General features: G+C 47.9%; 7 protein-coding genes and 1 pseudogene across 10 annotated transcripts in view; 2 read left to right on the top strand and 6 right to left on the bottom strand.

Moving 5' to 3' along the window:
* Positions 1-2,559: 2,559 nt before the first annotated feature.
* LOC149341903 (motile sperm domain-containing protein 2-like) lies at positions 2,560-49,352 on the top strand. The gene is made up of 8 exons (XM_089544199.1): positions 2,560-3,029; positions 35,788-35,934; positions 40,904-40,990; positions 43,625-43,779; positions 45,176-45,236; positions 46,505-46,543; positions 47,945-48,069; positions 48,935-49,352. The coding sequence occupies exons 1-8, from the start codon at positions 2,915-2,917 to the stop codon at positions 49,019-49,021; spliced, it is 816 nt and encodes a 271-aa protein (XP_089400325.1). The 5' UTR covers positions 2,560-2,914; the 3' UTR covers positions 49,022-49,352.
* A 7,161-nt stretch (positions 49,353-56,513) lies between these two features.
* Positions 56,514-78,500, bottom strand: LOC149341904 (pyroglutamyl-peptidase 1). 3 transcript variants are annotated; one of them, XM_089544202.1, is made up of 6 exons: positions 77,639-78,460; positions 76,806-76,847; positions 76,025-76,191; positions 75,678-75,788; positions 72,015-72,142; positions 56,514-69,010 (listed from the first exon to the last, which is right to left on the bottom strand). In XM_089544202.1, exons 1-6 carry the CDS (start codon positions 77,889-77,891, stop codon positions 68,761-68,763), a joined length of 951 nt encoding a protein of 316 aa, XP_089400328.1. In that variant the 5' UTR covers positions 77,892-78,460; the 3' UTR covers positions 56,514-68,760. The 3 variants fall into 3 exon arrangements, with proteins under 3 accessions (XP_089400328.1, XP_089400330.1, XP_089400329.1); XM_089544204.1 differs by lacking the exon at positions 77,639-78,460 and adding an exon at positions 77,109-77,141; XM_089544203.1 differs by lacking the exon at positions 75,678-75,788 and having other exon boundaries at positions 77,639-78,500.
* Positions 78,501-82,550: 4,050 nt separating this feature from the next.
* On the bottom strand, positions 82,551-132,123 carry LOC149341905 (oxysterol-binding protein-related protein 9-like). 2 transcript variants are annotated; one of them, XM_089544200.1, is made up of 20 exons: positions 131,895-132,122; positions 131,683-131,733; positions 131,541-131,619; positions 131,314-131,399; positions 131,006-131,110; positions 126,522-126,599; positions 125,876-125,926; positions 125,737-125,815; positions 125,256-125,348; positions 119,294-119,399; positions 116,282-116,388; positions 115,074-115,103; positions 114,495-114,657; positions 109,978-110,140; positions 107,221-107,305; positions 102,583-102,854; positions 99,466-99,588; positions 97,595-97,686; positions 94,058-94,193; positions 82,551-83,209 (listed from the first exon to the last, which is right to left on the bottom strand). In XM_089544200.1, exons 1-20 carry the CDS (start codon positions 132,075-132,077, stop codon positions 83,138-83,140), a joined length of 2,154 nt encoding a protein of 717 aa, XP_089400326.1. In that variant the 5' UTR covers positions 132,078-132,122; the 3' UTR covers positions 82,551-83,137. The 2 variants fall into 2 exon arrangements, with proteins under 2 accessions (XP_089400326.1, XP_089400327.1); XM_089544201.1 differs by lacking the exons at positions 131,314-131,399; positions 131,541-131,619; positions 131,683-131,733 and having other exon boundaries at positions 131,895-132,123.
* An 11,316-nt stretch (positions 132,124-143,439) lies between these two features.
* Positions 143,440-213,107, bottom strand: LOC149341906 (uncharacterized). Its single transcript, XM_089544205.1, has 24 exons — positions 212,982-213,107; positions 199,330-199,640; positions 193,837-194,068; positions 192,646-192,777; positions 191,319-191,477; positions 184,179-184,316; positions 183,632-183,814; positions 183,087-183,221; positions 179,272-179,406; positions 178,170-178,298; positions 174,346-174,457; positions 173,493-173,662; positions 172,083-172,207; positions 170,841-171,021; positions 169,982-170,058; positions 164,524-164,746; positions 158,913-159,100; positions 158,640-158,751; positions 157,885-158,055; positions 156,928-157,050; positions 155,488-155,594; positions 155,176-155,371; positions 148,312-148,441; positions 143,440-143,778 (listed from the first exon to the last, which is right to left on the bottom strand). The coding sequence occupies exons 1-24, from the start codon at positions 213,046-213,048 to the stop codon at positions 143,601-143,603; spliced, it is 3,714 nt and encodes a 1,237-aa protein (XP_089400331.1). The 5' UTR covers positions 213,049-213,107; the 3' UTR covers positions 143,440-143,600.
* A 5,116-nt stretch (positions 213,108-218,223) lies between these two features.
* On the bottom strand, positions 218,224-223,612 carry LOC149341907 (protein GVQW3-like; annotated as a pseudogene).
* Positions 223,613-230,383: 6,771 nt separating this feature from the next.
* On the top strand, positions 230,384-249,208 carry LOC149341908 (oxysterol-binding protein-related protein 9-like). The gene is made up of 10 exons (XM_089546710.1): positions 230,384-230,597; positions 231,596-231,625; positions 233,132-233,294; positions 235,066-235,228; positions 236,539-236,623; positions 238,764-239,035; positions 240,058-240,180; positions 246,630-246,721; positions 247,246-247,381; positions 249,044-249,208. The coding sequence occupies exons 1-10, from the start codon at positions 230,384-230,386 to the stop codon at positions 249,170-249,172; spliced, it is 1,407 nt and encodes a 468-aa protein (XP_089402836.1). The 3' UTR covers positions 249,173-249,208.
* Positions 249,209-251,339: 2,131 nt separating this feature from the next.
* On the bottom strand, positions 251,340-279,668 carry LOC149341909 (uncharacterized). The gene is made up of 6 exons (XM_089544206.1): positions 279,540-279,668; positions 257,852-257,979; positions 256,200-256,510; positions 253,814-253,966; positions 252,687-252,786; positions 251,340-251,963 (listed from the first exon to the last, which is right to left on the bottom strand). Exons 2-6 carry the CDS (start codon positions 257,965-257,967, stop codon positions 251,846-251,848), a joined length of 798 nt encoding a protein of 265 aa, XP_089400332.1. The 5' UTR covers positions 257,968-257,979; positions 279,540-279,668; the 3' UTR covers positions 251,340-251,845.
* Positions 279,669-286,489: 6,821 nt separating this feature from the next.
* Positions 286,490-288,358, bottom strand: part of LOC149341910 (uncharacterized) — an 11,483-nt gene continuing 9,614 nt past the window's right edge. Inside the window, exon 4 of the mRNA XM_089546711.1 lies at positions 286,490-286,559. Coding sequence (XP_089402837.1) covers positions 286,490-286,559 — 70 coding nt within the window. The remainder of the gene's footprint in view (positions 286,560-288,358) is intronic.

The raw sequence follows: 288,358 nt of genomic DNA on the forward strand, positions 1-288,358 counted from the left end.
CTAAACATTGACCTACAAAATATCATTCGGTGGTGTAACGATAATATGCTCCATATTAACACCTCTAAAACAAAATTCATGGTATTCAGCTCCCATCAAAGAAAGTTAGCCTCTATTCCGTCTATTAAAATCGCTAACCAAACTATATTTCCCTCTAACACTGCTACGTTCCTTGGTGTACACCTCGATAACCATCTGAAGTATCATGACCATATTACTTATGTTAATAAAGAAATGGCACCTGGGATACGAATTATTATCAAAGCACGACCCTACTTTAGCTTTAACACATTGATCGCATTATATCACTCATTTATACATAGTCACATCACTTATGGCTTAACATGCTGGGGTAATACTTACAGCTCTCACCTTGCATCAACTCAGGTAATCCAGAACAAAGCTATAAGAATTATTACATCCAGCTCGTTCATTACTAATGCCAGATCTTTACTCCATATGAACAATATCCTGTTTCAGAGCTCATCAAATTTCATTTAGGTATATTGTTCTTCAGAATCATCAACAACCAATTACCAACAGTTGAGTTTTTATCTTCCAGACTCACCAATTTCAACACTACCCGGTTTGCTTCTAACAACAATTTCCTCCTACCAAAAGTTCGTACTGACTATGGCAAGCAGACTGTTCAGTATTCATCGATTTCACTATGGAACACCTTACCTTTGAATGTTAAAAACTCGCGTTCCGTATTTAATTTTAAACAGACCTTAAAACAATTCTTGATAGCAGACAGTTGACCATTGGTTTCTTTTTGTTTCTTTCCTTTTCTTTTTTTTTCTTTGTACTTAGTTTGTGTTCCTTAGTTTGTGTTCTTTGTCTACAAATATTTGTATTGTGTCTTAATTTGGTACCACCTTTCATTCTTAAAATGCTGTGCTTAGTTTACTTAACCCAATGTTATTATGAACAGGAGGTCCCCTTTCAGTCATTCGACTATGGGACCTCCTTCTGCATATCACTGTACATTGTTCAAATGATTGACTAGTAAAAAAAAAAATCTGATTCTGAACTCAACCATGCATGAATCTACGACAAGGCAATTTGTCCGGTCTAAAACCCTGTTAATGTATGTAGGCTTTGAAGCCGCATCGACTGTCAAGCTGACACCGCTACATTTTTAAACCCTTACTCTTCCTAAGACAGAGTGCTCTAACAGGATGCTCGGTAGGTGGCGCAAATAGGAGTCACTCGATAACAAGGCGCACGAGGCGCAACTGCATACCAACGCGTATTGCACAGGGACTGCAGAACTTTCACGTGCACTGCGTTCAATGCACGAACCAGAGTAGGATTCCAGATGAGAAATCGTGTACGCTTAGGGTATTTCCTCGCTGAGAGCATGGTTTCGCCATTCATTCTTCGGCGTCGCAACGGACCAGAACGCGTACTCGAGAGAGCTGGTGAACAATGCAGGGGGGGTTGCTGCGATCTGTGACGCACAGTACACGCACCAGCGTCTATATTCCGCCCACGTCATCGCTCACAATTGGCTACCAACGATAGCTCGGAGGCGGACGACAACGTATCCGATGCCTCATCGATGTAATTGTTCGTTCCGCGACAAAGTCCGAACGAAGTTGCCAACGGTCTCGATGTGGCAGCGTGCACATTGCTTGGCTCAGACCGAGGCCTCGGAGATTGCATTCAGTGCCTATGCTGCTCACGCCAAACAGGTTGCTCTGGTCAGCCGGACTGCTGATGTAGACCTGCGCGAAAACCGCTGATTTGTTCTATACGCATTATCACGCTAATAACCCATGTCACGGGTCGGCCGTGTGCGACATGCGAACTCGAGTGTTCGGTTACTTTTGCTTGTGAGCCGTTTAGAGTGCTTTCGTCGCACTCCAGGGGGGGGGGGGGGGGGGGGGGGGGGGGGATAATTTAGAACTGTCACATGCTCTTCAACGTTAATCGCTCTTCAACGTGAATTCTTTGTTCCTTCACTCCCACCACTGTCTGCCTCTTTTTTGCCGAAAGAAGGCATGCAAAACCAAGAATGCTGTCGAGCTCGCGCTTGTGCGCTCACAAAAACAGCCCTTCCATCCGAGCGGTAGCGCGATGCCCGCTTGCAAGTTAGGACAAGAGAGTTCTCCGGCGCTTACACAGTGGGGACCGTAGCGCGCGATGCATCTTTTTCACCCTTCGTGGGAAAGCAATACGGCCCGTGCGGTAGAGAAGCCAACAACCTCGGCTCGCCGCGAACCGGTGAAAGCGAAAACGACGGGTACCCCTCGCTGATCGGTTGCTCTGCCGGGCGGCGTTGTGAGGAGGAAGCATGTAAAAAAGAAAAGAAAGTGCATGCAAAGGCTTCAGTAAAGCGGAAAAATAAAATAAAAACTGCGTATACTGCTCTAACGTGCGGGAGGAAGTGGCAAGGACCGCCGCCGCCCGGCTGCGGCGTCTGCAAACATAAGTGATGTGCAAGGAGGAACCCGTCACGTGACAAATGACGTCGGCGCATGTCATCCTCCTCTCTTGCCAATGTTTGTGCGTGCGTGCGTTTTTCGCGCGGCGTCGCCGGCGTGCCGACCTTGGCAGGCCCTCCTCAGCGTCGCAGGGCGGCTGGTATAAAGAAGTGAACGGGCCGCCGAGAGGGAGCTTTGGAACGTTGCGCGGTGCGAACTTGGACTCCTTTCTTCCGAGACGCTGAGAAAAGCGGCAGCAGCGCTTGACATTGGCCCACGATTGCTTCCGCTCTCATTCGTTTCCGCGCCTCCGCAGCTGACGCCGCACGCGATCCACGGGGTGGCAGCAGACGACAACCGCCTGTGACAGACGACGACGACCGGCGAGGACTACTTCTGCAAGTGTGACAAAAAATCGGAGAAGTGAAAAAAAGAAGCTTTTTCTATATTCGCAAGGATTGCCATCACAGAGCAACAGTATCATCATGCCACTGCTGAGGCCAGGAGACGACGAGTTCGGCGAGCACGATGTCATAGTGACGCGTGATCAAGTGGAGGAATTCCGGACCAAGATTCTTGAGGAGATGGCTCAGCACCCAGGTAAGGAGAGTTTTCTACTTGTGGGTGGTTGGAAGTGGCGCAGATACTGGACGCCTCACCGCTTTACATATTCATTCTTGAGACAATGCTCATCTCTTCCACATGTTCATCTTTAAGGTTGATTTTCAGGACGTTGCATTGTGCACAGCCTCTGTCAGAAGTATACACCCCGAGGGGTTTTCTGATAAGTCGTTCAAGTGACCTAACGCTGGCGATGCAAAATAATTCACACTCTTTGGCCCAGAAACAAACCTATTTATTTTGGCAAAAGGGTACACATGGGCGTCGTCTGTCCAGTGAGAACCGAATATCAGCTTACATCCGGCTGCATGGCTCGAGACATCAGCAGCGGTTGTAGTTACGCCGCTAGGTTACGTCAGCCGCTCCGTGACTCACTGTCGCGGCAGCTTATAGCAATCTCCATTTCGGAAAGCAGCAGATGTGGTGCTGCGGCCACCCACAGATTGTAGGGACAGCAGCTGCTTGTGACTCATCCGTGCTGGCAGCTTTCCAGACACTATCTGATATTGATGATCGCTTGTGCGAGTCAGTCGACAGATTACAGAGCAGGGACAAAAGTTTCTATTGGGTCGAGAAATATATTGAAGGGCAACCACGGATATCCGCGACGAAAGTGCTGATTGCCTTCATTTTGTGTGCGGAGCTCCTAGCTGATAACACGGATGTGTCAATACAGAGATTATACAGCTTTGTCCAATAATACTTAGCTGATAATAAATGCAGCTTTGTCGGAAAGTCATACCAGCAAGGCTTCGCACCGGAACTGATATTTTATTTTTGGTTTACCAGAAATCCTGGAGCCCAGAGCTACAGGCGAAGACTGTAGCTACAGGCCGATAAGACTGCCTGGCGGAGCTCTGGGCGCCATGTAAAGATACGAAACACCGGTTTAAAGAAGATGAAGTCCATTAATAATAATATTAATAATAATAATAATAATAATAATAATAATAATACTTTATCTCCACCAGATCAAATTCAATTTGAAGGAGGAGGGGGAAAAGAAAGCGGCAATACACTTGACGGAGTTCTCACCTCCTGTTCACACGGCAGTGGCAGGGGACGAGAACTGCCTCGTGTACTACTATATTGAAAAACTCTTTCAGTATAACACGTTCAATATACATGAATAAAAAACAGAAAAAAAAACAAAATTGCGCGCAGTCAAACAAAATACAAGGGACTATAAGCAATGAACGGCACAATAAGCGGGTAAGCATCAAGAAACCGGAAAAAGGGTGGAAAGCACTATACAACAGCAGGTGATGCATTAGCAATAACTGAAATTAACAATAATGCTTCGCAGAGAGGAAATAGTAATTTGAGGGAAGCTACGCTAGCTTCAATTAACTGACTGGTTTATAAAAACGGTAATTGATAACTAACCCTTTGACGGCAGTCATTTGCTCTTGCAAATGGTAAAACCCACTGTGGTTTACGATAACAGTTCTAAATGAATGAACAGCTTTAAAAGCTGGAACAGTGTGCGGTTGGTTTTAGATTTCATGGGATCTAACGTCCCAAAGCGACTCAGGCTATGAGGGACGCCGTAGTGGAGGGCTCCAGATAATTTCGACCACCTGAGGTTCTTTAACTTGCACTGACATCACACAGTACACGGGCCTCTAGCATTTTGCCTCCATAGAAATTCAGCCGCCGCCGCCGGTATCGAACCCGCGTCTTTCGGGTCAGCAGCCGAGCACCATAACCACGTAGCCACTGCGGCGGCCCGAAACAGCACAGGAGATCGTCTGCATACGATACTTAGCTCCAATGGGTGGAGTGACATACCGTGTGTGGCAGGTACCGTGAATCATATTTTATGAATTTTGCTTTGAAGGAATGAAAGATCAAAGTAAGTAATCTGTTGGCGAAAGAAAATAATTCGAAGCGGAAGTTCGAATCTTTGTGCGCTCGTTTTTAAGAAACTGACACCGAACGAATGCAACATTTGATGCCGTAACTGTTACGACACTGTTACGGCAGATTACAAATTTTAAAGAGAGGGAGAGAGATTAAGCGTTGCGCCTCCGTGCTCGTTGACAATCTATAGGCAAATCTGTGCCAACGGAAGGCCATATCCTATCGCACCCTCGATTGCATCACCGGACGCTCTCGGCTAACAGTGCAGGAAACAGCTCTGTGTAGGCAAACACGCGCAGCTTTTCAAGGCACCGCACTTTGTCTGTTTTGCTTCGCCTCCATCGACCTCATTTCTTTCTTTACTCCGGCCTTGCTCCGCTGCATTACACTGTAGGTTGTGAGCGAATTGGCGAGGTTAAATCCTTTGTGCGTGCATTCGGGGTGCTTCGCATCTGCGATCTTTCTGTGCCGCGGTCTTTTCACCCTCGTCGACCGTAAACCGTCAAAAACATCGCCCCCCCCCCCTCATTTTCAGCCCACAGTATGGCTTATGTTGAGCAGCATTGCAAGCCGACCTCTTGACAGATCCGTGACTTTTTCTGCTCATTTTTATTTTTCTCTCGCACTGGAAACTTGAGCCCGCACAAATAACGAATGTGATGCGCTACTTGACTCTTTCGGTACATAGTTGGGACAACCAAGCGATCAGCCTAGGTAAATAAAATTTAGTAGCACGGAGAGTATAAGCGGCAGGTTATAACCTCTAAAGGGAAGCTGAGGACGACTCCGTCCAGTCATTCTCTGGCTTTTTCGGGGCAGACAGAGAAGGACTGGTTATGAAGTGTGGTGAAGCATAGCCTCCGGTATCCGCGAGAAAACTTCGGTGTCTACGCACGCAGTTTGCTTGCAAAATCGGTCGATGATGGCGAGATCTGTACTTAATTTTTTGGTCTTTTCTAGCCTACCAAATCTCGTCTTCGGTGAGAGCGGCTTCTTTGTCGTTAGAATGACTGGCTGGCTTCAATCTGTCCTCATTTCCCCTCGAACGAGCTGCGGTACGAAACCTGGTTATTAATATTATTAATGTACCAAGTGACGTGAAAGAAGTTCTGTATATCTCAAACGTACGCTCAGTTTTAGAATACGCAACGGTAGTGTGGGATCCAGCGACTGGAATCCTTACCGAGAAACTAGAAGTGATAAAGAATCATGCAGCACGTTTCATTTTAAACACTTATGATCGTCACAGCAGTATCAGCGCTATAAAAAAGCATTTAGGATGCGATTCCCTACAGCTTCGTCGTACCTTCTTCAGATTAGTCTTCTTAAACGACACTATGAACAAAAAAATTGGCATTAAAAACTACCTTTATGCAGAAATCGTGTGTACAGTATGAGCAGCAAGTTGTCGCGGCTTCCGCAGTGGGGGCCCTGTATAGTGGTGGGAAATTTTGCATTTAGCTGGCGATAGAAAGCACATGGCTTGCTACGGTGTGTATCCCGGCAAATACAATTGCTGTAAAGCGCGGACGTCACTCCGCCTGTGAGTTCCAAGAAAGTGCCTCTGTGTGTACATTGCCTCTGGAGGTTGGAGTCGGATGTCGAGAAACGACGGATAAGTGCCGCAAGAATAAGATGCGCTTTCTGCGATGAACCGCCGCGTTCGTTGCAAACTTTGCAAATGTCGACCCTTTAAAGCGAACGGGGTTCTCGTAGTATAACGTCAGCGCACAGCCTACGTCAGTGTGACACTATGCGAGAGGAGCGGGGATGAATGCCTCCGTTATGACCACGAGGCCGCGGACGCCTGCGGGAGCTACTGCTGCTGAGCTGCGCGGGCTGTACGGTACTTTGCGCGGTGTAACCTACGTTGTCATACATGGGCTGGCGGCCAACTCTTGTCCATGTGGGGACAGGGCCGGTGGAGATCATTGGGAGGGGCCTGCAGAGGACAATGAATCTCTGGGTGCGTGACAGTGTACACGAGCCACGCCATTACATCAAATCTCTCTTGCATTTCGGAGCCCAGAGAGCCACACCGGCGGAGGCGAAACACGTGTGCGCTTGAAGAAAACGTCACTCTCGTCAGTAAGCCTCACAACCAACTCTTGATTCCTGGCTCCTGACATTCACCCACATTCCTCCAGCTGTTTTAGGGCCCGGTTAGCGGGCCAGCGCGGACGGCGTCAGCTGCCCGCCACGCGCGTCGCAAGGCCGTGGCCGGAGGACACGTATCAGAGGCCGCCTCATGCTCCTGCGTCCGCCGATAAGGGAGGACGATAGCGATCGGCCGTGCATTTACTGCCCTCACATCTTCGTGTCCCTGACTGCGCTCCGGTGGGTACGTATACTGTCGCCACTGACGTGTGTGTACTGGGCGGCGATCTGGGCTGCATGGCGGTTATTTAATTTATTCTCGTTTTTTTTTTTTTGCACTCCCAGACACATCGGACGAAGCCTTGCCTTTTACTGTCGAGTTTTGCCGTAATGGAAGCAGCGTGTACCGGACGTCGACTGCGCACGCGCAGTGGTCCCACCTTGCTCCGCCTGCATGCGCTTACGCTGGAACGCCTACTCCATGCTAAAACTCTCTTCATGGCAAGTCAAAAGGCACCATCACAAGACGGCTGTTGGCCCTTCGTTTTGGGGTTTTCTTTTTTTACATTTCGGAAAATCGGGATATGTCGGTTTATTGGAAATTCGGGCAGAAATCGAATTATTCAGCAAACATTTCTGTAAATCCAGTTTTTTGTGTTTTTTATTATTCGGGACGCGAAATTGCCTATTTTTGGCTCTGTTTTCCAAAAACAACATCGAAATGCCAGGTAGCGAAAAAAAAACTGCTCACCAAATTAGATTTTTCTCACCTATCGCAATTATTTCGGCGCATAAACTCCTACGCGCGCATGCGAGGCCTGCTTGCCTTGTATACTCTCATGCGAAAGCACCCATTAAACATCACAGGTGCTGTTTTAAACAGACAAGAGCCCTGGAGAAGGACGTCGTTGGCGTGGATAGCGCTCGATACATGATGCCGGGGAAATGCCTGTTCAATACCAGTATTTTGTCGTCTCGCTTCTGAAACTTCCTTTCCGAACATATCCTGAAGGTAATTCACGTCATGAATAAAAAGAAAGCATTCAGATCACCAGTTGAAAGAACACTCCTCTGGAATAAACACAGAATATCCGCTGTGTCATTAGCTTTGTTCAGGAAAATGTCCAGTCCGTATGCCTTTCGCGAGCTTCGCGTATAATAATTGTCTTAGACGCTTATGCGCCACTGAACCAAACGCACAACAAAATATATGCCCTTTCACATATCTTAACGAGCCCCTCGTCCTGTTGCCCTTGTGTGTTCTCTAGAAGGGGCATTTTAGGGAAGAAATCGGGTTTAACCCGGTTTTTAAAAAAATGCGTTCGGGGTGCAAGGGTCGCCTGAAATCGGGCTTTACCCGAAATCGTGGGGCTCTGAACATGTACACTCCATCTTAGAAGTTCCTTGTGGGTGGCGTCCTCAGCCAATCAGGAGAGCGTGTCAGACGTGCTCCTCCGCGCCTCGTCGTCTGCGTGTTGTCGACTCGCGGCATGCACAGATGTGGTTAGAAAAGAGTACACACCAACGCTGTCAACTTACCATAAGCGTGTGCACTCTTGCGTATACGCTAAACGCAAGCATTTTGCGGAACGGAGACGCAGCGCTAAGCTCAGCCTCGCTGCGCTATCTGGTTATTGAAACGAGTATAAAGTTTCTGTCCACACACTGCTGCTCTTCTTTAAGCCTAAAAGCGGCAGAATCGTCGCTCTAAATGAAAAAATACATCAAATTTATCGTTCATACGTTTTGTTATAGGTGGGTTTAGACGAAGAGAAAGCCCGATGCTCCATGTATGGCCAGTGAACGCACTGAAAACGACAGTAACAACGACGAAACCAATCTGAAGCGACGGGTTCTGCTTCGAAGGGCGCCGCCATTTTGGAAGAGATATTTTGGCGTACGCAAGAGCCTCGGAAGTTAAGCCTGGGATATAGCGCACGAAACGCGATTGTACGTAAGGTTCGACTCTTATTAAATCGCGTCTGGAACACGCACACTAAGAAGCGCGCTATTTTTACAGCGTACTCTATCCCATATGGCCATTTTACACTGGCACTACATTATGCAGCGTCAGAGCATCGCCTCTGCGCTCATGGCAGGTTTGGTAGTGCTGCCAGAAATGAGATGAAGTATAAACGCTGCGCTCCCTGATCGGTGGTGGTGTCGCCGAAAGCGATGCCAGTGAGACCCCGATAGGTCAGGGAGTGAGCGCAACGGTATGCTCTCAACATCAGTAGCTAGCAGCGGAGGGAAATTTAACCTGCCGTCGCGCCCACTTAGAAATTCACCCCCGCGGAATGGGCGCCCTCATACGCGGGATAGTTGAGACGAAGCCCTGGACGGTCGTCCGGTGTGCTGGTATACCTCGTGAGCCACGAAAGCGGCCTCGAAAGCAAGAGCAGAGCGTATACAATCACTTCCAATCTGCTTTTCACGATTTCCTTCCAGATTTGCGTTCCGTGCTCACTATAACGCCGCGCTATGCAGGTTATTTATTTATTGATTTATTTATTTATTTATTTATTTATTTATTTATTTATTTATTTATTTATTTATTAAAGATGCTATCAGTTCGGTCAGGAACAACATAGGAGTCATGTAACAAGGGTAAGGAAGAGAACAAAAAGGTGAAAATAGTAAAAAAACAAGCGCCGTCCAGTCGATATTAAGTTTAAACACTTCTATTGTGGGACTGATCTGTTCGTAACAAACAAAAAAAACCTGCGCGAAAATCTCGGCAAAGAACAACGTGAGAACAACGTGTTTAACACAATGCCAAAACCATATTACATCAGGCTTACTTTAACAATTCCAGAACACCAGCAGAGAACTTATCTACACTTGACGAGAATACTACATGTTCTGGTAGTTAGTTCCAGTTTTTCCCTGCTTATTCATGTGTGCTATATGTTATGTAGGTAATGATCTTATAGAAAGGAATCACTCTTTTTTTTTTTGTTGTTTCCTTCGGTGTTGAAGAGGGAGCAGGTTAGCTAAATTATGGAGTAGCTTTACCGAATCTTGTCGTCGGAAGCGAGCATAGATAAAATGATGTGGGCGTCGCTGAAACTACTCCAGTTCGGTTTGGAGTGTTTCAGCACACGGATTCCGCACCTCACACGCATATTCCATTATTGGGCGCACCAGCATCTTATAAGCCGCAAGTTTAGTGCCCTGTGGCATGTTTAGTGACCGCCTAATGAATCCCAATATTTTGTTCGCTTTGGCGGCTATGTTAAGTACGTGTGCGTTCCAACGCAGGTCTAACTAATTGTCACTTGTCACTCCCTAGTATGTGTATTCTGTCACTCACCCAATTCAGTTTGTTGTCTTGCCGTGAGTAATGAAATTCAAGTGGCTAGTGTTCGTGTGTGATTGTAATACATGATGTTTTACTGGGGCTTAACGATATTCGCCACTTCCTACACCATTCGTTAATATTGAGCATGCAGGCAACCACTGAGCTTGACGTGATCTTCAACGGAGTTTTCTCAATTCCAACGCTCCCTTACTATACGTTCCTGTTGAAATTCGCGTTTGGTGACTCGCCTGCGACCCGCTACGTGCAGGCACTCATCTGGGCCGGACGTATCCGTGCCCTTCGCAAATGCTCGGCAGACCGGGGTGCCGTTTATGTACTCCAGCAAAACTAGAGCCGGGGAGATGCGAAAGCAGGGCGCTGCCACCGTTCCCTGGGCGTAGGATGAAGAGGGCGGCATCCGATATTGGTTGTGCCCTGCCGTCGGGTCAAGGCCCGAATCCGTCCCAAGGGGGCAGACGGACGCTATTATGCACGCTGTTGGCCTGCATGTTTGCTCTCCATACCGCGGTGTAATGAGAGACCTTGCGCTCAACGATGCGAGCGAGGAGAGCCACCCTTTGCACGGATGCATTGCGCGTGTCGCTATGCTGCCTCTGATTCGAGACGTGTGGCGCCCCCTGTGAGGGGCGGCAGGCAACTGCTGAGTGCATTATCCTCCAGACCACTAGCCACTTACAGAGGGAATCAAGGACGAACACATGCGGCGACTACAGCCAGCAGATCCACATGCCTGTGTGTCAATTCAGTGCGCTTTTTTATTATTTCTATGCGCGCAAAAAACGCCCAGTTGTACTTGAGGTGCGAAAAGTATGTGCACAACGCAGTTTATAGCGCAGCTCTTAGGCGCTCGTTCATGGATTCCGCGTCGTAGTCGTCGTCTGCGTAGTCGCCTCCTGTCATGGCCAAAGCGGAGGAATGGATGGTGGCTGCAGATCCCGAGGTGCGGCTGTAGCAGCGTAACACAACGCCTGCCAGCGATGGCGTATGGAGAGCTGAGCGCTAATTTCGCGTTACTGGCAATCTTTCAATTCCTTCGTTGCGCTTCTCTGACGAGAGCTCCGATAGAGACCCATGTATTCTTCGAGACTACCATCCCACCTGTTCTTCCAAGCTGACCAATGCGACCATGTCTGTGCTGCGTGCTAGACGCGTACTATAACGTGTTTCAATGGGATAGCATTAGATGTCGGAAAAATCTGTCCGTCTGTCTCAAGCCTCGGTTGGAAGGTGGCAAACAGGAGAGACGAAGAGATGGTCGGTGGCACCCACGCTCTGAGGCCGGCAGCAGCTGCTGTGTCCGGGCGGAACAGCGCGCACTCTGCCACATCTGTCGCATTCTCGTCGTCGATCTGCGCGAACGGAGTCCTTTTGTGGGAGCGTTTTCTCGCCAGCTTACATTTCCGTTTGTACTTGTGCCGCGGCACACCCACCCTTCTTTTTGTTGTTGTTGTCTAGCGGCATGTATATGCCGCAGAAAATAAAAGTAGAATGAAATAAGCACGCGGTCTGACGCGTTGAGAGGATTCAAAATAACGGCAGGCATCCCTAATGAGGCAATGCCTTTTTGAGGTAAAACACTTCCCGCTTTCCGTGTACTTGTTCATGCGTTTCCTAAACTGCAAAGGGATCAAAGGCACCACGCTTGGCTTCGATAGAAACATGCCCTGCTGAGACGGGTCCAGAAGATACGTGACATAAAGGCTACATTGCAGTGTCTCCGTTTAATAGTGACGCAAGAACGGTGTGAAAAAGATTCCAGGCTCACCCTTCACAGGCGCCATACAAAAAGTACCATGCTAACGTCCTGGCGGACGAGAAAGAGCGACATAATGATGAAAGTTGCAGCAGCGTGAAAGCAACGTCACTATGTGTGTCGTACGCGTACGTGTGCCGCTCAACTGAAAGCGCCTCTTTGAAGGAAACAGTGAGAGGAGCAAAAAAGGAAGAGGAAAAACTGCGCGTGAAAGTTGACTATAATGGCGTCATCGCATCGCATTCTTCCTCGGCGGTTCTAAATCAGCTGTGCCGGCGTCTGCCACGAATATATATATTTTTTTTTCCTGCATCTCTCGTGTAACGCAACTTTATCCGGAACATCCCTCGCAGCGAACTGAAATTAAAAAGAAGGCTGTTCATTACCGCGCTCGCTTGCCCGTTCGCTAACGGACATTCACTTCTCTTGGGCCGTTCGAAGACACCGCTCAGCGACAGTCATTGGAAGTTTAAGCCCTGGATATTTTCTCCAGTGAAGCAGGCCAGTGAAAACTTGACATTACCACTACGACCAAACGGGCGAGTTGGTGAAGCATTTCCTAAGGGTAAACAGCGCGTGAAAGACGTAGACGGAAAGCGGAGGAAACACAGGACAAGCGCTGACTCACCACCGAAGGTGTAATCGCAGGAACCAAGGCAATGTAAGGAAAGCGCTGCCAATCAATCAAACAAGCAAGCAACCAAACGCACATGTTGCTACATGGTGTCAAGGTATGGAACCTCTTTGTCATGCGGGGATACAGACTGCTTGCTGACACACATCATGCTGAATCATCACTGACTTGGCCAGATCTCTGTTCTGCTACCTAGCGTTTATGCTTTTTTTTTTCATTTGTTTCTCTCACTGTGTTTTTTTTTTTTTTCAATGAAAACCTCGGACATGCACGATCTTAAAAACATGTGCCTCTCGCGAAAACTTACAGAAGTTCGCAAGGTAACCGCCGCAGGAGAATCGTAGCTCACTGCAACATTGCTGAGGTTGGCAAAAATTCATTATTTGCCCAGCACACGCAACAAAGGGGTTTGAGAGGAGGAGAGGTCGGAGCCGGAATAGCTTTGAGGGGAAGAGGGCAATGGCTTCCCACACACCATCCCTCTCTACGCGCTCACATCCATGCCACATGGGTGATCATGTGCCAGGCGTGTAAGCATGGCTCGTGAACACGCAAAATGAAGATCAGCTGCATGTCAGAAGTCGAAATTTAGGGCCCGCTGAGTAATAAAGAGCTGAGTCGGAGCCTGCCACGGTGGCTCGGTGGCTAGGGCGCTCGGTTACAGGTCCGGAGTACCCGGGTTCGAACCTGACCGCGGCGGCCGCGTTTCGATGGCGGCGAAATGCAAAAGGCGCCAGTGTGTTGTGCGATGTCAGTGCACGTTAAAGATCCCCAGTTGGTCGAAATTATTCCGGAGCCCTTCACTACGACAGCTCTTCCCACCTTTCTCCTTTCCCTCACGGCGCCGTTGAGGTGCCCACCATGAAGTGAGACAGTTACTGCGCCATTTCTGTTCCTCAAAAACCCCTAACTTGAGTCGGATATCGTATACGTTCGGCGAAGGAGAGAGATGGGTTGTGGAATGGAAAGGCCTAGATATTGCCCAGTGTAGCGAGATGTCGCTAGCTGCTCAGTATTGAGCGGTGTTACGGAAATAAAGAAAAGCTGTGGAGAGGCATCGTGATGACGGACGGTCAAGACTAACGAGAGGGAGCTCACATTCGCTCGCGGCAAAGGGTCACCCCGCATTGCCCACTGTGGGCAACTGCTGCGTAAAAGTACCGCTGCTGCCTCTATCGCACGAACATCCCCCACCCCAGATAAACGCACGAGACAAAGGCCGTTGTACAAGCGCACTCCCCACTAAACGTGGCTCTCGCGCTCAACGAGGGCATACTCGCAGCGGCAGCGAGCACTCACCGCAGGAGGGACGGGCCGCACAGCCGCATAGTGGGATGTACAGACCGAGTGCGAGCCCACTGCGTTGCAGGCTTGCTCTGGGAGCACAGTACCCGGAGTGCCGATAAGGATTCCCCACTGTCTCTCTTCTCCCTACGCTGTCTGTACGGTGTGTCTCCATGGCTCGAAAGGAGGGCCGCAAGGCACAGAGCCATTCGACACGGCCGCCGAGATAGCGTCGTTACTCGCAGAAAACCTTCGGCGGCCCAGCTTCCTAATGGCACCTGCAAGGCGCTGCAAAGAGCCTGGGCAGGCTCGATAGGCTTCGCTGGGGCAAAGCGAGTCTTCCCTCTGAATGCGAAAGGAACCGCTTTTAACCTTCGTGCACGCCTTCCAGGGAAAATAGCATGGGGACAAAAAAGCAAAAGCTTGTCAAACCGTGGACAGCGCAAGAATACGGGAGGAACGCCATAATGAGCCATCGGGGCAACGGCCTGCGACACGGCTTCCGCAACAGCCAAGGAGATGGGCCTCGCTCCCCGCCCCAGGGACAATCCCCAACCGATAGAGTGTGTCGTTAGGGGAGGCACCTGAGGAGATGCGCAGACCGATAACGATGCCTTTCAGTGCTTCCCACTTGAACGAAAACCCCTCTGTGTGCGTGTGAGAGGGGGACACTCGATGGTAACTATAAATAAAGTTGGCGTCCTCAAGCAACCTCGCAGGTGGCGGTTAAATTAATGACTGGTCGCGCGAGGTTGCTCGGCAAGATCAACTTGGAACGCACAAACCCCACCGGTGGCAGCAGCACCTGCCATCGCACGGCAGTGGCGTATCGCTTAACCGCTGCACCACTGTGCCAGGTATGGTATCAGGACTCCCAGGGATCTGTGAATATAATGTTTAGACCGACTTCATGCAGACCGTCAGCGCATCCGAATGCAACCCGATGCGGCAGCTGGTGGGGGCGTGGGCCGCGACTGCCTTCACGAACTTTGGCGCGCAGATCAGAAGGGCTAGAGGAGGTAGCGTGTCCTGAGTGTGTCTGCCGATTCCCATGCACGCGTCCCGTGCGCACTGGGGGACTCGGAAGGACAGACCAACCAGCAAAACGCCAACGCTGTCGGCGTCCTGTATTCCCACGCGGTCACTCTTATACGAAGCTGCACATGCGATCGGGCTTGCACGGGGCGGCGTTGAAGGGCGCGTACGTCAGGTGCAATACTTTCACGGCCTTCCAACGATGTCTCCGCCGACCCCCACGTCCGCTGCTGACGTGACGTAGAGGCCGCCATTGTCTCGTTCAAGGTTCTCGCGCACTCGGCGCGTCACTCTGCGGTATTGTGCGGTGCTCGTTGCGAGTATCCGAGACACAATTCCTTGTCGGAATTAAGCAGGGGAGGCAATTATTACGTCGTGGACTGCATTTCGAAGAAGAACGAGAGAGAGTCTGCGGCATCATGTAATATGCATGGGGTGAAGATTTTCCAAAGGGAAAATCACGAAGAGCATGAACAGAGCCTCCAGGCCAGAACAAAGGGCGGGGTGACCACGAGGCAAGGCCGAACATGGACGCAGAAAGTATGCCGTGTTACTCCACAGAGGCTTTATTACTGGAGATGAAAAATTTTGGTTTCCGCATTTTGTATTCGAATTCAACGCAAATCAAGTTCTGTTTACCGCGCTTGCAGTGAAAGAGCGGCACAGTTTATTCTGCCGTGGCAACAGCAGTAATGTAACAAAGAGAGACTGCACATGTCTTGATGCGCAAAAAATGTTTGATCGATAAGGTAAAACTGAACTTTACTGTCGTTACCTCTCATAAATGGTACAATTAAAGTATCACTACATAATATAGCGTTTTGAGGCTGATTTTCAGAGACGGAACAACAAAAGAAATGTTACTACGTAGTAATCTTATTACGCCCTGATAATCGGTCACAAACGATTGATCCACATATGCATGCAATTCCCGAGGCTAGTGTGAACATTAAATAGCCAATACACTTTTGGATGCCAAACCAACACTTATTATGCAGCATTAACAGAGATAAATATTGGACATGTGCTACACGCAAGGGAACAGCGGCGCGACTGAGACAGCACGAAACAGTCTTGTGCTGCCTTAGTTGCGCCACTGTTCTCTTGCATAATGCACCAACCCGCTCAACAAACCGTTATTCGTGCTAAATGTTCTAAATATGCCCCCCCCCCCCCCTTTCCCCATCAGCTGCTTTTTTTAAAGCTAAGCCACCGCGGTGGCTCATTGGTTATGGCGTTCGGCTGCTACCCGAAAGACGCGTGTTCGATCCCGGCCGCAGCGGTCGCATTTCGATGAAGGCGAAATGCTATACAGGCCATGTACTGTGCGACGTTAGTGCACGTTAAAGAACCCCAGGTGGTCTAAATTACCCGGAGCCCTCCACTACGGTGTCCCTCATAGCCTGAGCCACTTTGGAAGGCTAAACCCCACAAACCAAACCCATCTTTCACACCTGGAGCATTAGAAAGGTATTTGGGTCAAAATGCGTCGTCGGTAATAAAATTCGCCTATTGGCATGGAGGGAAGGGACGTCGGCAGACCGTAAGTAACATCGACAGCTGCTGATTGTTTTGCATTGCTAAGACATATAATGAAGTTGCCAATTATTTCTTAAGGCGTGTCACTTTATTACTCACGTATCGGTCTCTTGCTCTGCAAACAAGCTTAATGACTGCCACTGCAGAACTTGCGCGTCCATTTCATTGGTTTGCACCTTTTTCTGCCCTACGACGAATATGCACCCCTAAAAAGCACATGAACAGATAGGAAACGGACACCACAAGTGTTCTTGGCCCCTCTTTCTTGTCAGTCTGTGTGCATTTCCTGCTCTAGTCTTGATCATGAAATAGGAATTGGACTCTTCGATTCGTCTGACTTTTTCCAGCGTTTATTTATAAGCGAAGATTTTGTTGTTGTTTTTTTCGGAGAATATTATTTTCTGGGAACGAATTACCTGCTTATTTTCGGCGATCTAATGTGTCACTTCTCCGCAGTCAACAGTTACCTATACTAGGATACAACTTTAAAAAAAAAAACAGCAGTTGCTAACACTGAGTCACGGTCCGCGGCGTCTTGTATTACTCCGCTGGTCAATCGTAACAGTAAACGAAACCAGCTTTTTAGTGCCTCACTAAAACAAACAAGCCAGATATCAAAATTGTAGACCTTATAATTTTTATTGCGTAAGCAATATTACGGCAGGTTTCAGCCCTTCGCGTCGGGGTGGCCGCGAGGCACGTTTGACCTTGAAGGGAGGCGCGAGGCGCGGCGCACTACAGCTGTAGCCTCGCCGCTGCCGAGTGGAGGCGCTGCCCTCGCCGCGCTCTCGCCAGCTGCGGAGTGTGGAGAGGAGGCTGGAGAACGGGGATGGTGGGTATAAAATGCGTTCGCTCGCTGGCCGCTTATCTGTTTTTTGAGCAGCGTCCGCTCCGGCGGACGCAGTTGTTGCTGCGACGCGCGTCTTTCCTTTCCTCTCTCTCTCCTTCCTCTGATCTTTTAACTCTCCTCTATCTGCACGTGGCAGCGGTGGTGACTTGGCTCGAGCCAGTAGCAGGCCCGTGCAATTTCCTCTTCATCCTTCTCTCAGTCACAACAACAACAACAACAACATCTGTTCTCGCTTCGGCGAGCGAGGCTTCGGCCGCTTATCTGTTTTTTGAGCAGCGTCCGCTCCGGCGGACGCAGTTGTTGCTGCGACGAGCGTCTTTTCTTTCAATTTTCTCTTTCCTCTGATCTTTTGACTCTCCTCTATCTGCACGAGGCAGCGGTGGTGGCTCGGCTTGAGCCAGTAGCAGGCCCGTGCAATTTCCTTTTCATCCTTCTCTCAGTCACAACAACAACAACAACAACATCTGTCTGTGGCACTTGAGTATCTGCTCTCGCTTCGGCGAGCGCGGCTTCGGCCGCTTATCTGTTTTTTGAGCAGCGTCCGCTCCGGCGGACGCAGTTGTTGCTGCGACGCGCGTCTTTCCTTTCCTCTCTCTCTCCTTCCTCTGATCTTTTAACTCTCCTCTATCTGCACGTGGCAGTGGTGGTGGCTTGGCTCGAGCCAGTAGCAGGCCCGTGCAATTTCCTCTTCATCCTTCTCTCAGTCACAACAACAACAACAACATCTGTTCTCGCTTCGGCGAGCGAGGCTTCGGCCGCTTATCTGTTTTTTGAGCAGCGTCCGCTCCGGCGGACGCAGTTGTTGCTGCGACGAGCGTCTTTTCTTTCAATTTTCTCTTTCCTCTGATCTTTTGACTCTCCTCTATCTGCACGAGGCAGCGGTGGTGGCTTGGCTCGAGCCAGTAGCAGGCCCGTGCAATTTCCTTTTCATCCTTCTCTCAGTCACAACAACAACAACAACATCTGTCTGTGGCACTTGAGTATCTGCTCTCGCTTCGGCGAGCGCGGCTTCGGCCGCTTATCTGTTTTTTGAGCAGCGTCCGCTCCGGCGGACGCAGTTGCTGCGACGCGCGTCTTTCCTTTCCTCTCTCTCTCCTTCCTCTGATCTTTTAACTCTCCTCTATCTGCACGTGGCAGCGGTGGTGGCTTGGCTCGAGCCAGTAGCAGGCCCGTGCAATTTCCTCTTCATCCTTCTCTCAGTCACAACAACAACAACAACATCTGTTCTCGCTTCGGCGAGCGAGGCTTCGGCCGCTTATCTGTTTTTTGAGCAGCGTCCGCTCCGGCGGACGCAGTTGTTGCTGCGACGACCCTTAGCGAAAAGAGGATGTGCTAAAAATGCATTTCAAACGTATTGTATTAATTTCATATTTATTTCGCATTTTTTTGTCCCTATGCTTAAACTGCAATACGAATGCTTTCTAAGTATACTAGGAATAATATTTTAAACGTTCTTAAAAATACGTGAAAAGTACATTTTTGCCCGCTTAGCATATTTATAATGCATTAAAAATATAATAAAAATATACATTAGAAATATACTAAAAATATACATTTAATACATTAAAAATGTGTTTACTCGGGCTTAAAAAAAAGTCTACTGGGCGGCTCCATGGAATGACCCGGGTTAATTCATCAACTGGAGAACAAATCGTACACAGGCATTTATCATTAATCAACAGGAGTCTGATATTACAAGGTCACGTGATTGAATGGGAACGGCAGATACCTACATACAGCATACCAAGACGACAGCGACACAGCAAACAACAAGTCCTACGACAAGCGCTACACTTGGCTTGCCATATATATACCCCGCGAAAGCGACGCACTATTTTGCACGGTGATACCTTTTTTTGCGCAAAAACTGTGGGCTTCCAAATTATCGCAGAAGTACCCTACTGGTCGCGTTCGAATCTGGGATTAATTGAGAACGGAATTGCTAATTGAAACTTGCGTCAGGCACAGGTCAGGAGTCGAAATGTCAACCAACAGATACATGGGCGTGTAAGGGAGCCGGTCTGCCCTGCCACACGGGGTCCTTTCCGCTGGCTTATTCGGACCCAGAAGTACCCAAGGCGCTTTTGCTGGTATAATGCTATCACGTTCTCACACGGAAATGTTCGAATGACATTTAGTGGAATGGCATTCGAGAATAGGAATGACATTCGGACTCGATGGACTGCCGCGGTGCTGCACGACACTTTCGAAACGCATTCGAAAGCGTCAGCTCGTTTTCAGTGTACAGCGACGACGACGACGGCGGTCACACTAGTCCGACAACGACAGTATATATCATGCTGAACAACAGCATGTAATTATAGTGAAATATCTAGTTTACTATAATATGATTCTAGAGGGACACGTTTTTCAGGCCAACGACACCGACGAATCCGGTCGGCGGACGGTCAGCCTTGTCGGCGACTGAGCGAGAGCACGGTGATGAGGCGGCGGTGTGTGCATGCTCGCGCTTCTAAATGAGCGAAACGAACGGCTATATTTCACGTGTGCATACCTGAACACTCACCAGCGATAAGCGCTTGCCAAATCAGTTTCAATCGACGACGGCTCTGTTCCCTTCCGCGACGACTAGGCCCAGCGAGTTCGCAGGGTTGGATCTGTGATTTCGGCGGTTGTGAAGAGCGAATCACAAGCTTTAGCGAATGCAAATGGTCACCAGGTGTAGTTTTGGCAACAGTGACCTGAAATCAACTATTGCTTACATCGCAGGGCACGCGTACGATGAACGGGAATCGCCGGTGTGACCCAGACTGCCGAGCCGTGCTTTACGGCCAGCAGCAGTCGTCGCCGTCGCTAGCTTGTGGATAACAAGTTAGGCCGTTTCAGTTAAAGCGAACAGTCGCCATACATACTTCTGGATAAAGTAGTTTAAAAAAAAGTACTGGTCACGTCGGAGAAAGCCGGGACAAGAAGCGAGAAGCGCCAGTCCTGCGCGATGCCAACAACCCGGCTTTCTCAGGCGTGCGATCGCATCATCGCTTCCCACACATTGTAGCACTGCGTAAACAATCACGAGTACAACCAGTAAAAAAGAAAACAGATTGTTTATTAGAACCAAAGCTCAGATTGCGTTTTATGTTATGTAAACAAGCGATGTAAACAACAGTATGAGTGCAGTCGTCCTCATCGGCGAACTCCCGGGGAAATTTCATGCTGACGCGGTTAATATATTCATTGGCGTAATATTATCTTCAAGCACTCCCTTAGACAGAACACATGTAGCATCGTTAGATGACATTCGGCTGGAAGGCATTCGAAGCGCCCGTGTAGCAGGGGTATAAGTGGTGATCACCTTCCTGCTAGAAGTTACCATAAACGAAAGGATGACAAGAAAGGGAAAGTTTTCACTCTTCGCTGAAACGTCATTTCGAGCCCTAGATTGTTCCACGGTAGCTTGAAGTGTAATGCAAATATGTTTACGCGGACAACCCATTTGTTAGAATTTAAATATACTTCAGACGGATTAATTGCGTATTTACGAAAGTACACTTTAAATAGATGGCCAGCACCAAAATGCGATGTCCCGAAACTCGATTTTGAGCATTAGATTGTTCAACGACAGCTTGTAGTGCGCTGCAAATATGCTAATGCGGACTGCCAATTTGCTAGAATTTCAGTGTTCCTTGGACGAATTAATTACGTATTTACGGAAGTACACTTCAAATACATTGACGACACGCAAATGCCATTTCCCGGAACACGATTTCGAGCACTCGACTGTTCATGGCAGCTAGAAGTGTGCAAAGACGTTTAAAAGGACTGCCCGTTTGTTAGGATTGAAATATATTTCGGATGAATTAATTTCATATTTACGAAAGTTCACTTTTAATACATTGACAAGATGCTAAAACTGCATACATATACGTTTACAAGGGCTGCCCGTTTTCTAGAATTGAAGTATACTTTCGATGAATTAATTTCATATTTCCGAAAATACACTTTTAATACACTGACAAGATGCTAAAACTGCATGCATATTTTTTCATGTATTTGAAAAGTGCTCGAAGTATGCTTTAAGTGAGGTATTTTTGGCACATTTTAAAAATATATTTCGAATACCAAGCATGAAATTTCAGAAACGTATTTCCTACATATTTTTAGTGCATTCATGAATACAAAATATGTTTAAAATACATTTTAAATAGACCTCCGTATATTCCAAACGTACTAGTTTTTGCTAAGGGGAGCGTCTTTTCTTTCAATTTTCTCTTTCCTCTGATCTTTTGACTCTCCTCTATCTGCACGAGGCAGCGGTGGTGGCTCGGCTTGAGCCAGTAGCAGGCCCGTGCAATTTCCTTTTCATCCTTCTCTCAGTCACAACAACAACAGCCGGCTCCGTCGTTATGCCGCCTGATAAACAGAAAGGGAGGCTACGTCAACCTGGTCTGGGTACCCGCCCACACGGGAAACTCTGGAAACGAAGGGCTCGACCGACTAGCCCGAGGACTAACCAACCGGGCGGCCGGCCCCACGGATCCAGACGCTCTTGCCGAGGCTCCCCAGACCTTTGCCGAAATTACCAACCTCTACAGAGAGATGAGACGCCAGTTCCCGCCTCCACACCCCGACTCGAATCGAGCGCAAGCCAGCTTGCTCCGCAGGTTGCAGACGCACTCCATCCTTAGCCATTCTAGACTTTCACTCATCACAGACGGGGAATATGACCCCGTCTGCCAAAATTGTTACCAGGGAGAAATCGCCACCCAGGCACACATCCTCTGGGGTTGCGCGGGAAATCCGCCCCCTCGAACCTTACTGCCAGCTCCCTCCGATGAAGGATGGAACCAACTCCTCAAAAGGCCAGACAAGAGCATCCAACTGGCACTCATTTCGTGGGCCCAGGAAGTCGCCCCCACCTGGGGGCCACACCAAGCCCACCTGCCCTAAATCCCTCCAATCTATGGCAATAAAGTTGTGTCTCTCTCTCTCTCGGCTTGACGAAGCCAGGAAACGACAACGGGCTTCGGAGACAGATGAAGAACGCGAACAGCGCCTTGCTAAGCGGCGCGCTCAAGACGCTGCTAGACGGGCGCACCGCGCCTCTATCGAAACCGAATCGTCTACAACCGGTGGTGATCCCGAATGGAACGCTATGGATGCTTACGCAACCTACCAGGTTTAACCAAAGCTAAAACCCAGCAAATTTTTTTCTTGTGATAAGCTTCTTGTTAAGGCAAAGAGGAAAGTTTCCACAAGTCATCATTACTCCTTTCTTCATTGCATCGATCCAGAGCTCAAATCAAGACTACCAGTCGGGATCCCGCGTCATCTAGAAACACTTTATCAACGCCTCCGCCTTAATTTTGCATTTATGAACAGTCCACGGTACCGTTTCAAGCAAACAGACAGTCCGTATTGTGACAACTGCGGCTGAGTTGAGACTGCACTTCATATTCTCGTCGAATGTCAAGCGTAGTCCAACGAACGTGCGCACTATGAATAATGCATGCACTCTGCCACCCAAGTGCCACTCACAGTGGACTCCATATTAGGTCCTTTAGGCTGCTACAGACAGCAGCAATGTGCAGTGATATTCTTATTTGCCATTTAGACGCTATTCGTGTTTTAGACAAACTCTAAATTGCCCGAACACTTGACCACCATCCGCTGTGCATGCACAGAACATGACTTCGGTCTGCTCCAAAGAAGCCATCACGCAGTCAACTATCGCGTTGCAGCCCTCTGCAATGACCGCACTCTTTTCTGCCACCCTTCTTCCATCTTTACCCCCCTATTCCCTCCCCTACGCAGAGTAGCATGTCAGCGAATATTCGCGCCGGCTAAAATCTGCTTTTTAATTAAAGAGCCCGTTCTCTCTCTCGGACTACTTTTTCGCCGTGGTGAAATTCTGTGCGGTGGTCCTGAATGTGAGTGGAGCTTCACTGCATACTTAAGTTGTCTCCAACTGTAGTATTTTTCTTGATTTGTTTGTCAGCCCGACCATTTGATTTACCACAATTTAACAATTTAAAGACTGTTGTACTTAGAGATGCGCTTATTGATAAAAATGCCATCGCCATTAAAAAACTGCAAGGGCGTAACCGCATCCGGTACCGAAACCTTGAGACAAAACCGCAACTGGAAACTTTTTCACGGCACTTGAGCACGGTTTCGCGTCAGTGTCCTTACATGAAGTGAAGGAGCCTACTTATGTAAACAACCCCTCTTAGCGGGTGATGGCAGTTAACAGGGCTTCGCTATCAGGCGACGTTTCGGGAGGAGGTTGAGTTATATTTTGATCGATAATGATGATGATAGATGGCGTTGATCTCGATGTTCCAGTGGAGTTCCCGGCTGATGATGCGCGGAACCGACGACATGTTGGAGAAACGGACTAAGCAACTTCTTCGGGCAGTGTGCGGCTTATTTCCATATCGACTAAGGCGGCCCCTATCATACAGAGCGGTCAGGAGCGTCGGGCCAGCGCTCGCTTCTCACGAAGCCGTGTCATCCTGATCGAACTAACTAGCGCAACGGTTCCCCGTTCTTGCCAGCGCCAAGCCTGGCATTGTCTGCTCTCTCATGCGTCACTGCAGCAAGAGTGGGCTTTTTAGAGCCCCCTTGGCGCGCTGGTGCCGACGGGGCTGCCGACAGCCGCGAGCACCGCGTGCATTCCACGTTCGCGCGCAGTTACACCGTCCGCGGCACTTCGCTGTCCGCCTCTGGTGCTCGTCGCGCAGTGTGCTGTTCTCATTTCACGCCCCTCTCCTTCCGCATCGGATGGCCGCCGTTCCTCTAGTTCACAGCTTGTCAACCCATTGTAACGGCTCTACGACCAGCCCTAAGAAAGTAGCGAAAGAAAGCGCTGTCTCGTGAACAAGGGCCAGCAAACTTGACTGCTGGAGCCTCCCGGTCTGCAGAGGTGCGTGGACCTCAAAACACACAGCTGCGCCAACGGCACCACCGTCTTCCGTAATCTGTTCATTTTCTCCTTTGTCACTCCTATCGATATCCAGCCAAGTGTGGCGCGTGTTTTAAAAGTGATACTGATATTTTTCGGTTAAAGCCGAATTGCTGGAATTGAATTCGGCGTACTTTTATCGTTTTTTTTTCTCGTTCGAATCGAAAAGTCGAAACCCTATAAATAACCAACAAGGCCAGGCGACCATTCTGGCAAAACGCCCGACAGCCATGCGTGATTAAATCTAAGGTGGCTGAATTAAGATGAGAGAGGAGGGAAAGGCAAGAGCGGTTGGCCTGAGGCAGATTCGCCTAGCTTGCTACTCCATAATAAGGAGCGGAAACCGTTTGAAACGTTGCTATCGATATCAACCTATCGCGGGATGCCTTCAGCCGCACGCCTCACAGCAGATGCTGCACAGTTGTGAAATAATCGACCCATCGTCCTGCATTACGCGATGCACTCCGAAAGGAGCTTGGTCGTCGCCATTTCGGGCATCCGTCTCGATGAACATCCTGTATACGATAAGCAGCTCCCCCCCCCCTCCCCCTTCTTTTTTTATTTTTGCACACAGAGCAGGCTGTTGTGCCCGCGTCCTTGCTGCAGGCTGTCTGTCCAAGGCGCGGCCGAGTGAACGGGGCAGATATGCATCGGCGTAAGCCGCACAGATTGGGCCGTCGATGGCGCGCCTGCAGCGCCGGGGGTCCTTTGGCCGGAAGACGCCAAGGGCGGCGCCCGGCTGGGCCGCAGGCTGAACTGCGTGCGCCACTGCAGTGTCGCGTATGTGAAACACGCGAGGCGGGGGCGCGTTTCACTGTGAGGTAACATCATCAGAGCGGACAAATCTGGGAGTCGTGCCGCACACTCTCAGCAACAGGAAAAGCCGCCTGCCACGCAAGGCCAGTGTTGAAGACCTGTATAATACGTACAGTACGCGCACTTTGAATGAAACTGGGACCGTGTAGGAGCGAACGCTGAAGGTACGGGAGAAAGCCCGTCGCATCTCAACAAGGCATCGTTCTTTATAAAGGCGCACCAACAATCAGGAAAATGTGGGCGAAGTTAAGTGGTTCTTGTGCCTGGATTCTGCAGTAGTAAACGTATGGCAGCCGCTTCTCATTTACGTGTGGACTGAACGATCTGTACTTGCTACTTTAAATCAGCGCTCTCTCTAGAAGGATTGCATCTTTAACCTTTCACGAAGATCTCGTCATCTAAGCGGTACTTCCACGAAACAATTTTAGTCGCTTGAGCGAGATTCGAGTACGCCGCAGCGGCTGCCACTTTCTGACGAATGCATGGTGGAAAGGACCATCACGTTTATTCAAATGCTTCCACCTTTCGGTAACAAGCGTCTAAGCAAAAAGGCACAAGAGATGTCCGTCCGGTTTCTTTTCTAGCGGGCACAAATCATTTGGTCCTGACCGCCATCCATACGACGAGAGCCCGGCACCGCTTCCAGAAGAAGTGCGCGCCCGAGGCGTCTGCACAGTTCGTTCCGGCTCGTCGGACTGCTGTGTACACCTCGTGCGTGTTGCCGCGTCCCCCGCATTTGCGGCCCCCACCTGGGGGCCACACCAAGCCCACCTGCCCTAAATCCCTCCAATCTATGGCAATAAAGTTGTTTCTCTCTCTCTCTCTCGGCAATGTGCACACAGCTGTCCAGCGAACGCTTTTCGGGGAAGGCAAACAAAGGACATATTTGTGCAGGAACGGCTGCTTGTCCGCGTCGCGCTTTTCCCCACTTCCTTTCACGTTTTTTCATCGAACTTCATTAAATCTCAAATTACTGTAAAGGAGCTAGCTCTGCTCTGGCAAGATCGCCATGCAAGGAATGGTTACGTAATGCACGTTCATGTGCTCGGCATTGTGAGGCGTGCTCGCCGAATGCATTCGCCAAGTGCGGCTACTGAAGCCAGCCCGTCTCATGGCTTGTTAATAGACGATATTGACTCACACTATCTGCAATACCTAACTGCATGCAAATGGTAGACGTGACAAGCATGATACTGATAATTTTGAGGTCAAAGTAGCAAACGATAAGACTAAAAAAAGATACTGCGCAAGGTTTGGTCACAGGCCGCCTTTTAAAGCGAAAGCTTTACTTGCCTAGCGGTGCCGATTTCGCTCTGTTTGCACGAATAACCTTGAACAAGAGGAGAGGAGCTGCGTAAGTAACCACGTGACGTAACACGTGACTTACAGCAGCGGCAGCCGCGCGCTCCGCCGTCGCCGCGGCCCATGGAGGAAAGAACCTCCATGCCGCGGCCGCTGTGCGCTTCCTATCCAGTGTCTCGCTACGGACGAAGCAAGTGAGCCGGAGCCGACGCCCTCGAGAGTGGGTACTCGCAGACGTCGGGCCGAGTCTGATCATCCGGTCGACATAGCCAACCGTGCGAGGGATTGACGATTCGATAGGAAGCGTAAACGCGTTAAACGGGCAGCCGAAACTGATGAAGAGCGGGAGCTTCGAAAGCAAAGGAAAGGCGTATAACTGGTCCCCTGGGACAGTGGACACCTGAGTCGCGCTTTAAGCTACGGGGCGGTAGTGACAGATGTGCGCTGCATGCCTTGGCATTGACAACGTCAAGCAGAAACGCGGAACTGAAGCTATACGCCGTCGGTGTTCATTGGCGTTGACAACGTTATATAGACTCCGATGAGTTTGAGAAAAGGAAGGGCTCATAGGTGGCTCCATGGGAACGCCTCAGTCGCGCTTTGAGATAGGTGGAGAGATGAGAGAGAGATGTGCGCTGCATGCGTTAGCGCTGACAACGTTGTGGCAGACACGCGGCACTGCAGCAGCAGGCCGCAGCGTGACTTCAAGCCGGCTATGCAAGCGTGACTTTCGCTTGCATAAAAAGGATTAGCTGAGCTAAGCCGCAGCCATTTTCTCAAGCGTTTCAAGCTCAATAATGCTGAGCACCTTGCCGGAGGGTGTCCCTGTATACTATTAGACAACCGATAGGTCTTGGGCGGTTCTGAGATTAAGGAGCAGTACCTGCTGCACACGAGGCGGCTAAGATAAACCACAAACCGAGCAAAAATTGCCAACTAAAAACGCGAAGCGCATCTGAACTGACGTGCCCCATCAACAGTACCGCATAACCGTTACGCAGACCTCCGTCCAGTGGCGTTATTAGAGATGTTTAGCATTTCCGTACGCTTAACCGTACGGGCTGGGCAAGACTGGCAACACACGGTTCTGCTAAAGCCTCGTATACTGTGAATTTCCTGCTCTCTAGCGCTGCAGCCGTGCACACGTCTTCAGTCGTGCAAGCTGTTTATCATCTGAGGCTTGATGTCAAAGCACCCTGCTTTTACCCAACGCCTTCCGGAGCCCAGGTCACCCGATCGAACTGTTTACGAAGCCGGCACGCTGCGCTGCAAGTCGCAAGCAATGTGTGTAAAGCTGAGCAAGTCTTTCGGCAGTGTATAGTGCACTGACGTCATAGGGGGCCCCGCGCAGTAGTTCCCGCTTCCTTCTCCTGACCCCGCAATCCTCTCGGTGAGCGCGATAAGCCGGCCGGCTAAGCCCGCAGGAGACAGCGACTGTGCGATGACGTTCGTTGGCTTAGTTCTCTTTCCCTGCCCCTCCAGTTAGAACGCGCAAGGCAAGGTGCACCTTTCTTTCTTTCTTTTTTTTTTTTTACCATCCGGCAGTTGCAGTGCTAGAAGTGCATCGGTAATGCAGTGTCTGAAGGTTTGGCCTCCACAGCCTTGCGTAACAACTGCAGCGTCCTTCGCCATAAAATATGGAAAAAACGGCTATCACGGCGCCATCTCGCTGCCACGCTCGTGCGTGCATAGAGCACAGAGGCAGTGGCCATAAGCGAAGCCCGAGGCCGCAGTGTCACGTTCGCTTTCGATTATCGGCCAGCTCGGCGGAAATAGATCGGCTTTGATGTAAGAGGCTTTTGCGCGGGCTTGTCTTATCTGGTCTCTTTGCTTTGTCATATTCGCTATGCAGAGACAAGGTCTACCGGAAGTAGTCCTCGTTGCAACCGCCTCTCTGTTGAGAGGGATATCAACGCCCATCTTCATCAGCGGCTGCAGAGCATCTGCACGACGTCACGATATCGCAAGAATCATTGAGACGGAATGCCGAACAATAAGATGAGCAAACATATAACGAAAACAGTCGTTGCATTATAAGGCCCGTTTAATATTTCATGCGATTGCAGAACTCGGATATGAGCGTGGTTGCAGATACAATTCGGAGAAACAGACTGCTGGATCACCGTTGTTGTCTGACTCTGTTCTATCGTTAGCTCACTCTATAACACATCGCTGCGCTCGTGTAGCATCCGGAATTTTTTAACTTGGCAACTTTGCCCAGCCTAATGCCTCAAATGTAGGCGTTCGTACTTGTTATAGAGGTGAAGTCCGGGTGAATTTCGTCGTTTCCGACTAGTTTTAATAATTCCTTAATCATTACAGCGCAGTTTTCTGCATTTGGTTTGCCGCTTTGTACCACAAAAAATAATTTGAAGCGGTTACCACGCAGTTCACTGTTTCACAGGACCAGCCAAACGGACAATCATTATCCGGCCACGGCTTAGGATTAAGACGTTAGTTCCTATAATGCTTACAGTTTATTAACCCTAACTACGTCCCGTGAACGTTTGTCACATACGCCTCTATAGTTTCCATCAGGCTCTCGCTGCATCTATATATTAAAAACATATACCGAAAACTGCGTGTGCTGAAAGGTTGCGGAGGCGCAGCAATTGTTTTCTAGCGTAGTAGGCAGTGCATAAAGCAACAACAGTGCACTGCGCACTGTTGCAATGCTGCTATACACATTTAAAGAAACGAATTCATTAGACTGCAACGCTTTGCAATATTTGCAATCGTATTGCATTTTCTCGCCTTTTCTCCGTTCATGATTCTTAAAAGGCATGCAAAGAAGCTAAACAAATAAGGCTCGAGCTCCAGCCTCTGACAGCGCCTAACGGGTTTAATTCTGCAGACGTACGTAATCCCACCTTACGCATAAGTATGCCTTTTTCATGCCGTTTTGCACAACGCTGGCACTCGTTCGCCCGATCTGAGCGGCTGCCTTTTAGCGAAAGCATTGCCGCAAGCTGCCTTCGTATATAACGACGGAAGCGGGCACCGCACTATGGGACACAAGAAAGGAAGACGCATGAGCGCTGACACACAACAGTTAACCTCGGGACGCAGTGCATAGGAAGAGCGTGCGCTGCAAGCGAGATATTCATGTGATGACGCCAGCTCCTTGCGAGTAAGTGCTGTCGGTGGCTTTGACACGTATAGGAAGCATCCATAATCGGTCGATAATTTCTCTAGTTAGCCGACATCTGCGTCTGGTGACAACAGTGCAATCACGGTACACAGGCTAACCAGAGAAACTATCGAAGCAGGAATGATAGACCGATTAGGTGCTTCCTACGTGTCGAAACCATAGATCGCTCGCAAGGAGCTATTGTTGCTGCGCATCCACATGAATATCTCACCTGCTGCGCGTGAGTGATGCTGGCCATGCTCTTTCTATACATCCCGTCCCGAGGTTCGAAATAAACTGTTGTTAGCGCTCGTGTGCAGAAACTTCGTCTTAGCTGCGAGTCCATGGTCCGCAGAAATTTTGGAGGCGGCGCCCATGGACTTGGCTGTCTGGCGCAGTTTACGCGCACTGGTGCACGGAAGGCGCATTCTGGAGACGCACTGCATGCTGCGTCGCCGGAGCTTCATTGGGGTGGCGCTGTCATGGTAAACCACAGCCCCGCTGGGGTTTCTTTGTGGACACACTTAGAACCCGCGCAGTGTTCTGACCTGCTCGGATCTCGAAAAAAGCTTGAACTGCATACGCTGCCCTCTGGTATCGTTCCTCGTCTTCAGTGGCGAAGCGGGCGCACGTAGGGGCGTCCCTCCACCCGGAGCTTTCTTTTGTTAGGAGCATCCCCGGACCGGACTTCGAGGGAGAGTGAAAGGGGCGACTGTCTCGTCCTCCGACCCTTATTAACGGCGCAGGTCAGCGGCCGCCAAGGAGAGAAGCATCTGGCCACTGTGTCGTAACACCTCGCCCCACCGGACCGGCTGCTGCCTTTCCCGTACGGACGCACGCGATCGGCGCCGATACCTCGGCGAGGGAGGGGGACGCAAGCGATTCAGCATAACACGCAACATCACATATTCTTGGCACGTCGCAGCCGTTTCTTGTCGACGCAGGAAGCGGGAGTGCAGAGTCGGTCTCATTGGCGTTCGCTCCCGTTAGTAGCGATGACCTCTTCGGCACAAATCTCCCTGTTGCTGCACGGTTGCTGAGTGTTTGGCGTAATCCCGTCTGCTGTGGGTGGGGTAACATAATAGCAATAAATGAGCATTCGCTAAATTAGAATAGGAGAAAAACAGATCGACGTTTCGGGGCCCGCACGGGTCCCTTGTTCACAATGACAGCAGGTGGACGAAGGTGGCGACCTCTGTACGGAATTGGTGGCGTAATGAGCGTGCGAAGCGATTAGAAAGACAACTGGGGCAGCTTGGATCGCCACGGAAGCCGAATAAAGAAAGTACTCGAAGTCCAACGTGTCCAAAGCATAAGCTCACCTAAAGGCATGGTGCGAATAAAAAGAACACGCAAGCTGCTGAATGTTTTGTCTACTAATTCATTTACTTTGACGTATGCAAGAACAGCGAACATGCTAACGCTAACTGAAAGTTCCCCGTTCCTTTCGCCGTATACAATCAGAGGCAACTACTCGCAAGAACATGACAGCCCCCGGAAACTGCGCCGCCGCCTTCTCAGTGAGCAGTGCCACACTTCGAGTCCTGTGTCAATGGGGGCATTCCTCACTGCAAATAAATGAAGAGTGTGTGGGTGACGATATGCCTTTGCGCCGCAGTTTCTCCCGGTTACACAGAGGGAAACTAATGACCAACTCACATTTGGCGTTAGCGTCGTTGCCGTAATTGCGCACCTGGATGGAAATAGATGAAGCATTAGTGCAGCTTGCACAAGGCTTTGTTCATTACATTCCTCACGTTTTATTTTTTTTTTAACCCAGGGGTTTATTAAAAATCGAGGTCGAGACGTTGCTGGCAGCCGATTTTCGGTTCTCGGTAAATAGGGCTGTTGCTGAAGCCGGGCTGCGGAAAGTCTTTAAGGCCAGAAGCCGCGCAGAGAGTTGGTAGCGAATGAAGATTTCTCTTTTCTGCACAGAAAGCGTGTTGTTTACGTACGGGATGACGCCAGAGCTAAGCGTCCTCGCTTTGGTGGAGCCGGGCGTCACGCAACCGGTCCGGTGTTGTCTTTGGGCCGACCCACTCCTCGGCGGCTGCCAAATTGTACACTCGATGCGCTCAGGCGAGCTGTCGGAGAGAAACACCGCCGGCGAGAGACTTGTTTCGTGTTCAGCAGTCGCTCTTATGCTGGGAATTGACAGCGCAAAAAAAAAAAGGGGGGGGGGGGGGGGGGGGGGGATTTCCACTCACTGATGGGCATGACGTTTTAGTCGTCCCGCCTGTGCATCGGTTTGTGCGAAATTACCACCCAGAATTGTGTGCAAGAAGTTAACGTAAGAGACAAAAACAGCCGCCTAGAACTCGTCGGATTGAACCTATAGTGCGACGTGTCCCAACCTGACATGGGCACACACACGAGGGTAAGGGAGGATTTGCTTTAAAAAACAAAACAAAAAAAAAACGTGAGGGCGAGGAAAGGAAAGACGGATGGGTTGAGGCTCAAAGTTCGTGCCGTGCCCGTTCGGGACACAGCCTATGCACATGGACACGGGTACGGTGACTAAAGGAAAATAACTACGTAAGGCGCGATGCTGGGCTAGTTGGTTCACAGGAACGGCAAATATAAAACTGTGCGAAGATGACGGGACGAGAGGAGAACGCAATGTCGCACACACAGAGCGCAGAACTTTCAAGTGGATTCATTTCTTGAAAACGGGGGACTTATAAGCGGTATTAACATAACAAACAAGGTACAAACGCAAAGAAATCATGCTCGAGGCAGCGACTAAGAAAATGCCAAGGCCACGTGTGCATTAAAACCGATGGAGAGACTGGATATGCCCATCTAAGGATTATGTCTCTTTTCTTGATAGAGATAAAGAAGGTAAACTGACGCAGTTGTCACCCCTTTTGGCCGTGAGTGCCTCCATTATTTCTCTTTCCGTTTTTGGCTTTGCCTCTGACGGGAGTTCTGTCTTCTTCAGATAAGGTAAACAGCTTTTGCTGTCGCAGCTCTCCCAGTGTAGGGGAACATTATTGCCTGTGCCGGTGCGCAAGAATCGCTTATGTTCCAGAGCACGGTCATTAAAACAGCGCCCAGTTTGTCTTATAAAGGACTACTGGCCGCACGACGGAGGTATCTCGCAGATAACACCGGATATGCATTTAGTGAACTATAGCGCTGATATTTTTTTCTTGCATGAGCTGGATTTCTTTTTTTGCTTTTGTCAGCAGTGGACAGACTTTTTTTGAGTTTGCAGGGCGCTGGAAAACGACTCGAACCCTATATCTTTGTGCACCCTTCTTAATGTTGTGGGACAGAAAATGAAAATATGGCACGACAAGGGGCGCTTTTCGGTCTCATCGTTGCTCTTTCGATTCTGAAGCTGTCAGCTCTTGAAGGAGGCTTTCGCATGTGCTGCTTAATAAGTGATGCGGGTAGCCAGGAGACAGAAGACGCTCGACCTGGCATCGAAAACTGGATGATACTGTGTGTACAGAGGATTTCTGAAGGGTAAAGAGGTACAGTGATGCCTCGTTTCACTAGTTTTAAATGAGCCCTCCTGCAGGGTAAAAGACTCTTGTCCGACCTTGGGTTATACGACTAACAAACGTAGGCACCGGTGAACTGTAATTTTAGGTCTAAAAACTGGACTTGGACGTCCCTTATAATTTCATGGGTAAAACTCAAACCTTGTCCCTGAGAGGAGAAGGTTTTAAGAATACTAGTGAATTATATAAAATCACTAGCACGTCGTCAACATAGCGAAAAACATGTCGCACAGGGTGCTTTAAAAACTCTTTTTTTTTTTCCCAAGCGTCTACCGAAAAAGGCTATAAAAATGACACACAGAACGGAAGCAACAGACGAACAGAAACCAATACCAGATTTTTGTACATAAAAGTGCCCATCGTGAAGGGTGGCAATGGAGCTTAGGTAAAACTGCAACAGCTCCAAAAAATGCCCAGGACTAATGCCAGCACTATTCTGAAAGGCTATTTCGCCATATTCTTCAACTCTTTTCCTAACAGCCTTATACAGACCCTCGTGCGGAATCAAATGAAGAAGCTCTTCTACGTCAATAGAAAAGGCCGCAGTAGAGAAGGGCATTTCTCTTTCCAGAGCCTGCAACCAGGCCCTTAGAGCTGCGGATGAGGTACGGATCATGCCCGATTTGGTCGGGAGTTTCAGAAACGAACCTACGGCAGGTTGCCAGCTGCCTTTCTCTGAAACAATCGCACTAGACAAGAACAGCTGTCTAAAGGCGAGCTGCATAAGTGACCCATTCGCCTCGAGCTGCGCACTAAGTAAACAGAAAACGAGAGAACGGGAAGCATGCAGGGTGAAAGCTTCAACAATCGATGAAGAAGTCTCTCGACAACAGAGGGGCACAGAGGGGCCACGCAAGTTGCGATGAATGTACTGATGACGTTACATCACATTCAAAGGCACAAAGTGCAGGACTTCACTGAACACAGCGCTTCTACGAAGGAGTGGTATAAGGAGCTTTGTATAAGAAAGGTGATAAGCTTTGCGTTTCAAATTATAGGCCAGTTTCCGTGCTGCCAATCTTTTCTAAAAGACTGGAAAAATTATCCACACACGAATATCATGCTTTTATGACAAACACCAAATAATAACATTCGCAGTTCGATTTCATCAAAGATGAATCTACCGAGACAGCATTACTAAGCCAAAAAGAGCACCTCTTACAGTGTTTCGAGGAAAGGAAACTTGCCCTTGGTGTTTTTATAGATTTTTCGCAGGCTTTCGACTACATCAGTCATAATATACTTTTGGCAGAACTGTTCGACTACGGCTTCAGGGGTCGTGTTCATACTCTTCTTGCGTCATATCTTGCACATCGCTTTCAGTTTGTTAGTATGAATAGCTGTCGATCCTCAGTAAAAAAAGTAACTGCTGGCGTACCTCAGGGAAGTATTCTTGAACTGCTTCTTTTTAACTTTATATAAATGATATCATTAATCAATACCTGCATGCGAAGTGTGTTATGTATGCAGACGACGTCTCACTGTTCTTCTCATCAAGCGCATGTGAAGATGTGATAAACGAGGCCAATAGGACACTAAGTACACTCCATCAATGGTCCCTTAATATTTGGTTGAAAATTAATATAACTAAAACTAAGGCTGTTATATGAAGCCTTGTCTGTGAAAGCCGATTCGTACCTGATGTGTAGTGTGGAAATAATGTGACGACCAGTAGGTGTGCATGCATGTAAGGCGTTAGCCGAAGCAATCTGCGGGGGATACACGTGTCTGCAACTCCTATCCCTTGTGCCGTGCACGTGTGCTTGCGAGTACGCCTTTACGCAGTGGCTTCTCACACCAACACAGCCCACCAGCCAGCCAAACAAGGTCTAGAAAAGTTGGGTCGATTAATGGGCTGGCCAACTGAAAACAAATGCCCCAACTTTGTTGCGCCACTGAGGTGTACAGGCAGGCGGCAGTCTCGCATAAGAACAAAAGCTGCTCTTGCGAACATGTAATGAACCGAAAGGAGCGAATGCGCTGTAAGACGGCACCAAGGATGCAGCGTTTGTGTCTGCCCCGCGCAGACACAAGTCGCGCCCTGCGGGGCCCAGGATAAATCACCTCCAAGCAGCAAAATTTGATCCACGGCGACCGCGACCCGGCGGAGCACGTAGCGAGGACCTATTACATCACATCCACGGCATGTGCGCGCCGCGAGCGTTGGGGACGCCGGAGCGTGTCATTGACGCCGATCTTCCCAAGCGCGCGCTGCTTTGCATAACGGTCGGGCCGACGGAGCGTAAAGAAAGCGGTCGGAGTGAGGACGGCAACTGCAGACTGCAGGAGAGAGCTGTTTGCCGAGTGTCTCCCCTCCTCTCGAGACGTTGCTGCCAAGGTCTCCGGCACAAGTGCCCGCACGGAAGCTCCTTCCGAGTATCAGGGCGCGCGCAGTGCGGCGAGGCATTGCGCCGCCATTGCTGCCATTGACTGCATTGGTTAGTCGACTCGTGCTGCTCTTACCATACCATACAAAATGACAGGTGGCATGTGCTATGTATCGCGATCAGCGCCTGTTTCTTTTTCTCGTTTTTCTCGCGCAGTCATGCGTGTGCGTGCGTGCGAATACATATATATTTTTTAGCCGAATGCAGCCACGTGAGGGTTGCGCCACACTACGAGAGCACCCACGTGGTAGCGGTGCTCAAGAGTGGCGCTCTCCTCTCTCCCCGTGTGCGCAGAGCTGTACCACCCGAAGGACGTGCAGCGGATCCGCGAGAACGACGACCTCTGCCGGCGCTATGTGCGCCACAAAGAGCTGGACATCCAGGCCGCGCTCACTTGGGCCAAGAACTCGCTGCGCTGGAGGAAGCAGTCCGGCATCAACGGTATGTATACGCTGGCACCAGGCAGAGTTTATTGCTCAGAGTCTGGCCAGGCACTCAGCACTGAGGCAAGAGGTGACGCCGGTGTCAGATGAGGTCCGCCAACGTACAGGGCTGCCAATTAAGCGAAGAGTGATAATAAGGAGTCAAACGGTCCCGGCAAAGCGACCAGAAGGTGCGATTATAATCGCTCAAAGTTACAACAAATTACCTACTGTTGAACGTGGTTAGAGAGCGAAAGTTGCGGTGCATCGGGCAACTAACTAGACGTGGCTTGGCGTCTGTAACGTTGAGTGCGTTCCGGATAACTTCGCTACTCGCTTAATTGGGATATCTGTAATTTACATCCTCATAACTAAATTATTCATGCACGCCTCAGTACTTATCTCGAAAATGCGTTTCTTGGACGTCTGTGCATTCACTAGACCCACTTCATTCACTTCCAAGAGCCAAACATTCGTGGCGATCAACAGGCCATATTTATTTGCATTGCTGAGAAGGGGTTTATTTTTGGGATGTACTACAAAGAACAATTAAAGAAAGAGCTACCACTTGACGCGCAGGGAAGTCGATGTTTAAGCACTGACAATTAGGATGGGGCACCGTTTGACCTCATAACGCTCTTGGGCCTGCGCTGTATATGGCGCTCGTAAATGGCGCAGGATATCGTTGTGACAAACACGCCAGACCGGCTAGGATTGATTTTCAAGAGTGTATGGATTTGTTTGTCGCTGTGCAAAAATCGTCCGCGGAACCTCCCGTGTGGCTCTCAAGAGTAGAGCCGGTTGTTGGGTTGCGTGCATTTTAGTTGGTTTGGTTTATGGGGGTTTGACGTCCGAAGCGACTCAGGCTATGAGGGACGCCGTAGTGAAGGGCTCCGGAAATTTCGACCACCTGGGGTTCTTTAACGTGCACTGACATCGCACAGCACACGGGCCTCTTGAATTTCGCCTCCATCGAAATTGGACGAAGCCAGTCTTTGGCTGGTTGATTACGAAGCCTCAATGTGCACATTGTCTCATCATCATCATCACCATCAGCCTGACTACGCCCACTGCAGGGCAAAGGCCTATCTCATGTCTCTCCAATTAGCCCCATCCTTCGCCAGTTGCAGCCACCGCGTCCCCGCAAACTTAGTAACCTCATCCGCCCACCTATTTTCTGCCGCCCCCTGCTACGCTTGCCTTCTCTTTGAATCCGCTCCGTTACCATTTAGGACAAGCAGTTATCTTGCCTTCGCATTACGTGTCCTGCTCAAGACCATTTCTTCCTCTTTATTTCGACTAGGATGTCATTAACCCGCGTTTGTTCCCTGACCCACTCCACCCGCTTCCGATCTCTTAACGTTACACCTATCATTTTTCTTTCCATAGCTCGCTGCGGTGTAACCCTCTTTGTTAGCCTCCATGTTTGTGCCCCTTAGGTGAGCACCGGTAAGATACAGCTGTTGTATACTTTTCTCTTGAGGGATATTGGTAGACTGCCATTCATGATCTGAGAGAACCTGCCCTATGTGCTCCAGCCCATTCTATTCAATGTATATAGTCTGCTCGATCTTATTGTGATTGCTGTTTTGGTGCAATTTTTGGCAAAGTCAGGCAATAAATAAATAAAAAAAAAACAGTCGTGACGGAGTGGAAGCGTCCCTGTCTTGCATGCCGGAGGGCCGGTTTCGATTCCTGCCTACATCGCAAATTTCTCCTGTTTCTTTTTTATTAATTTAGACCCCTTCAAGGTCATATCTGCGCCGTAACATTACCTTCAAGATTTGTACACGAGAAAAGATTCTGAAGGCAAAGGCTCATTTCGCTGAAGCACACTTGGTGCCAACAAAAGAGCGACCAAAAGCAAACGGAAGCCACTAAGAGAGTGCCGCAACGAATGAAAATTGTGCATCCCTGAAGCCGTGCACAACCTATACAAGTGGAGATCGCGAACTATTGAACGCAATTCTTTTACAGATACGAACAAATAAAAATAAGAGACGAAACAATTGCATAATATTTCACGTTAATAGGACTTTTCTGAGGGTACAGGAAGATTAGTTTGTGCAGAAAGTAACTTACTAATCCCTGTCCAGGAAAAATCATTACTTGTAAATATGTCTCGTAAATATGTCTTCCTCCTACAGGCCAGTGTCACTTTAAATGTGGTCGCATACTTGACTGTAGTATCCCAAGAATTGGGTCTAACTCGCACTCTGCTCATTTGCGTATCAGAGTCTTTATTCAGGAACTTAGTGATCTGATCATGCACTGGCCATTACAGCGCAAAGGGGAACGAACCTGCTGGTCGAAACGGACGCGTCCTCAGACGACTTTGGCACTGAACGCCTTCCTCCTCCGCTGCTTGGCAACGCTGGCGGCGTTTCTGCTTATCTGCCTGCTGCTGCCGCGTTTTCGCGCAGATATCGGCATCCAGATTTGGCAGTGCGCAAAAAGTGGTGCACAAAACGGTGTACGGCTGGTAAAGCCTCAACCGGTTCGTGAGATCCTGGACTGCAGATCAGTTGAGCCGCGCGCACTGCTCGTCCACCCACTGTGCAAGATAACGCGGCCTTGAACGCGCTTACGAAGCTCTGTACACAGCATGTATATCGGCGCGCAATCTGCGGAGAAGTAATAGCGGAGGCGAGACGACCTAATGACCGAAGCTAGGAGCAGATATTCCGTCCAGTCCACGGACGAGCCACCTTACCGTTATGCGCGGGAGTATTTAATTAAGTTGGACTGAGATGCAGTATTGGGCTTCCGCTATGGGCGACTCAAAGGTGCGAACCGAAAACGCTTTTTAATCGGTCGACTGCATAGCGCCGCCAATAGGCTCAAAAATGGTGTGCCAGTTCGTAATTCTGTACTTGGACACTGGGAACCAGGGAGAAAAGAAAAATATAAACAGACTAGAGCGTGTAGTGCGACTAGAGAAGTACTGAGCGCAGCCTCACTCGTGGCCAGCGGTGCCAACGCGTTCGCCATTTCTTCCGTGTCGCAAGGAAGTCGGGCTCTGGGATAATGAAAGGCCAGTTACCGAGGGATTAGCAATAACATTTATGCTCTTTCGCTGTCATCTGGAGGCTGGGCAGCACGACTGAAAATTGGCGGGAATTTGTAATGAAAAAAATTCTGAAGGCACTTAAGTCTGCTCACGTGGAGGAACCCAAAAGCATGAGTTTTGAGAAAAGTTCGCAGTAGCATTATCGCGCTCGGCTGCGGACCCGAAAGACGCGGGTTCGATCCTGGCCGCGGCGGTCGAATTTCATTGGAGGCGAAATTCTACGGTGGTGGTGAAAACATCTATTAGGTATAGACAGGAGGTATGCTAGGATCAGCCCGTAATGAACCGATCCTTACAAGCACTAGGTGGAGTCCCTAGTCATCCCGGTTGGAGATGGGGGGAATAGCCGGGTTGTAAGGGCAGGCCCACACCATGTGATAAGTCCGAAGACACCGCTCTACAGTGCGGGCAGCTGCCATTAAGGAGGGGTCAAAATGTTTTAGGGCTGCCAGGCACAGCAATGTATTGGTGAGAAGGCGGAGAAGGAGCCGCTCATCCGCCTTCTTGAGGTCTTCACATGGGCGGGGGTAAAGGCCCCCATGGTCTTTACCCCTGCCCATGTAAAGGCGACGACTATGTTGATAGTAGGTTGTAATATCTTTGAAGGTGTATACCGGATTAAAATCGGGTTCCTGATCGAATGGGGAAAAGAAAACAGCCCGGTGAGGGAGCGCGCGGGCGGCTGCGTGTGCTGCCTCGTTTACTGCCAAACCCTGATGAGCAGGGGCCCATACGGTGTGCGGTCCACATCTCGTATGCAATTTAGGTAGATTCGATAGGCTAGGAAGGGAGTGCAGCATTGTTTGACGTTTCGACAGGCCCCTCGCGAGTCTAGTGGTCCGTGTGCTGTGCGATGTCAGTGTACGTTAGAGAATGCCAGGTGGTCGAAATTTCCGGAGCCCTTCACTACGGCGTCCCCCATAGCCTAGTCGCTTTGGGACGTTAAACCCCCATAAGCCATAAACCAAACCGTAATGATAGCCGTGAGATTACGGTTCATTGTATGAACATTAATATCGTCTCCCTCACTTAAAGCCGAATATCTGTTCTGTAGCGCAACCCTGAATTCCTGTACTTTCCCTCTTACCGCTAAACGTTAATGCACGTCCTCTTCTCGGGTTGTAAAACCTGCAACTGCAGTAACCCCTGTCGCAAGCTAGCCTCCAACTCCCCATCTCGACATCTCGGTGGGCACCTCAACCGCACCTTAAGGTGAAATGCACTGTCACAAGCATGCAACTGAGGGTGCATGCATATGCCATCGGTCAGAACCCCTGTGGGATTCTTGCCTCCAACTTGACTAACACATGCAAGCTATATATATATATATATATATATATATATATATATATATATATATATATATATATATATATATATATATATATATATATGCGAAGAGAAATGCTATGACACTACCCGGACAGCTGTACGACGAACGGTTTCTCAAAATTTTGGCGAATGTTTCCGGGAATACTGCCAGCACATTGAGGTCAACCAGTGATGACATCACTGGATTTCGTCTGCGATGTCTGTTGCTCAAACTAGTGTTGGTTCCTTCGGTGGACACGGTTTTGCGCCGCGCATCTCTCTCCTGTTTGCATGCGGCAGCGATTGTGACTCATCTCGGGTGTGACGTCATCATTCTCTAAATTTCGCGCCATCCTGTTACGTCTTCTCGCACGCAGGTGGCCCGGGTTCGATGCCCACCTCGACCCCGAATTTATTTTCTTATTCTCATGACTCACGACGTCACATACCTAGTGACGTCACACGGGACCAACTTGCGGCGTCAACATAGCCATCAATTGCTTTCGCATTCTGTTCTTGCCTCAGCTTTTCTTTGTTCCTTCAGTGCACTGCGCAAGAAGCGAAATAATATGTTTGTTTGTTTTTTCCTGCTTTTCTTCAACCTTAGACGCAACGGAAGAGTGCTTCCCGATCGAGTTCTTCAACCAGGGTACACTGGTTCCCTACAACACGGACAAGTTTGGAAGCCACGTGTGTAAGTGCCGAAAAAATAATGCATATGATTCCAAGTTTGTCAAGCTTTCTGGCGATTAGCATGCACTATTGTAATTTCCAGCATCACTATTCATATCGATTTTTTAAAGCAAAACACGTCTAAATGGAATGAGGTTTACTGGATAGGCTACGCGGCGACAAGTTTCACGAGAATACATAGCCTCGAACCTCCCAGCATATTTACGCGCATTTTTACTATGCGTTTGCTGCCGTCTATCTCTATTGCATGCTAATCCCGCTAAAATAGATAAAAACCAAGGAAAATGAGTTGATGCATAAACTTAAATTATAATCAAATTAAACGCTCCGGCGATTTGACGAGTGACGAAGTTTACCTGAAACTTGAGCACTTTCCGCCTACCAAACAGCCAATCATGAAGTGAGCAGCCACCACCGGCACTGGCGTATACCTGGGAAAAGCCGTTCTTAATGGCCAAGCTAGAACGCGTGATACGCTCAGATGCTGTCTAGTTCGTTCTATCACTGCAAGCGCAAACCGTTTTGACAGTCGCGAGTTATCTGCTGTGCCCTTGATTCTTTATCTTAGCTGCTCCATTAACGCTCAAGTGATTATTCTCTCTCACTCTCTTTCTCTATTTAATTAAGCATGGTCCCCGCGTGCCGCGCTCTGCCCTAATGTGCTACGAGGAATTGGGGGGGGGGGGGGGGGGGGAAGGGAATGGCGTTTATCGTCGTCTCGGCGTCGGAGGGGCTCCTAAACATCAAGACTGCCTATGTTTATTTTTTTTTTCATTCATTACAAACTGTGGGCCATCTACGGTCCAAGCAGGAGAGGCAGAGCAGATTGCAAAGAATATAGCACGAATACTGCGACCTTGCAGAAATAGCATTCCTGTTGACAAAGCAGATGCCAAAAATGATTATGATGATGATGAAACAAAGCCAAAAGGAACACACCAAAACAGGGATGTCAAATATGCAGACCTCGCCGAAAACTGGGCTCTGTAAGAGAGAAACTAGCTTATTGGGGGACTCGCCATGCCCTTTTATGCGCTACAAGTGATGATGATTTTGGCGTCATCACATTCAAGCATCAACGGAGCACTCTATTCAGTGCTGTCCTGCCTGGCGCCTAGAATCGAACGCCTCTGGCACGTAATGCGAATGCGTTCTCCCAATGGCGAGTTTCTCAGCGAAAAAAGAATGATAAAGAGTAAGAAATAGTAATAAAACAAAAACAGCTTTCCGCGCAGAAATGAGCAAATAATTGAGAGGGGCCACATTATTTGATTGCGTTACAACAGTAACATGCTCAGAGGTTGGACTTGCAGTTATCGTTAACGCCGAAGGAAATGGCGAGTTTCTCAGCAAAAAGAGAAAGAGAGTGGGGAGAAGAACAGCGTTGCGCGCCGAACAACCAACCAGGCCACATTATTTTGCTCCGCGCCAGTAGGGTAGAATGGGGCAAAACGCGACATTTTATTGCTTAGCGCCTCTTTTAAATGAACCACTATATTAACTCGATATTTGTGTGCTATGACTCGCATCAAGTGATCAACAGTTTACTTCAAGGTTGGCCACATTGGCGCTATCAATGCAGAGAAAAAAATTGCGAAGTGAGCCTTGGTGAACGAGAAAGCGGTCGAAAAGGCGCGAATTTCTGGCGCCAATGCTGCCACTCTAGATTAAAGTAAGTGCTTAGTTATTACAATTGGCTGCTGGTATTATGCAAAGCTTTCGTGTAATTAAGACAGAATTATTTTAGCAGCAGGCTACCTGAGGGGCAAAATACGACGTTGTAATGTTCAGGAGGGACTAAGGCAAATGCAATGCTTTTACTGCTTGCTCTAAAGCTCTACCCGCGCTCTCTAGGGTAGTGTGAACGTAGAAAAGGAAAACAATTACTGTCGACTAGCGCGCAGAAAACATGAATAAAGCACTAGAGGGACGACGCAACCAGCAGCGGTGCCAACATGCGTTTTGGGGTTCCCCATGCACCACAGAACAGTGAAGAAAATGAGAGAATACGAAAAGCAGAAACTGTATAGAAAGTGTTCTCTGGCACGCATGAACAGCTATTGGTACAACACAATTCTTACAGTGAATCAGGCTGTATTCGGTCTGGCCTATACGGAATCGCATTCGAAGCCTCACGCTCACGCGCTCCGAATCGAATTTCAACACGGCTCAGCGAAAGAGGAAAAACTGACACGAAAACAGAAATAAGTTGCGATGAAGGCAAGAACTTTAAAAACATCGCGTAGCGAAGAAGCACGCAAAACCCGGCAGTATAGAACTGCGTATATTGTGTGGGCCACGGAACAAAACAGTGCCAACTTCTCGTGCATTCATTGCGAGCATGAGTACTGTGGTGATTTTGGAAGAGCGTTTCATTTTGCCCCATTTGGTGGGGCAAAATGCGACATTTTGCAGTTTAAAATTTCACTAAATCTTACTATGTTCAAATTTAGCTAGACGTGGGAAGCGTGATGCCAGGATGGTAGGGAATAATTCTGCAATATTTGTTTTGTGGTATCTTTGAACGAATAATAATGGCCATGATGTGCAAATTTGTGTCGCGTTTTCCCCAATACGCCCGCCGATCGCATGAACGACGGCGGCTTGTGCTACGAGTGTGGTTCCCCCCGTGCAGTGACCCTGCGCGTGAAGCTGCACCGCAAGGAGTCCTCGATGGTGGACGAGATGCGCAAGTACTTCGCCTTCTTCATGGACAAGCTGCTCTTTGAGAAGGACGCCCTGAGGGTCACCGTCATCTTCGACTGCACCGACGCCGGAATCAGCAACGTTGTACGTGTCTCCTCCTCCTCCTCTCCGTGGCAGCGCCATCTGGCGGCACCTCTTAACGCAACGGATGCGCTTCAATGACGACACTGCAAGCGAGATGAGTGCAGCGATTTCGAATCGCCTCACGCTATGTCAGCCAAATCAAGAACGTCAAGCCAGGTTGGCAGCCTTAAAGGACGCCTGGTTGGGATCCCTTTTGTCCCGTAGTAAAATTAGTCTAGTCAATCATGCAGGCGCAGTAGACATGGCTTCTTGTGCTCGTCTTTCTGTCGAACTGAGAAAAACGACAGGAACTACTCGCTAAGCACGTGGCCTTTTACGGCCAGCTGTCCCGGGAAACCGCCGCTTGTAACCATAAAGGGATATAGCTTCGTAAGCGTCCGAGAATAACGGTAGTGGTTAACGTAGTATACGTCCTGATGCGTGCATTTCACATATTTTTGCAGCAGTTGCTGTGTGAGGAACCCTCTCCGGTGCAAACGGGGTAGCGCTAGGAGAAATGCTCAGCGTCCACCTGCCACTCATTAGGCCTAAGAACATGTGGGGCAGTGGTTGCATGGTCGAAGTGAAAATGGGAGCCAGTGTATTCATCAGGGCGGGGTTATTTCAACCCTGGTCTGGCTGTTTGCTTATATATATATATATATTCGTTCGTTTATTCTCATTTTTGTCTCACTGCATTTATCCTGACCACGATCGTCAAGAGTTTTGCAAATAACCGTGTGGACCCCCCCTCCTTTTTTTTTCCACATTGCAGTAAATGTTCTCCTCACACCAACTATGAGCTAGGTGCATTAATCAGGTGATAACCGCGCGACGGAATGCAGAACGATTTCAATAACTTGAGCTCTGCATAAATCGAACAAATTTCACTCTCCCTACGAGTTCGAATTAGCCAGTTCAGACAAAAGTGATTATCGGTACATACACGCCACATTCGAAATTGAAACGAGGCAGCTGCCCAAGAATTCGAGGAGTTCTAAAGCCGACAACCTGCACCTCACGCACACACTACGTGTTGCAGCACGGCTGCAGTACAACAATGTCTTGATGCGATAACATGAGTTCTCGCACCAAAAGCCCGCTGATGTTCGAGACGAAATCTGATAACTGGTCGATAGGGGTCACATGACCTTGTGACTATCGCAACCTTCCCACCGAGTTGTGAGTAATCGAGACAGAGAATCGGAGTCAAAAATAAGAAGAAAAAAAGTGTGCCATACGCAAATGTCGGCACCGTCACAGCACAGCAGATACTGTAGCGAGCAGTCCAAATATGGCGGTTGATAGACCGACGACTAACGCAACCATAAAGAAGCTGCCTGTGCATTCTAATGGTGACGTAAGCGTGCCCACAGTTACTTTTGTTCACGACCTCCGCGTCATTCCTCCTCTGCAGGACATGGAGCTGGTCAAGTTCGTCGTCTCGGTCTTCAGGGATCTGTACCCGTGGGCGCTAGGTGAGGCCGCCGGGGCTTTTCCCAAACTTGCCGAGTTTCCATTCTCGCCGATGGAGCGCGTAAACATCCTTCGGGCCGTACGCACTGTTGTCACTTCCGCGGGACCCTGCCTTGACTGGAAAGAAAAAGGCGAGGCTCAGTGAAGGACACGTCATACACCGCCACAGAACAATGGTAGCGCGTGCGATATATATCCTGCGCCACTGGAAGGGCCTGGTTCTGCACGGAAGTCGAGAGGCACTGTTCATACGTGTGGAAACAATGGGGGACATAACCAGTCATTCTGTGACCAGCCAGGGACTGTCCCCATGGCAGCCTTGACCATTTGTACCAGAAACCGAAAGAATTTGATGACTGCATGGCTAAACAAAAGTGAGCCCAAAGAATAACCTCTATGCCCCCCTTTGTATTCCGGGCTGCCAAACAGGAAAATAAGATGAGGAATTGCACACACCGTCAAAGTTTGTATGGAGGCTGTAATGACTGAGAAAGGAACATGCCGGTTTTCGGGGAAGGACCGCTAAAGGGTGGTACACTCTCCCCGGTGAACTACTCCTCCACAGAGCTCCGAAAGCTGCTTGATCTGTGCCGACACGGCTTTGATACAGACTGATCAAGGTCAGCTCTTATGGAAATTATTCATTCGCTTAAGCTGTAGTCTCTGGCAGACGAAGGAACTTCACTCCTGTGATGGTCAGTGCAAGCGGCTTCTCGCATGAAATTAAAGTGCCACGCGGAAGGGAGATGCCGAACATTTCAATAACTGTGCAAAAAATAATAACAGCGAAGCAGTCTCAGTGCTGAGAATGCGAGTCGCATTTTAAGCCGCCTTTTAATGAGACAAACGCCTCAATACGTTGACTAATGGTCTCGCTGTTTTTCGTCGTTTGATTCTCGACAACAAAGCGCGCAGAAAATGACGAATGCGAGAAAAGACGCAGACAAGCGCTAACTTCTAACGGAATTTTATCGAAACATTGGTCGAAATATATAGGAGCATGATAGGTAAAAAGAAAGGAAAGGATGGTAAGACAAGTGACTTACAGCCCAAAGTCAAGTTGTCACGTGGTTAGGGCACATATACCAAATCTCCTTTTGCGAAAGAGCGACTGATGGCGTGCTCACGCTGTTCCTGTCTATCTCCAGGGCCTCTCTCGCGATCTGCCTACAATGGCGGTCAATAACTACGCATCGTTTTCTGCACGCTTTGTCGTCAAGAACGGATTGCCAACCAGCCCGAACCCACGCCTTCTTTTGATCTCTTTCAGGATACATCATCGTGCACAATATGCCATGGATTCTCAACGGTAGGTGCTCCTGTTTGCAGTAACGCGACGCACGGTCCGCAGCTGCCAGTCTCTGCTTTTGCCTTTGTTCGTTACACCCGCTGTTGTCAACGCTTTGTGCAATCTTTCCCCCTTTTTTCCTCGAGGCGAGACACGTCACTCGGAGTCAGCGCTCAAGGACGGTATCTGCGGGTCTCGAATTAAACTCTGAGTATTCGGAGACATTGTCTAGCGACACGTAGCAGTCCTGCGCATCGTGTTCTCTCAGGCTGCATGCACTGTAGGCAAAAATAAAACACAGAAGACAGCCACAGAGAGCAGCTTCGCTGACGTCATCTGGCGACGATACGACAAGAACGCTACAGTGTATTCTGTGGCTTGATGGCGCCGGAACAATTGGCATATCGCAATAAGAGCAGCAATATGACTGATACTTTAAATGACCTGCTAGGCAGATGCGAAGAAGGGCACGAATAACTGCGTCAAATAGCGACAGTTCTCTTAAGCCCTTGATCTACTTTCTCGCTTTCCTAATCTAACCATCTGTTTTCCTTGTACTGCTCCACTAATCCGCTGACGCGTACAATTTTAGTCGTTCCTCTATTTTATGCATATCAAATACTGCTTGGCTGCTTCCACATTCTAACGCCTCCCCGGAACTTTGTCTGTCTCACGCCTTTTGTCTTCAAGCACGCGTTGCTAGTTTTTAAAAACAAAAGCACTCCCATTCTGATTATCACAAAGATCACCACCTTCGTTCGTTCAGGATGTAACTGTCCCTAGCACGACGGACACTATACTCCCATCTCACAAGCTGTTTGCAGCGAAGACTGCAGCGATCTCAGCCAATCAGAACGCCGTGCGCTACAAAACGTGTTCCCCATCCCTTACCCCATGACTGGAAAAGAGCACAGGAGACTCGGCCGGCTCGGCGGGCGCCGTGTTTACGAATGGCGCTTCTCAGTAAGACCGCAGTGCTGTGTTCATGTGGACTTCGTCTACTAATTTAACCAGTGAATGAAACGCTCGCTGTATCTTCGAAACACCACCCCGAACTATCTTTTCAATCGTTGCGATTGTTGCTTGAAAAATACTCACAACACTGCACAAATATCTCAGGGACTTAATTCGATGAGCGAGCTATACCTTTCACAGCGGCGCAAGCAACTTGTGAGATTAAGTCGCGAGGCGAGAGAAGGGTGAAGACGCACACGTCCTCTGTTAGTTAAAGTAACACAACTGAGAAGAGTGCGTTGTGGGGGAGCTAACCATAGTTGGGGTGCATTGCGGGAAAGCGAACCACGGGGGGGGGGGGGGGGGGGGGTGAGTGCATTCCCACAGTGTCCACCTGCAGTAGAATAAGCCAGTAAAGACTGAACCAGGCGGCAGATATGTTCATTTCCCTCTCGACTGATCTCGCAGCGGTGTGGAAGATTGTGAAGGCCATGCTGCCGTCCGAAGGCGTGCAGCGCGTGATATTCAGCACCAAGGAGAGCATCTTGCAGTACATCGACAGGAGGAACCTGCCCAAGTACATGGGCGGAGAGGTATGCATTGCCGCCTGCATGGGTGGCACATTTTCTTGCACAATCTGTCTATTCCTGCCCTCTTACGACAAGTTTGTTTCTCCTCCTCCTCCTCCGTACATATCCCATACACCGTGTGATGTTTTTTTTTAAACCTTCGCAGATTTTTCTTTTGGAAATTAACTGAATGATACGTCAGTGCAGGTGGTTTGTACTGCAAGGCAGACGTCAGATGATGATTAATTAACTACTGCGAGGTACAACTTAAGAATGCAGATGGGAATGCCCCTCAAAAAAGGTACTCCAGCCAATCCCTTAGTGCGAAATCGCAGGTAGCTGGCAGGTGCCTCTGCGAAAGTGACGTCATGAGAACTGGCCGACGCCATTGGCTGTATGGCCTCCTTTAAGGAAACGAGTGCAGAAAAATCACATTTTTGGTTTTTTCTTGTTTTATTGTTGGCAGGTCTTTCTGTTACATGTCCGACACTACCATTGTTCAATATGAGCGATGTAAGCACGCCAAGTGACCGAAAAACGAGCAGGAACTTTCGCCATTCCGGTGCTGCACGCGTAAAGCAAGCCTTCCTGTTTCGCACGCATTCTCCGCAGTTTCCAAGCTCGAAAAAAAAAAAAAAACTAAACAGAACTAGCGTTTTTTATGCTCCTGTCTCTTTAGATCACTGCGGACGGGTATTTAACGCGATAGCCCGAGTCACAGAAATGAAGGCGTCGTCGTCGTTGACCGAGAGCAAAAAATCCACAAAAACAATGGTTGTGGCTCAACTCGGCTGAGCAGCCACGTTGTACGGAGCGAAAAGCCGACGCCGACGCGGAGACGTTGGCAGCCCTCTGTAAGCCAGCTCTAATGGTGCCTATCCTTTCGCAGGACACGTACGTCTACCAGTACCAGAAGGGGAACCCTCTCGGCGACCGCTGCGAACGATGCACGTACCCCAAGGTGGCCATACCGTAGCAGCGGCCCTCCTGTCCTCCGTGCCCTCGGAGAAACTGTGATAATAAGGCCTGACTGAGCGCCCCCTTTGGTCGGCCTCCACGAGGAGAGCACGTTCACCCGCGGCGTCCTTGTCTGGCCCTGTCGGCGGCAGTTCGTCACCGCACGCGTTTAGTATATTGTTTTCTTTTGCAGCATCTCCACCAAGTTCTGTCTGATTCGGAAGACGACGTTTTGTTTCTATATTTGAGCTTGAGCTAGTCGATGGTGCTGAATCCTCGAACGTGGACAAGCATGTACAGTACGGTCCATTGTTAAAGGGAACAAGCGATCGCGTGCCCTCCGCGCTTCGCGAAGCGGCGAAGCCCTGCTGCCTAGATGTGGTGAGGACGGGCGGCATCAGGCGCATGCGCGGAACGACCAGCCACCATGCTTACTGCACATGCTTCTTGTGCCGACAATTCCCGCAAATTCTCGGCAGTAGCGCTCCGCGAAGTGCGGAGGCCGCGCGATGGCATGTTCCCTCTAACAGTGGACCGTACTGTACAGTCCGTCTCATCTTAATTTTGGTGGCCAGAATGTAATGCTGAAGTCTGTCTTCAGAGACGCCCTTTTGAGAGTGCCAAGTCGCCTAGCTAACGAACGATGAAGCGGAATACACTCTCCGCATGCGATGCGTTTGCTTCTCAGGATCACGACCAAGAAACACGAGTGACAACCATGAACCCAATTACCTGGTTCCGAGACTGCAGTTAGTGGTCGTGCTGGCACCGCTAACGTGAGAACCATCGAAAACATACATGTAGCAAAAATCAATTATATAAACATGATCGAATTTTGGTTAATTTGTTCTTTAAAACACAACTCATCTATTTTTTTCTGCACAGCAGTTTGCACCACATCATCATGACCGACATTTTCCCACTTCGCTATATGAACGCGTGCTTCAGTTTTAATTTATAGCTATCGCTAGTGACGTAAACGAGAGTACTCGCGTGCACCGTGCCTAGCATAATTAAGCGGATCTGCACGTTAAAATTTGTTTAAACTGCTGAGCTATATGCGACTTGATGTGGCGCATTCCCTGCATCACTGCCATGTCGTCCGAGCTACTGAAAACACGGCAGTTCATATACGAGCCCTATCAGAGCATTAGAAGCCTCACCGGGGGGGAAAAAAGTCGTGAAATTTTCCCATTGGCTGGAAGGAAGCGACGTCACGTCACTACCGGTGTAGGCATCAACAGCTTCGAATGCTATCGCACTGTCAACTCTGTGAGTTTTTATTTCTCCTCTCTGCACGCTGCAACTCAGCAGTGGTCTCAGTGCCCTCTAGACTCTCATCTTGTAACAGGCTCAATGACAATATGCCGCAAGGCAGGGCTCATACTGTGGTCGCACCTTCCCTGCAAGCGACGACAACCTTGTAGCCTTAACTGCGAACGAAATGGATATTAGCGATCTTCTGCCACGACAGCAGCTGCAGCATACTAGCGATTAAAAATACACCGCTTGATTACGCAGGGGCCAGTGCATGCATGCACATTCACCGCATTCGCGTGTCTGCACAGTACTGCCCGTTATGCGGGGCTGACGCGATGAAACAACGCTGTAAATAGGCAAATCTTTGTACGCACCACGGGGAACTCGTGTCTGCTCTCTCGTGGACCCCATTCCTCGTACAAACCACGTCAATAAAATGCCTTTATTAAGGAAGCTGGTACGTCGTCACATTCTTCATCTCCGAGCAATGTATAGCATACAAAAACGTTCTTGCTTTCAGCCCGAGAAGGTGTGCCCGAACGAAGCAGATGGTGTCACTTCCACCTCATAAAAGGAGCCAATGGCGTCGGCCGATTGGCATGCTTGGCAATGCAGGGAGGGCTGATAAAAAGGGATAGACCCCTCCCTCCACGATGAGAATCGGCCGACGCCATTGGCTGGAAGGGGGCCCTTTGTCGGGTCTCGAGTTGTATCCGACTAGAGAGGATTTAAAATAGTGTCGCCAGAAGGGCAGGAAGACGGAAAAAATTCAGGGGGCACTTTGGCTCTCTAAAGTGCTGCAAGGCGAAAGCGTTCCCTGGCGTTTTTTTATTTACTTTTTATTTTTCATATTTTTGTTTGTTTTTTGCTCCTTTTCTTAAGTTTATTGTTTTTTATTTTTATTTTCACATCTTAATTTTATTTTTGTTTATTTTCTTATTTTTATTTTCCTTTCCTTGACTACTCCTTTTATTTTATTTATGAAGCCCATGCATTCACTAGATGCGTCTTTATTCATGCTGGAATAACCTTGCCGAAAGGCGGACGAATCTGCCGACGCGTCTGTCGACACGGCTGCCGACGCGTCTGTCGTCACTCCTGCCGACGCGTCTGTCGACACGGCTGCCGACGCGTCTGCTAACGACAGTATGAGGCATTAAAGGCTTTTAATATCTGCGAGAAGAACCGAGTCGAAAGACCTTTACTGAAGACAGGAAGGCTCATGCCCACGTGAGAGGAAAAGGGAGTTTTTCTCGGGATGCACCTCAGCGGCTAGACTTCTCTCATGTCTGGGAATTATGCGTCCTTGCTCGTTCAGCCCACCGGCTCACTGAAGGCAATCGCTATCCACTGCCGTTCTACTCGATCGACCGTCCGCGCATTGGACGGAGGCAGCATTTAGTGCAACGCAATCGTGAACAAACGTAGATGAGACAGGTTTTTGCATGCCAACGTCAACACTGTGGTCGGGATCGAAGACAAGGACCGTAAACCCTACAGCGAAGGTAGCCGGAACTAGGAAGCGAGGAGCGCAAAGGCTGGAAGAGGTTAACAATAAACAAAAGAAAGCAAAATAAAACAGCAACATTGAGCCCACTAAATTCGTTTTAAAATCTCGTTTTCAGCCCCGCCGCGGTGGCTTAGTGGTTACGGCGCTCGGCTGCTGGCCCAAAAGACGCGGGTTCGATCCCGGCAGCGGCGGCCGAATTTCGATGAAGGCGAAATTCTAGAAGCCCGTGTACTGTGCGATGTCAGTGCACGTAAAAGAACCCCAAGTGGTCGAAATTTGCGGAGCCCTTCACTACGGCGTCCCTCATAGCCTGAGTCGCTTTGGGACGTTGAACCTCATAAGCCAACCAACCATCAGACGCCTACGAGCAATTGAAAAGATGCTCAAGCTGATCCAGACGTCCATTCAGGAGACTACCGGCGCAGTGTGGACGCGAGAGGTGCGCAAGCGTGTGTGTTGAGAGCGAGTGAACGGCGCGGCGCGAAGCCTCGCCGCCAAGATATCGCTGCGTGCGGGTGCTTTGCGCACGCTGGAATACCGCCGAAGCTTCGACTCAACCATCGACACCCAAGCTGCAGTCTGCAACGCTTGCGGCGGAGACGCAGGAACACTTGGTGCTGCACTGCGCGAAGCTGGTGTGCGTGCGTGTGTGTGTGAGAGAGTGTGCGGCTGCTATGAGGGACGCCGTAGTGGAGGGCTCCGAAAATTTCGACCACCTGGGGTTCTTTAACGTGCACTGACATCGCACAGTACACGGGCCTCGAGAATTTCGCCTCCATCGAAATTCGACTGCCGCGGCCGGGATTGAACCCGCGTCTTTCGGATCAGCAGCCGAGTGAACCACTCAACCACCGTGGCGGCTTTAAATATCGATATTAATGCGGGGCGTGTTGGCACACGACAGCCACGACGTCGGGCAGCGTACAGTCGCAAAGCTAGCTCCGCGTCCATTTTAGTGCTCACATAAGCGAACACAGTGTCCACTTTCTCGGCGAGAGTACTGGAGTTTCCCTGGCGTGGCCACTTCCAGTGTTCATGCTGCAGCGTTGAAATTTTCTCACTTGGACGAGCTGACACACAATGTTGCAATGGCTATGTCGCACGCGCACCCCCAAAACAAGCACCCCGAAGGCAAATAATGTCAATGCGTTTGTAAAACTGGCGCTACAAGTCGCAAGAACAGTTGTCTAGAATGCAGCTCCTGCCGCGAAAGCCTTGCGTCCTCCGCAAACGAACCTCTGATGCGCTTCCTAACAAGCAGCGATTAAAACGAACAGCAGCTGAACCTAATGAATAAATGAACAGACGGTGGCGCCTCACATCTGGCGCGTCTGGTAGCCACGTCAGAAGTGACGGAGATAAATAAAATGAAGCATAATGGCTGGCAGCGCATGTCAAGGCTTTCAGGATGGGCGACCGCATGTTGGACGATGACTAGCCTCTTTCTTGCGCCCAGCGATAACGCCGGTTGCGGTCTAAGCTGAGGAGGAGGAGGTAAACTTTATTAATGAAGAAGTCTTAGGCGCGGATTGGGGTGATGTTCCCCTCCCCGCGGTGAGCTCCTCTTCTAGGCCGGACGCCAGGTGGCCGACCGACGATGTCATTCGGCGACCTCTTCGGCTCGCTCTGTGACTCGAAATTGAACCTCCGGGTCCGAGCTGAGCAGCGCGGCCTCCCACTGAGATTGGGTAGAGAGCTGCGGACTCTGCGCTGGCTTGTCTTGAGTACATGAGTATAGGATGTGCGGTGTGTCTGCCTTTGGTGCCCAGAGAGAGAACAGACGGGGCTGTACTGCTCCGGGAACCATATGGAGTACATGTACGCATTAAAGAAAGTGTATGTTTGGAGCTGCCGCCAACTGACTTGTTTTACTCAGATATTTCCTTGCTCATAAATAACAAACTGGCTCTTGATCCTGCACCCTATTTATCGTTTTTAGCTACACGCATCACACGTCACCATCATCCCGGTTCACTTACCCCGTACTTTGCTAGAACTGACACTTTTAAATTTTCCTTTTTCCCGCGTACCATCAGTGAGTGGAATTCTCTGACATGATAAAATGTAAGCGCATAGTCATCCTGCATGCCTTTTTTATTTTTATTTTTAGTTTTTCTTTCTATTTTACTTGTTATTTCTTTTTATTTTACTTGTTACTCGTGTATCTGTGTTATCTTGTTCTGCTTGGATCTGTAAGACGATCTGCAGTATGAAATAAATAAAAAAAATAAAAAAAATTATGTGGTTCTGGGAAGATATGTCTTTCTTTCTTGAAGTGGGTAGTAATTTCTTTGTAGGTTGTCACTCGCTCCTTGGCCGATCTGAGCTCGGGGTAGCGCACCTGAACGTTGAGGCTTCCTAGCAGTTTGAACTCGGCGCCGCAGTCATTTCAACACGTCATCAGCGGACATTACACTAGCACAAGGTTTGCGACGCATCTTGAGCGCTGAGTTTTGGTTTCCCACGGAAAAGAACACCAGATTTTTGTTAGCTACAGGGCTTTATAGAGGATGACTTTTTCCTTGCTATAAAAACTAATATGGCATTGTCGTCTCCGTGGCTATAGACTGGCCATAGACAAAACCGGCAAACTTCATTAAATAAAAGTTAATTAGTAAGTTTTAATTAACAAGTAACTAATTAGCGCGTCTCTCGACTAAACGTTTTTTTTTCTTTTCAAATAGCCTACTTTTTAAGAATTTTTGAAAGTGTTCGCTGAAACACCCGGTACAGCAAAGCCCGAGCTCTGACAGTCAGTGCATCCTAACGCAACTATCTTACACAAATGCCACAGTATTAGTAGGAAAGCGCTCATACGATCAGAGCCGAGCGAAAAAATCTTGCTTGTCTTGTGCATCGCTCGGTGCCACAGAAACTGTGACACCAAGCAGCAACATGGCCCTGGGCCCTGGCCGCCCCTGAAATCTGACCTTGGCCGATTTGGACCAAAATCGATATCCAATCATAACTGAGTATGCCCGACACAATGGCGACCTCCATATCTGGCCCCGGCCACCCCCAAAAAAGTAGCCATCTCGTTGCTATGGCGTTGCTTATGGCATCAACATTTACGTCACTGCCCTTTCGCACGTCACACATTGGTTTAAGCGAAGTTAATTCCTGGCAAATTTTTTACTCATGCGTTCGTACTTTTCTCGCAATTCTTTGTGCACTGCATAAATCCATCTATACCGTAGGTCGTCATTTTTAACGCCCGATGGAAAATGATGCAGGTTTCAACCAGGGACTTCAGACTTTTTTCTGGAAGGGAGGGGCGAGATTTCCAATTGTTTTGGTTATTTTTAATCCAGGTTTTACTTAAATATTTATTAAATTCTGTTTCTGTACAAAGTTTTATTTCTTAGTGTATATAAAACGTAACATGAAATGAATAGTCAACTTTATAAAAATGTGCACACGAGGAGTGATATAGACTACATTAGAAAAGTTTACATACAGTCTGTTTCAGATCTGCTAACCCTGCTCATGAACAAGATGGCTTCTTGTATTTACAGGAAGATGACATGGGCATGTTTAAGAACTCAAACGCTATAAAGCCAGCTTAAATTATACATGGCAAAAAGGCATTTCGTTGCATTTTGGCAGCCTGCAGAAAGATGGTGCCCAATGCCTGGGTGTGAAAGAACACGGGAGCCGGTCTCGGCATCACATTTTGATCTATACGTACCGTACGCATGAGCTCGTGCATGGTATAAATTGCACTTGACGTTATGGATGCCATCTTTGAGTACAGAGGCTAGCTTCCACAGTGTACGCAAGAACCGGTTGGTGATAAGTGGATTAGCAAAACACCCAGGTTTTCACTGCGCTATCCGGGCCCCAAGATGGCGGCCGCTATGAAGTCAGAGCAAACTTTGAGCTCAAGGTTTTGTAGGAACTCACCATAAGCCTGCACAATGTGGGCGCACGTGAGCACACGCAGCGATAATAAACCACCTATATTGCCTTATTTTCCCGAAATGTCAGTGAGACAGATTCCCATTTTTCCTCTCCTGCTAAAACGATGGACTCACACAATGGACCAGTGGCCTGCGGACCAGGGGTCACGTGATGTCCCACTTCTGTTCAGTGAGGTCCGTGCCTGGCCCGCGTACTGAGGAAAACCAAGCGCACGTCTAATCCAGCTTTCGCCACTCTAGCTCTCCAGGTGGTGATAAGCGGATTAGGCATGCACATGGTCTTTTGCTATGCTATGTTTACTAACAATGCGGGCAAGGCGCAAACTTCAGGGAGTGGAAGTAGGTTGTCACATGACACCTGGTCTGCGGTCCCATGGCCCGTCATGTGAATCCACCCTTGCAATTTGCCAAAATGTTTGGAATGAGTCAATCACCCCTTGCTATTGGGCTGACCTGGCCGGGCCCAACGGCCGTTCAGCTGGACCTGCTATTAGGAATGTATGTAGCGCGACAGAAAAGACAAGGGGCAGCAGATGAGCGGGACAAGTGCCACTCTCACACGTGCTACATGCATTTCCTGTAGCAAAATGAACCAACTCGCCCAGCGAAAAGTATTACCGACCCGCTAACGGTCACAGGAGCATGACGGGCCGACTAGACCCGACATTTTCAGGCTCATGTAAAACACCAGAATGCAGCAGAACAGTAATAACGAAAAAACTTTGCCCTTTATATTTCGATCATTGTGCTGAGCTATATACTAATTTGGACACTGCAGACACTGAACAGACAGTGTGTCATAATGATAACACTACAATCTGCACTCTTGCAGTGCCAAAATGGGAGCCCTTTATTACAACGTCTCCACGTAACAGGAATGCATAGCAAAAAAGCTCGTTGGTATACATTTGAAGTGAATAAAAAAGAAGAAGACCTGTCCAAAATAATGGAATAGTTTGCAAGTGGCACAGAATGCACAGCTCGATATGCCACACAATCAACAGACTAGGCTAGGTACACAAAAAGGCTTTGGCGGCGCAATAGTATCACAAGATGCAAGTTGCTGTGACTGCAACAACAGAGCTTAAAGGGACACTGCAGACAAACTGAGGCCTGTATCGGTAGATTACCATTTTCTAACTACAATGGCACTACTTTCATTAAAAACAGAGCTTAGAAGATGAGATATAGGTGTCACCACACCAGCAACAGAATTTGTAAGCAAACTGTAGTATGTCAAGACAGTATCTTTCTGCATGGCATAAAGAAGCCAGGGTAAACCGCCATGCACTTCAACATGGTGATCACGGATACTTTTTCAGTGTTAACGTCACAAGTTTGAATCAAGTGGTGGGAAATCTTTGAAATCCAAACTTCTGAGCAATAAACATCTTTTGCTGCCAGAAGAACAACAACATAGCTAAAGAGAGTCCCAGCATCGATTCTGATTGAGAACAGAAATAGAATCGTCCTCAGAGTCCCTTTAACGGCACTTTTTGATTTCAGGCAAAAGCAAAACAAAACCAAGAAGACCACACAAACTGTCTGCTTTAGCAAGAATACAAATGCTGGAAACACCTAAAGTTTCTCCAATAGCTGACAGCAATGAACTTGAAAATTTCGAGCTGGTTCCTCATTTACTGAAGATCGACAATAGCACAAACACCATACAGAGGTCAAAGGAAGGAAAGAAAAGACATTAGCGCTGAACTGTGAACTAAACTTCACAGTTCTGATCTGTTAGTAAATATGCAGAAAGCGTCAATAACATCTTTAGCTGCTGACAGTTCAGCGCTAGCCTCATCCCTCCAGTGCCTTTGCCTTCTCTGTGGTTTCTATTTTCTCTGACAGCACACTTCTTTCCAAAATGTGTGAATGCCCTTGGCAACAAGGTTACTTCTGTTGCTACTATTCCCCATGTGCCATGAACATTTTGCTGCTGCTGCTGCTACTATCAGATATAACGCAAGGACAACTGCAGAAATGCCGTGACACTGAATGGCAATAAACATGTGGTGGCCAAAGGCTAATACATAGGAATCAAGAAAAAAAAGCTCATACATTGATGAGAATGGCCATGAACACTTTGGAGCAGGCTTCACAGAAAAAGGGCAGGTCCATATGAAGCGCCTCCACATATTGCAGACAGAGAGCAATGCTAAAGAACAAGAGCAAAAAGTATAATTTCTCTTCTCCAATATGCAACTAGTGCTTGAATAGAACAAAATTTATGCGACGCTTACACGATTGCACAATCTGTACATACAGTACTCGCAGCAGTGGCTGTGCATACTGCTATGAATTTGTCGACATGAAAAACTGTGAAGACAGTTTGGGCCAAGAGCATGCTGCGAAATCTATGCCACCCAGTGTGCAGTGCACCTTACCAACATGAATTATGCTGATGAATCAATAGTCTACAATAAGAGTGCTGTCCACCTACTACAGAAATCAATAAACAATGCAGATATATTTGTGTGCATGTGGAAGTTATTTCACACTGCCTGTTTTGAAAAGTCAAGTAGTCATTAATATACAGCAGGACAGCTTGTAGCAATGCGATGTTACATACTTGACGTCTTCCCCGTTTCCTGAAAAACCTCCTGTGCATATTGTTGCTGCCACCAGTTACATTCAACAGCGTTGTGTCACTTGGGCTTAAAGCCCTTGGACTGGCTTATCCATGGTATACCAAAAAGATATTTAAAAGGTGTCGGCAACAGCGCAAGCATGAAGACACAAGAAAATATGCATTGGGTGAAGCAGTTTACCAGACCTAATGATAGGTGCCATGCAAGACTTCAGGCACTGCTTGACACATATAAGCATGCCACTTCACCTCCCCTGCATCCCCCATTTCAAAAAAGAGAGAGAGAGAAGAAAGAAAATTTAAGCACCTCACAGCATACGTGTAAAACAGAAAACTCGAAAAAATTGGTGAAAATGACAGAAAAATAGGAATGCAATTAATAAAAAATAACTTCGGTTATACATGCCAGTTCCCACTGATGTTTTTCAACTTTACCTACCCAAATTAGATCATTTCCCTGGTCAGGCACCTAAGCCTCAGTTATAACTTTCTTATAGCATTGCTATGCATGGTCCAACTGACTTCGAATGTGTTTGTATCCTGATGCATATGCGTTAAGAACATCCTTGTAAAGTAATGGGCTGGAGGCAGGAGCCCTCGGCAAGCCGGAGTGAGCCACTCAAGTGAACCTGTGGAAGATAGGCAATGCTTTATGTGCGTGGGCATCAGTTACACTGCCATGCTCTACAAGAGGCATGTCAAGGGTTCAGGGGAGCATCTGAATTGCAGGCAGCTGAGCGAGGCATGGAAAGAACTGGGAATACGGTAAAATCTCGTTCCATCATTTCTAAAAAATTTGAGGTGGGGTAACATATTATCCGGGAAAACACGAGAAAGCAGGCGGCACTGCGCTTCATCCACCATGGAGAGGCACAGGAATAACAGGTATTCGGCTTGGCTATTGTTGAGCACGAAACTTGGACGACTCTTCTTGAGGTGAAGCTCAAAGAACTGCTGTGAAAGTGTCCGTGCCAGTTTCCCACTTGTGTTAAATTTAGTGAAGATGTTAAAAGTGGACAACTAAACTAATCTTGTCTGCATGCTGAGGACAGCATCGCGGCGCACAGTGGTGCAGCTGCCGATTCAGATACAAAATCCACATTTTTGGCTCAACACTAGCCAAGTCAAATAAACTTTTGTCTTCCTGGCATTTCGTCGGTGGATGGAGTGCTCTCTAAAAAAATTTGCATAGACGGTGTCACCAGCTTTCCCTCTAGGCAATATTGAGAAACTATGGCCCTGGCGGCTGATGGTCATGTGTCATTAGATGATGTTGCATGCCCACTGGCTAGGCCTGCTATGTTCATGCATGCATGGTATGATCACTAAACGTATCATATGATTATAACTGACTAATTTTTAACATTCTTACTGAGAAAAATCATATTATCCGAGAAATTTGTCGCATTATCTATGGGACATTTTTATTGCTCACAATTTAGAGCATATGATTTGATAAAGTATCATTGCAATTCTAGTGTAAGTAGGTCACAACAATGAAGCTTCTGCTTCAGCAAAGTTTTTCGTGGGTCCCGTGAATTTTGTTGTAGTAGGATCCGAATGGCTACAATATCGCACCCTATTGGCCGCGAGATCGAGCAGAGTCGCCACCTCGCGGCGCAATGGCAAACCCTCCATAGTGTGGACGCTCGCTCGTGTTGCCTGCTAGCCAGCAGTGTTTACGTATGAGCATACGACAGACATTCCTCGTGACTGTTAATTATTTCACTGTTTCAGAGCTCTCCTATTTACATGTCTGCCTCTTACGCTGCCATGAAGACAACTGTTTATATTGAGCATGTAATGCTGGATCATGACATCCTCCGTGAGCAACCGCAGAGTGTCAAACCACAACGAATGGGTCGCTGCCGTCCATACAACCGACGGTAGCCGCCCAGCAATTGTACATTGTTGTCAACAGTTTGAACAGGCCATTTTATGCTCTCCATCTGCATGATCTAGTCTAGTTGAGTTTTTTCTTCTCGCTATGTCAATCGGTGTTGTAAGGCATTTTTACATTCTTTATTACTGTAAATTTTTAGGGCTATCGCGTATCCGCCACGTTCCAACAGTGACCAAATCTTGCCTCAGAAAACTTTGAAAGCATTGAAGATTCACATCATTCCCAGCACCTAAAGGAAACAGCAAACATTACCTGGTCAAACTAGATAAAGGTACGCCATTGTTGGGCAAGTAACATTGGTACTTGGTTAAGCGCAAGTGTTCTCCTGCCTAAGCTCATTGCTTCTGACAAGTAAAAATTAAGAGAAGAATTCGAGCAACGTATGTACTGCACCAGTCTATGGACCAGAATATAGTAGCATTGAATATCATACGCGGTGAACTTTCTTTCCCTTCATACGTGGTGGTGTTTAATTGGCGAGGAGAAATAGATTTAATAGTCACACGAATGCAAAGACAATCGATTTTTCTCGGAACAGCGAATGAATATGCGAAGGTTTTATTTCCGGTACATCTTTTTCAAATGTCCCCAATTTATGTTTTGTAGAAGACAGGAACTGTGATAATTACAGTGCTAAAGAAATCATTTCCTCAAAATTCCCTTCATATGCCTAACCGCACTCGCATGCAGTGACCTGCAGTGTCTTCGCAGCAACTAATTCATAGTTTGCATATCAATGTATAGAAGTTACTTGCTGAAGCTTCTAAATTTTGGTGATTGTAATACTTCTGTCACATGGCCAAACTCATTTTAAATGAGTACCACTCACCTTCAGAGTCATTCGCACAGTGACAAACGATTAACTGCACTGAAATTGGCTGCGAAAATCATAGCCTCACAGTAAGCTCGGCAAGCTCACGCCACTCGGCTGAAACATTCCTCACAAGGTACAGCCTTTGTCAAAAGTTTGGAGCCCAGGGGGTTTGCTTCTGGGCCTCACTGTGTGGTTCATGATGCATCTCCAGCGCTCCAAATTTCCTCTGGGTAAGAAGATTTCTGGTTCTGCCTCCTTCAATGGGTAGGAATTCCCAGAATGCTTCAGGAGTCCGACTGCAAGGCTAAGAAGTAAACCCCCTGGGCTCTAAACTTTTGACAAAGATTGTACATGTGTGAACAGTCAATTCTCATGCGCGGTGAAAGTTCTTGTGCAATGCTGGCATGATTTACTTTGAGGGAACAGTTTAGAGAAGTGCTGATGTCATCTAGCCAGACCAGATATGTGCGCGGGTGGTACGCTGCCAACATTGCCTTTAATCCGCTTAATCTTCTACTCAAGAACGCTAGTGAACTAGACCATGTCTTTTTTTTTTTTTACGCAGATCAGTGTGGAAAGTTCCTGTGCCTCTGCGTGAGCTAAGAAAATGCTAGCACAGCAACTAATGTATCATCCTGAAGTTCCTCACGTCTCTGCCCAGTGAAGCACCTGTCGTGAAAGACAGGCACAGCGGCGTCGCCTTGGAAAAAAAGTATGTTTCGAATGACGCCTGTCGTCTAAGTGTAGCACCGTGTCTCGCCACAATGACAGCTCAGGAGGCGAAATGCACCCACTGGCAGTCAGTCACAGTAAATTTGCCTGACATCTGTACAACTATGTCACTTCTGTGGCATAAGCAGCGGTGCGTACATTGATGAAAAGGTGAAGGAAAAACAAAACTGCCGTTAGTGAAGTGTGACACACTAAATATACAGTATTTACTCGCATAATGATCGCACTCACGTAATGATGACACCCCTAAATTTTGTTGGCAAAATTCATTTTTTTTTATTGCCCACATAATGACAGCACCCCGAACTTGCCACTGCAATTTGTTGTGTGCCAAGTCTAGCCGACGATGATCGTGCTTGCTATCTGTCTGACAGATGGCACATGCAGGTGACCATCCTGCTCTGTCAGCACTGCAGTGGCAGCCACCTCTTGGTTGACCTGCAGTCACACGGGCAGTCTAAAAGCTGTTATGCTTAACCGCTGATACCAGACTTAACTGCGGTTATCTCAAATCACGATTCGCTGTTGTCACAAGGCTCGCCACCGTTCTGGGTTGTGGTGCAACGAACGAAGTGACGCGGTGATCCGGAGCAAAGCGACATTTGCGAATATCTTGCAGCACAGTTGGCACAGTGCCGAGAGTGCTGTCCGACGGCGCAGTCCGGTTGCCGCACTGTCTCCACAGCCGAATACACAGCATAATAAGCCCTGGGATATGGGAATGTCAAATATGAATCCTCCTTGAGGATCGCTGACCTGTACCGAGTTGCTGGTAGGAGTAATAACTGCGATACAAGCTAGTTTTATGTTTGCAGCTGCGTAGCAGCTGCCGCTGTTGCAGCGCAACTGACCCACCAGCACGACAGCTTCGCTGCTAAGGCGTCGCTGAAATCGATCGTATATATTTCTTTTAATACGAAACAATGAGAATGTCAGTAAGGCAGCACCATAAGTGGACCATTTAGTATAGTGTAGGTCAATTCAAAAGCACCGTCCACAGTGGCTTCAATATGAAACTAGTTAGGCCTAGCGATGACTAGGGAGTCGCACACCAGAGCGCCGTCGTCCGCCGCGCTTGCAGGCGGCACCATTACGTTAAGCGCGCAAAATCTGGTGCTGTGAGCGTTGCAAACATGTCACTTAATTTAACGCGGCGGCAGGCACCGGACGTTTTTCGACGTAACGGTGGTATAATGCGTACCACCTTGAATGCGCCGGGACATTGCTGCAGTACGCTGTTGCTGCGCCTTCGGACGAGATCGAAGGCTGCATAAAAGTGCCGTCGCATGGCACTGTACAAACTGTCTATTTTGAAGTGTTGCTCTTGGAACATGATTTAGTGCGATGAAAGTATGTTCTTGAAGTGGGCCAGCTCGTGCGCTTTGTGCTACCTTCTCGGTTAACGACGTAAACCGATGTTGCCAAGCTTGGTTCGCGATAGCCGTGTTTAGCGGCATAATGCGTAACCGTGTGTACCGCAAGTTGCTGGTCAGACGAGGGTAGTCTGCCCAGCAACTTGTCTGCGTTTTCGGGACTCAAAAATTTTTTGTAGAAAATTTATCCCGCGTAATAATCGCAGCTGCTCTGCCCCCCTCCCCACTTCCAACTTACGTGTTGCCTATGTCTCCTGTTCAAATATTGGTCAAAAGCATTGGTGCAGTTTTGTCAAAAAAAGCCTAGTTGTACAGCACAGGCAGCAGGGTTAAAGCGAGGGTAGTTCTGCGCAGTTGGCACAGCAATCTCACCGCTGCAGCTCACTACACTTTAATCCATTTTCAACAATAAACGAAGTCTCATACAAAAAGAAAAATAACCAAAATTATTCTCAAAAACATTCGTTTGTAGTCTAAATGAAGACTAATTTTCTTCTTAAACTGACCACCATTAAACGCACGATACATACAGCAGGCCACTAAATAAAATTAGGGCGGCATTTAAGCTACATCTTTAATGGTATGAAGCAATAGCATTAATAGGTCTCCTCGATTTGGCTGCACTTTCTGCAGCAGTTCAGGAGGTGCAGCACTGTCGCACTCGATTTGACTTCGTGCTGCACGAGCTCTTCTGCACTAGTCGCGGCGAGTTCTCTTCTCGTGCAAGTAGTGCAAGGTGCTTGACGGGCTCCGTAGCAGACGGCTCCGCGGCCATGCTCATTCCGCTGCTGCGCCGACCGCCGCTCCGACCGCTCGCTCTTTCCAGTTATGTTACATGACTAACCATGTGATTCACTCTCGCTGAATAAAGGCCAGTGCTTGCCGCCTAGACACTGCTGACATATGGATCCAGAACCGGCCACCAGGACGAGTTGTTTGACTACTGAGCATTGAAGGCGTCAGGCTGCTTATAGCAATTCCTACGACAGAGAGCGCCACAAAGCCGCTTTGGCTAGAGATAAGTTGCGAAAGCAGGCTTGTCGAGTTGATGAAACTGATGAAGAGCGGGGAGAAGCAGCGGCATAAGCAGCAAGAGTATCTCAAGCGCAAAAGGGCAGCGCATGCTGCCAACCTCATCGCATCAACATCAGCCACTGGTTCAGTTGCCTTTCGCTCCCTATAACCTGGCTCAGCTGAGTTGAGCCCACACCATTTTGCATTCTGCCTCCATCAACACGCCACTAAAATGAAAATAAAAATTGGTTTTAAGGAAAGGAAACTCGGTGCACACCCGAATCACACCATAAGGGAAGGAATAAAGGAAGGAGTGAAAGAAGAAAGGAAGAAAGAGGTGCTGTAGTGGAGGTCTCGGGATCAACAACCTGGGGATCTTTAATCCCCACTGACATCACACGTAGGGCATGAAATTGGGTTCTGGATAGAACGCCGGTGCACTTTGATGTGTTGAACAGAACACTGGTTGTCTTCGGTGCAACGTTAGGTTGCACACAGCCAAAGCTCTCGGCCGGGCATGGTAAAACAACATTGAAACCACCATTGTGTCTTATCTCACCGGAGCTATTGCTCGACATTCAGTTCAGCAGCGTTGAACCCCTGCAAGTTTTTTAATGGGTGATCGCAACGCTTATGGTGACTCACGGCGAGGCCGCCGTCAGCCGTGCTTTTGCCTGCCAGCCAGTCCCTGATAGTCGCTCCGCCGTCACCGTCTGCCGACAGTGAACACGAGTTGTTGACTTCAAATAGGGGCAACTTTTTCGTTCTGTAATCGGCTGACAACCGCAGTCACTTTTCGGATAGAACGGCAACAGCCTGAATCACGCATATGAACTCAAAGGTTGTCTCGAGCGGAAGTCTGAATAACCTCTTGAATTCAACGTTTGTTGCCTCTTCATAGTATGTATACCGTTGACTCTGTAACGGCCGACCTGCGCCACTTTGCCCATTGCAAAGGAAACGGCGGCATCAAATTTATCACTTTTGGAAGTAACAAATTTCATAGCCGTTCCACGAGATGCGCCACTTCGAACAAAAGCATAGTGTTCAATACAGCTAGCACAATCCCGTGCATATGTCAAGACATGTGACAAACACCAGAACACGGCTCAATTTTTCACTCGATTTAGTCGCTCTACCAAGAGCACTAGTGTTAGGCTACACTCGCATCGCAAGAACTGGCACGGCACTTTTGTGAACTAGGGCAGAAAGTGCAGCCAAATAAAGGAGACCCAATGGCTCCCTTCAGCGACTTCTCTTCACACACAGTCACTGTTCTTTGTTCACACTCACACATTTATCGCAACACAGTTTTCCCATTCCTGCTTTTAAACTTTTCCATATTGCAGTTTACATACATAATGTTGCTTCATATACACGCACATTGATAGTACTCACTGCACTACACACACAATCACATGGCCACAAAGGTACATTCCACCTGGATGCAGGTTCTGCACCGAGAAAACTGTGCCATTTGATGGAGCAGCAGCCTGCATCAGATCACGGGGGTTTCCCGGGGGCCGCTGCAAGCAGGCGCCACTATGCCACTTCAGGCAAAGAGGAGATGAAACGCCAACATGCATTTTGGTATTCGCTTACTATTTCCATTATTATAACTCCAATTACACACACACTCATTAGCATAAACTTGCAAGAAACATGAAAGACCACATCAAATAGTACGTATAAAGCCCTGCTCGTAACAAAACTGCATAAGCTTGCCTGCGTGGCCACCCAAGGGTCGTGGGTCCGAATCCTGATTGAAATATACAGAATTTTTCTAACGTAAAACCACTTATTTTATAAAGTTAAGTCGTTTGAGACATGTGTTGACCTTTAATTCACATTACAAGTCCTCTTTTCAATTATTTCGTCGTTGGTTTCTGGCCACAATGCCCATGCTACCTTTTCCACTGAACGGGAGCCTTAAAGCTATTGCTTTAATACACAATAAAGAAATTCACTACAAAATGGCACACAGGGGTGGATGTATGGTAGGGGGGCTTCCTCCAAGTGAGAAATTTTGTATAGAAAAACCGTGCTGCACCCTTTCTTTTTTTCTTTCAGTGAAAAAAAGTCTGAGACATATGTGGTTCAAATGAGGCAGCTCCCACCGACTGCCCGTTCAAGAACAACCCATAAATCTGCCCTGATGACACAACAGTTTGAAAACAAAGCAGTGTAAACTGTGCAAGTTTTTTCTACCTATGTTGCTATCCACATACACTGTGTCCTTGGTAAGGCAACTATATCCTTCATAAAAATGAAACATCATAAAATTCGCGGTCCACTCAAAGTGTAATACCAGAAGCTCATGAGATCAGGTGCTTGCAGTGAGTAAGGATGATGCCTGATGTGCTGCATTCACATCCTTGCACCGTCAGTAATGGCCCATCACCATTTTCTACCAGTTTCTTGCTCCAAAAACTGCAAAATGCTTCAGACAGCAGCCCCAACTCTGGCTGATACTTTACTTGACCTGGGCTCTGCAGCTTCACCCAGCAAGGCAGTAAAAGTGTCAGCAGTGAAAGAGCGGCCAATTCAGAAGTCAAATAGGTAAACATTCGGCATTTCTGCTGTAGAATTTGATCAATACCAAAAGAGTACAATTTCATAAAAACACATGCATGCCAAAATGATTTAGCTTTGTGCAACGTCCTGCTCACAGTCAAGGAGTATACCAAGTAATTCAGCAATGTCAACTTTCAAACACGAGTGTGGCTTGACAGACAATAATTCACCAGAGAATAACAGATGCTCAAAAGACTAATACCCCTGTCACACGGACGTTTCGAAGGCCCTTGAACCGATATTCTATCGACTCAAAGGCGATTGAGTACTGCTACACGGCCAGTTTGAATGTCCATCGAATCAATAGTCTATCGAGTCGACGGAGCAACGCAAAACTCTATCGAGATTTGGAGGACCTTCGAGCGTTACCCACGGCAACGCACACTTTCATGCACGATACATAAGCATGAACAAACATTATTCTCTCAAACTTTAATGCAAGCAGTAAACTATTAGCCTGCACAATAATTTAAAAATTGTATTGGTCTGGTTTAAAGCGCATTATTTTTATGCTATCGCAGAAGCCGAAAACGTCAGTGTTGTCAGTGTTGCCAGAGCCTTACAAAATTGCGACAGCAGGTCATCTTTCAAGACAACGCAAAATAATAGCTAAAAACCTCCTATAGGCGCATTCACACTTGCCCAAAAATCCGGCGAACAAAGCAGACTCGGCCACTTTTGACGCTGATCGGTCCAGACCGATTTCCGCAGCACGGCGACAAACATGGCGGCGCCCTTCAGAGCCGGACCCCTCGATTTGGACTGAATTCTCATTTTTGCTGCCATTTCAGTCCGTTCACTGGCCATTAATTGGGCAGTGGTCTTTTGCTTCGTCTCACCTTGCCTATAACGAAACTTATAAGTGATAACTTTGTTTTATTTTTTATTTAGAGTGACAATTCTGCTGCTGCTAGGCTTAAGAAGAGAGTCGATTTGTTGACAGTAATTGTTCCCGTCCTGACAACCAAATGGCGCCACTATAGGCTGAGTTTATTTTTGCGTCTGTGCTAGCATACGCTGCACTAAAAGTAGAAATGTGCCTGCGTTTAGTGCACGTAAGCATGCATATGCTTGTGGTATGTAGACAGCGTAAATTTATGCACTTTTCTCACTGTATCTGTGTACGCTGCGAGCAGCGACGTGGAGTGCAAAAGTGAGAAACAGCAGTGGCGCAGCGGTTCCACCTCGCCCGGACGTCAACAGATGAGAACAGCTCCTAGTTTTTGCAGCGAGCGAATCCGCTTCGCTTGCCGGATTTTTGGACAAGTGTGAACACGCCTTATGACTGCAAAGAAAGTGTATTTCAACATTTAGTTAGGTTCCATAAAAATATTTTTGTTATTTGCGTGAAACCAAACATAGCGACTGTGGTGCCACAAAAGCTTGGCGTAAGACGCGAGAACCATTTCAATGGCCATTGAGGTTTGCGTGTAGCAGTAACACAACTCCCTCGAGTTTGTCGAAAATCTCGAAGGCTCTCGACTCGATGGCCACTGAAACTGGCCGTGCGACAGGGGTATAAATCAAGTAATTCAGCAATGTCAGCTTTTCGTATTTTATGGCTTGACAGACAATAATTCACTGGAAACTAAGAGGTGCTCAAAGACTACACCAAGTAATCCAGCAATGTCAACTCTCAAATGGCATGGCTTGACAGACAATGACTCGCCAGAAATTAACAGGCACTTAAACATTTGAGACAAAAATCCACGTAAAGCAGGTACTAGGCACTCAAAATTAGTTTGTACTAAATGAAACCCTTTATTTACAGAACAAATAAAATTCGAGCAAGTGCAGGCTTGGTCAACTGCAGATAAAAAACGAAATACTAAATGTTTTCTCTAAAAGGATTTAAAGCCACTGCACAGCAGCACCTTTGATAAGCAGCCGAAATCTAGCATGTCAGCAAGAGTGACATGGCCCAGGAGGGGGCTTGATGCCTACCACTAGAACAAACAACACAACTCTTACAATAAAATGTGCACTCATCCAGGACACATCATACCTTCACTACTTTGCAGAGTCATGCCTGCAATTCGCAACTGTAGCTTGCACACAGTCAGCGGCGTTAGGACGAGCTACTTTCACTGCACCCTGCCGCAATAACCCGATTTTCCTCATTCTTACCCTGGTCATGCTTGCTACCAGCATCTGACCTGGTCATGTCCCTCTTTTGCTCCAGGAGGGCCAGAACAATTGCGCTCACAGTGCAGGCAAGCTGCTGAACGCTGTGAGGTTCACCTATGGGCGGCACGTGGATAAAGACAGTCCAAGGGCTGATCCTGAGCGAGGTGAAGTAGATGAATTCGCAGAGGTACCTAGAGAACACAAAGACAGCATGAGCATGAGATGAGCTCTGCCATCAAGAGCAAAGGCTTGTTACTGGCACCTTCCAAATAGGTGTGGGAAAGCAAATCTTGTACCGTATTATACTCTGCTTCCCAGAAGATATCACCCCAAACCATAGCCCCCCCTGCCTGTGGAGAGACTTGTGCATCAGTGTATTTTAGCGTACGCCTATTCCTTTATGACTGGTTGGTTTTATGGGGTTTAAAGTCCCTTGCGATAAATAGATCTCTGGTATTATTAATAAAGCGACTGAGGACATGAGGGACGCCGCAATGGAGGGTTCCGAATAATTTTGACCACCAGTCATTCTTTCAACGTGCACTGACATTGCACAGTACACGGGCCTCCAGAATTTCGCCTCCATCGAAATGCAACCGCTGCAGCCGGGATCGAACCTGCATCTTTCTTGTAACTGCAAAAGCAATTGCACCTTATGCAACTGCCATTACAATCAGATTTTTCAAACTGCAAAACAAAACTCATTTGAGCTTTTAAGTTTACAACTGTGTAATCAACTTATAATGATTCCAGACACAATGATGTATCGCTTACAAAAATCAAGTTCTATAGATTTATCAATTCCTCCATTGCTGCTATGTAAAAATAAACCTTATTATAACGATAAAATCACCAGTGAAATAACGGATACAACGACCGGATTATGGCCGCCCAGAAGGTGTTTGCCACACAAATTTGTCTGAAAGTTTGATAAAATAAAATACTCTGAAGTGAATGCCGTAAAAACTTCGTAAACAGACCAGCGTGGCAACATCACTGGGCATCGCCCTGGGAACCAAGTGCCACCAGCGTCACAGTCGCTAGAGGGAGGAGGGAAGAGCTTGCTCGGCCACCCCTGCCCAACGCTTTCTCACGCAAACGATGAGAATTTACTTTTTTTTTAAAGCGCTACCTTTTCTTAGCGCATTCCTCCATTTCTTGGTGTCCGCAGCACAGACCTGGGCAGCGTGCCAAGATGCTATACCTCCATAACATCACGGCATGTATATCTTTTGAAGGGAGCTCCAGCGGGGGTCAGGAAACTTGGCAGAGTGCTACGACTCAGTGCGCCCTTCACAGAAGTGCCTGTGGGGGGTGGCTACATGCATGGCTGAATACGTGGGCGTGTTCTTTTTGATTTTATTTCTTTTTTCTTGCCGGTCCAGGTATAACGATAGTCGGTTACAGCGATCAGATTTTAGGGTTTTCTCAATATCTTTACAAGTGGATTGCACTGTAGTGCACCACGTTTACTCCTTCTGAAGCAACAAATGAGGAGGTCATGCAGTCAAGCTGGAAAGCTGGGACAGTTGGTTGTTCGCTGTAATATGAAAAGACTAGTACTTCAGACGGGGGACCAAGAAATAAAGGAAGCCCTAGTCTTCTTATAACAGAAGGAGGTAATCTTTGCAATGAATAGCTTTAGTGCTGAAGGCAAGATGTTACGAGCACTTTGGAAATGAGTGCCTTACCTGGACGCTTTTCTGACAGATGACACAGCAGGAAAGAGGATGGGTAAGCATCAACTTATTTAGCTGACTTCACATAAACATCACTGGTCATTACAGCCTTTTGCACAATGCTTTTCAACTGTGCAAGTGAATGTAGTGTTCCCTTCAACAAGCAGAGTTCAGTTTGTGAACTACATTGCAGTTTTGTGCCACACAAGCGATGCGATGACAGTCAGTAAACCAAATAGGCACTGAACACTTTCAGTGGCGTTCACAAACCTCCACAAAGTGCTTTACTACAATTATAAATGCATTCAAAGCTAGCTTTTTTCCCCAAAACAAAAGCATTTACCTTAGATTTAGTGACATAATGAAGTACTAAAATTAAACAGGTCATCTAGTAGTAAGAGCAGTTTACATATAAGCAGGACAGTCATATAATTTAGTCTGTGCCAACTTAATGTTACCTTTGAAAGGTACCAAGATCCACATTTCCAACTGTGCCTTCGTTTACTCTTTAAAGAGCTACAGAAGATATTTTAGAACTGGACGAAGGAGTCAAAGGCGTGAAACTTTCAGAAAAAGCATGCGAAATCTTTTTTGCTAACATATTAAATGGTGATTAATTGTAGATGCTGTTCATGCTTCCCCTCAGTGCACAGTGCCAGGTAGGGCACCCTGTGATCAATTTTCCATCGTAGTAATGCTTACTCAAAAGAATAAAGCAGCATAAAGCAAACAAACACTGCCAAAGGCAAAGCCATTGGAGTGTCGTTTGGTGGCATTTGATGGGACAAAGCCGGTCATGGGTGCAAGCAGCAAAACGAGCTGACCGTGATGATGGCATTTCCGAGCTTCTCTGCACAGCTGCACCGCTATAAGCAGAAGTCTGAACATCGTCCTGGTTTTAACTGGACATTATGCTAATGCCAATGCAAAAGCACTTTGCATGCTTTACCTTCAAGCTTCATAAATTCGAATCCATCCCTTCGAACAGTGAAAAAAAAAAAAACACTTTATCTTCCCGCCAACTCCTTGAACTGTCACTTTACACAGAGAGCCAAGTGGCTCTGCAAACCCATTTGCTTGTGAGTGCGCTCTCCAGCGACACTAAAACTTCCAACAAAGCAGGTTGCAGACAGCACTGCCGCTTAGTGACAACAGCCCAAGGCTACAAAATTTGCGTGGGTGATACCACTAGGGCTCGACTTGCTTTGAGACTCTTGCTCATCAGGCAAGAAGCAACAAATTCAATGAAGCAGCCCAAAACCAGCTGTGGATACAGGCCTTTCATGCCCTTCGGACCACGTGCTTTCTTGGACTGCAGCCACAGCATGAGGGAGCCTCACATTTAATCTCTGTAGACTTCTACAAGCAGATGCTCGCAATGTGATGAAGGCCCTCAACATCTTTGTAAAAAGGTACTACACTAAGGTATGAGGTACTACAGGTACTAAAGGTACTAAGGTATGAGGTACTACAAGAGGGAAGCAGACAGCAAGGCCACCTACAAATGACAACCCACCTGCCTGCATCGTCTGAAGTGCCAACAGGAACTGGACATCCAGCTGTCTTTAGCTTCTCAGTCAGTGCAGCGAGGTCAAAGCAGGTACGAAGCCGTTCATTTTGCGGAGATACCCCACAGCAGAGACCCTAAATCATGACAAGGAGAAAAAAAAATGGGGACAATTTTGCATGGTTAGGCTAAATGAGAATTAGGTGCACGAGCACTTTGGTTTTCATTTCGATTTTGATTCGAGGCTCGGTTTTTAAAGTCAAGCTGGCACAAAGATCGGCGAGATCGGCGAGTGGGTGCCCTAGTGCCAGCGCACTAAAACTGGAGGGGACAATTAAGCTCCACCTTAAGGGTATGACGCAATAGTGTTAATGAGTCTCTTTAACGCCGAGGGGTGCACGTCACTTCACAGACATGTACAGCCCCTTTCACACTGAGAGGGAAACTGGAAGCGCGTGAAGACTGCACTTTGCAAAATGCTACTGCTGACAGCCGGTGAGAACTGACAGTAAACGCACATGCACAATAAGTGCATGCGCCTTGTGCCGCCCAGTATCTCCGGTTGTTGGCAGCAGCACTTTGCAAAGTGCGGTCATCACATGATTCCAGTTTCTGTCTAAGTGTGATAGGGACTGCACACTGTTCTTTCTTTCACCATTATTATTATTATTATTATTACTACTATTATTATTATTATCATCATCATCATCAGCAGCAGCAGCACCAGTCACACTACGCCCACTGCAGGGCAACGGCCTCTCCCACAGACCGGTTCCACAAAGTCCACTGCGCATGCGCGCATTTACCAGAAGCAGTGCAGCACAATCTTGATTGTAGTCTTTCACGGTGGCATCTGCACGACACCCCGTCTTATTTGGGGCCTTGACTGGCATAAGCCACGGTTGCAGCAGCTTTCCGTCGTGTCATTTATTGTGGTCAGCTAAAGAAAAAAAGAAACGCACGCTACTACAGAGTTTTTAAGGGGTGCAGAGCTAATCGCAGCTGGTGCAGTGCTTAGAGGGTGTGTAGTTGCTGTATAATGGGGGTGACTGCAGCAGCGACGTAGAGCTTGTTACTCAAACCTTCATGCTTAAATGCTGCAGGTGACAATGAAAACATGCCTGACTGTCACTTTTGCTCATTTTGCCAGCAGAACATTTCTATGCATAGCAATGCATGCGTCTGAGCATCCTCAGACTGTGCTTACATTTCTGAGCATTCCATTTGGCCCTGTTAATTTTCACGGCATCCATCAAAGCATCCACTCGCCATGAAATAAAATGCTTGTTGTCTTTATTTGTCGTACTTCTTGCCTATACCGAGTCCGCAGTTGTTTTATTTGCTCAAATAAACATAAATATATTCACAAAGTGCTTGATGGCTTACCGGCAAGAAAGCTGAGCAGTATGAACAATCTATACCATTCTGCTGACAATTGCGTGTGTTCAGTGTAAAATAAGAAAACGAGAAGCAAATTGGGCACGTTTTCAGTACGCGAGATAAGGGTTATAGTACTTGCAACCAATAAGCCTACTTTTGTGAGCACTGTTGTAACACTGACTGCTTTTTTATTTAGTGTAATATAATCTTTGCTGCCGGGCGCCTCCCACGTGACACGCTCTCGCTATTTTCTTAGTATGGATGCGGACATGTGAACTCATGGATAAACACTAGATGGCTGTTTTTTTTATTTTTGAATATACTGAGTAAGGTGGGAGTGATGCTCTGGAATAAATGGCATGTCGCTAAATGGAGTGGCCAAGGACCAATCTACAACACAAAAATGACAAATTACTCCATATTTTTAAGGTTTTACAGTCATGATTTCTCATGCCAAGAAATATATAAAGCATTGTTGCTACTACGGCAGCTAGAGGTATCAGGAGTAAATGTGCCCATAGCGCATGCATGCGTTGTGGACTCCTGAATGTAGCAATAGAACTTCACACAGTTCTTCCCTCACAACCTCACATAGGGCAGAAATCGTGGTAAAGATGTCTTGACAAAGCAGCACAAAATTGAATCCAACTGCCTTCCTCAAAGATGTAAAAGGCTTTACCAGAGCTTCAGACCAGGGATACGACAGCTAAATATACTGAACAGAGCTTCTTCAGCTGCCTCTCATGACCAGCTTCTGTGTTCTGTTTTCGAGACGTTTTCTTCTTTTCAACAATACAAAAAATCCTGGGCCCTCTGCTTCGCATAGCTGTTGGAACACATGATACCCCTCAGGTGGACCCATTCATGCCACAAACACGGCATTCATGCAGACAAACATTGTGTGGCGATGCAAGCAGGACCGCTTCTTGCGCCGACGTGGCCGCCGGCCAGAGTACCACAACTCCTGGAGTGCATCGCGGTGGCGGTGGTGTAGCACAACTGCTCGTGAAACTGGTCTAGTTACCCTGTCCTGTGCCAGCTGAGGCCACCCTATCCTCGCAAACTTCTTAATCTCATCCGTCCACCTAACTTGCTACCGCCCCCAGCTATGCTTCCCTTCCATTACTAGCGCAGCACCTTTTGCTCACCGACTGTGACAACTTTATCAGATCCGTTAACTGGTTAAGGAGCTTTCACACAGCACGACATGCAACAACACTGATAATGCTTGTAACCATGACAAGCCACCATCAACCCAAAACTATACATAAGTGTGACAAAAAAGTGTCACGTTGTGGCCTCCACAAAGCTTCAGCGGCACTGCCATCACCATGCGGACTATGCAACTAGAGGCCATCTGCCTCCTAGATTTGGGCTGTAGTCACTTGCTCTTTCTTTCCAATCCGAAACATTCTCCTCATGAAACGTTTGCTGCTTTCACAATTCATTTCACGACTGAAGGGAGCAGTGTGGTGTAAGCAACAAATACAAGTGCATTTATCACAACAAAATTAAGCTATCCTGACATGAAGGTGACTGGAAAGAAAGGTCTGGCTCCACTTGCCTAAGCGAGGCAAGTACATATGTGTGCAGCTCCCCCGTTGTTATTGCTTTTTTTAATTCCTTGAGTTTTTTCACAACCCAGCTTTTAAAATAAGGTTGTACTTACGTTTTTGTCTCATGGCCTGATCACTCAACTTTAAGCTGTAACTTTTTTCACAGTGATATTATTTCATACTCTAAACGTGGCCATCTGCATGTTGATTACTTGTACACAAACTACTCTTGCGAACAAACAAGCAGAGATACTATACAAGGCTTTTGAGTGCAAAAGGATGCCACATATTTCACTGACCGAAACCGGTGATTCTTCCTTGGGAAATAATATTCGCCAAAAAAACTGAGAATTGGGGTTCTGAAATAGACTGAAAAGTCCGCTGAATTTTCAAGAAATAAAAACCAAAAACATCGAACCCCTAATTATATGCAGTACAGACTGAAGGATCTGTTTAATGGTTGAGTTTACCTCTGAGCACCCCATGTGTTTATGTCGAAGGGTTGAAGACACATAAGGTGAAATACCAAATATGTTCGTTTTGCATGGTTAGTGCAAGGGTGATAAAATTTTGCTTGGTTGCAGTTTAGTGCCTATTGTTAATGTGAAAACTAAAGCTTGCCATGAATCATATTTTGCGAGACCAGTGCACCAGGTGCGCAGTGGCTTCAATCATGTGTTTTCAGCCTTGATGTGTTTTCAGACCACATTGACACTGAAGAGTGCTGCTACATCACCTGTTTAGGAACAATGCCCCGGTTGTCCACAGCAGAGTAGCTGCCATTGTTAGCTTGGTTCTCAACAACCAGGTTCCGAGCAGTGGCGTTCATTCCACAGTGCACTACAAGCTGAAAGAGGCGATACGATTTCTCATGATGGCAAACATTGAAACAACAAGCTGTATCAACACTATACTTGCATGCGGAAAAAATTTCCAACAAAAAATTCCAATCAAATATGAACACAGTGAGACCAACTGACTTCTTTTTTGGTCATTAAAGAACATAGACTAAAAAGAAGAATCAAGTTCTGAAGAATGGTGGATCGTATTATTTGCAGCTGTCGAATGGCAAGCAAGACTTACATCAGGCTTGAATTCCTGCCACAGCTGGGGCACAACAGTCATGACAGTGTCGTATTCCACGGGCACTTCTTTCGTCACGAGCTTTACCCCTGGGATACCAGTCTTGGCGAGGGCTTTAACCACCTCACTGCTTGAATTGTACCCATATCCTCGAAATAGGCCGAATCCTAAAAAGCGCGCGCAAAAAAAAAAAAAGAAAAAAGAAAAGAAAAACGATACCACTTCGGGTCAAGATCAAGAATATTGCCTATGGGTCAAACAGAACTGGCAAAGGTTTAGTTTTAGTGGGCGCACATGCAAGCATATAATATATACACACGCTTTCACAACTTGAATTTACCAAAATAATAATAACGCTCCTGAAGCATCTTAATATCAGCTGCTGCCAAAGCCGCGAAAATAAGTTTAAAATCGCATAAATCGAGTCCCGATCGATTTAGGACCTGCAATAAGACACGGTTCTGGGACGCCAGCGAGGAAATTGCCTAAGTACTTTAAGCAACACCTTTTAGTGATGAGAAATGCTCACGGTCCCTTTACGACTTCGGTGACTGCCGGTAGATAGACTACGCCTTGAAAGTTACAGTCTCAATGTGAAAGAGGCCAGATAATTGGAAAGTAAAAGTAGTGTTTTGATCACGATCTACCGCAAACCATGGGCGAAAAATTTTAGCAAAGAAATCACACTGCGGCTGCACTCCACTCGCCATGCACAGGTCAGAGAAAACAAACATCACGTGCTCAACGTTTCACAGGAAGGCGAGCTGAATTCAAGGCTCACCTGTTAGCACAACTGTCGGCTCGCTTTCAGGTAGGCACACACCTACAACAACAGACAACAAGGCGTGAAATTTTTGGTTTTTTTTCTCTCCCTCCAAACTTCGGTTGGTGCTGCTGTTACCGTGAAGCCAAAACGTCAGACCAGCGTCAGATACACAAGCTACAAGTGCGACAACTTAAATTGTGCATGCGCTCCGTTCACTGCATTTTGTTACAGTGTCATGGCACATTCAGGGAGTAAGCACTGCACTCTGGAGATTGCATGTTGTCACCAAACCTGCCAGTCATGCTACCAAGAACTTACCGTTCAGCGAGTCACTGCTCGCCGCCGCCATTGCAAATTCGAAACTGGAAGGAAGCTACAAACATTTTACTGTTTTGACTTTTCTTTTCTAAAACCAAAGAGCACTGCCGTATATATTTATAAAAAAAATAACTGTTGCTAATGCTACCATTAATTTGCAAGTGAACGTAATAATCAAACAAAAGCTCTGCCAAATTTCCTCAGCTAGCAATGAAAGCGGCTCAGAGTTTCTATGCAGTAAACAATGCGCGTCATCGACATGGCGCGGCATTACAAATGAAGCTTCTACTCGAATGAAAAGTCCGACGCCGAGCGTGCAGACGCCGCTGTCGCTGATGTACTTTTCTGCATTTTAGCGATTCTCCCAAAAATACTGAAAGCCACCGCAGCTTAGTTTCAACCCGTGCACCAATATCTCCAGAATTTTCACGGAGAGTGCTCTTATCGAGGCCCCAATGCTTTGCAAACATTCTTCAGCACACATCAACGAACACCTGTTGTGCTCTCTAGCACACCAATACTAAACCTACCTGTCGCATCTGCCGTATGTGGCGGTTTGCTAGAGCAGGCCAGCATCCGTGCCTTTCTTGGTAAGTTAACTTGTTCTCGATGCTGTGTTCCAAGCTTTTCACAACAGGGCACTCCACCTTTCTTGCTTTTCATGCAAACAAGAGCACATTCGGACCTCTCACATTTTAACACCATAAAAAAACTTGCGATGCTGCGCGCCCTGTAGACAAATGAAAATGTTGCTCTTCTGTGATGTCGCGTGCAAGGAAGCATGGTGAAATACCACTCCTGGCGAAATAAATGCGAATTTATACTTGTAGTGAAGCGAAGAAAAGCTGCACACACCGTGACGAAACCTACAGCGATGGCAAGACTATGCCTTCAAATCTACAGCAAGCCTACTTAACCTGAAAACGCGGCGGAAAATTTCTTGATTGTCTCTCTTCCACAAGTTTTATCATTTGACCTCAGGAACATCAGCCACATCACCAGCTCATCGTATCGCCAGCAGAATAAACCGCCGCAACGCCGCATACACGCTCACGAAGCGAAAATCGCCGCTGTTTCGTCATTTCAGAACTGGAACGATTAATCGATTACACCTTATCAACCCCATCCATTTCGAACTTGTCATGCCCATTCCCTCATGGAAAAATTGGAGGTACACAAGCTTAATTAAGGATGTGACGCGGTAGCGTTAACGGGCGAATTCCTACATACCATGCGGAACTGGTCATTCTCTACTTGAGATTAATAGATCGCGGTAGCGTTAACAGGCGAATTCCTACATACCATGCGGAACTGGTCATTCTCTACTTGAGATTAATAGATCCCCAATAGTCCTCATACCATTCCTGGCGCAGCGGTTAAGCGATGCACCACTACCCTGCGATGGAAGGTGTTGCCATTGGCGAGCGTTAATGGGCGAATGACCACATAAAATGCGTAACTCGTCATTCTCTACTCTACATTCATAGGTCCCCAATAATCCTCATACCATTCATGGCGCGCGCAGCGATTAAGCGATGCACCACTACCCTGCGATAGAAGGTGTTGCCATGGGCGAGCATTAACAAGCGAATGACCACATACCATACAGCACTGGTCATTCTCTACTTTACATTCATAGATCCCCCATAATCCTCATACCATTCCTGGTGCAGCGGTTAAGCGACGCACCACTACCCTGCGATGGAAGGTGCTGCCATTGGCGAGCGTCAACGGGCAAATGCCTACATACCATGCGGAACTGGTCATTCTCTACTTTGCATTCATAGATCCCCAATAGTCCTCATACCATTCCTGGCGCGCGCAGCGATTAAGCGATGCACCACTACCCTGCGATAGAAGGTGTTGCCATGGGCGAGCATTAACAAGCGAATGACCACATACCATACAGCACTGGTCATTCTCTACTTTACATTCATAGATCCCCCATAATCCTCATACCATTCCTGGTGCAGCGGTTAAGCGACGCACCACTACCCTGCGATGGAAGGTGCTGCCATTGGCGAGCGTCAACGGGCAAATGCCTACATACCATGCGGAACTGGTCATTCTCTACTTTGCATTCATAGATCCCCAATAGTCCTCATACCATTCCTGGCGCGCGCAGCGATTAAGCGATGCACCACTACCCTGCGATAGAAGGTGTTGCCATGGGCGAGCATTAACAAGCGAATGACCACATACCATACAGCACTGGTCATTCTCTACTTTACATTCATAGATCCCCCATAATCCTCATACCATTCCTGGTGCAGCGGTTAAGCGACGCACCACTACCCTGCGATGGAAGGTGCTGCCATTGGCGAGCGTCAACGGGCAAATGCCTACATACCATGCGGAACTGGTCATTCTCTACTTTGCATTCATAGATCCCCAATAGTCCTCATACCATTCCTGGCGCAGCAGTTAAGCGATGCACCACTACCCTGCGATAAAATGTGCTGCCATTGGCGTTGCTTGTGAAACCCAGGTTGATCTTCCCAACTGACCTTTCGCGTAGGTTGCGTACCCAACAAGGGCATCGGACCTAGGTGGCCCACCTCCCAACAATGTTGCTTCTCTGTGGTCTTTTTGTTCACGGCCAACAACGCCAATGCTAGCTTTCCTGAGGCATAGAACCCTTAACGCCGTCGTCATAATAAATAAACCGCACTCTCGTTATTCTATACTATCCCCACAACTAGCCTATGTACAACAACAACGACAAAAAGCGTTTGTTCCTTATCGAAGATTGGCAAGTGTAATACGTCGAAAAGTAGCCCTCACTAATGATCACCATGAAAATGCCAGGCAACTGTGTGCAGGAACACAACAGAAAACAAAAAACATGACAACACCAGTCTGGTTTTAACTCGAAGAGCATGCAACTTTCATCTGAGCAGCAAAAATGAATGGAAAACTGTACTTGACAGAATTGCGTTATTTCTGCAGGAAGTTCTTTACAGAGTGACAGCACCCATGTAGAAACACACCCGTCTTATAGACTGACCGGCTGTCCCATTAAATACAGCATGTTGAAGGGTGCATGAGGAAAGTTTTAACCAGAGAAAGGCAAACAAAAGTAAAAGAGCCAGTTGAGTGTCCAATAATGACTAAAACTTAGATAAACCAATAGAGACAGTGATGATATGCAGCAAATGTTTTGCCTTAAGAAAAGCCAGAGACCCTGGTGTAAAAGCAAAATGTTGGTTTTTAGGTCAGTGGACCCAAAGGCTTCTGCAGCATCAGAATGGGCATTTCTAGCTGTGAAAAAAAGTGCAAGTGTACCTGCTGTAATTTGCACTGATGGCAATCCCTAGCTGCATCACAAGAGTACCAAGAATAAAAACCAGTGTACTGCAACATGTTGTGCAAGCAAGTAGTGTTGCTGCCTTCTTGAAACCAAAGTCTTGGAACGTAGAAGAGCCCAGACACTTAGGTGTGGTCCACGAGACACACAATATTCCAGCAGATGTTCTTGTATCCGCACATGCACGTCAGTGGCGTTGCCACGTTAGCATTTTGTACAGCTTTCATTGCAAATGAAGCATTGAGAATTGCTCGCATGTTTACGAGTAGCAAGCACGGCCTAACTCGCCTGATTCATACAAGAGCAATAACAAAACCAGCAGGGTATCCTGTTCACATGCAAGTTCACTGCTAAATGCTTTGTATGGAGGGAATTTAGCTGATGGAAGGAGAAGGCAAGATGATACAAAAATATGCCGGAGCTCCAAGTTACAAGATCTCCAGGTGGTCAAAGTTACTGAGAACCCTCCAGCACCATGAGCATGACTACCCCACTGCAGGACAAAGGCCTCTTTCATATCTCTCTAATTAACTCTTTCCTGTGCCAGCTGCAGCCAGCCTATCCCCACAAACTTCTTCTGCCCACCTATCTTTCTGCCACCCTCTGCTCTGCTCCCCTTCCGCTGGAATCCAGTCTGTTACTCCTTAAGAAGCATCGGTTATCTTGCCTACGCATTACATGCCCTGCCCAAGCCCATTTCTTCCTCTCGATTTCGACTAGGATGTCATTAACCCGTGTTTGTTCCCTCACCCACTCTGCCCTCTTCCCGTCTCTTAATGCTACAGCTATCGTTTTTCTTTCCATAGCTCAATGCACTCTCCTCAAGTTGAACCCTCTTCGTAGACATTCTCTAACGACTTGCAGCGCCTCCTTACCAATTGTAAACTGCTGTTGCCTTAAGACCCGCCATTATGCTCTGCCTGTCTAACTCATTGATCATCATTAATCATGTTTTGCAGTTCATCTGCAGAGTGACTTAGCAAGGCAATGTCATCAGCGAATCGCAGATTACCAAGGTATTCCCCATTAACTTTTATCCCCCAGCTGTTCCCAATCCAGGTTTGTGAATACCTCCTGTAAACAGGCGGTGAATAGCATCTGCAAGATTGTGTCTCCTTGCCGGACACCCTTTTCCTCCGTGCTCTTTTTTTCGCCCTGCTTCATCACTTCCCTCAAGGCATGGTTTGGGTGTCCACCAAAAGTGAGAGTTACTGCGGCCTATCATTCCTGCAAAGAGCAGACTGTCATTGTTTTCACTGTTCAATTGTGGCACTTTAACAGGACTCTTGTCACATGCTTAAAAAGTCTTAAGATTTTTAGGCATGTAGGCTAGCAATGAGGATGTGAACACATTGTAGAGCCATCTAGAATGACCACATAAAGTGATCATCAGCTCTGCTATGTCCACTGCTAGAATCTACAATCAATCTCGAATTAGCCATCCTATGCCAGATGCTGCCACCCTGTCCATGCAAATTTTCCAATTTCCTCTGTCCACCCAACATTCAGCCAACCCCTACTAAGCCTCCTCTTGGAACTGACTATTAAACCCGAGGGACTATCTGTTATTTGTTCCTCACCAAGTAATACAAGCTGCTGAGCCCCTGGTGCCATTTTAGGGCTTTCTCATGCAGTATAGTAAAGGTAAATGCCAAGAACCCTGCACAACTTCTCCCTCATGCACTGATGTGCTTTCAATAAAACCCAACTGCCTTTTAGTACACTTTTTAATGTCGATAACAACTGACTGTGTTGCTCTAATAATGTAAAAAAATGGTACAACAGCCAAATCATTTATATATTTTTTTCTGGCATCATGACTCAAGTCGAGACTTTCAAGACGAAAAAATTGTGTTGAACTGTGTCACAGCGGCTATACCATAGTACTGCATTTAATAGCATAATAAATGCACGTATTTCATGCATGGATTTCATGCATGCATTTTATATTTGTGTCGTGAAAATAACATTTTTTGCTAATTACCCTGCATAATAAACACACCACCCAAGTTTAGGTAAAAAAAAGTGTGTTCATTACGCGAGTAAATAGAGTATTATTGTAGTCGTGGGTCTGACAGCATAGGTGCCAAAACCACATAACAGAAAGCACAGAAAGCAGTCTTGCACACCACGTCTACGAGATGATCAGAGGGCACGCACCCTAAGACAAAGCTATGCTTTTATTGCTTCACCTGGAGGGGGGTATGGTTCCCCCTGCCCTCCCTCTGCACCTGATGGAGAATTTCTCTTCACTTTTCTGGCTCTGATGAGCAAGTGTAGTATATGTATCTATAGATATATATATATATGTGTGTGTGTGTATGTATATGTCGGCAGCACCTTGCTCTTCCACAGCGGGCACGACTAGTGGAGTACGTCAGAGCAGACTGTGGCATTCTTGTGTCCGCTGCTGCAGTCTAAAGAGCACACAGCAGCATGCCTCCGTGCATGGCTTCTTCTTCGGAGCAGGAGAAAAACCTACTGCCCGGGTGAGTGGGTGGCCGGGTGCTTGCACCTCACAGTCCAGAATGAGAGGCACTCCGGTTGGAATGCATAGTGAAAGGAGGCGGCTCCAGCGAGCACACTGCCAGCTTGAATGGTAGTGGAGTAGTCTGGCTCCCCCCCTGGCCCCCGTCCGCTTTGGTCCGGCTTGCCGGCCGCGGCATCTCGGCGAGGTAGCGTCTCCCACGAGTTGACGCATGGACGGTGGTGGTGGTAGTCTTCAGTTCTTTTTGCCCATTCGCTTCTGGAGTGAGTGATCGTAAGCCCAGTGCTCCCCTTCCATGTGAAAGACCTGCCAGAGAGAAACAGAAAGGTGGTGGGGGAGGGGAATGCACTTCAGTTCTGCAGGGTCTGCCCCTACAATGACCAAATCAGCCTTGGCAATTTGGTCTCCTAATCATAAAGGAAAGCAGAACCACAAGGTGAGAGGGAGACTAAACATTACAAGGAGGAATACAAAGTTGGTGGCTTAGGCATTTGCTCACATTCAAGACGAACCCATTTTCTCCTTTTTTTTTTTGCAATCCAGGCTGCAATTCAAGTTTTTACTTTAACATCACAACGAACAATGGCTTGAAGGATGGCCACATACAATGGTGCTCCTTAAAATGCACTACGTTTCAGCATACAACACGAGCCTACATTAAGTTGCTGTGAAAATCGCCACTGGCATTATAACTTTTATTTCACAATATGCACAGGTCTGCGCAACATGAAAGGGAACAAAGTATGAGCATTTAAATTACTTATTACTCCATAATTATGTGCGACGAGCACACTTCATCCTGCTTTGCAGCTAGTTTTCCTCTTGGCTTATATCGTATATGCTCGCATAAGGACTCCACTTTTTTTCACTGTTTTGATGGGGTGAAGCCCTTACAAGAGGCCGGCGAGCTATAAAATTTTTCCACTACAGCGGAGCTCTGATTATGCGTCCCCAAGTTTATACTACGACATGTATTTTTATGCTGAATTAGTGCAGCACCGGCGAATCCTTCAAATACGCAATGCATTGAAAGTATGGATGATAGGACCCGTGCCCAACGATCAGCTTGAATTAACCGCCTGGAGTAAAACAGTTTCTGAGTTGAGATGCTGTAAGCTACAGGTGGGGTTAGCTTTGCAGTTTCTGCCAGATCAGTTTATTGGCAAATGTCACACAATTCTATGTCGGATACAACTTGAGTCTGCAGTGAAGCTCCGCCCACATTCAGGACCACCACGACGAAAAAGCAGTCGGTTGGTAGTAGTTGGTTGTTGAAACTTTCCTTGTATAAAAAAAAATTAAAGCCTCTGCATTTTTGATATCTGGCTTGTTTAAGACAGTCTAAGATTAAGAAGCTGACTTCGTTTCCTGTTATGATTGAACAGCGGAGTAATACAGGACGTTGCAGTCCGTGGCCTAGTGTTAGCAACTGCAATTTTTTTAAGTTGTATCATACTATAAATTATTAAGATCCTCCGAAGATCAGGCGCTCGACTCACTGTATGCTTTGGCTGACAGTGCAGAGCACCGCTCCACGTGTGCGCGTGCGGGCAAAGGCCACCAGTGGGCAAAGGCCCACTGGTGGCCTACTGAATTCAAAGCAATTTTGCCCCCGCTTCAATGCGAACCATGCTATAGTAGGATACAACTTGAAAAAAAAAAAACAAAAAACAGTAGTTGCTAATGCTGGGCCGCAGTCCGCGGCACCCTGTACTATTCCGCAGGCCAATCGCAACTGTAAACGAAATAAGCTTTTTAATGTTCGACTATATCGAACAATCCACGTGTAAAAAGTCTCGAGCTCATAACTTTTTTTCTTGTGATAAGCTTCTTGTTTAGGTAACAAGAAATGTTTAAGTAGCGGACTACTTTTTCATTGCGGAGGAATTCTTCACGCGGAGGCTGCATGTGGGCGGAGCTTCACTGCAGACTTAAGTTGTATCCGACTATTGGCACCTGGTGAACGGTGCACTACTACAGCCGCATATTCCGCCAACGTTCGCACCTGGTGAGCATCACGTCACCACAAGGGCACACGCCGCTAATGTGGATGCACCCAATTCTAACCTTTGCGCAGCATAGCTTTTTGTCCTTTCCGGTGCAAATGCTGAACGCACGAGAGTTTGCAGTGCTGATACACTATGTGTTCACAGTTCCAAGCAGAGTCCAGTGTGCCGGACACTGCGTCTGTGGTCATGCCGAGTGCTGCATGCAGTATCTCCATCTGTTAGCTCCCAGTGGAACATACCACACGAGAAATATTACACACATATGGAACAGTTCTTCTGGTTGACGTTCCCCCCCCCCCCCCCCCCCCTCTGCCCCCCCAATTGCCCGTGGCCAAGCCGGGGTTGCAACCCTTACATGAAATATACGGTAGCATCCAAAAGTAATTTTCAACTTTAGTAGAGGAATAACCAAAACATTCGTGTTTTTGTGGAAAACTGGTTGTTCTCTTTTATATTGCACAGACCTGTATACTAGAATAAGGGCACAGAAGGCATTTCTACGCTAGGGAAAACCTCCCTTAATATGAATAATTCTGTGTTTTAAAAGTCACCAAACACTGACGGAAAAGCTTTTGTAATGCTATAGTAGAATCTTAATGATATGAACCTGGCTGGCGGTGGCTCAGTGGTTACGGCGCTCGGCTGCTGATCCGAAAGACATGGATTTGATCCCATCCGCGGCAGTCGAATTTCAATGGAGCCGAAATTCTAGAGGTCTATGTAGTGTGCGATGTCAGTGCACGTTAAAGAACCCCAGGTGGTTGAAATTTCCGGAGCCCTTCACTACGGCTTGCCTTGTAGCGTGAGTCACTTTGGGACGTTAAACCCCCATAAACTATAAACAAACAAATTTCGGAATGATACACAAAGTGACATGGCCAGAGTGCATTGTGTGCAATGGGCAGAAATTTGAATGTTACGAATCCCTGCCCCACTGCGGATAGTAAGTATGCGCGAGCTGCAACCGCACCCTCGAGCGCCCAGTACATGCTGCCTGTACATCGCTGACACCGGGATCACCATTCGCATGGTGCAATCTATGAGTAGTGAGCGGTGGCACATGGCTGTACAACAGCAGCGTCGCGATTTCCAGTTGCGCGGTACTTGCTGTGAGCAAATAGCGACATTGCCGGCAGCAAGTAAATCCAATCGGCCAAAAACAGGTCTGTGTAAACTGTGAATACAAATTTTCTTTCTTTTGGATGATACGAATTTCGGATGACACGAATCACTTTGTGACCCCGGTGAGATTTGTATTATGACCGAGATTCTACTGTACAAGAGAGATTTCCCGTTATTACTACAACCACAACTACAGACAAGTGCATTCACATTTCTTCTACACACATTACAAAGAGCAATATGCAACCGGCATTTTGCTCAACAATGGACAGAGCAGAAATGATCGCCCTTTCTCTCCCTTTAATGAACGTACCTCATGCTGCACACTAACTGATCTTCCTACACTGAAGTCCTTACTGAAATGTGAAAGACATTTAATTATACATAATCAGGTAAATATCAACGTGTCTCACAATTTTGTTAGCTTTCTTTTAACGAGAAACCGCAGCATAGTCATCGCATTTCCATCCCAGCTGCTTCTTTCCGAGCAGACTGTTTTAAATTCCAAGTTTTCCTCACAAATAATTCCCTGTCTTAAAGGTGCCCTGCGACGTAGATAAAGCATGGGGCCTTTTTTCTTTGTATACAGAGTAAAGGACATTGTGAGTCCTGAACGCGCAATGAGATCACCGAACTCATAATATTTGATATTTTAATCTTCGCTACAAATGCTTGTTTCGAGCCGATGGTGTCGCAACGCGGCGGCCATTTGCGGCAGCGGAAATGTGGTGGCATCCAGATAGGGCGCTGCCTTTCTCATTGGTTGGGCGTCCAGTTTGCATATTGTTCCTGTATACTTGCGAGATGGATCCAAAATATTTTGTCTCTGAGTACTGAAAGCTTTTCGCATGCCACAAAAACTGGAAAGAAGCAGGAAAAGGGAACGAAAACTAACAAGAATACAGCTAGAGGCGACACTTTCCATTCCGCTTCAAACCTTCGTGGCGGCCAGCGCTGTTCAAAAAACGTTGGCTCAAACCAGAAAGCGCGCGCGTCGAGACCGGCCGTGACCATACAAAGGCGGCAGCGGAAAAAATGCCAGTCCACACACCTTGCCCAAAATTGTGAAGAGAAAGGCCAGACAGGAGACGGGAGTCGAGTTAGGGGGGGGAGGGGGGCTACTGCCGACAGCCTTCCAGTCCGACTAAAAAAGAAACTTCGGGGAGCTTCCTCTGTTGTTAGTCACCCCTGCCCTGACTACGGTGCCGCATACACGGGGGGAAGACGCCGTCAAAATGCGCGGCTGTCTACAGCCCCGACAAAGCAACAACTGCATGCACGCTTCCGCTGCGTGTGCGCTAGGCGCGGTTCTGATTGGTAGCGCCCAATCTCGGCACTGGGTGAGTGAAATGGGCGAGTGAAATGCGTTTTCGTCTGAGCTTTTCATTTCGAATTTTCAGAGTGGAATAACTTTCGTTTGCATGCTCCGATTTCAATAATTCTTTTTGCTCTGGTCTCTGGAAAGCATGATGAATCTATTTAATGATATTAACAGGTACGGAGGAAATCATCGCGGTGCCCCTTTAACTCTAAACGTTAATGGTATTCTTGTTTTTTTTTTTTTCACAACTTGTGAGCTTGCAATGGTTTCATTGTAATCAGTGTTGTGCATCTGTTAGCTTGAGATGAGGACCCATAGCGCACAAAATTGAAGAGATACAACACAAGTGCTAAACTTCCACTGAACGATCTTTATTTGGTGCGGACAACCTTATAAAGATCACGTAAGGTACGGGTACAGATGACTAACAATGATTACCTTGTCAAGTTCATGACGTGTCAGGAATGAGAAAAAACACAATGCAAGCCACCAATCAGTGAGCACGTTTCCCACTATCGCCCGCTGCCACGAATCCAAGAAAGCTAAGTCCTTTTTTGATAATGACACTAAAGGATCACTAACGCAATTTTCCAATCCGTCTTTTTCCATCGCCGCTGCTTCAATTATCTACCTCGTTTTTTGATCACTATTTTTTCCAACTACTGAACACTCATCGAACTTAGGCGCACACTTGTGACCGCGGCAGTGACGAGCCAAATTACCTGGTCCCTCACCTCTAACGTTTCTGTAGTGCTCGCTGAGTCGCTTATTCAGGCACCGGCCTGTCTGTCCAATATACAACCTGCCACATGAAAGTGGCAACCTGTAAACAACGTTATCGGTGCAATTTACAAAGGGGTTCTGGTGCCGTGCAGGGCAGACGTTCCTCTCCTGCTCATCGGGACATGTGTCCTTACACATGCGGGACAACTTTTCTGGGGCTGACATGCAAACTCTAACTCCAATTTTCTCTCCAATCTTTTTGAGGCCGTGGGATAGCCTGTGAATATACGGCATTACTTCAATTTTGTTGGGACCTTCCTTTCTATCTGTCAACCTTGTGCTTTTTCTTTGTCTGTGCATGCTTTCTGTTACTGCTACTAGGAGGAACCTCGGGTAACCCGCTTCCTGAAGGCGGTCAATCTGATTACTGAAACTTGTTGTCATCAGGCATGTACATGACTTATTTACTGCATTAGACAGGCATGTTTTTACTACTCCTCTTTTAACTAACTTCGTATGTGCCGAGGTAAACGGTAATAGAGCCTTATTCCCTCTAGGCTCATACATCCAGCAAACTTGACTCGAAGAAACTAGCTTTAAATCAAGAAACCGGATCATGCCCTCAACAGGAAGATCATGAGTAATTGACAGTGGCTCAAGAAACTTTGCAAAGGTAGATATTGTGCTTTCCACTACCTGAAGAAAGCTTCCACTATTCTTCCGAAGAACAACCAAGTAATCATCTACAAAACGGAACGTTTTTATCACCACTTCACTGTCTAGATTACTCTGGATCCTTCTATCTGCACTCGCAAGAAACAAGTCACTAAGGGCAGGCGCTATGCACGAACCAATATACACTCCCTTTTTTTTTGCAGGTAAAATTCCCCATTCCATTTAACAAAGGTTGACGACAAGTATAATAACACTAGATTCAAGAAATCGTCAACTGAAGTGCCAGCTTCAATTTGAAACAATACAGCGCCAAATTTATGAATGCAGTCTTCAATGCATTCTAAAAGCTGCTGATGAGGCAAACAGTAGTACAGGTTCTTTATATCTATTGAAAGAAATTCTACATCTGCACCACGAAGGCTTCTCAGGTAGTCAACAACTTGGTCTGAGCTTCTAATCAAAAATGGGTCGTCAGGTTTCAGCAGCTTTAGCTTAGTTTGCAAAAACAGGCCTCCTTCCTTCTGCCACGAGTCACGTTCAGAGACAATGACCCTAAAAGGCACCTCTGGCTTGTGGGTCTTGACTGAGAAAAACATCTCAAGTGCATTGTTAGTTAGTCATTGTTAGTCATCTGTACCTGTACCTTATGTGATCTTTATAAGGTTGTCCGCGCCAAATAAAGATCGTTCAGTGGAAGTTTAGCGCTTGTGTTGTGTCCCTTCAATTTTGTGCGCTATGGATCCTCATGTTGACTACCCACTAGCCCGAACCCTGACCTATCTGTTAGCTTCTTTGATGATTTACAGTGCACTGATTAAAGCCATTATTGTTTTCTTTTTTCAAATGAGTATTGCACAAAAACATCTATACTTTTGAGTACCTATAATGTGATGTACAGTTCAGCTTGCTTATAACAAAAATGACCATCACGCGTCAATCATTTGTAATATTTGGATGTTCGCAGTAATTGGACCGGTCGTAATATACTATATTTGCTATATTTACTCGTAATTTGCAGCCACACATAATTTGTGCCCTCCCAGCTTTTTAACTGGATTTAAAAAAAAAAAAATTGACAGTGGCTTAGCTCTGGTTAAGCCTGGATATACAAGTGAAAAGCTGCAGTTATGCTCTGTTTGACGTCATGGCTGTTGCAGTTTGCGCACAATGCACTGGGAGCACCACGATAATGGTGTAGGCAAGCGCGTTATTAGCCCTCCTTCTGCATGCGAAGCAACTGTGGTAAACACGCGGCTGCAACGAAAGGGCAAACAGTGGCGAGGAGGCGAGCGCGCAGTAGCCAACTAACTCGCTACCACTTCTGGGTCTTCTTTTCCTCCTTCATTGGTGAATGTCAGCGCCTCTTTAGGGCCACCGCCGCTGCTCATGCATTTTCGCAACGCCTTGCGAAAGAACCTTCTCCCTCCTCTTGGGACGGTGGCGGCGACCGCGCGGCAGCGGCGAAGGGTAAAACGATGGCGAGGAGGAGAAGTGGCGACGTAGCGCGCGGCCTCTTTTATGGCCGCCGCCGCCGCCCACGCGTTCTCGCAATGCCTTGTGAAAGAACCTTCTCCTCTTGATACGGCGGTGGCGACCGCGCGGCAGCGGCGAGGGGTAAAATGGTGGCGAGGAGGAGAAGTGACGACGTAGCGCGCACAGCGGTGGCGCCGAGGGGTGGCTCACGCGAAGCGCGGTGTTTTCGAGCCTAGTGAAGTTTTTCGCTTCAAAAAAGAACCTTTAGTAGCATATTTTGTGCTCCCTACTGCACTATACCACCAGCATGTACGTGGGTGCATGCAAGGCAGGTTTGGGAAGATCGGCGCGGCCGCGTCACCGTGCGCGGTTGCAAAAGGTGTGAGTGGTAAGGGCAGGAACTGGCTAGCTGACGCTGGCGGTTGCTTCCCTGGACCAATAGTTGCGTGCTTGCCAAAATTTGAAACTACAAATCATTTGCTGTTCGGTGTGCCGTTAGTCAGCCGCACGTGGAGGAGGCCATTGTATCGCCCGTTATCTTTTTTCCCTCCCACTGCTGGCTTCATAATTGTATCGTTGTGCGTTTATATCTCACAGCTGCACATGCACCATCATGCCATTCCGCAGTGAGCTACATAACGCAAGGCAGGGCGGGTGAAGTCTACTTTTTTTCATACATTCCATTGTTACCCGTGCAATTGTAAAGCTATGCAAATAGAGCCAACAGTTCTATATCTGGGCATCCAGTTTGACCAACACCTTACATGGAGCGACCACATCGTCTACCTATATAGAAAGATAAGGGCCGTTGCGGCTATGATGAGTCACCTTCGTGGTAAATCTCCGCTTCATCTTAGACGACTGATCTATGCAGCATTAGTAGAACCCGTTTTAAAGTACGGCGTTACTCTATATGGTAAATGCTCCGAATACAAAAAGCATTAAATGTTATCCTAAAAAGAATAGTGAACACTATATCTTATGGCACGAAACTACACTCGGTTGACATGAAAGAGAAATGCGATGAGTTAGGCATCCTTCAGATTCGTGAACTGTTTCACTTTGTTGTGTTAACACAGTATTATTTTTCACATGAATATAAGACTCCCGTAAAAGAAAGATGTCACCTTGAAAAAAACGGAACGTTTTGTTAAGCCATGGGTTTACACAAACTATGGTAAAAAGGTGCGCAGTTATTATGTACCGGCTGTATTCAATGAAATTCCCGATGACCTATGTATTGCAAATAAGAAGCGTAGGATGATGACTGACATAACAAATTGGTGTGCAAACGTATTGCCTTGTGTATAGCTTGAGTTCTTTTGTATGTGCTATATTGTGTTCACAGATTTTTTTTTTTTTTCCCTCTATGTTAGCATGACTGCTTAGACAAGAAATGTATGCATATAGAGGTATTTCTCCACCTGCTGCCTGATCAGCCAACAAGCAAAATGTGCTCATGCAGATCAGATTTTCTGAATGTGTACGCATACAGAAGAACAAATTTTGATTTGATCTGATTTGATTTTTTTGGCCAGCGAGGGGTGGGAGATGGGGGTCTACGTACAAGCAGCAATATGCAGTATATACTGTGTCTTATGACCTTTGCAGCATTCTTTTTGGGATTCATTCATAAGATTTCTGCATAATTTGTGCACCCCCTTTTTGAAGCTTTAATTTCAAGAAGAAAAGTGCGGAAATTATGCAAGTACTAAATACAGTAGATTGCAACCACAAGGCGCACTTTCGTGGCACGCTGTCTACGCAGTATCCGCTCTCGGCCATATGCCGGGCCAAGTTTTGACGCTGCTGGTATGTTTTTGTGCACCGCAACGAACAGGGTGATCGGCACCTTGCTTTTATGCCTAGTGCGCCATGCGATGAAAGGCTGCTTTTAATTATGGAGCATATATCATCCAGACGTGAAATATGTGCCTGCAAATATCGCAATTTCTGCATCTTCGGTGCTCAGGTTTTGAAAGGATGTCGTCTAACACTAAGCGCCGACAACCCTTTGCCGAAGCTGTGTGCGGGTGCAGTGGCGGTGGCTGGTCTTTGCGCGCAGGAAATGTTCCACACTGTCTTAGCCTATGACACTCACTGAGGTGCACAGGCAGTTGGTGAGCATTGCATAGACACAGTGCAAGAGAAAGGGACTTGATGGGAAGCTTGGATGCAGCACTGAAGTATGCAAGGCACAACTGCCTATTTGCTTTTGGCTGGGTAGAGAAACGCGCAGATTTGACCAGGCAGACACTGGGCGTAGGAACGCGCAGATTTCACCAGGTAGACACTTAAGCTCTTGCGGCTTGTAAAATTTCATTTTCCTGTTGAGGAATCTGCGATCAGTACATGGAGTGCAGGCGATAACTGGCACAATCGATGAATGCACCGAAGTGCAGAATCAGTTAGCCTCTCTTCCCATAGTTCTGCTCAGGTGCGATGAGATCTCTTTTTTTATGAACTGCCATAAAAACATACGTGGGGTCTTGCATTTAGAGGGGACGACAAGGCACCACTGATGATCCATGAGGCCGTTTCCCAGAATGGGTGCAGTTGAGTGCATGGAAGTGATGTGCACCAGTGGTGAACTTTGTCTTTTTCTTCGCATAGCCCACAACGTTAACAAGGTTTACGTGCAAAAAAGCGCAAGTTCCTGGCGCCTATGAGTTCACTGTAACCAAACTTTGTGCACACGGACATTAGCACTATCCAAGATTTGGCACCATAGCCAAATATAAATTGTGACTGTTGCATTCTGTGACTGTTGCATTCTGTTTGTTCATACTAAGTGAGTGTTTGCTACAAGTGGGCTTAACTGAAGCCCTTCTGGTACCAGTCCTGAAAAGAGCCCCAGCTGGGGCTGGCAATATCAATAAACAAATGAATGCAAAAAAAAAAAAAAAATTAGGGAACACACAAGCTGCAACTTTAAGAGTAGAACCCGACGTTGTCAATGGGTCGGCAATCTGTTTAGGGTCTTGTGCACACTGACACAAGGATTTGCTTTTTCTGCACAACTAGGTCTTTAACGTTATTGCGTTACTATAAAGCCCCGCTTAACCAGGCCATGCGACCATGCCTGCATGGCCTAGGGGGTGCATGTATGACTTGGAATGCGAGGGTGCTGCAGGGTTCGATTCCCCTCAGCCTCCCAAATCAGCCATGTCACGTGGCATTGCACAACCCCATGACCAACCTGTGCCCGGCCATGTCAGCTGCCAGCTATCACCTGCCAAAGCCATGGTCGTGATTTTTCGCTCACAACATCGATGCCAACAATGCTGACACCGGACTTCCCGGAGAATGGGGCCTCTAACGCTGTTGCGTTAAAATGAACACAGTGAAAAACATGCACCCATTACTACACGGAGTCAATAAAAATCACACCACAGAGCTAGCTGCTTTTCACAGCGAGAGCTTTCTAGGGCATTTTACCATTGGCCAGTGTCACCCCAATTGGTCTAGTCAAGTGACATGAACCATGACATGTGATTTATGGTTTATGGGGGTTTAGCGTTGCAAAGCAACTCAGACTATGAGGGACGCCGTAGTGAACGGCTCCGGAAATGTACACCACCTGGGGTTCTTAATGTCCACCGACATCGCATCTAAAATTTCACCTCCATCGAAATTAGACTGCCATGGCTGGGACTGAACCTGCGTCTTTCGGGTCAGCAGCCGAGCGCCATAACCACTGACCCACTGAGGCGGCTAGGCCATGCACGTAACCCGTGACGTTATACAACGTCGCATATGACGAGAAAATATTTTCGCTCAGCAAGAACACGCAGTCTCATGTGCAATGATTAGTAAAGACAGCGTGTGTACCCTTGTCTTCCATGTTTGGCCGCTCTGCAGTCTTTCACTGGCTTCCCTGCGCTGCTGCTCTTCAAGGAATGTCTTGCTGCTTGTTGCCTTGTTGACGTCCTTGTTCTTCAATGCTAGGGTGACTTCCTTCCATAGCCTAATTCGGAATGAAATGCGAAATTTTTTAAATGGCAGTTCTCACTGTACAAATTCCTCTACAATGAATGCAGTTACAGCAAAATATCCACCAAAGTGAGGTATTCCCGATGCCCCGCCAGCAAACCATATAAGGTAAAGCAATTATTTCCCTCCCAACAAAGAAAATTTTGGAGCGAGGTTCCATTTCAACATATTTTTTTTGAGTAGGCCGCCGCTGTTTTTTTTTTTTTTGCGCATCCACAAATGCCTGTATATAGTTTGGTTTCGCCAAAAACGACTGCCAAAGTCAGTTAGCAGTTTCAATAGTGCAGCTGACAGTCCCTGCGGAATCAGAAATAATCTGCGGACGTGTGCATGAAGATGCAATGCGGCGCACAACTGCCTGCGATGGTTCTGCGGACCGCGACCTTTGGTGCAAGGTGGTTTTCGGCTTTCTCGCTCGCTTCACTCACAGAGCCGTAACGGAAATCAGTTAAGCGTTCATTTCAGTGTAAAGTTATCGTGTGGATGATAACTGCGTGTGGTGATGTTACATTTTATGATAAGCGGTGGCTAGTTCTAAAGAATTTTCTCTGCAGCGTTGATGTGCAGCACGTTAGGCCTAGCCGCACCGAGCAAGCGGTGTGCAATGATTCGCTGTCGCAGTGCGTACCAATGGGCAGCATGTCATTTCAAAAGGCCTGATGCTGGCTTGGGTGCATTCTAGACGCGCCTTTTTGTTGCAGGTGAGCATCGTGATAGGGTTTTGTATTTTTTTTTTCTGGTGCACCATGGCACAGGCACTGCTGTGTAAATGGCAGGATGACAGTGATTTTCGGCGGAGTCACAACAAAATGACATGACACAGGTATGTTCATACCACATTCTTAGCACGTTTTCTAGGTAATCGATAGGTCTCAGTATGAATTCTTGCAGGACGAAAGAAGGAGCACTTTTATAACACACGCGGAAAAAATTGTGCATTTCGATAGCCAATGTAGCGAGTACATATATTATGCGAATATGTCCACTGTCCGAGATTTACAGCGCCATGAAAATCGGGCCAAGGTGCTGACATCGAAACAGTTAAAGATGAAAGTTGGCAGATTTTTGGAAAATAAATGTTTACGAACTGTCCAGTACAGTCTGTCAATGTTCTAACCCAATTTCATAACAATGAAGCTTCCGCATCAGCAAAATTTTTTGCAGGCCTCGTGAATTTCGTTGTAGCAGCATTCGACTGTACTACTCTCAGAACACAAAAAAAAAAAAGCGCAGAGAACCCAACTGCTCTGCTGAATATAAGAGCTGAAAACAAGTTCAGCCTATTTATTTCATGAATAAGCAAGGACATAAAAAGTACACGAGTGTCATTATCAATGGCGATTTCCATTGATCGATTAGGAACAGGGGGCTGGATCTGCCTCTTCCTGGCAGAACAAGAGAGAGCACACTGCCGCAACACGAGCTGCTCCAAAATGAACCGCGGAACTCGTGAACTCGATCCAGATGAAACAGTGAAACTCACATTCGTCGCTGTGGAGCAAGCAAAGCTGCACCAAATTAACGAGTAAAATTTGCCAGAAGAATTTTGCATTGAAACAAGTTTAACCTACCCAAATATTAAATAATGACCTAATCTTCAATGACGAGTTCGTTAACCCATTGTGCACCATGCTATTACCGCGAAATCTGTCTGAAATGGCCAACTGTCTTTTACTGTGGTTCAAGAGAACTTCAAAATACAGTAAAAGCTCGTTAATTCGAACTTCACGGGACCGGGAAAATCATTCGAATTATCCGATGTTCGAATTATCGAATGGCCACGAAAAAACCGACAAGAACCATTTGCATTATGGTGTATGCGAGTAACGAACCCACTCACATAATGAACCCACCCACCCCCGATTTTTGCCTAAGAATCTGAAAAAAAAAAAAAGCGTCAGTCGTTAACGCTTCCCTCCGTTTGGCACCGTCACGGCCCACAAGGCATTTCTTGGCAGCGCGCAAAGATGCTGCGCAGCGATAACATCACTTTTGAGTTAGCTCCAGCAAAGGGGGAAGCGAACTTTGGCAGAGTGCCAGCGCTTGTTCGGTTGTGCAAGCCTCGTTTTCAGACCGTTTTCAGTACACGAGTGTCATTATCAATGGCGATTTCCATTGATCGATTAGGAACAGGGGGCTGGATCTGCCTCTTCCTGGCAGAACAAGAGAGAGCACACTGCCGCAACACGAGCTGCTCCAAAATGAACCGCGGAACTCGTGAACTCGATCCAGATGAAACAGTGAAACTCACATTCGTCGCTGTGGAGCAAGCAAAGCTGCACCAAATTAACGAGTAAAATTTGCCAGAAGAATTTTGCATTGAAACAAGTTTAACCTACCCAAATATTAAATAATGACCTAATCTTCAATGACGAGTTGGTTAACCCATTGTGCACCATGCTATTACCGCGAAATCTGTCTGAAATGGCCAACTGTCTTTTACTGTGGTTCAAGAGAACTTCAAAATATGTACTTTCTCCACAAGAATACACTCACACATGCTTGCACTGCCCATGGAATGTGTGTTGCCATCTGCCTAAAATACAGCAGAACACATGTTCCACAGCACTGTAAATAAAAATGACTTTTGACGAGCTGAGCTCGCCCTTGGACGATTTTATCAGAAATGAGTTGATGATCCCAGATTATCTACGGCACGGAAAGAGTTGACGAACAATAATCCACAAAGAACAGGAAATGCAACATAGCCTAAATTTCACTGCTTCTTAATGTTCTAGAGTAACCTCAAGACAACAGAATTCTACATCAATGTAGGATTTCAGTCACAGAGTGCCTGAAACATGCACACAAAAAAATATTACTGTAAAGTGCAATAGCACATTTTGCAGTTACGTACCTTGTACACTATTTATTTATAATAAGGCAAACTGTTGAATGTGCTATGAACTAACCTGCTCTCAGGTCCTAGAAAACTGAGTTTTCTGCAGCAAAAATGGGAGCACAAACAAAACTAAAGCAGCGATCAAGCTGTGAAACAGTCAAATATTAAAAAAACAAGAAGCCTCCAAAGCACAAACAATCTCCGAAGAAATAATTCTCTCCGATTCAAAGCCAGCACCACTGCGCACAGACCATCGATAAGAGGAGGACGGCAACACTACAACGTCCTACCTTCCACAGTTCCAGCCAGTGCCGTCATGATCAGCAGCAACGCAGCTGAACTGTTACCCACATGACGAAAACCAGCTAAAACTCATCAATGAAAAGCAACTTAGGTGTTGCTCCAGTGGAAGCACAAGGAGCTGTTGTGAAGCACATACTATGTAGCACCTGAGTGTGCTGAGAGGTACTCCGTGAGGGAAGGGAGCAAGTGAGACTTTTCGATGTAACAACGAACAGCAGATAACAGCTGACCTGCGTGACTCAAAGGTCTCTTGCTGCTGGATGGGTTGCACAACTTTCTTCGTCGTCGCCAGGGTCGTCGTATCCACGAACACCGCCTGATCCTGAGAAGTCAGGTAGATTTTAAGGCTTTCAGCAAAATCTTGGTTATAGCATGCTACTCCGCAGCACAAATGACAGACGCCAAAACGCATGCAACAAACGAAGCGCAAACTGTTTAGTAGACATGAAACACCTGTCCTTTTATACAATCTAAGCACATGCTGTGCCCAGGTTTTGTCGCGATGAAGCATGTGTCACTGCACCTCTACTGGTCCTTGATTAGTGCTATTTTTGCTTCTGTCAAGGTTACGGAATATCCACTTCAAAAATTGCAAATGCCTCTCTAATCTCTCTTTCAATCCATTTGTTTTCAAGTCCGATTATGCTTGTATCACTGAACAATGGACGACACCCGTGCCGAGCACAATGCATAGCCAGGTTCCCTGGGAGAGTAACCAGCACACAGTTCCTAGAATGTTCACTTAATCGTTTCTTGATGCAACTTCCGGATTGGCCAATGTATTGTTTTCTGCAAGAGACTGGGATTTTTAAACTGTGTGTATCGCAGTCCACATTTGTAGTTGGTGCTGCATTCACTTTTTTTTTTTTCCCTTTTCATTTGTGCTTATTCTTACGCACATTGAAATCAACTTCTGGGGTGCTGTAAAAACCATGGGTACACTATATTTGCTGCCTATCTTTTCAAGTCCATAGGCTATCTTATGAATGTAATGTTCCTTTTCGTTTCTGGTTCCCGTTTTTTTCTGCTTTTTCTACTACGACTATAAGCTCACGATAGTCTGTGTTTTTCGAAAATAATTTAATATCGGAACTTGCCTGGACTGCCCGCAACCGGTGAAAAACTGGAGTCGGCTGGGCACATAATTTTCGTTGAGGTGAGCGGGACAGCCAATTTGGGAGGCTGCGCCATCTGGCGAACTGCGAGGCAACAAATATCCCTGGTCGGAGCTGGGGTAGGTCTCGCAGTAGCTCAGATGGTGCAGCCCGTCAAATCTGCAGCTCCGCTTGCCTAGACGAAAATTCTGCGCACAGACGACTCCAGTTTTTCACCAGTTGCAGACAGTCCCTGCAAGTTCTGATATTAAATTATTTTCGAAAAACACAGACTTTCATAAGCTATCCTACAGCTATCCCAAACAGCCAGTAGTTTGCGCAGGAGAATTTTTTACAACCCTGACAGATAAGTACGAAACACTCTGTACATATGATGTGCACTCTAAAGTATACCACTTGATAAGACAGTATTAGCAGTATCGTAACTGTAATTTGGTCATTCAAAAGGAGTAAAAAATATGAACTGACACAACTGGAAACTAAAAGTAACATTAAGCTTCCACAGTGGTTCAAAAACATTCAACGTTCAAAAACATTCAAAAACATACATGCTCACCCTATGTTCAATTGACAATGAATTCCCCATGACCCCTTTCATATTGTTTTCACGCAAGTTAAGCAGCCAGCCTTTGGGTCTTGGCTGTGAAACAAGAACACAGGGTAGCAAAATCTCCCTACTAGTACAGAATAGACGCCACAAAAAATGTAAGCACCGATCATAGGACATGCAGTGCCAACATTTTGAGGCACACAAACAGCACACGCTAAGGCAAAAGAAAAAGATTTGAAATGGAGTGGGAAGGCAGACTGAGCTGGCTGGATATAAGGTGACTGGTGCTGTGCCCGCTCTTGGCATTCGCTTCCTTTTTTTTGGGCGCTCGATGACCGCCTCTCCAGACGCCAGAAGTTTCTTCTAAACGCTCTAGCTGCTTGGCCCTCCCAAAGCATGCAGCAGCTTTCCACCATGGCTGGCTTCATCAACTCACCCCATTTGGGTACTTGGCAGTCATCACACCGTTCCATTCCCCAGTGACGGTCATGAACGGCTTCCGCTCGTTTGGGGGAAACACTTCGGCCGTGAGCTGATGCTTCTTGCCACCAATCATGGGCTGCACAGCAAGAACGATGAGGTCCCACGGTCAGAAATCTGTGACATTCTAGTCACTAATAGTAAGAGTTCGATGCTGCTCATTCAGACAATACACATATGCAGACTGCCTTCACTTAACAAGGGCAATGTGCATTGCTTCGGCACGTAACCAGAAATTTAACTTTCAATGACATTACAGCAATGTTATGCTTTTGCAATATTCAGTCTAAAAAAATAAGTTGCGTTAACACGTTTTGGCGGGCTAGTTGGTTAAGCATCTTGAATAAACAGCGCGAACGAAGACGAGCACAAAGCGCTGTGTCGTCCATTTTCTTGTCTTTTTTCTTGTCTTTTGTGCTCGTCTTCGTTCGCGCTGTTTATTCAAGATAAAAAAATAAAACTTATCACTATAACTGCTGCATTACTCCCCATCCTTCATTTAATCCCTGGTAAGACCAAGGGTATACACAAATTATGCTGATGAAGAATGAAACAGAACTTGTGTGCAAATACGTTTTGTTTCTTTTCAGAAGTGTGTCTTGTGAAAAAGCATTTACAGTTCAACATGGATAAAACGAACCTCCATATAGTGAATTCCTCAATACTACGAAGTTCCTCATCTCCCTAACGCTGTCCCCATAGAAGCATGTGTATTTTAGACCTCCATGCAACAAAGGTGTTGCGGCAGTTGACTTTGATATAACGAACTCACTACGCAGACTGTCTCTTAGCCTGTGCTGAGTTACGAAATTTTGCAGGGAAGTTACATGATGACAAGGCACAAACTGACATGAGAGGAACGTCAACGATCACAATGAGCAACTGAGGTTGACACAACACGCTGTGCTCCGGCGCCATTGGTGCATCTCTGCTGCTTTCGCTTTTGGAAATCCTACCACTTGGCCACACAACAGTTCATGTTCAATACCAACGTAAAATAATAGACATAGTGAAAAGACATGGTGTGAGCACTGCGCGGTTTTTCGTGTGATTCAGACACTGAGAGCTCTCGTGCATTGCGAGCGGGGACAGCGGAGGATGCCGGTGACGCAAGGCGAAGAGTGTTTCCAGGGCAGCGGAGAAATTGCTTAGGCAGGTGAAGTATGGGGCTCGGCCGAGTGCAAGAAATGAAAATAAAAATAAAAGGCCGGCAGTGGTTCCATATGCGCACAGTATGTCCCATGGGCTCAAAAAAGTGGCAGGCAGATATGGCGTTGACGTCGTGTTTTCTGCCCCGAAGAAATTAGGCAGGATGTGCAAACAGGTAAGGCAGAGGCAGGAGGGAAACAAAAGGGCTTGTCAGGTGCGCCATGTTTCCCCTTATGTACCTTGCGAGGTAGGGGTAGTATACAAAATTCCCTTCTCGTGTGGCGCTACATATATTGGCCAAACAGGAAGATGCATCAACAAGCGACTCATGGAACATGAGAACACCAGAAAAAAAGACCCCCTGTCACACGTGGCGGTCCACTGCAGAAAGTGCAAATGTCAACACGAAAAAGATTACGAAAAAAGAAAATCTGAAGGAGACCCTCTCGCTAAAGGTGCATTCCGTTGCAAGAAATGCAAATGTACCCCCGACTATAAGAACAGCAATATCGTGTTCCGCCATTGTGATAAGATGACGCGAGAAGTGATTGAAGCTTTTCTTATACGTGAGAAAGGCGCAACGTGCATTAGTTGCCCATCGGTCGCCCTTTCCGAAGGGGAGATTGGGTATCTGGCGTCACATGTGGCATGAGTTGACTATGGTGGCGATTAATCTTTCCTAACTCTGTCTATATATTTCTGTGTTTTTTTCAATAAACCCAGTTGTTAGTCAGCGCCTGTTTGTCTTTACCCCTCAGTTTCCACGTCCCGTCTTTGTTGCGCTGTTTCAAAAATGAAGAGTGTTTCCTGAGGTGACAGCGGCAAGCGGACCGAGAGAGGGAACATGCGGCAAGAAACAGGTGCTTCTGTGGCTGGTCTACCGGTGGCAGTGAGACCATGCGTGCTCTTCTCTAGCTTGGCAGCAGTGCCTCTGTCTCCCCCACTCTCCCCTCCCTCACTTGTAATGGTGTTGCGCGAGCCGCGGTGGTAGTTGCTGCTGCAGTCGCGCTACTAGCGCGATTGCGAAACGTTTCTCGGCGTTTATGACCTCAAGTAGCGGGATTTTCTGTAAACATTCTCAATGTGATTTCACCTACATTTATTTCTTATTTTTCTTTTCTGTTCTGCATGGTCTTTTCCAGTCTTCCCGCGAAAACTGCATATAATGAAAACCTGGATTTAATAAAAAATTTGACTTTTTTCAGTTTCGTTATACCCAGGTTTAACTGTATTTTTAATTTAAAGTGCTTGCATTCATGTTTGAAACTCTGATTTTATTAGAGACCAATTTTTATTATTCGCATTTGCCCGCCTCTAATATGTGTACTCTTTATGAGCGAACACTGCGTGGCAAACGCCCACACATTCAACCTGCACTCCCACTATCTACCTTCATCGAAATTCGGCCACCGCGGCCGGGATCGAAGACGCGGGTTCGATCCCGGCCGCGGCGGCCGAATTTTGATGAAGGTGAAATTCTAGAGGCCCGTGTGCTGTGCGATGTCAGTGCACGTTAAAGAACCCCAGGTGGTCGAAATTTCCGGAGCCCTTCACTACGGTGTCTGTCATAGCCTGAGTTGCTTTAGGACGCTAAACCCCAACAAACCAAAACCTATCTGCCAGCTAAGCCAGTACTCTTGATCGGTGGGTGCAATAGTAAATATATACGGGGACTGCTTGCTGCCTTGACTCATTACCTGTAGAAGACTAGTTATTTTGGTCGACTGCGGCATACACCTACAGCATGGTGACACAAGCCTAGACCGACAGGCCATCTTATAGTGGTGCTACTGATAACGGGAAATTTCATCTGTTTCCTACATAGAGGGCAGTGTTCAAACCTGAGACACATGCAGCTCTCACACAGTGTGCCCTGAGCTGGGTAACTAACAGGGTTGCGAAGAGGTGAACGACAACAACTGACCTTCGTGTGAAATTGGATGACTGCATTGTAGCCCGTCTTCTGGCAGGTGATCTCAACGGTGCCACCCAGCTCAATCCAGGGCACGGTGAAGATGGAGCGGCCGTAGCCGCTGGGGAAGCTTACAACATACTCCTCGTCATGTCGCAGGAACATGATGCAGCCCTGGCCCACATTGTGGACTCCAATGCTCATGCCCAGATATTTGGACTTGGTCCAGATGTGGGCACAGCATGCTATCCCCTTGGCCGCATGCTCGGCGTAGAAGGCAGACACTGCAGAGCAAAAGGAAGGCAACCTTTACTTTTAATGAAAGCTTTTTCCCCACTAGGCACGAATTTCATCATGCAATAAAAGGTGTCTGCGTTAGAACACACAGTCTAGTGCAAAGCGAAGTGATTGTGCAGCTGAAATGGGACTCGGTGCAAAGGTTGCCAAGAGTTACAAAAGAATCTTTAGCAGAGTAGAACTAGTCCAGACTTAATCACAAAACTGGACAGATTAATGCAGTACATGAGCAACTTGTTCAGTCAATGTCCATTCGAATGGGTTCATAGCAACCTGAAACCAAACCTTTGCAAACTGGGTGAACAAGGAAGTTGTCCCCTGCAATGAATAACGGATTCACTGGTATGATGAAGCAATTTCTGGCAATCCACAGCAACAGTGTAATTTGTAGTCACTGTTTGGCTCCATGGGAATAACTCTGTTCAACTACTCATCAAACCAATACTTCTCTGGACTTTGGACTTCTCTGGGGAGCAGTGAAGACCACTTTTAGAGGCAAAATCTTCCACTACTTGTACTGCTTCCTACAGGATACAAATGTTTGCAGACCATGAATACAAAGGACACTCTGATGACCTCCAGGTAAATGAATAATAGTAATAATAATAATAATAATAATAATAATAAAGAAAACAAGGCAGGGTGTAGTATGACCCCAATGCACCGTTTGTCTTATCAGTATGCTCACAAGAAGGACTATTCATAATACTACATATGACAACCAAATGACAACCGAAGATGGACTTTTATTGTGTGCTGTCTATGCGCCATACGCAAATCGTCACTGGCTGCGCCAAGTTTTAACACAGATTGGTATGTTTTTGAGAAGCTACCCATCTCTTCTTATTAGGAAACAATTACAGCATCGTGGACAGCACGGCGCGTTTAGGCCTAATGCATCACGCGATTAAGACCACGTTTAATTAAGGGGAATACATACCTGCCAACCTCAAGGCTTTCAAATTCATTAAACCTTTGCGACCACGAGGGGGGTATAGCGAAGCTAGCACACATTTTTAAATGCCATATTGTGTCACACGACGTGATGGTGCCGAAGCTTCTAGACGTGTGGCATCGCAAAAAAACTGCACAAATGGCAAGCAGCATTTGACAAGCGCGGAATTTCGGCACGCTGGAAGAACGCAAGTATCACACAGACTGGATCGAGGGCAGCGCGTATTTGTTTCAGAGCCTTGCCAGAGTGGCTATTACCTCTTCAATTAACAAACAAACAGAAAATGTCCGTGGCAACACAACCGTTGTTCTAAATGACATGTAGCTCAGCTGGCTGACCGATAAGCGCAGCCGATAGCCGCCACCACTTCCGAGCTTGCGGCGAAGGTCCAAAAACGAAACTACATGGCCAGAATCTCTATTGGCCTACCGCCGGGGGCCTGCTGATTGTCAAAACACCAGCAGTTGCGCCCATGTCAGAGGGGCACCGATCAGCAATGTAACATGCAGTTAAGTCCTGGGGATGAATATCTGGGCAAGTGCTTAGTCGAGCACGTCATAGCGCGACGCGGCACCACTCTCGAAGCCCGTCTAAACTGACCGATGCCAGCCCTTGGGCGTCTGAATAAATGAGCTCCCGATGCCGTAGTTTGGCGGGACTGTGGTGGCAGTCCAGATTATCTGAATTAAGTGGGGTTGAGGAGTAGGAATAAAAGTTTATTGAGCTGGGTTCAATCAACGATGTTTTACTGTACAATGTTCCAGGTACACAAACGGTTTACATATCCCTCTCTCATGGCGGCGCAAGGTTACCACCGGCAACAGTTTCTTTTATACAGAATTTCAAATGTTTATCAGAAATAAAATTTATTTTCTGTAAGATGTCACTTCAGATTTGTAAACTCGTAAGACAGGTCAAAATTTGCACATTTTATTGGAAGAGTTGGCAGGTATGAGCATATATCAGCCACACACAAAATACTGGGCCTGCGCCAATATTCGACAATTTCGAATATTCGGCCAAATAGTAAAGTATTCTAGAGCCGCCGCGGTGGCTCAGTGGTTATGGTGCTCGGCTGTTGACCTGAAAGACGCGGGTTCGATCCCGGCCGTGGCGGTCGAATTTCTTTGGAGGAGAAATTCTAGAGGCCCGTGTACTGTGCGATGTCAGTGAACATTAAAGAACCCCAGGTGGTCAAAATTTCCGCAGCCCTTCACTACGGCGTCCCTCATAGGCCGAGTCACTTTGGGACGTTAAACCCCAATGAACCAAAGCATTCGATATTCAATTTTAACTGAATGTTTGGTATTCGAACTCTCAAAGCATTCTTCCTCAGCGAATAATGTTTCTAGAACTCTAGCTTCGTACTCCAGGATCTTAACTTGGCACACGTGCAACCAAAGCCCCGCCTTCGCGCACCGCGTGCCTGCCCTCCCGCACGTATGCCAGAGCCGGTCTGCGCATTTTCTCGTGCCAACAGATGCGAGCAGCGAAAGCGTGGCGCCCAGATCTGTACCTGCCAGGTGTCTGCACCTGTGCTACCCACAGTGCGCATGCGTCAATAGAGAGATTTAGCATAGAGTAATCCATTTCTGTTAGTGTGCGTGCACTGAGTGGTCCCAACGGGGCAGGCGTGCTAACAGCTGGCCGGCACCTTGTGGCGTGTGTGCAGTGGCTCCCTGCAAAATCGGATTAGTAATCACGGATTGTGCTATGCTAAATTTCTCTAATCCGAGGACAAGCGATTCTCTTGATTTCCGCAGAACCAGTCTGAGCAGGCTGCCAGTGCTGCAGCCGCTGTTCTCCACGTGGAATTTGTGAATCATGTGTGCAAGCATCAGAGGAAGCTAGCAGGGGGTGACTGGTGCCCCTTTCCGACGCCTTATGTGGGGTGGCACTGGGCACATACGCCCAGCAGGTGCTCATGGAGCCGAGCTTAAAAGCAACAGTTGTGCAACGACGCAATGGCAATTAGAGCAGCAGCTGGAGGCCCCACGTAGCGGATTCACACCCCGCAGGTATGGCAGCAGCGTCAATTTCGGAGGGCCATTTTTGCAGAAAGTGAACAACACAACTTCAACGGCTCGTTTGGAAAGGCTTCAATTCATTCTCTTTGTTCATTTATGACCTTGTGTGCTCAAAAAATACATGATTTATAAAATGTTTATTGAGCCATTCAACCTTTTCTGTCTGCTAGAACTATTCGAAATAATCGCTTCGAAATTACAGAAAGTTACCATTAGATTCGAATTCGCTTTGAACCACAAAACCACTATTCACACATGCCTACAAAATATACATTATTTCTGTGTCTACAGCACTTGCCAACTGCCAATGCCAACAAGATTCAGTCTTAGCTAGAGCCAATTTTTGGGCCAAATACAGCACAGGGGCAATTGGCTAGATTAGCATGGATGCAGTGCAAGAGAAAGGGCCTTTTTGGAAGCACATATGCTGCCCTACTGTTTGCAAGGCGCAACTGCTTGCCTACTCTAGGTTGGAAGCCATGCAAGTACGCAGATTTGACAAAGTAGGCGCTCGAGGTTGTTCAGCTTGTAGCGTTTAATCTGGCTTCTAAAGAATCTGCAATCAGTGGGTGTGGTGCAGGCGATAAATGGCGCGATTGACAAATGCATTCCAGGTAGTACAAGATCGCGTCGCTTCCAATAGTTCTGTTCAGGCGCGATAAGCTCTAACTCTCTATCTCTTTTTTATGACCTGCCATAAAGATATCCACGGGGTATCGTGTGTTCATTGTTACCAAATTTTGTCTTTGTGGACGCTTATTCTATCCAAGATTCGGTGCTGTAGCCCTAGTGGTATGTCACAACAGTCACATTGTCTTAATACTAAAAGAGTGTTTGTTACAAGCAAGCTCGACTGTATTGCTTTAATTTTTCTGCTGTATTATTGCATAACTGTGTCAAGAGCTAACACACCACAATGTCACTCCCTTTCTGGCAACATATCAGGCTTGACCGCATGGGGTTAAACTATCTTTTCGTTCCTTTACAAGAACATGGACCTAGGTATGGGTCGTTTAAATGTATTCTCTTTCACACTGTGTGGCGTGCTGTATGAGGGAAGCGTGCAAAAGGGGGGGGGGAGGGGGGCTCGTGCTTTCTGCACATTTGTCTACCTTTATGTCCATTGCCCTTCTCCAATTAACCCTGTCCCCTGTCTAATTAACCCTGTGGAGAGGACAGGGTTAATTGGAGAGACATGGGAGAGGCCTTTGCCCTGCAGTGGGCGTAGTCAGGCTGCTGCTGCTGCTGATGTCCATAGCGCACTTGTAATTTGCACATGTCTATTAAGCAGCCAGACCGTACGACAGCTGCTGCCTCAGTAAAGCAGAATCCAATTCAAGTGCATAGAACCATGGCAGTGGAAACACTTGCCGGGGGGGTGGTGAGACACTTGCTCAGCGATGAAGGTTAGGTCATTCGTGGTGGCCCATGGCACAGGACCATCTTTGATGGGTGCCTGAAAGGTGAAACAGGAGGCCAAGAAATTGAAACCAAATGGAGGCAAGGAGAGTTCAGCAGGGTGACACATCCTGCTGGGGCAACAGCTGCCTTATTGTACATGGCGTGCCTACATGGGTAGCTTCTCATGCAGCAGTGCAAAGAACGTGCAGTGCTCACTACCTGCAGCAGCACAATGAATTGCCCTCCCACATGCAGTATCAACAGGTGCAGCTAGAAGGTGAGCGAGATTGTGCAGCATGAAGTCAATGTGGCATTAGCTACAGTTGAGTCAGTTTTGGAGATTACACTGGCCATGTACAAATAGTAGTTTCTTGGTTCAAAGCGAATATTTTGAATACTTTTCCGACACACATAAAGGTTGAACAGCACAATATGCATTTTAAAAATCATGTGTTTTTTGAATACACAAGGCCATTACGTGAAAAAAAAAATTGGAGGGGACACTTAAGCTCTGCATTAAGGATATGAAGTGATAGCATAAAGGGGTAATTCCCATGTCTGCAGAAGGTCATAAAGAGGCAATTCCCATATCTGCAGAAGGTCATAAAGAGGCAATTCCCATGTCTGCAGAAGGTCATTCTCTACTGTACGTTCATATATCCCTCAAAATCCTCTCGCCCCCTCCTGGCGCAGTGGTGCAGCGGTTAAGCGATGGTTAAGCGATGTGCCACTGGCCTGCGATGGCAGGTGCTCCCAGCGGTGGGCCTTGTGTGGCCCAGGTTGCTCTTCCCGAGTGACCAAACATTAATTAAACTGGCACCTGCTGCGGTGGGCAGTTTGCTAACAATCTGGTGGGTTGTGATGACGCCACAAGGTCACGTGACCTAGGTGCTCCACCTGCCTCGTAGGCTGCTCTCTGGGGACCACCTGCCAGAGCCATGGCCGTGATTTTTCACTCATAACGCCGAAGCCAACAACACTGACACTGGATTTTCTGGAGAACGGAGCTTTCCACACTATCACACTAAAAGGTGGTGGTGTTTTAACGTAGTTAAATCGAGTCAACATGAGAAAGCATGTGTTTAGCCTGGTTGGCTCATGGTTTTGCTTTGCTAGGTTGTTGGCATGCCTGGTGATGATATTAGACTCAAGTTAAGCTCTGATAGAGGTTAAGCTGATCTGATCTGTTCGTGCCACAGATGGAAGTTGATGCAGACGACGATGTGCAACACACAGCATGAGTGTGTGTTGCAGCTTAACATGAGGCGTAACCAGCTGCGGCGATAGCACAGTGCTCTTGTGTAGTGGCCAGTGAAGCTGGTCTGTTCACGCCACTATTAATTCGAACCCAGTCGCAGCAATTTATTTTATTTCTGCACCCTCAAGGTCAGGTATGCCCCGAGATTCTTGATTCGGTTTGACGCCGTGAAGTAGTGCTTTCACTCTACAAGAGAGAATGAATTGAAGCTTTGTCACACTCACTGAAGCTGTGTCAACCTTCTGCAAAAATGGCCATCGGAAACAGGGGGAGCCAAGCTACATGCGGTGACCGATGCATCTGTGGGGTGTGAGACCTTATATGCGGGGCCTCCAACTACTGCTCTTAAATGAAATTGCATCATTGTGCAGATGTTGCTTTTAAGCAGTGGCTTCATAACACCTGCTAGGCATACGCGCCACGTGTCCTGCGGCACCCAGCGTTGGAAAGGGGCACACATCTTCATGTGTTTCATGCTAGCTCCCCTTTGTGCTCATGTCATTGCGCTTGTTTAGCGATTTCATGCAGAGAAGGCTGCAGTCATCTCAGACTCATTTCACTTAAGTCAAGGGAGCCGCACGTCCTCTGATTAAAGATGTTTAGCATAACATGGTCCGCTTCTGCGGGGAGCCAGAGCTCGTGCGCAGATCGCCCTGAGGATGTCACAAGGCGCCGGCCAGCTGTTTGCATGCTGGCCCTGTCGGGACTAATAAGCACTGGCGGCACGTAGAAGCGCATCATGCGACGCTAAATCTCTCCCCTGACGCACGCCACTGTGCCAGTTACGGCATGTGTTCAGTGTTGGCAGTCCGGCCCCAGACACCCGACAGGTACAGATCTGTCTGCTCATGTCTGTCGCCACAAGCATGCACAGACTGTCTGTTGCCACAAGGTTGTAACGAGCAATATAGTATATCATGTATTGCCACTTGTACGTTGGCCCTCCAACTCCACTCCTCACTGGCAAGAAAACAGTAGACTCAAAAAATAGGACACCTACTTCATTACGCCCTGCCCCATGTTACGTAGTTCACCACGGGATGGAATGACGGCGCATGCGCAGCTCAAAGCAATAAACATGCAATGATACAATTGCGAAGCCAGCAGTCAGAGGCAAATGGAGATAAAAGGCGACAAACCGGAACCCTCTCATGTGGCCCGGCAAACCGAACAGAGAACTGTAGGGTAGTTCCGTGCACCGCCGGTTACCGCAAGTTTGTTATTGCAGCTGTTCATCTGGGAAAGTGACTGCCAGTACCCGCAGTTGTTCCCCTCGCCACTCACACCCAAGCCTACCTTGAACACACGCACATGCACGCTGACAGTCTGGCAAAGCAGAGAGCATAAAATGTGCGAGTAAAAGTTTTTTCCAAACAAAAGGGCAATAAATTCGGGGTGCCCAAATTTATGCGATTAAATACGGTACAATAGAAACCGCAAGCAGTCCTGTGCAAATGGAGGATACGCACCCCAGGCTTGTCACCAATCCTCCAGTAGCAGCGGAAGATCTCCCCTAAGATTGGGTTGTACGGCTTCTTGGCCACAGAGCTCTTGCGGCCAGCATGAAAGGCAGACAGGTACCACCGCACCACCTCCACCATCCGCTCCTTCGGGTCGTCCCGGTCCACTATGCTGCGGCCACCCAGAGTAAAACACACAAGGAGCAACTTCACTGACGCCTGCGACAGCACATGCTGCCAGATGGCTCAACAGGAAACTATAGGCACCAACAGACATGAACACAGTGGCTGCACACAGTGACTAGGTATGGAAGTTTTTTCCTTCCTATACCTTACTTAGCCTTGCTTACGTAGCCTAGCTTAGCCTTATGTAGCCTTACTTAGCCTTGCTGATGTCAACCATAACAACTGGGCTCTTGCACCAACTTTAGGGCAGCAATGCTGGTCAATGACAGTAGTAACCCAAGAAAGGAGAGAAGGACAGAGACTGCATTGCTGCACTCAGAGTGTGTGCCACAACCAACAAGATTGATGGTTTGGTTTGGTTTATGGGGTTTAACGTCCCAAAGCGACTCAGGTTGTGAGAGACGCTGTGGCAAAGGGCTCCGGAAATTTCAACCATCTGGGATTCATTAACGTGCACTGACATCGCACAGTACACGGCCTCTAGAATTTCGCCTCCATCGAAATTCAACCGCCGCGGCCGGGGTCGAACCAGCATCTTTCGGGTCAGCAACCGAGCACTATAACCACTGAGCCACCGCGGCAGCTGCAACAAGATTGAAGCTTTGTGCAGTGCTTATTTCACTCACCATAAGTACTACTGTGTCCGTAAAAGTACAGGCGCCTCATGCATTTTTACATTAATTTCAGAAATCATGCAAGACAACTGGGAATGCTGTTGTAATTAACATGAGGAGGTCGCAGTGTAAAAAACTGTCAGAGGGACCTTTTAGGTAACAAACAACCAAAAGATATGAGTCAATGCATGGCAGGTGATAAAGGGAAACAAGCATCAATTAACAAACCCCAAAAAGACACCAACAAAAGGCAAACAGCATATAAATTTGAAATGCTTAACAAATGCATAAAAGTCAATATCAATAAAATGTATTAGAAAATGGACAGTGAGAAGCATGATCTCAAAAGATCGATCAGTACTAATAAGACAATACAAACACAAGGAAGTAGACGGAAAACGGATACTAGGCACATTATTACATTCGAAAAACCAACAAGAATTGTTTCACTGTCCTTGGAAATGACAACGGGGCAGGACTAGTTATCACAATGTGTGGCAAAGAGTTTCAAGCCGATATGCCCGAGAATAATATGCTTGCTACAGATAGTCGATATAAGTAGATTTTCATAGTAAGAAAATATATATCTTAGAGTCAGGCAAGCTCTTTGTATACATGTGACTGGGGCATCATTTCTTTCTAGGCGATACAAGAGTAATGATAGCCTGAGGGAAGTGTTATGGCATGCGGAGAGTATGGCAAGATTATAATAAATGGGGATAGTGACACTCTGAGGTGATGAACTGCTATGATACACATTGCACTTTTCATTCTAGAACAGTGCAAAAAAAAAAGCCATGGACCACAGGAAGAGACGTACAAACAGGCGCTGCTATTTTGCACTATTTTGTATGTGATGTATTAGGGCTAGGTAGGCGGGTGGAGTCTTTAAACGCCACACTATGAAGAAATGTTACAAAAATTAAAATTCCTACTGACAATTCAAGCATTTTTTCTAAATTAATCATGAAAAAAAAATGTAGCCACATCTAAAATGACTAAGGATGTTTCTTATATTATGTTCCATTTTTTAAATGTTGGCGTTTCCCCTATACAAAATGCTAATGTTGTCTGAAATAACTTCAACAGTCTCTGCAGTGCGAATTTCTTCTTCTTGCCATATGAAGACTACCTTATAGCTGCCTGCTATGTCTTCACTAATTATAGAGAGCAAATCAGAGAAAACCACTATGGTGAGAGCCGGAAGACCTGCGGCAGGTCCAACACACCTAGCATGCACCTGGGACACTGCCCACAGATGCGCCACCCAAAAATGCTCCACAAACCTGTTGGTCACATATTTGTTAGGCAGAATGGGAAAGCATTTATGCCAACTAGTGTAATGTGGGAGACCCTATATTGCTTGTCTTTGGCATTTGGCTGTAGCAGAATCCAATGTTCTTAAAATAGAACATCTGCATAAAATCAGGCATCATAGTAATTAGTGTAATGAAATTACTTTTCTCAGCTATTTGTAATTATTTCACTACTTTTCTGGGCTGGTAATTAAGCAATGTAAATAATTAATTTGCAGCAGTAATTTGACAGCAAAAGAAATTATTCACTAGCGAAATTACTTTTACTGAATAATGAGTCTGTGCTCCTTGTATCACCTGTGCTTTGGCCTCGAATTTGCAAGGCTGAGCGTCTTGTAAGCAAGAAAAACGTGTGACCAGCAACAGCCAGCGCTCCAGCGAAGCGGTGCACACGGAGAGACGCGATGTACGTGCGCGCATTAGCCCCGTCGCGGTGAGGAGTCGACAGGACTGCTACGCATCTTGCAGCACTGCACACAGACGTGCCACAAGGCCACCAGGAGAGCTCCTCGACCACGTATTGCACAGTGCGTAGGTGCAGAAAATTAACATGCAGAAAACCAAAGTAATGTTCAATAGTCTAGCCAGGGAACAGCAGTTCGTAATTGGTAGCGAGGTGCTGGAAGTAGTTGGAGAATACGTCTACTTAGGGCAGGTAGTGACCGCTGATCCGGACCATGAGAGGGAAATAACTAGAAGAATAAGAATGGGGTGGAGCGCATGTGGCAGGTTCTCTAAGATCATGAATGACAGTTTACCACTGTCCCTCAAGAAAAAAAGTGTACAACAGCTGTATCTCACCGGTACTCACCTATGGAGCGGAGACGTGGAGGCTAACGAAAATGGGTCTACTTAAATTAAAGGAAACGCAGCGAGCTATGGAAAGAAAAATGATAGGAGTAACTTTAAGAGAGAGGAAAAGGGCAGAATGGGCGTGATTAAACGATTAAACAAGAAGGTTGGGCTAGTTGGTGCTGGGACACTGGCTGCGACATGTTAACTAGCACGAATAAAACAGCGGACAGAGGCAGAGAAGTAGATGGGACATACACTGATTGGTTTGGTTTTATGGGGTTTAACGTCCCAAAGCGACTAAGGCTATGAGAGACGCCGTAGTGGAGGGCTCCGGAAATTTCGACCACCTGGGGTTCTTTAACGTGCACTGACATCGCACAGTACACAGGCCTCTAGAATTTCTCCTCCAAAAAAATTCAACCGCTGCGGCCGGCATCGAACCCGTGTCTTTCGGGTCAGCAGCCGAGCACCATAACCACTGAGCCACCGCGGCGGCCGGGACATACACTGAGGGAACAAACGCGGTTTAATGACATCCTAGTCGAAATCAAGAGTAAGGAATGGGCTTGGGCAGGGCATGTAATGTGAAAGCAGGATAGCCGCTGGTCCTTAAGGGCAACGGAGTGGATTCCAAAAGAAGGCAAATGTAGCAGGAGGCGGCAGAAAGTTAGATGGGCGGATGAGATTTAGAAGTTTGCGGGAACATGGTAGCCGCAACTGGCAAAGGAGAGGGTTAATTGGAGAGCCATGGGAGAGGCCTTTACCCTGCAGTGGGTGTAATCAGGCTGATGATGACAGACACACTGAGAGGAGTGCTTGAGCAAGTACTTCCCACTAGACTGCTTTATATATATTGTCACATTGCCGCACTGACAAGAAGTTTATACTCACATCTAGCAAACCTGGTCGCGAGTTTTCGGGAAATCTAGCTTCTGTGGCTAGATTTGAAGCCCTACCTTTACCTCAAGGGCAACATAAGTGACAGCGGCACAACTACATGCAGTTTATTTCCACCAACATGCCTCCATAATGGGTCAACTGAACAGCAGAATCTGCAGATTGTCTGTGCCCCAGTGCCTTTCCGGAACATCAAACAAGCAGTCGATGTACTCCTGCTGTTTACGCGAATTACAAATTCTATGAAATCAAGAAAGTGGGACCATATTATGCATTGAATGATGAACTTTTTGACTCAAGAGTGACGAGAGAAGTTGACCTCATCTATGTCAGCAAAGCGGCTGTTCAGCACTAAGGCTACCTTTCTTCAAAGAGGGGCTAAATTTGATTTTAAAGCTCAGTGGCGGAACAAACAAAGAAATCTGAAAATTCTCTGTGAACTATGACCAATGCACAACTTTTTATGTGTTGAAACCAAAGTGCAATTTAATTTTGGAAACTAACTGTAATGCCATATCAAAACATTTTTGACAGCAGTAATTTTTAATGCAATTTATTTACTTTTCAGAGGTTTCTAGTAAAGTAATTAGTAATTACTTAAAAAAAATATCACCCTCAGTTTTCTACCCAAGGCACAGAAACAGGGCGCAATTCCTTCCAGAAACAGTGCAGAAGAGCGAAATGCCTGTGGACAGTGGCCTCTGGAGGGTGTTCTCACCTGACGAAGACGTCTGGATGAGCAAAGAAGTCTGCGTACATCTCCAAGAGGGACCGTCGCTCCAATATAAAGGTGGGCAGGGTCACTTTTGTGAGGTCCATACCAATGCGCACCTGGGAGAGGAGGTGCGAGAAAACGCTCTTCTGGCCCTCCAGGGAGCCCACTGCAAGGTCAGATGGCAGCACACATCAACTCAACTCCCACAGGGAAGACTGAGGCAGGCAGCTTCTAAGTCTACACTGCTGCTGCACGAGGTCTTTTAACGAGCCAGGGCTAGGCTGTGGAAACAGCATGAGCCAGATCAACACTTGAAAGCATGGTACGCAGAAAGGTGACGATTTGATAATCACTGCCTGCTGTCGCATGTCAATGCAGCAAAAGGATTTCTGCACTGCGGTTATCTAACCATTCTTTGGCACAATCAATGTTAGCAAGACTGACAACTTCCCCAGTTCATGTCTTGTTCAAACGGCACTCTGTATCTCAGCACCTTTACTCCTGCTGGAAAGACATGCTAACACAGGATGTGGACAATAGAAGAGACTAAGAAATGAGCAAATGCTTGTCAGGACTACTTACATTCATCTTCAGCATCATCTTCATAGGCAGCTGTGAATGACAAGAACAAAAGAATCCGTGAGAAGTGTCCTCTGTACATCACAGAAACTATACTCCCATTAATAATACTATGGTTCATTAATACTTTGCGCACTTGAAGGGAGACACGGGTCTTAAAACGAAAATTTTTATTAGAGATGCCGTCATGAAATCAGGTGTTTATAGGTATTTTGTCCTACTATTTTCGAAAATGTAATTAGTGTCAGTACATCTCAGTTAGTTCCCATGTTATGAAAAAATAACTCAAGCCAAATTAGATAACTTCTTACAGGTAATTACGACACTTTCCTTGAATGTTTTCTGGTTTCAACTGAAATGAAGCTGTAGGCAAAGAGCTACCATGCGGATGTATGATATTTATATTGTTACTGAGGCACACCATCATATAGAAATATAATTTTCACAAAATTTGATATATTCAAATATGTTTAACATAGCCATAAAAAAATAGCGTAGCTCCACAGTTTAGGTCTTTCTGAATTCAATGGTATAAGGTTAATTGAAACTGCACCAGAAAACTTAAAACAAAAACTTCCACAAGGCTAGTCACGATAGAAAAAAAACAAAGTTGAGGAAATCACATTTGATCTGCGTGCGCCAGCCATTCAGAGGTTGTTGTAGAGGCCCGAGGTGATGGTAGAATGGAGACATTCAGAGAGGATTTCAGACCAGTGAGTAATACAAGGGAAGAGTGCCAGCTTTTTAACAAGGCCAAGATGATTGCTATCAGGGATATGGTTGCAGCACGCAACGGGCGCGAAGTTCTGCTCCATTTTGCTCCATAATCACCATTTTGGCACTTCGGAGGCAACAAGTGTATTGATATTTTGGTAGCTGGAGGTTGAATTAGACCTTGAAACTTTGTAGGCAAGTACTTTTAGAATATACTGGACCTGAATACGCTATTTTTGAAAAATTTAATTTTTCGCATTTTTATGACATTCCTTTTTTTTTAACCATTTTATTTGTCTAGCCTCAGGGAAAATGGCTTCACATGTGTGTAGTACAGGGAGGATAGTACACGGGAATATATACCTGTGAGGAGGACTAAAGAACCACCCTGTACATCATTGCTGTGCAAACACTCTCTGCTCTGCCTGCTCAATACTGTGAGAAATGTGACAAATTACTGCACAGATATTTTATGAGATGGACAGGAAGCTTCTCACCATCATACACAGAGTAAAGAGGTGCGGTCACTTGTGAACTAGAGGCAGAGTTCATAACGTCGGTGGCGGACTTGTCAGCTGTGGCCTCAGTGGTACGAGCTTCAGCACTGCATGAATAAAAAAAAAAAAAAAAAAAGAAGTACAGAATCCCCCTGAAGACTATGCATCAAAGAAGGCCTCTTATACATGGTCTGTTCTGAAAGTAGTAGGACTCATTTTTTTAAACAAAATTTATTCAAGAGAATAGTACAAACGATTACAATTTTTCAAGGTAGCACCCTTCCGCACCTACACGCTGTTGCCAATGAGTTTTACAGCTTTCGTACGCCTCCAGGAACGCCTGGACCGGAATGCTGTTTAGCTCCCTCGTCACGGCCTGTTGAACCACCTCTACCGATCCATGATGTTTCCCCTCGAGCGTCGATTTTATTCTCGGGAATAGAAAAAAGTCTGGCGGGGTCATGTCGAGACTATAGGGGGGCTGAGGCAGCGTTGCCGCCTTGTGCTGGGCAAAAAATCGGGGTCCTCATTCACATGATGAAGAAGATCCTACCGGTTGGCCTTTTCCTCCTCTGACAACACTCCCGGCACCAACTTTGCGCACGCTTTCCTCATAGATAAGCTTTCTGTCACGATCTCAAAAACTTGGGTTTGAGGAATGCTCAAGTCATCAGCAATCATTCTGATACTCAATCTACGATCACTGTTAAGTAAATGTTTCACTCGCTACACATTTTCATTGGTCTTGCTGGTCGAAGGGCGTCTGGAGCGGTCGTCTTCCTCCACACTTTCCTTACCTTCTCGAAAAAGCTTGTGCCACTCAAAAAACACGTGATCTACCCATGGAAGCGTCACCGTAGGCGTCCTTAATCATGTTGTGAGTCTCTTTGCCCGTTTTACTAAGATTTACTCAAAATTTGATTGCGTATCGCTGATCCAGTAAACGCTCGACGATTCTGCATGACGAGACGTTTCGATAGGGGTTCATAGTACAAGCGACCTCCTCTCTTCAACGGCCGAGAGCCGGCTGCCGATTTTCCCCAGCATTCCCAATATCCCCCTTCAACGATCCTGCACGCGCAGACCACCTCTCGTCCGCTCGTTCGCCCAGGAAAAAACCAGTCCTACTACTTTCAGAACAGACCCTGTATAACATGGTGCTCTATAGGTTTTTGTGGATTCAGCAGATTGCTAAAGCAATTATCAGTGTATATCAGGAATAAAAGGCTGGGCTGCATTTGTTTGGCTCATAAAACTGCCAGACATTCGTCAGAAATGCATCCACATATCACTCATATACCTCCCTGAAAGCCAGTGTGACAAGTCATATATGGTCCATACACAGATGGACCATACACAAGGTTTCCTGCCCTCTACAGTTTAGGTGTGAAAACTGGAAAGAGAACAGAAAATAAATGACACAAGCGGGATAGCAGTCAAGCAGCAGCTCGTTCTGTGATTAGCTGGGTTGACACCCTTCCTCTCCTACATAAATACCACTCACATCAGGAGACAGCAGGGTACGTTCATTGCTCTCATAACTGAGTTGGTCACAAAGCACTTGCCCAGTGCAACACTGCCTACTACACCCACTGGAACCTTCTTCGTTCTGCTCTATCACCACATTGTTTTTGTTTTGTTTTTTTTTTTCACAAATACTTCCATGAAAGAAAGGACAAAGGGAAGGTAATTCGTGCATGGCCTTATTTCTTATGCGAGTAAGCAGTCCGATTATCCCCATGCAGTTGTCACGCCACTTATCAGCCAGATCACCAAGAAATACAGTAGCCGACTGATATTTCGGACTCCAATAATTCGGACTAGCGCGATATTTCGGACTTTGCTGAGGAACCGTCGCGCACCTCATAGGAATGTGTACATTTTCACGACCGATATTTCGGACTTTGTGGTGTCTGACAGTTCGAATTTTTGGACTAAAAAAGCCGCCAACAATATTGTCATGATCGTTTTTCAGCCGAAAGTTCGTTATTTCAGCCTAATATAGACGCGAGCGGACATCGCTATCACAACCAACCCGTTTGGCGCCACTGCGAAAGGCGCCATCTTGGATTTAAACGGAATCGGACTGGCTTGGATAGGCTTGGGTATTTGTTCTCCACCGTTGCTATTCAAGATAAGATGCTCTCCATTGCCATCGAGATGCCCTACAAAGGGCGCGCGATCGCATGGAAAACGAATGGTATAGCGGAACAGCTGCAGTACCCCCCCTCCGCGGCACGTGGAGAGGGGGGGTGGTCGGAGGCGCCCGCTTCCGCTCGCGTCTTCCCGTGGGTTACCCATGGGTTAGCTCGGTCTTTGCGAACGTCATTGCCTCATGCAAACTGACTGACTGACTGTTCTTGCTTCGTGCAGCGAGTGCATTCATTCGCCGCAAGACCACGGCCGCGTCGCACTATCTGGTATCATGATGTAATAGGGTGCGGACATGAAGAAAGCATGGTTATGACTCAGACAGAGTCTAATATTATCGCATGTCGGCCGAACATGGGGAGCGATTATTTTCGCTATTTTGAAAGCTGTTTTTTCGCAGAATTGTTTATTTTTTTAAGTTCACGGATTTTTCGGACTGTTCGATTATTCGGACCATTTTCCGGGTCCCGCCGAGTCCGAAAAATCGGTCGGCGACTGTACTTCTATGCTAGTTATAGTAGAATACAACTTAAAAAAAAACAGCAGTTGCTAACACTGGGCCGCGGTCCACGGCTTCTTGTATTACTCCGCTGGCCAGTCGCGACAGTAGACGAAATCAGTTTTTTAATGTTTGACTATATCAAACTATCCACATATCAAAATTCTAAAGCTCATAGCCTTTTTCTTGTGATAAGCTTTTTGTTTAGGTAACCAGAATGCTTAATCAGCAGACTATTTTTTCATCGTGGAGGAATTCTGTGCGCAGAGGCTGCATGTGGGCGGAGCTTCACTGCAGACTTAAGTTGTATCTGACTATAGTTGAGGCCAGCTTGCCAGTGTTCAGTCAGCGAGCACACTCACAGTGGCTGGGGCATGGGGTGCGAGGGAGGCACGTGTTCCGTCTCCTCCTGAGTGTCAAAGAAGAACTCCTCGTCTTCGTCGTCACTCGAGTAGGACACCGGTGGTACTGGGTTTGTGGCAAGAAGAGAGACCGCGATGCACAAACCTGCTTCGTCACTGCACTGCCAAACCAAGACAAAGTTAAAGGTGCTCTAAACCATCACTGGACCAATGCCGTTTGTTGAAAACAAAATGCACCACTGCCAGCTTCCCTGCAAGAAGGAAGAGACTGCAGAGGCTTAGCTCATATACATGTGTGCCACAGCAAAGAACGGTCAGCCAAGCGTCAGGAGTGTTCCACATGCTGCACCCTGCTTAACACACAACACCTTTCCTTTCTTCATAACCTCCTTGCTGAGACACACCAGATGTGGTAAAAAAATTTTGGCAGCATTTTGCAACAGGTGTTTTTGTGATGCAGTAGAAGAGCACAAAGTTTTAGGAGAGGTACTGTCGCACAGTATGACTTTGGATGTGTATGTACAGCAACTAGTCAAAAAGCTCTCTTCCGCTGTCGGCTGACCTTGAGACATTTTTCCAACTAATATTAAACTTCAAGTTCTTCACTCAATCTTTTGGTACCACATTAACTAATGCACGTCAATTTGGGCTACGACTACAAAAAAAAAAACAACTATACTACACTGGCTTGAAAAGAAGGTTGTTTGCTGCATTGCTAATGTTTCACACTGTCACCAGACTCATGATCTGTTCGCTCAATTCAAGTTAGTATACAGCAAATTTACAATTACAGTCTACTATACCTGCTGCACCTTTCAAGCGTATGTTACCAGCAGTTCCTGAAGAAACTGTGTACTCTTACATTTCACACTTGGACACATCGAACCAGGTCATCTGAGGAATGGTTTATGCTGCGGCAACACACAAATTACCTTCTGCAAACATTAACGCACAATGCACCATTTCTGCTAAACAAGCTCAAAACACATTTTTATGGTTCCATTATCCTAACTCGTATAGCATGCCGTGACATATTTGTTTCTGGGTAATTTTCTTTGAACTCAGTTTTGATTCTGTTGTGGAAATTGTGTGATTGGACATACGCAGTGAGTGTATTGCTAGCCTTCTCATCGGGACCTCACCCTTTTTAGTACTAATTCCATTCATTTGTAGCGCAGTTTTACTGTTATGCCGATTGTTTTCTTTTTTCTAGCTAAATTATGCTGATGAATAGAGCACATATATTCTATTGCAATATCCACTTGTAGTTCAACTATTGTATTGTGTATGTAAGGTCACTGTATGTATTCTATTGCAATTTTCACTTGTATTTGAACCACTGTACTGTGTTTGTAAAGTCGCTGCTGCCAAAATGGCTCCCTGACCTTGTCAAGCTGTATTCACATCTGTTTGCCAGGGAAGCCATCAACATTGTACCAATGTTGGAAAATAAATCTGATTTGATTGATATGAAAATAAAAGCTCCTGTCCAGCCAACACATACTGCACTTCACAGTCCAAACGAACACATTCTCTGATAAAGCTACAACGATAATGTCTTGGATGTATCAAGAACCTTTCTTCTCATTACTGTGTGGTACTGGTGCAGTGTTTAGGGGAATCCTCCAAGGTGAAGTATTTGTAATAAGGGAGTAACTATACTTATCAGCATCCACAGAAACTGCGTATTTGACGTAAAACTCGAGTAGATTTGTACTTAAGGGAGTAATTACTCATTAGCAACCACCCAAGCGCACTCATATGACTACAAAGGAAAGCTGTGCAGCTTCGACAGAAACATCGTAGTTAAACAAAAACTCACGAGTTTTTCTCTGACTGTGAAGCGTCTGTGAAAGCTGTGCAGCTTTCTTTTATAGCTGTATGGCTGCACTTGGGTGGATGCTAATGAGTAACAGTTCCCTTATCATAGAGCAGTAAGTTTAAGTTAAGGCTCCTTCATTGCGGCTGCCAATGGCTAGCCTCCGCCGAGCACAACAGTGATGTGACAACACTTAAAGGGGCTCTGAAAGGGCTCCAAATAAAGGTGTGGTATGCCTAGGATGTTAGAGGACACCGCTTCATAAATATCCTCCAGAGAGAATTTTAGTGCGTTTTTTTGTGGAACCTGAGTAATCTGTAGTCTAAATTTGAATTTACGAGTCTTCGTGCCTTTCTCTCTCCTCTCGTCACTTTTTGCACGCTGAAATGACAGTGTTCCTCTGTCGGCCCCACCCACTTGGTCACTCTCCGCCCGCTGCTGACGAGCGCAAGAGGAGGGGGCAGAGCTTCCGGCTGCAGCAGCCAGCAACCAATGACAGCCCTCCGCTGCTGACGTAACGAGCACTGCATGACAAGCTGTGCGCGGATTCGGGCAAAAGCTCGGCACTGCAGTTCGCCGCGAAGTGTGGAGACTTGAACTTTTAAAAATATATTGTAAATGATTGTTTGCTTTTGAGGTCCTGTACGCGGCATGAACATCAGTTCCTGTACTCTACATAACGCAAGCGTATTATTGGCAACCTCAAACACCCTTTTCAGGGACCCTTTAAAGGAATCCCTTAAAGGCTTATGCTACAAAATTAGTCATGGTAAGGTGCATGCAAATCAAAGCCAGCACACTTGCCAGGTCAGCTTCCATCATTATGATCAGCCTAACTACACCCACTGCACAACCCACAAGACACAATTAACCCTGTCCTATACAGCTGTGGCCCGCTTTATCCCCACAAACTTCCTAAGCATTCCCGCAAAGGTTAGCTTTAATCATATCTAAATGCACTGCACAGAACAGGGCAACTGATGGTGCAGACAAGTAGCTCAAGTGACTATGATGCTACAGAAGAATCTTGATGATGCGAATATCACAATATTGCAAAAAAACTCATATCATCCGAAATTTCGTATCATTAAAGACAAGCAAAACCCGTATGCAGAAGCGTGAAAAATGCCTTCACGCAGATCTGCTTACAGTTGACGTGACTGACTGGCCACATGGCTGCATCTCACTACCTGTGCTGCACACAGCCCGAATGGGTGGCGATCATGAAGTTGGTGATGGGCCATGTGCCATAGCTCACTGCTCACGGTGCATGCTGCATAACTAGTGACTGCGGTGTCGGCAATGTATGCGCCGCGCACAAGGCACGCTCTTCTGCGCCACTACGGAAGATACGAACAAAGAGTGTCCGGAACATCCCAAATTCTACATATTGTACACAATGCAGTCCGGCTGGGAAATTTTGCGAATTTGTATCCTCCTGAAATTCGTATCAACTTGTTCACATCACTGAGATTCTACTTATGTTCTGTCAGAATAGAAGCTTCAGCCTGTTGGGAGGCAGTCCAGGACTTGCAAATCCATTGATTCATCACTCTGCTATGCTAAAATAGAAAAATAAAATTACGCCTTCCACACCATCTCACCATCTTCTAACCTGAAGCTTTCCATTCATTCAGAATTCGCATAAGATAACAAAAGAAAGAAAAGGATATCCAAGTGTGTTTACACAAGCCTCTGTCTTCTTCTATTTTGTAGTCTGTTATCCTATTAGGTCAGTTACACAAGAATGTACGAATGAAGGAGAACATACAGTGATGAATACAGCACTCGTCGGCCTGCCTTTGACATTTGCTATTTTAAGCATAGCTGCCATTCGGCGGTGGCTGAGAACCATACGAGGACTGTTTGGTAAGTATGGCATAAATAACAGAGGTGGCACCACAAATCACTTTTCTTCCAGGCGGCGGGTATGGAGCGGCCTTCACATGACATCAGAGCTAGTTTCTGCTGGCACCAACAGTTAGCAAGCTTCTGACAGCTATTTAAAGGGTGCTCTGCAGCGATTCCCACCAAAATAAAAAAGAAAAGAAAAAAAATCGCACAGTGATCAAACATTTGTTTTTAACATTGGAAGTCTGCTCAAATTAAAGCAGACTTGCATGAAGTCCATGGAGACTTTGCGCTATCGTTGAAGACCATTTTCTACTGGATTAAAGAATTTCAACGTGCCAAGCTTCAACTAAAGATGAACCATTTCCTTTATGTCCAGTGGAAGTCACCACACGAAAAATGGCATCAAAAATCCATTGTATTTTTATGAAAGGTCACCTAGAGAAAGTATGTGAGATAGCTTAGATTACAGGCATCTCCTAAGATAGACCACACAATATCCTTCATGAAAATTGATAGATGAATGAGCTATGCATGCGATGGGTGCTGCAACTGCTGATGATCGCGTCATGGCAGACATTGCTAAGCAGTGTTTATCGATGCTTGCTTGTAATCCACAGGACTTTTGGCATCGATTTGTAACAGACGAGATGTGGGTACACCATTACACAACAGTCTAAACAGCAGTGAAAGCAGTAAACAGGCCCTGGTGAAAGTGCTACAGAAAAAGTGGAGACTGTTTCTGTCAGCAGGAAAGGAGATGGCCACTCTTTTTGGATTCGCAAGAAATAATTTTTATAGACTACTTTAAAAAAAAGGGCAATACAATGACAGGACCATATTGTGCAACACTTCTTGATCGACTGAAAGAAGAATTGCACACTACACGGACAAGACTAGCCCACAAAAAAATTATTTCAACAAGACAATGCTCTGCCCAATACGTTTACAATCAAGCCCACTTATAACAATATTGAAGTGCCATGGAAATACCATTGTTATAACCAATAATTGTTATAACAGGGTTGTGCTGAAACATAGAAAAGATGACAAACTTCAGAGCATTTATTGACAGTAAATACCCGGAGGGGTTTGATTGTTCTAATGCCTGTAAAAGCTCGTTAATTTGAACCTCAGGGGACCGGAAAAATGTTCACCATTCACCGATGACCAAAGCACTGCCATCACTGCACCGGTGGGAGCTTCGCATACCTCCATGTCACAGGAATCAAGCTGGCTTTCCGGGATTGATTCTCACAGGAAATTCAAGAAGCATGCAGAACTGAGGGTGCGGTGACAGCTGACAAGAGAAAAACCATGCTGGCTGCATGTACGCGCACTGCACCGACTGATTGGGAGTAGGCATAGTGCGCCTAGCCAATGCAGCAATGTAGCAGCTCGCCTGACGCGATGACACCTGCCCCTGGGACACGTGAAAATTGTGAAGTGGGGACCGTGGGGAAGTTAGCGAAGAACAGGGGAAGATGGGACAACGTACGCGCTGCCAGTGCCAGTAGTAGCTAAGAGTGTAAAAACAAAGAAAAACGCATCTGCGCATTTTTTTCTGCGAGCGGCGCACCCCTCAGAAACGTTAACAATGGATTGCTCCGCCAAGGCTCCCTCCATGCTCCCTACTTTCTTCTCTGCATGGGCCTTTCGCTCAGGGGAATGCATTCACAGGTTCTTTTGCTTTCGTGGCGTCGCTGCGCCGGCTTAGTCCATTGGTCAACCCCACACGCGCACGCTTTTGTGTTGTAAGCATGGTTTTGCTGGCGTGGTTGTAGCACTTCCTTGTTTTTTTTTTTTTCTATAATGGTTGACACTCAATTCTTAGATTTAATTGTTATACCCAATTATGCGCCTTGACAGCATTGCCATAAGCAGTTTATTTTACCATAGAACACATGGTAAAGCTGATGGTGCCACGACTGATCATTGTTATATCCGATATATTGCTATAACCAGTATTGTTATAAGTGGGCCTGACTGTAGTCTAGATTCGGCCCCATGCAACTTCTTCCTGATCCCAAACTTGAATAATTAGCTGGGTGGGAAAATGTTTTCATCACATTAAGAGGTAACCAGCGCTGTGAATGACTACTTTCAGGGCCTTGAGACGGGATAAAAAGAATCGGAGCATCATTGGACAAAGTGTGTGGAACTGAAGCGGGACTGTATTGAAAAATAAAAAAAATTTTCTCAAACCAAAGTATCTTTATTTTACCATGCGTATCGAACGACCCTCTCACCACTAGCTGAGACAGACAAAATGAGGACACCAACAGGACTCACCTTTAGAGTCCGAGCCGCCACTTTCCCGGCCTGCAACGCTCAGGGCCCTGGGGGCTTCGAGGGCTTGGACGCCCGCTGTGGACGCAGCATCATCTGCACGGTGGACAGCACTTGACTGCAAACAGTGGCTCTTCTTCAAGCAGATTAGTGCGGGCTGGCCTAAGCAAGGACACGGAAAATTAACGACTCTGAAGGAACCTCTTCCCTTTACATATTTCTCATCACTAGTGCTACAAACCACTGAAGTAGGATGGGCCACGACAAGTGAGAAAATGAGAAAAAAGCTGGGATAACCACTTCACTTGTGTATTATACCACACATGCTAAGTAATTTTCCTATTTGTTAAGCAGCATTACAGTTTCTTTTTTTTAACAATACCAATTGAACTGAAAGTTATTAAAGCCAAGCTGCAAACCATTGAGGATGGCACTCTCATGGGAATGAGGAGGAACCGTGAAGGAAATGATCTCCGAACCATACCTCGAGTTCTTAATGGAGCAGGTCGGTCTTCAGTTCCCCTACGCTGTGGGTAGACTCCATTCACAGGCTGAGCTGTGTTCTGCCAAACACGAGGGGACATTACAAAACTGGTTTCAAGCACAGTCAGACTACAACTTACCTTAGCAATCTGTAGCAACACAATGGTGTGCTTGACCGTTTCCAACAGGGCCTGCCGCAAAAAAACAGTGACTTAGTTTTCCTGACCACAGGCTGGCAAGAGAATTGGCAGCTGAGAAAACCCAACACCACACTGTTATACATCTGAAAAGCAAATGCTTCCACCCCATGACAACAGAGCTCCACACTTGCATTTCGTGACAGTGCTACAAAATCGCAACGCCAAACTAGTTTCAGAACGGAATTAGCTCTCGTTATACTCGGAAGTATTCACAACATAGCGCGAGAAAAATAGGGCAAAATTAAGGCAAAAAGGTAACAAAAAAAAAAAGGCTCCACGAAGTTTCATTTTAAAGTGACAGAGAGGTGCATTCTTAAATTCGAAGTTAATTATGTTACGGACCGAGTACATCAGAAGAAAATAGCAATGTGCGCGAGCAAAACGCACAGAACCTACACCTTAGATTACCCAAATCGCAGGTATAACGTAAGCGGCGTAAACCCAGAATTTGCTGTCGGCTAGAGAGCGTAGTTACCAAACACACGAGTGAAGAAAAGTTGCGACGGGAAGAGGCACCGGCAAGTGTACGCGATACACGAGAAAGGTTTTGGCTCCGAACGGAAACGCATGCGGGCTGCGCACTCACGTTGGCATTGCTGCCGATTCCAGACAGTTGTTGCCTTTCGCGCGGGTCAGCAACCTTCTCGATGCTGTACTCCAGGTCCTGTCGGGGCAGGAACAAACAGAATGCCACGATCACGGCCTACGGAAACAGTCGCCCGACCGCGGCGGTCCGGCTCCAGCTGGCAACAGATCGGCGGTCGTGCGGAGAAGCCGCCGTGCCACGGACGCGTGGACAAGTGCTCGGCGACCGCTTGTGGCACAGCAGCGACCTTGATCGCCGATTCAGCCGCGGTGGCCCTCGTAGTGCGCGCGGAACGACGCCACGAGAAGCATAAGCGGGCGGCACACCAGCGCGTGTGCAGAACACATCCCCGCTAGCATGCCGCTAGCCGAGGACGGGCCCCATCGGCCCACCATCCTTCATTTCCGCGCAGGAACAATTGCGTCCCCCCATTGGTTCATTTCGTCACGTGGCGGCGCATAGGCACGGCTCTATCTTTTAAACGGAGCAGACGCCCAAGCATTTCCGTGGGCTCGCTCCGCGTTCGCGCGCATCCAAATGTCGCTCTGCAACGACGTAAGCGAACACTATCGACAAAAACGCAAGCCAGCCCCGGTCTTCAACCAGCACGCGCCCCAAAGTTTTCCTCACATCTGCCACTAATTGATCACTTCCTGCGTGTAAACAATCCGGAACCGACCTTGCGTCAGCGCCACGAGGATGGGAAGTAGCGCTGGTGTCGATCCGAAACCAAAACTACACCCAAAGTGCATCGATGCAATCGCTCCGGTCGATACCACAACCATTTTTACCACTGCTTACACAACACCCACAATGACGCCCAAATGCTGCTCAAAGTTGGTGGTAAAAATTTAATGTGGCACGACGCAATGCCCACTATATTTCCGCGCCATTTTACATTGGGCATTTTTTATATCGAAATGGTCAAAATGTTTCAGGTCCAGCAATCTCCGCGCTTCTATTTTAATTTATTCCTTTGAGTCACCAAAAATAATCTCAGAACGAACAAAAAAAAATGGCTCGCTCCAAGCAATAAATGCTCAATAGGACGCCATTCATCTCTGAACAGGAACAAGAGAGTGAGCAGCAGCTGCACGGTCAGGTCGTAAATACTGTTCCCGCCATTGTCCTGGAACGCAGTTAACTGATGTTCTTTGGTGCATAAAACTGCGCGCATCATCCTGCATACAGCCTCGTACCAGATATGCTTTCCCTTTTTTTCCCCCCATTTTGCTGCCAGGGACGAGTAACCCCAGGTGATCGAAATTTCCGGAGCCCTTCACTACGGCGTCTCTCATAGCCTGAGTTGCTTTGGGACGTTAAACCCCATAAACCAACCAACCAAATGAGCATGTTAAACCTTCGCATGGTACACACAATTGGTGCTTTGGATAAGGTAATACAAGACAGACGATGCAAGCACCCAATTAAGCCAGTGAAAACTGGGGAGTGAGCTTTAATGCCAGAATTTCATAACCAAGCATACAACTGCAATTCAGCACTGGATGACGTGGTATACACCGCTGTATTCCCAATCTGACAGATTTGTGTGAATCTAGAACAACCAGCACAAACCAGCGAAAGCCTCCACAATAGTGAAGCTTACCTTGCCAGCCTGCATTTACAGCATCATCAAACTAACCAGCCCTAGAACGAAGCTTTGAGCCACAAACGCCACAGAAAAAAGCACTGCTCTGCTCTCCAAGACAAAACCACGCTGCCTTCGGCACTCATGGATGGCTGCTGACAGTTATCTTTCTATGGCAGTCTTAACAGCAGGTATATTGCATTGTGGAAAGAAGAAAGAGACTGATAACATAGATAAGGCATCTCCTGTGTGCACAAATGTGCCAATGTCCCTTTGTCAGTGTGCCTGTGCCTACTACAGCCCCTCCCCCACCCCCAAATCACCAACAAGCAACAAAAACGCCAACAGCTACACTCGCTCCTTTCGTTTTCCACAAGTATGCTTCATATTAGGTCGACATGCGTAGAAAGTTGAGTACTGCACAAATGCTCTTCCCAGCAAAGGGAGAAGCATCTGTGACAACTTGCACTGGATGGTTCTCTGACTTCATACCATTCACAGCGCAAGTAAACAGACACATAGACACAATGTTGTGTCCATGTGTCTATTCTCCACAAGTCTGATTGTGCTGCAAACAGCAAGGCAACAAGAGGAGTAATTTTGAAGTGGGTGCACAACAGCACTGTATTACAATCATAAACTGAACCTGGTATTGTCATGACTACAATGAAAGCAGTGAAACTCCCGTGAAAAAAAAAAAAGCCTTAGGCTGTGAAAAGTACACTTGCCATGATTACATCAGTGGCTTACAGCTATGAAATTAAGCATAACAGTTGTGGCTCAGAAGACTTTTACCATAGCTAATAGATTCAACTACACGATGCCTAATCCTTACAACATTTCTTATAACATAACATGGCACCAAGAAAGTGCAAGGTGAGTGATACCAGCGGAGAATGAAAACAAATTCTGTTAGAGCTTTCCCTGAAAGGCTGGATTCGCATCATTTAGAGCACCTTACAAAGACATCATAATAAACAGGCACAGTGCCGCAGTGGCAGTCATGCTTTAAGGGCCCTGAAATGATCTGACGGTCAAATGCTAATACAACAAATAGGAAGGGGTAGTTTTTGCGAGTATTTGAGTCCAGTTTAAAATCTTTGCGTGGGCCCTATAATTTACAAATAATTAAGAAAATTGCTGTTCACAACTGATAAGGGCAGCACCTCGCTGCACATTCTTAGACGCCCCTCCCCCACTGCACTAGAGAGGGGAATCTGGGCCAGCCTTCTCATTCGCCGTGCCCAAGTGTCCTGGGCGAGATGGGGAGCGACTGATTGTGGTCTGGACTGGCTTTTCTTTTTTTTGTGTGTGTGTGCTGTGCAGCGTGTACGAGTTGAGGAGCAAAGAGGGGGAGCATCATTTCTAATCGCCCACATCTTCAGTGTTAATGATTCTAGTTTTAAAATTTTAACTATTTTAACTATTACTTTTAAGCTTATCGCTTCTGCTGTATCACATGAAAATCCCAAAACTGAACATTTTTCAGTCAAGCGATAAACATCCTATAGCAACAGAGGGTGAAATTTTGCAACTCAAGACATTTTTAGTGGCCATAATTTCCATTCACATTAAATGGAAATTGCAAAAACAGTTTGGTTTATTATAAAAGTTAGCTTCTGACTGAAACTTTATTAGCAGGATGAAAAAAAATTGGATGCAGACTGAAAGATGTAAATTAAATTCACATAACTCCATGCAGTGCTTTCAGTCAAAATTATCAGCTGAAAGCTGTCCCATTTAAGCAATCCCTGTGAACAGGCAAACTGGCAACGATATCAATACAACTAAATGTTTACCATCATTACTGGAGCTTGACTTGGTGACTCACCATAGGGATAGACAAACAGCATAAACTTCCTTCCAGAAAGGAGTTCAAGGTCCTTAAACAAAGTACGATGAATTGCATGTGTGCTTAAACAACTTTTTCTTTTTTTAACACAAAAGACAATCCAGTCAAGCCACTGTCAGCATGATTCATGACTTTATCTGCGGTGTTACTCCAGAAACCTGCAGGGCAAGGTCTGGTGGTGCTGCAATAGAACCTCATTGTTCTGCTTACGGCATGCTGGTTATGCAAATGCCCACCAAAGACGGCATGAAGAAGAAAATTAAATGTATTCTGCTATTGCATCATAACAGTTGTTCAGGAGTGTCTCCAGTGTTGACTCACGTTTTTTTTTCACTTATAAAAAAATAAAAGCCCTGGAATATGGCCTGGTGGTCACTCAGAATCTTCTGTGGCATATTTTACAACATACAGCCATCATTAAAATTCTCTTTGGTCTTCCTTTCAGAGAGGCTGAATTTTCATGTATGGACAGAGAGTGGTGGTGGTGATCTGATTTTAATGGCACAAGGGCAGTTTGGCTTTGGAGTGCCACGACTCATGTGTTTGGCCTGCACGAAAAAAATTTGAAGACCTGTTTTCCCCAGGAAGCAGAGCACCAAGCTTAGATAAAGAAAAGCTTTTAGCGCAAAACGACTAAGAAAGGACGGGGATAGAACACAGACACAAAGGAGCGCTCCTTTGTGTCTGTGTTCTGTCCCCGGCCTTTCTTAGCCGTTTTACGCTAAAAGCTTTTCTTTACCAAGATGAACCAACTCGCCCAGCAGAATGTGTTACTGAAGCTAAGATAAAGCCTGTATCCATTAAAAAACAGCTGGTTACCCTGTGACACTGCGGACTGAACCCTGAACAGACAGCAGTAAAGTTTACTGTCAATTAAATGGACATCTTTAACATCTAATATAACCATTCATAGCAACTGATTTATTTTATCATCCACCCCTATTGGAATAGCCTCATCCTGACAATAGCTTCATATCTACTGCAGGAACAACACCTGTTAAGCACCATCAATCTAAGATGCCAGCAAAAAACCATGTCACCTACCCTGATCTGCTCAATGAGAAGCTGCAGGTAGGAGTCTGCTTCTGTCAGCTTGGTGTCAAAGTTGTGCTGTGTTGGGGCGACAATACCTGTTTGATCCCACAGACGCTGGAAGGACAGAAGTACTGCATGAAAAGTAAGCTCCTGGCTTCTGAAAACAGTTTATGTATGCTGTCTGAAGCTGGAAGTGCCATGCAGTTCTGCGCTTAACATATTACGCAAGGTGCTCAACTAAATTCACGATATTATTCTGATCAGCCTGAGCAGAGATGAAAGGTTTCAACGACACCAGTCCTTTGGCGGGCACTTACAGTGTTCGGTTGGCGTTGTAACGTATGCCTCAGGATCGTATCCTCCAGCGCACGCACCCACCGCTCTCGCTCCTCTGCGTCGCGCGCTGCGACACATCCGAAACATGACACTCCTTTACGACGGGCGCTCGACGTCCCGGCTCGCTCCCGGAGCGACAGTTCGGGTTACTCGCGAGCGGAAAAGTAATGACACGTGCCACATTCTTCGCGCGAAGTCCGCCGCTCACCTTGGAAGTGAAAGATCTTGCGGTCCACGCGAATTGTGAAAGTGCTGTCGTCCTCATCGTCGATTCCTATGACTGCTCCCTGCGTTATTCCCGCACATCAGAGGAGCCCGGAAAATGATACATTACTCAAACAACGCTTTACCTGAAGTCGCACGCAGCCACGCCTGGCTCCCCGGGCCATGTTTTCCTTGGACTGAAACCGCGAGCACGACGTTTTAGAGCGTTTAAAGGAAGAAACGATAAGCAATGGTCAAAAGCGGTAGTGCGTTGCTACGGCCCCCTAAAGCATGCAACTACGCCCAGAGTTACGCAACAGTCAATGTGGCCATGACGACAGCAAAAAGCGGTACGTACGGTGTAGTAGGACAACAGGCCTGCGTTGTCGTCCAGTACAAACCACCGATACTGCCAGCCTTTCATGACGTTTGTCCATTTGCTCAGGGGTCCCTCGACACTTGAAGCAGCCATGTTCACCTGCCGACCATGGCACCCATGGTTGCGAGGCGGTTCGTCCGACATACCGCACAAGAGGCTCATCACGCCCACTATGCTCACTACGCAAAATGAACGGACTCTCTGATCACTCGCGGAAAGATAATAAACCTATAGAGCCCTTGTGCTCAGCAATTGGATTGCCTCTGCGGTGTTTGTGTTTGATGTTATCTCACCCGAGCATTTCAAGGCTACACCCACTTTCATGCAGTTTCGGTTTCGATTGGCTTTGATACGCTCTCATCTGGGTTGTTTGCTTTGGTTTAAACGCGACAGCGTGCTGCAGCGCTTCCAGGGTACAGTGGGATAACAGTGGGAGTCCATGGAACGCCATCGTCCGTTCAGCGCGACGCCTTGCCCCCGTTGGAACCAGCTTTGAACGCAACGAATTTTTGAGGAGAGGAAATCTCAATAATTGTCTCACATCTAGGTGGACAACCGAAACCCCACCGTAAGGAGAGGGAGGTTGGTGGGAGTGAAAGAAGACAGAGAGAGAAAGAGGTGCCGTAATGAAGGAAACGAAAATTGGATTTGAGGAAAGGAAGTGCACTAACTGTCTCACACATCACGGTGGGCACCCGTAGCCCTGATTATAAGTCGCCGGTTTGAATTCCTGCCGCAATGATTGAAACGCTGAATGGATAGATGGATGGAAACAACTTTATTACACCAAAAAAAAAAAATCTTCCAGGGTGTTCCCTTAGTGGTCCAGGAGTCCACGGGCTTGCGCTTCACGTAAAGCCCGATCCACCAGCCATTTCTGGCCGGCGGGCTGAGCGGTCCGGTCCGGTCCGTAAAGCAGCCTCCCAGGAAGAATGAGTGGGATTGGGGATGGGGGGGTACTGCCTTTGGGGAAGGACATTCCCAAAGGTAGTGGAAAAGTGTGGATCTGGGCACGCCACAGGTGGTACAATCAGGAGGAAAGTTGGGTGAAAGCATGAGAGACGGTGGGGGGAAATAAAACAGCCTGTCTGTAATTGTCGCCATGTGGCGCTGGATGAGGGCGACAAGGTACTGTGGGGTGGTGGCAGTGTCATGCGGCTGGGTTTGCAGAATGTTGTAATTTGATGATATGTTTACAGGACCGATGTAGCCTCTTTCGCAGGGTTGGGTGCCTGATCATCCGGGGTCAGGGAGGAGAGTTCTCGGGCCAGCGCATGAACTCGCTCATTACCGGGGATCGAGACATGCCCAGGGACCCACGAGAGAGAGAGAGAGAAAACTTTATTTACAAAGGAATTCGGGGCACGCCCCAGGGTCCCCGTACGACCCCACTGCACTCAAGTGTTTATGTTCCTGAGGTCCATAACACTGGCAGCACGGCCGGTGGCGATGGTCTGCACGGCCGGGTCCTCCGAGTGCAGCAGGGTCTCCCAGTCCTCCCAGGTCTTGAGGTTCTCTAGGTCCCGGGGGGAGGGTCCGCCGGGCAGAGGGAAAGGATGTGGAGGGAAGAAGCGAAGGGTTCTGGGCATAGGGCGCAAGCAGGAGTGGGGAAGGAGGGATGATAGTGGGTTAGGGTAAGGGGCGAGGGGAGAGTATGTGTTTGTAATCTGCGCCAGAGTGTTGCGTGTCTGTTATCTAGGGAGGGGTGGGGCGGGGGGTAGAGCTGGCGAGAGGCTCTGTATGCCTGGGTCAGCTCACTGAATGAGTGCATGCGATCCTTCGTGAATCCCCGATCCGAGGCCACCTGAGCCCGGTTTAAAGAACCTCGGGCTAAAAGGTTGGCGGCCTCGTTTCCGGGATTCCCGGAGTGCGCGGGCACCCATATCAGCTCCACTTGGCGGGGCGGGGGGGGGGGGGGGGGGGGGGGGGCATCGGGCGAGTCCAGTATGCCAAACAAAGCAACTGTTTGGTCGAGAGAGGTGACTGTGGCAAGAATATGATGTGTTGCCGGTGTCGCCACGCCCTTTAGGTAGTGGCGGTACGCGGCCTGGGAATCTGTGCAAATTTCGGTTACGTTTTTGTCAATGGTGGAGTGGGCCAGAGCAAGTGCGATGGCGGCTCCTTCCGCTTCTGCAGGTCGCTTCTGCCCTTGTAAGGGACTGGATCGCGCTGACGAGCGCCTCCTCATCAAAATTCTTACTAACACTGTACTGTGCCCGGCGGTACTTAAACATTTCAACGAATACTTTGATGGCACGTGCCAGTTCTGTGGGGAGGTGGCTGACACCTTCCACATGGTTTGGGCGTGTCAATCCAACCCATCTATCCCCCCCAACACCAACCCCACCAGAGAGGACTGGGAGGCGGCCCTGCTCGGCTGTCAGGACCTAAAGACCCAAAAGGCCTTGGTTCACCGGACGCGCCCGGGCGGCGTTGCTTGCCAATGGGGCCCCGGAATAGGGGCTCCACCTAGTATTGTTAAGGGAAAAGGCCAATAGGGCCTACACCAATCACCTCTCTGTAAATATTTATTGCACTATAAATGTTTTTCACCACCACCACCAGGCGAATTAGTCCGGATAGTGGCGGCGGCCCCCACTGTGCTGTCTTCATAGGCTGCGACTGCCGTGAAATATCCCAGTTTCGAATTTTCTGCCGCGTCGACATAAAGGATATCGGAGCGGTTGCTGTATGTTTTCGTGTAATAGCTCGCTCGTGCATGCCACCTACCCTGATGGAGACTAGCGCTCATATTGCGCGGTAGGGGCTTCTGATATATGTGATCCTGAGTGCGCAGAGAGATCATGTAAGGTGTAGGACTTGTTGGGTTGGGAATGGGTGGATTGAGACGTAGCTGTCGCAGTAGGCGTTGTCCTGTTTCTGTGCGACTCAGGCGGACTAATTGATTGGTGCGTTGAGCCTCCATTAATTCGGTCACTGTAGTGTGGGTACCAGTGGCCAGGAGACGTTTCATGCTAAGCGTCCGTGGAAGACGTAGGGCGGAGGTAACAGCCGTGCGTATTAGGATGTCTGCCTGTTGTGTTTGCCGCTGAGTGAGTATGTGGTATGGGAGGTGGTATATAATGCGGCTAATGATTAGTGCATTTGTCATATTGAGGGTCGCCCGTTCAGACAGCCCATGATTGCGTGCTGCCACCCGCCTGATAGTGCAGCGACCTGTTTGGTCTGTCTTTGCAAGAGCTGAAGGGTGGTGGTTGCATCGAATGTGTTGCTAATGAGAAGGCCGAGAATCTTCACCTGAGGCACAATGGGCACTGGATTGCCGAACATGTGTAGTTCGATCTGGGGGTCACTGGGGAGGGGCTTCAGTTGCAGGAGTTCCGATTTATTTGGAGAGCAACGGAGGCCTGTGTTTGATAAATGAGTGGTGGTGATGTCTATGGCAGATTGCAGGATATCCTGGGCTGTTCCAAGGGATCCTCCCGTTGTCCAGAGGGTTATATCATCTGCGTATATGGCTGTGTGCAGCCCTGGGATAGCAGCAAGGGCCTTTGCCAGTGGCGCTAGGGCAATGTTAAAAAGTAAAGGTGACAGAACCGCCCCTTGAGGGGTACCCCGGTTAGGCAGGGGGAAAGGCTGGGAGGCAATATTCCCAAGGTGGAGTTCTGCCGTGCGTCCCTGAAGGAAGGCCCGAATATATTGCCATATGCGGGTGCCGCATCCCGTGGTGGCTAATGTCGTGAGGATATGGTCATGGCTTATTGCGTCGAAAGCCTTATGAATATCCAGGGCCAGTATGACTCGCGTACTAGCTGTACGGCGCCTGGTGCAAAAGAGGTACTCTTTAAGGGCAAGAAGTACGTCTTGCGCAGAGATGTTTGGGCGGAAGCCGAATTGAACGTTGGAGAGGCGCACTGCAGCCGGCGTCGTTTATTCACTCATTTATTTGTGCTGCGACATAACTCATATTGTGCAGCATCACCGTAAGATCAGCGCGTTGCGGCCTATAACCGAGGTCAAATGTTTGGGGAAATTTCCCAATGCGGATTAGATTTGAAAGGGAGTCACTGGCATATATCCGCACCCAAGCGCAGCCATAATATTACAGGGGTTAGCTCAGCAGCAGACGCGACAGGCCGCAGTCAGAAGGCACACCAAACCAAGTTGCCCTAAGCACTAACTGCAATGTCCTCGTCGCCGTCAACTGCCGAGTGTCAAAACAACGTCGTCTTCGCCTCGCGACTATGCACCATAACACTACCCCCCCCCCCCCCCCCCCCCCTTCCGCCACGCAGAATGAAGCACAGTCCCTGGGCGTCCTAAGGTGGTGGGTTTGAATGGTAGGGCTTAAGACGAGCAACGTGCACGAGCTGTGTGGAGGGGTCCGCGGGTGGAGTGTGGCGAGGCAGGGGCGTGATTTCGTAGGTCACATTGCTCAGTTGCCTCAAGACGCGGTAAGGACCCGCGTAACGAGGCAGCAACTTCTCACACAGGCCCACACGACGTGCAGGGAGCCAGAGGAGTACGAGGGAGCCGGGAGGGTAGTGGGCGTCACGGTGACGAAAGTCGTACCGACGTTTTTGAGCGCGTTGTGAAGCGTCGAGACGATCCCGTGTGATTTGGAGGCGGAGTCAGCACGGGCAATGACGTCACAAGCGTAACTGCTGGTAGAAGGGTCATGAGGCAGCATGCTGTCAAAGAGTATAGCAATGGGTCGCGGCCAAAGAGCAGGTAGAAGGGGGAGTAGCCGGTGGTATCATGGCGTGTGGAATTATAGGCGAACGTCATGAAAGGTAAACTGACGTCTTTACACGATGGTGGTCTGAGACGTACAGTCTTTGCCAAAAGTAACCGAGCAACAGGTTCTTGCTTCTCAAACGTATAACGGAGCATTTACAGCAGCCCTAAAGACCGAACGGTGCCATAATGTAAGGACAAGGTCTCGCCTTACTTTACACAGAATCAGAGCTTAAGGGCTGTCATGAGTACTTCGCTACGCGGCTAAGAAACAAACCACCTGTGCCGGGTTACTTTGGGCAAAGACTGTACATAGACAGCATGTCCGTCAGGGTGCGGTTAAGGTGCTCAGTAAGGCCGTTGGTCTGAGGATGGTAGGCCGTCGTGAACTTGCGGCGAGTGGAGCATGAGCGCAGAAGGTCGTGGACAACTTTAGAAAGAAAGCAGGAGCCGCGATCCGTAAGCAGTTGACGAGGAGCGCCATGAAGTAGGACGACGTCATAGCGAAGAAAGTCGGTGACATCGAAGGCACAGCTGGTAGGGATAGCGCGCCTTATAGCGTATACCGGGTATACTGTAATCGGTCGCAACGGTAATGCACTTGTTCCCGGAAGTTGATGTGGGCAAAGGACCAAGCAGGTCGAGACCAACACGGAAAAATGTGTCAGTCAGAATCAGTGCCGTAGCCAGGTAGCCAGTAGCCAGAAATTTTGTTCGGGGGGGGGGGGGCTTATGTTGTTGCGGCGCGCCCTCCTCATAGAATGTGTGGAGGGATCAAACGCGAGAATAAGAACTGCATTCCCATTGACAATGACGTTGTGTATTCGATAAAGCTACTCACTCTGTAGACTCACTCTCTAGATATGTATTTTTTAAATAAAAGAATGTATATTCCTATATCTTAAAAATCGTGGCAGACATAACTGATACCAATGCTTCCATGTTTTTCAGTATTTGCTAAGTAAAGAAAATATCACACGGAGTCTAGAACTACATCATTCCGAAACCAACAAAGCAGTGCATGCCATTGATATGAAAAACCTAAAGGTAATGAAATGAGCAAGTAGAGGACAAATATTTTAATGAATCTTTGTCGTTCAAGAACCTTTACATTTCTGCACATATGCAACGGCCAGGGAAAAATCTCAGTGACGCTGTCCTTCGTTCTAGTGTACTGCGCAGCAGCAGCTGTCACCGGTCATGTATTGCGAGTAATTGCACCGAAATTTTAGTCGCAACAGCGACCACATGAACAAACGAGTAGTTCTGCAAAATATGCATTAGAAGTGCGAAGATAAAATGAACTATTAGAATTGCGAAGATACAACTTGACAACTTGAGATTTTGAATAAAACCACCTTGGCGCAAATAATTTCACAGGGTCAAAAAAGACGAGGAAATTCTGATGTTATTTGCGCCAAGGTGGTTTTATTCCAAATTTCAAGATGCTAAACCAACTAGCCCGGCAGCATGCCTGACTGAACAACTTGACAAAGGACAAAAAAGTGTGGCTGGAAACAAAGTCACTGTATGTATACATAAAACCTCGCAACAAGATACTTAAATACCCGTATGCCTCCATTACATCTACGTGTCTAAGCAAAAGTCACTCCATATAATGCGGCAAACAAGGCAAATAAACATCTCGCGCAATCACAGAGAGTATACTTTACACACGGAAAGACAGACGATCCAGGCAAAAACAAAGCTATAGCAGAAGTCGCGATATGTACTTGGACCATGCTGCGGTCGGTGACAGTCGAAAAAATTTCGGGGGGGGGGGGGGGGGGGTGCTTGGTCAAGGCCCCAGGAGAAAGGGACATCCTTCTTCAGGTGGGTGGTAAGGGGACGGGCCGTGTGGGCGAAGTTTGGGATAAACCGGCGGAAATACGAGCAGAGCCCGAGGAAACTTCGCACATCGCTCGAGGAATCGGGGGTGGGGGACCCATGAGCGGCACGAACTTTGTCAGGGTCGGGCTTTACACCAGAAGCATCAACCAAGTGGCCGAGGGCCTTAATTTGGCGCTGGCAGAAGCTGCACTTCTTGGAGTTCAGTTGGAGACCAGCGCGACGGAAGACAGCAAGGACAGTAGCAAGACGGCGTAGGTGGCTTTCGAACGTGGGAGAGAAAACGACAACATCGTCTAGGTAGCACAAGCACGTCGTTCATTTGAAGCCACGCAGAAGCGAGTCCATTATGCGCTCGAAGGTGGCAGGAGCGTTACAGAGGCCGAAAGGCATAACTCTGAATCGGTACAGGCCATCGGGGGTGACAAAGACAGTCTTCTCACGATCCCGTTCTTCAACAGCAATCTGCCAGTAGCCTGAACGGAGATCAATAGAAGAAAAATAGCTGGCACCATGTAGACAGTCGAGGGTGTCGTCAATTCTAGGAAGAGGATAGACGTCTTTCTTTGTTACTTAAGATGACGATAGTCGACGCAGAAGCGCCAGCTGCCATCTTTATTTTTGACCAACACCTCAGGGGATGCACAAGGGCTGCTAGAAGGCTCGATAATGTTGTTCACCAGCATCTTGTCCACCTCTTTCTAGATGACATGGCGCTCAGGAAGAGAAACACGATAGGGCCTTCTGTGTATAGGGCTGGCATCGCCTGTATTGGTGCGATGGGTCACGACAGTAGTTTGGACAAGAGGACGATTCCCGAAATCGAAGACGTCACTGTAGGAAGCTAAAAGGACGCAGAGGGCGTTGGCATGGTCATTCATGGCGATCAATGATGGCATGGCGATCATTGCGGAAGTAGGGTCCGGGCGTGAAGCGGCCGAGCGAGGAAAGGCATGGAGACCATGAGTTAGGCTCAGCTGTGAGAGCAGAAACTGTGCATTCGGCCAAAGGAACCAGTTCAGCGAGTGCGATGCCTGGGGAGAGAGACTGAAGTTCAGAATCGGAAGGTAGGTGCGGTTGCCGGTGACGGTCAGGGCTGTGTGTGGAAGGATGACGTTACGCTGGAGGGCAATGTTTTTGATTGGGTACGTGACGTAGGCACCATCAGGAACGGCGGGAAACGGGGACATTGGGACACAGACCGCAGCGCCGCGCGGCAGGCGAGTAAATTCACCGGCACGTAAGCGAGGCGGCTTGGTATCGGCGCTTTCTGAGCAGAGCGGCAAGTCCAAACGAAGAAGGCCAGCGGAGTAATCAATTAGCTCCGCGTGCTTTGTTAAAAAGTCGATGCATGCCGAGTATCACATCGGGGGTGTAATGGTCGAGGACAGTGAACACGATAGGTGTAGTATAACACCGGCAATGCAAACACGCGCAGTGCACAGTACAACAACGGCAGCAGTCCTTCCGTCGGCGACGCAAAATGCTGAGGAAACGGCAGGTGTCACAACCTTCTTCAGACGACGGCGAAAGGAGGAGCTCAAAGCAGAAATTTGGGTGCCAGTGCCAATCAGAACGGTAACTGGTGCGCCGTCCACGCAGATATCGAGAAGGTTGCGGCGAGGAGCGAGGGTCAGGAGAGGATTTTCGGGCCCGCTCATCAATGCAGCGTCACCTCCGGGAGTTGCATTGGTTAGTTTTCCGAGTGAGAGCTAGGTAAGGGTGGAGTGGACGGGCGTCGAAATTGCGGAGAACGGGAGGGGCGGACCTGAGGGGAAGGTGAGCGGCTGGATAGTGAACTATAGGCTGGACCTTCGCGGGGTCGGAGTGTCGAAGGCGTGTGGAAACTCAGCACGGGAAGACAGACGTCTGGCGTGTTTCGTAGTCGGCACGACGATCATAATAATTAGAACTAGATCATTAGTCGGCACGACGATCGTAAGTAAAGCGAAGGTGAGGGGGTGAAAACCAACGGCTGCGGCAGTGGCGGGAAATGTGTCCGACACGCGAACAGGTGAAGCAAATTAGTCGGTCGTCCGAGGATTCCGGTAGCGGTAACGTGGCAGTATGGTCGGAGTCGCAGCAACCAGTGGAACGGTGGTTGGCAAACAGGACGACGCAGAAGGCAGGCCAGAATTCAGGCCCACGTTCGCGAACTCCTGGCGAACGACGGCCTGGATCAGCGCAATCGGCTACAAAAGAAAGCCACACAGCTTCCACAGAAACTCCCTCGCCCAATGCACAGTGCCTAGAATACTTATATATGCTAGCCGTACCGGTTAGCTCAGTTGGTAGAGCGTACCAGGACGAATTTTTATTTATAACTGCGAAGTTTCTGCGGAAGCTGTATAGCTTTACTTTGTAGTCGTATGGCTGAGCTTGGTCGGGTACCAATGAGGTGAACGTGCCCTGAGCGCAGAAATTGACAATACAGAAACAGCGTGTTCTAGCATGCCGGCGCTGCAGGCTGGCAGTTCTGCGTGTGCGCTGCAGTCGGTTTCACTCGCATTCGAGTTATAGTTTGAACTAGGGTCGGTCATTGTACATTCGTTTTCTTTTTTCGCCGCACTATGAAGTACTGAAACGTGCACAGTTTAGCAGGCGATAGATGTACTATCCTCGCAGGCTGCCAGTGGGCTAGCAAACGACCCGTACGTGCCATTGCGCGCACAGCGCGCCTCCACACATCGCATGCATACGCATAGGAAGCCATCGTCATTATTTTGGTTGCATTTCGTGCGAAAACACGCTGCGAAGCAGAACAGAGTCGACTTCGCGTCGGTCTTGGGATGATGCAGTACAAATGAATTAGCGGAACAAGCGATATTAGCAGAGCGACTGGCATGAATCAAGCGAGCAGGGGAGAACGTTGGAAACAGAAGAAGCTGCAGCAGACGACTTTCCCATGATCTTTTGCGTTGACTCTGAAAACGCATCTCACTTATCAAGATTTCAAAAGGAACAAAAGCTGTGTTCAGGCAGGTAAAAATATGTCAACACCTATGTCACAGAAAACGACCCCTTTCGGAAAGCAAACGTAAAGAAAATCAGCTTTATTGCGAGACATGTCCTAAAAACAAAATAAAACTTTCAGAGGAAATTGTGTTCTTTGTAGCAATGAAAAGAAAAAAACAGAACGCGGATCTCGGCCCATGAAACAAGATTCTGAGTATCAATGAAAAATCACGAAAGTAAAAACTTATCATTATGTATAAACTTTTGCAGTCATATCATAGATGCAGTTGCTTCAGGCACTCTATGCTTCATATGCGGAAGCCCTTCGCAGTTATTGCTTTTGCCGAAATGGACGATGCATGCATATGTACAGAGATGTGAAAACCGCGGAAATGACGCAGTTCAGTGGTGTACACCAAGAGCGTAAAAATACCGCGTTATGTGACCCCGCTCAAGCATTGATAAAGCACACCAATTTAGAGAAGGACGAATGACAGGTGGTTTTCGCCAAGGAAAAATTACTTGATGCTACATATAAATTTTTGATGGCTACCTAGTAGATAAACCGAAAAAAAAAAAAACGTGACTACGGCTCAAACCGTCCGCACTCCAAGTAGCCCAATGTATTTTTGGGAAATGCCCAAAGACTGAGCACATTTCAGTTAGGGAGCAATTACTCCTTAGCATCCAACTGAAAGCTGTATAGCTTTCCAAATATTTTTAGGGGAATCCCCCAAGGTGGAGTAGATTTGTAATAAGGGAGTAATTACTCATTGATAAAGTAGCGGTGGTCCCGGGTTCGAACCCCGGACCAGGACGAATTTTTCTTTAACTACGAAGTTTCTGTGAAAGCTGTATAGCTTTCCTTTGTGGCCGTATGGCTGCGCTCGGGTGGACGTCAATGAGTAATTACTCCCTTATTACTGTATAGCTTTCCTTTGTAGTCATATGACATTTCTAAAGTGGATTATAATGACTATTCGTACTTAATTACTCATGCAAAGCAAAAATAAAATTTATTTTCATATGCTCAGAACCTTTCCCTTTTTATATCAGAGGCGGACGAGTGAAAAATGGCGAATGAGTGAAGAAAAAAATCGGAACAATTTATTCCCCGTCTTTTAAATTTCTTTTTTTCAGTTTTCGTATTTAGCCACGTGTCTTATAACTTTTTTTTCGCCACGTATGTGTGATGTGTGCCTGTATTCATGGTTAACACGTTTATACAGGCATATAGTCATTGATGAGAAACATTTATGAGTGAACGATGCCTACCATATTGTATGAAAGATGCTAAAGAGATAAAGAAGAAAAGTTAAGAGGAGAGATTAAGACCGATGGGTTATTCGCTCCCATCGGTAATGACTTCAAGAAGAGGGAAATTTAGTCTCTCGGTACGGCTTCGCTAGTTTCGACGTAATCGAGTCCGGCTATGTCGTGACCTAATGTGCCGAGCCTGCATTTCGTGGAGCTCTATTGCGTGCACTCATCGAATGCCACGAAGCGTCCTTATTTCGACCGCTGTCGATGTTGTACACTCGACTGCATCGGCGTTTTTCAGTGCCACAGTGACGCGCCGCAGCGATGTTCGGGGGTCGTCCACTCATAAGGTGAACGCAGGAGGGCTAAACCACAGTTCGGCAGCGCGCGAGGATGGTGTCCACATCGCAGAGCCGCGGAAGAAGCGCGGAAGCCATGGCAGTTCCACTCGGCGTCTGCATTTGCTCTTTAGTTCGCAAGTGTTCAACATGCGCGTTGATCTTAGGAGCCGACGACCCTGTATTTGGTTTGGTTTGGTTTATTGGGGTTTAACGTCCCAAAGCGACTCAGGCGCGCCGTAGTGAAGGGCTCCGGAAATTTCGGCCACCTGGGGTTCTTTAACGTGCACTGACATCGAACAGTACACGGGCCTCTGGAATTTCGCCTTCATCGAAATTCAGCCGCCGCGGCCGGGATCGAACCCGCGTGTTCCGGGTCAGCAGCCGAGCGCCGTAACTACTGAGTCACCGCGGCGGGGCGACCCTGTATTTACACCATGCAGGATTAATTGTCGTGGCTTCGGAAAAAAAAAGTGTCCGACGCGTGTGTTTTGGAATTATGCGAAGGTACGGACTCGCAATGCTCCAGAAAAGAGCGGCATGCGAGAAGTGCGCACTGCGGGAACTGATCTATGACGACGCAGCGCTAGATGTAAGTGCTCTGCTGGAGCGTCCTGGACGGACTCCAGTCAACGAAGAAGCCGTCTTCAGAGCCGCTGTCGCCCAGCGAGTGATGCTTGGTCAGGTCCAACTCGTCGCACACTGCCGTGGAGACTGTGGAGCTTGCGAATGTGCCGCTGCTCACTTCCAGGATGCGCTCCTTGCTGAAAAACAGACATCAGGCACCGATTCGAGGGAAGCGGAGATGCTGGCGCGGCTACAGCGCTGGTAGACAGGGGAGAAAAGCGAGAGACAGACACCACACGCTTTGTCCTCAGTCCCTGTCTTTTACCATTATCCCTCGCCTTGTTCCAGCCACCACCAAGGTAGTACCAAAAAGTCCTAACACTGCTTTGGTTTGGTCGAATATTAATACATTTGTCTTAATGTATTTTTTTTGTAACGTTTATGAAACGTTTGCCGTAATATGAATTAAACATTTAAACAACATATACGCAGCATTCTATAAAATGGTGAAGTAGAACATGCAGGCTCGCCAATTTTGAAAGTACACAAATTAACACTTAGCGGGGACCAGCAACGAGGGTGACACTTTTGAGCTCCACGATACGGCGCAGCCAATGCATGACACTCCTGCCCTCACCTTAACCGAACGGACAGCATGGAGTCGTTTATGTGGCCATTACTGCAAGATGCCCCATGAGAGATACTGATTAATGGATGACGTGTAGCGGTGTGCGAACAGTACTTTTTCGAATCCGAATCCAATACGAAGCGAATATTGCGTGATTATTTTCTAATTGTGCCGATAATTGTCCAAAACTATTCACGTGGAACAGCCAGGCGTCGACGAAAGCTTCACGCCAGTTACTCGAAAAGTGGAGAACGAATTCGAGTCGTTTCGAATAATTTTGAACAAGCACTAATTAACACGTTCAACATATGGAATAAAAGGATATTCGAGTCACTATTCGAAAGTTTCGAATATTCGCACACTCCTAGACCATTAACGAAAGTCTGCTAACAAAATTACGGGGCTGTTCATGCAATCTACGGCGGGCACAATCAAAGCGATTTGCAAAGAATGGAAAACGTTTTGGGACTCAGTGCTTGAAATATATTTCTAATTTGTTGTAGTTATGATTTAAACATTCTAACAACATTTAGAGCACAGCATTAGAAAAGCGTTAAGTCTGAACGTTGAACTTGTGCTAATGTTGAAACAGCGCCGACAGGCCAAACTTTCTTCTTCAATTAATGTTGCCACGGATTTAAAGCTGTAGCTGTCGAAAAACGCCGCACTGCTAACCACTAGAAGACACGCAACAGCAAGTCGGGATATTAGAGAAGACGGGCAAAACGCGACATAAAATGGTCCCATTATTTTTATTCGCATATACAGAAAGAAAACGTATACTACCGAATAATTTCCTACCGTCCTGGTATCACGCTCACCATATATGGAAATGCCAGCTCAATAGGGACACAGTAGTATTTATTGAAAGGTAAAACTTCGCATTTTGGTAAAAGAAAGAAGTTATCATCATCAGCATTAGCCTGACTACGCCCACTGCAGGGAAAAGGCCTCTCCCATGTCTCCCCAATTAACCCTGTCCTTCGCAAGTTGCAGCCACCGTATTCCTGCAAACTTCGTAATCTCATCCGCCCAAATGACTTTCTGCCGCCCACTAATACGCTTGCCTTCTCTTGGAATCCACTACGTTACCCTTAAGGACCAGCGGTTACCCTGCCTTCGCATTACATTTCCTCTCAAAATCACCCAGGACAAGAAGAAGGCACACGCACATTGTCGCCGGCGACAGTGCGTGCGTCTGTGTGCGTGTGCGTACCGTGCGTACTCATACAGCAACTGGCAAGGTGAAAAAGCACAACATCGCACCATTCTTTAAATGCGGTTAGTGGATTCATCAAGATTTTGGTTGGTTTGGTTTATTAGGGTTAAACCTCCCAAAGCGACTGAGGCTATGAGAGACGCCGTAGTGAAGGGCTCCGGAAATTTCGACCACCTGGAGTTCTTTTACGTGCACTGACATCGCACAGCACACGGGCCTCTAGAATTTCGCCTTCAAGAAATTCAGCCGCCACGGCCGGGATCGAACCCGCGTCTTTCGGGTGAGCAGCCGAGCGCCGTAACCACTGAGCCACCGCGGCGGGGCCATCAAGATTTCCAACAGCCATGCCCATGTAGATGAGTTTATGCTCACGCCAGTAAAACCAGTCGATGAAGGCGCGCACGCGTGCTGTGTGTGTGTGTGTGTGCGTGCGTGCGTGCGTGCGTGTGTCTTATTTTTGTCCTGCGTCTTCGTTTTAGCTGTTTTTTTTTATAGAACATGGATAACCAACTCGCTCAGCAATTCACGCTCCAGAATCACCACATCACTCATCCTTACAATTAATGCACACGAAGTTGGCTCCTTGGACATCTGGACAAGGTTTTGCGCACCCTTTCGAAAGACAGACACGGAACCCGGCACTGCTTTGTTCCAGGGTCCACTACAGTCAACGCAGTTCTATACTGGCGGCCTCTGCGTGCAACATGTCCACGCGATGTCTGTGCATTTCCTGCTTTCATAGAAACTTTCTTTCCGTTTTAGCGTCACAATTGTGGCTCTTTCGCTCATCCATGTTGAATGGGCATGCAATTTGGTAATATTCGTAGCGCATTAACTCGAAGTTTTTAATGCGATTGTAGGTCGGACCGAACACAGCTTGCTTCATTGTCAGCATGTGTTGTGCATGTATGCCCGCCGCACAGAGTGCGACACTGAGGTTCGCAAGACTCCCTATACAGTTTCTGCTTTTCATATACTCTCATTTTCTTTACTGTTCCGTGGTGGGCGCCTTTGTTTTTGACCTTGTTTTGGGAACAGTAGTCGAAAAAAGCCCCGGTGTGCCTTATTCGAACATTTGCCAATTATTCAAAAACGGTTAAGAAACTGAGAAAGGATTGGGTTCGTTTCGAAGAATTTTGAGCATGCGCATTTGATTTGTTCATTGAATAAAGTGGGGGGATATTACACCCCATTATTTTTAACATTATAATAGCGTTTAGAGCACCGCATTAACACAATCCTTACTTTGTATGCTTATGTAGTGTTTACGATACAATATATAGCGTTATTTGTTAATTTTCGACATTCATGTAACGTTTCAACGTAGCATGCAGTGTTATTGCAACTTACATAACAATTTTATAACATCATTCCAATGCTTTGTATACCTGGGTGACTTGCCCAGCTGTCTACTTAAACAGCTGACAACTGTGCGTTCGTAAATTTGACCGTTCGAACCAATGCGTCTTAATTTCTGAAGCGATTTAAACCGTCAAGCACGGCGAGTCACTGATCATGCACTTAAAAAAGAAAAAAAGTAGATATGCCTGGAGTTGAAACTGGCTTGATGTCGAGTTAGTTAACCATGCCGTGTCCGGTTTGACGTACCAAAGAAAGCGTATTCTGGTGCTCTCGCAAAGAAACCTACGCAGGCTGTTTCAATGAAGGCTGTCGATATAACATTTAATAATACGTTTTATGAGTTGATATGAAGTTTTTCTCGGTATAGTACTGCCAACGGTGACGGAAATGAAACGAAGAATACTAGCTAACACCTTTTAATTAACATGCTGGTTAACTAAAATACGATAGGCAAATTTATCTATTACAAAGGGGGAGCCCATTGTAATCAGAGGTTTGTAGCTCGATGTTAGTGAGGGCCGTATATAGTTTTAGATTTTCGATAATGCAGTTCTCGTTGATGCTGCAGCGCGATAAATTCCGGCTCTCCTGGCTCTGGAAATGGAAGCGCGTATACGCGGCCCAACCTTGCAGGGACGTGTGGGTGAACGTGAACAGCGCTGCCTAGGTTGGACCGAAACGTTACAGCAATGCTACTTTTGTTTTGGTCAAACGATAGTTAATGCACTGTTCTTAATGCCCTTTTCTCTAGCGCTCGGGAAACTTTGCATACAATCTTGCAAGGGTGGAACTGGGGCGAATTTGACAGCACGAACACAAGAATCTCAGCACTGTGTGTGCCCGGTTTTTGTGCTCGTGCTGTTCTTTTTGCGCTGTGACAGCCCTTAACACAGATAAGCAGTGGGATAACATCTTCCTTGCCTTAGTCTTAGTGAAACATTTAAACAACATAAATTCCAGTTACGCTTAATGGTAAATTAACCCTGTAAGAACAGACCCGACCATTGTGATACGCCACTGCAATGAACATTTTGCAACGAGCAATGCACCACAAATAATACATGCAACTCAACCACTCACCTTCAAACAGATAGCAAGATTTATACAGCCAGCCTTGAAGGGTGTCGTAAGTAACAGTGATGGAGGAATTTTGTGAAGAAATTTTGCACAGCGCATGAAATCTATGGCAGGCATCATCTCAAATATTAAGTCAGAAGTTGTGCTAGTTGAAAAGCATCATTACCTCAAAAACAGTGGAAAAGTCCCGAGACACAACACTTGAAAATATAGGGAATGTTGATTTAGGGCTATGATTTGAGTGTTATAATAACATTACAATTCGTAACGTTTCTATAGTCATGATTCCAACATCAAAAAATAACATTTGAAACGCGGCAATTGAGAGCAGCCTGGGTACTTTTGGCAAAGGCAGAGCGCACAAACGCATTCTTTGTAAACCCTTTCCACTGTACTGCTGTCTCGTCCGTTCGCTTTCTCCCCGGCTCAGTACCGCACACTTGCCTGCGGCCCAGCGCTATCAGCACCGCCACGTTGACGAGCAGCAGGAGAACGGCGACACCGAAGGGGGCCGCGACCCACGGGATCAGGTAGTGCAGGGACCTGTCGACGTCCGTCTGCATCGATGCGCCGACTGCGAGGGCACGAATGCGTAACAATGAACCGCCCAGTGCATATGCTCCGAGTACCGCAAGCTTTTAACTACAGCAGGGAAACGATCACTCAAGACATAGTAAAGGTTGGTTAGTTGGTTTATTGGGGTTTAACGTCCCAAAGCGACTCAGGCTATGAGGGACGCCGTAGTGAAGGGCTCCGGAAATTTCGACCACCTGGGGTTCTTTAACGTGCACTGACATCGCACAGTACACGGACCTCTAGAATTTCTCCTCCAAAGAAATTCGACCGCCACGGCCGGGATCGAACCGTGTCGGTTGAATTTCTTTGGAGAAGAAATTCTAGAGGCCCGTGTACTGTGCGATGTCAGTGCACGTTAAAGAACCCCAGGTGGTCGAAATTTCCGGCGCACTTCACTACGGCGTCTCTCATAGCCTGAGTCGCTTTGGGACGTTAAACCCCAACAAACCAAACAACCAACCTTTACTATAATGAGGGATAACGATAAGCGAAAGAGCCCAAAAACAAACCGCGCCAGTATACACGAACAACAGAAAAATATTTTTATTGTTCCGCGCATGCGCATTCTGCGGTCATGTCAGAATCGCTTCGGGGGCCTACTTCTTTACAAGAGCAGGCCTGCCTGCCGGGCTTCAGGTATGCTTAATTCCGGGAATGCTTTCCTCTAGAGAGAATTTTACGAGTAAAATTTGGCGAAAAGAGATTTTTCATGGGTTTTTGGGAAATTTTAAGACGCGAAATTTTCTGTTGCTTTCCAAATTACTGTTTCCAAACTGCTGTAAGGAAAACTGCAAGAAATAGGGATTTTTGGGTCTAAGGGAATTTTCGACTACGGCACGGAACATCACTGCCGGGCATACTTCCCTGGTCTGTCCTGCCGCATTGAAACCAGTTTTTGATGCGGAAGTTTTTCTCCCTTATTTACTAATTAGCATCCGTAGAGCGCAGGCATGCGGCTCCAGATTACTTCCTTAATTTAAATATAATTAGTCCACTATAATACTCCCGTAATTACTTCCTTAACAGAAATATACTCCACCCAAATGCTTACTAACACCACTCCAGCTTCAAATGTGAAGTTGTCTTCAACAGCGAAGTTGCTAAGATAGCTGTGCCCCTTTCGTATGTCATGTCACGAAATGAAAATATGCGCTCAGATGGATTCTAATGAGTAATTACCTCACCACTTAAAATCTACTATATTTTGGGGGATACCAAAGACGCCGACTGCGGGGGGGGGGGGGGGGGGGGGGGGCGTTTCCCCACGTCCGGAGATTGAGCGATGGGGTCAGGGGGCAGCATATATTCTGCTACGGACTGGCACATTCACGCGGGCGACGGGGAGTCGCCGAGAGCGATGTCGCTGTTTCCAGCCGCACGCTTCACGTCTGCTTACGCCAGAGCAACCAGTATTTTTGCTGTTCTTAAGGACATCCTCTATTGTTTTAATCTGGGCATTGGCAGCTGTCGTTGGCAATGCTATGATGGCACTGGAAACACGAGAGGGCAGGACGGTCGGCGGCAGCCCTAACACAGCAGGAGGAGCCGCGAGCACTGTACGTACACTGCCTTGCGCACGTACTGAACCTTGTGCTACGGGACATGTCTCAGAAAATTGAAGTATGTAGCGATTTCCTGGGCATGATATCCGAGATGATAAACTTCGTTACGTGTTCTCCAAAACATCAAAATTTGTTTGAGGCATTTCAGGAAGAAGATCGAAGCGCAAAGTTGCGAAAGCTTTGTCCCACGAGGTGGACGCTCAGGGCCACCCCACTGATGTCGGCTGTTCAAAACTAAGCCACCTCATCTCGTTTCTTCATGGCCTAGCATCACAAGAACTGAACGACGCCGGAGCCAAAGCCAGCGGATTTCTGAAAGCGCTGTCAAAATTTGACACATATTTCTTGCTCAAGCTCCTGACACTCGTATTTTCGCGATTAGAAGCAGTAAGCACGGCGTTGCAGAAGGCAGCATTGAGATTTTATCAAGCGGAAAAAATGGTTAAGGCTGTCGGGGAGAGTCTCAGGGAACTTATGAAGCAAGGGTTTTGCCGATTTCGGAAAGAGACTCAAGCAGAGGCGTGTGAATTGGAACTGCATGTTCAAGATAACGAAGCTTCTCCGCCAAGGCAAGGAAGGCTCCACGACGTGACGATTGATCTCTACCTCACGTATTTCCTTCGTTCGTGGACATGTACCGTCAGCGGTTCAACGAGGTAGTGGACACGATACATTCCTCGCTAAACAACAGGTATCCACCAGGTATGTGGCAGCACATGGAAGAGATCGAGCAGTTTTTGACAGAAAAAAGTGATAGCACGTGCTTGTTGAAATACTACGGGCAAGATCTTGAGCCTGAATGGCTCAACCTTCACCGTAGTATGGTCACAGATATTGCAAGTCAGCGCAATACACCCTTAAATAAATTTCAGGACGTTCTTGAGATGCTTTCTGGCGATAACGGTGAGCAGCTGCGAGATATTTTGCCCGAGGTGGCTGAGCTCGTCAAAATTGCTTTGACTATTACAGTCATACCATGCACATCTGAGAGATTGCTTTCGTGCCTCCGTCCCGTTAAATCGTATCTCGTCAAATTGTAGCGCCGTGTGTTGTCTGTCTTTCTGTGTCCTTGTCTCTTTGCGCTACGTTTTTACCTTTCAAATATGAACCAACAAGCCCAAGCATATACCCTTCGTATCTCAGGTCGACAATAGGACCAGCTGGATTAAATCCCATAGCACTTCTCCATGGGCACAAAGGGCTCGTCCACAAAATAATTCGCATTGACATCGCGGACGAGTTTATTAAGATGTCTACTGTGTAAAGAAACATATTCTGGATTGCGCGGTAGCCTTTGTATAATGTGAAGGACAGTGAAGACCATCATAGTAAAATACACCAGCTTTGTTCAAGCGGCCACCGTCCATGAGCTCATATTAGTCCTCCCGATGAAATTGGTCCTCATTTCCCTGTGTTGCCGCTTCGCCATTAAACCTTCTGCATGCTCTTTGGCTCCTGTTTGTGTCTTCGTTTATATTTCTGAAATATGCATGACCAGTTCATATTCCTTCTTTAAATTTTAAACTGTTAGCTTGTGAGAATGTTTGTATGGTCTATTGTTTCATAGACACGAAGAGTTTAAAATATGTTTATATTGAAACTAATGGTCCGATGCTGTGTCCTTGCAAAGTGCTTTTTGTGTATCCGGAATACAGTTGAGCCCACTTATAACGAACTTGATCGTCACGCGGCATTTGTTCGTTGTATCCAAAGTTCGTAGTAAGTGGACCACCTATAATACGGGCAAAAAGAGCAAGCGAGACGAAAGTTAACTTTATTATTGAAAAAAGTCCGTGATGCATGTCTGCTTCTTCAAAGCTGATCGCATCACTGCCGTTTCTAATTTTTCCAGCGCGGTAATATGTTCATCGCCAAGGCCTCTGCTCCACACGAGTTCCTTAAGCGACGCGATGTAACCGATCGCGGTTGAAGCGTTCACAGCAACCGGCGGTAGAGCAGTATCCTCGTCATCGTCTTCGTTGGTCTCTGGGCAGTCAGGAAGGGCTCGCACTTCACGCACAATAGCTTCGTCAGTGCATGGCTCCGCAATGTCGGCGTCGTCATCAGCAGAAACGAAATCGTCCCAGGCAACGTCAGGTCCGGCCAGCTGCGTGTCAACGACGCGTTGCCACAAGTCCTCGTGCGACCGGCCTTCCGGTGGGTCATCTATGGCGTCCTCAGTGCCTGGGCCATAAAACCCGGCTTGCGGAAGCAATTTGCTATGCACTCCGCGGTGAGTTCCATCCACGCCGCTTTCAACATCTCCACGGCGGCAAGCAAGCTGATGCGAACTGGCATGGCAGCATCAATCACGATCAACAAGCGTTGGATGACGCGCCGCCGGTAGCACACCTTGAACGCATGAATGATGCCCATATCCAGCGGCTGAATTTTGCAGGTTGCATTGGGAAGCAAGAAGAGCACTGTCACCGCACTCAAGGAAGGCTGCACCTGGTGCGCCGCACAGTTATCCAGCACGAGCAGGACCTTCCTGTTTTTTTGTACCATGTCGCGGTCGAACTCGACAAGCCACTCGGCAAATAAGTCACGACTCATCCAGGCTTTTGTATTGTTCCTGTAGCGTACGGGCACGTAGCTTCCAAAGCATCGCGGCTTACGTGACTTGCCGATGACAAAAGGCAGCCGCCGGTCACTGCCGTCCATGCCACTGCCGCGTCGTGTCAGGGGAACACAAAGTGCGCGAAATTCGCCTGCCGCGGGTTCGCAGTCGAGCGAAACCGCGCCAAACGCCGCCGGCTTGGTCAACTACGGGGGCCCGACAGCTCCGCGTTCGCTCTAACCGAGTGTTGAGGCCACAACAGTTCGTTCTATGTGAGACACCGTGCCATTGCCCCAATATATATTTTGGCGGTAGCACCGCCCTCGTTCGTACTAAGCGAGCGTTCGTTATATCTGCGGCTGTTATAAGTGGGCTCGACTGTACACCGATGTTTTTAGAAGATTGGATTTGTCACTCGTCGGGCGAGACCATGGCTCGCGGACCCAGTCTTTAGAAGGCAGAGCCTTCAATATATAGCCTCTGCCCGTGTCTACATCTTGTAGTAACATCATCTGAAGATACCATGTCACACGTAATACATATGCCCGGCCTGAGAGATCACAATATCCTGCATTTCACGTTCGATTTATCACGTGCACCCCAGTCAAAACTCTCCAAGACAATTAGCGACTATAACAAAGCTCATTTTGTAGCCCTTAATAACTGGGATCTTTTTTAGATATTTTCTTACCAGCTTATCTCGAGCGCTCAGTAGGAACAAACTGGGGCAAGTAGCGGAATAAAGCTTCGTAACTGGTTCATCGTCTTATCCCGCTTCGGCGTGTGTACTCCAATATGCATGATCCATGGTATAACAGATATTAACAAAAATCTTTCTTTCTTTCTTTTCGTTCTTTTTCGAACTGCTAAGTCTTCCTTAAAACCTGCCCATTGGACAGCATACAAGACAGCTGCTTCAGCAAATTAACGAGCACTGAAGTCAACTGAAACCGCCTTCTTTAAAGTAACCCTCCTGAACATTCTGAAGACTAATCCAAAACACTTCTGGAACATAATAAAACATGGAAATACCAACAAAGTGTCGTTATTGCACCCACCGACGAACCTACTCTCGACCACCTCTGCGCTACTGTACTAAATGATACTTTCTTTAAGTCGTTTCCTTTTTCATCTAATGGTATCCAACGTCCAGATCTCCAGCTGTGCGATCATTTCGCGATGGATCCCATCATGTTTGACTTGCAACGCATCATACCAATTACGGAATTGAAACTAAAATCTTCCAGCGGAAATGATTGCATAAATGGCAAATTTATACGGAATACTAAAGAGTATAGTTATATCATCATGAAATGCATATTCTCAGAATCGCATCATCATGGTGTACTAATAAAGACTGGAAAACTGCCGTGATCATACCAGTATATAAAGCCGGAGGTAAACAGAATCCATCTAACCATTGACCCATAGCTTCGAGATCAATAGCATGCAAAATAATGGTGCATATATTTACACATCTTGTTAATTTTCTGGAGGAGAACAATTTCTTCTCTCTAACAGAGCATGGCTTCCGTAAATTTCCTTGTGACATTCAACTACTTTCCTTCACTTACGACTTGCACTTCTATTTGGACTCCACTTTTTCATCTGACTGCATATTTCTTGACTTTGCTTCGAAAAAGTTAATAAGTCATTGCTATTACATAAAATAAGTGTGCTGAACATTGCCCCTGCAGTTCTTAACTGGATCCATGGATTTCCTTCTTCTCGTGTTGAATTTGTAAGCCTTAATGACGCTGATTCCTCTACTGTACCACTTGGTTCTGCTGTTCCTCAAGGATCAATACTTGGTCCTCTTCTTTTTTTTTGTCTAATTTATTGCCGTGAATTGCCGGTCACCTCTGTTATGTACGCTGTATCCTGAGAGTAAAATAAATAAATATATTGCTAAGGAGCATGCCCGGAGCAGGGTAGAGAGGGCGAATGAAAAAGAAAGAGGGTGCTACCTGCCTTCTCCCCCCCCCCCCCCCCCCCCCCCCCCTCCGGGAGATTGAAAACTCGGAAGTTTTCTCTTGATGTATCGCGCCCGCTCGCAGCCTCGAGTTGTGTGCATATGCGCAATGACATCGTGCCCTCCAAATCATTATGCAATGTGAAGGCCACTCTTTCAGACTTCGTCCTGCGTTTCTTCTGGTTGTTCGCCACCGTCTGCGTCCCCATTCTTTTTCTCCTCCTAGAATAAAATACCACCAAACTGTTCCGTTCCTTTGTGCGACCGGATAGGAGGGTTCATGAGCGTACCTTCAAAAAGGATTAAAAGGGGAGCAGGACAATGAAGTGCAATCGGCCACGTACTGCTTGGTTGTTACTCCTTGAGCGCCGGGTGCAGCTTTACAGCAGTACAAGAGCGCTGAAAACGGAGGTGAGGATTCAGAGAGACAAAATATGCACTGTAAACGTGTTCTAGGCCTCTTGCGACTACGCGCTCGAGCTGGGCCCCGTATAGCACAGCTACAGAACAGCGCACTGGATGTGAGCCTGGCAAAGCGGCAAAGCTGGTATGCAGAGTGAAGCCCGGAAAAGAGCAGCGCAGTTTTCAAAATGTGTTTAAAGCAGGAAAAAAGGCTCCGCCAAGGCGGCTTTCTTCACCTAGAGGAGGTGTGGCGAAGTGGACCGTGATGGCAGGTCCGTGCCCCACGCTGGTGGTCGCCCTGACGTCGGCGCTGTAGCTGCGTCCGGCCTCCAGGTCGTGCAGGAGCAGCTCTCGGACGCCGGGACCCACCACCAGGGCCTGGAGGAGAGAGCTGCTCTCCTCTTCCGTGTCGTTACTCGCCACCACTATGACCTGTGCGGGGAACAAGCCGGCGCTTCGTTCTCGCTTCTGCAGAGCTTTGCTGCGCCCGCATGGGGGATCGCGCAATATTTGTACCAAGGGAGAGGGGCGCGGCATATGTGTCGCACCTCGAATCCTGTGAGGACTCCGTTGCGCTCCAGGGGAGGACTCCAGGACAACCGAGCGCATGTCTCGTTAACTTCAGCGACCACGAGCCACTCCAGCTCACCAGGCACTGCGGGCAAGTGTATCAAAAGGGGGTTTGATTACGAGCCATGCAGGGCGCATCGCTGGAACGGGAGAGTAACTCTCGTCCCGACTCCACAACCCAGCTTAGCGAGAAATCTCCTGCGGCGAATATTTCTGGCACAATAGGGTTGTGCAAATATTTGATATTTTAAAATAGCGAATCGAATACCTTTCTGTCCGATTCGTCGAACGAATACAATATCGCGTCTTCAAAAATTACTAGACACGAATCGAATACAATCTCAAGGGTTTGGACTCCGCGGCTGTTTAAAAAGCGGGACCCATTCCGAGGCCGCACAGCACAGCTGTAATTTCATGATTACAGAGCCGCACTTCGCTGTTTCGAAAGAACATTCGTTTTATAGAAATATTTGTACTATTAGAAAAATAATCTCACATTATTCGATTGGTGTTCTATTTGGTGTTTAACTGGCATTCGATTCTGTTTCTAAAATTATCGCACACCCCTAGCTACATATTACCCGTAGTCCACGATTAAAAACTAGGCAGTGCACCACAGGTCCGGTTCGGAATCAGTGAAAGGATTGAGTGCAAACAAACAAACAAACAAACAAACACACAAACAAACAAACAAACAAACAAACAAACAAACAGACAGACAGACAGACAAACAAACAAACAAACAAACAAACAAAAGCTCCCAGGCTTCTCGCCTTTCTCGCCTCCCCTCAATAACAACGGCAGTAGTGATGCACCCTTCCTCCAACTTAATGGACTGCATTGCATTCCATCTTCTTTATGAACTTACGTCTGACGATAAACTCGCAGAAAAAAAAAGTATTGCAGACGACGATAAACTCGCAGAAAAAAAAAAAGTATTGCAGACCGCATTGCGGGTCTGGACCTCTGTGTCAATGCATCCGTGATTAGGCTCACCTAGATTACGGGACCACAGAGTACACGTCATTGGGAGCATCTGCCCTGCCCTGAAGTCTCTCGTGGCTTAGACCTACTTAGAGGACATTTCTTTCTGACGAGCGCAGGACTTTTTCCTTACAAAATACTACGATGCCGACAGCGATGGCGATGTTGCTTACTCCGAAGATAGCACCCTCACACAGCTGTCGTTTTGAGCTGCTGCTATGATTGGATGCAGGTCAATGCCCCCGGCATATTCCCAGTTACTGCATCATTTGTCGTAGAAGCGCCTCCTAGAAGTACTCCTACAGACTGCCAAACACATATGCCGTTATGTCGGACGCAGTGACCGCAACGACTTAAAAAAAAGAGGAAATGTAAGCGGGAGCGTGAAAGCCAAAGGTGAGGAGAAAGGCGCGTGGAATCATCGTCACGCTCACCGTCTTCCGTGGTGCGAGCACTCACGCGAGGGCTGAGAGGTCCGTCGCCTGCGCTGTTCACTGCTCTGACGCGCATTGTGTATTTCTGGAACGGCTCCAGGCCCTGCAGCGTCAAGTTCGTGTCTGCAGGAACAGAGGGAAAGGGTGAAAGCGTTTTAAATGTAAGCGTGGTGACCGTTTCAAAATAAAGCTGGTGAAGCCTATGGTTAAGAATGTACTCCAACGACCACCTGCTCTCCAGGCCTCTAATGGGATCAGATAAAAGCTGTGGTATTTATCGTTCGCTCAGTGCCGTCAACGGCTGAATTCACAGCCGAAACAATGGTGGCCGTGCACTGATCAGAAATACATGTGCACGATTTTTTCCCTTTCGATGCTCACAGAGGAATTTCTTGTATTTCAAATCACACGTTGTTTTTACACGCAACTTGTTCCAGCAGACACTTCCCCAGTTGAAATCTATATACCACTCAACGAATTCCGTTGTGGAGATCTTTGCTATATGCTGCTCGGCTCATTCGTTCGTCGACCTTCGTGACCCACTTAAGGACGACGTTGGCCTTACATACGCTCAACACTCAAGCAAAAAAAAAAATATATATACGCCATTGGTTGGCCCAAGGAAACAAAAGCCCCCTTCTGAAGCGTACCACCAAAATAGGAATTAAGAAAAGAAGAATCAGCCCCGTTAGGCGTGACTCTCCGATGATTGGTGCGTTGCTCTTGCTGCGTTATGTAGGTGCTGTCGAAGGACTCTGCTAAAAGCAACCGAGGAGAGCCGAAAAGGGAGCATCCAGCGAATACAGCTGTATGACCTCTCTGCAATGAGTAGTGCCATTCCTGTGAGCTAGGAACACTGAGTGCATATCCCTCCCAGCTAGCCGCAGGATGCCGACTGCGATAATAAACGTTCTTGTCCAAGTTTCGGTTTCCTCTCGAGTAGCGGCGGCGGCTGACCTGTGGTGTTCGCCCACTGCTCGTCCTCAGCCCGAGTGTCGGCGTAGAAGAGCACGCGGTAGAAGAGCAGCGGGCCGTGCGTGTCCGGGCAGACGGGCGCCTCCCAGCTCAGGTGCAGGCTCCTCGAGGAGGCCCACACCACGTGCACGTGGCCGGGAGGCTTGCTGGGCGCTGCGTTGATGGTGGGAACGATGTAATTTGCTTAACACCAGTGGAGGGAATAAGAGAAACCAAGGCATGCAAAAGCCCCGTAACAAATGAACATAGCGCGGGCTGCAAATACCTCGTTTGAGACGCAGCACATTTCAGGTACACTAAGTGCACGCGGCACTAAGCCTATCTGCACTAAGACATATTGACACTAGTCAAACCATCGCGATGGCCAGTGTGTGGTGCCTGCCTATGCTGCACATAGCAAAGTCTTTGGCCACTCGCGGGCTTTTTTACGCGCGAATAGTTGTGCGAGCTCGACCCTTGAAAAAAGCGGGCGGCCAATCTAAGAGCGCCTGAACGCTGCAGCGTTCAGGCGCTCTTAGATTGGCAGTGTACGGTTTTTAGCGGTGAGAGCGCGTAATTAAGAGTGCGTCCGGCGCCCAACATTTATAGGCGGCACTAAAAGCGGCATCGGAGCTCCTGCACTCATCATAAGGTTCCTGCGCGCAAGTTACGCAATGGCTGGCCCGTGCCACATCCTTGCTCGTGTACGTGCACTGCACAAGAGACTCAAAGTCAAAAAGGATGCAACTCAAACTCACGTGCTGCGGAGGTGAGGAAGCTCACCTCCGTCCTGTTGCCGTACCCTTGGCCGCTTCCGGCGCTCACGCTCGCTTCGTACCACGAGTGCGGGACCAGGCCGTCGATCTGGAACTGCACATTGCGCCGCGTGTCGGAATCGCGACAGCAAGATTCCCAACTTGAGCTTGAAAAGGCTAAAGACAAACTCTGCGTTTGTATTCTTTCAAGAAAAAATAGCCCAAACACGACTCATATCGACGAGGGAGGCAAGGAACAGGGCCTGATCTCATTACCTGCGGTGTCTGCGTGAGGAAGACTTGCTCAGCGTCCTTGAGGCCGCAGCCTCCCAGGTCTCGAGCGACGACAGCCACGCGGTACTCCAGGTGGCGCCAGTGGCGTCCCCCCGAGGGCGCATCCCACGTGATCAGAGCTTCGGTGGCGTTTGTTCTGTCCACGCCCAAGTGCTCTACAGGGCCCGGCACTGCGCTTTCCGCAGTACGAGTGACACAAACCAAACAGAACACGGCACTACGACAGACACGTGGCGAAGCCAACCACCCACCCTTGCCAAGCTTCTCGCTTTTTTTCTATAACATACATATGCGCCATTGTAATACTGTAAACTACTTTAACACATAGCGCTGCGCTGCGCAGATTACGAATCGCAGCAAATTCGGCTCAAGCCATTCCACGTAGTTAGTAAGTGCAAGCAACAAACTGATGCTTTGGTTTCAACGAAAGGAAATAAAATTCCGAGCAGAACTACAAGGCAAGCATGCGTTTTCATGGTTCTACTTGACATGCAGGAGAAAAAAATTGGCGGGGGCTTAGCTTTGGTTAACCCTGGTAGGTTGCGAAAGCAAAAGCGCAGCGCCTCCAACTGAAGGAACGCAGTGCGCCGCGTCTACAGGTCACGCGTGGCTACCGGCCGCCGCTGCGCGACGACTCAAAGAGTCTTCGGTAATTTTTTTATATTTTGTTTTTGATGTTGTAACGACTGAGAGAAAGAAATCATAATCTACAGCTGGTATGACGTCACAGCGGCAGTAGCGCCACGGGTGCGCAGCGCGGCAAACACACACCGTAACTGCAGTCGGGCTCTCTGAAGGAGTGGGTTGGTCGCCCATAATCTACAACTGGTATGACGTCACAGCGGCAGTAGAGCCACAGGTGTGCGGCGCGGCGTAACTGCAGCCGGGCTACCTGAAGGACCGAGTTGGTCGCCCATATTCACTCCGCTAAAGGTCAAACGTAACTACTGCCGGGTCAGGCGAAGGCTTGAAAGTGCGAGAAAGTGCTTAGGCAATAAAAAACACACCGCGTCAGATGCGTTCAGATACGAACCGTAATAGAGATTCCATGACCATTTTTTTGTTTCCAATGAAATTTTAATATGCGATGAGCTAATGTGCCGGCACAGGGTAATGGGCCTTGGTTGTGCAAGGAACGTTATTGTTTATTTTTGAAAAAAAAAAATCATATATCTCAAGAGGTGGAAAACGTCTATTTTGCGATTTCGCGAAATAGCTAGTTCAGATTCCTACAGAAATAAGCATAGAATTATGTGGAACCTGCATATTTTCGGTAATTGTATGCAAACTTTTCTATTGGAAGGAATGCAAAAACATTTTTGACTCCTATAATTTGTCAGTAAAAAAAAACCGAAAACATTATTGAAAAGTAGTGCATTCCAATAAGGGCAGTTCTTAAGAAAGTAATGGTACAAGGAATAAGAACTTCTGGCTTCTGGTTTTTTTCTCTGTAGTAATCTGCCATTTTTACTAACGTTGGACAAAATTTGCGCCTCTAGATCCATCAGATTTTGGTTAATTAGGCACTGAAATAGTATGCAATTGAAAAAAAGACTAAAAATAACTTTTATGGAGGTTTAAAAAAATCATCACCGATTTTTTTAAAGTTTCTCTGAAACTTTCAGTACCTGGTAATTCGAGACAAATAAAATAATGTTGCATTATAATGAGTCAAACTGAAAAAAATGGCTGAGGCTTAACTTGGTTAAGCCTGGAGAATGCGAAGCATCATCGTGTCGCGTAATTTGGAGGCGCACAACCACAGCGACGGCGCGAGGTGGGCCCCCATTTCTCCACTGTCGTGACGTCATCGTGTCACGTGGTGTGACGTCATGTATCACGTGATTTGGAGGCGCAAAACCACAGCGACGGCGCGAGGTGGGCCCCCGTTTTTCCACTGTCGTGACGTCATCGTGCCACGTGGTGTGACGTCATGTATCACGTGATTTGGAGGCGCACAACCACAGCGACGGCGCGAGGTGGGCCCCCGTTTCTCCACTGTCGTGACGTCATCGTGTCACGTGGTGTGACGTCACGTATCACGTGATTTGGAGGCGCACAACCACAGTGACGGCGCGAGGTGGGCCCCCGTTTCTCTACTGTCTTGACGTCATCGTGTCACGTGGTGTGACGTCATGTATCACGTGATTTGGAGGCGCATAACCACGGTGAAGGGCTGAATTGGTAGCTAAAGTAGTATATATGCTTCGCATAAAATTAAACCCGTAATGCAGACCACATTTCTTTCAGTTACCATTACTACATGACGTCCTTTAAAAAGAGTAACAGTCACTAATTTGACTTAGAACTGACTGCATGCTGTTGAATTTTAGTTCACATAGCGGCATAATCTCACAAAATACTTGTAAGCATGGTTTTCCTTGGTAGCCCAGTTTTAAGGACGGTCAGCATTAAATATCAGTGTCCATTTTATATATTCTTCTCGGCCTCATTAATGCCAGCAACACAAATATTCTGCACTACCTAACTTTTATGTTATTTTATTCTTTAGCTATTGTGAGTATTGTTAAGTTACTATATTTTTTATTAATTACCTTCTATTGCATTTTATACCACCGCTGACTTCCAACAGACATTACTACATCGACGTTTTAAGACGAGAGGCCTTTTCGAATGCGATTACTATCATTAGCTTGACGTGAAAAGGAACTGGCCGGTTAGCTGAAGTACAGGGCATTACTTAATGGAGTTTCTTTACCCAGGACAGTGGGAGCACGCCCAATTGCGCCCTCGTCTCCTGCGTACACGGAGTTTTAAGACACGCAGAAGCATGCCGCAAAATGTCTACAGCAGAAACTGGCTATTATGACCCTCTCAGAGTCGAAAGTTCCGATGAAGTAATCGCGTACCTAAAACGTCATCACAAAGGCGGGCTTCAGGGATTCTCAGTTGGTGTTAAGGATTTATATTACACTATTCCCCAAGCTGAAATGTGGTCACCTGTTGATGACCACATAGAAAAACATGGCGTTGTGTCATTCGAGAACGAGTGCAGAATTTCTGCATCCGTAGGCGATTACTTTGTGTTTTTGCAGTGTGACAACCTCGAATTTGAGTAGCAGTTTTTGAATGGTGTTCTCGGAGTGCACTTGGTTTTAACCCTGGAAACACCAGTCCATGACTACATTAGGTTCTTGGACCTGTCGCTACACTTCACTTCATCCCACGTGTGTTCGTCCACGAGCCCGGAGCTCAAAAAACCATCCTACCATGTGCATCAACGCATTATAAACTTGTAAAAATAGCCATTGTTCATTCTGTTCTTAATAATGTTTTAAAGAAGTGTTGTGAGCACAGTGTAGAACAAAGCTTTGGAAGACAAGCCGATCGCCTTATGAAGGCTGGTTACCCGTGCGAAATTACGACTTCATTGGCAATAAAACTGCAAAAAAACTTCACAGCTTGGATCACTACCCACTCCGTTAGGCAAAAAGAAACAAAGAAAAGTTGTGGTTGTGCCATGTCTCCATCAGGTATCACACAATCTCAGAAGAATTGGAACCCATGCGGGTGTTGGATGTTTTTTCAGCGCCTAAAAAATTGTCTAGCACGTGCAAACAGGTCAACGGCAGGAATTTTGAAACTGCGCAGGTGTTCAATTAGGAGCCGAGATTGTTTTGTTCCTTGTCAAGAAGGTATCATCTATTCTCTGCCCTTGTCTCGTGGAAAGAAGCACGTCGGCCAGACTGGCCGCTTGGAGGTGACCATCATGTCGGGCACAGTCAGTTATGGTTGAACATCTGGTGAAGGCTATTGATGAGCTGCTTTTCGAGGTCACACCGAAGTCAGATTTGTGCACATCTCGGAGATGGACTTATCCATCAAGTAGAACTATCGCTCTAAAAGGTTGCTTCGAGATACGGTGTCAACGTTTCTGCGCTCATAAACGTCTTTCTGCGCTTATAAAACTGTCGTCAGTGTGTGCCCGTATCTCTACAACGTCAAGCACTAAAAAGAAATGCAACCTGAAGCACCAGAGTATGTTCACCAAATGCACAACCGATGTTGTGTACTCTCTCCCCCAGTCATGCGGAAAGGCGACCAGACTGGCCAAGGTATTAACGAACGCTTCAGACGCACATCGCTGCAGCCGGATAAAACAGCCAGTCCACATAGACTTTGCAGTGCCATTGCAAAGACAGCAGCACCCTTTTCAATAATGTCACAATCATTGGAAGAACACAGACATAACGAGGAATCTTAGAAACATTTAAAATCAAGAAGTTAGGTTCTGGATGCGTCAGTGACAGCTCCGTCAGGCTTACTGCAAGAGAATACAAATTCATGAATGGGACATATCAAACGATTACATGAACTCGACACAGTGCATGTCGGGTTGAATATTCGAGAGCAAGAATGATTTTTGAGAAAAGAAGCCGTGACTAAAGCACTGTGCTCTCTTCCTCGGTGTGTTTCCCTTTCCCAAAAAAGGTTACTCAACTCGACTTCTGCCGAGTTCGTGCTGTCACGTGCAACGTATTAGCACCTGCACCATCAAATGTTTAAATAACAACATTGTTTCTTTTTTTTTTGTCAGGGTTGTTGCTGCTTACACGCATTTGCGCTTTGCTCCGTTTTGACAGTTTTAGGGGCATGCGAATATTGGAAATTTTCGAATAGCGAATCGAATATTCCTCTGTTCGTTTCACGGCACGAATCGAATAGTACATGTTGAAAATGATTCGAAACGAATCGAATGTGCCCTGACGTTTTCGAATAGTTGGTGTGGTGCTCAACGTCCTAGTTTTCTTCGGCGTCTATTTCACAACAGGGCCCACTCCGACACCGCACAGCGTGTTCGGTCTGCTTTCGCCGCGACTCGGTCTGTTCCGTTCATAATGCTCACACTCCGACGCGACAGTGGTCAGCCGACTCCAACAAACTCTGCCTACATGAAGCCTCGTCCGTCATCAACTTGGGTTTGGCGCTAGCTCGACCGCCGTCGCCACCAGTGGCGGCGGGGCGTCTTTCGACAGCTGCACCTTTGAATCCATGATTTATGGCGGCCGCTGCCGCCTCCCTGCTTCGCATAAATATTCCTTTTTGTACAAATATTTCTACTAGAAGCGAATAATACTAAAAAAATATCATATTCGTATTCGATTCGTTCATTACACTACGCGATTCGCATTCGATTCGGTATCAAAACTAGGCTGTTCGTATTCGACTCGGTTTCGAAAATGATATTCGCACGTGCCTAGACAATTTTCACAGAATAAAATTCCAGCGTCGTCCGGTGTGTGTCTACTACTCTTTGTTGCAAACGCGCCTTTTCCTGCTGTTTTTTTCCGTAATCATGCACCATCTGGCCCAACAAGCTACGCTTCTTCAATAAGTACCATTCCTTTGTGTCGACACATTTGCCCATCACATATAAAAATTGAAAACAAAAAGCGGTTACGGGACCTCGATTACCGTTCTTATCCTTCGTGCTGACAAATACGGACACACGCTTTCGCAAAATAACACGCCTTACGGTAATAAACTAAAACGAATTCACCTGAGCTGCTATCATCCCGTAACAAGCCACTGCGCTACATTTAACCTTCGGGCACTGTTACAACGATCGCACCTCCGCGCGCCGTCTTGGCGGTCGCCGATGCGCTGTACATGCTCCGGCCCACGGAGGTGACGGCGAACACGGCCACGTCGTAGGTGCTGTCGGCGTCTAGGTCGTCGACCACGGTCTGCTCGACGTCGGCGCCCAGGTCCTGCACGCCCTTGGGCTCGCCCTGCGCGCTCAGGTGCACCTCGAAGCCCACCAGTTTGCAGCCCAGCACCAACGGGTCGGGCTTCTGCGAGGGTTCGCCGCAGCAGCGGTATATTTCCTTCTCGCAGGGACAACTTATTCCAAGCACAAGGCGAAACGCAAGGGAGCGCCATCTCACGCGAAGAGACAACAGCTGCACTTTCTTTGAGCTTACTTGCCGCTCCGTCAACCTACGGCAGGGCAATGCATAGGAAGTGGAGATGTGCACTCGCAGTGGGAACTGTTTCAAACGATGGCCGCAATAAATATATGTCACCTAATTCTCGCTGCTAGAAGTACACAGTGCACCAATCGAATCGCTATAGCAACGCACCCTGCATGCAAAGAAATGAAATTTATTCACGCTAGTTTGGTTCCATAAACTTAGGACTGCGAGTGCACTTTGGGGAACACACTGGTTGATGTGGGATTTAAAGTGCTAAAGAGAAACGTAGGCTGTGAGGGACGGCGTAGAGGGGCTCCTAACTGGTTTAGACTCACCGGAGTTCTTTAACGTGCATCGATATAGCACAGCATGTTTGCATTTCGCCTGCACCACAATGAGGCCACCGCTGCTGGGATTTGATCCCGCGAACCAGGGATCAGCAGCCCAGCTCCAGTCACTGAGCCACCGCGGCGAGCACACACCGCTTGAATTCTGCCACTTCATTGCAGCTGCCTGACTTAACGCTTTACCCCTTTACGGCCCAAATTAAAACTGCTTAGAACAAAAAAAAATGCTATCCAGAGACTAGCATGTGTCGGAAGAGGATAATTAAAAAAATATCATAAAATCAAAAGTTCTCTCTGCTTTTATCCGCTTCTTTCGACGATTCCAAGTGGAATCAGTAGGAGTTAGTGGGTACAAACTGCTCACAAAATTTTATCAACTGTTTAGAAACCACGCTTGTATTTGCTGAAGTAAAGGTGCGGGCCACTGTTCTCGCCAAGAATACGCGATAATGACGTGACACGCAGCTTGCCCTCTATTTTTCTCAACTACAAAAACAACTACAAATGCAACTACAACAACTGGCCCACTCGACGGCCCGAACTTGCGTCTTCGGGTCTGAGCTGGCCAGCACAGCCTCCCACCGCTCGAAAGAAGGGATTCGTACTAGCTCCGCCGGAGGTGGCTCTTCCCTACAATCCCATAAGATGTGGTCGTAAGTGGCGCGTTCGCCACAGCGGAAACATTGGGGTTCGTATTGAGAGGGGTACATGAGTGACAGTTGCGCGGGATTCGTCAGGGAGCGTGTCTGAAGCCGTCTCCACGTGATTTCATGTGACACTTGTTGCTGGGCTAGTTGGTGCATTATTCTTCGTACAAAAGTTAGCGCAAAACACGACACACACAAGAAAGGTAGACAGGACAACGCGCTACTGACAACTGTACGAAGAATGATTTCATGTGCTTTGGACAGCGTTTTAACCGGGGGGGGGGGGGGGGGGGGATAAACTCGCCTGCCCAAGGTGTAATGGTGGGTAATGTCATGAAGAGAGATCATGTCGTCTCTCGTAAACCCCGGATGAAGAGGCGAGCTCCCTGCCCGGTGGACGAAACCTCGGCATTTATTGTGAGCTGCCTCGTTCTCCAGATTGTCGGAGTGGGACGGCACCCAAATTAGTTAGACCTCTCTGGGAGGTTGGGCTGCTTTTGCAAGAATGCTGAGGGTGGTGGGTGCTATTCGGCCCCTCGCGAAATTGCGAACGGCGAATTTTGAGTGCCTGAAAATAATATCAGCGGTGGTATTAGTTATAGCTAAAGCTATTGCCGCCTCCTCCGCGATCTCAGAGCAGCTTGTTTTGATAGTCGCGGCAGCGAGCAGTCCGCCGGGCCCATCCAAGGCCTTGTTATGTTGGTACTCCGCAGCATCCACGTACACCGCTCCCGAGTGCTGTTTGTACTTTTCATGCAGAGTGCGTGCTCTGGCCCGACGACGTCCCTCGTGGTGCACGGGATGCATGTTCTTGGGGAGGGATTTTATGAGTAGGTTCTTCCTGATATGTTTCGGTAGCTGAGTTTTCGTGCCTCCTCTCGGAGGTGCGTTGCCCATTCCTAGTCGACAGAGAATCGCTCGGCCCGCACTAGTACGAGTGAGTTTCTCAGCTTGTGTCGTGAGGTGTGCCTCGCAGAGTTCATCTAGCATGTTGTGTATGCCGAGCCCTAAGAGCCTCTCTGTTGACGTGTAACGCGGTAGACCGAGGGCGGTCTTGTACGCTTGTCTGATGTGACTATCGATTTTATGCTTCTCCGCTGCATAGAGGCGGAGGTAGGAGACTGAGTATACGACTCTGTTTAGAACGAAGGCCTGAAACAGACGACGAAGGTCCTTTTCCTTGACACCCCGACTGCGGTTGGCTATTCGTCTGATGAGTCTCGTGGTCATACTGACAGTAGATTTGAGTTTGTCAATAGTTTGGGTGTTCTTGCGGTTGGTTTGCATGTATAGCCCTACGATGCGTATGGTGGATACCTCCTGCGCTGGAAAAACTCCTACGCATACATTTAACGGAGGAGGGGGAACGTAGTTTTTGAGGTGTATGCCTCTGGGCTTGTTTCTGAGTACAAAGAGTTCAGATTTTTGATGCGAGCACGAGAGGCCCGCCGCTTGGGCGTATGTTTGCGTTGTTACCCACAGAGTGATGTCGTCCGCGTAGAAAGTATGATGCAACCCGGGTATGGTGGCGAGTTTTGAAGCAAGTTTGATGAGGGACAGATTGAACAGGCAAGGAGAGAGGACTGAACCTTGAGGTGTTCCTCTGCCTCTGAGGGGCATGGGGTCACACTTGATCTCACCCACTGCGAGCTCCGCGGTCCTTTCTGAGAGGAAGGGGCGGATATATGTGAATACCCGCACCCCGGGATTAATGTTAGATAGGTTCGTGAGGATAGCCTCGTGCAAGACGTTATCGAAAGCCTTGTTCAGGTCTAGCCCGAGCACTGCCTTCGTGCCCGTCTCTTGCACGGGGTCTATGATGTCGGACTTCAATTGAAGCATGACATCCTGTGTAGATAGATGCGCTCTGAAGCCGATCATGGTGGGGGGAAGTAAGTCGCTGTCTTCCACAAACCTTCGAAGGCGGTTAAGGATTACGTGTTCCATCAACTTGTCTATGCAGGAAGTGAGTGATATGGGCCTAAGATTCTCTATAGAAAGTTTCTTGCCCGGTTTGGGAATGAAGGTGACTTTAGCGTGTCTCCAATCCTGTGGTATTTTGCCTTCGCGCCAATAGATGTTGAACTGGTCTGTGAGAGCCGCGACCGAGCCGGCATCGTGGTTTGTAAGCATTTTGTTTGTAACTCCGTCCGGTCCGGCCGCCGAGGTGGTGCGGAGTGTACTGAGGGCGTACCACACCTCGGCGTCCATGATGTCGGCATCTAACTCGTCGTTGGGGAGCTCCTGGTAATCCGGGAGTGGGTTACCCGGGGTAGTGTTTAGGTAGTGCCTCCGTAGGTCCTCGAGAAGCTCCATGTTAGTGCCCGTGTACTGGTGTGCCAGTCGCGTAAGCTGACTACGTTGGGTAAACTTGGTCTGTCACCTTGGTCTACGTCACCTTGGTCTACGTCACCTGGGATCTAATAGGTGACGTAGTAGCTGCCACGTCTTTTTACAACCCATCTGCCCGTTCATTTTATCACAAATTTGGCCCCATTGCTTGTCTTGTAGTTCTAGGGTGTACTCCCCTATCTGCCGCTCAAGTTGTGTAATTCGTTTGCGCAGAGATTTGTTGTGTTTTTGCTTTTTCCACCGCTTCTGCAGGCTGAGGTGGGCCTAGAGTCAGAAATCATAGAGTCATATAGTCAGAGTAGCCTAGAGTCAGAAATCTGACCCTGTTCGTCAACCGGTTGTTGGACGGTGGCAGCTTTTGCATCTTTTTTGAGGGAATCCACCCATTCCGAAAGATTTGTGATCGCACTGGGAGCGATTAAGTGGCGTAAATCCCTAAACCTATCCCAATCCGTGACCATCGCTTTTGCGAACGAGGCTTTGTGTGGTGCGGTGTGAAATGATGTAGATATTATGTAGTGATCACTACCTAATGCGTGGCCTGTGTTAGTCCACTGAGCGTCCTTAATGTTTCTAGCTAAAGTTAGATCCGGGGAGGTATCCACGCTGACGCTATTGCCTATGCGTGTGCATTCCTGGGGGTTATTAAGGATGGATAACCCTAGATTCTGTATTGTTTCTCATAGTTTAACCCCCTTAAGGGTAGCTTTCCTATACCCCCATGCCTGGTATTGCGTGTTAAAGGAAGAAATGAAGAAAGAGAAAAATAAAAATTGATTTTCGAGAAAGGAAATGGCGCAGTATCCGTCTCACACATACCTCGGTGGACACCTGAACCATGCCGTAAGGGAAGGGATAAAGGAGGGAGTGAGAGAAGAAAGGAAGAAAGAGGTTCAGCTTATGCGGGTTCAACGTCGCAAAGCGACTCAGGCTATGAAGGATGCCGTAGTGAAGGTCTCCTGAATAATTTCGACCCCCCGGGGATCTTTAACGTGCACTGACATCGCACAGCACACCGGCGCCTTTTGCGTTTCGCCTCCATCGAAACGCGGCCGCCGCGGTCGGGTTCAAAGCATGGTACTTTAGCTCAATAGCCGAACTCGCTAACCACTGAGCCACAGCGGCTATTTTACCGTTTCCGTCGCTCTTTCTGTCCGCAATAAGCAATCGCACTTATGTATTAATTATCATGGCAGGGGTGATTTTCCGTCTCGTGATATCTGTACGTGCGAGTCCTAACAGAGTTTGCAGGCAAGTCCCAAAGTTTTAATTTGATGCGTTAGCATTAGAAGGGTCTAAGCAAGCGGTAACGGTCACGTGTCGCGGGTAGCGCGTGGAGTGTGGCGTTGCGAGGTGGTGTGGGCCACTTCGCATACGACGAACTTTCGTGTATTAAACTCCGATATAACGAAGTTTCTTGTGTTACCTTGCATATAACGAACAATCATGTGTTGACCTCTCATATAACGAACCTAGGTATACCACCACCAAATGCTAACGCGCTCAAACGAGCCACCGAGGATCGCCAAAGTTTTCTTTTTCTCATACTTGACTAAACGTATTTTTGTTCAGTCTCTTTCTTTTTTGTCGACGAGTGTTAGCCCAAAATCATCCACGGCATTTCCACTTAGCCCCACACTCGACCTGAGGGTCTGTGCCCTAAATGCGCTCCCGGCGATCCAGTCAATTATGCCACAGCGAAGAATCCGCGATGGCGATGCCGCGACTTGAATAGGAAGGAGTGCAAGCACGATTCAAAGGCACGTCACCTCCCATCGAATGAAGAGACGACGGTCCGAGAGAGCCTTGGCCACCACGTTCCTGGGCACCGCCTCGGGACTGTCCTCTGGAACAGGACGTGTCAAGCATCGGCAGCAACGTCATGATGTGCTGGGATGGTAAACATGTAATCAATCTTGTGCGACACCATCGCGTGAAACACGTAAGTTAGCTCGAAGAAATCGAAGAATGGGAACTCATAAAATGAGGAACGAAGAATGAGTGGGGCCTTGAGTTGCACGAAGATGGTGCATCAGTCTGAGATCACGATGGCTGGACCAAATTCTGGACAAAAGCATTTTTGAACGGCAAAAAGTTTATGAAAGCAATTTTTTCATATATTGCAAGATTTTACTGTAACAATCAATATATTCACAGATCTCGCGTCGACAGGCTTGCATTTTTTGCTGTTAACATTTTTTCTTTAGTCAAAAGCGTTCGCCATTGGTTTTCTAAGGCAGTCTTAATTGCTCGATGCGAGCGATGGAACACATTTTAAAGAAAATTGTTTTTGCTACACATATTTCCATAAGAGTACCTTACAGTTTTCTAGTGTCAAAATTTTTGTCCAAGAATGTTCGTCCTGATTAATTAAGAAGAACAAGTTACAGTAAACGTCCAGAACAAAGAAACTGTAAAATATAACCTGTACGATCTCAGTATTTCCCGTCGACGTGAAGAGCCTAAACTGTTTCGCAGTTCTCTTTGTGATTCAAAACAGTGCTTATATTTGTCTCTCCGGGAGAGAACGCTGTTGCGACCTTATAATCAGAAAACACTCGCTCCGAGTGGGAGACAGCTTCAACTCCACTAGGATCCCACGAAGGAGAGCGAAGCGACAAGAAAGACCTTTGCAGGGCGTGCGCCTGGACACCGGTGGTCCCCAGGCGGTCAGCTTTCCCCGGCGCAGCTGTACAGCGAACTCGTACTCCGTGTCCGGCTCCAACGGAGACACGCTTTGGCGGACGGCCGTCTGCCACGCACCCACCGTCGTCCAGTCACTGCCGGGCCCCTTGGGGCGCACGTGCAACTGAGCAAGCATACGATAAAGGACGGTGATATCTGTGTGAAAGTGGTTTGGATTATAGTGGTCTCGTTCGCTAAGGGACCTGCATTAGCAGGCTACGAGGACCGTCGGCTTCGGTGACCAGAAGAGAGGCCTCGCAGAAGGCGTTTAATGAGAGCAGTGGTGCGCCTGACTTTCACCGTAATTGTTGTTTTTATGCCGCCTGCGAGGCCTCTCCTAGAGTCTTAAATGATGGCGTTGCGTTACTTAGGTCCGTGTTGCTTGCTCATCGTGCCTGCATTCGTACAAAGTTAACGTTACTGGTTTCACTCTGAAATTCAACGCCAATGTTTCAGTGAAACTACCAACTTTTTGCGAGGAGTACAGCTACTCTGAACGTGTCGCCATTTGGCTCATAAATTTCCTTGCGTGGCGGGCACGTCTTTAATGTAGCCAGCAGGCCGCCTCTTTCGTCTACGCTATCAGAATGGCGAACTATTGCTTTTCTTTCTTACATCGACTAAGTTATGTGGAAAGCAGCAGCGCACTGCAAGCGGTAAATTCATACACAAGAGCGGTGAAGGGACATAAAATGAAAACATTTGAAGAAGTGTGCAGAATGACATAAGGTTGCATAAGCCACCTTATCTGGTTTAGTTTGGTTTATTGGGATTTAACGTCAAAAAGCAACTCAGGCTATGAGGGACGCCGTAGTGAAGGGCTCCGGAAATTTCGACCACCTGGGGTTCTTTAACGTGCACTGACATTGCACAGTACACGGGCCTATAGAATTTCGCCTTCATCGAAATTCGGCCGCCGTGGCCGGGATCGAACCCGCGTCTTTCGGGTCAGCAGCCGAGCGCCGTAACCACTGAGCCACCACGGCGGGGCCCATCACCTTATCTGTCCGCTTTTAGCGAGTTTTAACGAAGCTTTTAACGAAGAATTGTGTGTCTGTGTGAGAGAGGAGGTGGAAAGAAGGAGTAATGCGCTTGACAGAAAACCTGTGCTGCTCAATGACCGCAATTCCAAGACGACAGTATCAATTTTTGGGACATTTCCATAAACCTGTTGAAAGAGTATACCTGATACTCGATCTGGTTGCCCTGTCCACCTTGCTTCTTCGTAGGAGAGTTAGAAGGCTCCCACGATACGACCGCTGAGTCGGCTGACAGCTTCACTTGAGGCGGAGAGGTCAGCTCAGGGGGGCCTTCAGCGAACCGCAGAGAGAGAGAGGAAGAGAAAGGTGTAGTCGGTATGGCTGCATGGCGTCTCTTACTGTGCAGACAAGTGATTTAAACAGTGCTCAAACGTACAAGAAATGCACACTAAACTAATAATTGCACGGAAAGAATAGTGTGAAAGGGTAAACGCTTTCATTGATGATGCTGGAAATGCCTCCCGTTTCGCAAACACAGAGACACGAGTAGCAAATGATAAAAGACATTTCTTAAGCCTTAAGAGAGCAGGATGCACCGCGTGCAGCTGCTGCATAGGCTCAAGTTAAATGACTCTCCCCAACTTTTAAATTAGTGCGGCATTTATTGACAACAGTTGGTTGGTTGGCCTCAAGTAGAATGGCACATACCCACTACGGGGGAGTGGCCAAGACATAGGCGGTGAACTGTTGGAATGATTAGCAGTTTTAGAGGAAAAGGAGTATTAATAGGGTATAGGCTGACAGATTGGACGACGCAACGAAAGGGGTCCTGTTAGCTGGGAGATCGAAGAAGGGACGACGGCTTTATGTGCAAATTTGAATGCAACATTTGGAATGGATCAATTTTGTATTGACTGAAAGAGAGATAGAAAAAAAAATAATAAATGAACTGTTTGATAATTGGAAAAATGAAAACAAATAGAAAATAAATAAAATTAATATTAGCATGGGAGTCGCTGTGTTTCTAGAAGAAATTTTTGAACTGCACAGCGCGCACTCCTGTTGCCTCGTCCAAGCGAAGTAGCGCCAAAGGAAAGAACAACCTCAGTGGACACAGGCAGACCCAGCTGGTGAAACGGAATTTCTAATAGGCGCCTCCTCAAAGAAGAGAATCGGCGGCAGAACAGCAGGTAGTGATCCACTGTCTCAGGCTCGGCACAAAATGAGAACAGCCCTAGAATACTCTTTTTGTCTGATTTTTCTTTCTCTTCCATTGCATTTTTTTTTGTTCCTTAGCACACTCGTCCCGTCGTATTTGTGATTTATAATTTCGACGAGCTTCCCAGTGTGCTTCTACTGCTTATCACAGACAGAATTCCGTATTGTCATCTTAAGTCTCTACGAGCCACTGTTCCCCGACATCTTCAACGGAACTTCATGAGGCAGTACATACTAGGAGCCGTAAGCGCAAACGCATCCATGAGGGCTCATATGGAGCCGGTTTGAAGTAATGCCATATCTATGATTTCTTTCCAGTCCTAAATTTGGAATCCGCATCTGCCTTTAAGGTGGCAACGCAGTAAGAGGGCGCCCGCGTGGGATTAGAAGCACGGACCCAGAACCGTCACGTGGATCGTCCCGACGTCGAAGCCGTGCTCGTTTCTGGCCGTGCAGTGGAACTTGTGGCTGCCGGTTTCCATGTCCCTCGGAAGCACCGCTGACGCCCTGTAGATGCCGCCACCTTGCTCTTTCATCGTCACGTTGTTGAGGATGCGCCGAGTTTCCCTGCGTGCACCGGAGACTCGAGCTGGGTACAGCATCAACGCGGGCATGTGCACGGCGTAGACGTGGGAGTGCACCCCCTGCACCCGGCTGCGGAAACTGGCGGTGTATAATCGCTGCCTCCCCCCCCCCCCCCCCACACACACACACGCACGCAACACATGCACTATATCAGCGTAGCAAGACAGGACACTCGCTCTTCAGTTTTACTTGCACTCAGATGGCACGTATACATTTCATTCTGCACTCGCAGGTGTGACCACAGTCCTCCCATTTTGGCCACAGTCCTCACATTTGCCGCACCCCTCATTTGTGGCATGCACTTGGTGCAGATAATCTCATCCTTTCTTTGCCAACATTATAGACCGGGTGTTAACACAAAGGGCGGGGGACATATATGTCAGCACCCCGTCCATAATGTTGGCAATGAAAGAGACGATTATCTGCGCAAGGCATGTCATGTATGCGAATGCAGAATGAAATGTATATATGTCATATCAGTGGAAGTAAATTTCTAGTTGAAGTCTGGCGAGCGTCCTGTCTTGCTATGTGTAGTGCGTAGTAGTGTGTGCCTGCGTGGTGTCTGCATGTTCGCTAGAAAAGGTGAATAATTAAGGATGCTACAATCCAGTGGTGGTAAAAAACAAAAAACAAAAGATGAAAAAGTAAATGCAGGCTGCACTGACTGGTTGCTGAACTCGACGACGGGCATGGGGCTGGCTTCGACAACGCACTCCAGGGTTCCCGGTTGGCCCTGGTCGATTTCAAGCTCTCCCGAAGGCAGCACCTCGGGCACCACTGGAACGGCAACGGCGCAGCGGACATGACTTTACTGCACGTAACGCACGCACTGAATACATTTGAGCAGGGCAAGAATTGAAGACAAGATGCCAATCCCACTGCTAGACGTGTCCGAGAACGCTCGCGGTGCACGCATGGCCAACCAAGCGTTTGTAATGGCAGCCTTGTCTGTGAAATAAGAGTGACCAAGTTGTGCTGCACATGCCTGTTGAGGGAGTTAAAGCAACTGTAGTAAGGACGCATTGATGCATAGACTATATTACTGATGTATGTATTCCTTCTGTAGCACATCGGTATGCAGCTGGCTATAATAAAGCGAAGAGTGGGAAGGGGGTATTGAACAAGGTCACCCCTCCCCCCCCCCCCCCCCCCCGCTCCGAGGTAGTTAGAAAGGCTTCTTCCACCTTCTGAGGAGAGTACATGAGCTCGCTGAATCCCTACATTGTGTTGGAGAGGAGGAATAACCGCGAACTTGACAGGACTGAAGAACGAGAAGAGGACAGGACGAGCGGTAACTAGCAACTGAAGTTTATTGAAAAAAGCCATGTAGCAGCAAAGGTTGCATCTCCGCATAGCGTACGAGAACGGAGATAGTGAAACGTGGAACACACGAGATAGTTAATGAAATACATCGAAAGAAACAAAAACAATGAAATGCCCGTCACAGGTTTAACAGAAACCGGGTCTCTTTACCTAAAAGCGCCGCGCAATGCTCACTCACACACATATTAAGCCCAAGTTTGCGCATGTGTGCCGCTTCTAAAATCTCCCTTTCAAGCCTCGACCTGCCCCTTCCGATGATGGTGGCTTTGTTGAACTGTGGGTAGCAGCCATCGCATTCCCTGCAGTGTCTCGGCAGATTAGCGCCATTATCAGGTTTCAAGGACCGGAAGTGCTGTCGTAGCCTATCGTTTCGACATTGACCCGTCTGGCTACTCTGCCGCAACCTTTGCTGCTACATGTCTTTTTTCAATAAACTTCAGTTGCTAGTTACCGCTCGTCCTGTCCTCTTCTCGTTCTTCAGTCCTGTCAAGTTCGCGGTTATTCCTCCTCTCCAACATGTCAGACCAACTGGCCCAAAGCTTCCCCTTGTTGATCCCTACATTCTTTCGTCATTAACACCTTAGCGAAATAATACACTTCTACAGGCAGCACAGCAACCACAATCGCGCGCGAAAGTTGGCGAGTCCTCCCCGGCGATTTTTCATGCCCTCCTCTATCGCACGCTGCTGCGTGATTCTGTTCAGAGATGGCTGTTGGTAAGATTCTTTCAGGCACTGAGCAGCTTCCATGGCCGCGGCCAGTCAGCAGAGTCACTCCGGTGGCTCAGGAAGTTCCGTCCCCCGGGGAATTAGGGCGGTGGGGCCGGCGGAGGAGCGCCGACTTTCTAGCGTAGAAAAAATGACGAGAGAAGAGGGAAAAGCGCGAAGACACTGAGATTCAGCTTGATTACAGAAAACTCAGCTTCTACAGAACGCATCGAAAAAATTCTTGCCGGAGGATATTCGTGAAGCGGTGACCTTTAACATCCCAGGAATACGGCACCTTTATTGAGAACCCCTTTCAGTGCCCCTTAAGTTCCAGTGCAAAGATCAATGACTTCGCCTCTTTGATCCTTCACCGGCATGCGGCAAAAAATTAGGGCGGCGCTGAAGTTCCACCTTTAAGCTTCGCTTCGCACACATTCACACCACAATTATCACAGCTGAGTTTCTGCATTCTTGTCTTTTAACTCACTGCACTTCATGCACGTAACGTTACTCCGACTAGTGTCTCACTAATGAGCGTATCTCTAGTTCACTCCACTAATTACCACATTACTTAACTTCAAATTAAGCCAACACCACACACACATATCACCCTCCCCCCCCTCCACCGCCTTGCATCTCAGCTAAGTCAACGCGCCTTCGTGGCTATAGTATGAAGCGTGCCTAGCTGGCGTGGGTGGGAATGCTGCAAAAAAGTTTATGGAAAATTTTCTTAATCTAAACTCAATTAAATTATGAAATTAAGTAATTTGATGGCAATTCACATTAGAGGTCCTCTTTTCAATTATTTTCGTTCCAGACAGCCGCGCGTGACACCGCACGTGATGTGGGTCTTTCGTGCAGACGACACCGGAGTTTCCACGAGCGGGAGCCTCAACTCTTGCGCGGTAGTAGCCGCCGTGATGGCACCTTTGCCGCCTTGGCTGCGCGGCCGTGCGTCTGAATGGATGAAGAAGGCGCCAGCGCAGTTTTAGAATAAAACTACCGGGAAGCTTAAGTCCCTTCGAGAATGGAATGCGATAGCGTTACATTTCATGCATGTCGCAGCTTGTGTTGAAATTTCTCTGCATGCCTGCGTCAGTTTCTTCGCAATTGTTAGTACTGCTAGCTGCTGTAGCAGGTTGCTGTGACGCTGCCGACATTTGCATAGATCACATTTTCCCCCCTGATTTTTTATTTCGATTTTTTTTTCTGAAATGCTCCGTTGAACTCAAGCACTTAATTTATCCATATCAATTTCCTTCGAGTGGTGTTATTCTGTTGCTCCCGACGTGAACTTTAGTGCTATCTAGGTTGCTATACAGAAACTAGGTCGCCCACAACTGGGTGGGTAGGTTGCGATGACATCACGAGGTCACAGTTTACTCTCTCGACCAAATAGTTGATTGCCTCCTGCCACGGTGGGAAGGCTGTGCATAGTCCGGTGACCAGGATGCCATCTGTCAAGGTGAACAGGTTGTGATGATGATGTCAAAAGGTCACATGACATATGTCGACCAATCAGGGCAGGTTGTGATGACATTACAACGTCGCGCGACCAATCAGCGACTTTTGTAACGGGCGCTTTCGCTCCAGAAGTTAAGTCTAATGCTATTGCATTAAAAATGGCTTCCTAAAGGATTAACCCTACGGCTAGGTCGCCAACTCTACCCTCCGAAAATAGTAATTTATTTAAAATGAGAAAATGCACCCCCTTACGCTCATGCAATTAACTGCTTCTACGCCTGCCGCAAGATGCGCCATGTGAGCTGTGTTATAGAAAAGTTCCTCACCCCTGTTCTTTGAGCCTGTCATTGTCATATACACATGCGGCATTTTCTCGTTTAGCACCATACTCTCATAGCGCCATGTTGCAGCATGCAATTTTTCGCTTCCATGTACAGAAAATAAATTTCCGCCTAAATAGTGTACCTGGGCCTTAAGAAAGACAATTTGTTAGTTTTCGAGCGCAAAATATTAGCCGTTGATGTGTGTGCACGGCGTGCAAAAAATTCATACCAAGTGTCATAATTGATGAAAATAGCAATATCGAAACGCCACGACTATCAAGTAAACACCCCAGTTATGCAGGAAATGATTTCAATTTCAAAGGTGCACATTACGTTTGAAACTGCGAAAAAAATAATTATGTTATTACTGCTGGCGAAATAAGTCTGCACAAAAATGGCGGGCGACGTGGTTCCCTGTTCATTGGTGCACAAAATATTATTTACAGCATTCATTATACGGCCAGCTAATTTGTGAGATGAAGAGTGCAAAATTCACCTGAAACAAAGAAATCACTGCTGTTTGCGAGTTCGCTTACTACACAGTTGTGTCAGAGGGCTGGTGTGAGATTCAGAGAAGTGCTAGAAACTAGTTCCCGTGAGACAGCATTCAGAAAAAATAACTGCAGCAATGCGGGTTGGTCGCCATGACGGCAGATATCGCGGAGAACTCACGTTCGTCGCACGAGTGTCCCCTGTGTCGCCCGGTGCACTGGCAGCTGCCGTTGATGTGGTGGCAGGTCTCCCCGTGTAGGCACGAGCAGGCCTCCGAGCAGTTCTCGCCGTACTTGCCCGCCTTGCACTCTGGGTGTCAGACAGAAAGTACCCGTCACCCGAGCCAAGTGCCGCCACGAGTGTGCAGCTCAACCTTGGACACAGGCTTGCTCCTTTCCTTGAGGTATCGTCGCACTTGGGAACGTTATATTAGCAGCACGGACTGCGCGGTACATTGCAACGATCAGCATGATCACAGAAACAGGGTTACGTCGCATCGTGAGTTGTTTTCTGTCGAATGCTCGCCAGCTTATTGCTGAGGCCCAAGGCGGGGCATGCGGCAGATGATCGATAGTGCCCTGATGCAGTAACGAGGAGAGCCATTCCCACTCCGTGGAGCTACCCGAAGAGTGCCTCACCGCACTATAGGCAACTGCTCTTGACCTGCGCATCATGAACACGATTCCCAGCCAGCGCAACGCTGGTCGAACGATTTAAGCAGCTCTTGCGAAGCTTGTGCCGATGAATCCATTGACAGTTATGTGGATGGTACAACAGGAGTTCACTATCGTCACGGACTGCTCAAGTGCTTAAGTTAGATTGCTCCGGCACATAAAACAAAACGAAGAAGGGTCGGCGGGGAGCCTCAGTCCGCTAGCCAACGTTTCAAATCAAATAAGTTTATTTTGCCACCTAGAAATTTCCAGATGGAGGGTAGCTGCAAAAAAAAACTGCCCATTGACAGCTTGACTGGCCCGCAGCACCCAGTTTGGCACAGCGGCGGCATCCGTTTTCCAGCACAGACACACACACATGTAAAAAGAAAGATAACACATGTACAGTACAGTACAGCATACAATACAAAAATGTCAGTCATCATCGGTAACTGCAAGCGAGAATAATCATATTTAAATAATATTGCAAACAGATCAAAACACGAAAAAAAAGGAAATAAACGCAGACATACACGCTGACCAGGAAAACATTCAAGTATCACAAATGCATTCGTCAAGAGCATTCGTCTGGGCACCTGTCAGCCTCGGTACGGCAGACGTGGACTCACTCTCTTGGCAGCTGAGGCCCTGGTAGCCGGGCTGGCAGGCGCTGCAGGTTCCGGACACCGGGTCGCAGGCGCCACTGTCCTCGGCACAGTGGCACTCGTACGCGCAGTCCGGGCCGAAGGTGTCAGTGGAGCAGGCTGGGAAGGAACGTTTGGACTGATGAGCCCTCTTTGCCTGAAATACGAATACTATGCAGCTCTTGGGTTTCTGAGAGGGCTGCATAAGCCCTATGGTTTATGCAGCTGCATAAACACAGCCGAAGTCCACAGTGCTTCGTCTACGACTTATGGTAAATGCAAGGGCGAAATCCTCAATGGCTAGGTATCCGCACAATTTTTTAATCGAATGACCTGCCGTTTATTACCGGGTTATGAAGAGCGGAACAGTGGTCGGTGCAAAGACTTTTTGAGGCACTATTTTCTGAACATTTTTTTTCACTCTTAAACTCCTATTCTTGAGTCGGCGTCCATCACAGACGCCGTCGGCCTCGGCGTAACCGGCAAAGTGAACGAGCAGCACAGCGGAGGATGAGAGAGAGCGAAAGAGGAGCGAAGCAGTGGATAAAAAAATCTCTGCCTCTCCCGTAACCGAGAGTAGAGTAAGCATGAAATGTTTACGGACATAACACATTGGTTGTAGATGGTACTAGCCAAAATCTTGAAATGGGTCTAGTGTTCAACACACCACACCACACCACACCACACCACACCACACCACACCACACCACACCACACAACACCACACCACACCACACCACACCACACCACACAACACCACACCACACAACACAACACAACACAACACAACACAACACAACACAACACAACACAACACAACACAACACAACACAACACACCACACCACACCACACCACACCACACCACACCACACCACACCACACCACACCACACCACACCACACCACACCACACCACACATATTGTACACTGGTCCATGTGGACGCAATCGTTTCCTGTGAGTGTCTGGGGAATCTATCCCGCCCTGCCTCGTCAGCTGTATCCGGTTTCGGTCAGGCTCCATTACTCGGCTTAAGCAGCTGTGACGGTGGCGGCATTGAAATGCAGGACGATGCAGAAGCGTACGCGGACACGACGAGACGCAGGCCTGACAAGAGTGTATATGCAGCGCGTTCGAGTACTCCGCGAGCGTGTATACATCTGTCTGCCAAAGGGGGAAACGTCATGAGCTGAAGGCCCAGCGGCCGGTCTTTTACACGCGTGAGTGTGGGACCACGGCGCCATCCTTGGGGACGGCGCGGAAGCAGTTTTTCCGCCCAAAGCCCTTCTCGCCCTGGAGCTCCCCTCTTGCAATAAGCGGCCCTCTCTCAAAGCTCCTAACAGATCACGTATGATAACGAAGTGTATCGTGGCATGTATGTGCTTTTTGCACGCTTTGTTAGAAACGGAAATTATAATTCGGCGCATTATCAAAGGCACAGATCGAGTGATATCTCGATGAACATTGAGAAGACATTGGAAGCAGTTATTTTTTTGTAACTCGTTTGGAGAGCTACCGGCGCTTGTATGCCGGTCCTGTAGGAGGGCTTAGAGAATGTCGTTAAATCTCGTACGGTGCCCGGATGGTCTCGTTCCAGCTCCCGGATGTGTGGAATTCAGTGCCCGGATGATGGATCTCGGTATGGGCGTGACGTCACCTAACTGCCGACAACGGGAGCTAAACGCATTTCACGCTTAAAAATCTCTGCCTCTCCCGTAACCGAGAGTAGAGTAAGCATGAAATGTTTACCGGCATAACACATTGGTTGCAGATGGCACTATTCAAAGTCTTGAAATGGGTCTAGTGTTCAGCACACCGCACCACACTCTTCTTGTTGCGTCGAAGCAATCACCTGCAATAGTGCGGGCTTAGGTAGGCAGCCGCGAACCGTGGCGGCTTTGTCGCTTTCGGGAACGGCCGCATAATCATGGCGTTGTCGGCAGGGACGAGCAGTCTTCTGCTCGCCGTGTGAAGGGCTTCGGAAATTTCGACCACTTGGGGTTCTTTAACGTGCACTGACATCGAACAGTACACGACCTTCTAGAATTTCGCCTTCATCGAAATTTCAGCCGTCGCGGCCGGGATCGGGTCTTTCTAGTCAGCAGCCGAGCACCGTAACCACTGAACAACCGCGGCGGGGCACAGGTCGCGAATAGTACTTTGTACTTTCTTCGCGCTTGTACCTTCTTCCCCGCACAGTGCATCACTTGCAACGCATAGAGAAGTGTTTCAACCAAGAAGATGTTGCAAACTTGTGCCCGAGAAAAAATCGAGAGCTCCCGACCCGTACACGCCTGCGTTTTGCGCCTCACAAAGAGAATGTGTGACTTCCGATAAGATCCATAATTCCGCACCTGATGAAGGGAAACCCCAAGATACTGTAGGCAATTAGAGTTCCTACTTATGCCACCAAAACGATTAGCTTTCGTACCCCAGTAATCCAATCAGAATCCTTTTGATTTTTCCAAATTTAGAGCCGCGCCACAGACCTGTGCTGCTAGATGCAAAGCTTCAAGCACACTCTTTTTATCTGAACAGAAATGGGCCACGTCATCAGCACAGGCTAATATTCTAATTTCCAACTTATCAAGTGAAACTCCACGAATAGTTTGGAATCTGACGATACTGAGGCACCCTGGTTTGAGATACAAAGCAAATAACTGAGGTGATAATGGGAAACCCTGCCGGGCAGACGCGATTAGTGGAATTGGTTTGGTAAGTTCATGATTTACGATCAGACTTGCATGGGAGTGTTTGTAGCATAGCCTAATGCCTGCCCTTAAGCAATACATCCCCAACGTTAGCACATTCCTAGACTGCAAACAAAAAAATCGTGATGAACCTTATCAAAGGCCTTCGCAACATCGATCTGCATTAGAGCAACCTGACCGGCCTCATCTGTAACTGACTCTTGCACCGGACGTGCAATATAATTTTGAGTTTGAAAATATACAATATGAGTTTGGATACTGCGGCCTCGAGTGGCACATGCTTGATGTGAGCTAACTAAATTCAGCGCCACAAGCTGGAAGTGAGGAGAAAGGATTTTTGCAAATATTTTATAGTCCACATTATACTATGAACGCTCCTCGGTTTAAGCGCGATAGAGGGGGACCTGGTGAACGCGCCGAGGTCTTTTGACTTGGCGTGGTGTCTTAAGGACATGTACTGATGCCTGAACACGTTAATTTGTGCACTTATCGCATTGGCCCAAACTGGCAACTTGGGCTCAGAGGCTTTTGCCACCCGCTTTTATTTGTTGATGTTACAAAGTAAATAAACTGAAAAAAAAAAAGAACCGTCTGTTTACGGCTTAACTGCGCACTCCTGCGGGCAGCCTCGGCCTAAGCGCGATGCGGGCTTACCTGTGACTGTGTTCTTGACTGTGTGACTGTGACTTTGGTTTTGTCTTGTTTTGTCTTATGTTTTATTTTTCTGATTTTTATTTTGTGGCCGGCACTCAGTGCTTTCTTACACTGCTACTTTGACCATGACTTTGCAGTGACTTGGGTTTTCTCTTTTTCATTATTATTATTTATTCCGCGGACTGCACGTTGTGCTTTGGCTGTCTGCCTGCCATTAACTTTTTTTTGTGATGAGCTTTTTGTTTTCTTTTCTTTTAAGTTTATTTAAATGCTCTGTTTTTCGCTTGTTTTTTTTTTCTTCTTTGGAACATTTCGTTCTTTTTCATTTATTTTGAATTGGCGTTAAGCCTGGCAAAGCATTGCTGGTCCAGGCCTCCTCTCTCTTTCTTTTTTACCTTTTTTTGAGAGGGCTAATAAAAGGGTAAAAGGTCTTACCTTGCTGGCAATGCTCCCCGGTCCAGCCAGCGGCGCAGCCGTCGTGGCAGGTGCCGTCGGGCTTGCAGTTCTGGTTACCGTTCCAGCAGTGGCACGTCAGAGAGCAGTCCTTGCCGAACATTCCGGACAGGCACTCTGTAGGCAGACAGCCGAAAAGGCCATTGCTTTGGAGGAAGTGCTGTTCGAAAAGGTGTCGGTACATGACCTGCAGGGTTTGCATTCTGGGGGCAGGCAGCCTGAAGCCTATGTGCGTCATAGGGAGCCTATAGCTGTTTGAACGGGGAAAATTGGGGCTTGCTGCCCACTGGGGGGTTTGCCCCGTGTTGGGTATAGAGTGTTTTCAAACAGGCTAGACAGTCTTGTGTATCAATAAAGGATATCGCGTTGCAGGCTAAAGTGACGCATGAGGCCAGGAAAGTCCGGCTGAAAGGGAGTTCGGAGGAGTTTGGCCCAAAGTGTGACTGGTCGAGCGCATGTGCATTCTGGCTGCGAACACAAACTGCGCAGAAGTGTCATAGGTATTGTCGCAGTTGACACCCTCTCACCCGAGCACGTAGGCCTGGAGAAGCCTGGCTTGCAGGATCCTGGGCACTCGCCCGAAGACGGATTACACGTTTCATCGTCGTCGGCGCAGTGACATTGCCGCGAGCACTGCTTGCCGAACCAGCCCGCAGGACAGCCGGGCTTCAGCGTCGGTTGCGTCTTGGTAGCCGTCGTCGGGCTGTCGCCTGCGCATGGGAATAACGTCGCGCTTACAGCTCCTGCTTGCCGCTGCAAAAACATCGTGGTTTGCAACAGGGGACATTTCCTCTTTCCGAACCGTTTCATCATTTTTATTCGTTCCCGAATGATCAGCTCTCTTTTCCACCGAACGCCAAAGCGTGCAGGCACACGACTAACAGTGGCACATGAGCGCGGAGAAGTGATCGCTTTAGCAACAATCAGAGTGGCCTACAACCTCCAACAATGTATTCCGCATAAGTACGCAGGCCACTTCGCTGTAGTAAATCTTCGTTCTAAAATGGCGCTGACCGCACTTCTCCCCTGTAGCCACAGGATATACCTGATCCCAGACCGAGGAGTGGGGCGCACCTGGTATGTGGCACGACTCGCCCGTCCAGCCGGCAGAGCAGCCATGTGAGCAGCGTCCCGTGATGGAGTCGCACTTCCCCGGTGGAGCGCAGTGGCATCGCTGAAGGCAGTCGGCCCCGTAGTAATTTGGCTGGCATTCTGCCCGAAAGGAACACATAAATAAATCTAGGCATATATCTCAGGTTGAGAGGAGCAGAATGATAGAAAAATATGCCATACAAATTACACGGCACTCTCTTTCCAAACAAAATATCTGAGTGGAACGCGTCACCAGCAGCTGACGGCGTCCGCTTCGCTCACCTTATCAATAATTTGCGACTAGTAGTATTATGCTTGTGCTGAGCTGTTGTGTAGCGCTTGCATAACTTGCTAAGAACACGTGAACGCTCGCTTTTATTTGCTACCATGTCTTCGGGCTTTGTCCTTTTATTTGCTTCTTTGAACAGTTCTTATAGGCACCGTGCACCCGCCTGATCGATGCTGCGCTCCGCTGCACCAATGGCCAGCTCTGTGTCCCATAGGGGAGATTCACTGACTGCTGATCCGGATGACTATATCCCCGAGTGCAGGTTCTGTGGCGAAACAGCCACGTATGACCTCATACTATGGCAATGTAAAGAAGAACCTCCACCGGAGGATCTGGTACGAATTCCTTCTGTTGAGCGATGGGAGGCCGTGCTGGTCAGCTCGGACCCGGGCATTCAAGCCTTGGCCACCGAGTGGGCCGCTCTGGTCACCGCCAACCATGGTTTGGCGGCCATCTAGCGCGAACCGTTTGCATCTGCATTTTTGACGGAATAAATGTTTTCCAATCCAATATGTGTCCCATAGGAATATATGTTCAAAAAAAGTTTTCACAGCAGTTTTATGATTTACAGTGCACCTAAGAAGTCGTCCCTTCATGCAGGAAAGCCAAGTGCAACCTAGAACAAGTTGTGAAAGTCTGTAACGCCATTCCTAGGGCAAAGTATTTTTAAAACGCAGAGATATGAACGCGCGTGTGTCGCCATCGGCTGGGGGTACCGGGCAGGAGTGTGACCCACAGAAACAGATGCAAACAAATTTTTTTTTTTCATTTCCCAGTTTACTCATGAAGGAAGTCGTTCGTTAACAGTTGGCGAGTGCTTTGAAGAAGACTGCGGCAAGTACGCAACGTCATTTCGAAGGCAATCTCTTTAAAACACCGCGATAAACGCCTGTTGTGAAGCCGGACACACCCCCGAAAGGCTCCATATCCTCTGAGTGTTTCCCCAAATCGCGCATGCTTCTGGTGGAATCCCAGCTGTGCCGCTTGCACTACATTTGCCCACTGATGCAGTCGTTCAAACTGGACAGCCTAGGCAGCTCTACATAAAAAATAAACGCTGATGTGCGTCAATCTCGGCCCCCCACCAAGCAGCCTTCGGCTGCCCCAACCTTCCCTGTCCCACACTTTTCACAGACCTCTGGTAAAACACAGACAAATGAGAGGGAGTCGCTCCCTGTTGACGGATCCACATCTGCTTCCGCGTCTCCAGCGGAAGCAATGGAGTTGACACCAGGATTCTCAGCATCTGAGACGCTGACGGAGTCCCCCACAGAGAGGCAGAGTTTCCGAGACCGCCTTAAACCAAAAAGACATCTGCCAGTCAAGCAGCCTGATAAAGGCGGCGGTATCTGAATAACTACCACTAGTCTTCCCTTCCACGCTAAGAAATATGGCTGTCGAGAGCATTATCCACTAGAACTGCCGATGGCTACTTAAGAACCTGGATGATATACGAGGTCTGTTAGAAAAGTATCCGACTTTATTTTTTTTTTGCGAACACCTGATGGATGTGAAACAAGCGCGCTTACAGCAGCCGACCTTAAACCCTCGTGCGCATGCACGAATTTTTTCCCGCCTGCCGATAGCGTCAGTCGCTGGGAAGCAGCGTTTGAGTGAGGCAGTGCGCAGTGCTCTCGTCGGTTTTTTGTTGCAAGGAAAATGGCGGAGCGAGAGGAGCAGCGCTACTACCTCAAATTTTGCCAGAAACTTGGCGATAGCCAAGTGGAAACCATTCGAAATGTTCAGACGGCTTTCGGTGATGATGCTATGAGCAGCACACAGAATAAGCAGTGGTGCAACTGGTTTAAAGACAGCCGCACATCCGTGGAGAGAGAGCCACGCTCCGGTCGGCCATCAACATGCCGAAATGACCAGGTCATTGCCGAAGTGAACGCTGTGGTGATGCGGGACTGTTGTGTGACTATCCGAGAAATTGCGGGAGAGGTGTACATCAGCAATTTTTCTGCACATTCCATTATCACCGAAGATTTGGCCATGGAGAGAGATGCGGCGAATTTCGTGCCGAAGCTGCTGACGGTGGAGAAAAAGCAGCTTCATGTTGATGTTGAAGTCTCACAGGAGATGCTCGATTCCACAAACAGTTACCCTGACTTCACCGACGCCGTAATCACTAGTGACGTGTCTTGGGTGTACGGGTATGACCCGGAAACCAAATCCCAGTCGTCACAGAGGACGCATTCCACGTCACCAAGACCAAAGAAGGCCCGCCAAGTGCGCAGCAATGTCAGTGATGCTGACTGCTTTTTTGACTCCCTCTGTGTGGCACACCACGAGTACGCACCCCACAGGGTCAAAGAATGACTAAATAATACTACAGGGATGTCCTCCATCGCCTACGTGGTGCTGTGCGGCGCAAGAGACCGGAATTGAGGTCAACAAGAAATTGGCGCATCCCTCGCGGCATTGCTCCTGCACATTCCTCGCATTTGATTCAGACTTTTCTGGCGAAAAACCAGACTCCTGTAGTTCAACAGGCTCCTTACTCTCCTGATATGTCCCCCTACGACTTCTGGCTGTTTCCTAAAATGAAGAGGCCATTGAAAGGAGCGCCATTTCAGAAAAGAAAGGACATTGTGGCTGCAACGACGGCAGAGCTAAATTCCATTCCGAAAAGGGCCTTTTCGGAATACTTCCAACAATGGCAGCACCGATGGGAGATGTATATGGAGCCCCAAGGAGACTACTTTGAAGGTTATTAGGTTTCCAACGCTCCAGTTATGCCAGTTTTTTTTCTTCGGCCAAAGGTCGGATACTTTTCTAACAGACCTCGTATATCAAATACTCGCGCAATATCAACCAAACATACTTCGCCTTCAGGAAACGCACTTAAACCCAACACATGAAAACTTTCAAAAAAATACGCAGTATACCGGAAGAACAGACAATGCAGTGCCCACTCATCGGGTGGCGTTGCTATTGTGGCTCAGAATTCAGTTCCCTCTCAATGTCTTCCACTGGCTACTGATTTAGAGGCAGTGGGAATGCGAACCCTAACTTTTGGCAGAGTAATAACCGTTTGTTTCCTGTATAGCTCGCCAGATCACCACCTGTAGATTGACGAAATTGAAAAACTTATTGACCAGCTTCCGGAGCCGTTTCTGTTGGTTGTCGATTTTAACGAACACCACCCATTAGGGGGCGGTACTAGAACCGATTCTCGAGTTGCGCTAATCGAAAAATTCCTATTGTCGTCTGGCTCATGCATGTTCAACGGAAAATAACTAACATATTTTAATACAGTACATAACTAGTACACAGCGATATACATTGCCAGAGGCTCTTCATTTCTCTTGGCAGCTACTGAGTGGGCTGCTATTGATAACCTCTAAAAAAGTGACCACTTCTACAGAGTGGTCACTCCAAACAAAATTTGAAAGTGGCAGACGAAAATGGATTTAAACTCAACACTGCAAGGACAGTCAGTGTACACTTCATAAAAAAAATGGTAGTAGACCCGAACCCGACACCACACTGAACGGGCAGAGTATTGCTGTCCAAGAAGACCACAAATTTCTTGGCGTCACAGTCGGCGAAAAGCTTACATTCACCACACATTACGCAGTTAAGACTTATGTGTATGAATGCACTAAACCTTCTAAATATCCTGTGCCACCAGTCTTGGGGTACAGACCGAGACGGCCTGGTGAGTCTTCTAAATAGCGTAGTTCTATCACGTATAGTCTACGGCTTTGTAGTGTACGAGTCAGCACGAAGAGCCGCATTAAAAATGCTCGACGTAGTGTACCACCTGGGTCTGCGGTTGGCTACTGGTGCTTTCCGTACAAGCCCAATTGCCAGTTTGTACGTTGAGGCGGACCGATGATCACTTTAACGAAGGCGGAAGTTTAGAAGTATAACATACGCTACTAAGGTATTATCACATGCTGACCATCCGTGCAGCGCTCTATTGCGAAACCCAACCAGTACACTGCCGTTTTCAAACCGACCGTCTGAAACCCCACCTTTACCCATTAGAGTCGCCACACATGTCCAACACATCAACGTACCAGTCTCCAATATTCTGGTGACTTCTTCTAAAGACAACTGCTGCCTAGGAAAGTGCTTCCAGTTGACTGTGGCGCATCTTTTTGTGAGGTTGGAAAGCACGGGTAGCCAGCTGGCATAAAACAGCACTTCATGTACCTACACGCACAATATCAGTGCACAGCGTTTTACACTGATGCCTCCAAGACTTGAGTTTCATGTGCAGCTCACAACTGTCAATTTTCTAAAACAAAAAGAATGAATAGTCTTGGTTTGGTTTATCGTCCCAAAGCGACTCAGGCTATGAGGGACGCCGTAGTGAAGGGCTCCGGAAATTTCGACCACCTGGGGTTCTTTAACGTGCACTGACATCGCACAGTACACGGGCCTCTAGAATTTCTCCTCCAAAGAAATTCCAGCCACCGCGGCAGGGATCGAACCCGCGTCTTTCAGGTCAGCAGCCGAGCACCATAACCACTGAGCCACCGCGGCGGCAGAATGAATAGGCACACAAACATATTTACTGCAGAATGTCACGGTATCCTGTTGACTGTTAGATCCATCCTGAAAAAGAAAATCCCAACCTCTGTTAATTACTAAGGTTCCTTAAGTATGGCTGCGGCCCTGTCCTCTGGGAAACCCTATAAAAACCCTGTTATGAATTCTCTCTTGAAATGCCTTATGCTTGCACGCGCATTGAACCTTAAAATTACAATATGCTGGATACCAGGTCACTCGCCAGTGTGCCATAGAAGGAAATGAAGAAGGCTTGCTGCGCCTGCTGCCGAACTGAGTCGGATCAATATTAACCAACTTCCATACCAGCACCTCAGACCACATATTAGGACTGCACTCCGCAAAGATTGGCAGCAGTATTATGACGAACAAACACCGAACAAACTGCACACTGTAAAACCAAGGATTACAAGGTATGTTACAAAAAACAAAATAGATTCGACGAAGTTATATACGTACACCACACGCTCACATCTTTTAATAGATACAATGGCACCACAATGCGCGACATGTGGAGCCCACTTCTCGGTTGTCCACGCATTAATCAAGTGCCCGAGATTTTTACGCGTTACACACCACTTTAGGCTATTCCACCTGTCTTATACACCCTCCCGACACACTATTCATGCACGTACTCACTACTATTAGGCTCTATACACCCGGTTTTGATTTTAACATATGTTTATATTTTAGCCTGAGCCAACCATAAACCTTGTGTTTAGCGCTCTTTAGATGCCTTTGCGCCAAAAAAACCCAGCATCATCAACGACATGATAAGCGAACGAAAGCATGTTTGTAAATGCAGCGTGGTTTCGGTCGGTCAATGGCCTCACAGGTATCTTTCGAGGCGTAAACTTGAATAAAGGCGGAAAGCTTTTTGAATCCGGCTATGTCCACGACGTGAGGGAACTTATCACTGAAAATAGGGAGTGAAGAAGCGTCGCCGTCTGCCGAAGGCCGACGACGAAGGAGCCGCCGCAAGCGAAACAACGAGGGAATGATTAACTTACCGTATTATTTCGCTACGAACAGCACAGATGCAACAAGAAAGCAACCTTTTACAGATCTTTTAAGACAGCAACAAACGCAAGTGTGATAAAAAAAATCACGCAGAAAGATTGCACTATGAGCTTACTTCTGACATTTCGAACTATTTGAATTTTTGATTTCGCAGTTCGGGCTCCAAATGTCGTGTCGGAAAGCGGCAAAACTCGGTCACTGGCGAATTGCGAAAAGTGTTGTTTCAGCCAACAACACAACATTTCACCATCATCAGCCTGACTACGCCCACTGCAAGGCAAAGGCCTCTCCCATGTCTCTCCAATTAATCCTGTCCTTTGACACAGCAGCTAGCGTTACCCTTTTAAGCTGCCATCGTTGCTTGAAAGAATCTCTGCGACAAACCGCAGATGCTGCTACATCACCGTCGCCTTCGCCCTCTGCACGCTCGCGCCACCGCTAGAGGCGCGGGCGTCGCTGCGGAGTTAGATGCACAGGGTGATTATAGGTGGCACTGCTTGGTAGCGTTTTTGCTAGCCTACTGTTCTCCCACAGTGCTTAGGCGCTGCCCGATATGCTGCACAATACATCTTAAGTGTCGCGATTGGGACAAGTAACTGTGGCGTTCCGCTGCTGAGCACGAGTTCGCAGATTTAAATTTAACCAAGGCGGCGGCACTTCGTTGAGGGTTGAATGCGAAAAATAACTAACAAACAAGAACCATCAGTTTACTGAGGTTAATAATCTTTCTTTATTAGACCATCATGTCCTAGATAATGATGAAGTCCGGAGCGAAAGCTGCCCATTGACAGCATGACCATGAATTGGAACGCCTACATTTGGCCATTGACAGCATGACCATGCATTGGAACGCCTACATTTGGCTCCATTATTTATTACAATGAAAAAAAAAAAGACAAAAGGCAACACAAGTAACCATAAAGCAGAAATTCAAGGCGAAAACCACATCACGACAAGAAACCGAAAAAAAAGCATATAGCACAGTCAGTTAATGAAATATTTTAGATCAAACGACAGGTGAAAGAACAGAAAACGCGAAGCCAATAACACTTTTTCACAAACTGTGGGATTAGGAGGTAAAAAAAGCAAGCGACAAAAGCTAGAGATTGTGCGAGAGAAACAGTTCCGCTAGGCTTTTCCATCTCACTCACTTGACGTCCTCTCCTGTATTGATTAAAGTCTATCTCTCTCTCTTTCCCTCACGTGACGTCACAATAGCATGCCTTGCAAGTCTGGGTGGCGTCGGTGAAGCGTAGGGGCAGGGCGCAAGGGGCGAAAGAGGAACAGGTTACCCTGGTTGCACTGTGGTCCCCTGAAGCCGGGCGCGCAGGAACAGCTCATGGGGTCCGGCTTGCAGAAGACGTAGAGGCCGCAGCCCTGGCGACCGGCGTCCGGGGAGCCAGGGGTGCAGAGGCGGTCGCACTGGGCGCCCACGCGGTTGGGCCCGCACGCTGCGCATGCGACGCGGGGAAGGCGTCAGTTACGCGCACTTACGCGTTCTTCGTTGCAGCGGGCAGGACAACAGCGGCCGTATTGTGTGACTGCTCTTTGCACGATTCGTTGTTTCGTCCGGTTACCCCTGGTCGCTGCACGACGTCTGAATTGGCGCATCGCTAGCCATGAATTCTGTCTGTTCTGACACAACAAGGCCAGGCAGAGAGAGAAACCAAGGAATGGGAAGAAAAGTCAGTACTGAGTAGAGTACCAGCAGGTGGTTGTTTCTACCCCCCTACTTCACTGCTGGACATGCTTCCTTATGAATGCGCCGTCAGAAGCACACTATCGGGAGAATTATGTGCGGACATAAGCGACCACATGCCTGTCGTTTCGATTGCAAAGCGCCGCTGCGTTCGTAGGCCCAAAGAAGCAGGTGTAATCGCATATCCTGATATCTCGCCCCCAGCATTAGGAAGTTTCAGACAGAAACTGCTCCGGATTGATTGGAGCGATATCTTTCAGCTCACGGACGCTAATAATTCTTATAACAAATTCCTTCTTATAACAAATTCCTGAGCATTTTTCTACTTCTAATCTTTCCGTTAAAGTTTTCATTCAAAAACTCGAGGAAGGTAATAAACCTACCTTGAAAGCGAGTGACGCGGCCCGCCGAACGAAGCGATCGCAGAGACTCTCACGATTATCTGGAGACGGAAGGAGGCAGCACTTTTCCGCGAAACGCTCGGAAGCGTGAACATCGCATTTGGTTAGGCTGGATATCGTGGTGTCCGCTGCAGAATTATTGAACGCTGAAATAGTACTTTCGCAGCCGCAAAATCTTTGAACAATTAGTGCGGGCTCCCAGACTGAAGAGAATAAAGCTGTGCGTGCGAATTAGGTCCCTCGAAATCGTACGTTTTTCACTTCATTCAATGTACTTCTCGCCGGTAAACATCCGGCATCCGACTTCTGAACTGGTAAAGCACCGTCTGGGTCATCTCTTTCGAGATACATATCGATTTATGCAGCTGGGCACACGTTTTTTACCGAATCCAATAGCGAAGCCAAAAAAATAAGCTGCGATTTTCTGGCAGGCGGATCAACGAAGGCGGCTGACCCCTTGTTAACCTCCAAACGTGGCAAGGCTAGACATAGCTGCGGCGTTTAGCCCACTGCACTTACGGGTGTCGCAGTTGGGTCCAGCGAATCCGGCTGGGCAGACGCACACCCCCCAGGTGTCGTGGCACATGCCCCCGTTGCGGCACGGGGGACAGTCCTCGCTGCACGTGGGGCCGAACTTGCCGCGGGGACAGCCTGCGCACCATCGTCCCTCGAACATCCACAAGCGCAGAGTGCTTCGCGAATATGTAACCGTCGAATGGGAGCATGCGCATGCTGAGAGTAAATGCACAGTGGAAACATATTGTCGGTTAAGCCCCGGGAAAGAAAAGCGAGTAGCGTTCACTGTGCGCTCAGACAGATTAGCAAATATTAAGAAACAGGTACATCATGCCACGCGGTAGTATACGCGGTTGGCCTGAAAAGTAGCAGCAAAAGGTTTGAAAAGTTTTTGCATCAGTCACATGTAATGCCCCACAACCGGGGCCTTTGAGGTAATAAATAAATAAACACTACACATGCGCCAATACCCTGCTAGAATTCTTACGATTTTACATGTACAAAGTTCCACAGCCACAGAGCTCTAATTCACCGGCATCAAGCAAAAAACTCTCAGACACATGTGGATGTGGGTTACACCGCATTATTCACATTTTAATTGCGTCCACCCGATGCTCTTTAATATTAAATATTAATGCAAGACGCAAGGCGCGGTGTTTCCGACTCCGACAGAGCAGCAAATAAGCTATGCCTAAAGAGCCTAAACTCTATTAGGGCACTATAGACATTCCATTTGGTGAATAGTCGCTTACCAATATCCTTCCAACATGTTAGCAATATCGTTTACTAATGGTTGTGTCTTGCCAGCGCTTTCCTATGAATCTAAACTGGGGACCATGCAGCGAGTGATGCAGACGAAAACTATAACGGTAGCATTAAGAGACAGAGAAGACACTATCTAGTGGTATCCATGCTGGAATGACAGGGCATGCAGTGCATAGAGAAGATAACTGATGGCCGCTTAGGGTGACGAGGCGGATTCCAAGGAAAGGTAAACGCAGCAAGGGAGTATCAGCAGTAGCTGGCGCAGGGCAGGATTAGCAGTGGGCGTCATTGTGGTCATGATGATGAAGGCCCTGCCGTGAGCAGCGCCAGTGAAGACTCGTGCGCGCATTGCGCTGTGTTGTGCAGGCATTTGCAGCGGCGAAGCGTGCGGATCGCGTTTTGAGCTCCATCGCAGGGGAGAAGACCTACCGGCCACGACGAGCCGGATCCAGGCGTGAAGCCGGGCGTCCCTCTGGCCGCTGTAGTGGCACTCGTAGACCCCGGCGTCAGCGGCCTCCACATTCGCCAGCGTTACGGTCTCGCTACCCTCGAATTCGGGCAGCTCGAGCCCTTCCAGCCGCCACACCAGGTTCTCGACACGATGCACGCGCTTGGTGACGCGCAGGTGCACCGTTTCGCCCACGTGCGCCACCACGTACGCCTGTCCGACACAAACGACTGTCCTTGGTTGGGCTCGCCTCGGAGCACCGGCAGGTGGAGCCATGTTAGCAAAGCTCCGAAATTGTTTCTCTGAATGTGGCAGCTCTGCCAGGCACACAGTCGCCCGAACACAATTGGTCACCGGTCATTTGGTAATGAATAAAATAAAATAATGAATCATGATGGTGGTACCGAGATTCGAATAGGTGATCCCTCAAATAACTAGTGTCTTAGCAGCTTAGAGATAATGGTGGTGCACCTTCTTCCTCATCCTCATGCATGCTGTCCTGTACGGCTGACCTCATTGGAATCGCCTTTCGTGACACTCCAGCGAGAGCGACAGCTGGGCTCAAGAAAGCGCAGCACACGCTGTTACGAAGCCGCTTTAGCTGAGAAGCTCGGCGTTGCGAAACAACTGAACTCGAGATGCTTCAGTCGCAGCAAGAACTATGGGCGAGCAAGAACACACGGAAGGCGGAGCTCGGACAGCGCTCTGACTTGGACGTTGCCTTGCTCGATCGTAGTCGAATCGGAGCTCTCAAAACGTGACAGTCTTTGCTTAGGCCAGCATTTCTTCCTTTTGTACTTGCGAATTTGTTCGTCGCTCAAGGGCACACAGCACCGGCAAATGTTGTTTGACGTGCTGGGCTATGTATTTTCTGAGCACCAAGGAGACGACCCACTGTTAACTTGGAGGCCACACTCTTGATGGGAGTTGGCAGTCCCTCCACACTATTGGACGATACCAGCGTTACAACCGCTCCGAGAGGCCTTCCATTGCCTGAATGGACCCCCCCACTCTGAGCTTTAAACAAATAGCCCTGGCAGTTCAAATTGTCTGTTCTCAGATTAAAAACTAAGGGATTTTTCTTCAAGAAAGAATTACTCGACGCATTCTGCGATATTTTTCACTCTGGTGGCAACCACTAGGGCCGACTGCAGCATTTTCTGCGACACGGGCTCCTAAATGGTGTCGCGTTAAAATACTGTCAATAAAGAAGACAGGCTGGTGATATCTATAGTAGATACCAGCCTAACGTAGGTAGCATAAGAGGCAGCTTCTGCCTTCCAAGTGCCTGCGTGGCACTCGCAGTAATACAGGAGGCACTACGTCCGCCGCTATGGACAAGAGTGGCGCTGGTGAACACTCACAAGGTAAAGATGATGGTGATTCTTAATGAGAATTGCCAACACAGTAAACAAAAAAAATAATAAAGAAAGAAAAGCTGAGCATGGTGGCAATTGCCACCACCCCGTTTGAAAGGGGGCGCTCCTGTCGATCCGTCCGTCCGTCCGTCCGTCCGTCCGTCCGTCCGTCCGTCCATCCATCCATCCATCCATCCATCCATCCATCCATCCATCCATCCATCCATCCATCCATCCATCCATCCGTCCGTCCGTCCGTCCGTCCGTCCGTCCGTCCGTCCGTCCGTCCGTCCGTCCGTCCGTCCGTCCGTCCGTCCGTCCGTCCGTCCGTCCGTCCATCCATCCATCCATCCATCCATCCATCCATCCATCCATCCATCCATCCATCCATCCATCCATCCATCCATCCATCCATCCATCCATCCATCCATCCATCCATCCATCCATCCATCCATCCATCCATCCATCCATCCATCCATCCATCCATCCATTCAGGTACGGTTACCCTACACAAAAATACCCCCGTAGGCAGATGACTGGACAGCCGTCGCCGTGGCTCAGTTGGTAGAGCACCGGACGACGCGAAATTCCGAGGCCGTGGGCTCAGATCCCACGGGCAGCATGTGGTTGTTTTTTTCTTGTACTTTCTAATCAAATCTCTTTACAAATTTTCTAATCTCACATTGATTAAATCCAAAAACTAAAATCAAAAAAGAGCATCATCCCTCTATGCTCCTTGGTGTCGATGACTGTTTGCTTCCGTGAGATATCAGCAAGCGCTTTTGCCAGCACCGGAGGTGGTGACGGCAGCGCCATTGTCAGCGTAGTGACAGTCCGCCTTTTCAAATCATCTGAAGAGATCCTGACAAAGTAAGGGTAAACCGCGCAAGGAACAGAGATTAGTTACAAGAGAAAAATATTTAAGCCTCTGCCTACGGCGGTGGGTCAGTGGTTAGGGCACTCGGCAACTGAGCCGGAGATCCCGGCTTCGAACCCGGCCGCGGCGGCCGTGTTTCGGGGGAGGCGTCACACAAGAGGCGCCCGTGTGCTGTGCGATGTCAGTGCAACCGCCACCTGCCGGCCCCATTACGCCAGTAGAGGCTTGAGGACTCCACGCGATGTATGAATGCGACTGAGAGGGTCGTGGCGCCATCAACACCGCGTGACCACAAGTGGACCAAGCACAGAGCACTGCCAAATTTGTAATTCCGAAGCTGGGCCACCCCAAAAATGGTTTGGTTTGGTTTATTGGGGTTTAACGTCCCAAAACAGCTCAGGCTATGATAGACGCCGTAGTGAAGGGCGTCCCTCATAGTCTCAGGACTACGAGGATTAGTGGTTTGGGTTAGTAAAATCCTGTATGATAATTCGATGGTAGTTACTCGAACATTCTAGAAGGTGGTGACTCATGCATACCATATAAGGGCAATGGAACTGGTTCCAGCCGGACTTTTGGCCGGAAAATCGCAACATTAGACCCTCATTAGACATAGAGAAGATCAGACAAGAAGTTCATTCAATAAATAAGATCAGACAAGATTAGACTAAATGCTATCACATTTTCTTTGCAAATGTGGTTAAAGAGGCCCTCATTTTTTTTTTTCATTTGGGACGTACTAGAGCTCATTGATCACTTGACCACTTGAGAAACTGCCCGCAGGTTCTCTCCTTGCAAAGTTATGCGAGCCGATTAGTCCGCGATTTGTAAGATAGCCCAATGTCAAGCCATTTGTGGTAATGAACAGCTCAAAGCGTGTGAGAATAAACGTAGCCCAGGACGCCGCAAGTAGCTGACTGCACAATTCTTACGGGAGCCTTTATTCGCCAGAAACTGGACAAATTGGAAACACCGGTATTTCGATGCTGTGCTCGGCAAATGAACGGCGTTGCGTTAGTTGCGACGCCGTGTTCAGCTTCGGCCTCCAGACTTACCAAGTCGATGAGTGGATTATAAATAGCAGAACAGGATCATGAGACGTGACGTCAGCAGCACCGCATGCATTGTTACCAAATCACGCATATAATATAACTAGGCCCCTTCGTTTCCGGGTTTTATTTTAATCAGAATTTGGGGGCTAAAAAAAATCAGGCAATATTTTTTTAGCTGAAAGTTGGGTGAAAATAGGGTTATTAAAAAAACAACAAAAAACACGCATAATTCGGCTTTTTTTCGGGTGAGCTTTTCGCAACAAGTGACAGTTTACTATAACAGTTCGTTCTACCGGTTTGGTTTAAGGGGGTTTAACGCCCCAAAACGACTCTGCCTACGGGGGACGCCGTAATGACAGGCTCCGGAATTTTCGACCACCTGGGATTTTCCTTCAACGTGCACTGACATTGCACAGTACACGGGCCTATAGAATTTCGCCTCCATCGAAATTCGACCGGCGTGGCAGGGCATGAAATAGGACATGAAATGTCTTATTATGCGAAGCATACTACTTTAGCTACCACTTCAGCCCTTCATCGTGGTTATGCGCCTCCAAATCACGTGATACATGACGTGTCACACCACGTGCCACGATGACATCACGACAGTGGAGAAACGGGGGCCCACCTCGCGCCGTCGCTGTGGTTGTGCGCCTCCAAATTACGCGACACGATGATGCTTCGCATTCTCCAGGCTTAACCAAGTTAAGCCTCAGCCATTTTTTTTTCTGCACATTAGTGCGTGGGCGATACGGAAATCGCAAGCTCCGTTAAATAATTATTTACTAATTAAAACTCTTTTCTCCTAATATATTAAAAATATTTCGTCTCATACGTTACGAGTCTCATACGGAGCCCTCTGGCATCTAAGCTAGACCGGCCTGCCTTTATTTGCGCAGTGAGAAAACACTCAACATCACAAGGACGATTTTAAAGGCGCCAAGTCCTTGTATCAGGGGTCGTTAGCATCGTTAGCGCTTGTCTTGTTGGTAGCCATGTTTTGGCTTGTCTCTTCTGACTCGCCCTTTTCGAACTTACCCTCGAATGCGCCCACTTCATGAAAATTACGTTAAAAGAAGATACAATAAATAACCTAAGATGCCGCTCTTGAATAAGATATCCGCAAATTAACATGCGCAGTGTCCAGCTTTGTGAAGTGGAAAACCGAGAGTGTCTATAAAGTTCATTTTCAGGGAGAAATCTGGTTTAACCCGGTTTACAGCAAATACTAGTGTATAGCGTCCCAAAGCAACTCAGGCTATGATGGACGCCGTAGTGAAGGGCTCCGGAAATTTCGACCACCTGCGGTTTTCCTTCAACGTGCACTGACATTGCAGAGTACATGGGCCTCTAGAATTTCGCCTCCATCGAAATTCGGCCGCCCCGGCCGGTATCGAACCCGCGTCTTTCGGGCCAGCAGCCGAGCGCCGTACCCCCTGAGCCACCGCGGCTTTTTTTTTGTCTTTATTGCCTGTTTTGACAGATTACAACAGATCATAAACAGATGTTCTGCGCTGCACTCTCAAACATCCAGAGAGGACATGTGTTTCACTCGCGTGAGAAAATCAAAACTGTTACAGGGTACACAACTCTCCCGTCAACTCGATAACTTCATCTCCAAAACATAGCTCCTTGTACACTCCACGTAGCTTAAATATGTTTTCTTTGAAGTAATCGCGGACAGAACGCGCATCTTCATCGCAGTGTCGTACAACCATCCTGCTTCGCCAAATACTGTGCAGGCCAAGCAGGAAAATTACATAATATTTATAAAGATCCGGCTCAACGTCCAGGAATCGTATCCCATACGGCGTCCAAGGTAAGTCTTTCTTTATTGTACGCTGGAGCACGTCCCAAAAGAGCAGCGCATCCCAGCAGTCAATAAAGACGTGTTCTATTGACTCTGGTTTGTGGCACAACAAGCAGTCAGCACCCCATGGTAAAAACAATCCCTTCACCTCCATCCATGTTTTAACCGGCAACGTCCCAGTGTGTAACTTGAAGAAAAACGTCTTCACACCCGCTGGTACCACCATTTTTCGTACTCTTTCTAAAACATTTCCTGCTTGGCCTCCACTATACAGTGGTTCAGAACTGGAAGCATGTGAAATTAAAGTACTGAGCCACCGCGGCGGGGCCGGTTTACAGTAAATACGTTCGGGGTGCAAGGGGGGGGGGAAGACGAACCTGCAGGGGCTCCACCTGGGCGTGATCGGTGGGCGGCAGCTTGAGCGTGGCCACCGCGGAGGGGATGCCCCCGGACGAAAGGCGGCAGGAGAAGAGACCCGCGCGCGACAGGCCCGCGCTGCCCGGCAGCATGAGCACGTGCGCCTCGGAGCCCTGCAGCAGCCGCTGCGAGGCCCGTGGGAGGCCGCCCGTGCGCTCGAAGCGGATGCTGGCCGGCGCGTGCTGCTCGCTCCAGCAACGCAGCAGCGAGCGGGCGCGGCTGCGCAGGTGCCCGAACGAGCTCTGCAGCGTCAGGTTGGCGTCGAACTGAGCTGCGGAGAAAATAAGGTTGGTTGGTTGAGCTGCAAAAAGGCGCCGCCACCGGCGGACCTACTACCAGTCCCTTCTCTAGAGCGGTGGGAGGCTACACTGACCAGCTCAGACCCGTTGGCGCAAGTCCGGGCCACTGAGTGGGCTCACAAGGTCGCCAAGAGCCATGGGCTCGAAGCCACCTAGTATAATGCCCACTAGGGCTCAGTGCTGACAATAAACGTTTTCCAATCCAATGGGGTTTAACGTCCCAAAGCGACTAAGGCTATGAGAGACGCCGTAGTGGAGGGCTCCGGAAATTTCGACCACCTGGGGTTCGCATTGCTCAGAGGGAACAGCGCAAACACAGGCGCTGACTTAGAACTGAAGTTTATTCGAAAGATGCACACACAATAAATAGTCTCGAGGCAAGCTGTCAGCTGAGTGAACGTCAGGGCCGGATAAAAGCGATGAAATCTTAAAAGCTATAAACTTTTTTTTAAACAAGGAACGATGCCTATGGGAAGAGTGACATGAGAATATGAAAACAAGAAGATGCAGGTGAAGGATGGATAATGGGCATGCGGTTGGGTAAAAAAGGAACGCCGCCAGCACTTTATGTAACAGGGATAAAAAGTTAAAAGTGTTCTACGAGAGATAGGATCACTTCTTCAGATAGGCAGTCTATTTCGATAGTAGGTTTATGGACGGACTGCTGACACACGTCTCACCAAGGTCTTCAATTAGATAAGCTTCGTGTATCTCACGTGTGTGCTTCTCGTGATATTTTTTGAAAACCTTTGTCTTGTCGAGGGCTGGCACGCAAGAGCATTTCTTACAGTGAATGACTAGGTTGCTGAATGTGCAGGTCTTGAGTGAATTCGAGTGTTCCATCCAACGCTCGTTCATGCTCCTTCCTGTTTGTCCAATATAGGAGGCACCACACGATAGCGGTATATCTCATATACAGCCGAGGTCACACAGGGTTTTAGATATGGTGCCTTGTGCTTTGTCTTGAACGCGCTTTTCGGCTGATCCTCCTGACTGACTCTTTTAAAGAGGCCTCCTAATTTGTTAAGTGTCGAAAAAAAGCTATGTGTATTCCGTGTTTCCCGGCTATTTTCTTAAGTCTATGGCTTGCCTCATGTGCGTAGGGGATTACCGCTGTTCTTGATCGATCCGGGCTATTGATGGCGCGGCCAAATTGGCGAAGCTCTCGCAGTAATTTCTCTGCCAAGCTAGCGAGGAGCGACATGGGGAACCCTGCGTCTGTCAACCGTCCAACCTACGCCTGGAAGCTGGTCGGGACGCAGTGATAGCACGATCTTTGAAGTGCGTTCCTTAGAGCTGATGTGGCGATGCTGCGTTTCACTAGTTTCGAGTGCGCTGAAGAAAAGGGCAGGAGGCTCTTCATGGAGCGTGGCGCGTATCTCTAGCAGATGTGAACAGGTGCGATTCTGAGGGTCATATCAAGGAACTTCAGTTCATTGTTTGCCGGAAGCTCCGAAGTTAAGGAGAGACCTTTCAGTTTCGACCTAAACAGGCTTATGACGCCTTCCGGTGTTGCGACCTGGTTGATGGCGTTCGGTTTGAAAAGGACAAGATAATCATCAACACACCGCGTGATCTTGACGGCCCCGTAGTTGTTAAGGTTTGGCAGTATTATCCTGTAATATTTGGCCAGCAAAAGGTCTCTTAGCACAGGTGCTAAGCAGGACCCTATGCATACGTCATCCTTTTGCTTGTAAAGGGCCCCATCAAAGCAGACTGAAGAAAACTGAAGGTAGAGCCTTAGCAGGTCGAGGAACAATGTTCAACCAAGTCGCCCGCAATAACGCCCTCGTTGGTGTAGTTCCCGAAACACTCGTGTCTCAAAAACCGCACCGCTAGTTGCCCTAAAGCCTGTACAGGTCCGTCTCGCGCCACCTTTGTGCTGACAGATGGGCTACCCAGAGTCTTTCACCCTCTTGGAAGTTTGATTGACGCAAAAGCTATATGTGCTGGTCCGGTCTTTGTCGCATATGCCGCTGAGCTCGAACAAAAAAAAAAAAAAGGTCAGTGCTCGCACAGCCTCACTGAACAAACAATGGCAGTGACAATCAGCGCTGGAATTTCCCACCTGCGTTCAGGAGGTGTAGGATTACAGGCAAGTTTATACCTTCAGGCATCGTTTTGGCATGCTATTGGTCTAGTAACAAAAGGGCTGAATCTGTTTTGTGTGAAACTGAAAATTCACGATGGCTATCGAAACGGCGCTTTTTGAGAGGGATACAACAAGACAAACTAACCCGGGCCCTCAATACAATATATAAAGCAACACTAGGACTCCCCCCACAGGCTTCTACAGACACCCTGTATAGAACAGGCCTTTTCTACCCTCTTCAAGCCCTCCTTAACCTGCGCCGGGAGAGACAAATCATCCGCCTGTCCAGCTCACCATTTGGGCGGTGGATACTATCCCAGACTCCCTACGCACCTATCTCTTTCCCAGACCCACCGCAGTCTCCGATCTACCCCCCTAGCCTCCGCCTCACACCCATTCCACGCAGCATGTCCGCACATACACACCTATACCGGTACACTTCCACACCTCAGTGCTCAAACTGTCCAGACACATATGCAGACATAGAACCCTGCCTTACACAGTGCCACGACGCCTTCCAGTCCCCCGCCTATCCTTTCCCCTCATCCCCCCCCCACCGTGGCTCATCTGGCTCGCCTCCCTGGATCTGAGACTGCAACGTGCCCTCGCCGCCTTGGCACAGGACCTATTGAACGCCTAATAGAAATGATGTTCTAATAAAAGTGTCACACCACCACCACCACGGAGGATTGGAAAGGGCGGCTTTGACCATATATGCAGACAGGAGCGGGCGTGCCATTCAGGTATTTGACTGAATTTGCACAATCACTGTCTCGGGATGGCCTGATTCATCTGTTTCCGTCACGTACCCCCTTTGCCAAAAGTAACCGAGCAGCAGGTTTTTGCTTCTCACCCGTATAACGGAGCCTTTATGGGACCCCTCAAGACCGAAAGGTGTCGAAACGTGAGGACAAGGGCTCACCTTACTTTACACAGATTAAGAGCTTAAGGGCCGCCATAAGTGCTTCGCTACGCGGCTAAAGAACAAATCATAGTTGCCGGGTTACTTTTGGCAAAGACTGTACCCATCGGGGACAAAATTTTGCGGGACGCCGGTACGGCGTTTTCAAGCTGCCTCTGCGCCACTAGGCGGCGCAGTGGCCGCGTCGAGGCTGTGATGGCCGATGACTAGGCGCATGCGCGTCCTATATTCGTCCGCTTGCCTGTCTGATAACTCGTTTCGCGTGAGTAGCTGGTTTTTCTGAGCTTGGCCGCGGGCGGCCACTTTTCGCCGCTTGCGCTCGCCAGCAGCCATATGGCCGCCGTACTCGGCGCCCTGCCCAGCGACAGCGATGACGGTGCGCATTCACGGCGCCCGTCGCATTTATATAACTTTTTTTGAGAGAGAAATAAAGCGCTGTTTTTTCCTTAATATCACTAATCGTTTGTAACTTCGTGAATACGTTGGAGGACGGGCTGGTTCTGCTGCGTGTTAGAACCACTTTTTGACGCACCTTAAAGGCGAACGTGCATCGTAACTACTTCATAAATATTCTGCTGCTGTAAAGTGCGAAGAAAGGTAGGAATGCTTTCGCAATAAATTTATTGCCACAAAATAAAAAAAAAGTGGAAATAAACAAAACCGGAATCCAGGCGTCCATCGCAGAAGCCACTTTCAACTATTTTGAGAAGACACCGTCAACAGAAGTCACGCTTATAAAACGCCGCAGCATCTATTTGTAGAAAGACCTGTAAAACACGAAGCCTTTCCTACTGTCTTGATGGCCGCCTGTTAATTATCTGCGTTGGCATTCCCAAAGTTCGACTTCAAATGGTAAGCTTTTATTAAGCCCTATGCATATTCTATGGTGTCCTCCGGTGACTGTGCTAGCTGTCGCACGCCACGACTTCCAGGAGCAGTCTTCACTCTCTGCGAAGTGTGAGGAGGACCTCTGTCCCGCTGAAATAGAAAGCATTTAGCCCAGAATAGTCCGCCAGGACGCAGGGCAGGACACGTCCTCAATATTGTTCACGTAAAAAGGCAAGGGTCATTCGATTGTCACTAGAGGTCTGAGCCCTCTCATTGACTTGCTGCTCAGACAGCCTCTCCATAAAAAAAAGTTACATAAATGCGACGGGCGCCGTGATAGCGCACCGTCATCGCTGTTGCCGGGCAGGGCGTCGAGTACGGCGGCCATATGGCGGCTGGCGAGCGCAAGCGGCGAAAAGCGGCCGCCCGCGGCCAAGCTCAGAAAAACCAGCTACTCACGCGAAACGAGCTATCAGACGCGCATACGCCTAATCATCGGCCATCACAGCCTCGACGCGGCCACTGCGCCGCCTAGTGGCGCAGAGGAAGCTTAAAAACGCCGCTCCGGCGTCCCGCAAAATTTTGTCCCCGATGGGTACATATCGAAATCCTCACGGTTGAAGGATCACATATTTGCATAAAAAATAAAGCTACAAGAAAAGGACTAGTATTTGAGGCGGCACGAAAAAAAAAAAATCTTGACGTCATCGCAGTCTGTTTGCCATGCTTGTATTTAATTTTTTAGTCTTTTCTACCTTATATAGAAAACAGAATATTTGCCATTAGGATGTGGTGATCAATCGATATAGGCAAACTTCCACCCATTACGGAATCAGGGTCCAGAAAACACTTACGTAAAAACACTGGCAAGTATCTATAACGGCTGCACAACCACCATAGTCCTCCATAAAGACAGCAATAAAATTGCAATAAGCAAGGGTGTAAAACAGGGAGACACGACCTCGCTAAAGGTATTCAGCGCATGTCTACAGGAGGTATTCAGAGGCCTGGATTGGGAGCAGTTGGGGATGTGAGTTAACACAGATGAGGAGCAGGAACTATTTTATTCTAAGAAAAGGACAAAAGGTTCTCAAGGGTGGGCTCCTACTTATCCAACAGTCCACGGGGCGGGGCCTCACGGAGAGCTGTGTGCACTAGCCATGTTTGGTCAGCTTGTTGAGCAGATCGCAGAGCGGCCTCCCATGGGAAGGGGGACGGGTTGGGTATAGGGCAACTGCGATGGGTGGGGCATTTCTCACAGGAAGAGTACAGGGGTACCCTTGGCCGCCCCACATGTTGAACACAGTGTGAAGGTGAAGGCAGGGGCAGCGACGAAGGAGGTAAGGTGAGATGTAGCCGGCTTGTCTGCAGTTGGCACCAGACCACACTCTATTTTGAGTCTAGTGTTGGTGGGGCGGTGGGAGGATGAAGCGGCTGTTTTTGCAATGAGTGGTGAGTTGGTGGTATGTGAGCAGAGCTCATGCGGTTTCCTGCGTGGGTTAGCGTGTCCGATTTGCCGGCACCCGGAGGGATAGTATTGAAGAAGCGTAGCTTGTTGGGCCAGTTGGTGCATGGTAAGTAGAAAACCAGCGAAAAGGACGCGTTCACAAGGAGGAGAAGTACACAGAACAACGCTGGAAACATGTAGAAAGATGCCCAGAAAGGAAGTATAGTATTGAAGAAGCGTAGCTTGTTGGGCCAGTTGGTGCATGGTAAGTAAAAACCAGCGAGGAGGACGCGTTCACTTCTCCTCCTTGTGAACGCGTCCTTTTCGCTCGTTTTCTACTTATCATGCACCAACTGGCCCAACAAGCTACGCTTCTTCAATACTATACTTCCTTTCTGGGCATCTTTCTACATGTTTCCAGCGTTGTCCTGTGTACTTCTCCTCCCTGTGAGCGCGTCCTTTTCGCTGGTTTTCTACTTATCATGCACCAACTGGCCCAACAAGCTACGCTTCTTCAATACTATACTTCCTTTCTGGGCATCTTTCTACATGTTTCCAGCGTTGTCCTGTGTACTTCTCCACCCTGTGAGCGCGTCCTTTTCGCTGGTTTTCTACTTACCGGAGGGATAGTTCTCGAGCCAGCGCATGAAAGCGCTGATTACCGGGGATCGAGGCATGCAGAAGAAACCACGTGAGGGTTATCTCTTCGGTATGCGTGTGTACATGCGTCGGGTGGTTGGTGTGATAATGCTTTGATGATAATCATTATACGTAGCTTGGGAGTCGGTGCACATATCAGTGGCGCAGGGATATTGTGTAGCGTGTATGAGCGCCAGGGCGATGGCAGCGCCCTCAGGCTCCGTCGGATGGTGTGGAGGGTGGTTACGGCCTCGATGGTGCCATCCTCGCAGTCGGCGACAGCGGTATAATAGCCGGTAGGGCGCGTTCAGCCGCGTCCATTTAGAGGATGTCGGATCTGCCCTTTTAATGTTTGTTGTAATATTCACTTCGGGCCGGGCGTCTTCCCCTGTGTAGCTCGAGGTTCATAATACTGGGTTTGATGTTCAGTTGGCCCTGGATGTCAGGGGGTATAGATTGATAGTTGGGGGCAGGTGGGCATGCGGTGGGGGCCAGGTGAAGATGCCGTTGGAGGTGTTGACCGGTTTTTGTGCGGGTTAGTCGAAGTATTTGTCTGCTTCGTTGGGCTTTGAGTAGTTCCGAGAGTGTATTGTAAGTGCCTGTTGCGAATAAGAGATTTGTGCTAACGAATTGTGGTAGGCGGACCACTGACGTAGTCGTCTTCCTAACAAGCGCATCAGCTTTGTCTTGTTGCGTTTGGTGAGCAAGTGATAAGGAAGGTGATTAGTCAAGTGGCTGGTGATGAGGGCGTCTGTCATATTAAAGGTTTCACTCTCCGAGAGGCCGTGGTTGCGTGTGGCCACTCTGCGGATAAGGCCCGCAATTTGTTTAGTTGGCTATTCTAGGAGCTGGAGAGTGAAGGTTGCATCCAAAGTGTCTTGTATATAGAATCCAAGGACGTTGAGTCTATTGACCTGTGGTATGTGGTCGTCGTACTATCGGGGACAAAAGTGGTATACTCCACGCGGCGGGAGCCGGAGCAACGCAAAACTTTCGTCGTAAAGCCGTCTACAGGCGGCATCTGGAATGGAGACATCCAATGCGAGACCCTTTTATCAGCTGGCATGTAGCGTGGCTCGTTTCAATATTTGGTGCTTTAGCTCGCCAAAATGCGGCAGCTTTCCGTTGCTTCGGCTCCTGCCGCGTGGAGTATACCACTTTTGTCCCCGATTGTACATTCGAAGGTGTATGCTTGTTTCCCGGGGACGGGGTCTGATCATGAGCACTTCCTATTTTAGCAGGGAGCACCTAAGGACCATATTGGTCAGGTTCGAGGTGATAGCAGCCAACTGTAAGGGGTCTTTCGCTTCCCCTATGGAACCTTCAGTCGTCCATAATGTCATGTCGTCGGCGTATTTTGTCGCGTGGTGTTCAGGTATGTCGGCGATTTGTTTGGCCAACGGGGCTAGGGCTACGTTAAATAGAAGGGGGGGGGGGGAGAACGGCCCTTTGTGGAGCGCCCCGGTTGGGGAGAAAGAATGGAGGCGGTGATATAGGGCCGAGTTGGATCTGGGCCGTTCGTTGTGCTAAGAAGGAAGGCATGGGTTTAGCGCCATATGCGCGACCCACTGCCCATGGTGGCCATGGTGCGAAGGATATGGTCGTGGCTAATATTGTCGAAGCCTTTTTAAATATTCAGGGCGAGAATTGCCGTGTGCTGACCGTGTGTTTCTTGGTGTAGAACGAGGTTTCCTTCAGGGATAGGAGCATGTCTTGTGCAGATGGATCGGGGTGAAAGTCGAATTAGTTGTTGGATAGGAAACTCGAGGCTTGTAAAAAGGATCGCAGTCTGTTGAGGACGACGTGTTCGAATAGCTTTCCCCCGCATCTGGTGAGGGAGATAGGGCGAAAGTTTTGGAAGAGGAGTGCCTTGCCGGGTCTGGGAATAAAAATGATGTGTGCATGTTTTCAGGGGAGGGGAGGAGGACAGCGTCTCGATGCGCCAGTGTTCATCAAAGAGGTATGTCAGTTCCTAAAGTGAGGTGTCATCAAGGCTGCAAAGGACCTTTGTATATGATGTGGTCTGGTCCGGGTGCTATAGAAGGGCTTATGGTAATCAGTGACCGTTTGACCTCACCAGGGGTGACGTCCATGTCGAGGTGTGGGTTAAGTCGAGAGGGGGTAAGTGTTTCCGTCAAAGTCGATGGAATGCTTGTCAGGATGTAAGCGTCTAGCAGTGTTAGTGATGCCGGTGCCCTTTTGCAGCTCAAGGTGAATGAGACGTTGGGTGTGTTGTGAGCTTGGGTTTTCCTGGTGGTGAGCTCTAGTAGGGCCCAGAGGATGGTCCAGGTGCATTTTGTATCTAATTTGCCTCTGAGGTTTCGAGTCATAGTAGTTGCATATGCTTCTGCGGTCTGAGGGCGGAGGCGGAGTTGGCGGTTAAGGCTTTGTCTACGCCAGTGCTTAAGGGGGCCTTGGTAGGCTTCCCAGAGATGTAAGAGGTATGAGTTTACCTGTGGTGCCGTGGGTGTGTTCTTGAACCGTTTGCTGGAGATGTGAATAGCTTGCTCGATCCTGCTGGTCCAGTAAGCTATATTCTTTTCTGGGGCGGGGGGGGGGGGGGGGGGGGGGGGGTGGCTTCTACCTCTGCCGTAAGGTGAGCGCGAAGTTTGTCCCAGTCTGTGAGGAGTTGAGTGTGGGGAAAAAATATCTTGGTTTCGGTAACGGTAGTGTTAAGGGTCACTGCCGAGGTTATCAGCTAGGACACCATGCGACTCGACAAAGACGTGTGGGCTTGCCCATGTAAGGTCCGGGCTGATGTCCCTGGTAACGCCTGTACCGATTATTGTGGCCGTGGTTGCGTCTATTAAGAGCCCCAGACCATAATAAGTCATGGTGGTAGAAACGTGGTTGCCTTAAGGAGTGTTGGAAGGGTAACCCTATAGTGTGTGGCGGGCGATAAAGTCTCCAGTGACGAGGAGCTGCGAGCTGCGAAAGAAGCGCAGAATGTCTGGGATATTTTTACCGTTGTCTTTGGGGAGGCTGTAAAAAGTTGAGGACAGTGAGGCCGTGTTCTTTTGTTGGGGAGATGAGTTCGATAGCCGAAATCTTCATACATTTGTGCGCGGTCGATAACCGGTAAGGTTTTGAGGGTGAGGATGCCTGTGCGTCGTGTGGAAGCTGTCACTTGTAACCTTTAAAGGGCAACTGACTAGGGTCTGGACATTTTTTAAAAGCAAGCCCACCGCATAGACGAGGCATCGAAGATAACCTCTGCAAAATACTAGAGCCATGAGCGCCCCGCAAAGCTGTAAAAATTCAAATCAAAGCCCGCTCGTTCTTTCCTTCCACAAGAAAACGTTCTCGTCCTCTACTCTGGCTCCCGAGTCTTTGGTTTGAAGTCACACGGAAAACTTCCGCTAAAGGCATTCCATTGGTGGACCGTTCTGACTGACGCACGAAGGGTGGGTGTAGCCGGGGCATCGCGTTGTCTGCTCGTTGAGGACATGCCTTCCGCAGCACCTTTGGTTTTTGGCACATGCCTACAAGCCCGCATGAAGGAAAAAAAAAAAAAACTGAGGAGGGAGCGTCCGGCGACAGCCTTGAACCATAGTCATAAAAAGTAAAAAATAGTAAAATGGAGAGAGTCTGTTCCCCCCTGCCGTGATCACGCCACGGGAGAGCCCTCTCCGTGCGCGCTCCCTCTTCAGTTTTTTTTCGTCCATGCAAGCCCCCCAAAACAAGATTTTAGTTACTTGTGCCAGTTCATGTATGCTTCAGTATGTTCCGTGCTTATGCCCTGTCGTGTGTAGTAGAGCATTTCCCTCGCTAGCAAATCCGACCGCTCCGCACACAAACTGTTTATCGTTCGTGCTTCTTGCCTACGCCTTGGCTCCGTTGAACGACATGAGCTTAGGAGCGGAGAAAAGACGCATGACACACAGAACATATAAACACACACGGAGAAAAGCAAACGGGTGGTTGCCGGGTCTGCGCTTCACCGTGTGTTTCGAACAAAACCGACTCCCGCCCCTCCCGTCGTGAAACGACGGGGAGGCCTAAAAAAGTAATGAAAAGGTGGCTCGCTAACTGGTGCTGACAAATAGATGTATGAAAGGATGCGTTCGCTAACAAGTTTAGGTGGTCGAGACGATCGCGCCTCTCGGTCGTTCAGTGTGCGGAGAAAATGCAACGACGCTGTTTCGTTGCTGGATGCGCACGCAGTGACTGGAGTCGAACCGCGATCCGTCAGAGATTGCCAGGAGATTATGAGTTGAGTCGTGTCGGGCTCCAACGCATCGGCCTTCCTGACACAACGGTAAAGAACGTGGTGGTATTGCGGAAGACTCTTTACTCCGAGCGGCCACGTCCACGACCCAAGCAACTGGGGAGACGAAGGACAAAAAAAAAAGGAAAAACTGGATCGAAGGAAAAACTGGAACGCCGAAGCGTGGCCCATATTTTTCTGCACTACGTGCACTGCGAGCTGTGACGCGCACTATAGTGGACGGTCCCGTATTGGCTCCTGCATTTCTTTACCATGCACCGTGAACACGTGATCAGCAGTGCAACGCCGTTGCCACTGAGCTTACCGCACTCACTCCCCCGTGTTCATTCAAGTTGGTACAGGAAGCACGAAATAAGACACGTTGTTTTGTCCCGAAAATAGCCTCGAATTGTTAGCGAAAATTGTACGGCGTTACTTGCCAAACTTTCTGGCCTGACGTCAAGGGCGGCTTGCAATGATGTGCGAAACGCTGTTTAGTGAATGGCGGAAGAGGAATGTTCTTGCCAAGTTTGGGCTTGCGTGAGGTGCCTAAGTGCAACGCGAACCTTTCCGCTGCAATAGCCGTGTGTTAACAATGTCACCAGGGCTACCGGCTTCCCTCACTGCAGGGAGATAATTGAAGGAAGGTCAAAAACGTGATTGAAGCCGCGTGTATTAACGCGTTGCCACGCAATCGATGACGCAGAACAAAATATTCGTTGCGTCTGTCAGGTAGTCGGATTCGTGCTTGCAAATGTTTTGCCACAGTCGCTGTAGTGAAACTCGCAGCCATTCAAACCACAGTTATTGTCTCTGTTGAGTGCGCTTTATCCCAAAAGCACCGTGATTTTTGTCGGCGAACCCATTTTGTTTGCTGCTTGCTTGCAGGCAGGTTCTTTGAATGCAAAAATGTAGCATCCTCGAAAGCGATCTCTAAGGAAAGCTGTGCGGAGAGTTCGATATGTGCAACGTTTTCGTTGCTGTGCGGCGTATAGGTGATACTTCAGTCCTAAGTCTTTTCCTACAGCGTCGATTGACCACCGTCAGTTGGCTAACGATCAGCCAGGACAGCAGCTTGGGCATGTTGGTTATTAATTGTCCCGGTGTTTTGCGCTGTTCCGTCAAAAAAGTCAAAAATGGCTAACGATGAATGCGAACGCCAATTCCAGACTCATCGCATCGTTCTTGAATTGCAGCGCATGCGCCCTTCAACTAGAAGTGTACAGTTTGATTCTTTCTTTAGTTTGTCCCTTTATCTAATGGCGGCGATTTTTTAACCGCTTGTGAGAAGTGCGGAGCGTAGAAGTCAAGAATGGCCCCTTCTAGCAGAGTGGCACGCTCCCTGAAGCCAGGGAAATCTCGTAATTTAGCTGTGTTCACGGTTCATTTAATCGTTGATTTTACCGTCGGTAGCGGTGAATTTGAAGATGCTGACTCGTCATCCGACTTCAGAATTCGAAGCCCAGAACATCGGTAGCCGCGCATCGGTTAGTTTCTTATTTGGGCCCATCTTACTCAATCTCGCGGCCGTTTTGAAAAGGGTATTCAGGATCTCGATGTTATTAATCGCATCTGTAGGGTTCCCGCATCATTTGGGCAGGAACAGGGTTTGTCTGTCTGTTTCGCCTAATATTGTGCCCAGCTATAGGGCCTAAAGTGACCGTTTTCTAGCCGAGACACTGTACGAGCTAGAACTTTGTTCCGTTCATAAGCACAGCTTGCTATTGGATAGACAGACATCTTGTATGTAATAAAGTTTCTTTCATTTTTTTCTTTTTGAATACGAGCACGTCTCTGCAATGTCTGTTCAAATTTTATCTAAAAACTTCGATGCCGCGAATACAACTTGACAGTATGGCATAAAACACTTCAATGAAGTTCACATTATTAAGCGTGTGTTTTAATTAGCCTCATTTTGATATGTTGCATTCAACTTTGCACCTCATAATTATAGGCCGCTCAGAAATAACGAAAATATGGCCATTTTTTCGCGGTAGGAGAAAAATCGAGCGACTAATTTCGGGGTCGCGTGTTAAAGCAAACAAGGCACTCCGATTCGCGCTCCCACGGGGACAACTCCGTTCCTCTTTCGATCGTGCGCAGCCGTGATCGTGAAACACATCTACGCGCAATCGATGCCCATATGTCGAGTATCAACGAAGTACGTTGGTGCGCAGTCTACACATCTCCATCGCAGGTCAAAACGTTGGCAAGTGGAGATTTTGCGTGTCGACCCATTCCTGCGTAAGGCAGTGAGCGTACCTGCATCTCTTGTTTTTTTTGTTCTATTACAGCGTCTCATTTCCATCCGCTGCAACGCCAAAACGAGGCAGTCGCTATTGAAGTATATTTTATTTACTGCATGACTACATTTCGTTAAGCCGAATGATATTTATTGACGATGTGATTTTCAATGCGCCATTTTTGAGGGTGATTATAATAATAAAACATTTGCTAAAATACAATTTTTCTTTCATGGTTGGTCAAACGTTTAGGGGAATCACCCAAGGTGGAGAAGATTTGTTATAAGGGAGTAATGGCTTACGGGTATGCACCCGAGCGCAGCCATACGGCTACAAAGCTACGGCTCTCATGGTGCACCCTGGCGATCCCACTCAGCGCCCATTCTCTCTTAATACGCAGCGGGTTTAGACGGCAGCGTAAGAAAAGAAATAAAGGAACGCGTGGCCTTTGGTCTATTAGGAGAAGAATGAAACATTTAAAATGTTATTTTTTCCCCAAAACTATAGGCAAACGGAGCTAGCCTTCATCCGATGTCGCAACGATTCCCCCTAACTATAGTATTTTCAGTCTTTATGCCTACTGAAGTAAAATAGAGTTTTTTGTGTGTGCGCGTGTGTGAAAGTGTTCCCGCAAAGTTTTTTTTTCATACATACATGATGTGTTGATGGTGTTGACGATGTGCATGATGTGTTGCGTTATTTTTTGGGGGTTTGTCCCCCCTCCCTGTAATGCCTACGGGCACTGCGGGTATTGTGATAAATAAATAAATAGCACTGGCGCTCGCAGTACCTGCTCACAACGATAGCATGCACAAAACCTTGATTTTTCTCAGCACACGTGATGGCCACTGCATCTTTGAGACACTTCTCGCGAGGCCTCACGAAAAAGAACTCACGAAGCTGCGATGGAAGCGTGCAAAGTGACATTCACTCACCCTCTGACACATGGTGAAGCAAAGTTAGTGACGCGAGCACTCCGAGAGTCAGCAGTCTCGAAGCCATGGCGGATGACTCAGTCACCGGAGAGAAAACGGCGTCGTCAGTTTTGCCGCGCGCGCCGCTTGTCGCGTATGCGCCGGAAGCTCTCGCTTCCTCGAGATGTGTTTTTGCTCTTTCCACGCGAGTTCCGGCGGTCGGCGACGCAGTGATTGTGTGAGTGTTGCGCAACCAAACCAGCCGCTGGTGCGACTTTCTCCGGGATGCAGTGAAAGGTGCACAGAACGGAACAACGGTTGCCGCAGGGGAACAAGCAGTGCGGCGCGACTGGAAGAGGCGACCCGCTCGCATTCGCGGGAATCCGAGGTGCCGCCATTTTGTGACACAGCGCGCAGCGTCAGCAGTGCAGACCGGAGCCGGCAGCGATAAGCCGATTATATATTTTCGCAGCCTTTCGCCACAAAACAGACCGCAATGTTGCGTTGCTGCATAGTCCTAATTTAAACCTTGAATTTTTATTTTTCTTGTTTTTCCGGCTCACGTGCTCGCCCACTACCAGTAGTGGGACGCAATGTGGAATAGGTGAACACCTTCAAGGAGAAAACAAAAGAATATCTCAGAAGTGGGTGTCACAGGACAGTTTTGAAGCGTAAACAAGAACAAAAAGAATAAAAGTGATGAAGTCAGCTCCATGTCACGGCCCGCGGCGGGTTTTATTGCCCAATTCCTAGTCCCGGCAGTCACATGGGGTGGACTTTGGAATGCGCGAAAAAAAAAGGTAAATGAATGGCCTCGGGAGAGCCTGGCTTGTCAAGTCCAGCAGCATGACGTCACGCTCCCTCAGTTTCGGTACGCTACGGTAGGGATTCCCCCTTATTTAGAAGCGAATAGGCTTGGGCGTGTCGGTAATAGAGCGTAACTAAATAAACATAGCGCAGGAACAAAAAGACGGCGACGACAACTAGACGGAACAAGCGCTAACTTTTAAAACAGCGTTTTTTGGAAATGTGCATATATGGCCTTCTGAATCAACGGAAGGGAAAAAAACAACAACAACAACAAAAAAACACGCGAAAGTTGGTGACAAACAGCCAAGCCACATGTTAAGCCAAGAAATCAAGCTCTTTCCTTAATAATGCCACAGACGGCCACCTGACTACGCATTGTCAAAAATGCGACGCTTAGCCACCTTGCCGTCCCTTGTTCGATAAGACGATCACTTCGTATCGACACCGCAACGATCTATGAACAGAAATTATTGAAGCTTTGGAGATAGCTCGGGCAGGGGATAAACGTGTCAGTAGGTTGTCTGGGGCACTATCATGGAAAGAGCTTGAGTTCTTGGCTTAGCACGTGCTTGGCTGTTTGTCAGCAACTTTTACGTAGTTTTTTTTCCCCTTCCGCTGATTCAGAAGGGCATATATGCTCATTTCCGCAATAAACGCTGTGTTGACAGTAAGCGCTTGTCCCGTCTCGTCGTCGTCTTTTTGTTCTTGCGCTATGTTTCTTTAGCTATCCCGTATTTAGCCGCTGTCTGTCTGTCTCAAGCGTGCTTTTGGCAGGTGGGCCACCTGCCACGTTGGGCAACCTGCCCAGGTTTATAACCTGTACAAGAACTGAAGACTGGGATAATTGGTGTTGATTCATAACGGTGGTTCAACAGCGTGAACACACAGACCAAGAAAGAGACCAGATACACAAACCAGCGCTTAACTTACAACTCATTTTTTTATTAGCAAGAAGCACGTCATATAAATACACACACGAAAAAAACAGCGCATACCTGGCAAGTTGTGATGACGTCACAATGTCGCGGGACCTCGATGGCAGGTGGCTCATCTTTCATAAAGACGCACAATGAAAAACATCCAGGCGTAGCAATGTTTAATCTAGCAAAAATTGCGAAACACACCCTACTACCGCATGTTTTCGCATTTGGCCTAACTATGGAAATCAGCTGCCATTATTTTTTTTTCTGCCATACCCCACACGCTCTGTTTTTGTTTTTTTTTGTTCACGAACTGTTTCTATACATTGCAGGTTACAGTATGGTTTCTGTTTTTATTTCGACAAACTTAGGGCTTAAAGTGAAAACGTGTGAAGTCGTCGAACAATTAACTTCCTGTTCAGGCGGATAGAGCTATCGCGCCTTAGAACACGTCTCAGAAAGTGGTGACGTGTGGTTTGTGCTGCCGCTAGATTTGCAAACCGATGCGTGAACATCGTTGTTGGATTTTGTGAAACACTGAAGTCGCGCTTCACGAGCAAGGTTCGTGCTCTAAGCGAACGCGGTCGTGCATGGGAGGGCGAATGTGGGATCGCTGTGCATCACAGTAATGAGCCTGCACGTTTCGAAGGTTTCGTTCGCATCTGCACTGAGTTTGACAGTATTACTTGATGTATGTCTAGAGGCCCGTGTACTGGGCGATGTCACTGCGCGTTAAAGAACCCCAGCTGGTCAAAATTTTCGGAGCTCTTCACTACGGCTTTCCTCAAAGCTTGAGTAGCTTTAGGACGTTAAACCCTCATAAACACTTCCTTTATTTATGATTTCGCCCGTACGACACTCTGAAAAGAGCGGGGCTACATAGTACACAAAACAAAAACCGGAAATTGCTTTCACATTATTTGACAATGCCAAAGGCACGAAAGTTAAAAGCAACACATTTGGTCACAGAGAGGAGCCTGTGCCGAAAAGTCGCTTTGTTCAAAGTACATATAGGATCTGAAAAAACTGCGTTTTGCATGAGAAGACAGAGCAACGGTGTCGAAAACGGTGTCCCTAATGCAGTTATCGCTTACTGGTTCATATTTCAAGGAAGTGATAGCGCAAAGATAAATGTTACAAACATTTTCACAGTTTTGTTTGTCCACTGAGAAAGATATTTTTTCATATATTGAAGTATAAAGAGTGTAATAGGTACGCGAATTTTCGGCGAGCGCTTATGTTAAGGGCAAAGCTTCCCGTCGGCCGGAAGTTGGTTTAGTGAACATGAACTTGACAAGGGTATCAAGAAAGCGCGGGCAAGCCATCCGCGGTAGTCAACATTCTGCACGAGTGGACGGCACCGTTATGTGACCCAAGTTGAAGACGATAGCAGAAACTGAGAGCCATCCTTTGTGCAAGACAAACGAGCGCGATTGCGAAAGAGCGACAATGATTTTTGTCCTTAACATAATGGCAGTCTTCCCTCTTGCATCCACGGTCTATGGTCAGTGACCCGTCGGCTAACTAAACGACGGCTTAAAAAGCAAGCTGAAGCTCGCCCACAGTCAAACATGATGAATGATGGTTTGGTTTGGTTTATTGGGGTTTAACGTCCCAAAGCGACTCAGGCTATGAGAGACGCCGTACTGAAGGGCTCCGGAAATTTCGACCACCTGGGGTTCTTTCCGAGTAGGTTCTGAACCGTAGTGTTTTTTGTTTTTCACTATTTTTTTGGCGGGCGTTCTTTTCTAACGAACTGTTGTGAGTGCAAGTCAGGCGCAAAATCCACCGTCCGATGTCACAAGGTCACGTGACCTCAAAGGAACCAATCACAGTCTCTATCCAGAGCAAGATAATTCAAAACGAATGGAAGTAGATATTTAATGCATAGATTATCAAATACACCATATGGCAGTTTAACAATACATGTAAAGAGAAAAGTACAGGCGCGGACAAAAGTAAACGGAGCACGCAACTGTCTTCGAATATTTTTCACGCGTCACCTGATTGAAGTTTCCAGCAGTGGTGCGCGCATGCTGGTAGAGGAGGTTGGTGGGCTTTCTTGTAGACAAACAACGCTTCTTTATGGAGAAAGCGTGATTGCACTTCGAACGCAATAGCGTGCTCCGTTTACTTATGGCCGCGCCTGTACATGGCAGCTGTAACTTGCCGGTGCTCACTTACGGGGCAGAAAAGTGGAGGCTAATTAAAAGGGTTCAACGCAAATTGAGGACAACGCGCGAGTTATGAAAAAAAATGGCAGGTGTTTAATTAAGAGAAATAAGAGGGCAGAGTTGGTCAGGGGACAAACGAGGGAATATGACATTCTAGTCAAAAAGAAAAAGAAATAGGGTAGTTGCGTACGCCCAAATAAAAGTGTCTTTCAAGGCCCCCGTTCAGCGGAAAAGGCGGCGTCCGGCGTTGGGTCGCGAAACCCCGGATTGGTTGAACATCGTTTGACGTCCCACGTGGAGCGGCGGATTTGAAAAGCGAAGAAAAAAGTACATAAATTGTGATTACAAGGTTCAAACGTGACTCAGACGTCATTACGACATGAAAGTATACGGTGCAATTTAATTGCGCTGAAAGCAAAAATCCGATGGTAACTGAGGAATCGGACACCTGACCCTTGGATTCGAGTCATACACACTAACCCTATACCACACAGGGTCGTTCGTACAACTCGGTTATAGCGGGTTTTAATGCGTGTCATTTAGTCTTTCACATAATGTATTACCTTACGACTGTATGATAATCAGTAGGTGTGTGATTAGAGATGCACTAATTAAGAGAGCAATTATTAAGCGAGTAGTAGTGTGCGCGAACGACTGTACGCTTGTGTCACGTGACTTTGGTGTGGCATGGGATAGGTGACATATCATATCGGTGACATATCGGGTAACATGCCAATGAGATCAAGTGGAGTAGCTGACGGGACCCATTAAAGCTGTCGCGTCATACATTTAAAGGCGGAGCTCGTGTCCCCTATTTTTTTCCCCATCGCGTATTAACATTGACATGGTATGTTGAGTGTACTGCCGGGCGCAAAAGTGGTATATAACGCTCGCGATTTCACGCTTGCTGCTCGTGTGGCGCCTTTTGGTGTACCTTTTTACACTTACAGACAAAACATTCGGTCAATCTTGCAGACCCTTGAATAATTGTCAATAAAAGGAAGCACATAAGCCCCTTAATTTTCAAGCAAAATAAATTATTTCTGCTGAATAGGAACACTGCCATCACCGGTATCTCTATACAAAGTATTAGTAATTGACTCCACCCCGCACAAATTAAAGAACGAGAAATGTGAACTTAGTGACCTGGTGCCGGTGACACTGTCCTCAGTGCTATTTGTCTTTAAGAAGTTGATGTCCTGTCAACTCGAATAGTTGTTCGTCTCTATGACAACAATACGGCCCTGCCAGTTCTGCAGCATGGGCTTTACACGCACGAACATTGCTGTCTTTCTTCATACACGTGGGGAGAAGCGCCTGCGCTGCCGCGGGAACAGCGCCCACTTTCGATGGCACCCTTCACACCTGGCAGTGACAGTCTGCGAACAGCATTCCTTCCAGAGCCGTGATGTTACGTGTTGTTGTCGCTGTTGGACTCTGGTGGAGAGAGAGACAAGCTTAATGAAAAGGAGACAAAGTGGTCTTACTGCAGCAACAGCCTGCCTCTGCCTTTGCTTCTGTTCCTGTCTTCGATCTCGTTGCCTCCTCCGGACTCTCCTACACCTTCTACCGGGAGGCCGTTCCACGTGTTGTTGTTTTGGACAGGTGTTTTTTTTTTATTTAAGCGGTAGTTAGGTTTAATTTCCCCTTAGCTTCAAGCTATGTCTTTAGCTTCCCCAGCTGGGGGTCCGGCACTCTGGTTCGCCAGTCTGCCGGCCCAAAGTTTGCCCCTGGATTCATTCGGACGGATTGGCGTCAGTGAGATTCTAGTGGTGTTGTACCCATTGCAGATGGAGCCTTACAACTCGAAAACCCAAACCATCTAATATGATACAGGAGCAGCAGTTACCAGCAGCCACTTGGAAATTCTTGAGGCGCATCCTTTCGGCAAGAGGGGAATTCCGTGCAGATCCTCGGCCGTGCAGTGCGTGTCGGACTTGCCGCATTGCTTATCCTTCGCGTCTTTTCTAGTTAAACCTTTCGTACCTGAGCGACTTGCTTGTACCAAAGGCATAATCCTCGGGGAAATGCTTGAGCACTTTCAGGACGCCAGTGTTGGCGGGATATCAGTGTTCCGCTGTACCAGAGATGCAGATGTCTCTCGTTTGCCGACAGAGTCTGTGATCGCAATGTTTGCAGTGTCTACGTGCCCGTCTGATCTTAAGGTATGCTCTGTTGGGATCGGGTAGCGTGGTCGGGCTGGAGAAGGGACGAGGAAGATCGGATGACGTGGTTACGAGGAGACAAAGAGAACTGCTTTATAGAAGTATTTTACATCATGCACAAGTAAACAGTAACTGAGAGTGCCTCTCATTTAAAGAGAGCGTCTTAAGAGACGGGAGTCTCGGTGAGGAGCGAACCTCTTCGCAAACGGGTGTCTCTCGGCCGCACTAGCTGCCGAGTTTTATGTGGTCTTCATTCCCTGGATGGACGGTAATCCTGCCGAGGAAAGCGTGTCCTGAAACGATCACCCTGACACTCATCACGCACTTACTCACCAGTGGGCATGCCCCCGTCATGTGATCAGCCTGAGGATGAGGGGGATGCCATCTAGGAGGTCTGTTAGAAAAGTATCCGACCTTTGGCCAAAGAAAAAAAAACTGGCATAACTGGAGCGTTGGAAACCTAATCATTATCAAAGTAGTCTCCTTGGGACTCCACACACTTCCCCCAGTGGTGCTGCCATTAATGGAAGCATTCTGGGAAGGCCTCTTTCGGAATGGAGTTTAGCTCAGCTGTCGTTGCAGCCATAATGTCCTATCTTGTCTGAAATCGCGCTCCTTTCAATGGACTCTTGATTTAGGGAAATAGCCAGAAGCCGCAGGGGGCCATATCAGGAGAGCAAGGAGCCTGTTGAACTACAGGAGTCTAGTTTTTCGCCAAAGAAGTCTGAATAAAGTGCGACGAATGTGCGGGAGCATTGTCGTGATGGATGCGCCAATTTCCTGTTGACCTCAACTCCGGTCTCATGCGCCGCACAGCATCACGTAGGCGACGGAGGACATCCCTGTAGTACTCTTTGGTCACAATTTGACCCTGTGGTGCGTACTCGTGGTGTACCACACAGCGGGAGTCAAAGAAAGCAGTCAGCATCGCTCTGACGTTGCTGCGCAGTTGGCAGGCCTTAGTCATGGTGACGTGGAATGCTTCCACTGTGACGACTGGGATTTGGTTTCTGGATCGTGCCCGCACACCCAAGACTCGTCACCAGTGATTATGGTGTTCATGAAATCGGGGTCACTCTTTGTGGAATCCAGCATCTCCTGTGGGACTTCAGCACGAAGCTGCTTTTGATCCACCGTGAGCAGCTTCGGCATGAATTTCGCCACAACTCTCTTCGTGACCAAATCTTCGGTGATAATTGAATTTGCAGAAAAAGTGCTGATGTCTACCTCTTCCGTAATTTCTCGGATAGTCACACGACGATCCGGCATCACCACAGCGTTCACTTGGGCAATGACATGGTCATTGCGGCATATTGATGGCCGACCGGAGCGTGCGATGTGCGCCCCAGCGATGTCCACCGAGGTCCACCGATGTGTGGCCGTGTTTAAACCAGTTGTACCAATGTTTAATCTGTGTGCTGCTCATAGCGTCGTCACCGAAAGCCATCTGAATATTCTGAAGAGTTTCCACTTGACTGTCGCCGAGTTTCTGGCAAAATGTGATGCAATAGCGCTACTCCAGTCGCTTCGCCCTTTTCCTTGGAATAAAAAACCGGCGAGAGCACTGGGCACTACCTCACTCAAACGCTACATCCCATCGACTTACGCTATTGGCAGGCGGGAAAAAATTCCCGTATGCGCACGAAGGTTCAAGGTCGGCTGATACAAGCGCGCTTGTTTCATATCCAACAAATGTTCGCAGAAAAAAAAAATAAGGTCGGATACTTTTCTAACAGACCTCGTATGTCACGTAGGCAGCGCAGGTGGCGTTCCCATGGTCTGCAGGTGGGAGCACGCGGGAGTTGCGTTCCACGACCTGCACGTGGTTGTACGTGTCACGTGCGTTCCCCGGGTCTGCAGGTGGGTGCACTTGTTCCAAAGGCTGCGTGCAGGACCACGCGGGGTAGGGAAGCCGCTCGCCGTCAACTTTTCCCTTGACGATGGATAACATGAAGCGACTGACACCCGGATTTTCTCGGGAGGGTCAGTTACGGCTGTCCTTGGCAACCTTCGCCATGCGCTGTTCCCACAGGGGGCTTGCTGTCGCCGCCGCCACCGTGGTTACCCCGGTCGATGGAGTCCGCGTGCTAATTCACTTAGGCGGAGGGAAGGGAAGGGGGGGGGGGCTTTCCGAGCATAACAGCCTATAGTGTACCGTGTCGACCCGCTGCATCCTCGACCTTTGCAATGCAGGAATTGCTGGCGCTTTGTTCATAGAAGCTGAGCAGCAAATCAGTGACGCGTTGTCGACTTTGCGGGGACAACTATTCCCAGACCTTTGCACATCGTTGCAGTCTCTGTCGCGGCGATTATCCGGCTGATGATGCTGGCTGTCCAAAACGTTCTGATGAGCAGAGTGTTCTGAACATCATCTAGCACAGAAAGTGCTCTAGAGCCGATGCTTTTGCACTACTAGACAGGAAAAGGCATTCTTATGCTGGCCTTGCTAGAACGTCTGGCTCATGTTTTGAGGCGGTGCTAACGAAGTCTGTTAGCTCAGCTGATAAGGCGCTTGCCGGAGGTGCGGATCGCATGTTGACTACCTTAGTGAAGCTCTCTACCAGGTCATTTCTACTCAGTTTGCGCTTCAGCTGTTGGTCATCCTGCACCGTCAACTAGTCCTTCCTATAGCGTCACTGGTGACTCTCCCCAGGCACCAACTCCTCCTGCGTCCTCGTATGTGCCGATACAAGGTGCGGGGGACACTCGCCTATCGACCGTTCGCCCTTCGGACGACGAGATAGTCCTTCCTTGAAGCGTTGAGCTTCTTCTCCGTCGAAGTTTGCCCATTCAAACACTGAAAGCAAGAAAGGTTCCCCTGTAAGCCGATGTGTTTACAGCCTCTCTGTTTTTTCAGTAAGCATGGCGGGATTCAAAGTATCATAATGAAGTTGCCGTTATATCGCATCTTCTTTTCATGATTTACAGAACCGAATCTCACTATTAAACCCAGAGATAATTTTACGTCATGATAATTTTACGTAATTTTACGTACAAGCTGCCTGGAAGAGCCGCTCTCTTAACCATTGCCCACGGAATTGGATAAATTGCAAATTTTTAACGGCTACATTTAAAAGAACTATTGGTAAGGCAAAAGAGCAATACAATGCGAATTTGTACAGTTATCTATACAGGCCAGATAATCACAAAGCTTTGTACCGGTTCATGGAACGCAACCATAATTCGCCGACCTCTCATGTTACAGAGTCGATGGTGTTACCGCCCCAGGAAACAAAAAATCAACTTGACCAGAAATGCGAGTTATTGCTCTGCGCTTTCAAGTGCGGATAGTGGTTCCGTTCGTCTCACTCACTCTGCGCGCAGGCTACATCGTGGTTTAACCCTCTGAATTATTTTTATAGTGTCTAGCTTAAAACCTACAGCTTCTGGATGCGACAGGGTCACTATCGGTAGGTTTGGTTATGGTGCTCGGCTGCTGACCCGAAAGACGCGGGTTGGATCTGGAGGCGAAATTTTAGAGGCCCGTGTGCTGTGCGATGTCAGTGCACGTCACAAAACCCCTCGTGGTCGAAATTCTGGAGCCCTTCACTACGGCGTCTCTCATAGCCTCAGTCGCTTTGGAACGTAAAACCCCCCAAAAACAAACCGACTGTCGGTGTGTTGAAGGCTAATGTGCAAGACTTTACCACTGATGTTTTGCATATTGTTAACGTGTCTCTCGAGACAGCTTGGCTCCCTCCCGAATGGAAAATCGCGAAAATAATCTTACTGCTCAAAGAACCTAGGATGGGTTTTGTAATCGATAATATTCAGCCGATTTACCTCTTCTCTAGTTTAGTCCAACTTAATTAACGCATTATTCACAGCCGCCTTACAGATCGTGTCATGGCGTTACATGCCTTCAGTGCTGCTCAGATAGAGTTTCATAGAGGGTGTTCGATCTGGGCAGCTCAATTAGACTTGGAAAACAGTATTGGGTTGCAAACTTTATAATTTTTGCATCTGCTGATTGTATGTTCTTTTTTACAATTGTTCTTACAGGAGGACCCGTCCACAGTCTATGACTTTGGCACCTCCTTCTGTATTCCAGTGTTTTTTTTTTAATCTTGTACCCTAAACATGCAATACACGAACCTTGAACCTTGAAAGAGAGAAGAAACAGGTCGCGGCTTTTGTCCCTTTGGATATCGCCAAATCATATGACAGCATTGATCATTCAATACCCCTGAACAAGCTTGTAAAAGTTCGTCCGCCTTTTTACATTCTTGCATGGTTGCAAGAATTCCTAAAAGATAGGCGTTTCTTCTGTTCCGCCTCATCCTGTACTTCCGAAACCTTTTCCCAAGCTATAGGTGTGCCTCAAGGACCGGCCCTGTTGCATTTTAACATAGTGATGCGGGACATACCTACTCAGGGTGATATCAAAGTATACGTGTATGCTGGTGACATAACCTTTTTTTGCATCTTCCACAGATAATTCATTCACTGTGCCAGTTATCGCAAGCCTACCTCAATGCCCTGGAAGCTTGACTGTGTAAGTTTATTTAATTCTCAACGTGAACAAACCTTCCGTTCTAGTTTTCCCACCAGCGCCCCGTCTTTATAACTCACCACTGCATCATGGCGCCCAAATCCTTCAAGTTTTTCTCTCAATAAGTTGGAACAGAACACCCCTAGGAGACTACAAACCAACACATACCCAAGGCCAGCTAAGTTACACCAGTGGTACCCTACACTATACTCTCGCAGTGCCCACATTGCGGAGAGGTGGCTAACGTCTACCACAGGGTGTGGGCATGCCAATTTAATCCCATAGTTGACCTCATTCCAAACCCCTCAGAGGAGCAGTGGGAGGCTATTCTTCTGAGCGAAGATCCTGACCGTCAGCACTGGCTGGTGGGGAGTGCCAGCGCAGCAGCAATAGCCAGTGGACTACCGGACTAGGCGGCCCACCCAATTGCTCTACGAATATTCAGTAAATAAAGATGTTTTCAATCAACCAATGTCCTTAAAATACCTAGGTGTAATATACGAACCCCATTTCAAATCAAATCGTCTTTATTTTCTCTCTCAAGGAGAAAAGGGGGTGACGGGTAAAAGCCGCATAACTGCTGCTTGACCAAGCCCGGCCCCCTCTGTCCTGAAAGGTGAGCTAGCTCTCGGTCACCTGACGTGAATCAGCAATAAGAAATTTGGCATGCGCAGAGGTACTCTTTTTATTTCTCCATAAGATGTACACCGCCCGTCAAAAGTCTTTAGGCAACTGCGTTCGCTTGTAGGGGTACAAGTGTTCCTTTAATTCCCTCTGTAGAGGATTATTCAAACAACACGCCAAGCAGCAAGCTTCTCTACCGCGGTAAGAAACCTTCTCCTAGCTTGGCAAAGCCCTGTGGTCTTAAACGATGCCGTCATGACACCGTAATGCGGGTCGAACGAAAAATATTTGGCCTGAAGACTTTTGTTCAAGACGATACGCAAAGTCAAATTTGGAGTTCGGCTGCGCCCTGTTCTCTGGTTGTCGTAGATGCAAAATTCAACCTCGGTTGCTTTTGGAGAGGTGCGCTCTTCGGCTTTGCCTTGGTTTGCCAAACTCAGTGGCAAATGTTGTCCTCTACGGGACTTGAACTCTCGCTTCTAGCTTCTCAAAGTGCGTACCTTCTTACGGGGACTTGAGCCTACGCCTGGAGTGGCTTCTCCCATTTTTTTACTCACCAAGCTTTGTTTCTCGATATAAATGGGCCGCAATACAAGATGCCTCCATATGTGTTTCCAGAGTGTTTGTTCTCTAGAATGGCAGTCTCTCTTAGGCCCGTGCAATGCGTTATGAATGTGCAGGCTGCTTCTGCTCTTTGCTCTGACTATACGTGGTCGCGATATGCAAACAACTTGACTGACAGTGTGCTAAATGGTCTCCTGGAAGAACATCTCGTATCCGACCCACGCAGTTATTGTCATAGATGCCTCTCAACATGGCGAAAAAGCAGCAGGTGTTTATTCCCATGGACTAGATTGCAGTTATTCTGTCCGAGGCCTAGATTATAAGCCAATTTTTGATGCCGAATTTCCTGCTATTGGCTGGACCCTTAACAAAAATCCCCGCTGTATTTCTCATGTAACCATTCTCTCGGGCTGCCTCTTAGTCTTGGGAGCGCTTAGAAGCTCGAGGACTAGTCTCTTGTACCGATCCCTAATGTTCTTTGCGCCCCTTCATGTGCAGGATGTGCTTTTTGAGTGTATTCCAGGAAACTGGGGCATTAGTTCAAATTTGATGGCCGGTTTCTTAGCGAATTCATCAATCAGTGAGCCTGCTGCCCACGTCGTTCCAGACTTTACTCTCCTGACCGTGTCCTGTTTTGAACTTTTCCAACTACATCACAACCTGAGCCATGAGCAAATCCTTGCTACAGCGGACTATGAACACTTAAACTTCAATGGAACAATCTTTCATGTGCTTCATGGCAGGGCGACGTTGCCATGACGCTATTGCGCTGCATGATTCCTCGTCTGAATCTTCAATTTTATCTTTCTGGGTTCACGTCATGGAATTTTTGGGTGCCATACCGGCACGTTGAATCCTTAGATCATTTCATCCTCTCCTGCCGGCGGTTTCCACGGCAGAGAATTAAATATTTTGCAAATTCCCCTCGCTCGATCAGGGCTGCCGTTTACCATTCCCATCCTCCGATCATTCGGTGCAGCCGTCAAAGGGCATGCCTTTAAGCTGGTGTGTGAGCTTCTTCACAGGTAAGGTATTTTGTGTTAACTCTTCATATTCATTACTTTTCTCTCAAAATTTATTCGTTTATTATTATTACTTTTTAAGTCCTTTATTTTAACCCTGACCTCTTTGTTTCCTATTTTCATTCCAATATCCTCAAAATCTCTCAAAATTTGTTGTTCAATTCGCCAGGTAGCTAATTTTTATTCGTGAACCATTTGAGATAAGTCTGGATGAATTTTTCTCCTATTTGGACCTGCACCAAACTTTGGGCAATCCGCCATCATGAGTATGTGTCATTACTTCAGAGGCAACAACAACAAGATGCCCGTAGTGGAGGATTGGCCAGGGCGCCTTGCACATTCGAACAGTAGGAACACAGCGAGGGGAATTTCCAGATAAGCTCTTCGCAGAGAAGCAAACCGCCGAGACGAGAGTGAGAAGTGATAGACGATTCAATTTCGCCACACGATTCACAAATGCTCTACAGAGAGAACCCCGATAGGCACATATAAAGATTTCTGCTCAAAAAACACCACGGGTGTCGTATCGCTTCCTCTCCGTCCTTTTGCCCTCATCTTCTTCTTTGTCCGTCTCTTGCAGAAGGGCCAGCAGGTCCGCCAGGCGCAGAGTTCTTTGATGGGCGTGGTCCAGGACCTGAAGATAGGAAAAATAATTTTTATTTCCTTCAAAAGACCCAGCCACTCGCACAGCAATAAAAGCTGGCTAGAACGGCCTGCGTGCAGCTAGTGTCGCCACCGGGAGTCGGCGGCGCGAGCATCGGCAGGAGGGGCGACACTGCTCGGCCGGTTGGCGTTCCATCGACTCCCGGGGGCGCGGGGCCTTGCCGGTTGGGCCCCGCTACCAGCAACCAGGCTGCGGCGGCCGCGACCTCTGCCACTAAGCGGTTCGGACGAGCGGGCAGCGACGCGCCTGGCGTACGTCCGCGGGTTGCGTGGCCGGGCCGCCCCTGCGAACCTTCCTCAGACTCCGCAGCGATGTGCCGTTGCTGTTGGTGAGCTGCTGCCGCCTATGCCGCTGCTCAACGTTGTTTTCCGATTGCTTCACACCGGTGCCGCATCGGGGACAAGCATCGCGCTCAGTGCAGCTCTGACTGCGAAGGGCTCTGCTCTACATATGCAGAAAGAGAACGCTAGCTTAACATCAGTGAAACATGATGCCCAGCTTGGAGTGGCGACCTTTTTGTGCACGTGCTTTCAGGCAGGCATATTGTTTTTGCAACCTTTGCGGGGGAAACAAAAGTGGCGTCCATACTTGTAAGTTGTGCAATCTCCTGAATTGCGTGAGTTCTACTGCGGCTTGACGTGGCGTTCTTTTGCAGTATAAAGCTTGTGTACACCACAAATGTCAACGACTACTGGTAAAATTTCTTGTGCGTATAACACGGCATGTGCATCGCCTTCAATAGCCAACAGGCTCATCAAAACGATGCAAAACAGAATGCGGTGAAAGAACCAGTGGTACCCATTCAAAGAATTCAATCGAACGTATTGTGTCAAGGAAGGAAGTCATCTATCCGCATATCACAGCAGAGCAGTGCGCCTTGTAGTGCAGTGTGTGTATATATATATATACATATATATGTTTATACCTCGACTTTTGACCGCCATGCTCACGCTGAAGTGAGTAGAAATCAGGTGAACTGTTCCACGCTACTGTTTCATCTTCAGAGAGCAATACCTTAGGTCTGGTTCAGGGAGTGCTTATTTGTGTACAAAGCTCGCTGCGCGGCTCAGTGGGCCGAACGCTGAGAAGACAAACATTCCGCTGTGAAATGCAGCCGTTAAAGCACTACGTTGTCCTTTCTAAGTCATCATCAACATCATCATTCACAGCCTGACTACGCGCTCTGCACGGCAAAGGCCTCTCCCATGTCTCACCAATTAGCCCTGTCCTTTGCCAGCTGCGGCCAACGTATTCCCGCACACTTCTTAATCTTATCCGCCCACCTAACTTTCTGCCGCCCCCTGCTACACCTAAGCGCCTTCTCTTGGAATCCACTCCGTTACCCTTAAGAACCCTTGTGTCGGACTGCTCTTCATTCGAGCTGCTACACTATGACGAAAAATGATCAGAAGGGGATTAATTACAGCACTGAGCCAATGCGGCACACAGTTAGCCCTCATGAAGACAACTGTGGCTTACGCTCTTTGGTGTTGGTCTCCAAGGAAGGTCGCTTGAGGGACTGGTGTTATTGGCAACGCAGTTGACCTCCGCAGCGCTAACACGAGTAATTTGTGGCTTTTAATTCGTTCGATTTGTGAGCGTTTCGAGAGACTGTGTACCGTCCAGCACGTGCACTTGTGCGAAGAACAAAGGCTTCTTCTCTTGGTGCAGGCCCTGCTGGAGACGGAGCTTAAACTCGCCCAGTTCAGCGTCGGTGAGGCGGAAGTGAACCGCGCCGTCGAGGCCTTACCGCAGCGCCGCTTCCGACAGTCGGCGAATGACGGTAGCTTCCGCCGTCGCTACTGGTGAGCATCCGCGGCTACAGAAGCCATACGTGCAGTAAGTCAACGCTTTGGCATATATGCCAAAGCGTAGCGGCGGCGGGGCATTGTGGCCAGCTGGTCGAACCGTAAGGCTGATGTGATATTTTACGAAGCACTTAAGAGGCCATGTACAGCGCTGGCGGTTAATTGTTATACATGTGGTCTATGCTGCCTCGTTTGAAAGAAATTATATTGGAGCTGCTTAGCTGCATTCGAAGTGTCCTCATCGCGCACGCTGCAGTAGAGAGGACTGCAGTGTTAGCTTACTTTTTGAATGCGTATCCATGCAGGACCAAGTGTTAGACTGTTGCTTTTCTAGGACTCGAGGGGTGTGCTTTTCCTGGGAATTTTATTTTATAAGTAAAATTTAAAGAAAAGAAAATTAGTTTTTCAGAAAATTTCAGGAACTGAAGTTTGCTTAGTTTTTCAGAAAATTTCAGGAACTGAAGTTTGCTTGTTTTGTTTCTCGACTTGCTGGGTTTTCTCAACTCTTGCAGGGAAAAAGGGCTAGAAATAGGGACTTTTGTGTATAACGGAATTTTTTGTTGCGAAACGGAACATCGCTCATGATGATTTCCCCGTTAGCTTGGCTCATGTCTTTTGTTGCGCTAACTTAAAGAAGCTGCAGACGAGTATGAAAGTTCTGGCATATTCTTGTAAATCTTTCCCTATGATCGCAATAGCAAGGGCAGGACTCGTGGTTTTGTCAGGAAAGGAATTATATTTTAAATTGGCAAACATAGCCAAGTCAGTGCAGTCCTACGGTTGCTCGTGCCCTGTTAAAACTTCGCGGCTCTCCAAATAGTCGGGCAACGGCGCGTGGAGCTGATATACTGAGCGGAATACAAAGCGTCATTTTTGTTATTTGTGCTGGAAGAAACTTCAGACGCCTTAATTCTGTTTTCTCTTGCAAGTTGTCACCGTTTATTGCACGCTTTAATCATGCTTTCCCGTAATCTATTCTAATGCTTCCAGGAAGGCAGACTGCCGCCTTGCTGCTAGTGGCGCTGCCGGAGGAAGCGGTTGCTGCTTTTTGTGACAGATATCGCCAGTTGTCTCTTGTTGATATTATTTTTAAGCGCACCTTAGGGCTCTCAAATGTAACTTTGATATATCCTATGCACCTTGGTTAAATCCACGCTCATTACTGCCACTATATGCCGCGTAGTTGGCGCGGCAGTCGCCGTGTCCATATACAAGGTGATTCCCCTTAACCTTTACACAACTTTTAAAAATGGGCTTTTTGAGTTAGAACAGTGCTTTTATCGCCATAGGATTGTCAGTGGTGTAGTGCATCAGAATACAGCTAAGACGTGCTAACTAGCAGGCTGGTTAACTAATATTTAATAGTTAACCTTTTAACTACTACTGTTAGGCACCTTAATTATTGAGAAGCGTTTAGCCCACCGTTAGTAATATCCGTATAGGGTTTTAGAATTACAAAAACGCGACTACTCTCGGCGCTAAGGCCCCACAAATTATGGCTACATCGCGCCAAAATGCATGCGCTTTAAAGAAGCTTGTAGGCAAAGCAACCTCTCCAGTACACGTAACTCGTTGAAATAGCCAATATTTGTTGGCCCACAGCACCGAGGGTAGCCGCATTTTCGAAATTCTAGAAACTAATATGGATATTACTAATAGCGGGCTACATGCCTCTCAATAATTAAGGAGCATAACAGTAATATTTCAAAAGTTAACTATTCAATATTAGTTAGCCATTCTGCTAGTTATCACGTCTTAGCTGATGTACTATACCGCTGAGAATGCTATGCCGAAAAAAGCACTCTTCTAACTCAAAAAGCCCGTTTTAAAAAAAAATGTGTAAAGTCTTAGAGGAAACATCCTGCATACATATCGAGCCTCCGATGTCAGGTGCTGACTGCCACGGGGTAGCAAGATTTCCATATGGAAAATTTAGGTTTTAAAATGTTCTTCCGTGTTTCTCAGTGCCACAACATTGTGTGGCTTATTGTTTTTACCTGATGCCGCCTCTCACTGCCCATGGAGTTAGTTTAAATGCAGAGAGCTGGGCAAATGTTTCGATAAAGTGGTTCTGCAAATCCTGAGGGAAAACCCCTGGATGCCGTCGCGTTGGCTCAAGCAGTTGCTTGTCTGGTTGTGGCGGCCGGTGCGACCGAGTCTCGTCCCTCTGCGCGCCGGGGATGTCCGGGCCGCCGCCGGGCGGCTCTTCGTCGGGGCCTCCTGGGTCGGAAAAGTCCGCGGAAAAGTCGGCCTCCGACAGGTCCACCCAGAGCAGGACGGGCAGTTCCCTCATCTCCCCATCGACCAGCAAATCGTCAAAGTCGTCCCCGTCGACCAGCAAGGGAAGCCGCCGGGAACCGGTTGGAGCCGCCGCCTCCACTGACCCCTACGATGGTTAGAACTCCACCCATTTCGGTCAGCGCTGCAGGTCGAACGATGTCGATCGTAAAGAGGTCAATGCGCAACATTAACCGAAGATGTGAACGCGTGACATTTATTTTTTTACATTTCCCCTGGAGTTGCGGCTCCGGAAGCGTTCGCAGCGCTTACCAAGGTGTCGACCGTATTACGTCATGATGGTACGACAGAGAAGCCGTAAGGGAAAAAGAGGGCGCTGTTTGTGAACGCTGCGCGCTTCATAAGAGCACCTAACTTGGCTTGGATGCTCGCGGTGTCCTACCGGTAACCCGTCAAGCTAAAAAGAGAGGGGGTGGCTCAAGGCGCTTTTAACTTCGTTGCTCTGTTCGCGGCGCTCTCGGGCAGGCATCATGTGACCAGGAGCGGTATTAGTAAACCTGACCGCTCCCGGGTGTGTTCTAAGCTGTAGGCCTTTCAAGTAGAGCTTAGGGTGCTGTTATTTTTGAATTTTATTACGAAGGCCCATACCTAAATTGCTGTTTTGCGCTCGTTAGTGGCAAGATAGTTGTTTCATTACTGCAGTTAAAAAAAAAAAGCATTTCGTAACAGATGGCATAGTGATTTTCGAATGAGAAAATTTGCTTTTGTTGATGGGCATTCTTTGTTGCCGCAGGATAGTTTGTCGAGCTCGTTGCTGTTACACGAAGTTATCGCAGTCTCACGTGCCCTGTGCAGAAAAGAAAGGGCATTTTGATTAATTGATGAGGAATGTATAGGTTGGTTATAGAGCGAGCACCTTTCTTCTAGTACTAAATCGTACTGAAAGCAAGATAGATAATCACCTGAATGTTGGGATCAGCACCATTGCGTCATATGGCGCTTTCAGCTCTCTGACAGTGGAGGTTGTGATGTATTTAGTTGCTTGTGTTTAAAAAAACACATGCCGATGGAGCTGTAACGTTAGACACGCGATGAATGCGATGATCAGAGAAACTTGAACGCATATATCTGATATTCTCCTCTTCGCTTTTCAGTTGCTTGCGAACAAGAGGAAGATGAAGATCGTAAGTAACTATCTACTAATTGCGAGAAAACTGTCATAGTATTTAAGTAAATAGTTTTTCCTATCTCTTTCACTTTGCGATCGCTTTCAGAATTGGCAAGGCCGTTCGTTGTTCGAGACAGCAATGACAGCGAGTTCGGAAAAGAAATGGCTGCTGGTTCATGCTGACGACTCTTCGTTGTTGTCAACTTTTAGTTGTCTGACTCGTGCTCGAAATGGGTGCCTGCATGCGAGATAAATTGTCATTTAATCAGTGGACCAATTCATAATAAATAAATACCAAATAAATTCCGCACCCGATCGGTACTGATCAGAAAATAAGAGCCCAGTCATAACAAAAGGCGCACAGACACTTAATACTGCTTACGTGTGAGAAGGCGTAAGCCCGTCCGGCCACTTCGTGAACGCAGTCGCCGCGCGTTGCGGAGTGGTGTAAAGCGATGGCACGAAGCTGGAAATTCTACCCCTGCATGGCTCTGCGTAGCAGCCGCCGCCACACACCTTCTGACCTGCGCGCTACCTTCGTGAAGGCAGTCGCTGCTGTACCACGGCCCGCGCTGCCGTGGTAACTGCCACCTGCTGGGTTGCATGAGGACGCCATCTTTTATTGCGAAAGCAATACTGCTAACGGTTTGTGCCTTCAGCGTGGCGCGGCGGTAGTTACCATTGACTTTTAGCTCGACCTCTGTTGTGACGTCACACCAGCTGCGAAAAACTAGGGCAGCAGCTCGCGCCGTCAGTGTGGAGAGGCGGTAGCTACCAACAGCGGTGAGCCTCGCGCTCCTCCTCCCGCTAGGGGGCGCTACAGCCGGAGTGACGTCACACCAGCTGTTAAAAACCAGGGCCTCAGCTCGCGCCGTCAGTGTGGAGCGGCGGTAGCTACCAACGGCGGATCTGCCGTACCGTGTACGATGCCGTCTACTGCCAAGCTTAAGGAGAAGGCGGCTCGCCAGTGTGAAACCAGGAAGAAACAACGAGCTACGGAGACAGAAGAAGAACGTGAAGAACGACTTTCGAGACGACGTGCTCAATATGCAGCTCGGCGACTACGTACAAACTCTGAAGATTCGGGTGTGAGTTTGATGAGTGCGCTCAATAATGCCGAAGAGTCATCTCTTTCTAGTGTAGAACGTTGGAACGCGACTAAACGGCGCAGCCAGGGGAAATTGCTTTCGAAATTACTGGCCTTAACCAAACTAAGCCTCAGCCAATTTTTTTATGGGTACCATTGAGGTCACCCCCCCCCCCCCCCCCCCCAACCTACATACAAATATCAACCTCTTCACTTCGCTTCGCTTTAGGGTCTACGCTGGGATCAGTGAAATCGCTTGCAACTATCTCTGACTCGTTATGTCTACCCATTGTTTTGAACTTAAACTTTCTCGTCGATTGTCTCAAAGGTTAAAACATGCTCGTCTTGATAGGTGGAAAAGTCAAAGCGCAGCTCGGGCCTGGCCCTTGCATGCTGCAACTGACGCGTCCTGCTTGGTTCGGACAACTGTCGCAGTGTGCAACGTGGAAAACCAGAAAGGCGTGTTCTCGCACCTGCTTTCGCAAGTGCACTTCGGCATGGACCTGACTAAGGTGACCTTGCCCACGTTCATTTTGGAGAAGCGCTCCCTTCTGGAGATGTACGCCGACTTCTTCGCCCATCCGGACCTCTTCGTCAGGTGAGTCACCCGAGGGGCCACCAAGGCAGCCACGTGCACTCACTGCGGTCCTAGTGGGCGTTGTGGTAGTTTTCGCACTAGCGCCAGATTCACAAATTCGTTCGCATTTTCGGCCTTCGAGCGAAGCTGATGATGCATGCGGCACACAGACTGCGTGGCTGCGTTCTCCGCTTCTGATCTCTGCCAGAGTCTGGTTGCTGATCACGTGTTGCGTTCGCGCTTTCCGCGTCCCAAGACAGGAGAGCTCGCAGACCTGTTCTAGCAGATCTGCTTGAGGCAGGAAATGCCCTCAAGGTCGAGTTGCCGACATATTTTGTACTGCGTAACAAATAAGAAACAGCGTGAGGAACGTGGACAAGCACAAAAACTGAGACGCACGCGACAGCTGTCTACCAAACGAAAATTTATTTCGGAGCGAAACGCTTGAATAGTTAGCAGGAAGAGGTCGGAAGCAAAGCATCGTTGCCCAATCGCCGGATATCAGTCACTCCAAAGTTAAAAACGATTTCAAGAAAGGATGCAAAAAATGAAATTAACACGTTCTCTGAGTGCTGGATCAACGGTGGGTCACATCGTGCATTCCTGGTGCGGGGCATGAACATCGAGCCCCCGGAATGAGGCCACGCCAGATTCTTCAAGGACCCTGCCGTCCATTTGCGGTTCTGAGAAGTTGGCTCCGCCGGTGGCTAAAATGATGGATCTCGCCGTAGCCAATGAAATTTAAAGGAGGCTCACCGGTGGGCCACCACGATTATTGCTCCGAAAATTGCTGCTTCAGTGAACGTGTTAAAGGCGATACAAACCGACGGTCTAAAGGGCCATGATTGAAGAATAACCAGTAAAAACGTGGCGAAAAGGGCTGGGTATATGCGATAAAACCATAAAAGGGACAGGAAAGACATGTCCAACGTTGTCAGACAAAAATTTTGTATTTTGAAAAACTAAGATACTGCTATAGAAATATTGAAGGTAATAGTCCATTCTTCTAATGAGTAACAAACTTTCTTTTAACGCATTTCCATCGCTCGCATGGAGCAGCTAAGAGTGCCATAAAAAACAAGGAGTGCTTCCGACGATAGCAAGAGCGCTAATAGCAAAAAAAAAAAAAAAAAAATTCCAGACTGCCGTCGGGTGGTCGGCGGATATATTGATTATTGTACTGAAATTTTCCGATATATGAAAAAATGGCGTTCATAAACTGCTTCCCACTCAAAAATGCTCTTCTCCTGAAATGTTGAGCATGAAATGTTGAGCATGTGGAGCGATGGCCTAGTAGGTTGAACACTCGCCTCTCATGCGGGAGGAGCGGGGTTCGATCACCGGCGCCGCTGGGTACGCATCGGTGATACAATAGGTAAAAGCCTTCCCCTGCCTGGTGCTCGGCTTCTACAGGATGAATTGCTCGGGAAGTGGGTCTGACCCCACCTTGAGTAGACGAAAACACCTTGTGTCGCGGCGCTCCTAGGGCACAGACACCCATGCCATAAACATCATCATCATCATCATTTGCGAAATTATTCTGGAGCCTACGTCGCCCTAATGCATCCCTCAGAGCCCATGTGCCGCTTCGGGATGATAAAGTGCGCATATGCAATGATATAACGGCAGTGTGAGGCTAGAAGGCTTTATTAAAGCTCACTTTCCCAAACGTCACTCCATTGTGCAGTGGGCGCGCTCCTCAGCTAGTGCCTGGGTCGGTGCGCAATCAAATACGGGCAGCTACTCTGACTGCATTGGCTAATAATGGTGTGCGATATCCCACGTCACGCAGCATCGTTGACCGCCGGGACGCCAAAGAGCGCATGGTGGAGGTGGTGCGCTGGTACCTGTCCGCTTTCCACGCCGGCCGCAAGAGCTCTGTGGCCAAGAAGCCGTACAACCCGATCCTGGGCGAGATCTTCCGCTGCTACTGGAGGATCGGCGACAAGCCGGGCGTCAGTGCGATCTTCCCCGATACTCGAAACCTTTGCAAGCCAGATGCGCATTAGTTGTGAATTGGGATGTGCTTTTTTTAAAAAAAAAAAAAAAGCAGGCATCTTCCTCAAAGTCATTGCATATTTTTCAGCTTGGGTAGGTTTACCTTCGTCATAGTGCTCATGCGCTTCAAGTCACCCTGCCTGCCAAATGTATGACGCAACATGGTTATTGCCCCTGTTTCCGTGGAGGCGAAGCGCCAGGCTCGCATGTAATTTTCGATGTCAGCACACATTAAAACATCCCGGGGGGTAGAAATTATTTCGGAGCCCTCCACTATGCCGTCCCTCATAGTTTATGTCGCTTTGGAAGGTGAAACTAACTCAAACAAACTAATGCTACTACTACTACTACTGCTGCTAGTACTACTGCTACTACTACTACTACTACTACTACTACTACTACTACTACTACTACTACTACTACTACTACTACTACTACTACTACTACTACTACTACTACTACTATTATTATTATTACGACTACTATTACTACTACTATTACTACCACTGGTGCTGTTGCTACTATTGCTGCTGCTACTGTAAGTACTACAGGTACCGTTAACATTTCTGGTGCTGCTACTGCTACTACTTTTAACGCCATAGCTTAAAAGGTCGCGTTACGCAGAAAATCCGGCGTCAGCATTGCCAGCGTTGTGAGCGAAAACTCCTGAGCATGACTCTGGCAGGTGGCGTCCAGAGAGCAACCCAGGAGGCAGGTGGGCTACCAGGTCACGTGACCTTGCGGCGTCATCACAACCTGTCAACCGGATTGTGAGAAAACTGTCCACCGAAGCAGGTGGCAGTTACATAATGATTCGTCGCTCGGGAAGAGCAACCTGGTTCGCTGAACACCCACCGGTGGGTGCACCTGTCACCGCAGGGCAGTGGCGCGTCTCTTAACCGCTGCACCACTGCGCCAGAAGGGGCATGAGGACTGCCAGAAATCTGTGAATGTAAATTGGAGAATGACCTTCTGCATATGGGAATTAAGCCATTACGCTATTGCGTCATACTCTTCAGATGCAGCATAAATGTCTCCTCCAATATTTTACTTTTGCTGCCCCTCCACTACTGCCAGAGTTCCACTGCTACTACTGCCACTGTCTCTTACTACTGCTGCTAAGGTCACCACCATTACGACTACAATTACTGCTAGATGAAAATTTACGAGAAATAAGTGCGTACAGGCCTGTAGTTCGCGTGTTCCACTGTGTGTCATGATCATCTAAAATGCAGGGCGCTTTATCAGACACACCGGGTAAACGCAGGCGCCAGTTCCCGACGGGCCAGTGCCCTGGGCTACCACGAACGACCTGGCCTTCATCGCTGAGCAAGTGTCCCACCATCCACCGGGTAGGCCTCTCTCATGCATGCCAGCGTTTACGAAATTGCTGAAAAATAAAGGCGAGCGTATCCTTAAATATTTTCAGTGCCGTTCACTATACTGTTTTCCGGGCCTGCTCCGGGGCCGACAACAGATCTCTAAAGACACTAATCTCTCAGGCGGAAAGAGAAACTGCCCAGAATTCTCGATCCCAAAGTGGCCTTGCTAGAGCCGCCGTAAAATTTTTAAAAACATTTCGATCAGCGCGCACAGTTTTTTCTTGTGCGCTGATATGCTGGGAGCAACTAGTGAGCGAGCTAGAGACCACACGCTGACAAAAGTATGACAGCGCAAAGAAGTGCTACCGCGGTCGCGTGAACATAGTTCTTTGAACAGTGCGACTTCCATCGCGGAACGTGCCTTTAGGGCGCTTCGTATTAATCTTCTAAGAATTTATACGCGCTCGTACTTTTTTCTTACAAAAACTTTGCTGGGTTCAAAGCATGGACGTATCACGACACGGTGCCCTAAAGGCCGTTTGTCTCGCCGACGGAAAGCAGCGCCGGAATCCAACGTAAGCTAAATGGAAGATCGCATTGGAGAAAACGATGAGAGTAAAGAGCAAGCGACACTTTTTAAAGAAGAAACATGATGCATTTAGTAATCACTGGGTAATGTATGCCGATATGTGACCACGTGGAAAGAGATGGGCACCAATAGCTTCATCGCACAACATTGCTTCGTTATCAAGCGTTTTGTGTGGCGACTCAGAATTAGAATCCCATATTTACAAAATAATGTCGTCAAACTCCATCAATACCAGGACCGTCACATTTCCACCGTAATCTCTGAACAGTTGTCGGTCCTTTCAGTCTGACGCTAGTCGAGAACCGTTCACAGTATCGAAGTGAAATAATGTACTGCCAGGCCGAAATGAAACGCTAACAACACTTGTGAACAAAACAAAATATCTTACCTGTGCACTGACTCAAGTTTCATATTCAGGTTGTGTGTGTGTGTGGTATTCATATTCATTGCAGGTTGCAAAGAAATATCTCGCTGCAAAGTGGAAACGTGCCGCATATTCGTGTTCTCGCTTATTCCAATCTGTACTTGAAGCAACTCTTGGCAAGGCATCAACATTCTACCCTAGATGCTTCAACACGCACGCACGCACGCAAGCACGCACACACACACACACACACACACACACACACACACACACACACACACACACACACACACACACACACACACACACACACACACACACACACACACACACACACACACACACACACACACACACACACACACGCACTCACACACACACGCACACACACACACACGCACGCACACACATTACGCGCGCGCCTTCATCGTCTGGGTTTACTGGCGTGAGCATAAACTCATCTACACGGGCATGGCTGTTGAAAATCTAGGTGAATCCGCCAATCGCATTTAAAGAATGGTGAGGTGTTGTGCTTTTTCACCTTGCCAGTTGCTGTATGAGTTTTTATAGTCTATTCAAAGCTCAAATCAAGGAGAAGGAAATTACTTCATTAATGAGCGATAGATTAGAGGCTCAGAGGATTCCGGGCATAGAGTATCAGGGCGCGCTAGTCGTTTAGGTGATCCGAGTGAGTTTAGCTTAACTTGAGGGGCAGTTTGGCTCATACCCCAGGCAGAAAAGGATGAAATGAGAAGGCTAAGTGGTGCTTGCGGAATATGTCAGTTTCGGTGAAGCTAATGAGCCAGTATGCTTCGAGAAAGGAGTCAATCGGTCACGTTCTTCTCTGACCGCTTTATTGGCCACTCACATTACAGCACATTGCGGCGGCAGTCGTGAAGCAAGTAGGCGTTTGAAATCATCCGGGCCAGCCCTGTGTGCATGTCTTCGGTGGCTGGCTTATGCATCTCAGTATAAAAACCCAACAGGAAATTCCTTCGTCACAACAGGTTTCTATGGATATGAACTTGTAGGACCAACAGAAATGTTCGTAGTAACAGCAAAAGTTTCTGTAGTATTGTGCTGTCCCTTGTCGTAACGACAGAACAACCAGAAAGTGCTACAGTACTAAGGAGAAATTGCTTGCTGCTACAAAACGGCGAAATATTTTCTTTTATTTTGGGTACGATTTCGACTGGGCCCGCACAAACGGTGTCCAGTGTCCGCCTTCTACGCGGAGCACGTGGCCAAAGGCATCTGCTGCAGCGCCTACATCTGGACCAAGTCCAAGTTCCTGGGCATGTCCATTGGCGTGCACAACGTGGGCCAGGGCACCATCCAGTTCTTGCGTCACGACGAGGAGTACACGGTGAACTTCCCCAGCGGCTACGGCCGCTCCATCTTCACCGTGCCCTGGATCGAGCTCGGCGGCACCGTCGACATCAAGTGCGAGAAGACCGGCTACAGCTGCACCATCCAGTTCCACACTAAGGTTGTGCTATGGACTGGCTGTGCACGTGACTAGTTTCATTACACAGCTGTACACAGGCCGGACTCAGCAATTGTTTCGGTTCTGCTCCCTTGTAATGGCCGCCGGTGTTGACTGGCCGATCCCGCCCGTGGTGTATCTCGAGGCAAGGACAGAGGATGAAATCTGAATGAAGTAGCTATGTTATCCTTGCACTGACAACATTGAGGAAACTGGGGAGGAAGTTAGCTATTTCGGGGCGCAGACTGGAAACTCTATTCGTGTCTCTCCTACTGATGGGAGAGGGGTGGGCAACGGGAAAAGCGTGAATTGGCGCGTGTTGAAGAGAGACGGTTTCTTTATGTTTGAATTATGTTGAGTCATGCGTATTCACTTAGGTGTAATTATTAGTATTGTTTGAGCGAGTTGGTTCATTTCTTCAGAGTTACGCATCTATAGGGACAAACGAAGTAACGTAAACGACATGAACATGCACAGCCATTGACAAAAGTGTACGGGACGCGTTTTCGCGGAAAAAAGAAATTCCTGCGTTGCCTCGCCAGCCAGTCAACTAGCATTTTTCGATAGGATGAAACACCTATGTCGCCTCGAGCTTCATTACTTTTAATGAAATTGCTTTGCCCGACCGCACGGAAATAATTTTTTTTTTTCACGCGAATCCACATCTTGCGATCTTTTGCCCATGGCTGTATATGCACACACATGTCGTGTATGTTAATTGGTTTGCCCCTGTCTTCCTTGCGCAAGCGCGTAGCTTTGAGGTTAGGCACAGTAAGCTCACACAGATGCTCACTTGGCGAGCTCACGTGCAGACACGAAAAAAAAATTAAGGTAACAAACGAGAGCGCGTTAATGCAGGCCGGTTGGCGCCCCCAAATGGCTGCTCTAACTGGATACACAGCCAGTGGTGCTTTTTTGCCTTTTGTTCACGTAGAGGACGGCAGCACGCATCGACTAGCTCGTTGGGGAAAAGTAACATGTTCACAATTCGAGACATTAACTATTATTGAAATCCCTCGGTGCAGCCCATGATTGGCGGCCAGAAGCATCAGCTCACGGCGGAGATTTTCCCTCCCAACGACAAGCGCCCTTTCCTCACGGTGGACGGAGAGTGGAATGGCGTCATGACTGCCAGGAACATTCACGGGGTGAGGAGGCGTTCGCATGCCCCGCTTCACTCGCTTTTTGTCTGCATATTTTAATGCGAGAGCATTAATACCCCCATGTCGGTAAAAAACTGTCCGTCGTTGACGTTGGCGTGACCCGAATTTTGCTAAGTTTGCGCTGGCCTGTCGCCCCCTTTTGAAGATAACACGTTGAAAGTCCGCATGGTAGAAAGACCGGCTGAAAGCTCCCGCAATAAGCAGGATGGGAAGACACTATTTTGACCGATGTCACGTCACCCAAGTTGTTAAGGATAAAACAATAAGGCTGTCATGCGTGCATAGAGCGGTGGGCTTTGGTGCCCAACCATAGTTGGGTTGGCAGACGGTTTGAAGTGCCGCTTCGCGCTCACGACACAGGAACATTGGTGCGAGGCGGCTGTCGTGTCTCCTGCTTTTCTGACTCTCAAAAGCGTTGTGGAATTGAATCATGCCTTCGGTTTAATATCTGGTTACGTTAATGTTTGGCTAGAAGCTACACGCGGGACGTCTCTCACGTGGAGTCTTGTCCTGTCCGTTCTCCCTGTGTTTTGCGTGTTTTTCTGTGCGCCGTTTTTAGATGGAGAGTCATAACCCCGTGAAATGCAATTATTCTTTGCGAATTTTTTTTTCAACTTTCAGTGCACAGTCAAGTTGGGGGAAATGCCCTTATACGATCACGACCCTTACACACATGTTTACGGTATACAGTTACGCACGAGAAACGCTGCGTACAAATGCTACAGAAATGCCTTTTCACTGGGTGCTCAGAGGAGTCCATGCATTATGTCGAGGCTATTTTTTCCAATATTTTTACGCATCTTCCATGGCAGGGAATCGGGCCAGAACTACTCCAGCCGGCCGTGAGCAAGATGGCGATCGACTTCCGCTTGACCTCCTTCTCAGCCATGTGTCATTGCTCCCTCCTCCGCAGCATCGCCTCTATGCGGCCTGCTTCCGTCAGATGGAAGAGCTGAGAGGAAGGGCGCACAGGGGTTAGACACGAGCATAGAGTTTCTTACTATTACCTAGAGGGAAAGCTGGCGGCGCTGCACTTCAGCCACCATGGACGCTCAAAGCATCATGGGGCGGTGAGCTACTTGTTGCGGAACAGTCGTAGTTTTTCGGGAGCACAGAGTGGCACTACTAAGACGTTTCATTCCGAAAACGTTGCTCGTGTGTGCGCAGACGACTTTCGCGCGAACGCAGTGTGCTAAAACCATAGTAGTATGAACGCACAGACACACAACGCCAATAAAAGGTTTAACTTTTCCGAAATGCCATTAAAAAACCTCTTAAAGTATCTAAGCAGCAACATTTTTTTAAACATATTTAGTTTTAAAAATGCGCCTGTTAATTACTAAATATTATCTTTTTTAGTGTTCATTACTAGGCCAATAGGAAAGCTAGCCATCTCATATTTTGGGCAAACTTTGCATTTACCTGCTTTTCTGCTCGTTTGTTGCAATTTACAGGCAGGATATTGAATATTAGGACATCCGTAGTTATCTAGCAGCTTTATTTTTCTATTATTTTTTGGCCAAAAGTTGTAGTTCTGCAGTCGGTAGCTCACCGCCAAATGATGCTTTGAGCGCCCATGGTGGCTGAAGTGGTCTCGAGGGGCCTCCATGCAAACTCCCATAGACGGGTTGTCAGCTTTCCCTCTAGGTAATAGTAAGAAACTATGGACACGAGTACCACAACACTCAGTAGGAAGGTATCCAGCCTCAAGCACGATCTGACGGGCGGTAGTGGCACGGCTTCATCCGAGCGACGTGCACAACATTTCCACGCGGTGGTCGGTGCGATGAGCGGGCTTGGGTTGCTGGTGCAACTTCGTTCCTAATGCGACGGATAACACGACAAGGACCTAAGTATCGGCCCAGTAACTCTTCCGACAGTCCACGGCGACGAACGGCTGTCCAAACCCACACATGGTTGCCTGGCTCGTAAGTAACGAATCGCCGTCCGAGGTTGTAGCGGCCAGCGTCTAGATTCTGTTGACGGTGTCCTTGCTGTCTGGCCAGTTGCCATGCTTCTTCCGCATGATGAACAAAAGCAGCGACGTCGAGGTCAAGCTCACTGTAACACTGAGTGTCGACGGACAACATGGCATCCAATGAAGTAGTTACTGGACTACCGAAGACAAGCTGTAAGGGGGTGAACCACATCGTCTCCTGAAGGGCCGTACTGTAAACGAACCTTACGTATGGGGGAATCTGGTCCCACGTTTTATGCTCCACGTCAACATTCATGGAGAACATGTCGTTGAGGGTTCTGCTGAGTCATTCCACCAAGTCATTTGTCTATTGGTGGTACGCTGTCGTACATCTGTGGGTGGTGTGCTTCATAATGAGCATAGTCCGAGTTAAACGGGCCGTGAAAACAGCTCCACGGCCGGTAAGGATAACCTCAGAGGCATTATGAGGCAGGACAATGTTAGGCGCAAGACTCATTCATAACAGAATAATCGGCCCCAGTATCGAGTAAGGCGGCCATGTCGACTCCATCAGCCGTTAGACACAAGCCGCAGGTAGCGCGTCGGATGCTGTCGCTACCCGTTCCCAGAGAAATATCGTTGTGTGGTAAGGAGGGCGTGGGAGGATCTTCACAAGTCTCGACGTCAGCGGCCTTGCCTCCAGAGGCAACTGGCATTTGTTTTCCTTGCGTGGACTGCGGGAACGGCGACAGGTGTAGCTTGCGTTTCGACGGGTGCTTGGAGAATGGTAGCGCATCGGCGACTGAGATCGACACTCGCGGTGGTCGGACGTGATGTGATTCTGGCGCGCCGACAGGTGAGATGGCACCTCAAGGGGCGTTCCGGCCTCGAGCGGCGGGTGTCATTTGATGAACAACAGATGTCGGGGACCCGCGAGAACCTTCGGCTGGCCGGAAACCCCCTACCGCAGTCGACTCTACCTCGACAGCAACCTTCTTTCCCTTAGATTCAACATGTGAGGGGGCGTGACCCTTAGTGCGGTGTTGTGTTTGTGCGCGCAAGTGAAAGCTCTAGGCCCCTCCCACTCCGGCGTGGGCGTCCTCAACCTAGGGACTTTAGGGAACGAGAACAGTATAAAACTCGAGAACGAATGCGGCAGAGTAGTCTCACTTCAGTCTCACTTCTAATCTCTTTTTTGTAAAAATGTAAATAAACCCACTCGTAATCTTCCTCCCATCACCCAACTCATTGACACGACGGCACTCCTGTCCTGGTGGTGGGAACGGGCGTCGGCTTGACCGTGGTTCCGTCAAACCAGCAGCAGCAGCAAGCGAGCAGCGACTCCGAACCCTCATATCCAACAGGCCGTTCGTCGTTGCGAGGTCGAGGATCGTCCGGTGCTAAATCGCACAGGACTACGCCCTGTAGAGGTGGCCCGCCTCGCCACAGTTATAGCAGAGGGACCGGCCGTCCGGACCACGCCGCACTTCGCCGTCGTTGGTAGGCTGGCGGAGCGGGGTCAGAAGAGGGACCCCGCGGCTGCACTGATGGAGTCTTGGCAGTGGTGTCGTACCCCGAGGCCTGATGTAGTACAGACGCGCATGTGGTCCTTGCGTCAAACCAGCGGGGAACCTCAGACACTTGGTGTCGTTGCGCTGCCCGACGACTTCACTCCGCGACGGAAAAGATGGCATGTTTGGAAGGCGTCCGGTGGGCCTGCAGTTCCCCTCCTACGACGGACCAGATCAGCTAGCGTAAAAGGCCCAAAGGTTTTGAGGTCGCGATTGCACTGGCGGGCTCACTGTTCGAGCGTCTTCTCCATTGCGGCCGCCTCGGCGAGAAACTCGCCAGAGTGCGCGGTGGGCTGCGCACGAGTCCCGCGAAAAGCTCTTGCTTGGCACACCGCATAAGGGGACGAAGCTTCTTGTCTTCCATCATATTGGGGTCCACGCGCTTAAAAAGACGGGTCATATGCTCTAAGTACATGCGCACATCTCGTTTTGACGCTGGTTGCGCGACTGTAACGGAGCTTCTGCTCGCTCTCGGCGTTGGGAAAAGTGGCCAGCAGGTTGTGACAGAAGGCCTCCTAGGATGGAAAAGAAACATCATGGTTTAGAAACCATGTTTAGGCCAACTCTTCAAACGGTCTTCGCTGCAGCAGTTCCAACAGGTGTCGGTCTCGAGCTAATCCTCGCCGTCCTCGAACACTTCGTCATGAAAAGACGGGTTTTCGCGGCTGATGGCGTAAGATATGCGCCGAGAGCCTGCTCTCAGTTGCCATGGCAGCTTTCGACGTCGTAGGTTACAGCACCCTTGTGGCAGCAGGAAGGGATCCGAACTCAGGGTCGGGGTGAGAGCTGTGCTGGTCCGGAAGCGCATTCAGCACCTCCACTAAATTTGTAACGAATAATCTATGCGGAGAACTACTAGTCCAGCCGGCCGAGCGTGAGGGGGCAAGATGGCGAACCATTTCTGCTTCTTCGACTTCTACTTCTTACTGTTCTTCGCCTTGCACATCTTACAAGTTGATCTGGATAGCCAGGGTAATCCTTCCCACGTCACCACGTATGCAGTCTCCGCGTTCAAAACACATAGTTGTTCTCTCTATATACATCAAACTGAGTTTAAGCTTGAATTATTCAGGTGAGCTCTGCCCTGCAGTCGCAAAAGTGGGCCTGCAAAAACTCGGCATGGACGGCCTAGGATGCGTTGCTCGGCTGGGAAAGCACAATAAACACAATATATATCTGTCGGACCAAGACAACAAAAACAGAATCTTTAAATGACGTCGGTCAGATCGTTACGAAGGGAGGGGAGTTCACCGTAGTAAACCAATACAATCCATTTCCTTTCCATTCCATTTGGTTATCTCCCATTGGTTGCTGCTCCCACTGCAGCAGGGCGTTAGAGGAGACATCACGCTGTGGTGACAGAACCAAGCTTATGACGATTCCTGCATGCATTAACACGTCTCGAGCCAAAATCACTCTGGCCTACTCCGGCGCCCAGGAGTGACGAAGCACGACGACACATTTGACACGCCTGACGAGCTTTACCACCCCTAATTCAGTCTTGGCGAACAAACTGGGCGTCGTGTGCGCGATGAATGGGCGCAACGTGGTCCGTGTGACTCAGCCGGACTGGATGCGGCTGCTCGCCAGGGGTGGTGCCGCGACTAGGCCGGCTATGTCTGTGATCAGCCGTTCGCTTTCCTACTCCCGCCGTTGCTTTCATCACATTGGCGTCAAAGCGAAATGAAATGGCTCGTGGCAGAATATGGTCCCCGCTGGCGCTATGACAGTAGCTGGAGTATGTGAGCTGTCGATTATTTAAAAAAATAAATCTAATTATTTTGCGAGATCGCGTCGTTGTGAACCCTCCACCGCCCCCCCCCCCCCCCTTCCCCCCTCGCAAATACATCTCTACATCCCTGTTGCAAACAACCTGAATGGTCACGCATAAACTGTAAGATCAGCCATGGCCGCCACGCCTCTTAAGCGCCATTAAACTCCCACTGCCCCTGTTCACCCCTCCCTCATTCTACATACTCATCCATGACTGTTTACTGCACCCGGTGACTCCAACCCGCCAATTTCACAAGCAGTGGCGTCCCCTGAGGAGTGCTTCCGAGAAAACTGGCTGAAAATAAACGCACATTGCGACGCAGTTAAGAAACAGGAGCGCATGCGAAGTGGCAGGTGCGTGCTTGTCGTTCGCGCCTGTCGCTGACATAAACTGGGCATGCGCAATAGAAGCTGGCGGCTTATTTTTAGCCAGTGGAGCTCGAGCAGGGAAGGCCCGCATGCGCAGAGCCACACCCCCACTCCATCTCAAATGGATGGATTATACATGACGGATGAGCGACTATGGTACACGCGGTTGCAAGCGTGATGCACTGCCGTGCCTGCCACACGCCTTACCTCACCACCTTCTCACATCAGACTGCAATCTCTCCATGACAGGTTACCGCACCTGGCTTCTTCAGCACGCTCAGCAAACGGCTTTCAGAACAGTAGAGCTTAACAGTGGCGCAATGTGGGTGTGGCTGCGTAAACGGAGCAGACTTCCCACGGCCCTCCTGCCCACTGCCACACTACATGCTCCGGCTGGAGTCAGCCTTTAGTCGTATCACCGCAGCTGTCGTTGGAATTCGCGTTACCACCACGGTAGCACACGCAATTCTTTCAATCTCGTTCTTTCCTTCAGTTCCTTTCGTTCTCTCTTGAAACACGTACTCAGCGCCGTGAATACGCATTTTTCTTTGCTGACGGCAGCCTTCGAAGTAGGAACATTGTAGTGACAACTCCCATCTAAACAATCCGTCGTTTGCGCACGCACGCACGCACGCACGCACGCACGCACGCACGCACGCACGCACGCACGCACGCACGCACGCACGCGCGCACGCACAACGGCAGGCAGGCTGGCGCACATAAAACACGAACGACTGACACCCTGTTGCGCGAGTGTGTACCAGATGAGCGTCAATATGTGCTTCCTTTCTTTGCACCAACAGAACGAAGTTACTTTTATCGACACGACCACGCTGCCCATTACCAAGAAAATTGTTCAGCCAGTCAAGGAGCAGGAGCCAAATGAGTCACGCAGGTGAGCGACGGTTGATGTGGGGGCTCTGGCCTCCTCAAAAGGAGGCTTACTCTGTTCGATCGACTTGGCAATGTAAAGTCCCCCTGCAACATAGTATCGGCGAGAAAAGTATAGGTGCTCCACGAAAAGGAATTTAAAGTTTTGTAGGACTGCATTCAGAAGATCACAAGCGCAACAAATGCGTGTTATCATGCTCAGCATCTGCCGCAAGAGTAAACCGTCACTTCTGCGCCAGGTTTTGAGAAATGTATTTGATCTGTTTTCATGACCCATTTACTTCTTCTGCCAACATATATAGTACATGAGTAGTGCCTACAGCTCCACGTGCAGGTCGACGTTTAAGGCGCTGTCGTAACTGACAACTCCGAGACCATTGCGTCGACCGTAACACCGCACTGTTACCGAAATGGTTGTTAACAACACCGAGGGTCCGTGAGCTTTGATGCCGTATCAGAAGGTGACCGGGGCGCACCGTGGCTGTAGTGCAGCCTATTGGCACTAAGAGCCCACCCTTCGTGGCGCAGGATGTGGAAAGACGTGACGCTGCATCTGACGCGTAAGGACGTCGACAAGGCCACCGAGCACAAGTCCATTCTTGAGGACCAGCAGCGCAAGGACGCGGCGCAGCGCAAGGAGACCAACACCGCTTGGAAGACCAAGGTGCGAGCCCTCGGTAGTGCATGGGCGGTAAAGCCAGACTAGGGTCGTACTGTATTTGAGTACAGGGCGAACGTACCCAAACCCTCAACACCACGAAACAAACACTTCAACGCCCTAGAAATTGTAATTGCACAACAAAAACGATGGAGAATGAATGAATGCCAATGTTTTAAAGAAAGTCAACTAGTGGCCAGAGATCGTTTCCTCTATGTTCGGATGTCATCTATTCTCCATAACTTTTCGATAGGCTCCAATTGACGCCTGTAACATGTTTTGCAAGGAGCTTAACTTGCTTCCTGTGAGCTATAATGGACGGTAATCTGCATCATTTTTGCCATGTGCAGCATGCCTCCAGTATTTCCCGTGTTTCTCGCTTTTTGTGACGATGTCAGAATGACTGCGTTTGAAAAATGTTTTGCGCACTTGGCATGCTTTCAATTACCAGCCAAATTTCGTGGCCCTTGGCAGTCCTCCCCAGTTTTAGTTTAAGCATCTCCCGCTCTGCACAATGTTCATCGCTTCGATCTGTCTACTTCGTCCTCTTTTTATGGCGTTTTGTTTAACACAACTTTACGAGCAGCGCACTAACTTCTGAAAAATCCAATGTTAGCTTTCCCGCACGAAATTGGCATCGGGAGGTCTGTAGTGCGGCAAACACGGTACAGGAATAAAATATCGATGCGATGGGCTCTCTTGTGCGAGCGCGAAGCTTGGAAGATGGCGTCATCTTCGGCGCCCATAGCAGTGTGCCTTTTGTTGCTGTAATGCATCGCTGGTAGGAGAGAGAACGCAACAAGCTGTACGGCAAACGCGGAGTCTCGCGTAGACCGCGAGGAAGGAATAACCAGACAGCGCGGCAACTGCAACTCATGCGTGTTATTCCCTACAGGGTTTTCGGTAAGCACGCAGTTCTCGCATCTCGGAGGCATGTGACTGAATATGACCGTCGGCGGTGCCTACTCGCATGGCCATAACTTTCATGCATCATGTGCATCCGCTACAAGGTGCACCCACGAAATTCGTGCATTCAATGAGAGCGTTCGAATGGCGCCACAATCATATACGACAGTTTGGCGTAACACGACGCATCCGGCAGTCGTTTGATAGCATGCCAGTTTCCTGCGAACAGGAATGCGCAGGGCATAATTCGGAAAATGCAACGCGGAGCGAGGCAGCGCCGACGGACAAGGACAAACAAGAAACAAGGCGCATTCCGACTGCATAGCGAGCGATAGGACCAATGCTTTCAGCGAAGTAGCATGACTGCGGTGAGGAGCGATGGGAAATCACCCGGACGCCAAAGGGTTAACGGAGCTCGAATCGTGGACGAAGTCCGCAGGTTCGCCGGTGCTGGTGTCCATCTACACGACTCTCATATTTAACTTGCATAACTTGTTCGATAAGTTTCGTTCTCTCGGCCGTAATATTTCTTTTTATTAAGCGACGATGCTGAAAGACGTTGCGCTTCCGTGCACTGGTCTCTGCACGCTGTAGAGGAACGACAAGGACACTCGAGCCGAAGCAGTACACTCTCTCAAAAAAATAAATAAATAAATCAGTATCTCCATACCTACCGTCGCCACTGAAATGCGATCTGAACGAATCAACGAAACGGCCAATCGTGCTACTTTTCATGGGATATTTTTTCTTTCTTGGTCGCAGTTATTCGAGGCGCAGGGAGAAGAGGCATGGGTGTACAAGTTTCCGCTCAACAAGCGAATGGCCAAAAAAGGCGGCGCTCCGAAGAGGGACAGCAAAGACCTCAGCAGCACCACCAACGCGACTTCATGAGCAGGTGCATCCTCGATAACCCTCGGCAACGAACGCGTCTATGTATTACAATGGCCAGACCAGCGCCTTCGTAGCAGTGTGTAGCGTCTGGGCAAAAGGCCGACAGCTGCAGCTCGGGGTCCGCACAGAAAGACTTCAGCAGGACAGGCCTGGCGTCAGTGCTGCCCCTCGCAATGCGCTGTGTCTCGCGAAACGGCTTGGTCTTTTCCATTGCGCCATTTAGGCCCTTGTTTTTGCACGAAAGACTCCCAGGGACACCCGAGTGTGCGGTCCTTTAGTATATTGTATTTGCGCGAGAGCGTTGTTGGCGGTAACTACAGGCCGCGATACTAAATTAGGCTCCCCGTGGGCGCCGTTGCTCGCGTTCATCGCCTGCCGCGTTTCCCTAAGCGCGTCTCGTGAATAAATGCACTATGGTCGGGGCCAGGTGGTTCATTTTTGATGTGCGTATTTTGCGCGAAAGAGACGGGGACAAATGAGAAACATGTACTTAATGTGAACCGCACGTAACGGGAACACTTGAACATGTACTTAATGTGAACCGCACGTAACGGGAACACTTGAACACGCTGTTTTGTGGTCCGCATATATGCAGCCTGGCCATACAACGTGACGAGGCTCAAGACACTGCCAATCTGCCAGCTGCGCGCCGTTTGAAGTGATTTACTCTGGGTATCGCGGCTGAGTGAGAAAAACTGTTAGCGCTTCACGGGCTGGGAGGAAACGCGTTACGGCACTCATGTCTGATCCTCGAATCTGTTGAGTGACACGCTTGAGAAGTTTGTCGTGGGCGATTCGCGGCCTCAGATTAGGCGAAGTGGGTTTGGTTTGGTTTGGTTTGGTTTATGGGGTTTAACGTCCTATGGGGTTTAGTGTCCTATACTTCACATTAATACATACTCACCTTTCATATTGCATCGAGTCGTGGGGCTGGACGTATAGCACATACCTAGAGCCTATTAAAAAGTTACAGAAGCGAGCACTTAGAATAATTTCATTTTCTAGTTACACTGTACGCAGTAAGGCACTATTTACTAAACTACGCGTATTACCCCTCAATTTACTTCGTGAGAAAAGAACTGCTGAATGCGTCCATAAAATAATAACAAACAACCTCCCGTTTGACATATCAATATTTAACATCCCGCCACTTCCAACACGGAGCCGCACGTACGGCAATTTTAACTTGCCAGTGAAAAGAAATGTATATGGAGAGCGTCTCCTAGAGTTTACGGGCGTAAAAGTTTGGAATAATCTACCACATGACCTAAAGACTGCCTACAACTTCTCCATTAGAATAAAAAATTATTACCTTAAAAAGAATGACACACTTTGAGTTCATACTTTCATTTTTTAATAGTCGTCTTAGATATTTGCCAGATATTATTTGCATGTAGCCGAATCCTGATAGCTTGATTTATTTACAGATTTGTACATTTGCGTCTATTCTAAGGATGTTTGTGATTAAAAAGTGTGCACTGTAATCATTTTATCCTGTTCTTGTGTGTTGTACCCTTGTGATGCTTTGTAAATACTTAACAGCTATTTTCCCTTCGCTTTTTGTGATGCCTTAATTTTTGTATAAGTTCTACGCGTTTTGTTTGATCTAAGTTTCTTAGTTTATATAATCTGTAATATATGTATTTCTTTTGTTGATGCTCTTACAAGTGTTGAGAGTGATGTATAGCATTCTTTATACTAACTTACTGTCTTTATTTTGCTACATTGTTGCCTGCATGTTTGTATACCCTTTTTTCCATTGGACCCGTTACTAGCCGTTGGCTATGGGTCCGGGCAGTGTTTGCGTACATTTTTAATGCAACAAAGACCAATAAATAAATGAATGAATGAAAAAAAAAAAAAGCGACTAAGGCTATGAGAGACGCCGTAGTGGAGGGCTCCGGAAATTTCTACCACCTGGGGTTCTTTAACGTGCACTGACATCGCACAGTACACGGGCCTCTGGAATTTCTCCTCCAAAGAAATTCAACCGCCGTGGCCGGGATCGAACCCGCGTCTTTCGGGTCAGCATCCGTGCACCATAACCACTGAGCCACCGCGGCGGCGGGGATTAGGCGAAGTGTGAACAGGGCATCAAGCATTTGTGCGGTTGATTCCAGCGTCAGATCATTTTGTTCAGAGCTCATTAGCGCTCTTGGCGTAGCTCGAAAGTACGGTAACACACCCGGAAAGGCACAACAAGTTTAATGTGCTTGGATTTGGGCAAGTTGTATCTAGATTGGAACTACAAATGTGACTTATTTCAAACTCGACGCGCTTAGTGGAAGATCCCGACAGCCCAAACTAAGTTCCTTCGTGATGTGGTAGCGTTGTAATTACCTTCTCTGCTCTTCTGCAGACCACATATTCCGGCCTTTCGGAAAAGAAAAATTACTTTCACACGAGAACCTTAATATTGTTTTGTTGCACAGCGCCTTTTAAAATGTAGCCTGAAGTTCATAGAAGGCAGTCAGTGCAGCTTACGGTTTCCACCCGTGGCGCACAATAGGCTCGACTTGTGAGGGAAGCGCCAATCAGGAGGAGCACAAAAAAGACAACACAACTCCTCCTGGTTCGCGCTTTCTTCCGGAGATCAATGAACTCGCCATCTTGCCACAATAAGTTACACAGTGTAACAAACAAAAACAAACCTATTTGTAAAGCACTATCTCACTACGCTAATTCACAGGGTACGTGTGATGTCATGGCGGTGAAAGAGTCCCTCCTGGAGGCCCCGTGCTCCAAGCCGTCGTCGTCCAGTGCGTTCTCAAGAAGGATGGATCCAGACGTCCTGATCAGAAGCATATCACAAAGAGATCATTAGCTACAGATTAGTAGAGCAATGCCTCCATTACAAGCGCTCGTCAATATCGCCACTAGCCAAATTAAGCGCGGTGCAGGACAAAGGCCGAGTCGACATCCACGACCGCCATAATGCTGCGAATTTCAGAATCTCCCCGAATAGAGTTGTGCGAATATGAATAGAACATGTTTGTTTGAATATGAATAGAGTATGTTTGTTATTCGGTTTTTATGGTTTCGAGAACTCGGCAGCGACCGAATGCCGCCGACATCAATAAATATGACCGTGTCAAAACCCCAATATATGGGCAAGTTATTTGAAGATCGAGTTCAAGGTGTCATGACAACAATACAAAGGTCACATCTTCGCTTTCATTTCCGTCGTTTACTGCGTGGACCGGTCACATACGGACGCTGCTAGGTTTCGTCCACATGAAAGACACCGAAGGTGTGCTTTCCCACATGAAAACAATGAATGCCGAAGGAACACATTATCGGAGGAGGTCTAAACTTTTCTGCATTTCAACTGTTTTATTGCGTTTACCAACCACGCATTACGAAAAAAGGCCAACTTGTAGGCCACAAGGCCAACTACCTCTCAGCTATACCTCTTATCTGGTCTTCAATAATGTAATTTCGGCCTCCCCCCCCCCCCCCCCCCCCCCCTCCCCCCAACACGTGGAGATTCCAAAGCTGTTTCCATTCTGCTTACCTGCGCACCCTGCGAGCTGCCAGCACGACTAGAGCCGCCAGCAGGACGGCCACTGCCGCCGCGCTGGAGACCCAGGCCAAGATACCCGCCAGGTGTGGGCCTGCAGAAAAAGCGTTTCCTCTTTCTACCGTCACTTCGTAGCTTTCAAATGCAATGCATGCGTGTGCAGCAACCCTGGGCAAGCTATTATTTGTTCCTCTTGTGAGGCACCCTACGTGCGTTCAGTAATTCAAATTTCTCAATGACGAGAGCTACAATGCTTATTTTGTTAACACGAACGTAACCGCACCGTTGGGCGAGTGATATTGACTAGAAGAGTAAAACATGCATAACCGAAGTGCAGCAGCGTAAATACAGTCGTGGCTACCTCCGTGTTCTAACCACACGTCGCAAAGAACTGGCTGAACACGAACATACATCAAGGCTTTCAAAATCGCCCAAATTATCTGCGTGTTAATGTTTTCTTTGCCAAAACCTGGCCAAGCCGAGTTCCGCAAGAGCCAGCGTCAGATTTGGCAGTCCCTAATATCGCGCTTGAAAGAACATGCAAGGGACTGCACTGAATGCGGTAACCTCTCAGCCTGCACAACAAAAATAAGGCAGATTCACCTGAAGACCACCTCGCTCTGCTTTCCTAACGAATATAGCGAGACAACCTTCTGCTGAGAACCTTCTGTCGACAAAGATGAGGCATTAACGGCTTTCGCCTTAAAATGGCCTGAATGTAATGAAAATATTAAAAAGAAAAAAAATACAGAAATGCTTAGCATTTGCGCTCGTCAATTCTAACATACAGACAGATGACGACTGTGAGAATGATAACGTGCAGCTCTTGTTTAGGCTACAAAACCTCCGCATATATGACCGCAATTATTAGAGTCCGACCTTCCCACTCGACACTGTACCGAACCATAACAACGACTGTCACTGCTTTATTTTCCTGGTCTACAGACCAGGATCAATTTTTCTTCAACTGTGAACTTTCTGCAAAAACTATAAACCATTTTCCTTCGCCGCCGTTGGTTGCGTTAGTGTGGATGATAATGAGTGTTTACTCCATAAATGAAGCATACTTCACCTTTTGGGAATGGGTGGAAGGGGGGGGGGGGGTTATACATTGCACTCACCACCACTGTCTGTGGGGCAAGACCCTTGGTCAGAGATAGACCCGTCGGGACACTGGCATGGCTGCTTGCCGTCGCACATGGAGCTCTTGTTTGAGCAGCCCGAATCCGAGTTGCACGGTCCAGCTTCAACCCCTGTGTTTGCGGACACTTTGGCTGCGAGAGACAAGAGCAAGAGACAGTCGTAAAGCGGTGGAACTTGCACTCCTTACGTAGAAGACTTGCCGAAAAAAAAAAGCGTTCACAAGAACATCTAGTTAACCTACGTGCTGGCAGTGCGATAGCCCTAGAAACTTTTGATGCCTTCACCTGAAGTGATGTCATTTCGCCCCAGCCGGGGGGAGAATGACCCACGGCAGATTTTCTCCTCGATGAAGCTATAATGCTGCCGCATCGAAAAAGTTCTTTCCAGGGGCAACGAGGTCAATCATGTCGCAGTTGCAAGGTTTCGCACACGATGCTGACATAGGATGTGGTCTAGAGCATGGTTCGAACAGGGCTGTAACTGTGTCGAAAAGGTGGCTTTATCGCGCACAGTTGTCAACTCTTATTTAGCTCTCCCGTCGCCCCGTGCAACGCACGACGACACTTCACAAGGCGAGCATGAGTAAGGATTCTAGATTTTTCACTCACTCTCTCAGCTCATGATTCGGCAGTCGCGCAAAAAGGACCGCGATAAAAGTCACACGCCGTTCGGTGCGAAAATGTTGTCAGCGTCGACAATTCCCCAAACTCGGTTCCTTGGTTATCGGTTTGGTTTAGGTTTGGTTTATGGGGTTTAACGTCCCAAAGCGACTAAGGCTATGAGAGACGCCGTAGTGGAGGGCTCCGGAAATTTCGACCACCTGGGGTTCTTTAACGTGCACTGACATCGCACAGTACACGGGCCTCTATCGTACAGTGTTTGTGACCAAGGCACGAATCAGTGTCGCGGTAAACCGTCAATGGAAAAAGTAATAGGAAAAAGATTGGACGGCACACTTAAGCTCAGCTTCAAGGATATGATTGGTTTTGGTTTTATGGGGTTTGACGTCCCAAAGCGACTCAGGCTATGAGAGACGCCGTAGTGAAGGGCTCCGGAAATTTCCGCCACCTGGGGTTCTTTATGAGGCAATTTCGTTAATCGCTTAATGACCATACATGTGCGGAATTTGTCATTCTCAACTTTACATTGATAGATCGCTTTGAGTCCTCATACCGCACGTGACGCAGTGGTGAAGCGGTTAAGCGATGCGCCACTGCTTCACAATGACAGGTGGTGCTTGTGCGACTCAGGTTGCTCTTCCCGAGCAGCCTGTCACGACCAATAATTAATTCAACTGCCACCTGCCACGGTGGTCAGTTTGCCCCCTATCCGGTGGGCAGGTTGTGATGACGCCACAAGGTCACGTGACCTAGATGGCCCACCTAGGTTGCTTCTCCCGAGATTTTTCGCTCACAACGCCGACGACGACGAAGCCTTTTCTGCCCAACAGGAGCGAGCCTTAGCGTCAAAATCTGAGTGCTGGACGGGGAGGCAGTGTGTTCTTAAATATCCAGCCGCAAGCGAAATGGTCTGAGCGGCTAAAATAAATAAATGACTATATGGGTACACGATTTTCGAGACATGGGCAATGAGACGACAAAACTCAGCGCTTGTGGGCAAACGCAGCCTTAATAGACGTGGTACCGCAGCACTGTGCACAGCATGCGCCATTAGTGTAACACAGAATTCGGTGGTCAGAGATCTCAAAACAGTAGTCCACTGACTTTTCGGTCCACCCGCACGCCTGTACAGTACACCGGATGCACGGCCGCCTAGGCATGATAATAGGCTATCGGTAGTAACCAGACGGGTTCGGAGGAAGTAGCACTGTTCGATAAAGGTAGCATTCGCCGGCGTGCAATTTCCTGTACTGAGCATGCACCAATCGTAAGCGCAGTTGTGGGGATGCAGCAGCGTTTTGCGAATGTGTGTGCAATTTTTTTTCACTATCATCATTATCACCACCAGCCTGAACACGCCCACTGCAGGACAAAGGTCTCTCCCATGTCTCTCCAATTAACACCAGCCTGTGTCAGCCGCGGCCATCTTATCCCCGCAAACTTCTTAATCTCATCCACCCACCTAACTTTCTGCCGCCCCCTGCTGCGCTCGCCTCCTCTTGCAATAGATTTCGTTATCCGTAACGACTAAAACATGCCCTGCCAAAGCCCAATTCTTCTTGATTTCGACTGGGATGTCATTAACTTGCGTTTGTTCCCTCACCCACTGTTCTCTCCTCCTCTCTCTTAACGTTACGCCTACCGATTTCCTTTCCGTGGTTAGCTGCTCTGCGCTGTGGTCCCCAATTCAAGATGAACCCTCTTCATTAGCGTTTTCCCCACCCCGAACGCCGAGGGTGCTCACGCAGGACGACGAGCTGCCTGCTGCGCGACAGCGTTCCCATGCCATCGCTGAAGTGGCAGGCGTACACGCCAGAGTGTTGCGCCGACACGTTGGCCAGTCGCAGCCGGCTGTGCGTCAACGTCGCCCCGGACTCCGAGCTGAGGGGCGCGTGCCACACGCGTAGGGACGCCGCCGACGAGGGCTCTCCGTGCGCCGCCACGACGGTGCCATTGTGGCGCCACTCGACCTCCATCGGCTCGTGGCTGGCAGCCGCGCATGCGAACAATGCGGCGTCGCCCTCTTGCACGTGCATCACGTCACGAGGCTTGGCGCTGCGCAGTGGAAAAAAAAAGCAAGTCTCACCTGCATGCACTGCAGTACTGCTCGTCGAGGGTGAAAATGCAGGCGGCAAATGGGGGAGAGCACTGTCTTCTTTTCAGAAACACACTGCTTCTGTTTTTTTTTTTTTTTTGCAAACCAAACTCCTCTCGCTTAAACAATCGAGCGCTAGAGCAGGACCTCACAAGAGTTCCCTATCATCACAGCCAACGTCATTGTGTTCGAGGTCACAGTGACGAGATCGAGGCACAATCGTGCTAGGTGGTCAGGCGAAGGGGTCGATACTGGGTCGTGAGTTGCTGAGCACGGGTGCGGTGCGAAGGTGGGCGCCGCGCTGACGCTGTTTGGAGTCGCGGAGCTGAGCAGTGTAGGTCCCCATTTCAAAGTTTTCACCATCACGAGCCCCATCCTTTCTGACTATCCTCTCCCTGTCCTCTCCTACTGCCACTTCATTCCCGCTAGCCGCGGCTCAGGTACTTCGGGTTTCGATGGCAGATGCCGCGGCTAGGAACCTGTTTTCGTTCCATTTTTATTTTTATTAATAAGTAGCCACTAACAACAACAACAACAACCACAACATACGGTTCGGTGGGGGTTGCGACGGTCGCTTCCCGAGGCTGGATAGAGGTAACCGAGCCCCGAGCAAAGAACATACACCGTACGCCTCGAGCATGGCCGTTTACTTCCTCATTTCTGCACTGCAAGTTCCCTCTGCTCGCCCGGAACTGTCTTCTGCCATCCTCATTAAAACCTAATATACCTGTCACCCCATGTGCTGCGAGCATTTCTGCAAAACACACACACACACACACACACACACACACACACACACACACACACACACACACACACACACACACACACACACACACACACACACACACACACACACACACACACACACACACACACACACACACACACACACACACACACACACACACGCACGCACGCACGCGCGCTCGCAGAAAAGTAAACTGATTTCCTATACCACACAGTGAACCCACATTATGCCTTTATTTCAAGCGTCCGAAGTAAAAAAGTTACATTGCTGCCAGCAGCAGTCGGTTACAAGAGGGATCACAAATACATTAAATGCCTGTTATTCTTCTCTGCTGATATGAAAAGCCCGCGCTCGCAAGACGGAGGGCCAGTCGCTGACTGTAAACCGCTCTCTCTACGCGCCATGGGCACTACGAGAGCGAGCGTGCTATCCATAGACGGTTGATGGACCATTCAGTCAGTGCACTGCGTGTTCACGGACGAGAGCGCAAGCAGGGAGAGCGGGAGTATGTGCACAAGTCATCTCGAGTGCACACGGGACAGAGACCTACCCTTGTTGCTGCGTGGGCCTCGATCCAGCGGCGTCCCTTCTCACCAGAAGGAACCGCTCGTGTGCCATGGCGCTTAGGATGACGGACAAGAGGACGGCGCCGTGGCCGGCTCCCATTGTGGCTTGCGGCTGCGTGAAGCAAGGACCGGGGCTGACGGCCGAATATTGCGAGCCGACAGACAAGTGTAGGAAATTGAATCTATTCACTTGGCTTGCTGTGCCTTCAGAGAATTTCGAACGCCGGAGTCTGACGTATATCTCTCGAAATTTAAACGCTCGCTTTCTCACGCAACGCTTTCTCAGCTGGAAAAGAAATGTAGAAGCCGTAAAAGGAGTCGACGGCGAGAAAGAGCTGGGTGAGCGTAATGGTCGATAGACACACACAAAAAAAGGCCCATAAAAATTCGTTTCTGCACACTTCGGCACTTAAGTTAGCAGTTAATGAGCACGATCACTAGCACTTAACGCTTGTGTCAGCTGACGCCTAACCTTACGGAAAAACAGGCTAGAAGACTGAATTTCGTACCCTGAGACGGCATAACATTTAAACCAATTCCTTGTAGTGAAACAAGCCCAGGAAATCCGGACAAGCGCTTCTTGTTTGCGCAGCTGAAACCGCGTGCCAGAACACTCAAAGTAACCGCGAGAATTTGGTTTGGTTTATGAGGTTTAACGTCCCAAAGCAACCCAGGCGATGAGGGACGCCGTAGTGAAGGGCTGAGGGAATTTCGACCACCTGGGGTTCTTTAACGAAAACTGACAACGCACAGTACACGGGCCTCTGGAATTTCGCCTCCATCGAAATTCGACCGTCGCGGCCGGGATCCAAGCCGCGTCTTTCGGGTCAGCAGCCGAACACCATGACCATCGAGCCACCGCGGCGGTTTGCGGGGACTTCGAATGTTCGGTACATCCATTCTATTAAGGCGAAAGCCTTTAATGCCTCATACTGTCGTTAGCAGACGCGTCGGCAGGAGTGTCGACAGACGCGTCGGCAGATTCGTCCGCCTTTCGGCGTCACTGCTTAAAAGGCTCAAGGTTCCAGCATGAATAAAGGCGCATCTAGTGAATGCATGGGCTTCATAAATAAAATAAAAGGAGTAAAGTCAAGAAAAGGAAAAAAATAAAAATAACAAAATAAACAAGAAATAAAACAAAATAAAAATAAGATGTGAAAATAAAAATAAAAACAATAAAATTAAGAAAAGGAGCAAAAATAAATAAAAAACAAAATATGACAAATAGAAAAGTAAATAAAAACAAACAGTGCGCCAGGAAACGCTTTCGCCTTGCAGCACTTTAGAGAGCCAAAGTGCCCCCTGAATTTTTGCTCCTATCAGAAAAAAAATGAAAAAAAAACATAAAAGAGAGAGAGGGTGCCTGGACCACCAACGCTTTACCAGGTTTAACGCCAATGCAAGATAAATGAAAAGGAGTAAATGCTCCTCAGAAAAAAAAAAGTAATTTAAAGAGAAAAAGAGAGCAGTAAAAAATCAAACTCAAAAGAAGAGGGAAAAAAATGCACATCGCAGTCAAAGTTAGTCACAGGCAGGCAGCCAAAGCACAGCATGCAGTCCGCGAAATAAATAAAAAAAAATGATGGTTGGTTGGTTTATGGGGTTTAACGTCCCAAAGCGACTAAGGCTATGAGAGACGCCGTAGTGGAGGGCTCCGTAAATTTCGACCACCTTGGGTTCTTTAACGTGCACTGACATCGCACAGAACATGGGCCTCCAATTTCTCCTCCAAAGAAATTCAGCCGCCGCGGCCGGGATCGAACCCGCGTCTTTCGGGACAGCAGCCGAGCACCATAGCCACTGAGCCACCGCGGCGGCTTAAAAAAAAATGAGGAAACCAAAGTCACAGTATAGTCATGGTCAGAGTAACAGTCAAAACAAAGCTCCGAGTGCCGGCCACAACGAAAATCAGAGAAGCAAAAACAATCAAAACAAAACAAGACAAAACCTAAGTCCCAACACAGTGAAGGACACAACTCAAAGCACAGTATACAGGCCACTACGAAAGCGCCTATGCCCAACAGAGGAGCATGGAGCCCTGCTCTCTGCAGAGCTCGGGAACCAAAAATTAAAGGAAAGATAGAAATCGGCGTGAATAGTTAGGAATTGCGCTACTTATGATGTGAACCATCTGAAGGAGAAGAGCACAAGCAGCAGGGTCTCGGAGACGGGAGGGGTCAACAGATGGTGTGATGTCCGATGAGCAAAGTGATTTTAAACGAAAAACTAAAGAAACAGTAAGGAAACAATGCCGGAAGTAGTGACGGAGGTCTTCACATAACATTCCACAGGAACACGTTGAAGATGGAGAGAGGCCAATTTTTTAAAAATAGAACGGAAATCTACCATGCCCAGTAAGTAAAGTAATAAGAGGATTCCTGGGTGCAATCAATGGGTGCATCCCATTGATTTTCTACGTCCGTTTGAATAGATTGTATGAGCGCAGGAAGCATTTCATAGGTAATAATATTCAGCGAGGAATAACAGTTGGCCGTGATCATAACCACATTCGTTTGGAATTTACTGAGACTGTACAACAGACGATACTATAGTTACTCATGTCAAGTACAGTCAAATGTCTTTATAAATTCAAATTCAAATTCAAATTTTATTTTGCCACCATGGTACAGATAGTAAAAGCTGCCGTAGTAAAAGCTGCCGTTTGACAGCTTGACAAGGCCACGGGCCCCCACTTTGACAGCAATGCAGTGGTTTGGTTTTCTTTTCACACACACGAAAAAAAAAGAAAATACAGGAAATACAGATAACAAAGGAAAAAAAACATATAGCAGAGCTGTTATCAGGTTACACTATTCAGCATAAAATCAACAGCATTGTCCTGGCTGGAAAGAGGTAAACAAATCACAGAGAAAAAAAAAAGGTTAGGTGTAGTGTAAAATATACTCGAACAGTTTGTGGTGTGTTGTATTTTGGAGATCAATATCGTTTTGTGCGAGTTTGTTAAGACGTCGCGGTAGTTCATTTTCTAATGTTTGATTACCATAGAAAGTTCTGTATGTTTTTACGTTCCATTGCGCTATATTTCTTGTGCTGTACATTGCATCTCGTTTGTCTAAACCAGCTAATTTGGATAGAAAAGATATATTGTTCAGCACCTTGTTTTTCACACACTTGCTCAGACGATAGTCATAAAGCTTAGTAATTGGAAGTAAGTTGTACTTTAAGAAAAGTGCGGCCGTATGGTAGGTATGCGAAACATTTTCAACAATTCTTAAAAATTTTTTCTGTAACAAGTGTAGTTTCTGAAGGAAGCTCTGCGGTCCTCCAAAATCCTTCGTTATACAGATCCGTTCGTTGTAAAGGCCGTGCATCGTATCGCGCGCAGTAGGGTGAGCTAAGTGCGTTTAGCAAAAGAAAACCTTTATTTAGCGTGAATTTAAGAGATGCCTAATGAAATAACTCATTAATCTTCTTCTAATGCGCAACTGCGACCGACCTCCGAGGCTCACGGCATGCTCCACTTGGCTGGCTCCATTTCAATGGCTAGGCGAACGTTTATCTTAGTTGCTATTGTCTTCGAGCTTTAGCAGAATTCGTTGCAGCACTCCTGTGTGTGCTTTGGCAGGCCGCATTGTGCCTCGATCTAACGGCTACAGAAGGCAGTTCGGTCGCAAGAAAATTGCCTTTCCGTGCTCCAGCACCGAGAACTTGCGGTGTGCGGCACAACTGTCGGCTCTGCAGCCGCATCATTTTCTCCACCTGCAAAAGCCCGCTGGGATTCTCCCTCGCAGTCTTTGCTGTGGCGTCAATCCTGTGCGCATCGCAGCCCATTAGCGGCTGCGGAGGACGCCTCCGCTACGTGCGTTCGTTGTAAGCCAACAAATCACCCAACGGGGACGCCTAAATTCTTTCACTGGGCAGGCGAATTCGTTGTTGCGGTCTGCCTTTCATAATACATATGAAAGGTAGGAATTCGGCCGGAACATAAGAAATTCTTCGTAATACAGGTCGTTTCGTTGTAGAAGCGTTCGTTGTGAAGGCTTTCGACTCTATACGAACAATAATGTCCAGGAAAGGTGGCATGAGCCAGTTGTACGTAACGCGTTGCAAATCAATGATAGTAACAAATCACATTGTAATCAAATTTTTCATGCATTGAATACTTTCTGAAAGGGGCAACGTTCTCGGTAATCCATTTATTTTAGGGGGGGGGGGGGGGGGATGGTAATCGATTATTACTAGTAATGAGTTACTTTATCTTCGAAAAATAAATGGTAACCGCCGGTATAGCTTTGAGAACTTGAACTTGGCGGCGAACACTAGTGCTAGCGCTGGATATTCCTTCGCGATTCCCGGCACATTCGCGCAAAGATATTCGGACATGCGAGCCGAGCAGCCTCCCCGTGTTCCGCGACTCGCATTTCTTCGCGAAGGAACAGCCGAATATCATGTTTAGCGAGCTCGAGCTCCGTCCCCTCACAGCACAAACAAGTACGAAGCTTTGCGTAGTAATAGATTACTCTTTTGTAATCGCTCAACAACTTTTGGGAGTAGCTATTGACCACCTAAATCAGTTAATCGGTTGCTTCTTTTCTGTAACATGTGTAACACTCGCATGAGCTAAGATGTGTGAATGAATGAGCGCCATGGTTCTACAGAGCATCAGCGTGGTGCACTGCAAAATGCGAACCTGGAAAGTTTTCATTTTCATGATTACGTAACAGGAAAAGGAAAATAAATTAATTCTCAGCGCATGAGAAAATTTATTAAACCAGTTCAAGGACTTCCGTGTGCGCCTGTGAGGCAGCATAATAAACTCGGCAGACTACAGACGACTGCAAAAACTTGATGACAAAATACAGAGTCTACCGAAAAAGAGAAATATTGGATATTTGCGAACGCTGAACGTCGCGCACGCTGACAAAATTTTGCAACGTTCAAGCTCATTGCAGAGATCGCGAAATTCCGAGAGCAGGAGTTTGAATTTCTGCCCCTTTACCTTTCCTTGACGGTACGATCCAGCGATGTCGTGGCGATGATGCGAGCTTTGTGGGACAGGATCGCAGAATGCGACCAAGTAAGGCAAGAAGGAAGGTCAGTGAGGCATGTCTTTTTTACATGCAATGAAGATTTTAAAAAACTGATGAAATAGCTGAGCTGGAAGAGTTTTAGACTGATATAAAGGTCTCCGGTGCGATCCCAGCTTCGGCACAGCACGAATAATTTTTTGTTTTAACTCACTCTGGTGAGTCGACGACGTTAGCGAGAGGCACGGGCAAGGGGTGGTCACGTGACCGGTCTGAGCGGACGTACAGGCGCAGCCAAAAGTAAACGGAGCACGTAACTGTCTTCTAATATTTTTCACGCGTCACCTAAGTGAAAATTCCAGCAGTGCTACGCGCATGCTGGTAGAGGAGGCTGGTGGGCTTTCTTGTAAACAAACTATGCTTCTTCATTACCAATGGAGAAAGCGTGATTGCACTTCGAACGCAATAGCGTGCTCCGTTTACTTATGGCCGCGCCTGTACGCGTCGGTGTCAGGGGAGCGTCCTCAGATAGAGCTCTACTAGAGGCGTATGGATGGCTCCTCTTGTGTCCGGGGGCTATTGTAAGGAAAACGACGGGCATACGCGCGAGCCGCATGGCCATCGCCTGGTGCACGCTCCTGGCTCCTCTGCCTGACCTCGGACTGCTGTTAGCCCTGCTACCGTTGAGAAGCTTCACTGTATAAATCCCACCTTACACCAGGAACAATGCCGCGGCCAAGCGCTTCAAATGTTTTTTGGAGATGGACGGATGACACCAGGTCGACCACGTTGTCAATTGAAGAGCGCCCTCGTCGAAACTCGGAACCCGCACATTATAGCCGGATATATGCGGCAGCGTTCCAGGTACCACTCAATACGTGTAAGTAACAGCCTTTCCCGTATTTTTCCAACGCAACTGGCCAGCGCAATTGGACGGTATGATGTTAGGTCAAGAGGCGATCGATTTACTTCGTTTCAGGAGCGGATCTAGACGACTAGATTTCCACTCCTCTGGAACTGTGCCCTCATTCCATGATTTGTTGTAATACTTTAAAGACACGCCTAGCTTCTTGTCCAAGGTTTGAAAGTGCAGTGTATGGTATATCGTCGGGTCCCGGCGATGATGACAGTCTTCAACAAGCCAGCGCGGCGTCAAGATCCTCCACGGAGAAGGGAAGGTCCATCCGAGAATCCCGAGAAGCGGGAACATCGCTGCAATGCAGCGTTGCAGATGGGGTGGATGGGCCTGCTACCCTAGGGCAGAAATCCTCAGCTACCTCGACCTCGCCACGCCGTTGGAAAAGTGCAAGAGACCTGAAAGGGTGCAGCTGGTGTGGGGATGTTCGGAGGCCACGAACGACATTCCGGATGCGTGACAAAGGTTTTCATGGATCACACGTTTCACAAAATGACCTCCAACGTTGTGCCTGGAGGGCTTGAATTCTGCGCTGAATTTTCTTTTGCATGCGCCTGGCATCTCTGAGGTCAAGGCTCGACTTTGTGCGTCGGTACCTACGCTCTGCCCTCCGTCGCAGTGATCGCAGGCGCTGCAATTCCATATCGAATTCAGTGTACTTTTTAATTGGGGTGAATAACCGTGTCGCGTTTTCCATGGCCTTCTTAATTTTCCCTTCCAAACTAGCGGATGAACCTTCTCTGCAAGCATCTTCCATAAGTGCTTGAAACACTGAGCAATCGATGCATCGCATGCGTGCTGCAGAGGTGCATGTGGAAAGGCCAGTAATGATCAGATAAGTTGAGATATGGTCACTGCCGCGGGTTTCAATATCCGAAAACCACCGGACGTCACTGATAAGGAATCGAGAAACGAAAGCCAAGTCAAGGCAGCTGCTGTAAGTTGTCCTTTGAATATAGGTTGGGAAGCCGTCATTTAAACACTGAAGGTCATGGTCAGAGGCGAATGACACAAGTTTTCGTCCCCTAATGTTCATTCCAACGCCTCCCCACATAATGTGGTGAGCGTTAAATGACGATCCAAGGGCCGAGTGTAACCGCCATCAGGTCACTCAATCGTGCGGCGTCAAATCAACTTGATGGCCACATATACGCACCCACAAGCGTAAACGTGAGATTACGCCTCTTCATTGTTAGGCAAACGTACTGATTGTCGTTATTAGGGGGAACTGGATGAAGCACATACGTAAGTTCACGCCGAATGTAGGCGATGACTTCACTCTTCCCTCGTCGCGTAGGAGGTGCAAACGCCTCGTAACCTGACAGTCGCAATATCTTTGGTACATTCGGTTCACAAATGACAGGGATGGGGAAATTATTTACGCAAACATATTGCCGAATATCTAAAATTCGGTACTGAAGTCCGCGGGCACTCCATTGAAAAATAGAGGCTTGCCTTAGCTGCTTTTCAAGTGTTAATGCTGGGGGAGCCACTGTTCCTGCTACTGTAGCGCCGCTAGGACTGGAGTTAGCGCGTCCAGTACTTGCAGCGCATTCTGTGCTGCTGGTGTGGCAGACCTGCCAGCACTGCGTGGATGGCACTCAGGACGGACTTCAGCGTTGCTATAACCTGCAGTTCTAAGCCATGGCCGAGATAAAGGCCTCTACTATATCTCCAATTAACCCTGTCCTTTGCCAGTTGCGGCCACCGTGTCCCCGCAAACTCCTGAATCTCATCCGCCCACCTAACTTTCTGCCGCCCCCTGCTACGGTTGCCTTCTCTTGGAAACCATTCCGTTACCCTTAAGGACCGGCGGTTATCTTGCATTCGCATTACATGCCATGCCCAAGCCCATTTCTTCGTCTTGCTTCCCCTATTGCATTACAACTACATTTGAAATCGCACGTGCAGTTTCAGCCGATACGGCATAAAAGGAAAGACGGATCAACCAACGGCACGCAATCACCACCCACACAATTGGGACTCTAACCAAACGGCGTACAGCGGAGTGGACGCGCCCACGAAATGGACAAGGAGCCCGTGCTGAAGTTTTCTCTCTCCTTGCCACCACCACTCCGTCACTTGAGAAGCAGCTCTGTCACAAACAACTGACGGCGCAGGAAGCTAGGGACTGGAGGCAACTCTAGACCAACACTTTCCCGAGTCTGCACAAATGCAACATTGTATTCCCAGAACGATACAGCGCAACCTGCCCACAAGCCAATGTTGCATTTGTGCAACATTGGCACATGGTTGGCACATTGGCAACATTGGCACATTGTCACATGGTAGGCTACAGCCTACCATGTGACATGGAGATGCATCGAGCAGAAGCCACCTCACCTCCAAACACACAGAAAAAAAGGAACAGTCGAAGGTGTCTCTGTCCAGCTCCGACCTGCAAGACCAAAGCCAACTGGTTCGGTAGGCCCGGGCGGCGTGACGGCAACAGCGGCCCTGAACTAAAGACACCAGCCGCCTCTCAAGGCCCTTGAACGTTTATTAGTGTGCATAACAAATGTTTATTACTACTACGACTACTACTGCTACCATGGCATTCGCCTGTTCTCACTCGCTAACAGCATGAGATTTCATGGTGATGTCATAGCCTACTGGTTTTGTTATTGCTTGCGAGTCATATCACCGGTCTATGAAGCTTCTCGATATTCGGTCGAGATGAAGTGCCATAACCAGTTGGAAAGGATTAACTCTTAGACTAGTTTGTGTATTATTTATGTTTATCATTGTATTTCTCAATGCTCTGTACTTCCCCCCCCCCCCCCCCCCCCCCCCCCCCCCCCCCCCCTCGTCTATGCAATTCCTGTAAGCGCCTGTAGGGTATGCAAATACATAAAATGCACTTAGGGCCGTTTCACATGCAAACGGTTTTCGCCTGCGACGCTGCGAGTTCTGTCGGTCTGCTACTGGAAAAAGCCGTCGGTCTAGCTGCAGACGGCTTGCGATCGAGTTCCGTCCTGTTGGAATTCAACCGCAGCGTCGGTGTGTTCACTTTGCGACTGACCAACGGGGAGCGCCGAGACGGCGTGTGACTTCGGGTCACGTGGGAGCTGTTGCCACGGCGTGAACAAAACCATTTATTGTAATCAAAACATACGAAATATTGCCTTGCGTCTAAAAACACGCTGGTCATAACATCATCAACACATTCCGTGCAGCGTGTCTGTCGCGTTTAATCATACGTTGCGTATGCAAGCACAGAGCAGCATTGCGCGCGCCTCCGACTGAATTCGCTGGGTGCATGTGAAAGCACTGACCGAAAATCGCACTGAGACGTCACGGACTGGGCCGGCTATTCTCATTTTAGCCGCAGCATGTGAAACGGACCTCGGAGTTATAACACAGAGTCGCAAAGGACAGGAGACCGGCACAAGAGCTACTCTCGACTCCACTCGTCTCTCAGGCTGAAAGGTGAGTTTGTATTTGCCCCCTTTATATGCGTGGCGAATGGGACAATTACACTTCATTTCCTGGCCTCAAAAACAATCAATTTTATTATTATTCCTCAAAATCCGGGTGGCGTATAGATAGGAGCGTGCAGGTTTCCCCATAAGGGGGGCTAAAGTTCATGATAGCACCCGTTCAGGTCTTCTGGGTAGCAACGAACAACAATATGGTTTATCTAGGGTGGCCACTGGCCCCCTTGCCTCCCTCTGCGTACGCCTATAGGCGCATAGCATCTGGAATCTCCGTGTCTCTGCACCTATGGCCATGTTCCTGGCACCAGAGAGTCGCTTCCGACGATGACGTAAAAGGAGCTCTCGCCCGGCATCAACGATAGGCTGCTCACCTTATGCTTGAGTTCTATGCGCGTACACTCGCCGTCAAAAGTAAATGGAAGGCGACTTTGTCAAAAAAATTTAATTTCTTTAAATCAATGTTCCATGCTTGTTGGTGCACAGTGCAATTCTCAAAATCACAATTAGGCTATAATGAATTCAAGGATGCATGAATTGGGGGCCCAATGATTAATTTTTTCCGTGAATTGCCTTCCATTTACTTTTGACGGCACCTGTACATGCTAACCTCCTCCTATATCCATACTGCACATACTATTGCCGCCCTACCACTTTTTTTTTTTTTTTACCATCGTCGAAGGTGGTGGTGGTGATAATACGATTTATCAGTAAGGAACCTTACGAAACAACCCGCCGAGGTGGTTACGTCATTCGGCTGCAAACCCCGTGCGGGTTTCGATGAAAGCGAGTCGAGAAGTCCAAAGGTGCCTTTGGGCTGCGCGATGTCAGGACACGTTAAAGGTATAGTGAATAGAAATCTGAACTCGTCTTTTTGCCGCAGGAACTCGATCTACACGTTCCGAGCATTCTTAGAAACTGCGATTTATTGCCCTGTGTGGCCGATTTCCCTAATTAAATCGGATTAACGTCCGGCTCCCACCTTTTTTTTTTTTTAATTCTCCTCGTACGGTGGGCGGAGTCGACCCACGCGTGGAGTGCCTTTCAGCTAGCTCCGTGGAGGCTTGCCGCTCGCCATCGGCGGAGCAATACGTAGTAATCCATAGTAGCAAATAGTCCGCGCGTATTTTTATATCTGCTGGCATATTTTGCGGCTATATTATGTGCGAATGAAACTACTTAATCACGGAAGCCTAAAAAAAACGAAATAAAGCGAAAGCAAAGCTTCCACGGAGCTGGCTGAAAGACACTCCACTTCATAATCAGTTCAAACACATAGGCATAGGCACCGAAGATCCCACAAATTTTTTTGTTACAGTTTTCAAACAATCCTTTTGAGACGTGCTAAATGTTTCATCAGTCAGCTGGTGCCATTCACGCGTAGTATAAGGGCTCAAGATGGGGTTTCTGTACTGGCAATACTGAAAGCTGTGCGTTCAAAATCGCTAATGCGGGGATCGCCCTGTAAGTCATAACCATCTCAGAACATATGCAACGCCCTAATAAAAACTTCGATGACGCTTAACCTACCCATAAGAGTACAATGCGATAGCATGAGAGATCCCTACTGAGCAATTACTCCTTCTCTTTCACAGATTCGTAGCGTGCCATAGTGGTCCGGCCTCAGACAACGATAGCACGCCCCAGCACACCTGCCAAGCGCGAGTATATTTGATTTTCGTGGTTGCTCAACCGAATGCCGGCAGCGCGCTGTCCCGCTCCCGCCTGGCTGAGCGGGCCCTCCCAAATAGATTTGTGGAGACCCGACAATGACTTGTGTATGGTGTTCTCCACATATCCATAGGTCGCAAGGGGTCTTCGTGCCACTACTGATGCAGCCGTTAAGTGATGTGGCTATTCCACACACATCCACCGGTGGGGCTTGTGAGACTGAGGTTCTCTTCCCAAGCTCTCGTAAGGCTGTTTTTCTCGACCTATGAGCTGATGCCCAGTGGCCATGGTGGCAGTTGCATTGAGTTTAAATTAATTTCTTTGCCACCTGCCATGGTGGTCAGGTTGCCCAAAAGCCGGCCATCTTTTTCGTAACACGTACGGACGAGCCCCACCCTTGAACGCGATAGCGTATGGGTTTCCTTCCAGCCGAAGACCCGGCGTCGTTGTCGTCGTCGGCGGAATGGGCAAAAGATCTCCAGAAGAGCAACCCAGGTCACATGAAAACCACCCCCCTGTGACGGCGGAGGTTCACAAGAGGGACTTTTACTATAGGTGACTATATGTCCAAACTCCGCAACGTGAGGGGAGAAGCTCTGGTTTTGGATTACGGTAATAATGGTGGCTGGTCCTCCCGCTTCATTATGTGCCAATTTAGCCAAAGAAATATTTTCGTCGGTATAGCTGTTGTGCGTTTTTGGTGCGATGTTTGAGCGCCTGGTATCGAAATACATTCCTTATCATACCTCCCCCCCCCCCCCCTCCCCCGAAAAAAAAAATGATTGAGGGGAAGTAAGCGCTTAGTAGAGTTCGCGGACAGCAATAATTTACGGATCATGAATACCTTCTTCCGCAAACGAGCCAACAGGAAGCGGACGTGGAAGAGCCCCAATGGTGAGACTAAAAATGAAATAGACTTCATACTGTGCGCACACCCTGGCATCGTAGAGGATGTGGAGGTCCTCGGAAAGGTCCGTTGTAGCGGCCACAGAATGGTCAGGTCTCGTATTAGCTTAGATTTGAAAAAGGAACGGAGGAAATTAGTGAAGCGGAAGTCTATTAACGAGTTAGTATTAACTCTTTCCCTACCATGGGGAAAATGACCATTTTCTGAAGGTTTCAGTAATTTTTTTCTCTATAAAAACTATTGCATTCAATATTGATTGCAATACCCAAAATCAGAGCTGAATAAAGGTGCTTTCTATTAATATACGTTTAAAATACAAATTCCATGTTGCAACAAAAAAATTTATTTGCTAAAAACGACATTTTAGAAAAAAATTCAACAAAACTTGCAAAAACACGCTTGTATTTAAAAAGAAAAAAATGTTACAAATTTTCTGAAATATGCAAAATGTTTGTCACTCTATTGGCCACTCTCTGCAAAAAAAAAATCATATCTATCTTGAATAGTATTGTTGCTACAAAACAATAACTGGAAACCCTATAGTTGTGCATCGGAGTGCGGCCGCCTGTGTTTCAGGCTGGTTTCCATCATCAGTGATGTGATAACTGAATCATCTTCAGCACCTTACAACATTTTCAGGCTCGTTGTTGCACAGGACGTTGATTAAATCACTCGCAGACGAAACGGAGTCCTGAGATTTGCTATGTCTTAGAGCGCGTGCCACGCATGCGGAGGCTGCCAAGCGACTTTGATGGTACCGCATCTTCGGAGTGCGCTCAAAAAATGCCGTTTTGTAGGGGCAAAAAAAAAAACTATATCGCAAACAAAACTTCAGGTCTCCGGCTACAACCCAGATGCGCATCGTGCCTGTAAGCAACGCGGAAGGCTGCGAAGTCGAGCGGCGAAGGCGTCATCTGCGGGCAACATGGCAGGCATAGAGCGCAGGTCCGCGTCTTCATTTCTTCGCAGCGCGTTAGAAAGTGCCCCCTCGCGGGGCAAAAGAAAACTACATCGGAAACAGAACTTTGGCTCCTGGCCTACAAACTACATCTGCAGCGCGGTCGTTAACAATGCAGAAGGTTCTGAAATGGGGGCATGAAATGATCGTTAGCGGGCTAACGATGCTCAATGGGCGCGGTAGGGAAAGAGTTGAGAGGGAAAGTAGAGGAAGTCAGGATTTTGCTGCAGAACATATTTTCCGTTTTAACTGAAGATGACGACCGTAATGTTGAAATAATGAACGATCGTCTCACAGATATCATTACGGAATGCGCCGTAGAAGTAGGCGGTAGGATGGTTCGAGAGGATACCAGGAAGCTATCTCAGGAGACTAAAGATCTGATTAAGAAACGGCAAAGCATGAGGACGTATAACTCCATAGAGAGAACAGAACTCGTAGAGCTGCCGAAGTTAATAAATAAGCGCAAGGTAGCCCATATCAGGAGGCTTAACATGGAGAAAATCGAGCATGCTCTAAAGAGCGGAGGTAGCCTAAAAGCAGTGAAGAGAAAACTAGGCATAGGTAAAAACCAGATGTATGCGATAAGAGACAAAGAGGGCAATGTCATTAGCAATATGGGTAAGATTGTGATAGTAGCCGAAGAGTTTTACACAAATCTATACAGTAGCGATTGTAATTAGAATGTTACTCATAGGGGCAGTAGAGCACAGCAATGGGACATCGCGCCAGTAACGAAGGAGAAAGTAAAGAAAGCCTTAGGAGCAATGCAAAGGGGAAAAGCAGCTGGTGAGGATCACGTAACAGCAGAGTTGTTGAAGGACGGAGGAGAGATTCTGCTAGAAAAACTAGCCACCCTGTATTCGCAATGCCTTGTGACCTTGAGAGTACCAGAAGCTTGGAAGAACGCTAACATTATCCTAATTGACAAAAAAGGAGACGTCAAGCACATGGAAGAATTACAAACCGATCAGCTTACTGTCCGTTGCCTACAAGGTATTTATTAATGTAATCGCTAATAGGGTTAAGACAACCTTAGACTTCAATCAGCCAAATGATCAGGAAGGCTTTCGTAAAGGACACTCGACAACAGACCATATTCACGCTATCAATCAGGTGATAGAGAAATGCGAAGAATATAACCAGCCCCTATACATATCGTTCATTAATTACGAGAGAGAGAGAGAGAGAGAGAGAGAGAAAAGGACGGAAAGGTAGGGAGGTTAACCAGGCGATGCCCAGTCGGCTACCCTACACTTGGGGAGGGGAACAAAGGGGAAAAAAGGAAAAAGAGCGGCAAGGAAATGAGTCTTCTAAGTGACCAGCGACCACTATGTCACAGGGACAGAGGGCGCGGACTGAAAACTTAAAGATTATAGGCGGGAATGCAACCCCGAGTCCCTTAGGAAATTCAGGAGCGCTTTCACCGCTTTCCGTTGTCTGGAAGGTTGTGTCCAAGGCCCCAGAACGTTAGACTCTGTTAAAGGGCGCGAGTCCAAGCGGAGCAGAGAAGCAACTAGGCAACCGCGCTCTAGCTCAAAACGAGGGCAGTCACAGAGGAGGTGGCTGATCGTAGAAACCTCAGCAGTCATGCAGGCATTGCGGAATCAGGGGGTAGAAGACTGCTATGTGAAAGTATTGGAATATATTTATAACGATTGCACAGCTCCCATAGTTCTCCATTATGTTAGCAATAAAATTCCAGTAAGGATAGGTGTGCGGCAGGGAGACACGATCTCGCCTGTACTATTCACTGCCTGTTTACAGGAGCTATTCCGGGGCTTGAAATAGGAACAGTTGGGGATAAGAGTTACCGGAGAATACCTAATTAATCTGCGATTTGCTGATGACATTGCCTTGCTAAGTCACTCAGGACATCAACTACAAAGCGTGATCAGTGATTTAGACACGCAGAGCAGAACGGTGGGGCTAAAAATTAACATGCAGAAAACCAAAGTAATACTGAACAGTCTAGCAAGAAAACAGCAGTTCGCAATTGGTAGCGAGGTGCTGGAAGTAGTAAGAGAATATGTCTACTTAGGGCAGGTAGTGACCGCTGATCCGGATCATGAGAGAGAAATAGCTAGAAGAATAAGAATGGGGTGGAGCGCATATGACAGGTTCTCTCAGATCATGAATGGCAGTTTAGCAATATCCCTCAAGAGAAAAGTATACAACAGCTGTACCTTACCGGTACTCACCTATAGAGCAGATACGTGGAGGCTAACTAAGAGGGTTCAGCTTAAGTTAAGGACAGCGCAGCGAGCTATAAAAAGAAAAATGATAGGCGTAACGTTAAGAGATCGGAAGCGGGCGGAGTGGGTGAGAGAACAAACGCGGGTTAATGACATCCTAGTTGAAATAAAGAGGAAGAAGTGGGCTTGGCAGGGCATGTAATGCGAAGGCAAGATAACCGCTGGTCCTTAAGGGTAACGGAGTGGATTCCAAGAGAAGGCAAGCGTAGCAGGGGGCGGCAGAAAGTTAGGTTGGCGGATGAGATTAAGAAATTTGCGGGAATAAGGTGGCCGCAAATGGCTTAGGACAGGGTTAATTGGAGAGACATGCATGGGAGAGGCCTTTGCCCTGCAGTGGGCGTAGTCAGGCTGATGATGATGATGATGATGATGATGAAGCGTTTGTGACAGTCAGTTTTACGTTCGCCTGGGTTCACGTATACATCCAGTGGGATATACTGACCATTTTTAATAGCCATGGATCGGCGACTCGACTGTGATGTAACTCTGATAAGGATTGGAAAAATATAACTATCTCAAGAGTTGAAAGAAGTTTTGCGCGTAGCTCCACACTGATCCCGGTGCGCAGCATCACGTATGTTCTTCGACAGTGTTCGTCATGGCACATGTGCGGTCGTGCGTTGACCGCCTCAATTTTACAGCACAGTCAAAAGATGAGAAGTAGAAATAATATAAGCATGTGGCAAATGTCCGAGCCGGTGTCCGGATAAGAGCTGACGGGTGTACGCGTGCACCCTGCGCTGTATACACACTCGGCGTTCCGATCCTGAGTCAGAGGTCGCTTGATGGATCCCGGCCGCTGTTTCGACAAACGTGGAATGCAAATTGCTCGTGCTTTGTGCGATGTCGGTGCACGATAAAGACGGTGGAAATTCATCTTGCGACCGGTACTGCTTTGTTCATTACAGCCCCCCGCGTGCTGCTTCGGGACGTTAAACCCCACGTGCCAAAGGCTTGTTGTTCTCTCACTTCTGTCATAGCTGAAGTGTAATTCCTATTATCTACCTATTTATAAAGTTTTGCAGCAGGTAAGGAAATCAGTCACAACACATGTGGACGTAGCAATGCCACTCGACTCTTGTCGTCTGAAAGAACGTGCGAAGTGCTGCATATATGAGGAGTCACATAGACACTGAATGTGCACTACCGGCAACTACTGCTGTATTATTATACTTCGTGTATGTAGAGTGAAATAACTGCAGAATGAAATAACTACAAGAATAAGGATGGGGTGGAACGTATTTGGCAGGTTCTGTCGGATCATGAATGGCAGTTTACCAATCCAGTTTACCGTCAGGAGAAAAGTATATAACAGCTGTATCTTACCGGTGCTCACCTGTGGGGCAGAAACGTGGTCTCACAGAAAGGATTCAACTTAAGGACAGCAGAGCGAGCTATGAAATGAAAAATGATAGCTGTGATGTTAAGAGACAGCAAGAGGACAGAGTAGGGTCAGGGATCAAACATGGGTTAATGACATTCTAGTCGAAATCAAGAGGAATAAATGGGCTTGGACAGGGCATGTAATGCGAAGGCAAGATGGCCGATGGTCCTTAAGGGTAACAGGGGGATTCCAAGGGAAGGGAAGTTTAACAGGGGCTGCAGAAGGTTAGGTGGCCGGATGAGATGAAGAAGTTGGATAAGGCGGCCGCAGCTGGCACAGAACAGGGTTAATTGGAGACCTATGGGGTGTAGTCAGGCTTATGATGATGATGATGATAACCTATATGAAGGTAAGAAATAAAAATGATCAATGCATAATAACTATGCCGTCAGCCAAAAAAATCAAGTGCTATAATGAACTGAAACATCTCGGCGTCACTATTACCGACATTCTTAATTGGGGCAGGATACTGAAAACATAGTGCATCCGCTCAACGTAATCTTGGTTTACTAAAGAGAAAGACAAAAAAATGCAACCTGTGGTGTCTAACCGCATATAAAAGAATAATTAGGCCAACGTTGGAATGCCTACGCTGTGGCTCAGTGGTTATGGCACTCGGCGGCTGACCCAAAAGTCACAGGTTCGATCCCAGCCGCGGCGGTCAAATTTCAATGAAGGCGAAATTCTAGAGGCCTGTGTACTGTGCGATGTCAGTGCACTTGAAGAAAAACCCCAGGTGGTCGAAATTTCCGGAGCCCTTCACTACGTGGTCCCTCATAGCCTGAATCGCTTTGGGACGTTAAACCCCCCCAAACCACAATCAAACCAACGTTGGAATATGCAAGTATTATCTGGTGCCCTCACAGTCAGACTCAGATCAATAAATTAAATGTGTCTGGAAGCTAGAAGCGAGATTTATTTTTTCGTGTTATCAATGCACGCAATCGGTGACTGAAGTTCTCTATATTGCTAGCCTAGAACTCTTTATCTATTCGAAGGCAAATAGCACGCCTGGAATTGCTTTGTAAAAATCTAATTATAGATTCATCATCGTATTTGCGGCCTTATGGATAAGTATTAGCCGGTACAAATCATGTTTATGCCATTAAAGCTTGCACATGAACATTGACACATTTAAATTTTGATGTATCACCCCAACTATTGTTGGATGCAACCGTCTTGTTGCCCAGGTGTTCACAGGGTCACAATGTGCTTAAACTTTTCAGCGGAGGTTGGTGATGGTTTTCATGTAATGTGCGTGAAGTGTACATTTCCCGCCGTGTAAAATCCACGGGAAGGGCTAAACAGCATTGTAAATAATTAAGATGAGCAAATCGAAATCTCAGGGATACATGACAGCACCCTCGAGTCCAGAATAACTAAAAAAGCAAGCCCAGAAGAATTGAGCGCCCCTCGTTCACCTACTGTGCTCAGAATAACTCGCGGCGTACCCCTGCCCGCCGTTCGCACGTTTCAGCGAGGAGCGTTGACATTGGCGCATATCATACGCAGCTGAGTAGCGTGACATTTTCACGCACAAGTGGCTGGCTACGCAAACATTTCGTTTTGCTGCACTTGCCTCGCCGGATTTATGCAACACGCTTTCGGCCGCTGAGACGAGCGCAAATGCGAAGCGTCTAGTCGGCGTCAATCAATGGGGGTCTGAATTTAGGAAATATCTTGCTGGCAAGAAAGATTAAGAACTGGTAGGAACCTTGAATGGCTGTCGCACCGGCGCGGATAGTCACTGGTGGGGTGCCGAATCACGTGCGCGGAGCTTTTTAAATACTGGCGTTGATTGGTCAAAGGCAACGCAGCACAATGTGGTGTGCAAGTTCACCTTGCATCTAGTGATGCAAAACAATCGGTAGTACTATCGATACTATCGATAGTTGATTCACTATCGAACTATCGATGGTAAAAAAGACTATTGATAGTACTATCGATAGTACTTTCGATAGTTCAATTGATAGCACAATCGATAGCCGTATCGATACCACTTGTTATATATAGTTCTATCGATTCTATAAAATCAACCACGCGTACCCACTGCATCCTAAACTTGGTTTCCCGAGTTAGTGGTATGGAGGTGATGGTATGAGTATCTGACAGGACTCGCCGGCTTTCGCGGCCTACGCGTCACCGAGCTCTACAGACGTTCCCTACGTAAAGTTGCTGGATAAAATGTTAGCGTGCGAATGTCCTAGTTGCGAAACATGTGTGCGAAAATCATTTCTGCACGGGTTACGTCAGCAAGACGACGTCTGCTGTACGCGATGGTGTCGTGTAAGCCAGCAAAACTTGGGCTGTTTGTTCTTTCATCGGATGCAGTTCCAGGCATTTTTCCGAACTGTCCTTGTGCATGTTAAAGAACCACAGCTGGTCGAAATTTACCACTACGGCATCCCTCATAGCATGAGTCTCTTAGGAACGTTAATTCTCATGAGTCCGTGAAACCAATCAGGCATCGCAAATGTTTTGGTTATATCGCTGGCCAACAAATGCATAATATTGTCACGTAGTGGTGACTGCAGTCCGGCGAACAGGAAAACAACGAGGATGTCTTCTAAACGGAACTCTTTATTTGGGCTGACTTGCGCCCGCAAAGAACTGAATCACTCGGCGGCGGCGTAGCAACAAGCGTGCTCGGCGGTCGTCGATCAGAATGACCGCCGCTTTCGGCCGTGCTCTTTTTAAAGCTGATAGCGAACCTTCGAGATAAAGCTTTAGAAGTTACTAGAACATTCTGGCGCGAACTAGAATCGGCTCCGTCCGGATGCGATCAATCGAGATAATTTTAGGCGCGTCTTGCGTCACAAACGAAGCGATAAAGCGGCGCGTCCGCAGCCTTGAAGCATGAACAAACAAATACTACAAACGAACGCTACAAATATTCGCGGCAATATCAATATTGTTACTATCGATAGTGTTACTAGCGATAGTACCGCTATTGATAGCAAGACTATCGATAGCAACATTATCGATAGTAATACTATCGATTCTACTATCGATATTAATACTATCGATAGTAATATTATCGATAGTAGACTATCGATAATACTATCGATAGTTTTTTTTACACTATCGATACTTCCAAAAAAAACTATCGATACTATCGATAGTCAATTTTCCGATAGTTTTGCATCACTACTTGCATCACTAGCAGTGTGGACACGGACGCAGTCAGAAAAAGCACACCAAGAGGGACATAAATGGGTTAATTGATAAATTGATAAGAGTAGTTAACTGCCCTTTACACGCATCCGGAGGCGCTTGCCCAAGCATTCGCGAAAACCCCCCCAAAAAATACTAGAAGGGTGTCACTGTCGTAGCAGGCAACAGTTGCCTCACGTTCTAACCACGGTGCAGAGGCTGCCTTCTTTCGATGTGATGGTCGTTGGGCGATAATTGTGTTCTTGTGGGCTATTAGCGCCTCCTGGTATATAAATCAAATTTATTTATTTATTTATTTTCACTTATTGGTTTTATTTGGCCAGTACAGAGACTGCAAACAAGGGAGAGCAAGCTAAAGGCGCTTAGTAGCGCCTGACAGAGGCCTGCCCTCCCCATGTAAAAAAAAAAAACAAAGTGGCACTTGGCAATGGTACAAAATTTCCATAAGTAACAGAAAACTAGAAAAGCAGCGGATATACTGACAACGAAACAGAGATCAGTCATGCATAGAGCTAAGCACAACAAAACTAAGAGCAAAACATAACAAAGACAAAACTGATTAGGTAAAAACACACCACAACTAGCTATAACAAAAATATTCATGAACAGTTTTCCTAAATCTGACCTCGGACATATTTTGTAGTGACAATTCTGTTAAGTATGGATAGGTGTTTAATGTATGAGGAATTATGTGAGTTAGTTTTTGGAACCCATAGTTTGTACGGGATTTTGATGCATGGTATTGAGGGTGTCTAAGACTGTATGCTGTTTGGGCAATTAAATAAATCTTTACTCAAATCAAATCAAATCAAATCAAGTCTTTACTTCCACCATGCACACTGCAGATGGAGGGCAACGGAAAGAAAAGAGGCGGCTTGACGAGTCCGCATATTAAGCGGCGTTTCGGCGGGAATCAGAGCAACTGTTCCAATAGCTCTCCCAATTAGGCCAGTTACCTCTGCGTCATTTTTTTTTTTCTGTCTTCGCACATGTCTTTTCCCGCAAAGTTCGATCATTATGGCGACGGCTTTTGCCACGCTGCAGCAGCTGCAAGGCTTTGGCGGGGCATTGCAAAGTCATTTGTAGTGAAGCCACGCTGAGTCTTCAGAGGTGATCTGTACAAACCGGAGAGAATGCGGAGTCCCGGGGACTTGCAACATTTCTCGCAACTTCCCGGAAATAGATTACGATCGATGCCCTCTTGCGGCGGTGGTGAAAGGTTCGGAAAGACAAGGAAACAGCTTTTACAGCTCTGCGATGCGCGCATGTTTCCCACTCGCGAATGCATCCAATTATGCAGCATTTTCTTGTGCGCCTTCTGCGCGAAATGTCAGTGGGGCGTCAAGTGCGCAGCGTAAGGAACCGACTCTTAAGCAAAGCGGAAAGTTGGGCAAGTTTTTAACGTTCATGATGTAAAAATAGCGCACTCCACAGCGATGAGTGGCGCCTTATGCTTCAATTTCAATTTTTTCCTCTGACTTGGTCTTTCGAGGAGGGACTGTGTGTGGTTGTTTTTGTTTTATGTGCTTTTTTAAAGTGACTACCTTATATTGCGCGCGTCAGCAATAAACCTCAGTTGCGAGTTAGCGCTTGTCTGCGTCGTTTACTTTCCGTCCCTTGTGTTCCCTGTGCGCTATTTTTACATCAGGAACCGACTCTTACAGCTTCGGATAGTCTATGCAAATAAATAAAAAGAGAAAATGTACCCGCTGCAACCAAACTCCTTACGCTCAACAAAATTACCAGGAAAACACTCATCTAGGTCAGGGGAACGGACGCCCCTGAAAAAAAAGGGTTTCCCTGGAGCCAAAACACGCGCGTACTCGTACTTTTTTACGAGGAAACTTTACCCCCAGGCTCTCCGTTCCACGGCGACGTGGGATCAATAGCTCGGGCCCACCTGCACTTGGGCACGTAGGGCTCCACACCAGCGAGTGCTTTTCGTGCCGGGAAACCGAATCGCACTGGCGCGAGAATCGGCTCACCTCCGCAGTCCGTACCACGTGCCGGCCGTACGCAGAGACGCTCCGCTTCTGTTGTACGTGTGTCGGCTGCGGATGGGGTGGCGCTTCTTCCGCGCCCCGATTGCCTCTGCTGCGGACGAGCACATGACGTCGGCCACGCGACATCCGCCGCCACGCGAAGGGAAACGCGACACGCGCGCACCGGCTGCGGCGAAAAGGTGTATCGAGCGGCTGGCTCGCAGTCTGCGTGCACATGTTGTCCAGGGCGAGGCGCGTCTCGCCTTTCGCGCCGAGCTCGCTTGCCGTCTGTCGTTCGTTAGGATGGACGGGTGACCCGCAGATCGCCTAAAGCAGCAGCCACCGCTCGATCGAGTACGAGCTCGAAGCACGGAGAGATTGATCGGGAATAACAAAAGGGCCTTTCTGCTGATACACCGTCGTTGCCCTCGACTTCTTTGGGCCGTTCAATGTCGCGAGCGAGATAGTACGAAGAGTACGCACCATAGAGGAATAAAAATGCAGACGCATCATAGGTGTTTTCAGCCAGCCAGCCAGGCAGCCAGCCAGCCAGCCAGCCAGCCAGCCAGCCAGCCAGCCAGCCAGCCAATCAATCAATCAATCAATCAATCAATCAATCAATCAATCAATCAATCAATCAATCAATCAATCAATCAATCAATCAATCAATCAATCAATCAATCAATCAATCAATCAATCAATCAATCAATCAATCAGTCAATCAATCAATCCATCAATCAATCAACTGTGTGACTCACTTGCATTACCTCACTCACTGGCTGAACAAATTCGCGCTCTTTCACGTGCTTCCTTATGGCCCGAAAGGCTGATGCTCCCGGCCGCCCACGTCTAGAGTGCAGCGGGAGACGCGAAGGCACCAAAAACAGAGCTAGGAATGCTTCGAAAATAGCGACCACTTGTACGTTACCGTGCCGGCGCATTGTTAGGAACTGTTGTCTTCCCTCTCTAAAAATTTAAATATATATGATTATCTCCTTTTCCTGCTTTAGGAAGTCTTCGTTGACCTCCATTGCGCACAGGTAAGTTTTGCCAAAGACCGACGATTTCAAGCCAAGAGTAGGAAGTTCGCAGGCCCCGCCTGACAGCGGTGCGGGTTTATATCTTCCAAACTGCTCCAAAATTGCGAACATTCATGTGCTTGATGCTCCTGTTTTCGAGGAAAGCGCCTTAGGCCCCGTTATACTCCTCCATAGGTCGGCACGCGGAAGAAGTTTCCAAGCCAAGCATCGGAGTACAGGTTAAAATCTATTCCTTCACATCATCGGAATCAAAAGTCCGGTCTCAAACTCCCCCAATTATGTAGCGTTACAAAACAAAGAATGCCGGTCGGATCCGAGGTTCAGACCCGGGGCTGCACCCCGCCCGACATTGTTTCTTCTTTCTCTCCCGGAGACGGCCGTGAATCCCCATCGTCGCCGCCGCTCTGGTGACACCATCGCACCCCATCTGCGCGTTCTTGTCGTCGCCGCTATCACCAGTGCCGCCTCCAGCGAGGTTGCAAGGTGACTACTCTCTGGCCACTACCGAGGCCTCACGCATGAAGCTCCGATCTCGGCACACGGGGGGGCTGCTAGTGAACGACGACTGTGCACTTGCCGCCGCCAGGTGCAGATGGCCTATCACTACCGCTCATTTCCGATTCTCAGCGACCTCCCGGTAGGCTTGAGCATAACAGGCCCTAATGAGCGCGAATAGGTAAAGGGAAGCCTGCTTATAGAATTGTGCACGGACGACCTCGACACATAACGGGATGCCATAAATTAACGCATAAAAGGCACGCGGAACTGATAAATAACAGCACGCGCCACCAAACTGCACGACGTCAGCGCGGGCGGAGCTTGCATTTTTGCTATGAGGGAAAATTAGATTTACTGAAGGCAGAGAGAATAAAGATGTACTAGTGAATGGGAGATGGTCACGAATCACCGCTGCGGGCGCTTACACAACGAACCCGTTCCGCTCGCGGAAGCCAGCATTTGGCCGAGGAAAATATTGAGGAGCGAGGCTGAAAGTAGCTGCGACCTTTTTCTATGCGTTGGTAGCTCGTACGAAAGGAATGGACCCCGTTTGGACACAATATGCTGCCTAAGATAAGCGGTTTGTTGTGCTACCGCAACAGAGGGACACTGTATAGTTCACTATACATAAAACCTACAGACTCCACCTCTTAGTCCCTTCATTAGGTAGCAACATCCATTCTCACCGATTTCCACTAGCGCTTAAAAGCACGAGAGCCTTGTGATCAAACGCATGTTAGCACTGTTGCTTTGTAACACTTCCTGCATACGCAATCCGCAAAGCATTGCCGTGGTTCAAGCGCTCAATTAGGGACCGCACTATTCACGGCCCGCAACACCGTTGTACCACAGTTTGTATAGAAGACCACTATGCATGCAAATCTTTGCAATGACACAAAGAAAGGAAGAAAAACTGCACTATAAAAACTGACAGGAAGCCGAGGCGGGGCCGGAAAACGATTCAATCGTGCCGAAACGTTAACGAAAGGAGCGCGTCTGCTTCTCTTAAAAGCGAAGCTCGAAGTGCGAAAACTAGGTGCAGACAAATGCTGCGTACAAGCTATTGGAGAGCTCCAAGTTTGTTATATTATTGCTGTCTAATGTACTCTTGTGGTATCTTCTCAGCGTTATATTTTGTGCTGTTTTCGTAATTATGCAGAATTTGGTCCCAAGAATGCTTCATCATCAGTTACAAGGTACAGTAAATTTGTTTGGAGATTGATCGTCACACCGTAAAAGCGGTACGCGCTATTTTGCACACTCCATGTAATACGTGTAGTACACTATGGTAAACTACTGTCTGGGACTAGATGACGATGAAGTGTACAGTTGCGCGGGCGGGAGCGGAGGGTTTCACTTCAGACAACATACGCCCGATTTCATTATCATCGAATTTAATGAAATTGGTGGAAGGGGTCCTGCTTCGTCGAATCATATATTCCATTTCTTCAAATGATCTTTTGAATCGTTGTCAAATTGGTTTCAGGCCGGGCTGCTCGATTTGGTGTGCTCATACTGACCTTGAGAGCCGTATTAACTTAGCTCGCAGCACTAAACAGTTCGCCGCGCTTGTCACTCTGGATATCAGTAAAGCCTACGACAGCGTCGAGCACTCGGCGCTGTTACGCAGATTACAGGACCTTAATTTCCCACACTATTTCGTAGCCTAGATCTCTGCTTTCTTGAAAAACAGAGAATTTTATTGCTGCCGAAATGGTGTTTCTTCTAGTAAATTTCGACAAGCAATAAGAGGTGTACCGCAAGGGTCAGTTCTTTCCCCTGTTCTTTTTAACATCTTTCTAAGCTCAATTCCATGTATCCATAATGTGACAACTTACGTGTACGCCGATGACATCGCATTTTTTGCCTCTACAAGTGATAATCACTCTCTTTATCAAACCTTGCAGGATTACCTCAATATTCTTGACAACTGGTTAGGAAGTATTCATCTGTTCCTCAATGTGAACAAATGCGTCCTGTTCGCCTTTCCGGTTTCTCATCCTGTAAACATCTGCATTGCTTATAGAAATCACATAATTCCTCAGGTACAAACAGTGAAGTATGTTGGAGTAATATACGACTCTACTCTTTCCTGGCGGGCACATATTGAGCAAGCTTCTGCAAAAGGAGTTCGGGCCATTGGCATCCTGCGTAGGCTTTGCAGTGCTAGGTCAGGTATGAGAAAGCACACACTCCTGCAGATATATAAAATGTATGTCCGCCCAATTTTGGAGTCCGGCTGTGTTTTATTCTCAGGAGCTCCTGCCTATAAACTCCACCCTCTTGTACTCTTGGAGCGTGAGGCGTTGCGCCTCTGTTTGGGACTTCCAAAATATGTAGCCAATGCTGTCCTGCACCTTGAGGCGCGAATTCCATCTTTATTAGCTAGATTTCGCCTTTTAACAGTCTAAACCTTTTTAAACTTGTGCGACTCACCTCTTCACGTCTCCAGTATAATATTTCTTAGTCAACCTGCAGACACTTGGTCTCGTTTGCATATTCCGCAGGTATGTTTCGCGCAGTCTCTCCTTGATCCCTTTAACATTCATTTCACAGATCTCCATCCAATGTATAACTTCTCTCCTTCAGTCAAGATTGCATTTGATGACATTTTCTCATCGAATGCAAAGCTGCAGCCCTTTCCTCTCCTTCACGGTTTGTTGCAGGACCACCTAAGCTCCTTTCCTTCTCATATTCTCATTGCTACCGATGCCTCGCAGGATCGTGAAAAGGCAGGTGTGGGCATTTTTTCACCTACATTGGAATCGCCCTTTTCCCTCCGTCTTCCTGACTTCACTCCAATTTATCTGGCCGAATAATTAGCAGTAATTTTATCCTTACGTAAATTAAACCCTACCGTTTCCCATGTAGTGGTTATGACGGACTCTCTATCTGCTTTACATTATCATCACCCATTGAGTCTCGGGTATTGCGCCTCTAATTTCGGTACGGTTGCTTTGGGTACCGGGGCACATGGGCATTCAATTAAATGAGGTTGCCGATTCCTTAGCACGGGCCTCTCTCTGCGGCCTAATAATTGTTGTCCTGCCAACCTGCGCATATACAGCTGCGGTGAGGTTTCGCAGTTTCACATTATTTCAGGAATTTTCAGACCCGGCACTTACCTCATCTCCCGAATATCAGCATCTTCTGCACCCTTGGAGTAGCAAAGACTGGCGCTCGCGCAGACTGGAGGTCTCTTTCACGCGTTTGCGATGCCGAGTTCCTCTGCTAAATTTCTACCTTCACAGATCTGGTCTGGCGGTTTCTCCACTGTGCCCATTTTGTGCTGAGCCTGAGACAGTGGACCTGCTGTTCTGCCGCCGCTTCTCTTCTTTGAGGAGGCGCCTATTAGAAATTTCGTTTCACCACCTGGGTCTGCCTGTGTCCATTGCGGTTGTTCTCTCCTTTGGCTCTTCATCGCTTGGACGAAGCAACAGGAGTGTGCGCTGTGCTGTTCAAAAAGAGGAGTGTGCGCTGTGCTGTTCAAAATTTTCTTCTAGAAAAGCAGCGACCCCCATGGTATTTTTTTTTTCATTTTATTTTCTTTTTCTTTTTTTATTATTATTATTATTTCTATTCATTTTTATTTTTCTCACTTTCAGAACTTATTTCATTATTCTTTTTTCGCTCTCTTTCAGTCAGTGCAAAATTAAACCATTACATGCATTGCATTCGAATTTGTACAAAAAGCCATCGTCCCGTCTTCGATCTCCCAGCTAACAGGTCCACTGTCGTTGCTTCGTCCATTCTGTCAGCCTATACCCTATTACTACTCCCTTTCCTCTATAAATGCTCCTCTTTCCATCAGTTCACCGCCTGTGTCTTGGCCACTCCCCCGTAGTGGGTACGTGCCATTTTATTTGAGGCCAACCAACCAACCAGGCCGTCCGCCATTAAATCATATTAAATCATATTGTTGCTTCACGCAAGAATATTTACATAAGGGTCTGTTTGTGATAAAACTTATTTCAATGTTTTTCCTTCTCCACCACCCACAGCGTTGAGTGGCCGATTCCTGGCAGGGTGGTGGCGCTTGAGATGAGATATGGAGTTGGAATAGCATGATTACATTACATATCTTGGCCTTGTTTGTTGCCAGGCAGAGTTATACGTATCCATCGATATATATGACGAAAAGACCTGACAATTACGATATTCAGTAATGCGAAATTTGAGCGCACTGCGCAGCTCTTCACACGCCGCCTGCCACCGCTAGCTGGTGGCGTGCTATGCTGCTATGACGACCCTTCGGGATCTTCCCGTTTCGCTCTGCTACTTGGACACCCGCTACTAAAAGCTGCACTTTAAAACAACTTGAGAGTACACTTAACCGCCGCCTTAAGGGTATGATGCGGCAGCATTAAATGGGTGCAGCCTGGGAGGGACACTGACACTGCTCCTTACTTCACATCAAATAATGCTTGACTTACACTGAAGGGTACAATGGGATATCATTAGAGATCGCTACCGCGCCAGTACGACTTCTCAGTGGCCTAGGTTCGGCCTACATGCCTACAAGGAAATGGCCATCCTCTACTTTTCGTTCATAGATTGCATGGAGTCCGCAAGGTACTCCCGGTGGAGCGGTTATGCAATGCGCCACTGCACCGGCTGTTTCCGACATAGCCACGGGTGGGGCTTGAGACACAGGTTGCTTCCCGCCGGCGACCTCTCGCGACCAATCATTAATTTAACTGCCACCTGCTAGGGTGGGCAGTTTGGTCACAGACCGTGAGCAAATTGTGATGACGGCACCGGGTCACGTAGCCTATAGGTGGAAGTCCATAGAATAACAGCGCGGAAAACGAGGGCAAACGAAAAACCAAACACGAGCGGCGACTTTTTTTAGTTGAAAGTCAGCGCTCGTACTGGTCTGGTTTTTCATTTGTTCTCGTTTTCAGCGCTGTTATTCTATGGATCGCAACCAACTTGCACAGCTGTCTGTCCTCTTACGTGGCAGGTGGGCCACCTGTTCCCAATGCCGCCGCCAACGACGCCGGCTTTTCTGCTTAATGGGAGCCTACCGAGCTAATACTGCCAATGAACTTCGCATGGGTGCAGCTGAGACTCTTGTTACTCTTCTCAGCTTCGCTTTGAAGCTCACTGGGCTCTACTCGGCAAAAAATTATGAATTGTTTACATGTCAGCCGCGTGAAGCAAACCTCTGCACCGACCTCAGTGTTGGAGCATCATAACAATGCAAAATGACAACTGCAGAAATCGTATTTATGTCGGTATAGAAAAATGCAACGAGTATGCACTTGTAACATGGTGCGAAAGATTAAAAAAATGACCTGAAAAAAAGTCTTCGTCGCACAGCAGAGCGCAGACAAGGGCTTGGGAAAACTGCTGCATGAGCAGCCACTGCATAAACCGCCAGACGGGAGGTGCGCAGCACTGTCTGTGAGGGTGTTATCGCGCCGTGGGGGCGGTCATAGGGACAGGAAGAGACTTCCAGTTGAGGTAGGCCAGGAAATACAACCTGCGGATGGAATACGACACGTGAGTGAAGCAAGGGGTCCCGCTGCACGGCGCCTCAATGTCGGGGGGTGACAACTGAGCAATTTGTGTTTCTCAAGACTGAATTTTGAAGCGTCGCAGTATTGTTCCGCAGTGTTGCATTTCGACTAACTGGACAATTAGATTGTTCAATACAATTGACAGACGTAGAAGCTTAATGTCCATGCCATCCACGTGAAACAAAATGACGTCTCCCGGCCGAACAATGGTTGTCACCCCTCTGTAAGAAACACTGTCATCAGGACGCCCAACTCCGCTATATTTCACGGCGCTGCAAGTGACAGACTGCGAAGCAAAAAATACAAAGAATGGTCAGCTTTCATGCTGATGATGCAAACAAAAGATTCAAGGAATTTGATGTCCCCGTATGCTTTTAACATTTCATTACTAAACCGTAGCCAAAATTTTTCCTTCGTTTTATGACTTGAAAAGTATAACACCGCATAATCTTCATTATACAAAGGAACCTGCACCCCACACCTACGATTTCCCGCACCGATGTGTCGGGTGAAACCATATGATACCGAATACTACGTTCAACGCAGCCTTTTCATCTGTGTTTACACTCTCCAAGTGCCCAAAGACTGGAAACACGAGAAGGTCGTTCCAGTCTACAAGTCAGGTAACAAGAACTCGCCGCTAAATTACCGTCCCATCTCTCTAACTAGTGTTCCTTGAAAAATCATGAAGCACGTCAACTATGTCCACATCATGACATTTCTTGAACAAATTTTCCCATCCTGCACATGGTTTCGCCGGGGTTACTCCTGTGAGACTGCCACATTCTTACACGATCTGCACGCTAACCTTGATTGTAATGCAGACTGACGCCGTATTTTCCAATTTTGCTACAGCCTTTCATAAAGTACCTTATAAACGCCTGGTGGTAAAACTTTCCCGCTACTTTTTCTCATACATATTAATGATTTGCCGTCACAAGTAACATTAACATGCGTATGTTCGCTGACGACTGTGCAATTTATCGTGCTATTCTTACTTACCTCAGCGACCAATCTTCTCTTCAAAACGATCTAAATGCTATTCAGGACTGGTGCAACGAGTGGCCAATGGAACTTAACCCAGATAAGTGTAACTCTCTGTCCATCATCCGTCGCCGTAATCCTCATATCTTTCCTTATGTAATCTCTGAAGTTCCTGTACAACTAGTCCAGTTATGCAAGTATTTAGGGGTAACAATCGCTAGCGACCTCTCTTGAAGTTTGCATGTTACTAACGTAATATCGTCAGTGAACACGACGTTACGTTTCTTAAAAAGTAATAAACATCATGTTCGCTCACATGTAAAGTTATTAGCCTACAAATCATTCGTCAGGTCTAAACTAGAATTTGCACTGCCCATTTGGAATCCTCATCAGGCCTTTCTTGTTGATGCGCTCGAATTTGTTCAAAATCGCTCTGCCCATTTCATTCATTCATCGTATTCCTATGACATGAGAGTTACCTCCTCAAAAACAGGTTCTGGATTATCACCCTTATCGCTTCGTCGTCGTACTGCCAGCCCCTCTGTATTTCACAAAATATTTCACAGCTCTATGCGCATCGCACCTTATTACTTTCTCCCGGCCCGCATCAGCCATTAGCTAAAAGTTGCCGGCCATCGTTCTAGCTCTATCACATTTTCAAATTCCTTTTTCCTTCGCACACCTGAAGACTGCAACGGCCTTCCAAACGACTTGCTGTCATCACGTGCTTGTCACAGTTTGTTGAAAATGTAAAACATTTCCTGTTAAGGTAACTTTT

The sequence above is a fragment of the Amblyomma mixtum genome, chromosome 5, assembly GCF_055824585.1.
Source record: "Amblyomma mixtum isolate Tamu chromosome 5, ASM5582458v1, whole genome shotgun sequence".
Lineage (NCBI taxonomy): Eukaryota > Metazoa > Arthropoda > Arachnida > Ixodida > Ixodidae > Amblyomma > Amblyomma mixtum.

What these genes read in the sequence shown, in the direction of transcription:
- LOC149341903 (XM_089544199.1), top strand. Translation starts at nt 2,915, where the DNA reads ATGCCACTGCTGAGGCCAGGAGACGACGAGTTCGGCGAGCACGATGTC. An exon ending in ACGCCGGAATCAGCAACGTT is followed by an intron (nt 43,780 to 45,175) that starts GTACGTGTCTCC and finishes CCTCCTCTGCAG; the next exon opens with GACATGGAGCTGGTCAAGTT. An exon ending in CCAAGTACATGGGCGGAGAG is followed by an intron (nt 48,070 to 48,934) that starts GTATGCATTGCC and finishes ATCCTTTCGCAG; the next exon opens with GACACGTACGTCTACCAGTA.
- LOC149341904 (XM_089544202.1), bottom strand. Translation starts at nt 77,891, where the DNA reads ATGCTTCCTTGCACGCGACATCACAGAAGAGCAACATTTTCATTTGTC. An exon ending in ACATACGGCAGATGCGACAG is followed by an intron (nt 76,848 to 77,638) that starts GTAGGTTTAGTA and finishes CTGTTGTTGTAG; the next exon opens with GTGTGTGCCTACCTGAAAGC. An exon ending in GGGGCATTGTTCCTAAACAG is followed by an intron (nt 72,143 to 75,677) that starts GTGATGTAGCAG and finishes GTCATGATTTAG; the next exon opens with GGTCTCTGCTGTGGGGTATC.
- LOC149341905 (XM_089544200.1), bottom strand. Translation starts at nt 132,077, where the DNA reads ATGAGCCTCTTGTGCGGTATGTCGGACGAACCGCCTCGCAACCATGGG. An exon ending in TACAACGCCAACCGAACACT is followed by an intron (nt 131,111 to 131,313) that starts GTAAGTGCCCGC and finishes CTGTCCTTCCAG; the next exon opens with CGTCTGTGGGATCAAACAGG. An exon ending in GAGACCTTTGAGTCACGCAG is followed by an intron (nt 94,194 to 97,594) that starts GTCAGCTGTTAT and finishes ATTCCGAATTAG; the next exon opens with GCTATGGAAGGAAGTCACCC.
- LOC149341906 (XM_089544205.1), bottom strand. Translation starts at nt 213,048, where the DNA reads ATGGCTTCGAGACTGCTGACTCTCGGAGTGCTCGCGTCACTAACTTTG. An exon ending in TGGACCCAACTGCGACACCC is followed by an intron (nt 191,478 to 192,645) that starts GTAAGTGCAGTG and finishes TCGCATGCGCAG; the next exon opens with CGTGCGGGCCCAACCGCGTG. An exon ending in CTGATAGCGCTGGGCCGCAG is followed by an intron (nt 143,779 to 148,311) that starts GCAAGTGTGCGG and finishes TCTGTTTTTCAG; the next exon opens with CAAGGAGCGCATCCTGGAAG.
- LOC149341908 (XM_089546710.1), top strand. Translation starts at nt 230,384, where the DNA reads ATGTCCGGGCCGCCGCCGGGCGGCTCTTCGTCGGGGCCTCCTGGGTCG. An exon ending in ACAAGAGGAAGATGAAGATC is followed by an intron (nt 231,626 to 233,131) that starts GTAAGTAACTAT and finishes CAACTGTCGCAG; the next exon opens with TGTGCAACGTGGAAAACCAG. An exon ending in GGATCGGCGACAAGCCGGGC is followed by an intron (nt 235,229 to 236,538) that starts GTCAGTGCGATC and finishes GGGTAAACGCAG; the next exon opens with GCGCCAGTTCCCGACGGGCC.
- LOC149341909 (XM_089544206.1), bottom strand. Translation starts at nt 257,967, where the DNA reads ATGGGAGCCGGCCACGGCGCCGTCCTCTTGTCCGTCATCCTAAGCGCC. An exon ending in AGGCCCACGCAGCAACAAGG is followed by an intron (nt 256,511 to 257,851) that starts GTAGGTCTCTGT and finishes TCCACTGCGCAG; the next exon opens with CGCCAAGCCTCGTGACGTGA. An exon ending in TTGCCCCACAGACAGTGGTG is followed by an intron (nt 252,787 to 253,813) that starts GTGAGTGCAATG and finishes CTTTTTCTGCAG; the next exon opens with GCCCACACCTGGCGGGTATC.